General features: G+C 44.5%; 2 protein-coding genes and 3 long non-coding RNA genes across 18 annotated transcripts in view; 1 reads left to right on the forward strand and 4 right to left on the reverse strand.

Annotated features, from left to right (window-relative positions):
- Positions 1-17,684, reverse strand: part of LOC134554809 (uncharacterized) — a 44,800-nt gene extending 27,116 nt beyond the window's left edge. The window contains exons 1-4 of the long non-coding RNA XR_010081315.1: positions 17,517-17,684; positions 11,151-12,904; positions 9,764-9,901; positions 263-337 (exon numbers count right to left, since the gene is read on the reverse strand). This is a non-coding gene — a long non-coding RNA (uncharacterized LOC134554809). The remainder of the gene's footprint in view (positions 1-262; positions 338-9,763; positions 9,902-11,150; positions 12,905-17,516) is intronic.
- Positions 17,685-80,637: 62,953 nt separating this feature from the next.
- Positions 80,638-106,821, reverse strand: LOC134554821 (uncharacterized). The gene is made up of 3 exons (XR_010081318.1): positions 106,395-106,821; positions 87,335-87,536; positions 80,638-81,528 (listed from the first exon to the last, which is right to left on the reverse strand). It is a non-coding gene; the product is annotated as an uncharacterized LOC134554821 (long non-coding RNA).
- LOC134554813 (collagen alpha-2(I) chain-like) lies at positions 94,293-98,109 on the reverse strand. Of its 2 annotated transcripts, none has more exons than XM_063405772.1 (2): positions 96,799-97,457; positions 94,293-95,958 (listed from the first exon to the last, which is right to left on the reverse strand). In XM_063405772.1, exons 1-2 carry the CDS (start codon positions 97,440-97,442, stop codon positions 95,172-95,174), a joined length of 1,431 nt encoding a protein of 476 aa, XP_063261842.1. In that variant the 5' UTR covers positions 97,443-97,457; the 3' UTR covers positions 94,293-95,171. The 2 variants fall into 2 exon arrangements, 1 of the variants encoding a protein (XP_063261842.1); XR_010081316.1 differs by lacking the exon at positions 96,799-97,457 and adding an exon at positions 97,751-98,109 and having other exon boundaries at positions 95,412-95,958.
- On the forward strand, positions 101,582-200,985 carry PAX2 (paired box 2). Of its 13 annotated transcripts, none has more exons than XM_063405760.1 (11): positions 101,582-101,806; positions 117,957-118,125; positions 119,480-119,677; positions 147,680-147,765; positions 149,791-149,910; positions 171,222-171,397; positions 173,239-173,365; positions 185,672-185,881; positions 189,519-189,620; positions 195,474-195,560; positions 197,489-200,985. In XM_063405760.1, exons 1-11 carry the CDS (start codon positions 101,782-101,784, stop codon positions 197,608-197,610), a joined length of 1,422 nt encoding a protein of 473 aa, XP_063261830.1. In that variant the 5' UTR covers positions 101,582-101,781; the 3' UTR covers positions 197,611-200,985. The 13 variants fall into 13 exon arrangements, with proteins under 13 accessions (XP_063261830.1, XP_063261831.1, XP_063261832.1 ...); XM_063405761.1 differs by having other exon boundaries at positions 117,960-118,125; XM_063405762.1 differs by lacking the exon at positions 101,582-101,806 and adding an exon at positions 113,898-114,038 and having other exon boundaries at positions 197,470-200,985.
- On the reverse strand, positions 102,622-105,461 carry LOC134554820 (uncharacterized). The gene is made up of 2 exons (XR_010081317.1): positions 104,652-105,461; positions 102,622-103,944 (listed from the first exon to the last, which is right to left on the reverse strand). It is a non-coding gene; the product is annotated as an uncharacterized LOC134554820 (long non-coding RNA).
- Positions 200,986-288,358: the final 87,373 nt, after the last annotated feature.

A 288,358-nucleotide genomic window follows, 5' to 3' on the forward strand; every position in this document is an offset into this window, starting at 1 on the left:
CCCTGGATTAGCTATGGGTTCAAACTCCACTATCCTCATGCTAACACAATTTCCCAACCTTGTGTGGATGGGCTTGCCCTTCCCAATACACTGGGATTAAAAACAAAACAACAAAACAAACACAAAAAACCTAAGCAAGCAAGCAAGCAAACAAACACACACACACACACATCCCTCCAAACCCCACAAAACAAAACAAAAAAAGGAGAAAAATCCCCCACCAATTAAACAAACCCCACAGAGGTGCAGTTTTCAAGCATACCAAGAGGGCTTAGGAGTGCAAGTCAGTCAGATGCATGCTTCTAAGTCTCACCACTGCTTTGGAAGACTTCCAACCCTAGGAGTAAAATAAGAGGCAGGGGATATATATGGCTGCTAGGCTAATGAAGCTTAATTTTATCCAGCTTCTATTTATTCTTTGGTTTCGCTTCAGAGCATTGATTTCACATTCCTGCACCTTTTACATATGCATATATATTTCATAAATAGGCAAATGTATATACACAGACCTGGGCATGGGAGTATGTTTATACATGTAAAGCAACTGGGTATTTACAAGCTGTTTCTAAGGTTATAATATCCATTGCTATTATGAACTGCTTCATTAACCTGTCAATCAGATTGCTTTCTCCCTTTCAGCCCTCTCCCGTGTTACCCTGTGTGCTGGAAGTGAAGCATGTGTGTTTGTGTCAAGTGTATTATTTCAGACAGTACAGACACACAGACACACATGGACGCACGCCCAGAAATTAATATGGTTTCCTTGCTGCCTCCCCAGAAGCCTGGCTCTGACCGACCCTCTGGACTTGGCTGGCCATGGAGATGCCCCACGCTGTCATTTATCACCCAGCCCCTGGCCAGTGGCACCTGGGTCCTGGCGCTGCATCCCCAGGCAGCCTGGCTGCCGTGCAGGAGGAGGGGCACGTCTGCAGCCTGGTTGCAGTTTGGAAGCACTGCTGATGGACTAGTCCCCAATAAACCCCCCAAAAGTGCTGATGTGCTGAAAGCAGCTGACACTGATGGATCTGCTCTCATCTTGCCTTTCAGTCGGCTGCAAGAGAGAAGAGAGGGAGGAAGAGAAACAAAGGCAGAGATTAACTCTTTTGTCACAGAGCTCTGCAGTTTTACAAGGCAAGATAAAGCTGCTGTCCAGGTTGGGTGCAGATGGGACCAACTCAGCACAGTCTGTCTGATTCTCTATGGACTCCAGCAGGGGAAAAAACCAGCCTGAACTGCACAATGATTTACTGACAGGGCCCGTGCTGCCTAACTGAGCCTTGTAACTTGCCTTGCAGTTGCAACCACAGCCAGGGAGACGAGCAGGGATGCCTGGACATGGTCCTGGGCAACCAGGTCTGGGTGGCCCTGCCTGATCAGGGGGCCTGGACAAGATGACCTCCAGAGGCCCCTTCCCACCTCAACCATTCAGTAGTTCTGTGATTCTCCCAGACCTGCCCACCAGCCTCTAAACCAACACTGCTTTAAGCACCACACAGCAGCACCAAATCCACCCAGTGCAGACCCCAAGGTGTGACACAAGCTGCTCAGCCAGCAAGGCACACTCCTGTGCATGCAAGCTCAATAAACACCGATGTCCAGGGGAATCAATACCCTCCTGTGTATGAAATCATGGGGTGGATTTTGTCTGTGATTCCAGGCATCAGAATCCCCAGATCAAGTCTCAGACTGCCACTTGTGATACTCCTCACTAGAGCCAGTCAGAATGTTTTCATATAATTTCATTTAATCAAGACAAGTTTTACCAAAATTGAGCTGTTTGGGGAATTGGATCCATTTGGCTTAAGTTTTTCTCATGAATACCTTGGTTCCAAGGGGCTCAGATATGAACCTCCAGTCTGCATTGTTATGACATTCAACTGCACAAGAAGAATTTGGAAGGTTTCCTTCTTCTCTCACTGTGCTAGAAACATCAGCAGCTGCCAAGGAGCAGGACTTTCAGCTTCCAGATCTCCTTTCTGAAGGACTAGCAATGTATCTACATGGATGTGTCCCCACAGTGACATACAGAGTTCAACATAACTCTGTTGAGTGGGTCAGAGATTCTCCCACCTCTTTCAATGCCTTTGCACAGTTGTGTTTAACACTGACAATGTCACAGGTACAGCAGGACCCCAAATTCTCACATGCCCAGCTGTAGGGCCAAATGTCCTCAGAAAGGCAGACTATACTTCATTAAGCCTAAGCACACAAGAAGATACATTTAATAATACTACTAACAAGAGGGTAACAACAATAATACTAACGGTAATTCTTATTAATAAAAATGTTAACAGCATTCTTGTTCCTATGCAGAATTTCATTTTATTAGTAATCTTAATTTTCCTTGATTTGAAGAGAGGAGGTAGGATCTTTCTCTAGGTAATTCCAAAAACATATTCCTAAACCCATATTGAAAACGTAACCATTTTCCAGTTTTAACAGAAACTTCCAAAGACCTTATTTCAAAAACAAATTTCATATTTTTAATCAAGAAAAAGAAAGATACCTTGTCATGAGAGAGCCATTTTACGACTGGGAAACAGTGCTGAGCTCTGACTCTACACAGCAGTAATTCTTGCCTGGATTTTTTCAAGCCTGGTTTATCATGCACTTGTGTGGCACAATTCACCAGTGCTCCAGGTAAACCAGGCACCAGGTGAAGTACAAATCACCATGAATAAAGGCAGGAGCCATCCCCAACTGAATGTTAGGGTTGTTCCAGGGTTTTTGTCAATTCTGGGGTCTTCCAGTGCTGAGCCCTATGCAGCTTTACAAACACATAGAGAGAGCCTGTCAGATCTGCAATCCACCATCATAAAGCATATCAGTAAAGACAAGTACATTACACTTGGACACGGACACACTCTGAAACACAGACACATCACCACAGCAAAAACTCCTGCTCTCACACACACTCTGCTGAACATGCAATACTTCCTGAAATACAAACAAGATTTCCAACTCAACAAACGGAAAATGTGGGGCTGGGGGGAAGAGTTTTATCTCTCTTTTTTTCTTCTTTCTAATTCCTAGAGAAAAAAAGGGCCTTTTAAAATAAATTAGTAGCAAATGAAATGTTTCCTGAGGAAATCTTGATGTGTTTTTTGCCACATCATTTCAGTTTTTGTCTATTGCCCCCCATTGCCTTTTAATGAAAAACTGTAAAAGCTAAGTCAGACTCCCAGAGTCTAAAATGGGCTTGTAGAATACTGTTCCTGTCCATAGGATGATTTAAAATGAAACCTGAAGTAGAGATCCATTCTAAAGTCTGAAAACAACTTTGAAATTTAAAAGTTTTCCACCACACACAAATAACAATAATAATGTCACCATGCCAAATGCAGACAGTCTTGGAAACAAACCCACCAAGGTATTATCGATCATCTCTTCATATGTCCTTAATAAAATCTTGGTCTAACATCTATCCACAATATGCCATCTGCCACACACTGAGATGAAATATGGTGTGTGCTCTTGGCATCTAACACTCTGATGAACCATTTGTGAAATCTCTGCAGAATTTCACATTCTCAGTAGCACACTTTTCTAGGGAAACTGATTTCCATCTTTAATTTTTTCTGTGTGCTCCTGAAAAAAATATATCTGTCTCTGAAGGGCCTAAAAGACAATTTGTAGATTGTTATACAGCTGGTTTGAACTTGCCTTTCTCAGGAACTTTTGCAGACTCACTTAGGAACAGCTCAAATTCCTCAGGGAGTTCTGTGGACCCTGGAACCAATATTTGGCACTTTAGGGAAGGGCTACAGGGACTGCTTAAATTGAGGTCATGGAGGCTTCCAGTGCCAGGCTTAGCCAGCCCTTGGCTGTAAAGACCTCTGGGCAAAACCTAGCTTCTTCTGTATCTCAGAGTGCTGACAGATGCTGAGAGGTGCTTAAGCAGGACACTTGAGCAAGTGCCTGCTTTCAAGCATCTGAGGACTGCTGGTGGGATTCCTCATATGCTGCAGTTCAGGCATGTGCACAGGCTGTGGAGAAGTGAAGCCCTTGGCAGCCACCTCAAAGCTGCTCCTGCCAGTGAGCAGTGCCCAGGCACCAGAGCTCAGGGTCCAGGGAGTACATCCAGGCAGGAGAGGACTCAGCCTCCCAGCCTATGCACCCACCTCAGTGCCCTCCACTCCCAGCAAGACCCACAAGGGCCCATTTATTCTAAGATATGAAATTTGTGTTGTTTCTTTATTGTTCTTTAATGAAACCCTGTTTATTCTAGGCTTTTAATTCTTTCCATCTATTATGTTTAGACAACTCATTAACAATCATTTGTTATCATTAGACTTCAATTTTAAGCTCCTTTTCCCAGAGGAGGCAAGGCAGTACTTTTAAACATATTTGCATCATAAACAATTTCTGGGCCCCGTGTGCCATCTATTACCCCAGCCTTTCCTCCCTTCTTACTTGTGCTGGAAGGTGCTGAAGGAGCCTTAGCAAGGTTTTGGCTAAGTCCAGGGTAATTTGTGTTTCCCCTAGTCCTGGAGCCATGGAAGGTTCTGCATCAGGGCAGCAACCCAGTGCATTAATAGCAAACTCTTGAAATCCTAGGTCATGTAATGGTGAGCTGCTCCTTCCACTGGGATTAATGACTACATGCTGCAGCTGAATTCATTAGGGCCTGCTAAAGATAGCATGCTAGCCTGGGATAATGCGTGGGCCTCATTCTGCTCATTTATGGTTGTTCAGCTCCACTGGATTTAGTGAAGTCATTCCTGATTTGCAGCAGGGTCCCTCGTGTGCATGCTAGATAAGCACTACGTCACACTTTGCATTCATTGACAGCTCCCAGGGGGCAAAAATCTGATCCCTGTTATGTCGGTTAAATCCAGATCAACATTCACTGAGGCTGCAAGGCATCCCTTGGATATGAAGTAGCATCAGCATGCATGGAGTGTGGCTCACATGATGTAATTTGCTCTGGTAGAAGGGAGGTCCCTTAAGCTGCACAGAAAGCAGGAAAGAGTTGCTGTTCTCCTCATGGTTTTTCTAAGTTTTGCTTGGTGCTATATTCATCATATACTGGTCAGCAAAAGAGAAATCACTAAGTTGGCATCTCTTACTGTAAGTTTTGATCTCCAAAATTTCATTCCAAATTATGCTCAAAAAATGTTGGATGTGGCAGTCATGTCTTCTGTTTCTCACATCCCCACGAGCAAGCCAATGACACGTGTTCTGAAGAAGTTTAGCTCTTATTAGTAGCATTTCTAGATCATCTCTCACAGTATCAAGTCTTGTGCTGGTGCTAATGCATTGTCATTGTCCTGAAACCCTGGAATATGGCTTTTCGAGTTCATCTGGTGGTGCTGCCCCAGGCCCAGTAACATGACAGGAATGCACATGTTGGAGCTGCTGTGTTTCACTACAGCTCCTGCACCTTTGAATGGCAGTCAAAAAAAAAAAAAAATCTGCTGTTCAAAGGCCTCAGTTCTGCATAGCTCTTAGCTTGTGCTCAGTTTTAGAGACTTGGAGGCCTCACTCACAGGCCTTTCACTTGTCCAAAAGCCCTTTCACACCACCAAGTGCATAGGAGGTATTACTTGCAGCCAAATATTTCTGGCTAGAGTACACACACAGGAGAATGGCAGGCTGGACCACCACACCTTTTACAACTTTCCATATGGATGCTAGCAGCTTATAAAAAAATTGAAAAAACTTCATACATATTATTGTGGACTGTTCATGGAGTTTTTACACCTCTAATGAACTCTACAGCCTCTGCAGTGCTAGAGATCATGATGATCCTTGGTGCAAGGCTCCACCCTGCATGTTAAGTAAATTCCTGTAATTTCTATCCTTCCTTTGTTATTCTGATCCAATTAAAGTCACTGCAGCTAAGTGAAAAGTCATGATTGGCTAATTGGATTTGGGAAGACAGAACACCCATCAGGGGACAGGTTTAATTTAGGTTTCCTCAAAATTTTTTAGGCCACTGGTAGGCTAGAGGAGGCAGCTACACCTTGGTTGGCTGCAGCTCAGAGAAAAGGGATTAGTTGGTTGCTGAGTGAGCTCCCAGCTGCCTCCTGTCCATGGAGCTCTCCAATTCCAATGCCCGTGTCAATCTTCTTTTATTTTTTTAATCCAATGCAATGGTCCTTTATATATCTCTCCCTTTTTAAGTCTCTTGTCCCCAGTCTCATCCTGCACCAGTCACCATCTCTCCTGATTACTCCACACATCAGTGCAGCCCCCTCCCCAAAAATTCGCTTCCCATGGTCCTGAGGGGCACTTCTGTGCAAGACATGTACGTGACCAGACCTGCACAACTGGATGTGATGTGGGACATAAACATCTCTGAAGTCAAGGGGAAGTTTTACCAGTAAGGCTGAAGAGGCTCAACACATGGAGAGCTCTAAATACTTCCCAAACACCAAGTGGCCTACCCCTTCTGGCTGCCCTGGATGCAGAACCCCCAGGATCCCAATCTCACAGTGGGATGAATACAATAAAAGATCCACATTCATGAGCATTTATAAGTGACTGGAAACCTATCTGTGATATTTCCAACATAAGCTATTTAAAAATGGTGTGCCATATCTGCTAAAACCAGAAGTTCCACTGAAATTCATTAAAATAATCAGTCATATCATAGATTCTGAGTACTTTTTGACTTTTAAGCTTCTAATAAATTCTTAGGCTATTTATTCTGATTTAATGCTCACCTTGGACACAGAAACACTGAAAAGGTAACAAACTGAATGGATGACTGAGATTGTCATATGCTTACCTGATTCTAAGAGCTTAGAAACTTCAAGAAGCATATAATAAAAATAACAGTTACTAACACTACTACCCAAATGCACAGTAAGCCATTTGCATATGACCAGTAACAGCCAAGAAATGTATCCCAACATACACTATACAAAAAATAAGCAATATTCAAGGTGGACTCTAAATTACTGAGGTTGGGACACTTTCAAAATATTTTATATTTTTGGCTTGGCCGTTTTACTTTTCTTTCTTTTTTTCTCTTTTTTAGTTTTTTAATAAAATCATGCCTGACAATTTAGAAAATCTCATGTATTTCCAATCTTGCACCCAAAATACAAGACTAGTGGGATTGCTGGGCATGTTAAGAAGCCTGTGTATTAATATCTGTAAACATTTGCAACATCAAATACTTGGAAGAATCACTTGAGCAATCACCTGACATACTTCTGCTCCTATTGAAATAGAAGAACTAAAGATGATCAGCCAAAGAAGCAAATTCCTTCTCTCCTACCTGTTACTTGGGGGCTTTTTGTGATTTTTTTTTTAAGGAATCATTATTTTTACTTTGATTGTCAACTGCAGTGGAAATACACTCCCTGTTCCACTATTCCTAGCCTCTTTGAGGATTTTTCAGGCCCTATTTCAACTGAGACTTTTTTGCAAGTCTGGCCCTTCCCCCCAGTAATGTTACTACTGAAAAAAAAAGGTTGTATCATCACTGTTTTTGCTTTCCCTATGGTCTTGTCAATACTGGATCACAAGCTAGAAATTGCCAGGACCTGAGTTCCCCATCCCTCCAGATCTTGGCATTGACTGCCTTTCAGAATCTGGCCCCTGAGGCTTTGCAGTTGGCTCATGAAAAGGAAAAGGGCTCCTCCTTAAAATCACAGTCCGTGCAAGTTTGTGTCTTCCACAAAAATTAGCATGCTGGACAGCAGATGGGACAAACACATGCTAGAGGCCAGATCCTTATGCTGGCTACACCAACATCATCTGCAAACTTGAGGGAACAAGGGCAAACAACAGAACTAAAGCAATTTACATGAGCAGTAGGTCTGCCTTCCTGCTGGCTAACAGTAACAGTTTGGATTTTTGGGCCGGAGCAGGGAAAAAGAGAGAGAAATAACTACATTTATACTAAATTTCAGCCAACTCCAAAGCTGTCCTAAGAGGTCCCATGCTGTGACACTTGGTATCTGATTCAAATGCTTCAAAAAACCCAAAGAATAACACACCACCACACCACTTTGCCAAGCTACAAGCTTCACAACTGCCTTTGGAGAGCCAAAAAGTCCCCAGGAACAAAAAGCTGACTTAATTTTCTCTTCTCCCAGTCCCTCACTTACACCTCCTTGAAATACCTATTTGTGGTGAAATAATGACAGTGCAGACTCATGGAAGATTCTGGCAGCATCCTGCAAAAGAGCAAAGCCCATGGTGTTCAGACAGTGCACAGAAGAATGATGTGTAACACTTTGCAAAGCACTACTTTCCTGGAAGGTCTTGACCTCTTTAAATGGAAGACCCAGATCCTGAACCAATTTTCTTCCCCTGACCCAACTGTCCCCTTGATTCTTGGCCTCATTGATTTGAGGACTCATTCTTGCTTACCATTCCTCTTTCCTAGCCTCTGTCTGGTCACTCTCTAGGCCAGAAGGACCATGAAACATTGTGGTTCTACTCCAGTCTTCCTTTTCTTGTAACGTGTTCACATATCCTTCTCTTCAGGATACAAAGTTCCTTCCACTAGAGTTACACATAAGCAGTATTTATTTTATTGTTCTTTTCAAAGGGAATTGGTTCTTAACTTCCTGAGGAGGCTGTGAGAATTCCAACTGTACCCTAGGAGCAGCAGGGACTGTGAGTCTGTATAGCCAGACCTAAGAGATGCTCATGGATTTCTGACAACAGTAAATTTCAGAACAAGAATGACTGCTTCTGGATCCTTCAGCAAGTATAGCACAAAGATTCTGTGCTCCCAGGTCAATTGTGTCTCCTTCATGGAAAGGTTCTCTGGACACATCTGGCATGCTATCAGATTAATTTCCACTGGGCTTGATCCAATGTTCATCAAAGTCAATAGTGACATTTCCTGGGTCATGCCAGAGGTCCAGTAATACTCCATACCTTTCCATATGTAATCATTTAATTACCTCCCACTAATTACTTCTGTAGGGAGCTTTAAGATTTTCTGCAACACTTTTCCTCATGGTCTCTGGATCAAGCTTTTGCTCAGGAGAAGGCGACTGGCCTGACTTATATTATAGGAAGGACTCTGCAGGCCCCTGTTTGACCCACAAGAGGCTCAACAGCAAATGAGGGGAAAATATATTTATCATTACTTCTCTTGAGCAGGATCTATTTTCTGCAGGACTCAGAATCAGGAAAGTCCAGTCACATCTCTGTGTATACACACGCATGTCTGTACACATGTGCAAAGACAACCAACCCCAAAGGTCAAACAGGACTGCCACTCCAAAATACAATAAAGCTCTCAGCTTAACTTCAAGGAAGAGGAAAAAGCAAATGATCAGAGAGAGCAAGAAAGCAAGAAAGACAGAGATAAAGAGAAAAAACCAAGGGGAAGATGATTTTCTATCAACAAAACAGCAGGGACAAATTCTAGTTCATCTCATCGGAAACATCTCCTTCGTGTGCAAACACTGCCTGGAGCCAACACTAATCTCCCAGATTAAAGCCTTTTAATAGCAATTAGTCCTCTCTGCACTAACCCACTGGACACTCCACTGCATATTTGGGAAAGGGGGGAGGCTAGAGGGAGTCTCACCAACAATTTAACTCCTAAGTGCCCTGATGTGTCTAAACCCTTATCTTACACACACATTTGGGCACAGGCCAGGACACCGTGGCAGTGAAACTGGTTTGGATTGCAGCAGAGAATGGGACCAGACAGCTAGATGTGGGTGTTGCATGTGTAAATACTTGGGTGGGTTGGATCAAGCCTAGATCAGGGAGGTGGAATTTCAGAATGGCATTATAGCAAGCCAGAAGCATTAGCCAGCTACAGTCAGAAGCACTGCCTTACCACCAGCTCCAAGAGCTATCCCAGTTGGCATCAAGAGACAACCACAGGCAACAAGATGTCCTTACAGCTACCTTCATGCTACTAGCCCGCTGAACAGCCAGGCTTTAATGCTCCTCCTCAGGACACCTTCCAGCATCCCTGGAGAAAAGGAAGAGGAGAGATTTTAAAAATTGGTTTTGGTCGGTTCATCTCCATATCCCATCAGAAGGTCTTGTGTGACCTCTCTGTAAGTGTTTACAGGAAACACGAGCTGCTGCCCCATCTGGGTCTGGCAGAGGGAGCAGTTCCCACCTCCTGCACAGATTGCTAAACCAAGAAAGGCAGATCCTACAGAAAAGAACATCAGATTGCATACGAGCCCCCATTAACAAAGTGAGCAGCTTGGCTGAAATGGCTGAGAGGGGGAAGAGGAAAGTAGAGGACACTGGTGCGAAACAATAGTCTCTGCACAGAGACTCTGAACTTCCCAAATGGCAAGCCAAGCAGAATTTCTTGGAAGGAGCCACATCAGCTGCCCTTCGAGCTATTAGATCACACAAACAGGACAGAGGAAAACCTTCCATGAGGTGACTGCAGAAAGAGGAGGAAAAACTATTTTGAGTGGCTATTATCCCTTCCCCTTCTCTTCCCAGCAGTTGGAGGGAAAACCCCTGCCAAAACCTCTGCACAACCCTGTAGTGCCTCCCACCCTGTAACACACACATACACACACACACACCATCCATAGGGGTAGTGCAATTACTATTCAGGCTGGGGGCTGAAGATAGTCTCCTGGCCCTTCTTCTAATGTAAGGTTATTGTAATTGATATGAAGGTAATTGATAATGTGTTACGGTGAATAATGTCTTCAATTTTCTGCTAAATCCCATTTTTGTAGCCATCTGGGCTCCTCCAACTGCCCCCCTGGGACGCAGAGTAATAGATAGTAATTATTCTCAAGTCATTTACTTTTTCAAAGTGTTTAGTGCTTATCTGTTTTACAATTAAAATGGAAACGACCCTGATTCACTTCCTTTCTTTTTTATTTAAATAGCATTCACACACACACACACACACACTCTCTCCTACACGCCCTGCAGCCTGGAGGGTGTGTGCCTATATGTGCCAGTGCATGTGTGCATGCATATTTTTGTCACGCAGAAACACACACACACAGGTATGTACTTCATCATGCACCTTCACTCTGAGGCACGGTGGAAGCACAATCACACAACACTAAGAAACACAAACTGTATTCCTTCCTGCCGCCCCCCTTGTCCCCATGGTGACGAGCAGAGTGAATGCCTCAAAACACCCCACAGAAACACCCCCGGGGAGTGATGCATCCAGCACACAACAATGCACACCCCAACACACCCACAAACTACACAGGACACTACACACTTACCTGACCTTATCTGGGAACAAGATATTTCCACAGGATCAGCCAGTGAACAAGAAATCAACTGTAAATACATCAGAGTGATAGCCTTTTACCCCAATACTGGTAATCTGCATGAAGATAAACCTGCAAGTTTTAACAACACAGACACAGTTACACCTAGAAGAACACAGCTAATGGTATAAATGCAGGGACCCCTATTAATGTACAGTAGATTCCAGAATATACATGTAAATAAGGTAATGCAAGCTACTAAGGGCACCACCAATGAAAACCCTACTTTGCAGCAGCTACACCTATTTCAGTATATGATCTGAACCTCCCCAGTGTTAGCCCCTGTGAATTCTGCCTCAGCTTGTGGTAAACCAGGTGAGACATAAAGGAACAAATCCGCAATGTTCACGGGGATCCACTGGGCTAGATTTAAGGATTTCTGCAACAGTTGTAGCCTGAGCCTTGGTAACGGATGCACAGGAACATCTGCAGCTACAGACTACCTCAGTGAGAGTCTAACAAGGAGGGCTAATAGGAAAATGGTCCAGGAGCTTTCCTGAGGCCAATCTTTGGGTGAGAAAATCCAACTCATCTGAAGCATGCAGAAATAAACCCAGGGGAAATGCTGCTGTTTGTGTGATGGCTTGAGAAGGAACCTGAACCAGTGACTGTGTCAGACCCAGGCAAGTGTGTGGCCCGTAGGGCTTCAGAATGAGATTCTTCAACTAATCTCTGCCAGCCTCTCCCATCACCATCTCTGTCCCCAGCCTACAGGCTGCTCTCACTGCAGCAAAAATTACCTCACTGCTATCTTAAAGTTTCTGCCTTTGCCCCAGAGTCCTGAAAGGACATGTTCAGGCAGTCACAGACTGGCATTGAAGCAGAAGCTGAGGGAAGTGAAGATGGTGAGGATCTTGGGACAACCCTCCACAGAGTTTTACAGGCTCCAAGTTGCAAGCAGTCATCCAGAACTCAAATATCAAGCATTTTAAAGGTGACTGACCATGTCCAGTCATGATTCAGAACAAATTAGTGGCTGGCCTCTGAAAGAGCCTAGACTTCTGTATCTCAGTACAAACTCAAAATTAGGCAACTATTTGGGGAAAACCTTTATGTTACTAAATTTGGATTATAAACCAGATCTTCCCAGACCAGTCACAACCCCATAACCTTGGAAGGCAAATCCTCCTGGGAGACAGGACAGGAGGAACCAGGTGTTCCATCCCATTCTTTTGCTCCCCAGAAGAGCTGCTAACAGAGACTGATACTTTCGCACAGCAAAATGGAGGACAGACACTGCCCCCCAGGATGGTATCTAACATATTATTCCCTCTCCAATAGCCAGGATAGAAGCCATTGCCAATTTCAGCAGATGGATGGGTCAACTATGTGTAATTAACTTATTAACTTAATCCTGTATATATATATATATATATATATATTCCCCATCTGAACAATCAGATGATAGCTTTCACAACCAGCCCCATAATCCATATCACCACCATCCCAGCAGAAATACAGCCAAGGCTTTCTTCCGTTCTCCCAGTAAGTCACTGGAGCACTGCTGTCCTTTGCAGTCAAGGTGAGGGTGGCCCAGAGCTTTGAGCAGAAAGATCCTGTTGTTCTTTTGTTCGAGTTTATAACTGTTTGGGGCTGTGTAGGGTTTTTTTCCCCCTCTTCTGTCTCTTTCTGTTTCCTTTTTAATTCTTTTTAATGACTTTCCCGATGCAATCGGCAGAGGACCACGCAGAGACTGCTTCCCCCTGCTGAGAGGGAAACAAGAGTGAGGGAAAAGGGCACCAAGGGAACTGTTCACATCCTCTATTCATCTCTGCCAGCCTCTTTTCCCTGGTGACTAGCCCTACACAGCTCAGCTGTGTGGAGTTAGCACGGAACAAAGCAGAACCTGAACGAGGAAAATCTCATCCGACACCACAGGATCTGGCTGTGCCAGCCATGCGAACGAAATGCAGGGTATCCGACCCATGAGTGTGGCCCATATGGTCCTGCCACAAGAGCAGCAGTGTGGGCTGAAGAGAGGAAAAATGCATTGTGGTTTCCATGAGTCCAGCAGAAGTCCCCCAGACAGGAAGAGTGGCTGGAGCCCACAGCTCAGCTATCAGGGTACGCACATGAGAGCTGCACCTTGGGAAACCTGCTGCTGTGCTGGGAAGCCAATGAGCATGAAAGAAGCAAGCTTAAGGCTCCACAGTACTCACAAACCCTCTAGTCCAGGCACTCCCAAGCAATGCCATCCTTTGTTCCAGCAGCTCCCCCAGCTCCAGCCTGGGAATGAGCTCGGTGGAAGCCAGATGGTACTTCCTCCATCTGCTGCCTGGCACTTGGCTGCATGTGCATCAGGGAGCAGGGTGACTAGCTGGGCAGGCAGGACTGCAAGGTGGAAGCACTTTGCAAGGAAGTAAAGTTTGCTCCAGCCGGTTGCTTTTGGTGAAGACCTACCCCCCTCCCACAGGCTCCACCTCAGCCAGCTGCAGGGAGCTCCTCACCCTGGCCAGCAGCCTCTGGGCTGTGCTGCCTGTGGGACAGCTCTGGAAAAGCAGCTGCTGCCATAGCAGGCTCTCCGGATTGCCAGGCTGCTGCTAACCAGCCATGCACATTCCAGGGTTGCAGGAGAGGGGAGAGCTCTGAACTGCCGGTGGCCTGGACTGAAACACCAGGAGCTGGTGGCTGGTGAAAGCATCATGTGTTTACCACCTCCCTGCAAGGGACACCTGTCCCTAAGCATCCCTGCTCTAGGGGGTGCAGGTTTAATCCTTAGTTTTTGCATCACCAAATAGGAACTATGATCTTTGTTGCACAGTATAACTGTTGTTTGATAATCAATTACCTTCCAATCGGGAAATTTCAAAGCATTTTGTATCCAATAGCTTGCTGCATTGCTTTCTCTTGGGGGAATACATAGCATATGCTGTATGTTTTCATTGATTCTGGAGGTTTTCCACAGGGAAAAAGGAAAAACCTCAAAGTACAAATCCCTTTGAAGTTCCCACTGCCCTGCCAGCTTTCAGGCAGATGAAATGGATGGAGAGAAATGTACAAATGCAGGCTGGGAAAAGTGATGCAATGACCCAGGTACATCCCTGTTGAGACAGACTCATCCAGCCCACCCCTGTCTGAGGTATATTCTGCAGCACCTCCAGCCAAGATCCCAGCAGCTGCATGGTGATCTCTGCTGGTGCTTCTATGCTCCATGAGTTAGCAAAGGCTTTTACTACATCATCTCCTCCATTCTAGGGATACTTGTTTCTTTCTGTTTGTTAGCAGGTGGGCACAGAAAATGGCTGTTTACCTGCTTCTTGACATCATTTATTGGTACACTGAGAAACCAAGCGTTTTTGCACCCATAGTCCTCTCTACTTTCATATAAACCAGTCCCTTAACCTTTCCTCACAGGCTGTGGCTTCCAGCTCTATGGCAGCCTTCAGCACTACAGAGGACTCCACTGCAGTAGGCCAGAGAGCTGCTGGGACCTGTCGTGTCTCAGCAGTGACCCTGGCATTGACAAAAGCAGAGCCAAACATTTTCTCACTCCAAGGATGCAACATTATTGACTCTCACTCCAGTTTGAGATCTGCCCCTCGCCCTAGGCATTGCACTAGTTCCTCCATTCCTCAGTCATACTGAGCCTTTGCATCTACTGAATACTACTCACCTAAATTTAGTTTATTTCTCCAGCATACCAACTTCAATGTTTTGAGCAGCAACCTTAATCTCCAAAGGACTTGCAACCTTCTTCCAGTTTGCTACCTCTCTGGTTGTTTTTCATTTTACTGTCAAAAAACTCTAAAATATTGATCAGAAGCAGTTTCAGGCCAATTCCCTGCAAGAACTCCTCCCTTTTCATGCAATAAGTGTATAATTCACATAGTTTAGAGCCATATTGTGTGCAGACAGCAGCAACCAGCACAAGTGGAAACATCTCCTGTGCTGGGATCTGACACAACCACGCCTCAAATGCAAAGAAAGCATTATAAAGGGAGCAGGCAGTGGAAATTAGCTCAGGAAAATCAGAATATAAATTCAGTCAAGAATGACTGATAGATGGAAACTGGTCTTAAACTCAAGTTGGGGTAAAAATCTTGGGAAATCCCAGGACTACACTTCCAGATGAAACACTTGTTGATAACTGTTCTCTTTCTGACCTAATGGACTGGAAGAGAGGAACAGAGAATCTGAAACCCTCAGCAGATTGCTTCCAGGTCTTGCTTTTCCCTTGCAATACACAGTATGTATGGATGCCAAGCAGCAGCAGGGGAGAATCAGAGTGGTTAGATGATGTGCTTTCCTTCTGCTCTGCCATCCTACAGCAACTCGCCCTGGTGAAGGAAACCAAGGAGGAAAAGATCTGAGGTTGATTAAAGAAAACAAAGTAGAAATGGTATATAGAAAAAGCTATATCTCTTGAAATACTCTTGAATAAAAGTGTTCTTAACATTGGAAAAAGACATTGGCTTAATCAGAAGCTCTCTTCACAATACCTTAATTAATAAACTACATTTTTCATTTTAGAATTATTGGAAATTTCAGAGGAATCCTCCATAAAAGCAATTCAGGAGCTGCCAGATGTACAGCAAGAAAGTACCTTGAAAAAAATTCAAGTGTGGAACCCTGTCTGCAAAGATAGTTTAACAACTGGGTTGGAATAGCAGCACCACAAGAAAACATAGAAGAGTATTTACAGCAGATGACTATTTTCTGCTTACTGCAATATATTTATCAGTCAGTCTTTTGCTTGGTATGAGATGCAATCTCCTGGTCTCCTGCAGGAGTTTCGGGGTTGCAGATTGACAGACTGTTCTAGGTGCAAAGCCAAAACGATTACATCCAGGTGGACACTGCACAAACTCAGAGTTGCACAACCCCATGGGCCTGTCCAAGGGAAGCAGAGACAATGGCAGTACAAATGTCCTGTGAACAAAGGGAGATCTGGCAGATCCTGGGGCAGTGACATGCTGACTGGTAGCCAGAGATGAGCCTGGCAGCTCTGGTCTCTGCACTACAGCAATAAATACTCAGACCTACAAAAGTGCTGAGGCCTTTGAGCCAGGACAAGGCTCTTAGCATAGCTGTTGCGCTCAGTGCCCATGAGCAGAAAGTAGCACCAAAGCCTGAGTGTTCCTAGCCCTGCGCCATGGGACAGGCCAGCCAGGACTGCTGCACGCTGCTGCACAGCAACCTGCCACTTCCAGGCACTCCAGACACATCCTAAGCAAAACCATCCCATACCTCTGCTATTCTTTCCACTGGAAATTCCTCTAGTGAGTAACTTCTGTTTTCAGCATGTCACAGACCACAAGGCAGAAGCAAGGTCAAGCTGAGAAGTCAGTGCATACTTTGGCATCTGGATTAACAGGACCCATAGTGGGTATGACAGTGGCTGATCCACCAAAAGCCACTTGTCACAGAGACTGAAGGCCCATGGACAAGCTTAAAAAAGCCTTGGGCCCATGGGTGGAGGTTGCAGGAGAGACTCCTTGGGCTGGTTAAGGCCTATAAATGTAGAAAACCTTTACCAAGGGTTGATACCTTTGCTGAACTTTTCTAGGAATTCAGGTGAAACTCAACAAGGACTAAGAAACCTGAAAGAGGTTGTTTCTTTGCTTTCTAGTGTCAAGAGCTGTGCCAACAGATATCTACCTTGGAAAGTACAGGGAACTTTCAGAAGCTTAATCACAAAAAGTGGCAGTCTCTAAGAAGCTTAAGTTTTGGGCACAGTCCCATCCTTTTACCTGTTCTTTGGTTTCCACAGCCTATCAAACAGGCTAACACTGACTTTAGGGGATGCTATTGGAGTTACAGTTCCCCAGTACTGCTTCAGAGAGAAATGAACGGTAACCCCATATGCCAAACCAGACCCATATGGCCTAGGAGGGATGAAAATATTGTCAATGTCACCTGCTCTGTTCTGGTGGGAAGGCATAAGGAAAGCTGAGACAAACTGCAGCAGTGAATTTGTGCTCCTGCCATGTCTCATTCCACCCAGGACATCCCCTTCCTGTGTTCCCTGAGAGATGGGTTGTCCCCTGAAGTAGCTCACGATGAATGGATGGCAGCATGAACACGAATTTGGTCTCACTTGTCACTTGTTAAGACCATTGCATTCCTCAGTTATGTCCAGCTCTGGAGCAACATTCAAGTCCCCCCCTTTGCCGGTATGATTCCAACTCTCACCCTCGGGAGCCTAAGGAGGCCCATACTGATCCTGGGAACACACCCCAAATCCAGCTGAAGGCCACACCTTCAGCCCAGCATCACCTGACGGAGCAGGGCAGCCAAGAGTCAGAGCAGGCACTGAGGTCAGCCGAGGTGAGGCAGGAACAGAGAGCAGAGCCCCCTCCCCTGCCACGGTCTGAGCACCTCTGCTCTCCTCCTGGCAGGGCAGCGCCCGGCGGTCGAGGCCTCTCTCTCAAGCCCTTTTCCCGGTCCTCCACCCTGCTCCACCCGGCCGGCTGTCCCCGGGCTGGCCCCGGGCTGCCCCGCTCCTGCGGCCGGGGAAGGCCGCTCCAGCCGCCCGGCCATGGAGCACCCGCGGCGGGGCTGAGGCGCGTCCCCCCAGGATGACTTCAGATGCATTCCAGCGAGCCTGGCAACCTCCCGCACACACAAATAAAAGGAAATGAGAAACTTGGCAACAAAGAAACTGGCAGGGAAGCCACGGAGGCACACAGGAACGGGGAAAGAGATTAAACACAGGCTCAAGAGCCCCAGCGTGCTGAGCCTTCCTCTCTAAAGCCTCCCTTTAACTTTGATGGGGGGGCACAGGAGTCTTCTTTTCACTTGAAAGGGAAAGAGGAGGGGCTGGATAAAAGGGGTCCAGCATTATCCGGAATTGAGAGCACAAGAACGCGCTACAAAGCTTAGAAAAAGAAAAGTGCAGGCACACAGCTTCCCTATATACTTTCCTTGGTGGAAATCAGGAGCTGAGATCTGAATCTGGTGAAAGAAGAGATCAAAGTGGAAACATATACAGGAGGAAGTTTAAGAATGCAAAGTAGTTTGATGAATGCTCTTCCCAAGTTCCTGCTTATTTTTCCTTTTTTTTTCAGCAGTACAATAACACGAATTTGAGGCCCTCCAATTTATAATGGCAGACACTGACTTATATTGGTACTACATGCTATCTAAGAGTCCATCCCAATATATTAGACCACATAATTGTGTTGCTTTGTATTAGGATAACTCATAAACCTCCTGTGGTGCTTAGACTTTTGTCTGGCAGTGGAATCATTTAAACCAATCCACTGCAATACTGAGACAGAATTCACCTGCAGGTTGTATCCCAGAGTCTACAGCATACTTTGACATCTGCGTTAAGACCAAGGGAAAAGCCCGTGCTTTGTACATGATGAGCTGTATGGTTTCCTGTATGAAGTATATATGTTGTGAGGCTGACTGATCACAGATCTAACATCTACCTTGCTCTTCATGTATCATTAAACTTCAGGCACTTAGCTGGATCTGGAGTGGGGAAGAAGACAACCCTTTCTATCAAGCGGATAGAACCTTTCAGAAAGTAAATGGGAAACACCCACCAAAGCCCCACACAACCCCTCCTCTCTGGATGAGAAAGGACACAGACTCTCTATGCAGTCACAGCAGTACAGGACAACAGGCAAAGTATTTGCATCAGGCCTGAGAAGAGCCCAAAGCTGTTGTTCCTCCAGAGTTAAAATCTGATTCCTTGGATGAGCTAGTTTCCTCTTCTGGAAAACACTGGGATGTCAAAGGATTGTTAGTAGACAATCAACTCATTCCTTCCAGACACACACATATCACACACTTGGAAGATGATCTTTTTTCTTATTCCTTAAACAATCACAGCAGGTAGAAACAAAATGTCAAGGGGATCTATGGGACTCGGAGGCCCTGTCCCACCTCTGAATGACCTGGCTGTATAAACTACCCTGGCCTGTGACACAGGACTCCAGGAGCTACCTTGGAGGGTGTTCTCCCAAGCAGACACCATCTCCCACTGACACACAGTGGTCTCAGTTCAACAGCAGTTCAGCACCACAGGTGCCTGACTGAGCACCCACATACCATGAACCACTAGTAGGTGGGCTGGGACAGCAGTGAGAAAATGGATTAAGACTCAGGCAGTAAGCTCCACTGGGACTTGAATACTGGATATCTTCTCCACTGTCTTGGTCTGTGAATCAGAACCAGGGCCAAGGAAGTGGGGTCCCAGTGCACTGGGAAAAGAGACCCGTCCAGTATACTTGCCTAGTGATAAAGAGAACCGTGGTGACTGCAAAGTTTAAAGTACCTCTCCATTCTGCACAGAGAAAGAGAAGGCTGGTCAGATATTCATGTGTCCTCTTCTAAAGGTGGATAACAGGTGCCTGTTCACACTCCCCATCACAATTGTTTCAGACAACATGTCAGAGGTACCATTCTTTTCAAGGTGCTTGACATCCAAGCCTCTGCTGAAAAAAAGGGAAAATGAAGCACAGAGAAGCAAATTTTTCAATGGGGTCTGCAGCATTTAACATCAGGTGAGAAATTTTCCTTCACAAGTTCATTCATAAAAAGTCAATAAGTCCTGCTAGTTTTTAAGTCCCTAAACTCTGAAGAGACAGAGGATTTCCAAGTCAAAGGGATGGATTCCTGACTGTATAAACACAGTGGTTCCCAAGACAGTCTTTTGTTGAATCAAAGGACAAAGAACAATTTCCAAATAGCCATACATTGGAAAGTTCAAGCAGTGGGACAATCTTTTTAAGACACTGTGAAGCAATCAGAGATATTTTGTCTATTTCAGCTACTGTATTTTGGTACCTGCTCTGGACCTGAATTTTCCCACCTGCAGAATGGAAAATAAGTTCCTGGGCTTTAGGCTTGGTCCCTAAGTCTGTTTTGCCCAGATCCCCATGGGAACTTTCATCCTCAGCAATTGGATGCCAGTGACTCCCCATATTCACACCATATTCCACCAGGACCCATGTGCAGGGCTGAGTCCACCTTCATGTGGTCCCACCCTGCATACCTATGCTTACCTGTGTTCAGGAAACCTGAGCAAAGAGGTTAGCACAGAGGGAGCATAGGACAGAAAAGAGAAGGAGCTGGGCCTTACCTCTAGCTTAGATTTTCTACAAGATGTAGGGACAGAGTTCCAAAATGCCCAGTTTTCCTTTCTGTGAAACAGATGAGCTATATTCTTAGCCTCCTTTTGCCAAGAAGGTAATGGTCCCTCTCCCACCACTCAGTCCCTATGGCATGCACCAGCAGCCAGAGAAGTTGAGAATGGAACCACCTTATTCATGGCTTCTGACTCTTTTCACATCTTACTTAATCTGCAAAAATACCAACCTAAAACTGAGCTCCCTGGCCTGGAAAAATGAGGCTATTGGAGCTGCCCTGGCAAGGCTGCGTGGCAGTACTGTGGCATCATATCTCTGTCCTCATAGGATGTGGGCTGAAAGCTGACTGCTTAGAGAGAACATTAACTACACCTCTTTATTATTGAGAAGAAATTTATTGGAGACATCCTTCCCTCTCTCCAGCTTCTCCTTTACCTTCGCAGAAAAGTAAACATTTAATTTTTTTTGTTGTTAATAGATTTAATGTTCATTTGTCGGTAGCCTAGGGGCAGGAACGCATGACATTTCAAATAATTGTTGTTTCGGGGGTATCCTCTGGAGGAAAATGCTGCAAAAGTGTGGAGAAGATTTAAGTAAATTACTGTGTCAGCTTCTATTTATTCCTTACATGATTGCCAGAGGCAGGGCTGCGAGATAACCATTAGACGCCCAGCCATAAAACAGGGAAGCAGAATTTCAAAAAGCCAGAGTGCCATTACTGGAAAGTTAGTGTGTAACATGTTAAATTATCCCCAAAGTAGGGGGATGTAGGAGGGGGGAGCCACGTGTCTAAGAGTGAGAGAAAAGAATAAAAGAAGAAGAGAGACGGCATAACTGCAGGAAAGGAGTTGCTCCATGAGGAAGGAGTGAAAGATAGATAGATAGATAGATAGATAGATAGATAGATAGATAGATAGATAGATAGATAGATAGATAGATAAATAGATAGAGGGAGAAATGAAGACTCAGGCAATTCTTAGCTCCAGAGATTTCTTAATTCTTAAGCTCTGAGAGCCTGCCATGGTGCTTAAGGACCTTTGGAACAGGTGAAACTACTCCTTTTCCAATAGCCAGGATAGGTTGTAGTCAAGGGCAGTGATTGTCTCCCTCTGTTCTGCACTGTGTACTTTTGGTCACTGCAATATAAGACGAATATTAAGCTATTAAAAAGTGTCCAAAGGAAAGAAACAAATCTGGTGAATAGTCTTGAGGTGAAACCATATGAGGAGCAGCTGAGGTCACTGGGGCTGTTCAGCCTGAAGAAGAGGAGGCTGAGGGGAGACCTCACTGCAGTTACACCTTCCTCATGAGGGGAAGAGGAGGGGCGGACATTGATCTCTGCCTTAGGACCTTCTCCATGTCAGCCAGAGGGTGCCCAGCAGGTAACAGAAGCCCTGGAGAGGAGAGTGTTTGAAACATCTGGAGCAGGCCAGGGTAAGCAGGCCAATGCCCACACGCTGGGGGCAATGCACGGGCATGGGGCTGAGGGGCTGTGGGTCTGACCCCACTGATCTCTACTCTGTGGGGACCAAGATCCAAGGCAATGGCCTGAAGCTGAGTTAGGGGAGGTTTAGGTTGGATATTAGAAAAAGGTTCTTCCCCCAGAGGGTGGTCAGGCACTGGAATAGGCTTCCTAGGGAAGTGGTGACAGCACCAGCCTGACAGAGTTCAGGAAGTGTTTGGAAAACACCCTTGAGCACATGGTGGGACTCTTGGGGTGTCCTGTGCAGAGCCAGGAGTTGGAATTGATGATCCTTGTGGGTCTCATCCAAGTCAGCATATTCTGTGATTCTGTGACAGGTCCCTCTACCCAGAACAATTGGCTTCAAGCTTTCCCTTATCAGATCCTTTTCACCTCCCTCCTCTCAACTGTGGGACAGTATATCACCCAAAGGGCTGGTGAGGACTGGAGGCATCCCCAGCTCTGCTCAGGACCATGAACACCACTGCAAGATGATGGTCAGGCTGAAAATTAAGCAAGTCTTGAAAACAAAAGGAGGAAAGTCTGTCTGCAGACATGGGAAATGCTCAGGTTCTGACACGGAAGCTAACAGAAAGGGACTTGTCCCCCACACCTAACATTGCTTGTTGTGTCCATTTGTGCTGTTCTGGATAGATCCTGCTTGTCCTGCAGTAGCTTCTTCATCCACCTCCCTCCACTCCTGTTTATTACTCACACTCTACAGCTCAGCTCTGCCCTCCGACTCATTGCCCACAAGCTGATGGTTCTCCCTTTCTTTCACTGTAATTTATTTACATCATGAAAAACAATTAAGATCCAAAAAGTCTTATTTATCCCAGAGACCCGGTTCCCACATTTTATCTTCCCCAGAATCACTCTTCCTTTTTTTCCTGCCACTACTTCATTTTTCCTTTTTTTTTTTTTTTTTTTTTTTTTTTTTTTTTTTTTTTTTTTGTCCAAGGAAAGCTTGGCTGTGTGGGAGTTAAGGGGCTAACAAACTTCAGGCCCTGCAGCCCCAGTCTCTCCAAGCCAATGTCTCTGCTCCCACCCTCTCACATATGAGGCTGGGAGTCCAACCACACACTCAACAATAAATAACCAGAAAGATTCTTTTTTTCTTTTTCTTTTTTTTTTAATGACTCACAAGGAAGACTTGCTGGTTAAATCATTGCTAACTCTCAACCTCCTCAATATTTCTTTGCTAATAGACTTCAGGTTTAATTGAAGGATCTTCTCTGGACTCTGTCTAAGGCACCATTTTCTCTTTAACCCCACCGCTCACAGCCTCACAAAAGCCAATCCATTAAGGGTCTTCATTAGTTTGAGCACCAGCCAACCACCCAAGCGGCAAAGGTCAAACACAGTCACCTGTCACAACATGGCAGTAAAACTACTAATTGTATGGGAACAAATGAGATAAAAAGATGGTACTATTATGCTATTTGATTTATTTTGTTTCCAAAGAGTCATTTAAGACTAATTTACTTTGCAAGCTATAGAGTAGGCCTGTGTGGATACAGCTTCTTCTGTGGCCAATGTGGGGATGTGCATGTGTACACGTGGGTGTCTCTCTCGTGGATGTACACACACGTGTGCACATACAGGGGTCTGAAATTCAGGTCTGGGGAACTATAAAGTCATGGCACCATAAAGACTTACATTAACCCTTCGTGCAGGCAGAACCCCATGTCCCACCAAAGCAGCTCTGCACACTGCAGTAGTGGCTCAGTCATATCAGCCCTGCTGCTGGCAGCTCAGTTGCTCAAGCACCATTCCTCAGCATTCCAAGTGCAATGGTAACAGCCAAGGCAGCCAATGCAGGAGCCCATTTTGGAGGGGCACTTGCCTTGGAAACCGTTCTTTACCTTTTCGTGCTCGGGAGGAGACAATGTCCCACATGCCCTCTGGTGGACACGTGTCACGCAGCAGCTCTAAATGGGAAGCTGGAAGAGGCCATATTTGTAGATACAGAAAGAGGTCGTCTCTAAGAGGTGTTTAAAGCTTGCTTTCTCTCCAGCTTGTCCTGGGAATCATGTTCTCAGTACATGTCTGTTATTGCCAACTGAGAAAATCTGGGCTTTCTGAGACAAAAAACACAGCCCAGGCTCACCTCTTTGTTATAGGTGCCAAAACAACATGGCCATCTTCACTACCAGCTCCCCATTACCAGATGAGGGTATCATTTTTCCTGGAAGAAAACATAAATAGTAGTTCTCCTGGAATAAAGGTCTTATTACTCAAACACAGGACCCAACCTCAGGCTGTGCAGCCACCCTTCAGCACAGCAGACCAAACATCACCTAGGATCAGGACGAAAGTTTCTATGGCTTTTAAAAAACACACAATGCTGATCACAGCTTTGATATTGAATATAAAATCACCAAGAATTCTCTGAGTAGAGATGAAAATTTCAGGCACTTTTCAAAGAACAGATCTTTACATGCTCATGCATTAGGGACACTGCCTTGGCTACTTTATGGTTCAGATCAACTGTTTCAGGGCAATGCAGGGAAGAAAGCAAGCTCTCACAACATCCAAATGTGGGGAGACATGACCTCCTCACCAGAATGACATAGCTCCCTCCTGTGCAACCAACTGTGTGCTGTCCAGACTTGATGGGTGCAGTTGGCAAAGCAGGAATATTTCCATGAAGGCAGAATTCTAATCTTTGCTCTTTTTGTTTTTGAAGGGTATTTGACCATCTTTGTTCATCAGGGAGTTATGTAGATCACCACAATTAATATATGCCATCCCTCTCCTGTTCTGGGTCTCCCAGAGTCCAGAGCTGATCTTGTCCTATGTTTTCTATTCCCGCTGAAAACAGGAAGGACCTTGATCATAGGTTTGTGTGCCTATGGTGAGCATGGGACCTGAATTGCATGTCAGCTGTGCTTCTGCTCCCTCTTCTCCTCATCTTTTTTTAGTTTGTCCCCAGCCCCTTCCTCTTTGCTCTGGTCTCACTTCACAGCTCTCCCAGTGCTGAGATAGTCATACCAGACTGCTTGTCTTCAGCAGCCACCAACATGTTACAGAGGATCCCACCAGCCCAAACTCATTAGCTCCTAGCTAAGAAAGGGCTCATGAGAAAGATAAATTCCCAGAGCCTGTATTTAGAAACAAACATTGCCTATCGTGGGTGAGAAACAGGCTCCACCAAGCTTGTGACGCATCATCACAGCTACCAGCAGGACCCCACAGTGGAGCTGATTTCTGTGCAGAAGGGAAAATTAGAAATTTTTTTTGCTGGCAGTGGGTCATTTGCACCTTTTAAATGAATCCAACCAGTTCTAAATTTGCTCCAGAACTGGAAGAAGGGGAAGGGAGGAGGATGACAAGAGCATTAGAACACTTCTCCCTTTTCTTGTTACTGAAAGATTATATTTCAATTCATCTTTTCTGCCATCAACATTTGGAAAATAATAAACCATACAGAGCTTCTGAGACTTTTTCCTCCTGTCCCCCAGATATTTCCATAACATGATAGGGTAAGCAGCATTTAACAGCTCCAGTGGAGTCCAAATTAGTTTTTCTGGCAAGCAAATGCAGTGTCTCCTGAACACACACACACACATCACTGCCTAATGCATTAACAGATCCTGCCCAAAGCTAAGGAACCAAAAGGATACAGAGCCTTGTAGTGTTAAAGCCCCTAAATATACATTACATTATGTTATCAGCTTCAATTACACAATTTCTACTTATTTCCGAGGAAATACTCCTTAATCTAGAGCTTAGGGTGGTGTTTCCTAAATAAGTGTCTCTGCCCTTATTTTCTCTTTGTCCACTTAGGTACTAGACACTGCACAAACCCTTTTTCGAAGACTAAACTGTACCTTTCTCCTGTGGTGGTTTTTACTGGTGTTCATGGAGAAAACGGCCAACTGCCTTTCTGAGTTGAACCCACTTTATCTTCAGAAACAAGATTTGGTTTTTTCCATTCTAGAGACAAGAACTGAAGTACACAGGAATTAAGATCCAAAGGTATCTGATGCATTTTGGAAACCCTTTATGTTTTCAGTGCACTTAACTCACTCTGCAAGCTCCACAGCTGCCATTATATTCAGCAAAGGACATCTGTGACTCCGAGCCACACCTCAAGACAAAGCAGAGGAAAGCACGACCCTACAAATTAGTGAATTAATACTGGGGCAAAGTGACTCATGCAACAGCTCTTTGGAACTCCCCTTTCAATAACCATGCAATGAGCATTTCTTCACCAGGCCCTGACTCATTGCAAGTTCAGTGAGTAAAGAGGCAAAGGCCATACAGATAAATGTCTTTCATTCTGCTCCACTCCTGAGTACATCCACACTGAGAAGTATAGAAGCTAGGAGAGTCACTTAAAATGCTTGTAACAAAAGACTTGTTTATAAGGAATAGACATATATGCCAGACAGAAGTAATCAGATCTTCACCACATTAATGCTAACCACAGTGGGAAAAAACATGCTGTTTTGATGCTACTGCAGCTACTTTATATATTGGGGGGGAAGACATTCTTAGTTTGCTTTTCCAACACATATGAAAACTACATACTGTCCCTCCTCAAATCAAACCAAAAGAGAAAAAACCAGGCACAACACTGTCAAGAATAATTGGCTATGCAAACACAATTTAGGAAGCAGCAGATTTGCAGAAAAGTATCTCGGAGTGATGATGAATCACATCCGTGAGTCAACTACATCAAGCTTTTCAGGGGAAAAGAGCAGTCACCATAGCAGGAATATGAACAGCAGTGTCCTCTGCCAGCTATGTGAATTACTCTTCCTACTATAACCTGTCCCAGAAAGCCCTCCTTAGGTGGGCTGCTTCCATATAGGGCAGTCTAAGCAACATGTAAATTCACTTAGGACTCCAAGCCTCAGAGTGGGGAACATATGATCAAGACATCTGTGAAGATGAGATGGATGACTGAGAGAACAGGAATTGTTTAATGGGAAGAAAAAGACTGAGGAGAGACATGGCAGCAGTTTACTAATAGGTGAAAGAGGGGAGGAATAATTTTTTTCCATGTCATCGACAGATACAAAGAGAAATTATGAACTTAAACTGCAACGAAAAGAGATTTACTCTGGACATTGGCAAGAATGTTAGAGCAGTAAGTACTGCAATAGATTTGCCTGGAGAGAGGACGTTGACTTCGCTGGAGGTTTCCAAGGATGGATTAGACAAACATCTGTCAGAACTGCTTACATAACTGTGATCTCTCCTTGGGAGCAAAGACATAGACTAAAGATCTCCTAAACAGAGCTCAGCACTCATAAAATTCCACACTTTGATCCAGAGCATGGCGTGCTAGCTCTGCCTAGAGAAACATATAATATGAATTTTTTTAAAAAATATATTTTACCAGAAGATATAAATTGGTTAATAAATGTAAACCTTCAACTAAGCACCTAGCCTGCAAGATCTGAGACCTTAGGGTTAGTGGTTGACAGCATCATAAGGAATAGAAAATAAGGGTTGATAATGAGAAGATTGGGCAGATCCTACCAAAAGCTGGTACTTTCAGTCTCCATTGTAGCTCAAGAGACTTGAACTGATTGAAGAAGCAGTCTCTTGGGGAGCTGACAAGAAAGTCCTGGAACTACTTCTCACAAAAAAGCTGGGATGGGTGAGAACCCTAGTTCGGGGCCACTTCATCTCGTGAATTCTGATCTGATTTTCCCCGTATACCAGTGGCCTGGGGGTGTCTCCAGACCACGGGCTCTTTCATGCTGTGGTGTTCCGGAGCAGGGGAGAGCTGGCGGGGCCCCTCTCCGCTCGTCGGCCGTGCCCCGCGCTGCTGCCGCCGGACGGGCGCTCCTTCAGCACCGCGGAGAGCGGCCCCGCCAGCGGCCCCGGGAGCCGAGCGCGCCGGCACCCTCCGGGGAAAGGGGCCCGGCTCTTCCTCGGGGCACCTCCACCCCAAACCTTCTGCCAGGCGGTTTGTTACGGGGTAAAAAATCCGCTTGATTTATTCAGGCTTACTTCGTGTGAGCTGAAATCGGTTCCAAGGAGACACTTAAATCTGAACAATGACCAATTCCGAAACAGAATTCTAAATTATAGTTTAAACTTGGAACAATTTTGGATCTAGAATTATTATACTGAATAAAATTGTTTCTACCATTCATGGTCTTAGAGAAACAAAGAAAAGAGAGGGGGGGAAAAAACCAATAAAAACCCAAACCCAAAACAAACCAAAAAGGTCCATAGTGCTGAAAAGAAATGTCCTAGTATGATTTTGTTCCCACTGTAAATGGCATCAGGTCATTAACCAAGCTAGTTAAGTAACTCACCAATTTTCTAGCCATCCTGCCAACCAGAAAACCAGCCTGTTACTTGGGCAATCAGATAATTGCATTTTACATTTTCAAATAACCCTTAACAATTGGGAACTAATTAATGTCCATAACACTTCAATGAGCTACGAATGTTTACTTCCAACTTACTGATAGGGAAACTGAGGCAAAGATCTTTGTCGCAGACTGCAAAACCCATCCAGGGCAAAGAAATAGGTAGAAAAACTTGTGTTTTCCAGCCTTGTATCTGCTATATTCCCTTGGAAACATATGAAGGATGCTTTTATCCCTATGATGAAGCTACTAGCAACCACTGAATCATCAACTAAACCATCAGTCAGCCTAATAATTAGCCAACTAATTAGCAACCACACAAAGCAGATTCATTTACTCGAGGTGCCATCTAATACTGTATTAGCAGGAAAGTTGGATGGCAGAATGTAAAGAAGGAGAGGAATAGTAGAGCTTTACCTCCTGCCGGGTCCTGGCCAGCTTGCTAACAGGGAATCATGGTCAGCTCTGGGCTCTCGCATTGCAGCAGACTTTCCTGGTGGCTCATGCACAGAGGTCTACATTCCCAGGTCTTGCTGGAGGAGAAGGGGATCCTCTGGCTAGGGAAAGAGAAGCCAGTTTTGAGTCCCAATGTTCTTTCCAGGGGGCCAAAAGCAACATACACCCTTTGCTGTGTACAGGGAGAAGGCAAAGTTTCAGCTGTACCTTCACAAACTACATCCAAGTGGTTAAACCACTAAACTGGTTAACTTCCAGTTTAGTGAAATGCAAAATCTTAAGGTCTATATCAAATAGAAAGGTTTTCTTTGCAGATAAAATCTTCAGTGTGAAGCTAAAGCTTTGTGGGGTTTTTTGGGGGTTTGTTTTGTTTTGTTTGTTTGGTGGTTTGTTTGTTGTTGTTGTTGGTTGGTTGGTTTTTTTTTTTAGGACACGGGACTGTTATTTTAGTTCTTAGTACCATTACTAACCTCTGAACTTACAAGGAAACAAAAATTGTGTTTTCAAGACCACTCTATCCATTAGCCAAAATACCTTGAATATCCAGCTAAAAATGTTTGGGTTTAGCATGGAGTGAAAAGAAAATAGCAGTTCAATTTATATTTGAAGCCACTTTAGATCCTTAACTCACATCACCAAGGAGTGAAAAACTAATTGGTAGCACTACGAAAGAAGTTGTTAAACCTGAAAAAGTGGGTGCAAACCAGAATCTTGTCATCACCTTCATGTAAACTTTTCCTCATCATTTGAGGAATTTCAGTATAAATTTCTTCCAACAGAGAAAAAAAAACTTAAATCACATGGACTCCTGAAAGACCAAGGCCACACCATCAGTAAGTCTGCAGGACAGTGCAAGGTATATGATGTTGTGTATTTTCCACTTTCTCCTCCTGAAAATCAGTGAATTTTTCCAAGTGCTTAATGCAAAAAGATTTTTACTATTCTAATCAGCTGAATCAATTATTTTCCTCCTTTCAAAGCAAGATATTTTATTAAAGCATTTTGATCAGGCTTGAAGATGTAAATCCTGGCTCAAAAAAGATGTTGTAAGTATGCTTTAACCACTTGCAATGTGTTAGCTGAGCTCTGCAAGGCACTTTTAACTCCTGTGAGTTGCAGAGTGCAGAGACTGAAGGTGGGGTAAGCTGGTTCATTTTGCCTCCTAGCTGAGGCAGGCTGCAAGTGGAGCTTGGAGCAGCTATGTAGGTTTAGCTAATGGGAGATAACTTCTTATATTGTGATGCACTTGCAATAGTGACTCCAAGTATTTGCTTTAGGCTTACCCTCATTCTAATACCATTAAAATGGTGTGGCTCAGCAGTTCCCAAAGGGATTATCATGAGCCTCCGTTTGAGGAGCTCCTCGTTTGACCAGCCTCTGAGAATGGGTGTTAGGCTCACCAAGTGCCCAGTGGACTCATCCCCACACTCAAACTCCTTCAGCCTGTTTTGCAAGAGAGAGTGAAAGAAATATTGACACAGATTCTCTCCCCTTTTCAGCATGCATAACTGCCAGCACTCTCGTGGGAAGGCCAGCGATCTCCCTGCACCTCCAAGGCCCATAGAGCTGTTTGTCCATAGTGCACGAGGAGCAGGCTAGTAGGGAGGCCAAGAACCATGAAGTGGGCTCCTGCAGCAGGAAAACCTGTATGAGGATATGTGAAAAATAACCCTGACTTGCTAATCCTAGCTGTGAGCAAACAATTAGCAGGAAGCAGAGGCAAACAGGAAAGCTGATTTAATTATGTGACACTGATACAGCCAGTGAACTGGAGGGAAGGGAAGGGGGGAGGCAAGGGGGGGCACCGGGGATGTGGGGTCAAAACAGTTTGTAAAAATCTGTTTCACAAAAGCTGTTGTTCCCCTCGGGGCAGAGAGAGATTACCGTGGCTCAGTGTCTATCAAACACGGGAAGAGAATAGGGCCAGGGGCAATGAGACAGCTTCCGAGTATGAAGGGCCCTTCTTCTTCTCCGCAGCAACCAGCAGCCTGCCAAAGAATTCCTGTAAGCTCTCGGCGGCTTTGTGTGCCTGCCTGGGCTGTGGGCAGCTCTGCAGCAGGCCTGCCTATTGTCGGCAGGGCTCAAAGGGAGCAGGGGAGAGAAAAGGGGAGCTGGGGGGAGGAAGAGGGTTTAAGGGGGCTTGTTGTTATCAAAGCCGCAGAGGTTATTGTGCTGGAGCAGAACCACGCTGCTTCTGAGCCCCTTCAGTGGGGCTGGTAATGGAGGCGCTGCAGGGAGACACAGGGTGGGATTTGCTCCGTGTAAACTTGCTGGGGTCTTCCTCTGCGTGCACTCTCCTGGCTCACACCTCTGGCTCAGAGCAGGCATGTGTGGATGGAGATGAATGACCCTGCATCCTCCTTATCCAACCCACCAGCACCCAAAGGCACCTGCCAAGGAGCTGGGCTCACACACACTCCCACGGCACACCTGTGACAGGCACACAGAGCAAATACCCCTGCTCAGCACCTGCCAGCCACCCGTGGCTTCAGAGAGAAATGAACGCCTGTCCACATCTGCAAAGGCAACAGTTCATTGCTGAAGGCACCCACAGCTGGACATACAGCTACACCTGATGGCTCACACACATACCCTCAACATCTAGTCCTTAACCCAAACACACAGTCACGTAAAGGCAGACACAATAACATGAAAGCATGATTTTCCTGGCAGGCACAAACAAGAAAATCTCAGAGCACTGCCTCAGAGATCATGAGCACATGGAAAAGTTAGCACAAGGGATGCTAAACCAGGTTGTTTTAAAAGCTCCATCTGCATCACAGGAAGAGAAGCTGAAGGCCCTTGGGGAGCAAAAGCCTCAGGAAGGAGCATGTGAGCAGGGGTCTGTTGTCAGCAGCTTTGCAAACATTGACGCTGTGTGTAACAGAATCTCCCAAAACACAACACAGCCTCCAAATACCATGACCAACCAGAGGAAGAGCCTGATCCTGAAACTGGGACATGCCCCAAGATACCACAGAGTCAGGGTGAGCAAGATGGAAGAGCTGCTCAAACCCTAGTCTGACTTGGATCAGGACAACTGAGCCAGGCAGTTCCGAAATCCTGGCACACTTGTGCAACAGAATCCATGACAGACCCAAACTCCTGCTGAGGGAACCAAGCCATCCAACATGAAATCACAAAAGAAAATTTCAATGGGATCCAGAGTTTCTACCTCCTTATCTCCTTAAACTTTTAGAGGAGAAGTAGCAACCAAAGTCCTTCCAAGGCACAGAGGGAGTTTCACATGTGTATCAGACCTACAGCCAAGACTTTAATGAAAATGGGAAATCACGGAGGTCTGGCCCTTTTCTTAATGTAAGTTTGGCTGTAAAAGCTTATCACTCTGAAAAAAAAACCCAGTAAAATATCCTTTCTGGATCAGGAAAGCTTCCTCATGCTCGTGTCAACCAGGTGGGTAGAAGCTTTACTCCACAGTAGCTAAATCCACACCTGACCACAGCTCAGGTCAAAACAGCCTTCACCTGATGAGCATGGATGGTGGAGAGTTGGTGCATTACAGAGCAGCCAGATCCTCTCCTATTCCTAGGGTGGCCCCACTCATCAGTCCCAGAGAGAAATTTGTCCCCGGGCTGATTCACCACATCAGTGCTAATCCCACCTGCCCAGGCTCACAGAAACACTCATAGGCAAGGGACACAAACACACAGAGGCCTGTGGGGGGTGAGAGTGATTCAGGTGCACCCAGAACCTTCTTCTTCCCTTCTCCTCCCACTTCCACCCCAGCAGATGCTGCTGAGCCAGCCTGGAGAGGCAGGAGGGAAGATGGGAAGAGGGATGAAGAGGTACCCCAAGAGGGAGAGCAGCAGCCTCCAACAACCATGGTAGGAAAAGTAGGGGGGCTGAGACTGTGGGGGAGGGGATGGAGGCAAGGCAGGGAGGGCTTCTCATTGTGAGGGAAATTTTATTTTTAACAGATGCTAAGGCAGATGGCACAGAATTAACAGAAAATGGGAGAGGAAAAAAGAGGAAGAACATTACTGGCTCCAGAGAGAGTGGACATTAAAAAAATAAAGAATAAGGGAATGAAAACAAGTTTAAGTACTCTCTCCAGAGGAGGGGGGGAGGGAAAGCGCGAGGCAGAGCAGGGACGAAGCAGCGTGATAATAACCAAAGGCGTGAAATTGCAAAAGTAAAATTTGTGGCACTCGGGAGGGGCTGATAAGGCCCCAGCTTCATTGCAAAACTCACTCAGAAATTACTGATGTGATGTTTTAGCCTTTATCATTAATAATAATCGAGAGTGGGAGCGGGGTGGGGGTGACTGAAACAAAGAGGGAGAGAGATTGCATGAGCATCTGAAACCTGGGGAAGGAGGAAGAGGACACAAGAGGAGAGCTGGGGGAGAGGAGAGGTGGTGGGGGGGAGAAAAAGGAGTCCAAATGAGGGGAAGAAAAGGATGAGAAAGGAAAGAAAAGTTGAAAAGGAAGCAATACTGGCCAAGGGAAAAAAGGAGGAGGAAAGAGCAAGGTTAAAGGACATGAGGAGAACAAAGGGAGAAGGCAGACAAACAGGAGTTGAGGAAGAAAACACCAAAAAGTGAGAGGGGGACAAAAGCAGTCAGGGGGCTAGAAGAGGGTGAATGAATGGAGAAGTGACAGCAGAGATGAAATAGTGGGAGAAGACAGACTGTAGGACAGGGATTAAGAGAGGGGGAGACAAAGAGATATGGCCCTGCCGCTCTCCTCCCAAATTAATCGAGGATACATCAACCCAAGCCACTAAAACAGAGCTATTATGAATGGGTTAGTCACAGGTGGAGTTAAAGGCCTACAGAGGGATATTAGCCAAAATTGAGTGGCTTTTAATTTCTTTCTAACGAGAGATTGTGGCTGGGGAGCCAGACACTGCCTCGGCTTAGCTAGGCCTGAAGGCAGCTAAACACGGGAGCCGGCAGCTTCCCACAGCCACGCCGAACCACAGGCAAGCTGACCTGTGCCGTGCACGCAGCCGGCCGGAACAGGCGCACGGAGTGACCGCCACCGGCACGGCCCTGCACGGAGTGACCGCCACCGGCACGGCCGCGCACGGCGTGGGACACGTGCGGCACCCCTGGCACCCACCACTCTGCCTCCACTGACAGACAGACAGACAGACAAACTCCCAGTGCCTCACAACCCGTTCGTGGGCTGAGGTGATTCACCCTGCCCACCAGGGTTTGGCTTTTTCCTGGAAGATCCCCCAGCACCACAGCCTCCTCATTGCCCTCCTGGAGAGACCAGGGAGCTTCGACACAAGACCAGGACATCTGGGTTCTATTTCTGGCTCCGCTGCTGGCAGTTCACCACGTTTCTCCATTTTCCCATCTGCTATCTGGGAATAATGCAGTATTGTTAAAACTGAGCACTTAAAAATGATGAATAAGACCATCCCCTCATTCCAAAATCATGAGATTGCTTTTAAAAAAAAACATGATGTCTTCTAGAAGGATAGAGCCATATACTCACACACCTTTGGACAACTCAATCTATTGCACTCTAGTTTCGTAAAAGATTTAGAGAGAGTTTATTTTTTTTTCCCTGAGCTTAAAGGTCACAATTCATCAGGACACCATATTGGGGGGCAAAAAAATGTTCAGAACTGCTGACACTATATAACAATTTTTCCCCCTATAGCTGTATTCAGATTTTCTATGAGAACCTCTTACTTCTCAAAGCGTAAGTTCATTAAAACAAATGGGAGGGGTCGATTTCTAACAACGCTTTCTCGGTGAAGCACTTTCAGGAGACCACAAAAAAAAAAAAAAAAAAGCTGTGGAATCATGGCAACATCCAGTTCTAACATTTTATAAACAAAAACATTTGTTTTATGATTGAAAATTACTTTCATTTTAAAGTTCTAGACCATTTAGGCTTAAAAGTGACTTTCAAATGGTAAAAAGTTGCACTGGGAACAAAATATTTAATTTTATCCAATACAAAATTTTGGGACGAGTGTATAGGAAAAGGGAGATAGGTTCAGGATGAGAATCAAATTATTCCTTTGTGAAAACATTAAATTTTTTAGTTCTTATGCCATTTTGGAGCAGAAGTAACTGCACTTTACAAATTCTCATGAAAAAAAAATCTGCCTAGATACAATTCCCATCTATATGGAGGTGTTTTATGGGCTGCAGATAGTATATGCTACGTATTCTTCATTTGTTGCCAGTATGTCCCAGCCTAAATAATCCACATACATACCTTCATCTCAGTGCTGTTCAAATACTCACACATCTTCCCCTTTTTTCAGTCTAAACCTAGGCTTGTTGATGATGGTTGTGGAATTTACTCAGGAGTGGATGTGCTTCCAGGTGAAAGACAAGAATCAGATGAGCTGGAAAGTGTGTGTGACCTCTAAGCTAACAAAAGCACTTCTGCAGAATGTACATGAGGGCATCTCCACAAACCCAGATGAACTTGCATGACACTGGCTTAGGAGCACAGTGGTACCTGCTGTGGTATAGGGGGTGCTGTTCATGTTCATGCTAAGTCACAAAACACCAGAGAAAGTGCTCTTAGTACACAGAACATCACATGAAACCTGGTAACAACAGCCATGTCTAATCAGCAGAAGTCACATCTGGAAATCACCTGCTAATACATCTGAGAATAATTCCTAAACTTAAGCGACAAAAAATCTTAGTGGTGAGGTAAATCTGCATCTTCCCTGGATCTTACCAATACTTGGGTGAAGGAATGTTATCCTTCTAATGAAAGAGCCTGTGAAGAGAAGGGACAATGTTCACATGAGGATGTCACTCTCTGCTGGGGCAAAGGACCCAGAGGCAAGGTTGCTGTGTTCTGTGCTTAGCTGATCTTCAGCACTTTGTCTCCAGCTCCACCAGAAAACAGGAGTAGAGCCAGGTGCCTCTGGTTTGGGCTTTCACTCATTTGAAATTCTGCAGGCTGTTTTTCTTTCAAAGACACAAGAGAAAGATCCTGAGCATTCTTCTTTTACTCAAATAGTGTGTTCAACTGGGAGAAGTCAGCAGTGCTGGAGCCTGGCTTGTCCATCACATCCTCCCTCACATCTCTAGCTGGAGAATCTCTTATCTGCCCATCAGGGAAACAGTCCTGTGGCACAAAATTCAGGGACAATTTACTTTCTCACTGAGACTGAGGGACCTCAATAAATGTCTTTATATCAAAGTTAAAAAATCCTAGAATGAGAATGTCCCAGGGGACAAAGAAAAGCAGACAAAAGTGAACAGACCACATGGAAGGTGCACATGAAACAGAGAGGAGGGGGACAGGGCCACAGAAATCAAGCATTAAATAATGCCAGTGTACATTCTTATTCAGAGACCTCAGACTTCCATGTCCAAGTTTTCCAGCTTGCTCACTCACTCAGAGCCTTGTCTGAATTCAGTGTTTCCTGTTGATAATTTTTCTGCCTCATCTGTCGGCACGGAGCTAAGACCACTCCCTGCTGTCGCCAAAGCCTTTTTCAATAGGCACTGTCCCCCCTGGGCTGCCAGCTGAGGCTGCTCCCTGGAGAGCTACACCCCTCTCAGAGTCTATTAAAGCTCAATTACCCAAGGCTGACTGGCCTCGTTGTCTGGCAAAGGGAGGTAGGATGTTCCTCTCCCTCCCAGGGTCGGGGCTGCTTTACTATGGCCCAGCCAGATCACATCTATGTATCAATTTAATAAGATCAAATCAAGTACAAGATGTGAGGGGAGGAAGGTAGTGAAAGGAAAAGCTGTAAGAAGGCAGCTCAGAAAGCCACCAGTGCCTGCCTAGGTAAGACTGGCCAGCCCAGCGATGACAAAGGGCACATTGCTGATTTACGCTACAGGCACAATGGAGCGTCTTGATTTATACCAACATGGATCTCCTGGCCTCACACACTGTCCACCAGCATCTTCTCGTGCCAACCCAGCACAGCATCTGAGTTGCTGGTGCTTTCTCGGAGACCAAAACCGAGAGAGCTCCTATGTCCCGCTTCCGTGCTGTTGCCACATTCTTCCTCAGGAGATTTCGTGTCTTCCTCAGTCGAGTCCTGGCCTACCCCACATGCTGGGAAAGAGCTGTCATCAACTCCAGCACAGAAGTTTCTATCAGCAATAAATACCTCCCACCTACACCCTCCCTCTTTGGATGTGTCTTCTGGGGTCTGAGTCCATAGACAGAATTATACAAATAGATCAGTCATACAGATAGCAGTCGTGTTTCATTTATTACTCAGAGTCCTTATGGGCAAAGAAAATAAGAGAAGCTGAGAAAATGTAAACCCATTTATTTTGTTCCTCATCCCTTAAGGACCCTTATTTTCCAAAGCTACTTCATTGGCAGAGAAGGAGGAGGTGAGGGAAAGGAGGACACAATGATACGTGCAAGATCTAACCTTGGGTTAACATGTCTCCACCACGGTCCACAGCACTCTGAATGTCACACAGAGATCAAGAGGTAAAAGTCTCAGGTGCCTCTGGAAAGAATCCTTTATCCTCATCACATAGGCAAGGAAACTGAGGCAGGGGAGAAGCCTGGCAGCCATTTACAAAACCTCTCAGAGATGTGCCTGAGAAGTGGAGACAGGTGAAGCAGGGTCCCCCAAGCACCAGGCTGCCTGTCTTCCTTGGTACACTGTGACACATGCCACCAGCAGAGGAACAGGGGAACAGAAGAGAGGAAACTCATCAAATGCAAACTATTCACAAGTGTCACAGAAATTCAGTCCAGGAGAGTCTACACATTATCCCCTCTCCAAACTGCAAATCATCACTCACCTCCAAGACAAACCTGAGACCTCTGGTAGAAGGCATATACCAAGCACACTGAATCACAGGGCAAGAACAGACCATCCTAGAACCTCCCCTATTCCCTGTTTCTGGTGGAAGTCAGAACCTATGGGAATGCACTCCAGAGCTACTCATGAAAACTCATTTGTAATGCTGAGCAGGGAGAGCACCAAGTAGCAGTGCATGGAAACACAGATAGTCCAGCCTCTCTGGCCCAGAGGTGCACAGATGAGCAGGGCTGGTGCACTCCTTGTGCACTCACAACACAAGAGCTCTCTTGGGTGCAAAGTTGAGCTGACAAGAAAATGCCTAAACCCCAAAGCTTTTCCTCTTGCCTTAACAGTATACCATGCAGCATGGAGCAGTGTCAGGGCCTCGCCAGTTTCACAGGGCAGGAAGGAAGCCTGTGCCCTGCTACCAGCTCTGCCAAGCTTCCAGCTTTCTGCCTCTTGGCAGAGCTCCAGAACATCCCTCATTCTTCTGCAGGACTTTCCTCACTGGGACCCTACAAAAAACTTACTCATTTTCTCACCTAGAACAGTGAAGCCATCAAAAGTTTCACTTCAGAGGAGGGATGCAGGACAGAGGAGAGATGTGGGTGGACATTCAGTCTGGTAAAGAAAGCACGGACTGGGTGAATGTTGTTGTCCATGAATGGAATGAAACAGATGGGAGAAGTAACACATATCCCATGCAAGCTGGGCATCAGCGATGATGGTGGTGTCTGTCCTCAGACACTGCTTCCACTGGGATTGTGCCTCCATGATACATTTTCCAAGAGGGCCTGCTACATATCCAGTTCCCTTCAAGGCAGCAGCTTGAGGAGGTTATGGCTGCATGACCACATCTGAGGAAGCGAGTAGAGGTGATGTGTGCCCTGCAATTTGCACAGGCAGTCATGACCAGAGGTGCGGGCAGTTTTCATTCCTTGGCAGCACTGCCACACTGGGCACCACAACACTCTGTCTCCCAGGCACAGGTACACAGGTACACACAGCCATGAGACCCAAGTGAGACTGCTGTCATCATCCCTTCAGAACTGGGAAAAAGCTGGGTTGCTCTCTGCAGATGCCTTCTTTCCTAGCTTTATTCTGGACCTTTTGATACTTGCTGCTTCTCCTCAAACTTCAGCATCTCGAGTCATAACATTTTAGGGGATATGAATTTGAATGGGGAAGGCGTGGGAGGGTAGAGGTTTAGCTGTTCTTTGGTGAAAGAAGACATAACAGATTCAAGGCCCTCAAAAGGCAAAAAAAATAAAAAGAACATTACACCAAAGCCAATGAGTTTTTATTACATAATTTACTGGCTTTGGCTCTAGACATGCTGAACAAAACTTCCCATGAAAAAATCAACCCAAACTTTGCACCTGCACAAAGAGCATGAAAAATTCCATCTATGCTGAGGCCAGAGACAGTGGAAACATCTTGTTCCCTTGCCATTCAGAACGAGCCCAAAGTGAATCCCTGCAGACCAAGCTCAGGCTCAGATACTTCAGTTAAGAGGAATTGTACCAGTCTGGTGATTCAGAGAAAGATAAACCTTCATTTAAGAGGATTTCTGGCTTTGTGCTGTTTATGGTTTAAAAACTTCAGAGCCTCAGAGGTGAAGATGTTCTTGCTGGTAAAAAAGAAGAGATAAGGCCAAAGAGGAACAGGTCCAGCCTGCCACACAGTGATGAGAGAGACTTCCAAGGAGACAACCTGTACCAACAGAGCTGCCCACTTTGATCAGCCCCATACTTGGTGTATTGAAACCCTGCTGAAGAGTGCCTTGACCTGCAGTGGAGTTGAGCAGTGGCTGGGAAACTCCAGCAGAACAGCAGTACAAGAACACTCTGCCCCTCAGTGTAAGAGGCAGTGAAAGGCAGATGAAGTGAGGTGAGGTGGCTTAGGCTGCCCAACAGGCTGATGGAAAAGAAGGACTGAATATTCCCTCACGTGCTGCCCATGCCCATTGCTCCAGCTGCCTCCCACTGAGGAAGAAGGATCTGATGTCACCAAGCACCTTATCCCTGGTATTGACACTTGGACACAGCCAAAATGGGCAGCAAATTTATCCTCAGCTAAAACCATGGTGCAGTGCACTGCCCAGGAAGCCCTGGGTGCCACACTCCTAGATGGAGCCTAAAGGCAGCCTCTTTCCTAGAGAACCAAGCAAAATTGCCCTCCCTGCCCCCATCCCCAGACATCACTCCCTGGAGCTTTACACCAGGACCACAGACACATGAGGGAGAGATGGGGACACAGAGAGACAATCTCCCACCAGAAACTGTATGGGAAGGATTAAAAAAAAAGAAAAGAAAAAATATGGAAGAGAGGCTGTGAGCAGAGACAGAGAAAGAAAAAAAGAAAAAAGGAGTGGGAAGGGAGAAAGTGAGAAAAAGAGAGAGAGTGAGAAAAATGACAGGAGCTGAATTTTCGGCGCACTCACTTTAAATCAAGATAAAAGACTGAAATGGAAAATAACAGTCCAGAGAAACCCCTGGACGGCTTTGGGCGTTAATGGAAACACATGGCTGAAGGCTGTAGTGTTGTCAGCTTCCCCGTGCTCTGACATTCCTTTCTGATAATCCGGCCTGCCATAAAATTAGAATAGCAAATACCTCCTGACAAAGATGCATGTTTCCCTCTATTGTGCCATCATAAAAAAAACTCCGCTGGTGACTCGAGGAGCCGCAAACTTCAATTTAAATTTACAGTGCGGCGGAAGGAAAGTGATATGCACTCAAAAATTTTAATAACCTATTAAGTTACGACTTCAATTTCATTTTATGAATATTTTCCTTGGGGAGCAGTGCTATCACAGAGAAAGATAGAAATTTAAAAAAGATAAATAGTGCCATTAATCTCCAACATTTCTCTTCCATTATCCTTGAAAATTAGGAGTTATTTTTGTTCAGATCTTCATGTAATTAGCTCCCTACACTTGATTCACTAGCCAGAAAATGACCATGTTCAGAAAATTAAAAATTTGTCATTAAGTGGAATTTAACATAATATCATTTATCTTTATCTATTCCCCAGCTGACAGCAGGAGCCTTGGAAGTGATACAGGCTTCTGTGTCAGAGAGTAGAGGCAAGTCCTCGACATGAGAGGGAGAGTGCAGGAGTGTGGGGGGAGGCTATAAGGATGTGGGAGAAGGGGAGCATGTGAGACAAAAAGGAAGCAGGAGCTGGAGTCACAGGAAGAGGGGGAGAAAAGGAGGAGTGGGCCATGGGAGGAGAGGGAAAATGCAGCAAGCAGACAGCGGAGCAGGGCAGACAGCCAGGCAGGGCAAAGGGTAGAGGAAGGAGCAGAGGGATGAGGAAGAAGAGGGCAGGGAAGGCACGGCAGAGCTATCTGCTGAGCTCAGTGGCAGAGGTCAGGAAGGGCCACCATGAAGCCAGCTGGGTGTCACTCTGAAAGCAGAATAGGTGGCCTGCTGAAATCCTGACCTGGCAGGATCCCTATGTGTGTGTGCACTGGTTGAATACCCAGGCACTGGTTCCTGCTGATGGCTTCCTCTAGGTCTTCCCCTGTCCAGCTCACCAGACCCCTATGAAACATGGCAAGACCCAGAAAAAATCCTCATCAAGGTCAGAGGAAGGCTTTTGCTGCCAATTAAAGGCCTAAAGCCTATCTTGGCAACAAGATCCAAATGGACATTGGCTGTTAGCAAACCTGATCCACTTCAGGTGCTTCAGAGTGATCCACTGAGTACACTCCACCACGTCACTATCACCTTGTAGAGAAGGCAAACTAAGGCACAAGAACAGGTTTTTGATTTGCCCAAGGTGGTGAGATTGGAAGCAGAGCTGGGATCAGACCTTCTGCTCCAACTCTTATTTTCCACTCCCTTCTCTCAACTAATCCTGTGTGCACACCAGAAGTGCAACAAGAGCAGCTCTCCAGCATGGGCTGAACTACAAGAGGCCTCTTCAGCTTCTGAATCCCTCTCACTGACTGAAAAACATTAGCCTCCTAACCATCTCATTTAATCTGTCTCTTCTACTCTCAGTGGTGAGATCTGATAAAATGCCTCTCTGGAGAAAATGAAAGAGAGTAGGTGGAAGGAAGAAGAAGAACACCATAAAGCAAACACTATGGGCAGGAGCTATTTTAAATAACTGGCTAGCTAAAAAAGCCAAGGACATTAGCTACTCAGCAGTTCCATCACAAGAGCTTGTGCTATTTTAAGCAAATCTCTTTGCTGCTCTATTCTGGGTTAAGTTTGGGGATTTTTCCACTCTTCTCGAAGTTTTGGAGAGTTTTATTTAGCTGGGTTCCCTTGTCCCATATCTTAATTTTCAAACTTTGTGCATGATTTTGTTCTTATTTTGTCTTAAAAGTACAATGAAGTGTATTGGGGAAAATCCACAAAGAACTGCATTTCATCTAAAACAAGCTTAATGACCTTGTGGTCTACCATGTACTTTTCTGTGCTAAACATAACAATTTTGCACGTGTCTACTAGACAGTGTGTAGTATGTCACAGATCTGTACAAGAGGGCATAAAACAGCATAGGAACCTTCTAGTTCAGACACTTATCATCATGCTTCATGGTTGTGATTTTTTAATGCAACCTAGGGAGTTATATACAAAAAAAATCTCCTCACAGGTTTCTGCAAGCTACAGTTGGCAGCTACAAAGTACCAGCCCATGTGCATCAACTTATTCCTTTCTACCTATAAAAGGACAAGATAGGTCAGGATGATTGTGCTCATCCTGTAGCAGGACAGGGAGGCACTGAAAGTACTCAGGTGTTACAGCAAGGCAACAGCAGATCCACACTTGGGACCCAAGCATCCTGCCTTGTTTCTACAGGCAACCGCATGCTGACAGCTCTGAAGTTTCCCACCACCAGCTGGGGGATGCAATGCTGCTTTATAGCTCAAGCAGCTTCTGTATTCTGGTGCATGTGTAGCTGGAGTCAACAGCAGGGCTGGATAAGCACAGGTCTGTGGACTGGTTTTTGCCAGGTACTGGGTGCAGTTCTAGATCAGATCTTAGCTAGAGTAAAGGAGAATAGCAGCTACTACAGCACTTGCCCCAGTGGAGGGGAATGCTGTCTCTAGGGATCTGTTCTGGGACCCATTTAGTCATCTTAAGTGTACTGCAGACATATCTCTGGTCTAAGCACTGACTGGAAGTACCCACCACTCATTACCTGCCACATCAACATCGCTGCAGAGCAAACTCTTTCCAACCAGTGATCTGAAATGTCAAGAATCACCTCAACCCTTCAGCAGACCACGTCCAGAGAGTTAGCTGGGACAGTCACCAGGCTGGAGGGCTCAGGGTGAAAAGTAACGTTGAATACATTGGCATAGGAGGGAAAAGTTGATCTTTGATCTTTGATCTTTGTGGAGCATCTCCCCACAACAACACAGATCTGACCCACAGAAAGACCCAGGAAGCATTTCCTCATGTCTGTGTTGGGATAGGTTTCTGACAGATGCAAAAATCAGGAATGTGATTTCTTCTTACTGACATGATGCCCAAACCATTTTGTTGTGCATCCCAGAGCATGTTCCTTCCACCCTGTATCACAAACAGCCCTTTCCCTCAGGTCTCTTCCCTCCCACTCAGACTCACTTTCCTCCTCTCCCATCTCTCCACACACTCTTTTGCAGCTCCCCTACATTTTCTGTCTTTGCTCTGTTTCTGCCCTCTCTTCTCCACTACTAGAGCTGTTTGATTCATGGTGCTCTCAGAGCAGAGGAGAAGGCCATTTCTTCTCTTATCCACTTATACAATTTACCAAAGTGCCTTCAATTTGTTTCCCCGCTCCTAGACCTAGTAGCTATCCTTGCTGCTCCTCTTAAAATCAGTTCTCTTATTCCCCACCACTGACTTCCTCTACCCACTTCAACCCTTTTTTATGCCCTTACAGGCTAAGCCAGACTGTTCTCTTCCTCTCTCCATGCACAGACTCTGGCCCATCCCCTCCTACTTCTCCCATTCCTTTCTCATGCTCCCCCTCCTCAGCAGAGCTTCAGCACTGCAGCCTTAAAGCAGGATAAATGGATATGGATATCGTACAATAAAACCTTCAGAATGGAGAGTTTTGTGCAAGTGAACAGCAGCCAAGCCTGAGAGACTGAAAATTGGATAAAGGGATTAAAACAGTAGCACATTAACAGGAGATTTAGAGTGTAATAAACTCATTTCATAATAATATGTGCGTTGGGGCTGGTAATAAATCATCGCGGGATCCCTGCCTTCCGCAGTGCCGGAACGAGGCAGTGACCCGAAAGCGGGGTAGGATTTCAGCGAGATGTGGATTAATTTCACAGGGTTCTTGGCCAGGAATAGAGCGGCTGTGCCATTCCCGTACAGCTGCTGCTGTTACTGCTGGCTTTTGGAAAAAAAAAATCCACAAAAAGCAAACAAATGAAACCAAACAAGAGGACCTGCCAACACTGCCCAGCACATATTTGTAGAGAAGGGTACTCAAGTGGCCTTCACTAGCATCACCCCAGAGGCCAAAACACTTCTCAGCCACTTCCCTGGACAATGTCCTGCACCCATTCCACACAGATCCATGGGATGAAGATGATAAAACATAAACAGGAAAGAAGCCAGCTAGACAGAAATGCTAGGCTAAGTCACCACATTAATGGCCCAAATAACCTTGCCTAAGGCATTGAACTCAAAAAAAATCCAATGACCACATGCAGTAGATATTTAAGCCTGGTGGGCAGCTCAAGATGCAACTTCAGGACAAGTGGGGATGGGGAAAGGCTGAGACTCCAACTCACCTCTGCTGCACAGAGCTCATGAAAAGTTACAAAAGTGGTGAAGCCTCAAACCAAGAAGGGTAAGAAAGCAGCATGCTGGAATGTTCCCAGAGAAAGAATACAGATGGATCCAAGCCATATTGCAATTAGGTGAGACAAGGACTTTGCAGCAAGAGGTAATAAAGGAATAAAGAGCAGTAAAATGCAGTACAAGCACCCTGAAACAAAGGACTTGTGGAGGGGACAGTTTGATGCTATCTTAAGAGCAGCTAGGGGGCAAATAAACCTCCCCAAAAGAGAGGTATGGAGAAGCTCACATCAATTAAGGCACTGGATCTGATGACAGGGAATCTGCGCTCTACTTCTTACCACTGCAGCCATGGAGATTTAGGACAGAGGACACTCAGGGGAAGTCCTGCCTTGCTTTACCATAAGCAATAGGAGAGTGGCCCAGTGTGTTTGAGAAAAATATGTATTGGTTGACATCTACTACAATGTTGACACTGTTTAATATAATTGGACATGAAAACAATGATCTGTACTGAATAAAAGATAGGATGGGCCAGCCTCCAAGGAAATTCTCTAAATAAGCCAAGACTAGACTGGCATGAAGAAGGGGAGGGTAAATTTAGGTGAGCAATATGGAGCACTGTGAAGACAGTGGAAGAAGTGAATCACCTGTAGTGCGAAACTCCAATCTCAAAAGCAGACTTAAGAGCTTGGAGACCTGCAGATTCACAGAGATTTGTCTTGCTGATATTTCTAGGGTGAGAACTACAGTGCTAATTTAATCAAGGCCAAAGTCACAACTCTGGACTTCAGTGAAAATACTAACCTCTATGTTATACTATCCAAAGGCAGTGGTAACAAGAAGTCATCAGCTCACAAATCAGCCATGTGCCTGCATGAGCAGATGGAGGATGTTCAAACCAAACAAGACATATTACTCAAATGAAAGTTTAAGCCTTGCAAGAGACCTGGGTCTGAGGAAGAGCGCTACCTTCGTATACAAGTTTTCTTTACCGTGGGTATAGTGACTACTGACAACCCACCTACTACACACAAATCACTCAAGAAACCTTGTTTCTTCATCAAAGGGAGTTTTGCATGTAGCTACAGAATCATGCACGTACGTTCAGAAGACACAGCAAATACCTACAGCTTTTACAGACCAGATTGGAAGGTAGGCTTAAGTGGCATGTATGGATTTTAAAAGAGTTATTTGGCATCACATTGAAGGGTGGATTAAGGGAAAATTCAAAACAATGAGAAAGACAAGATTTCAGTAAACCAGGAAATGAGACTCAATAAGACAGAAGGACTGAATGTCTCCGATTCCCTTGAGATTCATTCAGTCACAGGACAAGGAAGGGTCCCCAGCACTGTTTGGAAAGCCATGCCCACAGGTCTACAAGAAGAAAGGACAAGAAAGGCATGACAAAACATCGGGTCGCAGAAGACTGTGTCCTGAACTCCCAAATTACTTTTGAGGAAAATAAACTACTGGGCTTACAAAATGTTTCAAGGTTTAGATAAAAACAAAACATTTCAGTCTTTTCAGGGCAGAGCACCACAGGCAGCCATTACTAGGTCAAAGGCCCAGCTCTAACCTCATGTCCAGCATGACTTCTGGACAAGGGACCTGCACAAGGCCAATATTCCAACCTCATCTTGGGCCAACTACTAGTCACTGACACAGACTGGAACAAGTCTAACAGAAGTGATCTGGACCTCCACACTGGCTAAATCGTCCACTTGGGATGGAGGAGGTATGTAGCCTTGCTCACCTTCAGAATCACTCTGTGCAAAGACTTGAGTCTGACTCTGCCCTTGGCTTCTAAGTGCCCAGAGGATAGATTTATTAACCATACCAGGTCACATTCTGTCCTGTTAGTTTAAATCAGGCAGCTTAACTTCCACTCAGGAAATTCTCATAACATGGTTGGAGACTCTCCTGGGCTCCCACCAACCATTTTGATGTCACTGAAACTATTTGCATTTAAAGGAAAAAGATTCACAAAAAGTATTCCTGCCAGTCCAGTCCTCCCAATCCCCTGCTTTACACTGTGCTTGGAGGGCTAAGGAGAACTACATGTTGGATATCCCATTTTTGTCATGACTGCTGTTCTGCACAGCACTGAGCTCAAAGGCTCAACCAACACCACAGACAGTCTGAGGTCTCAAGACCTACAGCTGAGGTTTTTGTTGTCTTTACTTCTCCCACTCTGTGCAGCTCTGACATATGCAGGAGTTGACTTGTTAATACTTTAGCACTAGATGTGACAAACAACAGAACACCACTCAAAGGTAAAATGAGCAGTAATCAAAGGGTTGGAGTTTTTCCTCAAAAGAAAAGGAACTGATTTATAAACACCTTTTATAAAAGCATTTCAGAGATCACTTGCAGGCTATAAAGGCTGTTTTGGCTAACAAACACATGAACAAGTACATCTATGTTTTGAAAATGCATTGGTTAAAACAATTTTAGCAAGTCCCTTGAAAATAAAAAAAGACAAATTTGAAGAAAAGTCTCAAAAAACCAGAAATTTTACTAAAACAAATATTTTTTTTTATAAATACTGGAAAACATAGTCAAAAACCCCGAGCAGGTTAGCTTGACTGTCAGCCTTAGTAATGGGAAAAAGGGGAAACAGAAAGGAAAATTTCACTCTGCTGTTTCTTTTCTTCTGGTAGTAAGGGATGATCCCAGCTCAGCAACACCGCACAATAAAATGATTGGAACCCCAAAATTCCACCCAGTGAGGTCAAACAATGCACACAAAGCTACCAGGGGTACATCAGTGTCACAGATACTCACTGAGAGGTGACAGTCCTGGAGAGAAGAGCACAGAGCCTTTCTGATGTACCACAACAGCGTGTGGCCCTTGTGGTGTTTGAGCCAGCTGGGAGGGTGTCACAGCAGCAGCAGCAGCACTGCTGCTCACCTAAGCTGGCTTTCCCTCATTACCATAGCTCTTGCCACAGCACTGAAGTGTAAATTCACTCAGTAAATCACACCAGCTTCACCGTTGCAAGACAGTACTCAAGAAGCACTAATAAAGAGGGAAAATTGGATTTGCATCGAAGTCAACCTTAAACTTCATCTGTCAGTCACTGCCAATCAAGGTCTGTAAGCTCCAGCCAGACTTCCCAGGTAGTAAACTGGCCATGGAGACTTGGGTAGCCAAGGCACAGAAGGGAATGTACTCGGTACAGGGCCTTCATACTCCTTCACCCCACAAGAACCAACAAGACCAAGCCCTGTGTAATAAAAGCTGGTGGACAGTGAACCACAACACTAAGTTACCCTGAGTAGTGAACTAGAGAGCCAAGGGGCTGTAAAGTGCCTTGATTTCTCTCCTGCTGAATTCAAGGGAGGTATTTCTTCCCACTACCCCTACTAGGTGATATTTAAGAATAAGAAGAAAATTCCATAAACCCTCCAATCAATTTGACAGACCATTTCAGCTGGAAAATACAGGTAGCTCTGAAATAGCTCTAAAAATGCTGGAGAACCCAAGTTCAGTGTCCTCCAAACACTACATCACAGCTATCAGTCAAAACTATTTCTTTTGTGGAACAAAAGGACCAATGTTAGCAAAAGGGCTGAACATGGCTAAAAGAAAATATGTCCTTTTTTTCGTTAAGTACAAAGGCTTGGGTTGTCCCAAAATGACATTTTCATGAGAAAGGAAAAGAATGAAAGAGATAAGAATAGAAGAAAATTCTTTAAGGTTTTTCCCTCATTTAATAAAAAACATTTCTAAAAAGGGAAGAGCAAAGAAAAGCATAAGGGATTTTTCTACATGAAAGACTGTGTCTGTTTCACAACATCCCTTCTTTACTAAGATAAAAAATTAAATTAAAGCTATCTGATTCATTTCCCCACAACTGGTGCATAGTTACAGACCTGCAATAGTTTTAGGTCTGTGCAAAGGGCCACCACCTTCCAAGACACACTGCCGGTATATGGCTGGTGAGTTAAGGCATGCCGTTGGTTTTTTATTTGTCACAAAATATCATTGCAATGCAGTTGCATGATATTGTGCTGACCAGAAATCACCTTCAAGACAGTTTAGTGGTATGACATGGTACACTGTCAACAGTAAATCTGGGCTGGAAGGCTCTAGCCCGTTCCGATGCTGATCATTGAAGACACCAGAAACAATTAAATGCCTACTGTTAATCATGCTACCTGGCTTAGAGGCAAACCACCTTGTTCTGTAACCTTCTATGATTTTATTAGCTCAAGAGGCTCATATTAGGTTGCTTTTTTGACAGGAGACCTGCAAAGACCATGTGATGTTGGCAGAAATGGCATGGCTGTAGTGAAGTGCTGACACTATTCACAACAGATGGACCCTGAGCAGTTCTAGTGAGCACTGATCAGGTGAGCCCTAAGCTCAAATATGATTTTTAAAGTCATAACACTTTCTGTTGGAAGGACCAGCCACACTTACCAACATTTCCAAGTTCCTGCACAGACAGTTCCTCCCTATTTAAATTCCAACTGGGCAGCAGAAGTATCTTCTTCAATTCCACTGTAAAGGAGTTATTTAACATTTCCTTGGGTATAGATAAATACAGACACAGACAAGTTGCCTCGCTTTGGCAAAATATTCAATATCACAAAAACAAGATTGAGAACATTAAGTGACAAAGAAATTCTGCAGAAAAAGCTCAAGTTGGACCAGAGTCATCAGTGTAAAGTAAACCAAATTCTCTCATGGACAATTTCAAAGAGAAACACAGATGATCAGCTATATCAGATCTCTCTGTGTTCGAGGGGTTTCAGCTGGAACATTAAATTTAGGCCTGGATCCCAGAACCAAGAGAGATGGTGGCAAATAAGAGCCCTTCATGAAGAGAAGTATGACTGGTCCAAGACCTAGAGAAAGCATGACCTGTAAAGGTGAAAAGAAATTAAAATGTTCAGTCTAAAGGTGTGAAGGCTTAGGAGAAACATCTTTCTAGTAGGTAAAATACTGAACAAAAAGGAACATAATTAGCCATTTTCCATGGACATGAGGACCAAATGTCTAGTGCTGTGAACTAGTGCTACAGGCTAGCAAAGTACAGAAAGAGATTGCTGAAGGGAAGCTGTGATGTCTCCATCACTAAAAGCTTTTAAAGACTGAAAATTAGCTAGAAAGTTATAAAATACTCATCTGAGGTAGAATGGATCTTGCTCGAGGGTAGGGAGATGGATTGGATCATCTCACGATGCTAATTCCAGGATTAATTTTTCTGATAATTGTATTCAAATTAAAGAAACTAATTCACAGTGAAGCTGATTGATATGTCCAATGCTATGTATTAGACCAGTAGCAAGAGAGTATTAAGATCACCAGTGACTGGTATACGCATATCAGTAACATTTGCTTCAATATCAGCTGCAAAAAAGTTTGAGAAGCAAATGGGGAGAAGAGCAATTTACTGCTATTTCCATTCCTCAGCGTCCAAAAGTATTACCAAAATAGCCTAACCAAAAGGCTGTAATATGTATATCTATATTTCCATAAGTAGAAAAATTCTCTATTAAAATTGAAATAAGTTTTCTTCTTTAAGTTTGGGGGTGGGTTAATGTTATGCATTAAAATTATCATACTTTCCATTAAGTAATACAGGCATTTTGATAAAAAATAAGAGAAGTACAGTATTTAGACTTGTTCAGAACTTTTTTCCCTGAGAAAATGCAGTGAAAGGCAAAAGTTTTTCAGGTCATTCTATATCTACCTTCTTTAAAGAAAGAAAAACAAAATGTTTTAAGTGAATTATTTCCCCACTTTGGCATTTTTGAGTACAGATTTCATAATCAATTGAAGCACGTTGGTGTTGCTTACCTTATGGAAGGTAGCAGCAAGAATTTGGGGTACCTCAGATATGTAGAGAGACATAGTGTCAATGGTCTTGATGACTTTTTGGTGAAGGAGCAGCAACACTGGTGATTAGGAAGTTTGCCTGGTTAGCCTGGGGTTTGTCTCTGGTGCTTTCTCAAAGCAGGTCCCTGTGCTGCCTTCCCATAACAACAAAACTCCTGAACTGCATGTGCAGAGGGAAGGGGCCTGGACACCTCACTGCCCCACCTCATCCTGCTGAAGTCATTCCTTATATAACAGGAACACCTTTACACAGTACAGTGTACTTTGTCTGCTGCTTGGCAGATCCCAGCTTGAACCATGTGTTCACTCACTGTCACTCCACTTCCAGAGTCACACATTACAAAATTGGTTCCTTCTCCACCTGAAATTGCAAAATATGTTTATCTTTCTCTCATAGGGCCAAAGTCTTTTCTGGTAGAATTTAGTGGGATCCATTGCTTTTTCATTCATGCTGCCAGCTGTTCTGCATGTTCCTATTACATTGACAGATTTTATTTATTGTATGCAGCTGGTATAATATGTACAAATCTACGTGGCTATTTCCCAGGACTGCATAACCAGGACAGCAGAATATTTGTTTCAGAGCATGGCAGAGTCCACCCAGATTCTTCCATCAGATCATGAGCAATGCTCTACAGAGGACTGCCAGTGGCATAAAGAAAAATTACATAAACTGAGTCATTAAACTGACAGCCTCCTTTCAAAGGGTGAAATGCACACATGTTCATCCAAACACAACGTATATGCTTCACTACAAATGGGACTTACACAGGTTAAACTTTGCTTCTGTGTAGGACCAATTGTCTCTTCTTACCTCATTGTCATTCTTACCTCATGTAACTTGGTGCCTTCACGTTATCCTACCAAAGCCCTGCTGAGCCGAAATCTTATCTCCCCCACCCCCCAAGCTACAGATCTGGAGCTTTCCACCCAGTGACAAGAAGTCCACATTTGTAATACTGCTTTGTTGCTATTATCATCAAGTAAGACTCTGTTCATCACATGGTCTGCCCTATCATTTTGTCAAAATAGAAATACAACAATTAACTCCCATTTGTCTCATACGTCCTGTGCATAGAGTTCTTGCTGTGAAGTAGGGAATACAGCTTGTCTGAACTTCACTTGAGTATTGGTCATTTTCAATATGTTTCTGTTGCACTAATGGAAAAATATGGGAGCGCCCCCCTGCCCCGTGGTAAAAGTAATACCTTTAATTTCCCACAGGTGATAACCAGAGTCTATAACCTAGCAGACAAAATGCCCACTTTACCTTTCAAAGATGCAGCTGTGAGTTTAGAACTGTATTTTCAGCACCTTTTCTGATCACTTTTTTCTACTCATGCAGTTTTAAAATTAATACGCATTGATTAAGCAGAACCATAAAAATCATAACAACAGCTACCATCACCAATGGGCCAAATTCAGACATGCAGCAGGGTGTGCAAATGCTGTAGGAGGAAGGGCACATGAAAGGATAAAAACTTGGGGCTTGTGTTAAAGAAGAAAAATCATGGTATCAATACACTGATTTTCACCAGAGGTCAAGCATACGTGATCACATTCAGCTGACATAGTGAAAACCTCAACTTCAAAGAAAAGCTTAATTCCTCATAGGAACAGTTTTAAAAGCTATGAATGTCCAACACAGAACTTCTATCAACTGTGAGGACAGGAATGTAAAGAAACATCTCATTAGATTCACTCAGGTCTATTTCTTAATGGTACTAGCTGTCTCCCCCCATAAGTTTCAACTGTAAAACCACACAATTATCCAAAAAATAATATCCTGGAAATGAGGAGAAAAAGGAAGAAGGATCAATCTGACAAGTTTTGTCTTGGCAAAATGAGAAAAAGGAAGTCTTTCACAGCAACCAGAATGCAGAGTTTCACTTCAAGGCAGTCCTTGTGATAGAGTATTAGATTTTTCTTTCTACTACTCTTTAGAGCCGCATTTAAATTTCAAAATAATCAGTGTAATGGGAAAAATGAAAGCTTATTTTGCTTCTAAATGTTAGGGGGAAAAAAGTCTTGAGTTTCCCTGCACCACTGTTTTTGGGTAAAAATTTAGTTTTCAGCCAAAACTCAATTTACCAATCATGACAGTCACAGTGTCAGTGGTAAGAGGCAGAAGAAGGAATCATACAGCAGAGCTGTAAAACCAGCAATGGGAATTTTTTTCCTTTATTTTCCACATATGTGGAACTGAGTGTGAAATACTCACATAGCTGTCTCAAAACCCTTCCTCTGGTGCTCATAATTGTACCTGAAAGGCACACAGAGATCCATGTGATAGCAACACATGTCATTTCCTCCTTTGGGAGACAAACCAGCTGTCTTCTTTCATTCCCCAAAATAAAGCAGAGATAGGGGACGCTGGCAGCAGGCAAATCTCTGGAACTGGCCAACCCAGGCCCTGTAGTAAAGGGCACGGTAGAAGCTCGTGGTGGTGGCTTGCCCAGGCCACATCCCAGTCCCACAGAGCTGCAGTGCCAGAGCACAGCCTTTCTTTCCTGCTGGTTGCTCCTTCCTGGCAGATGCCAGTCCATAACACCGTGGAGCATGGTACTCAACACAGCCTATGGCCAGGTGATCGTCCATCACATTCACATGTCTGCCTACTTCTGATCACAAGGACCAAGACATCTGAGCCAGGGCTCGGCTTCACGTCATACAGCAGATCTTCCTCACCAGTTTCACTTTTGAGTTAGTTATAGTTACAACTACAAGCTACAGCTGTAGCTCAGAAATCCTTTAGCACTTTGGGTTGTGCAATGCAGGAAAAGAAAAAGTAGTTTGGGCCAAATCCAAGAGTAATAAATGCTCTGGAAAATCCTACTGGCAAAAATAAGAGGCTCATCTAAAGCACAGAAGGGTTAAAGAATTTCTTTACCCAGCATAGAAGCTCACAGTTCAGAAAGCATACTCTGAGAGACAGACTCATCCCCTCAGACGGGCAAGGACCTCTCATCAGGAAAGCAGAAGGCAAGATCCACAGTGCAGATCTGAGAGCAGAGAACAGCAGTGGCCCTGTGTGGCAGCTGTTCCTCCCGCCAGTAAATAGGCTCAGCTCACCCTGACTATCTGCAGAGCCAGTTGCCTGATGCAAACACCGTAATGTTTTGCATTAAGGTCTTGCTTCTGTACTGTTCACAGTGCTGGAAAAGGAGCTTTCCAGTTCCCCTCTAGTCTTTTCTGTCTGTGCATTAGGCACAGAAGAAAACAGTAAAAGATGCTGAGAGAATTTTTGGGATGCATACGCCATTTTATGAATTTTTCTTTTAAATTCCTTTGTCAAGTGACATCTTGAATGGGAAGGTCAGGCTTTCCACCTGTCCAGACATCACCTGTTAGCTGTCTGAGATAAAAACTGTCTTCTTCAAACTTCAGAATTAATGTGTCTTTGAGATTAAAACAGTTTACAGCTATATCATACATTAGAAATCATCATTCTGCTTTTGTGCTATTCTGGATTTACAAGCCTGGAAAAAAAAATTTAACATCAATAGAAGAGGGCTGTCCAAGAGTAAAAGACATATACATGGCCTAGAGTTCATAGCCAGTTTAAAAATATCATCTTGCATAATCAAGAGTGTAGCCCAGGAACCAAGGCAAGGTAAAGCAAAGAGAAAATTTGCCCCACACATTATTACATTGTAGATAGTATTATTTATGCAAAATGCTCCCAGAGGCAGCCATGAACTGGAAAATCACATCCAGTCTTGGTTTGACTCTCCATGGATGGGACACAGCTGTGAGTTTGGTATCTTTAATGTTAAAACACATGCAAAATGTTTCAGAAATAATCTGGGCTTCCTTCTTGCAGTCTCAAAGATAGATTTTCTCAAAACTGGCATCAGTGCTGATCGAAAGGCAGCAGCATAAAAGGAAAATATTTCTGAGGAAGTAAGATCTCTAGCTCACACAAAAAAATCTTGTGTTGATTTCATCTTTCTCAGACCAGCCCCACATTTGGAAAGCTATTTTTAATAACTTTAAAGCTAATCAGATGAACACTACACAGGCTGCTGCTTAAGAGCAGTCAAGCATAGCATGAACTTCAGAGTTTTGTGCTGCCTACCCTGCACCATCACCTGCTAGCCCTGGGCAAACACTGAGAGAGTGCCTGTCCACAGGGGAGACCCCTGACACTGACTGCACGTGGACATGGATTCTCTCTGCTGTTGCTCACGGTGTTTGAGGAAAACATGACCAGCTATAAGCACAATGCCAATATAAGCAGAACTTCCTGTTAGCAAAATAGCTGTCTTCCCTTCAGAAGTTCAGACCTCCCAAAATCCTTATTTACTAGAATTCAAGCAAAAAATTCAGAAGCAAACAAGTGTCTCTGTGTCACCTCTTGACACTGGAAATGGGAAGACTAAACACAAGTTTTCCTCTCCACCATATTTCTTTCTGTGACTGTCAGGCCAGCAATACAATGACCTAAATCCACCTGTCCCTGGTTCCATCATTTCTGTCATTCTACAACCATGTATATCATTGGGGTCCTCTACTTCTATTATTTCCACATAATGGGCTTTACCCATTTGGAAGATTTCTATGGCCAGCTGTGTAGATTTGAGAGTATTTGCCAGTAATGAGAATAATGTCCAGCTTCCAGTGCTTGTCCCAAACCTCATCTTTAAAGCCCCACAGAAATAGCAGAAGGCCACCAGAAAGCAGTGTTTTTCAAAGACTGTGCTCTATTGTTTCCTAAAGGCTTCCAGCAAACACACTGTTCTGGATCTCTCAAACGTGCTAGAAGACTATCATCCATATTTGTAACAACCCAGTATTCCAGCTAGGGATTTATTTTGTTCTCCCATCTCCCTTCTGTGTTTTTTTAAAAAACAGCATCACAGCATAGCAGCCACCACTGCTGCAGCAGCCCTGTGCAAGTCACATCAATTCCATTCCCAGGGGTGCAAACCAATTTCTCTTGTTTTTCCGCCCGTCTCTCTGGCTGAACCTCCAGCAGCCTTCAATCCCATTAATCCCAGCACTGCTGGCGATGACGAAGACTGATTTCACCGGCAAACGATCAATTTGTATCTCCCCCCCTTTTTTCTTCTTTTCCCCCCCTTTTTTTTTTTCTTTGGTGCGATGTACAAAATATCATGAAAAAGGCGTTAGTGGTGATAGTTCCACAACAGTGAAATAATAGAGTAATAAGGCAATCCACTTTTGACCTTGCAGGACAGCTAATTCATCTACCCATCTATCTTAATTATTCCCTGGGTTACAAAAGAGAAACTGTACAATTCATTCATTCCACGGTGACAATTCCATTTTCCACCCCCAGTAAAGCACCATCCTTTCTCTGCAGTGATCCTGCCATAGACTGTGTCCCTTCTCAGCCTACTCACACCAGCCCTCATGCAAACAGTCACTAAAGGCCTGATCCAAAGCCTGTTGAAGCTGATCAAGTCAGGCCCTTGTTGGCCTCAGTGCACTCCAGTCCATGCCCTTCCACACTTGCATCTCATTTCTAAGCAAACAAGGAGTCAGCCACCTCCACAAGCCATATTAAAAGTGGGATTTCTGGCAGAATAGACAGGTATGCAGACAGGCTAACTTTGCCCCGGGAGAGTGATCTTTTCAGATCTTCTCTCATGTTTCTGGAAAGAAGGTGTCTTACACAAAGGTACATATTGTCTCAGAAAAGTCTATCTGCACTGGATGACAGCAAGATAGGACCTCTAAATTTGGAGGGCACATTATGATAAGTGTACAGAGAAGACATAAGCCAGACAGTGGAGAAGAGTCAAAGAGCATTTTCTGATGGCACTGTTTTAAGTTTTGTTTTGCATCATTTGTTGAATAATAATTTGTCTTGGAATCTAGTATCTGAGTCTTAAATACCTTACAACTTGATTTTCCAGCTGCTTCCCCTCAGAGGCTGAATACAACTCGACCATTTTCAGACAAGGCATACACAAGTAGACTGCACACGACTGTTCAGCCAGCAGGGAGAGTCTGGTGTGAATGAATGTCTCTTACCATGCTCTGAAAAAGCCAAGGCTAGTCTTCACCTCCAGTATGAAAAGGGGTCTGCTGGCATTTGCAATGCTGAAGTTTGACAACATCCCAATTGCTAGGAAGAGAGCATAAAACTGGCCACATAAGGAAGTGAGGAGGATGGTGCTTCAAAGGGCGTAACTGAGACAAATCCCACTGACTCTTGGTCATTCCTCCTGTGAATTAAGTTTCAAAAAAGCAGGGGAAATCCTCCTAAGGGACAGCTGTTTCCAGTCAGGTTTGTCCTGCTGAGATTAGTCTTGACTGCTAATATATCCTTGAAGACTTGCACTTTTCTAGCATCTGACTTCCCTGTTTTTAAGGTCATCTTTGGACTACAGCTCACTGTTCCTCTACCTAGCATCTTCATATTCACTTTGGAGCAAGCCAGACTCCTTTCCTCTCCTCACCCTCATCTGTTCCCCTTCCCTCACTTTATTATTCTCGTCTTACTGCTCAAGCCTGTATCTCTGCTTGTCTTTCTAATACCCAATCCTCCTTATCTACCATATACACCCCTTTCTTCCTTAAAGCCACTAAACTCAGCACTTCATTTCCTCTGTCTGTAACAGGTCTTTTTAGCTTCATTTCCTTTGCTGCCTGGTTTCTCCACCTCTGTCACACTGATCTCCAGTTTCGGCTGCCCTACTGTGACAAATCCATTCTATTTTTCACATCCCTCCTCTCACCTCTTGGACTCCTGCACTTGTCCCACATAGTCCATCCACAGTTTTTATTCACATTAGTAAAGCAACATAAATCTTCCACCAGCTTCACTGTGTTGATACATCCTCTGCTCCCTTCTATCTTTTCCCACTCTTACCTTCATTTCCCCATATAATTGTTTTTTATGCTTACTGTGGTCCCTTACCCATTGTCTCACCAACCTACTCTGCTTCCTCCTCCCCATAAACATTTACAAGAGTACACAACCTATTTCCCTCTTCATCATGTCTAATCTGAGACCGTAATCCCCTAAGAGCAGGTACATCTTATGTGACATTTATACTGTGCTTTGTCAATGTGCAGTGCTTTGAATGACTATTATTAATAGATTAGTAAAACAAAGACATCACCTTGGGGTCAGGTATCCCCGAGACACAGATTGCTCCAAGGATCTAAGCACATCAGGTAGCATTAGGGCTGCTTTCCTCTTTGTTACAGTTCTCCCCTTAGTCTGCCCCAGGAGTTCTTGTCAGGAGCAAGGTCCTGGGCTGGAGTGTAAACTGAGAGACAATACCCTACATCCCAGAGAGCAGAACTGAAGCCTAGAGTCAGGTGTTTACAGGATCAGCAGGAAAACCCACCCCGATGACAATAAATACCCAGGACATTGCATAGATATCTTCAAACCCCTTAGTGCAGAGGTGCCTACTGGCATCAGCTCCTCTGAAGACCAGAAGCAGTTGATAGCAGCCTGGCACGGAAATGTGGGCAGAATCTAGGCCAGTTGAACACAGCCCTGGATGCCACTGAGCAGGGAAAATAGTGAAGCAGAAGGCACAGCCTGGACCAGTGATGCTGCTTCATTGCCACATGTATGCCATTGTGCTCTGTACCTCCATGTGCCTGCATAATATGTCCAGGCTCTTTGGGAGCAGCAAGTGGACGCAAACATGAGGTCTGCAGCGTGCAATGTTGTAGCAGGACACAGATCATGTGTGAGTGAAAGTACCAGCAGCAAAGCAGGGCAAGCTGATGCACAGGCATAGCTGACACTGGAAACAGCCTGTACTGTAACTACCCCAATTCCCAGCAGAGAAGCTGGACAGTATCACAGTGCAGAGGAACTCAGAACTGCTTTTCCAGCTAAGACATTGACTCCCAGGTGAGGAGGACGGGTTTCAGTCACTGACTGACACAGGTAAGGCACTCTTACTTGGCCAACTTCTCTCTGTTAGAATATTTACAGGATGATAACGGTGAAGGCCCATGAGCCATAATGTGATTTTTTTTTCAACAACTCGGAATTCATACTGGATAAGTATCACGCCCCCCTCAAGAATTAACCTTTCTGCACCTCCTGCCACGCTGGTACCTGTGGTATGCAGGTACATTTCCCACCTCAGGCACAGTTATTAGTCTCCTTCTTGGCATTGGATATGGAGTATAGCTAGACAGCTGAATGCTTTGATCTTCTTGATGGCTGGTGCACATACAAAGCTTTTGGAGTCATGTACTTCCTTGTTCCCCAGGAGAGCAAAGTTTCTTGCTCAGCTGAAAATTAACTTCTGGAGTTTGTACTTGCTCACTTCCTCCTAAATGGTCTGCAAAGTAGCTCTGAAAGCTAAGTATTACATTCCTGGGATCCCATGACTGTCTTTTCCCAGGCACTCCTCAAAACAAAAGAAAGGGAAAAAGGTGAACAGAGGATTAAGAAGAACAGTGGTGCTGGCGAAAGAAGTTTCAGAGGAGAGAAAAGAAAATGGAACGAGAAGAGAGTGAAGGAGAGAAAAAGGAATGGAGGGAGAGAGGGAGCAGCAATAATAAGGTCATTTGTTACAGGAGCTACTCCTAGTCTGTGTGTATGTAACACAATTTGAGCTAATTGTATTGCCCTCACTTTGGGGACGTTGCTGTCTGTCTCTGAAGCTTTTTCTAATTTCCCCCCTTAATGTACGATTTCAGAATCTTTCATTCTAATGATTTTAATGCAATCAGCAAAACTATGCATGTAATTGTCTTTGGCACAGCACTCGCTGGAGTGGCACTCAGGGACAGCTCCCTGAACCCAGGACTCCGACAGGAGAATGCAAAACAGGCCTGTTTTCAATCACCGCGGCAGAAGGCAGCCGGCAACGTCTGCGAAAGGCTGCCGAAAAAAAACATTTGTCGGAAGACAATGACAAAAAAGGGGGTCTCAGCTCGGTGCTATTCAGAGACAATTTGTAAGCACGGCTGTTGAAGTCGATCCAAAGGCTCCGGAACAGCTGGAGCTTTGCAGTGATTGATAAGTGCGCCCAGGAGAACTTCATTTCTGCCTGAATGAAGACAAAAGCCCCGCGATGCTGGGCGGATGGGTAATGTCACTATCATTAAGTAGTGAGAGTGGATATGCCAGACCTTCAGATGGGGACACAGTCAGGGCTATGAGGAGAGGTCAGGGCACCCTCCCTTCCTTCCCATCACCGCCAGCTCTCTCCCCTCCCTGACTCCCCCGCTCCTCTCGCACACACTTTCCGGACACACACCCCCTCTACCAATTGTAATGCCCATATAATGGAAGTTTCCCCAGCTTATAAGTACAGACCATAGGTCTCTCCTTCTCCTCTTCAAAGCTGCTCTGCACACACCCCTTCCAGACCTTTAGGAGCTGGTTCAGACTGTAGGTGCTCCAGGCCATCCCATATGCACCTTTCCCACATATAATGTCACTGTTGCTCATGATCTCACACTCAGAAAACACCACCCTTGAGAGCAATCTTCAGTACCCAAACTTGGGTGACTCCCTCCACAGTCTGCTTGTCTCCTTCATCCCTGAATTCCTCGCTAGTATCTTCTGAAATCCAAAGCTTGCATTTCTAAAGTCAAGTCCAAATTTTTGAGCAACCCTGTGAAAACAGCATCAGCACATGACAAGAAAGCCTGTAAAATGCAAAGCTGATCACAATGGAATTGAACTGGCATCTATGTGCTTTGCACTGAATCTCAACTGCTTAAGGTTCATCTGACTTGGGATGTTTGCTGACACAGTCTCTTTTTCCCTGCAGAGTTACCACATCTCACATGCAGTCATTTTGAAGAGCACTGGAGACAAGTAAATAAACTAAAACCTCAGCTTTCACTTTGTGCTCTTCTTACAGTCAAGAAAAAGCTGGAAGATACAATGCAAGTTTTTCTGAAATAATAATCAATATAAAGGACCCTTTGCATATCAAATTACCTTTGGTGCTGCCTACAACTACCCAAATTCAAGAGCTGACTCCTCAGTTTCTACATATTCTGTAGCCAGGATGTTGAGCACCACTGAAACTCTACAGTACAGTTGGGAATCAGCAGTGCACCACAGAAGCCATCAGAAAACAGTACCCAGCAAAGGTGACATCACTGCAGGAAGGGGAACAAATTGCATGAAATTTCTCTAAGCCTGGGTCCAACAAATCCCCCAGGGATTTAACAACCTACTCAAACACTTGTCTCTTTCCCTTCCAAATAGTGAACCCAGCTCTTTTCTCCTCCTGTCAATGGCCAGCCTAGGCAATGCCAGAGAGAAGACAAAGGCCTCTTCCAAAAACCCTACAGTCTTTCCTTTAGCAGTAAATATTAATCTGTCACCTTCTGGGGCGCTTTAAGGAATATGAAGAAATAGAACTGGTTTAAGGAATGCAAAAGAAACAGAACTGGAAAAAGAAGGTTCAGATGGGCAGACAGCCCATCACTATTATACTTCTTGCTGATACCACCCCTCTCATACATAATGCAGTTAACTGCTATTTAGATGACCCAACCTAGGAACACTCAGAGCTAAAATTCCTCAGAGGGGATCCCGGTACAGGATACTCTCAACCAGCCACAGCTGAGTGACTAATCACCAAGGGAGATGAACCTGAAGAAAGATGAGAAGCTCAGAGTCAGGAGATCTGGGACTGTTTCCAAACTCTATTACTGACCTGGACCAAATCACACCCACTCTGCTGTATCTTTTCCCCCACCACTTTTCTGCTCAAGAGCTCTGCAGTACAGGATCCAGGCTGCTGTTCAGCTGTACAGTAACTACAGCAACATCCCACCCTGAGCTGAAACTATAATCTGCCTCAGCAATAACATTTCCAAAAATCCCTATCTACCAGCACCCAGCATATTCCTGCCTTGTTGCCACTGTGTCAGAAGCCATAAACCAAAGTCACTCAGAGAAAGCAAAACCACCAGCTATCAGATTATCACTTCCCCTCTGCAGTGCAGCTCAGATCCATTTGAACCTTTTGTGAGCACCACTGCCATCACTCCCTTGATTCCCATACCCTCCATAGATATTGTGCTGCCCTAAGGGAGGGAGCTGAGAGACCCAGAGATGCCCTTTGCCAGAGGTCACCTCAAGTTGCTCAGTTTTGTTAGTTAACTATTTAGAGCCCAGGAGACAAACTACATATTCTCCTACTCATTCAATGACCAGTGTCATCAATCCCATTCCACCTCAGACTGTTAGCTCTTTGGGCAAGGGAAAGCTCTGTACAAAGCCTACCACGTGCCCAGGCCTCTATACCACCACAGGAAGCAGCAGCAGCCCATACAGCTCCAGCACAGACACTGAGATTCTGCCTGCCACCCCTCTGTGCCTTCTGTGGGTGGTGAAAGCAAGGTCAGCTGACATTACTCTCAGTCTCCCTCCACTTTCCAAATTCTAGAAACTTCTTGCTGAAGCAACATGTTTGGGTTTTTTTGTGGTTTTTTTTTTTTTTTTTTACTGACTTACACCCAGCCAACATCTTGCACTCTCTGCAAGATGATGGAATAGCACAGGCCAGTGATCAGCAGGAAAGCCAGGTCCCACTGGCCTGCAGAGGAGCACCAGCCCCACTGCTATTTGTATATGTCCTCTGGAATCTCCACATTCAGCACTGTTCTTGCCAAAGCCACCACAAAAACTGCACATCATTCCCTAACCTCACTGTCCCCAGAGCTGGCACTGGCTGCTTGTTCTGCCAGCCTGCTTGGACAGCTAGGTAGTTATGCAGAGCACTGCAGTGCTGGGGGGGTCCAGGCTTTGGCACATGATCTGGAGGGCCCCTTGTGGACATCCTTCCTGAGCTGGTAGCCCAACCTGGCTGCAGCAGGAGAACATCTCTTGCAGCCTTTCTGGAGCAGGGGACTCACCACAGACACTTTCTGGAAAGGGAAATAGAGGCACTCAAACAGCTTAGTGGTCTTTGTCAACCAGGAAAAAAACAGAATCCCAAAGGCCCACTGGCTTACAGCTGCTGTCTTCCCCTGAGCAATGCTGTCTCAGTTTCTGTACCTCCACTCTGCAGGCACTTGTGACAATACAGAACCTACTTCTGCAGGCAGAGGTCTGCAAAACCTTAGCAGTGAGAAGAACCAAGATACCCAGATTAATGAACAAATCTAGAGCAGCAGAGACTTTATTACAACTAAGACTTTCAAAGTCTCCACACAAGCTCAGTCAGTCCTAAGCTCCCAGAAGAGTGACTTACCATTGCAGTAATATATTCCCCACAAGACACTCCATTTGTCATAGCTACCAGGTTCCAGCTTCTAGCAGAAAAAATTGCCCAAGCATCTCACTGCTATAAAGCTTCCTGTTCCTGATTTTTGTTCCCAGAAAAGGATTTGGCAAAGTTTTCAATGGTATTTTCCCAGTTTCTTACACCAATCTCAGGCATGTCAGTTTAGCCTGATCCTCCCAGTGACTGTCTTTCACCTTTCAGTTGCCATCTGTAGCATGACTGACAATACTGTCAGGTCTAATATAATCTTCACATGCAGGTAGAGCAACAGTGAGCATTAAAATCCTTGGATATGTTCATACAGTCAGGTACAAGACTCCAAGGTCACTCCTTGGAAGTGCACAGCCTGCATCACATTTTTTTGAGCACAGGGTACCCAAGAGCAGCAGGCACAGGAAGTCATGGCCACACAGACCAAGACAAGCTGTCTGCAGCCCACACACAAGGCATTTAGAGGGACAGTCAGGAGGTGGTCTGTCATTTTAGACCTCTACAGATGCAGCCTCTATTACCACCATGAGAACACATGGCAGAACCACAAGCAGACCCATGATCTGAGAGCTCTGTACCCAAGCAGCAACCATACCTGGTGCTGACAAGTTTTGATCCATTCATGGTCCTCCCTGCCCTAAGCTATGACAGTAGGGCCAAGCAGGATCCAAAACCTCCTCCAACCTGCCTTTGTCCCCACCCTGATCTGTGAAGTAATAAATAGTGATAAATCTTGACAGAGAGCATCCAAGTGTCTGGCATGCTGTGGAGGGTGAGGGCAAGGCAGCTTCTGCTACAGGAGATGATCTCTGGCCTGCCTTTCTTGATGACCCCAGAGAATTCACACCGCCCTGCTCCCTCCTCTTGAAAGGTGATAACAAAGGTGTGAGTTTGTAAGCCTGACTGGCTCATGGAGTTAAAACCCAGTGAACCTGACCAGATCAGTGATAAAGCCAGAGCTCTGCTGAATTGGTCATTCTCTTGCTCTCTCCTTCTCCTGCCTGACCCCTCTTTTGCATGGTTCATAGAATCGGCAAAACTCCCTGACACAGAAACTGGAAGACACTCGATCTGTCGGTAACAATTTCCAGCAGCTCTGACAGGAACAGGCAGAGCACAGGAAGAATAAAAAAAGGGAAAGGGGATAAAAAAAAAAAAAGAAGATCATTCCATCTGCCTTGTATTCTCCCTTTTGTTTTTCCTTTGGCTACCTCTCTTTCCTTGTGCTGTGTGTCTCCTTTCCTTTGTCTGCAGCGGGACAGATGAAGACAGTCCACGGGCCGCAGGAGGCATCCCAACTCGAGCCATGAAAGAGACTAACTCATCCCAGAGGAAAGACTACACAGAGAAGGGTAGATTAAACCCCTCTTACTTTAAAGCCCCACAGCACCTGCATCATGCTGGTTCCCTGTCCTGGTTGCCCACACTGGCAGGGAGGCTTGGAACAGATAAGGAACATCAGTGAAGAGGATGAGGCTTGCGAGGATTTATATCCACACAATACTTACATTTTTAAGTCACTTTTGCTGGGGCAGAGGGGATGCTTTCATTCCTTTTGTTTTGCAGAGTTAAGTGTGGCCTGGAATCATCAGTGTGTTTTTACCCACTAGATGCATGGCTCTGTCTTTGATCCTTCCTCCTCTTGTCACTGTGGCTTCAAGCCTGATCCACAGTAAGCTTCACAGAGGACTGGGGGTCTGTGAGAAGCCAAGGCACACAGAATGAGATTTCTGCAGCCCCTTCTGAGCTGTACATCTGACTCACAGACTGACACTGTCACTAAGGAGACTGGACTCTGAAACCCAGGTAGTTCCTGCCCATCCTGGAGCTCTGATGTCCTTCACTAAGCAGGAGTCATCCTGGCTAAGTGTCTAGGGAGAGGCAAGTGCACAGTGTGATGCCCACCTTTTCAGACAACACCCAACCTCCTAGCCAAGCATTAGATCAATGAGAGTTATAGATGGTGGAATCTGTGTTGTATCTTCAGAGCTGCATTTTCCCCATCTCCCTCTCCCACTGAGAGATAGGTTTTCCAGAACAGGTGATCTTTGAAGGAGGTATGTGAGAGGATAGGAAGTAAAAGTCATTGCTCTGATGGGCCAAAGGCAAAGAAACAACAGTATTTATTACACAGGACTATTTTCCACCATGATAGAACCAGACTATCATATCATCATACAACCTGAACCTTCAGAAAATACACACCCTTGGAAGAGTCCAGCTTGAAAATAAGACCTTACATGATACAAGTTACCTTTATGGCTGGAGAAAGGGAGAACACTGGAAGAGAAACAGAATGGGTGACGAGCAAAAACGCACAGAACATGCTTCATTACCAAAAGTCACAGCAAGGCATGACTTACATTTAGCCCAGGCACCACTTGTGACATACCAGCAGGACACAACACAGTGAGTGATATCACCAGCAGGGTGTTATCCACCATGAAGCCTGTTCCTTTAAAAGACACAGCACATCTGGCTCAGAACCTACACAGTATTTAGTGGCCTAGATGGCACTGGGTCCATGAGTCCAAGTCACACAGATTGATTTATTTTTAACTCCTGACACAGGTAGAAATTCAGAATAAAAGCTTTACTCTTTCCTCTCTGGTAAAAATAACATCAGTGTCTATTTAAAGCAGGAATTGCTCCCAGAGTTGAAGAGAAGACTGAAATCTCACTTTGGAAGTGATCAGTACTTGGATTCTCCCCAAAGGCAGGAGTTTGACTCCCTTTCTAGCTCTTTTCAGTGCCAGGATCAAGCTCTTATGGTGCCCACCCTCACTTGCTCTGAGTATCATGGCACATACACAAAAGGGAACCCAGTATATGAAGTTGCAATTGTCCTTCCTGTCCAAAACAGCTGATCAGAGCTGTGCCAAAGGCTGCTGCTTGTTTCCTCCTCAAGAGATAATTACAGCATCTAGAAAACACCGTTTGCCATGTTGCTTTTAATTCATATCAACAGAACAGACAGCTACTGCTACACTCACTCAGGAGCTGCAGGTAGAAGTCTGGGAAGGATGGAGTTGTTCCAGCCTCAGCTGCAAAGGGCTGAGAGACTTTCAGCTCTCACTGTTGTCACCCTTTGCTTTGCCCACAGTCCACTCTGCTTTCTGTGTCTGCTCCACAAACCAGTTAGGCATCTGTAGTCAGAGGTTGAAGCTATTGCTGTGGAGGGAAGGGTGACCTTGTGCTTGAGACACTGGTGCTCCCTGGAGGAACAGGAGTTCAGGTCTGCTGCAAGCACCCTGACTGTGTCCTGGGGAAATTGCAAAAACTCCACAGGTTTTTGGTGTTTACTTCCCCTCAGCTAGCCAGAGAAGCTACCATAACCTGCTGAGGCAGGTGGTGTGTGGTGCTGCAGACTGGCTGAGTGCTCCAGGAACTGCCAGCACGGGCATTGGTGAAGTCTGGGGCAGGAGGGACAAGAGGTGGATGTCACTCACCACAGGCTAGAAACACATGCTATTTGCTGGTGTGACCAGGGGAACCCCAGAAGCAGGATACAGATTCAACAGCTCAGTAAAAGAAAGAAGAAAGGAGAGGTAAATCAGATATCTCACAGGAGCGAGCAGGAAGAGGCTGTAACAGGCCCCCCCTTGAGAACGCCAGAACCCCTCTTGCAAACCAGGCAGCCATCTCCTTTCAGACTGAACAGCCCTCAGAGCAGTTGCTGCCTCCCGCTGTGCTTTACTCAGCACCCACCACCACAAACCCCAGCTGAGGTGGGGCCACCAGGCCATGAAGAGCAGCAATGAAAATAGAACTGACAAACTCAGTGCATGGAACATCCCTCAAGCAGAAAGCACACACAGTGAGCCACAAAGGCTTCTAGTGAAACTGAAAGCAAGTCCTATTTAAGGTCAGAATTGGCCCAAATTGCCTATAATTGCACAAACTGATGAAAAGCCTGAGTGACTCAAAACCTAGGGAATCTCAGCCATGAAAAATCAGGGAAAATGAGGAAGCCAATCAAGCCCTCCTGGTACAGCTGCAACCTCTTGGAAGTCAGCACCCAATGGGTTCTTTAAGATTCTATTCACCACAGCCACACCAAATTCAGACTGTGCCAGCATGGCAGTTTGAAGTGAAACAGTCAAGTAGCTGGATACCAAGGATAAATAAGATTTCTGCTAATCCTGCTTTCACAGCAGGATACTAGAAAATTTAGCTGACCTTTGTTAAATAAGCTCAATGTGTCCCTTGAGAGATGGTGAATTACTGTGAGTGAGCAAAGAATGTCTGCCCTGGGCTATAGCCTGCAGAGAGAGTTTTTTCTTACACATGAGGCTGCAATCCACCCCCCTTCACTGGACAACGTATTTCTTTTATGCTACAGAGAATAGGCCACCCTCAAGCTGCTGCTAGGCAAGCCAGTTGTACCACATCCATAGAACACCTCTCAGCAGCATAGGAGACACTCCACACCATGCACCTTTTCAGCTGCAGCACTGGAAACTCTCACCAGGAAGGCTGAGCTGCCAACAGAGCACTTCTTGCCCCAGGATGTCACTGCCATGGCTGCCTGTTTCCCTGCTCACAGGTTTGCCCTCTGGACTGTCAGCATGTCACCTGTGTAGGGCTCTCAGGGGACAATGGAGGACAGGCAGCAATCTGGAGACAAGCCCATCATAGACTTCAGTGGCACAGGGTCCATTTACTAACGTACTGGGAATCCATTGCCAAAATGTGGGCCAAAATAGTACCACAGCCAGACTAAAACTTCATTGCTACACACAGACTTCCTTTGGGAAATAAAAAAAATTAACACCTGTCCACCTGTTCCAGCTTGACTAGCTGGAATTTAGACCACCTTATCTGACTGGCTGAGGAAGCAGATGACACAGAGTAAGGTAACACGAACCTTTTTCATCCATGTTCTGGCTCAAGTGGATTTGATGAGACACAGAGGTCACAAAGGGTGACATCAGTTGAGACATTAACATGCTACAGCAGGAGCTGCAGACTATTTCCTTTCCAGGCATAATAAGACAGAAAACAGTATTACAAAGCTGCATCTAAGATCTTCCATTCAGAATCTAATGAGCTGGATCAGAAAACCAATCTGGACCAACTTCTTTGGAGTGAACTGACCTAGGACAAATCCCACCTCAAAAAGATATGTCCAGAACTACAGTTCTGGGTATCCAAAACTGCTCCAGGTGCCAACACCGTTTCCTTTCACAACCTCAAGTAATAAGAAGGAGCAAGGATGGGAGAATTGCAATCAAACTATTTTTTTCTGTTTCTCATTCTTTAGGCAACCCCTGGATACCTGGACAGACAAATACCTGGACTTCCCACTCACAGCAAATCAAAAACAAAAAGTATGCTTCAAATTGTTGACCTCCCTTTATTTCTCTCTCTCTCTCATCTTCTTCCAACTCTGATCTCTCTAAAGTTCTCAACTGAAACAGACCACAGATTCCAGTGTCCATAAAAACAGGAACATTTTCATTTTATTTTTGAAGCCTATTTGAATGACCCTGCTGAGGTGGGGGGGATGAGGAGGGGGGGGTGGGGTAAGGAAACAGGATCATTCATCGTGGCTGAGCAGTACAATTCCATTTGCCAGGCTCTGAAATGAGAGACACTGCTGATGAAGTCAAAAAAGGAAAACGTTCCTCTGTGTCATTTTTCTCCTTTTCCCCACCTCAAGTCTTTTGTATGTCTTTCCCCCTCTCTACCCCCTCAGTCTCCCAGCAGGCTCTCTGGAGATAAAGGGGGAGAGAAGCAGAAAGATTGGTATCTCAAGGGAAACCCACACCTCTCAATATTCAGAATATTGAATATGAAATGTCAGAGGAGTTATCAATCTTACTTTGAAGGCACAAGGAGCTTAATTTGTTAGTGCAGGATGCAAAAGGGGCCTTCCAGAGCCATTCACTGACTCTTCAAAGCACATTTCACCAATAGAGGTTTTGTGATTGCTCACTCTGCACAATGTCCAGGTAGGAAAGGGAGATACATTCAATCCTGCCAATCTGTCCTATGCAGCAAAAGAGGGTGCAGACAAGTAGAAGAATACACAACGGCAGCAGTGTTGTGCAGAGGAGCAGCATGAGGTGAAGGCCAATTCTTAACTGGTGTAAAGTCATATGCTACTTGAATTAGCCTCTAAGATATGATGATGCAACTCAAAACATGTAAGGAAATTAAGCAAACCCTCTGCTGACACCAATGACCACAGCAGCTGTGAAACCAATTGGGCCTAATCCTTTCCCTCAACCATAGGCTCATCCCTTGTCATCATCAAGACACCAGCACTTGTCCTTCCCTCTTCTCCAACTTTAGTGCATGCAGACAGAAGCCTCAGTGAGGACCAGAGAGCAGCTGAGATATGACAAATAGCCCCAAGTCAATAATCACACACTACAAGGCAGTATGGAGTACAGGATCCTGGCTGACAGCAGGGCAGAGGGAGAGAGGGCTTTAGCTCCAGTGAGATCAGTGGAAAACAAAACTGGTAGGACATCTCCAAAACAAGAGATATATTCTTATACACACACACTGTCAGTACAAAGTTTCCAAGTGAAAGAGAGGCCAGCTCTATGACAAGCAAAGACAGGGCAGGACTGCTCACTGGTGAGGAAAGATAACACTGGGGCCAAGGTCTGCAGGTTATGTGTTCTGGTCTGTCTGGTTCCCACCTCCTTGTCAGCCCCACAGCTCAGGAGGGTGACATTCCTAATGTCCTAGAGAACATCACCTGTTCTCTACTTTGTGTGATCCACAGCCTTCAAGTCTGCATACCATCCCTCTTCAGGGCAACCAGCAGGGAGAGGTTTCAGTCTTCCCCTAATTAACATCTCTGACCCTGATTTTATTCCTAAACATCAGTGGTTGTATATGAACCAAATAGCATGTGACCCAGTTCTCTCTTCACTTGCTACCAAATTGCAGACAAATCACAGCACAGATATGTGCTAGTTCCAGTGACCTACAAGAGATCATGTGTGTTATTCTTTGAATAATGTTTTCAAGCCTTGAAAATAAAGGTTTGATTCTTAGTTGTACATTCTCTACTACTAAGAATGTTCTGCTGTTCAAAAGTTAGTGTAAGTAGCACAGCCATTCAGGGGATGGGATGGGAAACCTGGGCACCCCACAGTGCCTCATGTTTAAGAACCAGCTTGGGGAGACAAGTACAACTCCCTTGATTCCCAAGAAGCTACACTGATTTAAGCTGACTAAATGTTCAGCCCCTAGATTCCTTACAGGAAAGTTTGAAAATGCTGGATGGGTGCTGTTTCCTTCAGAGCCAGCATGTGGAAATGACGTGCTGCTGTTTATGACAGACCACTGTGCAGAAAAAAAATTCTCCTGGTCTCAAACCTGACCTTTGCATCAGAGGTCACAAAAAAGTCATCAGTGATTTCATCAGATATCAACCAACTCAACTGCCCTTACGTGCACACACAGCAGTAGCAACGTCCAGGTCACACTCATTTCCTTGTGTGAGTCAGTCACTCTGAGCCCAAGGCCACCAGTTAGACGAAAGAAAGATCGTCTGAGATCCTGAATTAGATTTCTGCTCTTGGCTCAGATCTCATTCTCAGAAATATGCCTACTGAGTGATTACAGGAATAATACACCCAGTTTAGTGTTACAGGAGGGTGTCCTAGGGACAAGGGGGCTGCACAATGGCATCTACCAACACCCCAACTCAGCTGTGGATGTGCTCTGGCATATTTACCTTGTGGATTTGTATGGCTGTTGCCCAATGTTAGCTTGGGAAAGAAAATAAAGAGATGAAAGAATAATACAGACATGAGGGTGACTATTTTCTAAAGAGGAAACACTTGTTCTGGCTGTCAATGATTTACAGGGTCATGTTGTTCATTGTTGACATATTTTATTGTCATTATTTATCACGCTCACTGCAGGAGCCCTAAGGAGCCCTGCACAGGAACTTGGGCCATGTAGCACAAGGTGATGTACAAATACAGAAAGCTGTTGGGGGGGGTAAAGGCACCGGAGTCCTGCCAGCTGCTGCCACTGCAGAAGATACTGCAGATTCACAGCAGGACATAAAAGAGGCAGTAGGAGGAAGATGGCAGGTGTCCAGAGTGCCAGAGTATTTCTCAGCTCAGCACAGAACAAAAAGATTCTCTTCACTCCATCAAGTTTATAGAGTTAAGTTCACAAATGCTAAATGCTTGCATCATTTTTAATGCTTTCTTGCTGGCCACAAGGCTGTCAAAATGCAGAGTAACTGCCTGCACAGTCAGAATCCTGAACAGGAGATTACCCAATAATAATAATTATTATTGGTGTTATTACTGCAGATTTATATCTCTATCATGATCTCTCTATCAACAGAGACGTTGTACTCTCCTTGTGAAATAACATTTGCTTTGCTCTTCACAGAAGAATCAGAGGCTTTACAGGCAAAAATATACGGGCAAGTTACACCAAAAGCACTCCAAGAAGGCAGAGGTCTACATCAAATATGTACATTTGCACCTGCTTAGCCTATGTTCACTTTTGTAGTGGTGTAAATCAGGAGCAATGCTCCAGACACTCCTCTAATACACATCAGTGCAGTTCACTGATTTCATATAAAAACCCCGCAGACATTAGGCAGGGAGAGAGCGCAATCAGACCCTGTCCGAGATCACCCCGTGTCCATATGCTGTTATTCATTACAAAGTATGATCTCAGTGCCTAGGGGCTCCTAGGAAGGCCAAAGTCCCCTCCACTACATTCTGCACTGATCAGTAATGACATACAGCACCTGCTTCAACAATTTGCAATGAAAGGAGACAGGAACCAGGTATATTCTGGATACATTCTCAGATGATGAAAATACTGCCAAGCCTTGCAATTACATGGTGCACCCACACAAGTCACAATTTTTCTTCAAGCCTCAGCTCCCAATCTAGTGAGTTGATGAGATCTTGGAGAAAAAGGCTACTCTTTTACCTAGAGAAGCCTCACAACTCAGACCTTCAGGCTGGCCTTTCTGCCCATTTCTGATTTCCAACTGCATCTTCAGTGCATGGCTGAGTTGGCTCTCAATTCTATTTATGCTATATCAGTCTAGAAGGAACGAGAAGTCCAAAGAACAAAACAATGGGAATGAAAGAATAGTTAACAAGTGCCACTACAACCATTGTGAGTCAAAACTGACACAAACTTTCCAAACTGAATTTTCAAAATTTTCATTTCCAATTTCAGCTGCATATTGATTTTACTTACTTATTATTCAGATCTAAAGAAATCATTTATCTCTGTTAAAAAAAAAAAAAAAAAAAAAAAAAACCACCAAAAAAAGAACCAAAAAAAACCCAAAAAAAACCAACCAAAAAACACTAGGAAAGAAAAGAAACACACCACTGCTCCAAGACAGTTGTGGGAGCTTTGCAGAGCTGGCAGCCACAACCCTTATGAGAAACAGGGTGGCTCCTCCCTGCTCTGGTGAGTTCTGTGCTGTGTTATTTTAGTTAAAGGGAGTAACCATTGCCTCCCAAAGAGCAGCTGCTGCACTTTCCCATACACAGAGTTACTAACAAAATAAAAAATGACAAAAAACTCACATAGGATAAGAGAATGTGCTAACCCTCCAGAGAGCACAGCCCCTGCAGTCCAGGTGGGAGGAAAGCCATGGCTGTTAGCAGACAGCCCAAAGGCCTCTCTGAAGTACAGCATCCTTCCTGGACCATCCTACAGTCCCAGAGACATTCACAACTCCACAGCATTGCCAAGCTCCCCGCATCCAAAGCCTTTCAGAAAGTTACTGGGAGACTGCTTCAGGACCATGTCCCACAGTGCCTGTACCTAAAGAAGGAGCCCCTCCAGGACATTTTTCCACCTTAGCATGAAATCACTGACTAGATGAGAAGGAGTTATGGAGATTGTCATAATCAACCATCCTGTCCAAATCAAGCTCAACAAGAGGAGCTTGCTCAGGGCTGTGTCCAGTCAGTTTTTAAATATCTCCAGAGATGGAGACCCCACAAGCTCTCTGTAAAAATTATTCCAGTTTTTAACCACCCTATGTCCATTAATTGGTATATGGCTCATATGTGGAGACATTCAGCCATCTCCTAACCTGATTTGTTCACCATGTGTCAGAAATTAGATAAAATAACTCCACTGTCCCTAGTCAGCCTGTTACTAGTAGTGTAAGAAACCTACTGCAATAGGACTTGGAGCCCAGCTGGGGATCAGGAGCCCATATGATACATCTCTCACAGCATGAACAGACCAGACACAGAAAGAGAGAAGAAACAGGATACAGAGAAGGGGTGAGGTTCAGCTCAGCTCATACAATAGGCAGGATTAAACCCATGGTTTCTAAATCCTCTGTTCACTTCACAGCATCAGGAGGACCATGCTAACATATCCACATTAAAGCATTGATGTTCTGCTTCGCCACCAACATTGGTGACATTTTTCATAGTAAGTACAAGCTGTTATAAGTTTAGCTTTTACCTTCTCCTATTCATAGATCCAAAAAAGACTTTCCAGAAGATAATTCCTTGTTTGAGTACTCCACACATAAGGAACATGCTCAAAACTCAATTGCAGTGATTTCCCTCCAGAAGAACTTCCATTCCTATGTAAGATACCTGACGTCACTAAAGATATCTGCCCTTACTACTGCAATGTGGATTATCCATGGAAGGAGCAAATAGCCACAAAGCAGAAATTTTCTGATGGAGTAAGAGCCACATTTGTCTATAGGCCTCTTAGAAGGCCATAGGTCTTCTCATTAAAACTGTCAGGTGCAAACACATACCCCTGTGCCATGCTCTGTGATGTCAGTGTACAGCTGTGCAACTTCTCTATCCAGGGCAGGGATACGCCTGCTCTGACAAGTGCCACTTTTCACATTTGTTGCCTTCTGCCAGCACTTCTCTGGTTAAAGGCAAAGCTGAGAGAAAGTTAAAGAGCAGCAACAGCTGCTCCGGTGTCTTCCCCAGATGTTCAGCTATGTTCAGCCGGTTAACAGTTTGAGAAATCATTCGTCAGCAAAGGTTTTGCTGCCTTGCAGGCTTATCTCTGAAACAACATGGTACTTACAGAAAAACTCACTCCCTCACTCCCACCCTGCTACACTTAGCACCTAAAACCCCTTGTCATCTCTTAATCTGCTACACTCTCTATTTGCTCTTTGGGTTCTAGAAATTATTTGGTGCCTTGATGGACAGAGATATGAAGAAGTAACCACCCAGTAAAGACTATCTGCAAGCACTCACAAAGGTTAATCTGGATGTTTCATGAATTTAAAAAGTTGACCCAGTTTTTCTAAATCCTGTGCTTCAGCATGTCACCCTGCTAGAGTGCTTTCTTCTACTGATTATCATTCAATTACTATTATGATTCTCTGTTACAGGGATTGACTGCAGAGGTCAGTGAAAGGAAGATTACAAGGAGTGTTAATGTTGAGATTAGGGTATGGTGGAGATCAGGCTGGAGCAGAGTGGCTCATGTCCAGAGTTACAGCCGGTCAAATTACAAACAGCAAAGGGCAGTTTAAGAAGGCCAGTGTTAGGACCTCTTAACACCAGGTATCAAGGACTTGGAAGTGAACCACAGTGACAAAAGCTAATTGCCAGCGGGATACAGTCAGGACAAATTACAAGTGTTAACTGCCAATTAAAATGACAGGGCCAATATCAGAGCCACTACAAAGATCAATTATGGGATTACAGCAAAGGTCTACAAGTACATAAGAACAAAGCCCACCTGCAGCCACGCAGAGAAACTCACATGAGGAGCTTCCAAAAGCGGGAGAAGACTTTTTGCAGTGAGGCAGCTGAAAGACAGAGGCTCCGTCTCTCACAACTGAGGTTCAGGGAAGTTCAGGAAACAATGCTGGTTTGCTCTAGCAGGGGTTTCAGCTGTGAGGCCTTTACTGGTGGTAGGAGCAAGATATGACTTATCTTCTTCATAGTGTTAACAGCCTTATGGTTGTAAAAGAACTACCAAGAGGGGCAGGAGACAGATGTCTTTGCAAAGGGCTCACTGGGAAAAGAGAACAGCTCTATCAGCCTGAGGAACCAGCCAGGTGTGAAAAACAGACCTCCTATACTGCTTCTTTCCTAATGTTGACACCCATGAATCTGGGATCAGAGGTTTTAAACTCACCCGTGCTCTTTCTGTGCTTAAGTAACTGTCCATCCATAAGCACATTATGTAGCGTGTGCAAGGGCTCCTCAGACCTCTGCTGAGCACTCCAGTCATTTCTGAGCAACAGACAGGGCTTTATGAATAAAGAGATATCTTTTTTAGAGATCTTTTAGATATCTAAATATTTAGGTATCTTTTAGATATTTTTTTTCCCTCTGTTTGCAGAATGCTCACATTGCATTTAGGACCTGGCCCATATTCTGAGCTCACATAGACTTTCTCACCCCCTCTGAAGGGGGTTGCACCAACAGGACAGGGGTATAAAAATGCCATCTCTCCTTAGCCCTCCAAAGCCATCTAGGTGAGGGCTGAAGCTAGAACATAAGGTGGGCAGGTAGAGAAGCCACGTTGGACTGGAGGAACATATGTGTATATTTCCCCAGAGCCTGAACTTTGATTTGTTCAAAGAAAGATGCCCTCGTTCAGGCATATTCCAATTGCAAAACCCTGTTCCAGGTTTGCTCTCCCCTTGTATCAACCTACCTCAATACCTCAATGATCCCAGCTTGGAACAGAATCGCTTAGTGCCCACAGAGACTGACCACATCCACTTTTGGGGCAGAACACGTTGCAGAATCTTTCACACATGGAGGAGACAGTGATTCTCTGCATGCCAATCCTAGAAAGATCATATCACACAGTCATAAATACCACAGAAGCTGCCCACATTTCTTCGGAGCTGCAGGACCCACACAGAAGTTAACTGCAACCCAACAGCACACCTGCCTCTGCAGCATAATCAAGATGACACCAAAACCCCAATCCCAAAAGGCCTGGCATTCTTATCCAAGCCTTGCACCTGCCCTTACACTGCCCAGCTCCAAGTTATATTGGAGCGTCATTTGCCCAGGCTACCAAATGATGTCCCTTTTACTGGCTGGACAAGATCCCCTCAGTCGTGTGCTGTGCAGAGCCAGCCAGTCAGAACTGCCCTGCCTCCTCAGCGCAGCTCCAAGATGCTGCTGTAAATCCAAAGAGAGATTATCTTACCTGCCACAGTGTTACCTCCTTGACTGCCAGCAACGGCAAAGGGACTGGTGAAAAATGCTGTAAATTAATTAACATCAGACCTCTTGTAGCTGTTTGTTACTGTAAACAAACATTTTAATATGCAGTAATTAATTAAATCTGCCATGCTGTCCCCCTCCTCCCATTGATCTTTCTTCAGCTTTTCTTCTGCTCTGCCTCATCTTTTTCGCTTGGTGAAACAGATCACTTGCAAACAGAGACACGGCTTTCCCAGTGGTCCAACAGCAGCGACCCAATTCAAAGGGATCACTTTCCTCTTCTTAATCAAATGTTGGGCTCTTTTTTGCCCACACATCTGAGGTTTTTTCTCCTTGTGTTCACATTCTTTTCTCTCTCTGGCACTTTCCTTCCCACTTATCAAATGTAAATACAAAATTAATTTTTTAGAATAAAAATTTAAACAACATCCCAACACTAACCAGTTGTTCCCCGGACTATATATATATATATATATATAAATCAGATTATGTATCTTGACACAATGAATTTCCCTTCATCATAATCTTTCCAGCCCCCTCCTACTATAGCTCAGCTTTTTTCTTCTCTCAGCTCTAAACTGAGCCCCAAGTTTTCTCTTAGGCTGTAGGCAAGCTGTACCAGGCACTGCTCAGAAAAAACACATAATCCAGTTAAGTTTTCCTGTTAGCTCCGGCTAACACTGTTACAACCAGCAGAAAGCACAAGCCCAGCATTCCAGTCAAAATGGGTGGAAAGACATCAAGGAGCAGGAAGAGCAGGGCTGCTCCATGACAGAATATAAACCAAGACTGAGCAGCAGCAACTCTCACCACTTAGAGTGCAGCTTCACAATATCAAGACAGGACTGCCAGAACAGCATCCATGACATTCCCTTGTCCCCCACAGGGTGTGTCTTCACACTTTGCAAAGACCTGGGTATTGGCTGTGAAACAATCTGCTTACCCTGGGTTGACATCGGGCTGTTTCAGTGGCACACAAAAGCCAGGCACCAATGGCATGGTGAGGTGGCAGCTAAGATAGGGACATGGAAACACAACAGAGATGTAATGGGAGGGACTCCAAGGACAGTTAGGCCACTGCCCTTTTCCACTATCACAGCAAATACCATTTGAACTGTGCCCAGCCCAGTCTAAGTTCCATTTGGCATGTTCGTGTCACTGCATGACCCAAAAATTGTGGTAATATTTGACTACTCAGAGTGCATAGGTTTGTTGGATGAGGACTGGGATTTAGGAGCATCTCTGTGTGTGCATACAGATGCAGGTAAACACATGACAATGAATTTACAGAAAGGTGTGCTCATATAATGAATGTTATGCATGCTCTTTGTGGAATGAACACTCTCATTGATAGGTTGTAGCAGCTTCATATTCAGATATTTCCAAAGACACCCAACAAAATTTTATTCCCAGAGAAGATAAACCCTGTTGGTGTGTGTGGAGCTAAGATAGCAGCATTTGAAGTGGGAGACAGATGGAACAGAAAGGAGCTAAAGTTCCTCACCAACACTGGTTTATACTACTGCAGGGAGGAGTTGCCCTTCCTGGCAACCACAACTACCTAAAGAAGTGAGCTAGGTCCAGGAGTAGGGTCAGGGACTGTGAGCCCCTTTGTGCTATCCTGATATTTTGATGTAATCCCTATTCATTCCAGAGAACAGAATTTCTGCAGAGCAGGCAGATCTGCCAGGCAGGAGACCCCTGGTTCTGTTCCATTGCAGGGGCAGAGTGCCCTAACCTCCACGAGGCTGCCAGGCTGTGCAAGTCCTAAGGTTGCCTTACACTTTTCAAATTTTGTGGGCTTCACCACAAAAGCTGGCTCCGGCGAAGCCAACCACAGTCATGAGTACCCAGCCCCTCTAAGGAGCAGGCCTTGTATTTGCAGTTTTATTATCCATTTTTCTTTTAATGTCCTGCACACTTGAGAAACCCTGTGTGAGAGTCAGAATGAGAGAGGGAGAAAGAGAGAGCACTCATCATGCCCATAAAAGGGACAGATTCTGATTAGCTGAAGTTATAAAAATGATTTATACTTGCAAACATTATTTCTACTTGTATTGTTTGCCTGCAAGCGTTAACATCACGTCATGGACACTGTAGCCAGACTCAGTCATCCCTTGAGACAGGACAGATGGCTAACGTCCCCTTCCTATCAAAGAAACCCCAGAATGCAGAATTGGGGTGACCAGAAGAAAGACTTTACTCTGGCTCTTGGCACTTCCGAGCCTCAAGGGAACATTCATCCTCATGCAGCCAAAACAGAGTCCCAGGCATCAAGAAGAGCAATCCTGATGTCAGCTCCTTCTCTGTGCCTGGCATTTCTCGAACAGGAGAAGCATGCTGAGTCCTGCCTATATTGTGGCTCTCCCCGCCTCCTGCCAGCCCAGATCTGGGTTTATTTCCTCATCCGTGATTATTGTAAAGAGGAGCAGAATGAAATGCAGATGCAAAACATGCTCGTAAGAATTTCCTCTCTCTCTCTCCCCCATCTGCCAGAGAATAGATTTTAATCTTTAATCCATGAGCAATCAGCGAACACTAGCGAATTGCAAATTACAGATGTTTTACTGTCTTTGGCATTTTTAGCTTCCTCGCTTCCCCACTGCCACTCAGTGTCTTTCTCACATCCTCCCCTCTTCTGCATTCATCGAATGCCACGCGCCATCACCAAAACCATATGACACTGTCATCATTTGGTAATTAAACCTTTACTCACTTTAAATACGCAAAGCTGGCTGGGGTAAGCAGCACTTAACCCTTTCCTGACAGGCTTTATGCATGTCTGGAATGAAGGGAAGGGGGGGATGGTGGACAGAACAGTAAGCGAGAGGAAGCCCAAAGTTTGAAACTGTATCCTAGTGCTGATGACTTTCTCTGAAAGCATCTCTGCTCTAAGAGAGGCCAAAAGAGATGGCAAAGACCTCTGCTTGTTTCCATTTACCTTCTGTCTGGACTGTGTGGTGCCACTGACAGAGGGGAGCACAGGCTCCTCTGTTAAACAACCCCATGGGCTGCGTGAAGACATGAGGTTCCTGGTAAAGGACCTGCTCACCACAACTATAACCTTGCACCACACTTTAATACTAAGCAATTACAGGCTCAGCCCTGGCTGCTTCAAGTTGTTTATTAGCACAAACTGTCCCAGTCTGAGGTTCTTGGTTTGGTTCTTTGCTGCCCCAGTGAAGATCGCCAAAGAAAATTGAGTGCAAGGACAATAGGCAGACATAGAATAGACATAGAAGCACAGGTAATCCCTCAAGAGTAGGTGTGTAATCACCCTTCCTGGAAGCATGTTTCAGCTCTGAAGGACAAGGAAGAACTTTTATATTGCCTAAGTTGCAAGCTTATGGAGAAAAGACAATACATTACATAAATGCTTTCAGCACAATGTGCTGCTCTGGCCTGGGTCTCTTGTCTTAGGGTGGCTTCCAGCAGGGCTCACAGCAGGGTCCTGAGCACAAGTGAGCACTCAACCCTACCAGCCTGTGAGAGATCAGAATTCTCAGTGGAGGTTAAATCACAATCCATTATCAAAGGAGTCCAAGGTAAATCGGAGCTGGAGAGAGTAAGACATGGCAAGAAGGGAGGGAGGGAGGGAGGGAGGAAGGAAGGGAGGAAAACGTTGCTGCAATTATTTTGCCATAGATTGGCAGGGACTGCTTTCCCTGTAAGAAGACTGCAACATTTGGGGAAACATAAATAACAGTTGACAAGAGACTGCACCTTAGAGACAGGCAGTAATTGTTTCACCTCCCTCTGTGCCCTGTCCACTGTAGGCTCCCAAGGAACTACCTTTGTATCTTAGCTTGAGGCAGCAGCTCAGGGCCCCTCTGGACTAGGAACAGCCAGAGCCTTAATCATTTTCTACAAGTTTGTCAATTTAACAAGTGTTTGCCCAAGGGGCATCTGTCTTCCTGCCTTCCTTTATTTCTCTCTCTGCTTGTTTGTTTGTGAGCTGGTGCATTCTGGCTGCTATCACCAGCTTCACACAAGTCTGGCTCTAAGCAGGATGCAGCCCTCACTGGAAGCAATATGGTTAACCCCAGTTTCAGAGGTTACTAAATAGTATCCTCCCCACTTTCTGCCTTTGCTTATTTTTTTCCTCCATCTTTCCTTCCCGTATGTGTGGGGTGCAGCAGTCACACAGTGATCTTTCTTTCCTGCCTCCCTGCACCAGAGACTGGATTTACTCCATGGCAGCTGGAATCAAATTCATCAAAAAGCTGAGCACTGGCTGTTCTTGAAAACAATGTCTTTCAGCAAGCCCCCACAGGATGTGGGGCAGCACCAGGGAGCTCCTGTTCATCAAGGCATTTTAGCATGCAATCCAGCTGAGGGGTGTCTAAGCTGAAGGTACAGCTGGGTCGGGTGAGGAAGAGGAGGAAGGTAGGAGTGAAGACTGCTGATGGGAAGGAGATGCACTCCTCTCCCAGTGCCAGGTCCCCAGGCTCTCTCAAAGCATGGTAGATCAGACTGAAACACAGATCTTGGGAATTTTCACAGTACTTCAGACAACTGAAAAACAGGTACAGAATCATCTCTCTCCTTTCTCTTTTAATGAAGCAATTAGGAAAAAATACCATAAGAAAAATTTCAGTGCCTTGTTTTAAATGTATAAACTTGTTTCATATTTCTCAGGGTGGGGTTACTTTCAGACACTATTCCTATTACCATAACCCTCAATATCATTGTAACATGCCAGTAGAACAACTCAGCATTATATCAAGAAAACAATTTACTCCCTCTCACATTACTCTAAGCTTCTGTTCTCAAAGAGCATTCAACTTTGGTGCCATGATTACCAAGACCTGGTCTTAACCCTAGCCCAAATCCCAAGCTTCAGGGTCAAGTCACCCATCTCTACAGTAAAGTAGAATGAAGGACACAGAAGTCCAAAAGCACCAGATCTCTTCCTTGTTGTAAAAGCCCAGCAGACTCTGATTTAAAAAAAATAGAGTGTTCAATCAAACAAGTGATAGCCAGAATTGTCATCCTGCATTAAGAGAGAACAAAATCCTGATGAGAACCAAGCATCTCCCTAAGGATGACAACCCTAAATTATATATTTATTTTGGCTTCCTCAACCTAAAACTTCACTTGAATTATAATAGACAGCCCATCCTCACAGTCAAGAAAAATTTAAGGCTCAGCAGCTGTGAGAACTTTGTAATGTCCATTCAAACTGGGTTCTAGTCTTTTGGATTGAGATGATTCTCCAGGCTATATTTCTGGCTGCAATCAGACTTTTATTCTAGTTTGGCTGTGGTACTACAAAGATTGAATCTTCTAGTTCAATGCCCCATAGGGCTGCTATTTACATCTATATAGCGCTGTGCCACACTCTCTTCAACAGAGGGCTGTGTTTGTCTGGAAGCTTTACCATATTTTTTCCTGATTCACTTTTATGGATTTGATGAGTATTTCAGTACCACGACATTTTGGAGATCCTTACACAGCATCTCCAGGACAGTTATTGCTGTCTTAAAGACAGAGTAAAAACACAGAGTAAATTCAGCCAGTATCTCCTACAACACTCAGTTAAGCCAGAAATAGGAATATACAGGAGATTTGGATCCCATCCTAGAATTGACTTAAGTCTAAATATTAAATATGTGACCAAATTGTTTAAAGGAGACATTAAAGATGGGAGTGAAAGGAAAGTGCTAGCAATTACTCCCCTGTGAGATGGAATAGGGAAGAAAGGATTGACTGCAAAACACATGTGTTCTAGACATGGCTTTCATAATGGAACTGGGTGAGAAGAGCTCAGGCAACACAACATGACTGCAGGCAGGCAGTACAGCAGTCCCAGGAAACCTCCCTGTCACTCATCTGTCAGTATTTATTTTTTTACAGGGGGGCTGGCCTTGAGCTTTGTACTTAGGTCAGACTAACTGATTACAAGGGAAGACTTGACTGTGATCCTTTGAGAAAGGTGAGCAAAGGAACATCCACTTAAACACTTAGATTCATGGCACACTGCATCTCACATAAACCAGGAGAGGCAAAAAGTCTCAAGTTCGATGAGAAATCTACCAGGATGCTCACTTGCTGGCTTTTCTTAATCTTTGAGACAACAAAGAAAGGCTTCACAAGGGCCAGAAGTACCACAACAGCTATTGTTGGGATTGTCACCTCCAAGAAAGTATCGGTGTGGAGAACTATGAACCACAGACTCCAGTGTTTCACTTCAGCTGACAGCAGTGTTTGTCTCTGTAAGCTGCCTTGTGTTCTCTATATGCTTGGAACTGCATCACAGCTTCCTCAAGACTTGCTGCTCCCAGGCCCTTCACATGCTTGCAGTGGTTTTTTATCTCATTCTCCTTACCACTGGCAGGCAAATCTGTAAAAAAAAAAAAAAGGGTGAAAATCCCAGGAAATGTGTGTCCTTATTAATCACAGTTAGGGCTGACAAGGAGGAAGCAAGTCCTGGACCATATCTGGATACAAGAAGGAAAACTGGAAAGACCACTTCCCAAACAGTAAACAAGGCCCCAGAGGCAGAGCCCAAAATTACTCAGATGCAATCAGAGAAGCTGGAATATGTTTACAGGTACTCTTCAGTCTGACATGAAGATGGACAGGACCAAAGCAGACATACCAGGGCACTTTCCACCTGCCACTTTGATCAAGAAACGTCTCTTCTGCCCTCCCCACCCAGTTCTTGGTGATAAACATCTCCCTAGGTCACTTATAATAAAGATGATGGGTTTAAGAAAAGATGAGTAAACCACAATGAATGGAGCATTTGCCAAGTCCTGATAAGAGGCTAGAGAGGCAGAAACAGAGCCACTCTTCCCATCAGTCTCAACTCCTTCTCCAGTGGTTATGGCCCCAGTCTGTTAGGTGCCAGAATGTTTTCCATTGTGGCACACTTCTCTGCATGGCACCATTTCACATTTAGAGACCCCAGGCAAGACAGAACAGAGATGGGATATGGACTTGCTCAGCACTGACCACTGTGGAATTAACAGGGAGATCAGTGAGGAGTTTCTAGGAAAGAGATCTGATTACCCATAGTCTGTGCTCCCACCTCCCTTCCACAACTTTGTCTGACTTACTGACAGGTCTCCCTTAAGTCTTCTCCAGCCCTTCCACTCTTCCAGCCTAGGCACTTCACTGGCACACAGCCTGTAAGAACAAGAACTGCTCCAGAAAGGAACTTGAATCCTAGGTCAGATCTTGGGTTCCATGACTACATCTCTGGCTCTCCTAGCACTAGAAAGACCCTCAAATATCCAGCATTCTGGGTGAAAAGATCCAACAAGACATTTTGCTGGGGTGGGGCAAAGAGCTGCACTTGGGCAGGCAGAATAAAAGAGGAGTGGGAGTGTGTGCTAAAGAACATAAAGGCACTGTACTTGGATGGATAAATGATGAGGCAGGAGAGATGAAATTAAAATACTGCCAAACTTCAGAGAGTCAGAAATCGACCTATACTGGTCACAGGGCTGGGGCTTCATCTTACTGCTGTGAGTTTCCCCAAGCCAAACTGGGAAATATGTCACATCCTGTTCGATACTGGGAGGTAACTGGAATCTTTCAGACTTGCAGATTACTGTGCATCTATACCCTCCCCTCCAGCACAGTAAAAGATGATAGCAAATAATACAGCCCCCTCTTAGCACATTGCTTAATAATACTCACAGAGCAGTCTGCACTATGAACTGCAAGGAGAGACAGAGACTTTAGGAGATTGCATGGACATGCAGTCCAGATGACTGCCATGGAAACAATTTGGCTAGCCTGGCTCCATCAGGAGGAATACCTGCCCAAGGCCAGCAACCCAGCAGGAATACTGCTCTGTTGAAGAGAATAGGAGCCCATTTCCAGATAATTTCTTCCATTCCTCCTGCCAACATCAGCTGTTCCCCTATTGTCAGGCTTTGGCCAGGTGCTTTCCATCAAAGTATTCTCACTATCTGCTTTCCATTTTCCCTAGGCCAAAGAAGCTGAAATTACATAGGAAGATCCCAGAGTAGACAACATATTGTTATAGAGCTTCAGCAAGCAATGGAGGTATTTGATTCTGCAGTACTTCATTGAAAAGAAGCAAGGTTGGAGAATGTTCAGCAGTATTTTACCTGGCCTTCTAGCAGAGATGAGGAACTCTTGATCAGAGCATGTTAGGAGGAGCAATACAAGCCACTTCCATTCTCAGTGCCGGTTTTTATCTCTTCTCCACTTTTCCCCTCCAGCCATACTCACCTCAGTGTTTTTAGACACGTGCTCCATCTCTGCAGCCCCTTGCACACAGCCTTACTGTGGTAACAGTGACAAACTCCACTGGCAGACAGTCTACTAGGGAAGTTGGGAAAGATCTGGGACACAAATGAACTTGTATCAATACAGGAAAGGAGAGTGGGAAGTCCAGTATTGTCGCAGCTTTGAGAAAAGGGCCTGGCAAAACCCTAGTAAGAAAGCAGCACCAGATGGGCCTGCACAGAGCACTATCACATGGACAGAAACCTGGCTGATGGCCCATAAAACAAAGGTAAGGTAACATAATAATGATCAGCATGGGGAAGGGAATAGCCGAGTTTCATGTCAGGCCAATTCACAGGTTTGTTAATAACGTAGAGAAAAGGTTATCAAATTTAGTTGATGATACCAAATGTTCCCCTTTGTCAGCTCAGCAATGAAGATGGGCCAAGTGAAGACTCTCCCATTATGCCTATGGTCTAACACAAGTTCTTCTCCCACAGTTATGGTTACAGCACCTACTCTGTGATGATCTCTTCCCCTGTAAGAATGAAATAAACCCCATCCTGCTCAGCACCCAAAAGGAAAAGAGATCAGTCTGCCTAGCAAAGCTGGAGGCAAGCTGATGTGCTGGGGGTTACCTGAATGCTTGATGGTTGAATCACACTATACTTCATCATGATAAAAACCCAATATGAAAACAGACAAGACGTGAACACCAGCTATATGAAACAACTACCCACAAGTGCTTTCCAAGATCTAGGAAATTCATAGTAGCTTAGTCTTTTTTAAAATCTTTTCTTCTCTTTTTTTTTTTTTCTTCCCTGTGGAAAGCATTGAGAAATGAGGAATGTTTGCCCTGGATGACTTTGCCCTCATATGGAGTGCTGCAGGACAAGGACATGCACAGAACCTGCCTGAAATACCCAACAGTCAAGGCATTCCCAAGATCATTTCACCCCATGGTAACCAGTTGGGCTGGATCTCAAGCAGCCACAGATGAGAATTTCCTGTTTCCTGTTACTCTCTGAGGACATTTGAATACCATGGCAGTTGCTCTCAGAAAGTGACTATCAGGCTGGTGGCCAGGATCTGTGCAATCAGCACTTTAATTAGTTTGGCTATAGGTCTGTGGTAAACACATGCCAGTCCCAGAGCAGGCAGACACCCTCCCACACCACTCTGGTGGCATTAGAGAAACCAGCTAGAAAGAAAAAAAAGGAGCAAGGTGGCTTTTCAGCAAAGTAGATGGGAAAACCATGTTAGAAAGGAGAGTGAGCTGGCCCTCAGCTGCAATATACAAAGATCATGAGCAAAATAGGGGGGTTGTTCATGAATGAGGGAAGGAAGAAGCAGTATTTCTATAGAGCACCACAGATAAAGGAAGATCTCACTAAATGTAATGGAAACAAAGCAAGAAAATGTCAACTTGCACATTATATGGAAGTGCCCCAAGAGAGAGGATGAAAGCCTTGGGATTATTTAGGTCACTTGAAACTTTCCTGGATAAGGAATCCAATCATACACAGTGAAGAAAAACTTCTACTCTCCACCTGAGGAGGACTCCCAAAGGACCAACCCATATTCCCTATGCAGGAGTGGTTTCCACCAGAACACGACTGGTGAAGCATTCAGCTGTCCCAGAGCATTACCCAGTGGTTAGCAATGTAGCCAAATGCAGGCAGAGCAATACTGAGGGCTCCTTGCAGGCTCCCGAAACAGTATTGGGAAGTTTGGCTCATCATCAGCCCCTGATGCGAGTTCCTTCCTTTGCCCAAGCAGACTGCTGATTAACTAGGAATTAAGCTGGCATGAGACAAGAGCTTGTTGATGTCTCTATAAAGCTTCAGCTGATAGACAAAAATAACTTTCTTGTTGTCTATTCTGCTTCATCTTCTGCAAACATGCCTGGTTCTGCCAGACTGTCAGCCAAGGTCCTCCCCATACTGCAGTTTTCTGCTTGTACTCAGAAGGAGGAGATGTGCAGCTTGCTTGTGCTCCCTTACCCACACACCCATGTCCAGCCATGTGCAGGCTCACATTCACATGTGCCCCACACACTCCCACTCATGACTCAGACACCTGCACACGTGTTCACATGTAAGAATCCCCAGGCTGCCTGTACATGGGCATCCCCCAAGTGTCCCAGGATACACAGGGGAACTTACACCATCATACAGGCACACACATTTTCTCACCCCACTCCCAGGCATAAGTGTATCCATAAAAATGCATGTGCATGTTTGACAATGCCATCACATGCAGAGATACATTCCATCTCCTATTCATCCACCTGCACCACAGCACAGATACATGCAAAGCCCATATCCTTTAGACATGCTAAGACAAATTAATACTTACTCACATACAACACATACATGCAACATACATATTTGAACATGCTTGCAGAGCCTGCTAATACACTGCAAACCTACAGAAAGAAATACTTTTAAGTCATGTTTATTTATGTGTGTGCAAAGCAACCTCGCTGAGAAATGAATTGCTGATATTTCTATAGGGGGAAGAGTTGCTGTTTACCAAAGATTAAGCTCTTTTTCTCTTTGCAGTTCATCACTGGGTTAGAACCATGGAGCAGTCCTAAACTGCATATATTTGTTACCATAACTAACACTAAAGATGCCACACAAACCAGTTAAAGAGAAAAAATTCTTCCCACCACTGCTACTTGTACTACAGCAGTACCAGGTCCCAGGCCAGGGATCAGGAGCCCACAGTGACCTCACAGCCAGTATCCGAATTCCTTCCCGTGCAGCATGATAGATGATGACAGTGGTGAGGCCTGTTTTGCCTGGACCAGCAGCACCTGCTTGCACTCTCTCCCCTTTCCCACCCTGCACAGCTCTGTGCCTCCAGCTCCCTGGCAAACACACAGGGCTTTCCTCTCTGGACTCCCCAGCTCTCAGCAGCCTCCGCGGAGAGTGACGGTGCAGATCTGTGCAAGCGCTGAACAGGCGCCAGGCAGCTGTGGCAGGGTGAGCTCTCTGACACACACATTTACATCGTCAACACAATCACTGAGGTGAATTTGAGTTCTCACCTGCGTGGAAGAACTTTTCCTCTCTCCAAAGGTGCTAGTTCATCACTGATCTCTCCAATGGGAGTTTTTCATACTTTTTTGAAAGTATATTTTCTTCATCAGTTAGTGATCCGCCAGTAATGGAAAAGCTATGTGTATGAACTTACTTGTTTTGGAATTATGTCTTCTCTTTTCCCTAACTCTGCCCCCAAGAAGTATGAGGTGCTAAGTCCAAAACTGCTAGCTCTTACACAGAAGACACTTTGGCATATCTGTCTCCAAATCACTTCAGCAGTTATAAGCTAGCTTCAATTTGCATATAAATTTTTTCAGAAGAGAAGCAGTGAGTTTAAGGAAAAAGAAAATAATTATGAGGAAAATCTCTACTGTATTTTTATTGTTAAAATTAAAAAATTCAAGTTAACTTTGTTTCACATCCAAACATGTTGGGGCTGCTATCCCAGAGTAAGAGAACACCAAATTGAAGTCAAGGTTTGCAAATTTTCATATGGGTTTTTGGCCATAAGGGCTCATTCAAGAGCAAACATGGTCATATCAGAAAAGCATCTAGCAATGCATTCTTGGAGCATTTTCTAAAGCTTCAGGGAAAAAAAAAAGGCACTGGCACTAGGATATCCTTACATAGATGTTAAGAACGAGAAGAGGTAGTAAAAAGAAGTTTAAAGTCTCTATAAGGAAAAATTGGAGACTTAAAAAGGTTTTGAGCTGAAAAACGTATCCAAATTGTAAAGGGAAGAAGAAGAGGAAAGGGAATGTTCTTAATCTCTCCAGCAAATTTTGTCTGATCAGGAATCCTTCACTGATCCTGGGAAAGGGTTTTGAATATTGATTTCACAAACAGAAGAGGGAGACACAACTGCCAACATTTCCCAAAATATTAAACTCTTACCTTGCAAGTATTTATTGAGCTCTCATGGTGAAGAACACTGAGGAGAACAGGCTTTCCAATTCTTGACTGCAGCCAGGATACAAACAAACAGTATCAAGAACCTCAGTTAATCCCTTCATGGATCCTTCAGGCCTCTGTTTGTAACATCAACTCTCAAAAACAATGCAAACCTCAAGAGGAAGCGTAGAGGGCTGCAGTAGCTCTGTGGGATAAGCAAAGACATCTGTAAGGGAAGAGCAAGGGCCAGCTATGCACTCAGGGAGAACAAGTCAGGGGCCAAAGGCAGCCCCAGCACAGGCACAGAGTGGTGGGCAGGATTGCACAGTGCCTGAGCACAGCAGGCACAGCCAGGGGCTGCATCGACAGGGTCAGACAGGACTGGAAAAAACACTGCAACATGGGCTTAAAGACCATGCAAAAGTCACAGCTAACAGACATAACTGGAGGTAAACTGTAAGATGTGTAAGGGGGACAGCCAGGAAACAAGCTACTTACCATCCAAGGCCAAAGTCTATCCCAAGGGTCAGGAAAACAGGTCCACTACTGCATAAACAAAGCAAGGCTCAGGTCTGAGCTTAAATACAGCTCTTGGGCCCCAGCCCATGGGAAGGAGGGACTGGGGCATGTGGAGGATACAGGTGAGGCTGGTCAGAGCATTAAAGCCCACTGGGACATTTGACACCATTTCTAAGGAAAAGCTACTTTGTCCCAGTAGGAAGCAAGCAGCCTAACATCCAAGCCCTGCTCAGAACAGAGGGCTCTATAGCCTGTGCCACTGCACAGACATCCCAAGAGGAGCACCCGAGAACTGCCGGAGTGCTTCTGCTGAGAGGAGCTGCTCCTCTGTGGGATTCAGGAACCTGGTGTGACCTGCTGGTCTCTAGACAAGAGAAGATCAAACTTGCTCTTGGTTTTGTCCAAGCCTGAGGAGGCAACTTAAACATTTTGTTTAATATTCTTTACCACATTAGCAATAACCTGGTTCCCAGATCTGCTACTCTTTTTCTCTGTGCCTTCCATCTATTTTTGCCTTTGCTTCTCACAAATAACACAGAAACACTGTATCTGTTTTTCCTACTTATCTGCTCTGTGCTAACTTCGAAAAGCATTTCTGAAAAGCATCCCATAAGGTTCTCAGACAGGTGTTTTGAAGAAACATTCTTTCCTAAATGAAGATTTTAGAGCAAAGACTAGTCTGTATCTTTGCCTTCCAAGATGACACCAGACTATTAACTAGCTAAATAATGACATTTCTGTTAAAATAATCTAGCCTACCTGCTACCATTTTATTTTTGAAAAGAAACTTGCATTTATTGGACTTGTTCACCTTTAAAAAAATTAAAAAGAACTAGTATAACTGAAAAATAATTTTTAAAAATTAAGTTGTTTTTTATTTATGTGTTTTGGTTTCAGGTTATTCTTTAACACTGAACCATATGAGTTTATCTGATTACCCAGCTGTAGACTTCTAAGAGAAAAGTTATACTTAGAAATTACTAGTAATCTTCTGGTGTGTTTTTAAAGAAGAAAAATGTTTTCATTTATAAAATACACAAGATTCCCATTGTCATGCCCAAATCCTGTATCAGTCATGAATCAGTTATAGCTTAAGCTATATACATAATATATATTAGCTATATATAGATAGATAGTTAATTTGTAAAATAACAAACATTACATCCTTCTCGTTTTATTGCTAAGGTTTGAGCTAGACTTTTCCTCACAACTGTATTAGCTGAAAATACATCAAAACTGAGAGCTGCATTTAATCACTTGACTCCAGGAGATGGGACTGAGGCATTTTGCTGTTAGGGTGATTTTGGGGACAGTATTCCAAGACTGTCAGGGCAGCCTCTGAAGGTGGCTGGTAGATAGGGCTGAGAGGCAGCCCTCATATATACCCTGCAACGAATACAGAAACCCCTACAGTATTTCAATGAGATACGACTCAGGCTGAGCCTGAGACAAAGTTCTTAAATGCTAGCAACCAAGGGGAATAACAGCATCCAATCCTTGTTCAAAATGCAGCCCCTCAGCTAACAGGCACTCAGTTCGCTGCTGCTGCATGATTCCTTCTTCTGCTGGTTGATGATCATTTCTGCTTGCAAGTCTGATTAATTTTTATGGGCATCTAAAAGTTGGAGAGCTTGTGGGGGTGAGGGGGAGGTGATTTCCAGCTTTATTTACATCCAAAGGGATTTATTTCATTAGAAGACCATCTGAGTGCATTTTCGGAACATGTCCTTCTTCTAGATGCATCTCAGAGTACTCAGCAAAACAAACAGCTAGGACTTGGGCACCTCCAGCGCAGCTGAGGTCAACAGAAACCAGAGCCAGTCGAGCTCAGCTGACTGACACCAGCAGCACTCGCTCTAGAGCTGCTGCTCTGTGGAGCATCTCAATCAACCCACAGGCAGAATTACGGAAAAAGAGGGAAAATGAGTGCCTAACTTTCCCTTCTTGTGGACAGCCCAGAGAAGGCCTCCTGCACACACCTGCTGCTCTGCCAGCTTCCAGGCTGTCAGCAAAATACAGCAGCAAAGGAGGGGGTGGGAGGCAGAGGGACCAGAGCTGGGCAGGCTGTAGCCCCCAGCCCCAGTGAAGTGACCAGGGTTGGGTGATCACCCCTGGTCCACCTCCACCTCTGCCAGAGGCACACCCAAGGAGCACAGCAGGGTCAGGGGCTGGAGCCTCCCAAGCCATCACCCCCTCCCCGAAAAGGGAAACTGAAATAAAAGGCAGAGGGAGCCTTGTGTGTGTTTTTATTATTATTATTTCTGATTAAAGAGGAATTCATTTCATCTTTGCCTCCTGCCAGGGGCTGAGGTGCCGCCATTGAGGTTAACGGTGCGGAAGAATACAAAAAAATTTCATTGAGGAGGATTATAAAAGTTACTAGCTGGAACATTAACAGAAGAGTAACTTGTAAAAAATGCAATATTACAATATTCACAAGGACGGTAGAGCGTGGTAAAGCTATAAAATTCAACATTAAAATCTTCTACAGCCTAGATAACCTAGTTAACAAACATTGTATTGGAACTACTTTTTTCCGCGGTGCTGAGGTGCGCGGGGCCGGGGGCGGCGGGGCCGGGCCGGGCCGGGCCCGGGGCAGAGCCGCCCGCGCTGCCGCTCCCCCGGCGGGAGCAGCGCATCTGCGGACGGGAGGCACGGAGGCGTGCAGCCGGCGCGGCTCCAGCCCCTGATTCAGCACTGATGAACTTTATGTCATTAGCAAAGCGTGGGAAGTGATTTGTCTCATCCAAACCCGCAAACAGGAAGCACGGATTCGTGTCATTTGTCACCAGCACCTAGTACCCGCACAAATAGCAGCCAATATCTTTCCCTGCGCTGATGGAATTCTACGGGGTGTGTGGGGGGGGGGGATAGGGGGAGAGCAAAAAACCCACAAAACCAAACAAAAATCCCCCACCAAGCACACAAAAAGCAACCCCACAAAGAACCCCACAAAATCCAAAACAACCAAAGCCCAGAAAAAAACCAAAAACTCCCACCGAACTGGCGAGGTTCAGATATTATTATTACTACTACTATTACTATTATTATTACTATTGCTATTGCTATTATTATTATTATTACTAATATTCTGCTCCTAATAATGGTCTCATGCAAAGACATCAACCCCAAAGATAAACGGATGTTATTCTCCCAAAATCAGCAGAGAGAGTTTTAATCTTTAGCGTCTCCTACATCAGGCGAAACTTATTTCTCTTGCAAGAAGGGACGCATTTCCCCTTGTTGTGTGTTATTTTAATGTTGTTTGTCGCCGCATCCTTTTCCCCCCACCCCCTTCCCTCAGCATCCTCGCTGCCTCTGTTCGGGGGGCTGCGGAGTCGCGGGAAGCAGATAGTGTGAAAGGGCCGGGAGAGAGGGAGAGGGAGCGAGAATTGCTCTGAGCGACTGCGGAGTGGAATTCAGTTCCCTGGGGAGTTAGCAGACAGTTTGTGGAGATGTTACTCCAGAGTTTCAGACTATGATAAATATGATAATTTGTATAAAATTTGAATGGGTTCTTGTTTTCAGGGAGAATGCCTCCGATGATGAATGTTCATGATTTTCAGATAGATGGCTGATAAAAAGTGTATTGAATTGTTGAAAGCGATTTTAATTTTAATTCTCTACCTGCAGATGTCTGATAATAATAATGTCTCCTAATAAAATAGGAAGGTGTCAGTTTAAGCAGCAGTATTTCGCTTCACTTCATCCTTCCCATCCCCAGACTGTGGCAACATTAACCTCTTCTTATAAAAAGGCACATAAAATTATTATAATTACAGAGTTATTAATTTTAAAAAGAGGGTTAGCAGGATTTTTTATTATTATTAATAGAGCTCGCAGAGAACCCCTGCAAGTAAATCCCCGTGTGAAATGATGGATCCGATTGCTAATTCTATTATTAGGTATTGCCTAGGAATTGCCTTTCGGGTTTTTAATTAGAGTAATTGAAACTAGAAGAGGCGGGGCTGATTATTTTTATTTTTTCCCCTTTGTTATTATTTAAAAGTCATTGATAATGCTCCCTGCATTCAGATATCGTCTTCAGAAGGAGACTTACAACAAAGCAACAAAGGGAAAACAGACAGATCCGCGGGTCTGGAGCTTGAAACTCCCAAGCCAGCAGTGTGCGTGTATTAGGTTAATTGGGTTTTGTGGGTCTGGGGGATGTCTGAGACTATCCCCAACCCAGCTCTTACTGCCTCTGAGCTGGGTTGATATTTCATGTGTGGAAAAAAAAAAGGGGAAAAAAAAAAATAAAAAGAAGAAGAAGGAAAAAACCAACAACAACAACTCTGGTAACATGAAATCAATGACCTGGCAGTTACACTCTAATTAGCGCCTCCTACGAAGCAGCCCAGAGCCAGCGCAGGCAAACCGCACACAGGCACCGCACGCCGGGGCGCGGAGGCGGGCGCGTCCTCGGCGGGCTGCCCCTCTCGGTGCCGGGGGCTGCCCCTCTCGGTGCCGGCGGCAGCCCCTCTCGGTGCCGGGGGTAGCCCCTCTCGGTGCCGGGGGTAGCCCCTCTCGGTGCCGGGGGTAGCCCCTCTCGGTGCCGGGGGTAGCCCCTCTCGGTGCCGGGGGTAGCCCCTCTCGGTGCCGTGGCTGCCCCTCTCGGTGCCGGGAGCTGCCCCTCTCGGTGCCGGGGGCAGCCTGGCTCCCGGCCGAGCTCCCCCGGTGCTCTCCCACCCGCGGCCGCACCGGGCGCTCACCCACGCGCGGCGCGGAGGCGGCGCGGCCCCGCAGAAACGGGGACCGGCCGCACTCGGCTCCCTGTGGGGCAGCCGCCAAGAAGCCCCCGGCTTCGCTCTCGTTTGCCCGAGCTATTTTTCTCTCGCCCTGGAAAGAGCAGACAATATTGTCCATTCATCAGAAAGGCAGGAATTTGGTGCTTCTGGTTGACTCCGAGACGGGTAATTCAGGGAGAAATGAAAGCTGGATAAATGACTCGGCAGTGTGAATTAGTACGGAGGGTGCAAGCCGCCTGGCAGAGAAGTGCGATTTTATAAACAACGGCATCATCTGGCAAAAGGGTAAAGAACTGTGCAGAGCTCACAGCTTTTCTAAAGCATCATATTGATATTTTATAAATGGAGAAGATGGGGAGAGAGATACATGTGAAATATGTTCATAAGCACGGAATATGCAAGCACAAGGGAACATTCCCGTTCAGATCCCCACACAGGTGCATCTCGCCATGTACTAAATGCTCCCTAGCTGTCTCCAAAAGAAATAGTTATATGCAATAAAATATATATAAATTAAAGTCTCCTCGTTTTGATATAAAGATTCGGGTTTGTATTATACATTTCATATATATTGCCACATATTCCTCTCCACAGACGAATCTATTTCGGGTATGCGTGCATAGTTGTGAACATAACATATACACTTATAGTTACACAGGGAATCTGAGAGCTGGCAATACCTCTAGCAAAGAGAACGCTCGTTATGTATATGGTAGCATAAAGGATCGTGTGCAGTTACATTAAGTCCCATTAAGACAGTGAATGTCGGTCCGCACCGTTTCGCACACAAAATTACAATTACAAGTTCTTGACTAAAGAGCAGGAGGAAATTGTCAGAAGCTGGGGTGGTCTGGTCCCTCGGCCTGGTGCTGCGACCTCCTTCCCACTGGGGTGCCATTGGATGTAGGAAACCGGAGATGGGGGGAAAGGTATTTATTCAGGGCAATTAGAAAGCAGGTACCGCTTCAAAAAATGGATTTATTAAGGGGAAAAGAAGTCGAAATTATTGTTTAAAAATGCGCATAAACGAGTCTAACAAAGTAGGGAAGCAGAAGCATATTGGCGTGTAAGGTATCACACTGGAACTGCTTCCACTTCAGACCTCGGGATTAATCAAAGAAATCGGTGCGGCTGATGAGGAGTTATTCAGCAGCTGAGCTCTGGAAAACTGCATCCCTGCTTTCTTTATACATTTTATTATTTTCATTTGGTTTGAAAAATTAGAAGTGTTTAGAAAAAAGAAATACACATTTCTTCTTCCAGCGAGCTGGAAAGCTTTGATTTTATCCCCCCCATCTCTTCTCCCTTATCTTTCCTTCCCTTTCTATTTTTTCTTCCACTCAAGTTTGTGATGGGGACCGCAGGGAAGGATGCTTTTGAGAAAGAATTGAAGCGCCTTTTTGGAGGGCACTGCTCTTCTTCGCCCCACCGTCAGCATTCCTAACTCTTGTTTTTACCGACAATGCTAGCTCTGGAAGCCAGCAGCCCGGGCGTTCTGTAACCTCCGCCAGGCAGAGAAGAGACAGATCAGGGCTCTTCCTGACAGTTTCCCTTCATTGTGCTTTTAAACCTTCCCCTGGCAGGGCTCGGCAAACCCTTCTTTGTCCGCTTAGGAGTGCCCGTGGCAGGGGGAGGCGAGTGCTCCTCCTTTACACGGACATCCGTCGATGCCAAAACTTTCTTAGGAAACTCGACTTCTGACAATCGGGTGGAGATGGCAACTGCCAGAGATGCCCGTGGCCATTAGCTTTAACTTTCTCTGCTTTCAAAACAGATGGGAAACGCAGCTTTTCAGAGTGGCCATCTCCATTCTTAAGTATTCTTTAGTGCAAATCTTTAATGCTGTTGAATCAGAACCTCTGTCTCTTGGCTGGCTCGCAGGCGAAGTTGACCAGCTCAGGGGATGGTGGGGAGCGAAAGTTACTGACTCGAGTGGGGCAAGGCAGGAGTGGCCGCACCCCTGCGCACTCTCTCGCCGGGGTGTCACGCCCGGCCCTGTCCGGGCACTCATGGACCGCTCAGGAAATAATCCCCCGAGAGCGATTCCTATTGATCGCCGGGCGAAGGGCAGCGGATTGCAGCTCTCCCCTGACGGTCGCCGACGTGTGACGGTGGAGGGTATAGGGAGGGGAGGGGACGGGAGGGGCGGAGGGAAAGAGGGGAAGAGGGAGTTCTTGGGCCAATTTATCAGTTATTAAAGGACCCTTCCTGGACCTACAGAGCTCAGGGGCATTTCTCATCTCAACTCCAAATAGAAAAAAAAAATGTAGTCAGCTATCTTTAATCATTGACTCGAGGGCACATTTCACATCATCTCTCAAATCTGCATTTTTTATGAAGTGGCCAAAACGTGTGCTGTGTGCCTAATTTTCTCTCCCTTACAGGCGTTAAGAAGAGTAATGAGAAATCGGCTGGAAATTAACTTGCTTCTGCCCCTGCAGCCTTCTCCCCTCATGAGAGACTGCAACTTTTATCCCCCTCATACACACTTTTATATCAACTGGTTCAGAGTCCGGGGGCTGCCGAGGTTGCGGGACAAGGAGGGGAGGCGGAGGGAGCTGCCCGCAGCAGAGTTAGGAGACAGACCTGCAAAGTTCCCTTTTCTTTACAGCCCCCAGACCATAACAGAGATTCTTGTCACAAGGACAATGGTTGTGTTCCCGGGAAAAGGTGAAAGGCACACGAGTTACATCTCCCCCGGCTTTTACTCTTACAGTCAATGTTCCTCTCTCAAACCTACTCCAGCCGCCAAAATACTGAAAACTCAGCGTGTTCAAGAGATCCGGGGACCAGGGAGGCAGCGGATGCAGGAGGATATTTATTTTCTGTGCTTTAATATACGGAAACACATTATCATTGTTGTCATTATTGTTCCTCTTATCATTGCTAGTGCCTGGAGTATTGGAGTTTTCCACCGAGGGTTGGAGTTTTCCACCGACGTGGAAACGGCGTGTAAGGGCAGGCTGTCGGGGAAGGGAGAGCCACTGCTTCCTCATTTCTTGCACCTGGAGGTCTGGTTTTTGTTGTTCCCTTAGCCATTCCCCAACACTGACCCCCGCGCCCGGCAAGAGCTGCGGAGCAGGGCAGCCCAGCCGTGCTTGCTCCCTGCCCGTCCTGGGGAGAGCTGTGTGCGGGGGAAAAGCAGGTTCTTCCCTTCCCTCGACGTGCCGGGGAACTGTTGCTTTGCACACCGGCCCCTGCGAGGCAGCTGCGAGCCGCTCCTGCTGCTGCCCCCGGGGCCCCCGGGCTGCCGAGGGTGGCCAGGGCTGGAGAGCCGGGAGTGGCCGCGTCCCCTGCCCGCCGGCCCGACGGTAGGCGCTTGCTCGGGGGACAGCTGCTCCGGGGAAGCTGGAAGTGAACCTAAAAAAGAAAAGGGCGGCGGAAAATAATTCTTACAGCTCAAAACAGCGTAAAGCTGAGATTTAGGAGCTCCATAAAATGTCAATGGGGAAATCACCTCAGCGCAGGCTGCCATAAATGTTTCAGCTTTTCTGTTCTAATTTTCATGTCTACCAAGTGTTTGACGGCTCTTAAAAACCTCTTTATTCTTTACTTATTTTCCTTCTTTTTCTTTTTCTTTTTATCCTTTCCTCTCTTGTCCTTTTTCTTCCTCTGCCCCCTCATTCACTGTTTCTGTCCACAAACGCTAGAAAGGTGGGAGGTTGTTTCCCTCTTCTCATATTTTCTATTTTTCACTCATCCTGTCCATTTATCCATCCATCCATCCATCCATCCATCCATCCATCCATCCATCCATCCATCCATCTCCCTTTCATCATCAAATTAAACATCCCTTTCTTTATTCAGACCTCTTTCTCTAATATTAGTAAAGATCAGTGTCTGTCTACCCATTCATCCTGATTTTCATCTTCTCACTTAGTTCTATGCTTCTTTCATTTTCACCTTCTTTGGCACATTGGCACAGGGTGTGTTCTGCTGCCGCAGCCTCTCATGGTTTTTACGTGATCTTCCATTTTCCCTTCCCTTTTCTCCAAATCTGACAAGGGCGAGGGGAAGCCCCCCGCCTGCGTGTCCACCTTCCTCACTTCTATCCTAATCCACGCTGGGACTCTCCAGATTCCCCAAGCCCTCCAGATTGCCCGGGCCTTGCGGGCCCAGGCTGTCCCTAAGCACAGTGAGCCCGCAGGCCGTCTGGCTGCCGGCTCCCCTTCCTTGAGACAGAAACTTGTGTTGAACTACCTGGAGAAGGAATATGAGATCACACCGACGTCTCCCCAGCTCTCGGGAGAGCACTGCCGCCCGCCCGCCGCAGCCCCGCGTAGGGGGTGCGGTAGCCCCGACCCCGGGACACTTCGCCTGGTTTTGCCAGCCACCGCCTCCAAGCGAGACCACCAGCCGGGGCCGCGGAAACATTCTGGGCAGCGCTTTTGAATCCAAACGTCATCACAGGGCAGCGAGGGATTAACACTCCCCGGCTCGGGGCTGGGGCCGCACCCCCCGGCCGGGCCGGGGCCCCGCGCCCGGCACCGCCGATCTGCACTGCCCCCTCTGGCGGGACGCGCGGCCCGGCCGCCCTGCAGGGAACGGGGCCGGGGCCGCCCCGCTGCTGGGAGCCCCGAGCCACCGAACTGCGCCCTCCTGCCGGCTGCGCCCGACCCGGCGCAGGAGCGCCCGGCCACATCTTGGCGGGGGCCTGGCTGCCCGCAGCCCGCCTGGTTTCGTGCCCCGGGGCGCCACCGGCACGCCCAGCCAGCCCACTCGTCCCTGCTCAGCGTCCCGGTAGGCGACTTCATGCCAAGGCCCCTGCCCCGACGTCGTTTGGCGCAGCCACCCCTGGCTCCATCCCTTCCGCCCACCTCCCACCCCCGCCGGCACCCGGGCATCCCGTCGGAGAGACCCGAAGGCAGCGATAGCCCCCGTGACTGAGTCCCGCGGGCAGCCGGGCGGACTCCATCCCACCACAACCCTAACCCACCGCCCCCAGGCATTCACCCCACCCACCCCAAACTTCTCGCAAACGCCTTTCACTCAGTTGCTCTGACACCAGCTCAGCTACGGGAAAGGCAGCCTTTCTCCGTGCCAGCAGCACCCCTGCAACTTTGGTAGCTCAAAGTACTCCTGCTCATCTCACAGCCTCTACGGACAGCCCTGGAACAGGGGAGAGCCTCACTCCTTGCCCTGCTCCTCTCACCTCTCCCTTTGTCCTGCCCCGTTCCGCCATCAGCATGAAAAAGCACCAGGTGGCCAGCCCAACACTAAGGCAATAGTGCGGGGCAGAGTGGCAGCGGCACGGACGTCCCGCAACTCTGAAGTCACCCCGAAACTCTCGGGAGAGAGCTGGATCTGCCTGTGCGCTGCTGCCGGCCGGATGAGCCGCAGGGAGCGGCCTCCGAGCGCCGATGCCCCCGACAGGGGTCCAGCCTCTGTCCTTGCATCTCCCTTGCCCGTTCCTCCGCAGGTCCTCCTTTTAATATCCTCTCCACCCTTCAAAGCACAGCCTGCCTCAGAGAAAGGGAGAGGAGACGCTGGACAAAGGGAAAGGCACCCATTTCCTTACAATGCTCTCAAGCCAAACAGCCGAGCAATGTGCATTTCCCCTCGCCATTGGAAATCGTCCCTGCTCCCCGTGTCGCTAGTGTCTGCCCTATTACCTGTTGCACCACTTTCTGTCTCGGACTATGGGGAAAGAGCCTGTCTGTCTCCCTTTTGCAAACCACAGCCCCATCGGGAATTTATTCCTTAAAACACTCCGTCCTGGCTTTTTTCCTAAAGGTGCAGGCAGCCAGAGCCCGAGCCCGCAGAGGAGGAGCGGGGCGGTTTTCCCGGGTGGTACGAGCGGCCGCGGCCAGGGGGAAGCGGCGGCTGGTGCTGGCTGGGAGCGGGGAGAGCCGCGCTCTCTCTGCCTCCGCATTTCCCTGGGAACTTTCTGTTACGGAGTTAACTATTAACTGCAGGAAAGCAGGCAATTTTCTTCGGAATGCTAACTATTTCCTTTATCCAGCAGATAGATGTTTGAGGTGATTGATTAATATGGAAATTGATATTAAAATATGTGTCGTAGAACACTTTCCCCGTAGTCACAGTCGCACGGCTACTGCCGCGCGGAGGAACAGGCGTCCAGGGCAAGAAACGCACCGAGCCGCTGCCGAGGGTATTTCTGGTTGGCCAAGAAATGTTTTAATTGTGAAATACATGCATATAGATATAGTTACAATAGCTCGCATTAGTATATTTAAACAGTGCTGAGTGAAAGGGCACGCTGAGGGCGCACAGCAGCACTCACGGGGGAAGAAACGCCGGGGGTCCCGCCACAGAAGGGGAAGGTGCTGGGATAATGCTTGGCGCTGCCCTCGGGAGCAAAGGCGAGGGTGGGTGACCAACGTGTCGGCAGGGTGAAGAGCACTTATATAGAGATTGTCTAGAGCCAAACAGGTACGCTATAATCATTCGTGGAGCACCAGTTTGCTCCAGGGGGAGAAACAACAAATTTTAACAGGGGAGTCTGTAATTCTAGACTCGCGTTAGATTATACTTCAGCACAGCTTTAAGGTAGGAAGAGTCGTGTGTCCGTTGAGGTATCCAGAATTTTTCACTCTTTTTATCTGTAGCAGCACCTGCGCTCCTCGGTTAAGGGTCGCACCGAGGAGGAGTGTTACACACCGGGAAACCGGAAAAAGTCCAGTTCCCGTTTATCCCGGCCCCACCATGTGTTGCTGTTCTCCCTCGGCTAGCCTCGCGCTAATTAACCTGTGCCCCTTTTAATTAAGAGAGGACTCTCTCGGCGGTGCCCCCCGCTCTGCCCGACGGCGCGCAGCCGCGCGTCGCCCCTGCCGCCCCTGCAGGGGCTGCATCCCCGGGCAGCCCCGGCCCCGTCGCCCAGCCCGCCCCAAGCCCCCGGGCCCGCCGACCCGCCCCACAGCCCGCAGGGGTGGCTGGCATGGGCACCTGCCCTGCTCGGCCCGCTCGGCTCATCCTCCTGACGATATTATTCATGCTTCGCCCCCCCCTTCCCTTCTCTGCCGATTCACACAAACATTTTATACAGGGAAGGGGAAATTTTCCAGTCTCTTCTGCTGCTTTTTTCCCCTCTTTCCTGGGTTTACCCCTCTCCCCCTTGCTCCCTTCCCTTCTGTTTCCTTGCCCCTCGCCCCCCCACCGCCGCTTGCTTGTCCCAATGCCCGGCCGATCATCGCGGTGTATGAAGTTCTAACTGGTTTGTGTCAGGCAGCTCTCTCTAAGCAGTCTGGCGTGACGGATTAAACATCAACTAGTTAAATAAAAATTAATATCAACTGCCTCCTAACTTCTAATGTCATGTTGTTTATAACTAATGAACTGATTAGGGGATAAACACATCAGGAAGACATTTCTGCTTCCCTGCTCTTTCGAGAGAGATTTGCAGAATTCAAAGTAAATCTCCCAGAGTCCCTTCTGGGTTTCTCCCGCACCAGTCTGGGGAGGGAGGACGGGGATTCCGCGGGGTTTGTTGGGGTAAGGTCGGAGGAATCTGGTGCATGTGTCAGGTTAGCTGGACTTATTTAAACATGTCACCGAGGAAGTGTTTCAGCGCGGCTGCGAGCAGGGCTCGGGCTGCAGGGAGGTGAAGAACCACTCCAGACAGATCTGGCGGCTGCTGCAGACCGGGCTGGAGACGGCGTCTGAGGCAAATACTCGTTGCTGCCATTATTGACTTTCGGTGCCCCATTTTAATATTTAAAATGAAACTATTTTTTCCCTTTGCTTGAAGAGGCAATCGATGATTTTTAAGTGATATGAAGGAAAACGTTCTCTCCGTCTTCCTTATTTTTACAGTTCTCCACTTGTCTAGGGCGTGCTTTTCGCCAGTCCGCGTTGTTAACATTCTCCTAAACACTTTAGAAAAAGAAACATATGCACACACATAACCCCCAACAGCCTCATCTTGGAGAGGTCCCAAGCTTTTAAATACTGTTTGCCCAGCACCGGCGGCTCTGACAAGACAATAATAACAGGGGAAGCTTTTTAAAACCAATTTAGCAAATGCAGAAATGTAATTTTAATGAAGAATCGATAGCAGAATGGTTCATTTTTCCTGGGACTCCTTGTTGGAGCTGAGAGAGACTTTCAATCAATGGGGAGATAGAAGGGGGGGGGGGGGGGAGTAGAAAGAAAGAAAGAAAAATATTCGTTCAGTGATGTCTTTAGCACTGGGAATTTTTCTTCTTTTCTTCGGATCTTTGTTCTATTTATTATTTATTTCTTTTCAGTCGCAAAGCCTTTATCAAAACGTGGTCATAAGAGCAAGAAAAGAGACGAGTGGACAGATAAATGGATGGATGGATGGATGGATGGATGGATGGATGGATGGATGGATGGATGGATGGATAAATAATCTCTCAGAGGCGAAAAGCTAGGCTCTCACAGAGGTAAACTTCACAGGACTGCTTTCTGTCGCCTCCAAACTAAACGGCGGAATCCCCGTCCCCCGCCGCCCCACCTGGAGTCAGCCCGGACCCCGAGCTGAGAGCTCCCGGGTGGGCTGCGCCACCATCCAGACCAATCCCCCGCCTGTCCCCGACGCGCTCCCCCCCAGCCTGAGCCCACCGCCTCCCTTTTCAACTTGGAGGAAGTTCCTCCTCTGTCCCGCGTCTCCCTCTCCCTTGCCAGCCCCTCTCCGAGAACATTTTTATGGTAATAAGACAACAAATTAATCTGCTGTTGCAACAAGACTTCCCCACAGGTAGCCAGCTTGAGGGAGGGGGGCAAGGGGAAGCAGATTCAAAGTCCAGGCGTTGTCCCCCCTCCCGCAGGATCCCCGCGGGACCCCCCACCCCCTTTCCTCCCTGGCTGCACAGTCCTGGTAGACTGGAGCAGGTGAGCCCCTCTCCAATTTTATAAGCAGCAGCGCTGCATTTGCTTTGATTGTTATTTATTTTCCCCTCCTTTTAGCCTGTCCCGGCTCAGTAGAGCGGCATTTCTTTCTCTGTGGCTGGCCTTTTTTTTTCTTCCTTTTTTTTTTTTTTTTTTCTTTTTTTTTTTTTTTTTTTGGTGGTGGTGGTGGTGCTCTGGTGTGTGTGTGTTGTTATCTAAACCGTTTAGTTTTGGGTGGTTGCGCCTAGATCTCGAAAGTCAGCGGGGGAAAGCAAGACACCCAAGCGGGGAGGAGAGAAACGAAGAAAAGGCCGCGGCGGATCTACTGGCTTGCAGCCGTCCCGGGGAGACGGGCCATTAGGCAGAGGAGCCATGGCTCAGAGCTCAGGAAGAGCAGGTAAGGCGGGGGGGCGCTGAATATTCAGCAGGGAGGGATGAGACCGTCACCCCCAACTCCCTCCTTTGGCAGGAGGCAGCTTGCTTCTGCTCTCCTCCGCGCACACCCTCCTCGCCTTGCCAGATCCCCCTCTAACACTTGCTATCTCACCTGCTAAATACCCCTTTTCCTTACGGGTGTCCGCTCCAGCACCCCTTGAAAGGCTGGGTCCCCACCGTGTTTACCGTGGGAGCTTCGCCAGGACCCGCAGCGGAGCCCCCGGACGCGAGCGAAAGCCGGGCCGGGCGCGGTCCCTTCCCTTCCCTCCGGCCCGGTGCGACCGCCAGCGGCCCCGGGCGCTTTGCCTCGCCACCCCCAAGGCGCCCCGAGCGGCCGAGCCAGCCCCTCCACCGGCCCTTGTTTATTTGCCCCAATCCCGGAGGTCCTCCCGTCCGCAGAAAGTTCAGGGCATTGCTTAAACTCTTCCTCCACCGACTCCCTCCCCACCTCGGGAAACTTTGCTCGCCGTGCCGGCTCTGGATCTGATTGTCCCCGCCTCGGGCCCCGCGGGCAGCCCCGCGGCTTGCCCGGGCTCTGCGGGGACGAAGCGCGGGCTGAGGCGGGCGGGGGCCGGGACTGCCTCGCCCCCGAGCGGGGGCCGTCTCTGAGCCCCCCAAACCTGCTCCGCCGACGGACGCGTCTCCGGATCGTCCCCGTCTCCCAGTCAGCAATTTTATGATTTGCAAACAAAGCTTCAAACAAACCCCGCCGGAGAGGTTTTCCTCGGCGCTGCCGCTCGCGGTAAAAGCACAATTACGCGATTTGGTTCCCTCAAATTAAGTATATAAACAGAGCTTTTAATTTAGGGATTTTTTGGGGGGTAAAGGATACAGAGGTTTAAAATACAAACCTCGCCGACTGCCAGCACAGAGCCGTGCTGCTGCCCCGGTTGCCAGTCGTTTGCTGCAGGGGAGGCTTCGAAAAGAAAGGCTGCGGCGGGCGCTGGGAACCGAGGCTAGGAACCGGAGCTAATAGCGCTGGTTTTCCTTTGTCATTTCTGATGGAGTCGCAGGGCGAAATATCCCCCACCTAGAGAGGACTTCAAGTGCACAAACAGAGAGACACGTACGGGAGGCAAATAAAAATATTCGCCTTTCAGAAAACCACATCTCTTCTGTCGATAGTTTCCCCATATATAAATGTGTGTGCACCATCTCTGTAAATCTCAATATTAAACACGTTGTGTGTGAATATATATGTATGCATATACACGTGCAAGCTTATGTTTTCATAATCGAACCAATTAAATCTATTATATATGCTGTATACTACATATAAATATGACAAAGATTCGCCAAAACGTAAAGGAAAATTACAAAGGCAAAGAAAAAGGCCTCCTAAAGGAAAAGGACACAGAGGCAGTTTTTTGCTATTCTGCACTGAAAATCTTCTAAGTCAAAACTGAAAAAAACCTTCAGAAAGTTTGCAAACCCCTCTGTTCCTTTTCCCTTCTGTGTTTTTAAAGGATCTGCCGAAGTCCCTTTGCATCTGAGGTTTAAATAGGGAGATCAATAGAAAACAGTTGTAATGATCTAATTAATTATGGCAAAATTAAAAGCGAGTAGAAAATCAATCTCTGATGGTGTTGAAGATGGAATTAAATTGATAGTCCATCTGTTCACCTCCTAGACCGTATAAATATGCAACCCAAGGACGGAGCTAATGGGATCGAGCTGCCTGGGAGACTCTCTCATTCTCTCTCTCTTCTTTTTACTTCATTCCTTCCCGAAGTTCAGCCCCGTAGCCCCCGGGTTCCCACTCGCAGCCCTCTGTTCACCCAGCGTTCCCCCTCTCGCTGGAGACATGCAAAACGCTGCTTGTGTCGGGCAACTCAAACCGGCAGCAGTAGCCCGCAAATCTGAGGGCACAAAGCCGTGTGGTTGGGAGGCGAAAAAAGAAAGCTGACGAGACAGCGTTCAGTGAGAGCGTGCTCCCTTATCGTGCTGTTTTTAAATCAAACGGACATGGTGATGATGACGATGACAACGGAGTAGTTTGAGGATGTTCTCCTCCTTTTAAGCATCTTTTTTACGTTGGTCGTGGGTTCAGGAAAGTCATCCCTTTCTGTAGCCGGATTTCTATAAAATACTGTGTGCGTTCTGTCAGGGAGAGGCGACACATTGAATTAGTTTTGTTTGTCGGTTTTCCTGACTGTGAAGCTCTAAGAGCAGAGACCCAACGGGAGGCCCTCGGTGCCTCCCTGTCCCGGCGCTGTCCCCCTTCCCCACACCTGCCCTGTCCCGGCAGGGACAACTGTCCCCAAGCGGGCATGGGGCAGTCCTGCGCCGGGCTGCCCTCGGGCTCCCACCCGCCTGCCCATCACGGTGACATTCTGCTGAACGACCAGCGCCACATGAAAATAAAGGAGAATCGGTGTAATTGCTAAATTAGAGGCATTAGAGGTATTTGCCCTATATATATATATATATATATATATATATATATATATATAGTAATAAATACCCTCTTTCCCCTCTTTCCGCGGTAATTTGTATGTGCGGAGCATACTCTAACAGCAGGGAGAGCTAGGGCGAGCTGTCAGGCTGGAGGAGTTCCCCGCCATCCCGGACGCTTTTTAATTGTGAGAAATTTAAGCTAGGTCCTGCCGTTCCGTAAGAAAATAACCAATGAAGCCGATGATGCTATTGCCTGGGTTAGAGCCGCGTGGGGTGGGACGGTGGGGGAGGGCCGCTTAAATAAGTGAAGCCTAAATATAAATCAACTAAAGACGGGAGGTCCCGGGCCCGGATCTAAGCGCGTGTGCACACCCCCACTATGGGGGCGAGAAAAATTGACCGTATCTCACCAAGTTGTGTCAATTTAGTTCTGCGAAACCCCGAGAGCCGACGGAGGGAGTCCCGCCGGCTTCGCCTGCCGCCCCCAGCGCCGCGCCGAGGCTGGAGCCGGTCCCGGAGCCCCGCGCAGGGCCGGAGCGGGGGAGAAGGGGAGGGGGGAGGGCGGGTCGGGTCGAGCTCTGCCTGCGGGAACTTCCCTGCCAAAGTTTGCCTTCCCCTCACACTTCCCCATCCGGCCAGAAAGAGTGCCCCGGGGGCGGGGGGTGGGGGTGAGCAGCCCGCAGTACCAATCGGATTTATTAATTGATGTATTGAAAAGAAAGATTGATTGACATCTCCTAATGGAAATTACAGCCTCGCTTTCCTGCTGCACGCTGCCCTCCCGGCTATCCCTTCATAAAGAAACCCTTGAGGCGAAAGGTAGATTTTCATTTAAAGTGCCCCAGTCCTCAATTTCACAGATTAGATACATTTTAAACACAGACTCACATATTGCAAATTAGAAGCTAATTTAATTATAAATCAAAACTGGGCATAAATCTGCACTCACCACAAAGGATCCATTTAGCAAAATGCAACCACCTCCCCTAACCCTGGAAAACTGCCTTGCAGAAATAACACTACATATACATTGCCAAAGTTATGGATTGTGCGCAGTTTAAAGATATCCACGGGAGATATTTTTCCCCACGCCGGGGGAGGGGTAAAGCCCCGTGTGTCAGAAATCAGCCTTTCACATGGTGACTATTTCTCTTTCTCCTAGAGAAAGGAATTCTCCGACAAATAAAAGTTTGCATAGATGTAGAAGGTTGTAATTCTGAACTTACAGGCTGGGAGGGAGTCAGAAGAGGCAGATTTTTGAAGTCCAGCAGGTCAGGATCAACAACCACGCTCACACACGCTCACACACGCACACACACGCACACACAGAGCCGGGGTTCGTATTGATTGGTGACGTCTGGTTTGCAAACCTCAGAGAGGAGAGGAAGGAGGAAAGTACCAGGGTCCGAGTGAGGAGAAAAGGCAGACACCTGGGAACAACGCTCCCGGTTCGGAAAACCTCCCTCCCTCTGCCCTTCCCTCCATCCCGGATCCGCTCGTCCTCTCTCCTCTCTGCGTGCCACTCTCCCGCGCCCTCACAGTTGCTCCCTGACTCCGCATCCCGCCCGAGCTGCCCAGATGAGGCAGGCACGGAAACTGGAGAGGTTTGGTGTCGGCTCACAATTCAGTCCTTCCCCGCCCCCTCCACCTTCCAGATCCTCTTTATAAGTTAGAATTCTCCATTTCCCCCACCCTTCCTTTAATCTCTCTTTCTTTTCCTCCATTACGCTGAGAGATCTCCCCACTTCTTTCAGCCCCTCCGTTTCCCCGCACACTCCATCCCTCTCCCTCTGTGTCTTCCTCCTCTGAGGCAGTAAACTCCGAGGTCATTAACAGCTGATGTTAAAGAGGCATGAGTCTTCCTGCCACTTTTTTTAATTAGGCGCCCAACTTGAGCTTTGACGGCTCCCAGCCAGGGGAAGGAGCGAGCCCGTCTATTGCGAATGGCACAGGAAGAGAGAAAGCTAAATTAGCCCGTTTTCCCGGCTTCCCCACAAAGAGGGGAAGGGGGAAGAAAGTTTCCCCACCAACTTACGACCAGTTTCTCCTGAAGCCTTGCAGACTCACATTTCCCCCCCACCCACCGCCCCGATTCAAGCGCTGCTCCGCGAGCAGGACCCCCCGCGTCCGGCCGGGCAAGCCCCAGCCCTCACCTGCGGCTCTCGCACGGGGCGGAGGGGCCGCGCCAGGTCCTTTGTTGGTGCGTTTCCAGCCTTTGTTTAGCGGTGGAAACGAGCCTGCCTTCCCCAACCCAGCTCCCGGCGCATCCCATCCGACCGGAGAGCCGTCCGTGGCGGAGAGGAGCGTGGGGCAGAGGCAGGGCTCGCAAGAGGGCTTGGGAACCACTGCCAGAAACGCGACCGCAGCAACTTTCTCTGGGGAGGTGGATTTGTGTGTGTATAGAAACTGCTCGGGCTCAGCTGGGCTGAGAAGGAAGAGAAGGGAAAGAAGGGGGAAAAAGGAAAAGACGGGAAAGAAGGAGAAAAAAGGGAAAGAAGGGAAAGAAGGGAAAGAAGGGAAAGAAGGGAGGAAAAGAAGGGAGGACAGGAAGGAAGGAAGGAAGGAAGGAAGGAAGGAAGGAAGGAAGGAAGGAAGGAAGGAAGGAAGGAAGGAAGGAAGGAAGGAAGGAAGGAAGGAAGGAAGGAAGGAAGGAAGGAAGGAAGGAAGGAAGGAAGGAAGGAAGGAAGGAAGGAAGGAAGGAAGGAAGGAAGGAAGGAAGGAAGGAAGGAAGGAAGGAAGGAAGGAAGGAAGGAAGGAAGGAAGGAAGGAAGGAAGGAAGGAAGGAAGGAAGGAAGGAAGGAAGGAAGGAAGGAAGGAAGGAAGGAAGGAAGGAAGGAAGGAAGGAAGGAAGGAAGGAAGGAAGGAAGGAAGGAAGGAAGGAAGGAAGGAAGGAAGGAAGGAAGGAAGGAAGTCTCGAGGCATATCTATCACTTTCTAGTGCATGTATGAAGAAGTCTGCTTCCAGCTTCCCCTGCCGGCCCTGCGGAGGGAGTGGAGCGAAGCAGTCGCCCCTCTCCCCGGCGGGTCTTTTTGTGCGATCATTTTTGGAGATGTGAATCCCAGGCAGTCATTACCACACTTTGGCCCCTCTGACTGCTGGAATTACCCTTTCCAGGGACTTTAATGGGCAAGCCATAGGGTTTTTCGCTGATCCGCAGCAGTTTTCGCTGCCTCCCCGTTTTTATGGGTGTATTATAGTTAGGGGTTATATAAATGTTTTTGCGTGTGATAACTGTAAATCCTAACATTTGCAAATCGCCCTGAGGCAAACTAACCTTGGACGGGCAGATAGAGGGAGGGAGGATCTCCCACTACTGCTGATTAAAAGGAGACTTTAATAAGCGTCTAATTCACTCATCGGGAGTTTTATGGAGAAATTAGAGGACAAAAAAAGAAATCTCCAACATGGGGGGGAGGAGGCAATAGACGGGGGCTCCCACGCCTCTACCCCAGCGGCAGCCCAGGGCAAAGGCAAGAGACAGCTGGGCCTTGCCAGTGGCACAGTCTCCTATCACGAAAGAGCCAGGGTTCACATCTGGGCCGGTTCGGTTTTGGGTCAGAGGAGCAGCACGAAACCCCCCTGCACTCACCCCCACTCCGCTGCCCCGGGGCAAAGAAATGAGCAGGCAGACGACCGGAGGGGCTCTGGGACTGCGGGACAGACAAAAGGAGAGATCGGTGGCAGGAGTTTCGTGGCGAGTGGACGAAGCGGGCCCATAGGGGCCGCCTGGACAGGAAACAAGTCTGGGGACCCCACTTGCAGCGGGGGCTCCTCCAGCCCGCACTGCGTGCCCTGTTCCGCGGCAGGGATGGACCGAGGCCCCAGCTCGGTGCAGGGAGCCGTGTGCCCCCTCCCTGCCTGCCTACTTAGGGCGGGAAGGGGCAGGCTGGGGAAGCCTGTGTTGAGGCCGCCCCTGTCCCCATATGTCTGTGGCCCGGGAGGCTTGGACACTCGCCCCAGCTCCGGCCGTCCCGGTGCGCTAAGAGGCGCCTTTGTTGCAGAAGTGTCTCTTCACATTGTTGGCTCTCCCCCACCCCACTATTTCTTTTTTCTTTTTCTTTTTTTTCCCCTTTCCTTTTTATTCTTTTTTTTCTTCTTTTTTTCCCTTCAATGAGGCTGCAAAAGGTCTTCGGCTTGTCTCGTTTTTGTAGCAAACGCTCTCTTGTAAAGAGGAGAGGTTAAAGTGTCGGTGACTGAATAAAGAGCAGCACACGTGGGCTATTACCATTCAGGGCAAACAAATGCAGAGAAGGGAAAAGCCAGCAGCAGGCAGGGCGAGGGGGGAGCGCAGCCCCCCCGGTACACACACGCACCCGCCCCGCTGGCAGGGCCCGGCCGCCGGCCTTCTCGCGGCCCCGGCGTCCCCCAGACATGCAACCCACCCATGGCTCACAAAAGAGCTAGAGAAAGAGAGAGGGGGAGACATGAGGGGGTCTTAGATGGGAAAAAAAGAAAGTAGCTTTAGGGGGAATGTGCTGTGGAGTGTGAAATTGCAGCCCGTGGTGCTCCATATTGTACCAGAAGCTCTCCAAAAACTCATCCTCCAACGTGACCAGAGGTGCTTAGAGGGGGAGAGAGAGGGAGAGGGGAAGAGGGGCTCGGAGACACAGGGGGAGGGGAAGAATGGGGGTCTTTTATTCTTTTCGCGCCCTCTTTCTTAATAATTGTTCGTTTAAAACCTAACTTTATGTTTATTTGTTAAACTCGGTCACCAAGAGCAGTCTCCTGGGCAGAGCAGCTGGGGGGACGGGGAGGAGCAGCTGGACGCTGGCTGCCTCCCCCCGCCCTGCTCGGCCCTGCCCGACCCTCTGCACCCCTCGGAAATGTTGCACAGCTTCTGTCCTGCATATCTCCACGCTACTTACTGCTCGGCACCTCCGCCCTGCCCCATCACCCGCTCCCCTCCGGTATGACCAGACCACAGCACCCCTACAGCAAAGATCTGGATACCTCTTTTATCTGGGTGCTCGTTGGCGAGAGGCAGCAAGAAATCTCAGGCCAGAAATCATCCTGTCCTCCAACAAAGCACCCCAAAAGTCGTCCAAGAATGTTCTATCAAAGCGTCCCCTAACTTGAAGGTCCCTCTGACACTCACACACATGCCGACTCCTTCCCCTAAATGCTCACATCTTTGTGTGTGTGTGGGGGGGAGGGTTATCACTTTTTTCCTCTGTCTTTTCCAGACAGGGATTTCGCCACTAACTTTCTTACACTGAAAGTTAAATTAGTTGACACAGGCAGCATGTGTCAGGAAAATACGCCTAGAAGGTCAGCGTAGATTTATTCTGTGAATTCATAAATATGGTGCTGAGAATATTTAGGGTTCAGCTAAACCACCTCCAAACGACCAACATTTAGGCTGTAAGCGTTTGAGCACTTGACAAGGAGAAAAAGACAGGATGTGGAGCCGAGAATTTAGCAACATCTCCACGGCGTGCAAATCCAAAACTTCTGCCTCTGCAGCACACCGTCCTGCATCCTATAGCCATAGGTCGCGTTTAGCTGTTTTCCAGCTTAACTGGTTACAGACAACCCGAAGAAAAGAGGGAACCAGCGTGGGCGCAAGCCCTGGCTCTGGAGCCCACTGCGATGGCAGGCACAGCCGCTCGCTCCAGGCCTGAGCCCTCCCAGGGGCTCCCCCCGCCGCCCGAGCCCATTGTTCCCGGGCACGGCGCCCTTCCCGGGCAGGCACACGAGCAGCGGGAGCAGCTTCGAGAGCCGTGTCTGTAGAGCCTGGTTCCCGAGGACAAGGCGAGGCGGCAAGTTAGGGCAGCCAAGGCAGCACGGAAGAACTCAAAGGACTTCGAAGGGAAGCTGACAGGGCCCTCGAGGTTATGTGTATTGGAACCAAGGGTGGGAAACAGGATCAATGGAGAAGATTTCGACTTGATCAGCTGGAGAAAGCCGGCTAATGAAGCAGATCGAAAGATGGCTATCATTGCAACTCCCCCAAAAAGTTTATTTTTCTTGAAATTTCCGCAGAGAGGCGGCTGCCTCTTTTGAAGTGTAAATATTTCTAGCTTGGGGGAAGGCGGGGGGGGCGGGGAGACTGGGTTAGACAAGAAGGGGGAGATCCTCAGATTCTCTTTGAGAAAAAGAAATAAAAGCAGGAGAGAAAAAAGGAAAAGGAAAGCAAAGCAAAGATTAATCTAAAGTGGGAGAGGGAAAAAAGTACACAGGGCTCGTGAAGTGGAATAGATTCAAAGCTATGGGAGTGGAAAGAGGCCTGTGGTCTTGGCCTCGCCTGGTCCCTCAGGGCACACGCAGTGCCCGGGGCGTGCGGACAGCCCGGTATTTTTATTTTAGTTTGTGTTGGCAGAAATTGTTCAGTGGATTTAAATGTTGACATAGCAATACTTCCAGGAAGTCTGGTGTGGGGAGGCGCACCAGGTGATATCGTGGTATGTGTGGTGGGGGAAGGGGACAGCAAACGGGGAGCCTTCCCTTCCCTTCCCTTCCCTTCCCTTCCCTTCCCTTCCCTTCCCTTCCCTTCCCTTCCCTTCCCTTCCCTTCCCTTCCCTTCCCTTCCCTTCCCTTCCCTTCCCTTCCCTTCCCTTCCCTTCCCTTCCCTTCCCTTCCCTTCCCTTCCCTTCCCTTCCCTTCCCTTCCCTCTCCTTAGAAAGGTGTCTTGTTCTACCAGGCTCAGGGCTCCCCGGTTTACTCGCGTTACTGTGGTGCCGTGGGATTAAGGCTTCGTGTCACAGAGTGCTCATTTCGTGTATTTCTCGACCCTGCTATTCCTGTCTTTCTTCTCAGTGATATGAGAAAATAGTGAGGAAACTAAGGCAAAACACATTATTGGGAGGAGGTTTGGGATTCGCCGGCTGCCCCAGCCCACCACCAAGCTGTTATCTTCTAGCTGTACAATCGTCATTTAGAAAGGCTCAGAGCATCTCTGAGAGAGGGTCCGTGAACTCCCCAAGTGTTAGTGCAGGCGCAGGGGGTTCCCTTCTACCCAGCACTGCCGGGGGCTCCCGCCCGCCCCTCCCGCTCTGCCCTCGGGTCCGGCTGTGTGCCTGAGCACGGCCCCAAGCGCGGGGGCAATCGGGGCTGCCTGGGGCGGAGGGGAGGCAGGGTGAGTGCTGCAAGAGGAGAAGCGACCTAGACCGGCCGCTGGCGGAGAGCGGTAACAGAGAGCGGGAACAGGGCCGGTTCCAGGCACGGGCAACGCGGGAGGCGCCGAGCGGCGGGAGGGGTTCCCGGCAGCGGCGATAAGCGGGATCCCGGCCCCGCCGCGAACAGGAGGCTCTGCGTTGTCCCAGCGACAGGCGTGCCGAGCCGAGCCGAACCGTGCCCGGGATCCCGGCGGGATCGCGGTGGCCCGGGCCCGCCGCCGGCCCTTCCCCGCTCTGCCAAGCGACCGGAGGGCTCCATCTAGAGGCCGCGGTGGGGAGCGCCGCCGCCCCGCACCTGAGCCCGGCCGCCCCCAGCCCCTGGCGGGGCGGTCCCGCAGCGGCCGTGCTCGGGCCCCGGCGGGCGGGCGAGCTGCGCCCGGCGGGTCAGAGCCACGGCGCGTCCTCGGAGAGCAGCGCAGCCTGGCCCGGCAGCGGGGCAGCCCGCGGAAAGCAGCGGCCGCCCCAGCTTGGCGGGCGGCGGGAGCTCCCCGGGAGGGACGGAGCCGTGCCTTTGCCTTCGCCAGGCGGGCGGCAGGGCAGATCCTGAGCAGGCGGCCCAGAGCCCCCCAGTCGCCCGGAAAATTCACCCTGTGCAGGAGCTGCTGCCAGGGGCTGGCAGGGCCGCCTCAGCCGTGCCTGCCGCGCCTGTCCGCAGCACAGCCCCGCAGCCACCGAGGACTCACTGCCATGTAATCCCGGTGGTGTAACAAAAAAATTTTATTTTCCAAATCATACTTTTTTTTTTTTTTTTTTTTTTTTTTTTTTTTTTTTTTTTTCACACGAGGGAAAGAGAAAGAGGAGAGAGAAAGATAAAACATCAGCTGAAGTGCCAAAATGATTTATGAGACAGTGGAAAATATTTCATAAAGATCTCTCAGACATTCTTTACTTAAAGCGGTTAGAAAAAAAAAAGGGGGGGGGCTGTTTTGTGACAGATAAGCAGAGAGATGGGGAAGGATGAAGGAAGAAAAGAGAAAGAAGTACATTTCAGGTGATGGTAAACCCTCAAGTCTGAAAATCAAAATTGAACTCACAGCAATTTCTGTCCTGCCTATTTGCCCCTGGCTATTACCCTAAAAAGGAGCTTCTTACTTGCTCTATATTGCTCTGCTAGGTCAAAGCCATTTTAGCAGTAGATTTATTTGTAAAATACTTTTAAAATCCCACTCTAGCATTAGGGGAAAAAAAAGAGAAAGAGAGAGAGAGAGAAAAGAGAGAGAGCAGCAGCAGCAGAGATGTAGAAAGTGTGAGGTTGGGTTTGCTGTTATTTCCCCAAATGCATGTGAAGGAAAACTTTGCAGTGACTGAAACGGGCCTAATCTCTTGGTTTAAAGAGGTGCAAGAAGCTTGCCTGGTCTTTCCTTCTCTCTGTGTCTCGTTCTTTCTCTCTCTCTGTCTGGCTCTTATTTACTTTTCTTTATTTCCCTTCTTTATACATTCCTCTCTTGATCTCTCTCTCCCCTGGCTCTCTCCTTTTTCTCGTCCTTCTTCTCTCTCCCTCACCTCTTTTCTTTCTTTCTCCCACACTAAGCCGCACACCACGGAAGCCTTGATGTGTATCGAATCCCCCTCCTGTCCCGATTTACCCCGAGTAAAGTCTCCGGTAAAAAAAAGCGGAGCGTGAGAAGGGAGGTGAAACTAGCAAGGCGTGTGTGCTTGTGCTAAATAAGGGAGTTAAAGATCCTGAGCCGCAAGTGACAACAAAGCGGGGCTCACGTCCGTTCCCGCGGGCCGGGCAGGGGCGCCGCCGCCCCGCACACGCTCGGCCCGGGGCGCTCCGGAGCGCGGGCCCGGGGCTCCCCCGCCGCCGGGTCCCGCAGGCAGCGCCCCCCCCGCGCCGAGCGCCGCCGGCCCGGCCCTCCTCTCTCTGCTCTCCTCTCCCCTCTCCTCTCCTCTCCTGGCCGCGCTCGGCTCGGCGCGCTGGCGAATCAGAGAGTGTCGGAATCTATTGCCTTTGTCTGACAAGTCATCCATCTCCGGGGAGGCGGGCGGGGGGCTGAGGGCGCTGCGGCTTTTAGAGAGACACACACCGGGAGCGGAGGCTCCAGTCTCCGGCCCCGGCTTCTCGCAAGCACTTCCCACCTCGGGCGAAAGTCCGCCGGGCGCCGGATCCGCCGCCCGGCCGAGAGGAGGGGTCGCGCCCGCCCGCCGCTCGCCGCTTTCCCGGGGATTGCTACTCTGCTTTGAACTTAAATGAACTAGCCCCGAATCGCGGGAGGAGGAGGAGGAGGGAGAGCCGCGTCCTCCTGCGCCTTCTGCCGCCTGGCCGCCGGCCGCACCTTGCTCCGGCACCCCCTCCCCGCCGCCGGGGATGCTCTGAGCCCTCCCAGCCATGACACCCACCTGCCCCCCGGCGCCGCCAGTCCCTCGCTCCCACGGACTCTGCTGACTCCCCCAAGGCCGGCGCAGCCCTCCCGCCCCCCGGAAAGTACTTCGCTGCCCGCTCCGCCGGGCCGGGGGCCCAGCGCATCCCGCCGCTCCCCTCCTCTCTCCTCCTCGTGTGCTTTTTTGTTTTGTTTTGTTTTCCTTTTTTTTTTTTTTTTTTTTTTTTTAATTTTTTCTCCCCTAAGTCTTGAAGTTGAGTTTTAGAGGCGACACGGCGGCTTCAGCCGATTTCTTCCCCTTCCTTTGCCTCCCCATGGATATGCACTGCAAAGCAGACCCCTTCTCAGCAATGCACCGTGAGTACTGGAGCCCGGCTCCTTCCGCTGCTGTCCCTTTCTCATCCCTTCATTCTTCCTTTCCCAACCATCTTTCCTTACCTGATCCTCCTTCAGGTCCAGCTTTTCACCCTGGCCGATACCGGGCTTAGGGAGGCGTTCAGAGGGCAGGATGGACACTGTCGGCCCGAGCAGCAGAGCAAGGATGCCGGCCAGCCCCGGAGCTGAGCGGAGCAGAGCTCCGTGCGGGCAGCGGGGCGGGGGCCAGGACCCCCAGTCCCAGGGCAGGGGACTGAGCGCGGCTGTGCCTGTGCTGCGTGCCCTAAGTGCGCGAAAGAAAGCCCCCTCCGAACCAGAGCTATGCTCCGCAAATGCACTTTCCTCGTCGCCCTTTAGACAACAAGAGTTTATTCCGACTCGCGTTAGCCCCCGGGACGGGCCCTTTCCCTGTCCGTGCCCAGCAGGGCCGGGACTCCCCGCAACCCTCCGCGGCTTTAACCCCTCAGATTTCCCCGCGATCCGATGCTGTTCGCTTTGATTTCGGATTTCGGTGGCAGAGAGGGAAGACGCCAGTTTCGAATTAATGGCGGGTTAGTCGGTGGCTGTTCTGTGAGACGTTTTGGTTTGGCGAAAGGTTGGACTGCGGGAAAAATAGGACAGCTGTATGGCTGGGAGATGAAGTGGCTTTGGAGGCTCCCAAGAAGTCACGATCCCTCCTGGTTTATTTACCAGATACCCGGGTGTGAATTTTAAATACATTCCTGGCACAGAGGAAAGGGCATTCGTGCTACATTTTCAGTATTAAAAGGCTTTCTTGAGAGAGGGATGAAGGAACGCAAAAAGCCCCCTTTATTAGGACTGTAACAAGGAATTTCCAATGATTTTAATTAAAGTGCAGGAGAGAAAATAATTCCGAGATTTAAACTGAAGAAGAAAAAATACAAATAGAAAACCGAGATTGAGAGTATGTTAAGTCAGGAAATGAATAATTAAGAGCAATTTGTAACTTTTGACACCGAAACTTTTGAGGACACGCCCTGCCTGCTGCATAAAACACAAATCGAAAAAATAGAAAATGGAAATGCTTGAAGTTTAAAAAAAATCCCGATTTTGCCTTGAGAAGGAAAACGCAGAAATACAAATCCACGATTAAATCCCCAAACGCGGATGTAGATAACTGCCTTTCTGCTTCCTAATAACTGATTTCCAGAATACATTGCTTAAAATGTGTTAAAGCTTCCAAAGAGCTTTAACATCAAACCCTCCGTGCATTAGACATTATTTTTAGTTTTCAGCGGTGCGATCTGTTTCCAGACGCGATGCCAGTAATTCCGGCTCCCGTACGATCTGAAACATGTCAGCAGACGAAAGAGGCATTTCACTGTCGCTGATTTTTTAAAAACTCCAGGGAGAATCCTGACCAATTTTTGGCTTCCGATTAGGAGGAAAAAAATAAAACCAAAACAAAACGTCACCAAATCTAAGCAAAACAAAAAGACCCCAACAACATTTGATTCGTTTCCTAATGTGTACTTCTATAGCTACAGACCTGGATGTTATTAAGCAATTATACAGATGCGGGCACAGGCTCCTGACACACAGACAGACAGACAGCAACACACGATCGGTACGACAGCGGCACGACAGAGTCTGTGCAGATACAGATGCCGGCACTTACATGCAGATAAATAGATGTAAATATCTGACTACTCTGATAGAAAGAATCTTAGAAAACCACGGGGCAGAACAAAACAAACTCGTGTGAAAAATACCCGGACTGCAATAATTTGAATTATTAATTTTTAATCTCTTTGCATCTGTTGCCTTTTAATACTTTGTAATGCGAGTTATAATAGGTGCTTTGAATTATTTATCATGGAGTTGCCGAAGAAATTGCTATCTTGTAACTTTAGAGGCAACATGTGCAGAAGGGGTTCTGAACAAATGAATGAAGATACACAACACTGTATACCCGCGGGTTTTAGTGAAGGAAGATAAATATACCCCGTCCTAAATATGTTATTTAAAAAAAAAAACAAAAAAACAAAAAAAAAAAAAACCACTAACAAAAGAATGCAAAAAATAACCCCGATTCAGCGGGGAACGACGAGGAAGCCAGCCGGCGCCCCGGCCGATGGGGCTGGGAGGGGATGTGTGAAGGTGTTACTGAAAGGGTGGGGGAGATGGGAAAAACTCTATTTGTGCGAAAGGACTTGGATCGATCGCAGGGCAATGAGAGTTTCCACTAAGTTCAGAGCCAATAAGTCAGTGTCAGAAGCAGGAGAGAAAAAAACCTCAACGAAAATACAAACAGATCATTTTTCAGCAAACTGCAAAACGAACTAAGATCTCTTGGCGAGGAAAATACAGGAGGTTAGGGTTGTGTGAAAGGAAAGCTTTAATACAGAGTGCACTCCACAGCTATATCAGCTGGATATTCCGGAGACAGAGACGCTCAGGTAGCAGCTCCAGCGAAGCTGTACCGCCTGCGAGCGGGCATCTCCCCATGCCCTGGCAACGGCGAATGCTCTCGGCTCTAACGCAGACGTTTGATTCACGATCAACTGTCTGGTTGCATCCCAAAAGGAGATATTTCCCTTTATCCCCGTCACTCCGTTTCTCGTGCCCACACTTAGCAGGTGCATACCTATTTTTTCCCCCCAAGTTATTTCTAGAAATGGAGAAAGACAGATAGAGGGGAAAAAAGCGATTCTAGCAGTCGTATCTGAGAGAGAAAAGGTATTTTGCCTGGAAAGGGTGTAACAGAAGAAAATGGAGAATTTAAACTCTCCCTGAATTAGATCTGTGTGGTGGAATAAAAACCACCCGGAACAGTACTAGTCTAGGTTTGTTTGGTAGTGGGTTTTTTTTTTTGTTTTGTTGTTTGGGGTTTTTTTTTTGTGGTTTTTTTGGGTTTTTGTTGTTGTTTTTTTGTTTGGTTGTTTTTTTTTGGGGGGGGGGCGGGAGTTGTAGGTTTGTGTTGTTTGTTTGTGGTGGTTTTTTGTTTTGTTTTGTTTTTTTCTGGAAAAATTTTCCTGTAAAGATCGAAAGCTAAGGAGAGAGAGGGTCTGCCTGTAAATGAACATCAGCTGTGGGACTCAAAATATTTTCTTTCTCTTTTCCTCAATTTCTTTCCCTTTCTCTTTTTCTCTGTGGGTCCTTTCAATTCGCATCCCAAAATAACGGGATAGGAGTGCTTGCATGGGGGACATGCCGCGGGGTGAGGAGGGCGGAGTTCGCGCGGAACTGTAATTGACAACGTGATAGAAAATCCTGGGAAGAAAATGAGAGAAAAAGCCCAGGGGTAAAGAGAAGGGGGACTGCGGCAAAGTCCGCCCGGAGCCTCTAAGAGGTCGAGCTCTGGAGTTCGGGAGTGCATCGCTGCCTTGCTCTGGGGAGAGGAGCGGGCGCGGGCGCTGTTTCCATGTTCGGCCCACCACAATGGCCGTGAGAATCCACCGCTCCGGCAGCCCGGTCGGGACCGCGGGAGGAGAGCGGCTCGGGGAGGGAAGGCGGCGTACGGGAAGGTGGAGAACAATCCTCCGTCTCGGGAAAATTCATTCTGCCTTCCCTTCCCTTTCCATTCTTTCTTTTCTTTTCTTTCTTTTCTTTCTTTTCTTTCTTTTCTTTATTTTTTCTTTCTTTTCTTTCTTTCTTTCCTTTCCCCCCTCTCTCTCTTTCTCCTCTTCATCTTTGTCTTATCTCTTCCTCGCATTTTCTCATTCTCCCTGTTTTTAGTTCCTGCTTTCTCTCTTTCTCCCTGTTTATCTTCTCTCACTTCCCCACGTCCTGTTCCCCACTCTCAACCCCCACCATCACCTCCATCCATCTGTAATGACTGGAGATTTTGCAGTACGAGCGGTAAAGAATCCACGACTAACGGTGTGTTTCTGGTGTGCGTGGGTTGTTGTGTTTTTTTTTTTTTTTCTCTTTCCCCAGCAGGGCACGGGGGTGTGAACCAGCTCGGGGGGGTGTTTGTGAACGGCAGGCCCCTACCTGACGTGGTGAGACAAAGGATAGTGGAGCTGGCTCACCAGGGGGTGCGACCCTGTGACATTTCCAGGCAGCTGCGGGTCAGCCACGGTTGTGTCAGCAAGATCTTGGGCAGGTAAGGAAAGAGGCAGCTCCTTCCCCTCCCCTGAGACTGCAACGTTGCATCCCTTCCCCGCTCCGCTATGACCTTCCGCCCTTCCCGCGGCACCGGGCTCTCCCCGCCACGACCCCGAGCGGCCCCGGCACCTTCGCTCAGTGGGAGCCCGCAGTTGAGCAGGGCCCCCTCCTCCAGCTGGCAAGGACGTGTTTCTCCCCCGCCTCCCCCCTTCCCTCACCGGCGGTGTTTGAAAACTCCTGGGAAGACAAAATAATTCGAGAAGAGTGGGTGGGAGAGCGGGAAAGAGAAGGGAAGGGAGAAAGAAAACGAAAGAACGACCAAAAACCACCCCAGTCCAGCAAGAACAAAACCCATCCTAACTCACAACAAGCCGTAAGCAGCCTTACCAAATGCGCGGGTAAATAAACAAACAGCAGGGCAAATAAATAAATAAATAAATAAATGCCCGCGGTAACCGATCCTCGCCAAATGAGGTGTGCAATATCCCCAGGGGCTGCTCGGGGAGACCCAGGGCCCCGGCGCGGCCGCTCGGACGCGGAGCGGTGTGAGCAGGCGGCAGAGCCCCGGCCGCCGCTGCGTGCGGTGCGCGCTGCCGCGCCCGCCAAGGCCGGCACAGAAACGCTGCGGGCGGCAGAGCTAATGGACAGCGGGGAGCGGGCTGCAGCTGCCCTGTACGAGCACCCGCTCTAGAGGGACCCCGAGGCGGGGACAAACCGTTCTCCTGCATCCGCAGCCCGGCCAGCGCCCCGATCCGGGAGCGGCCGGCTGGGAGATGCAGGCGGGGAGTGCAGCCCGCCACTGCCCGTTCCCCACGCCCCCTCCCCGGCCGCCCGGCTTCGCCTCCGGACGGCTGCATCGGGGAGAGGGTTTCTGTTTTATTTCCCGACCTCAGGGCCTAAAAGTGTGTGCGCGTAAAGAGGGGGAAGGGGGAGGCAGCGCCCCTCGCTTCTAGCACAAACACATGCACCAAAAAAAAGAAAAAAAAAGAAAAAAAGAAAAGACAAAAAACCCCCACCAACACAACAACTACAACACCCCCCCCCCCAAAAAAAAAAAATCAATCAAACAAACAAAACCCCACAAAACCAAAAACCCCCAAAAAACCGGAGAGCGAGCCCTAGAGAGGCGAAGGGATTGCCTTAGCCCGAGGTCAGGCCGCCCGGCTCCTCGCGGAGCAGCGACATGCAGCGCCCGAGCGGCCACGGCCTGACGCCGCGTACCCGCGGGCCGAAGCCCAGGTGGGGCACGGGGCAGGGTCCGCGGGGCGCTCTGAGGGCCTGTGGGGTTCTGAGTGCTCGAGGACGGCGGAGCCCTTTCCGGCACGACAGGCCACTGACCATCTTTTGTGCAGGTATTACGAGACGGGAAGCATCAAGCCCGGCGTGATCGGAGGCTCCAAACCCAAAGTGGCCACCCCCAAAGTAGTGGATAAAATCGCCGAGTACAAGAGACAAAATCCGACAATGTTCGCCTGGGAGATCCGGGACAGGCTATTGGCCGAGGGCATCTGCGACAACGACACGGTCCCCAGCGTCTCCTCCATAAACAGGTAAGAGCAACCCCGCAGCTCGCGGCCCCGTCGCATCCTTACGGCCCCATAAAACCCCTTCTAACAGGGAGGATGGCCTAATGGTTTCTCGGTCAGGGTAGGTCCAAACCTTCTCCATTCCCTTGCCCGCAGCGGGACCTGTGGGCACGGTCCGCCAGTTGCCGGCCCGGTCCAGCGGGCGCTCCCCGGCCCCGCCGTGACCTCCGAGCCCGGTTCCGGGCAGCGGGACCGAAAACAGCTGCCCGTTCCCGCAGCCCGGGTGCGCGGATTTGTCCGGGGCTCGCTGCAGCAGGGCCGCAGCTTGTGCCCGCAGCTTGTGCCCGCAGCTTGTGCCCGCCGGCCGGCCCGGGGGCAGCCGGGGGCCGGGGCAGTGCTGCAGAGAGCAGCTGAGCTCCCGCCCGGCACTGCCGCAAGGTTTGGGTGCTATTCAGGCTAGAGGGGTGAGGGGCTGCGGAGCCAGAGGTTCCCGTGTCCCTCGAACACCCCTACCAGGGTGTAGATGACCTCCAGCCTCGCCCGGGTAGCAGAGCCCTGAGCCGAGAGGCTGCCGTCACCTCCTGCCAAGCCGGGCTCACAGCGGCGAGCCGCTGAGCGCGGGAGGAAGGATTGATTCCCTTGCACCCACTGCCCGGCTCACTCCCCATCGGGAGCCTGTGGGAACGGCGGAATTTGCCGGGCGGTTCTTTACCCGGCTGGGGAGCGCTGCTCTCCGCGGTCCCTGTGGCCCTGACTCGGTCTGATCCCTGCCCTCGCAGAATCGATCGCACTAGCGAACCATTTCCCCCCTCCGCCTTCCCCATTTCCTCCCCTGGCTGCTAGGGTGCAGATTTTGTTGATTTTGTTGTTGGGGGGACTCAGATTTGGTCTCAGGTTTGAGGTGACGAAAATAACCATATGACAGACAAAAAGCCAGGATCGATGCAGGAGAAACGGCAATAGATGTAATCAAGTACTGACAGACGTCAAAGCACTCAGACTGTTCACATGCCTGCATGTTCAAACACAACGCACATCAGATCTTCACACTTTGGCAACACAACACTCCTGTGCACCCAGTAAAAGTAATTACACTGTTTTAGTGTTATGTACGTACAGATACCCTGACTGTGGCCACAGAAATACAACCTCTAGAAACAGAGTAATATAAAGATATTTGCAAAAGGTACATACATAGGCAAGAAATACGTCACCAACAGAGTAAAAATACATGAAATTTTGGATGCAGTTCCAAATGTATGGCTCTTCCCAGTCAAATAAACATACACAGGGTATGTGTAAATAACCATGCAGGCTTTTGTAGTGTCTACTTAGATAAAATGCACAAATCAGTATACTGGCCCTTTTGATATATAGCAAATTCAGCCAGATTGAAAAAAACAAAAAAACAAAACCTGGTGTATTTATAGCAAAGGAAGCAAAAAATAAATAGCAAGGAAAACACAGTTGTATTTTTTTGTCTTGCACTTTTCATGGCAGATTTATCAAAATATGTCTAATAACTCAGACTGTGTATTTCTAAATCTGGCATCCTATATAAATGGGTTTTAATATTTTGCAAATGATATGGAATTATCCCAAATCATCTTGAAAACAGCAGGTAGAATTAGCTAGTGGAATGTACCTTGGCTAAGAAAGATTCCCTCAGACACACTGTCTCTGTAATATACTGCTAGGCTACCCTAGGAAATTATCCCTGTGTGTGCCATCTGTATTAAAATGGTTATTAAGTTATGAACAGGGTAACATAATACTGATCGGCTAATTATACACCCTCCTAAAAAACCTCCAGGTCTCTGTTACTCTCTCAGTCAGGTATTGAAATAATAACAGTTTGACATTCAGACACCTCACAAAGGCAGCTGTGGAAGGACAGACAGCTATCCCTGCAAGGAATTGAGCTGGTGGTATGGAAGTCCAGAGGAAGGGCCATAGGCTCCTTGCAGAAATAGCCTGTATGGACCAAACATATATTTATACTTCAGCTAGATTAAGGGATCTCAGCATCTAAAAGTCACTAAAGTCTCAGTCTTATGCTTGCTGCATCCAGTGCCTCACATCTGGGTTGTGATATCCTGGGCAGAAAGTTGAGCACCAGATTTGGCTCTCACCACGCTCCCACTCTGCGGCAGGATTTTGGGAGTTTTGTACCTCAGTTTCCTCACACTGGAAATGAAAACTGATTTTTCTCAGAAGGAGGTGGAAACAGAAGTCAGTTAGATTGTGCTTATAAAATACTTTGAGGACAAGTGTTTTGTAGCTGCTAAGTATTATTATACCAGAGAAGCTCAGCTGTGACCCGCCATGGCAATGGCATTTGAATGTGTGGTCCCCAAGGTTCAAGAGCATTTTAGCTTAGTAAGATTCAGTCTTTTCCCATTCCTCTTAAAAATTCAGACCCAACTTCCCACTGCTCACCTTTGTATGAGGCTCCCCAAAACTCACATCTGTGAAGGACTTATTATCCATAACATAGGTAATAAAATTTGCAAGTCTGTCCTAGACAAAAACAGGACAGTGAACAGGGAAAATATTGCAGTGAAACAAGCAATATTGAGTATATTAGGGCCCAATCCTAGTGCTGTGGAGAGCAGAGTGAACTTCATCACTCCAGTGACTTTCATGACTCCAGCTCACAGAATTCACGAAACACAAAGAAGCTCAAAATTTAAACATACATTTTTCTCTCCCTCATTATAAAAATTCACATCGGGTGAATTCCTTGTAACAGAATCAGGTCAGTTCTTTGTAACAGCAAATCCCTTACCTGCAGTAAATTGTCATCTCTCTGATCACAAATCACAAATTTGAGTTAATCTAGCACTTAGTCTCTGAGCAGCTTCAGGGAGATGACAATTTTAAAACCTAGCCATCAATAAATATCTGTCCTCTTACTTCTGCGAAATGTGGAGTTTCCAACACAAAATCTGGTTTTGTCCAGTGTCTAGAACAGTTAGAGCTACATCCAGGACCATTTAAACATCTTAAGGCAATTAGCAAGGCATCTACAGAAAAAAAAGTTACCTATATCCCTAGATAGACTGTGAATACTGTGTTTCAATATTGAGATGTCCTTGTACACAGAAAAAATTTACTTTTGGTTATTATAAGACTTTTTGAAAATGTATTAATTACATTTTATTTTCTTTCTGAGAATTAGTTTAGCATTAGTAAAGGTCCTTGGGTGAGAAACTACAGATAATTTCAATTCAGTTTTTAAAGTTTCCCTTAAACGCTTTAAAAATCCCTTTTAAAAAAAATTCTGTGTGCCTACATTGCACTGATCTGTGACTATTGCATTGAGAATAGCAGGACGTATTTGGGAGTTTTATCAGAAACTTTTTCGTACCAAACTCATGCAGACAATGGGTAGATACAAGCTCTAGTCAAAAAAACATAACTACCCTGTCAGGATTCAGGAAAAAATACTAAAGTGTTCTACTATGCAGTAGATTTCTTTTAATTATGGGAAAAATCTAGAAAGTGTATGAGTTAATATGCAAAGTGCACCAGAAATGACAGGATCGAGATCAGTTATCTCTGCACCAACACTTCATACATTAAGTACTATGCAGTGTAAACCAATTGTATGTGTAGGTACACACACATACATACATACAGATGTGTATATATACATGCACGTACATAAACTCACACATGTATACACAGTGCACGTAATTGAGAAGCAGGCAAATGACAGATGTTAATTCTTTAGTAAGCAATGAATGCTTTAAGTCGCTTGAGCACCTTGCTGCCAGCCCAAACTTTTCCATCCATCTATCATATGACTATAAACCAGTTATCTTTGGTCATTTCAGGTTAGACTATTTCAACTGAATTTAGACACTACTAAATTTAGATGCTCCTTGTGGCAGTCTCCTGAAAATGAACTCGGAGGCAGATGTTAGTGAGAACTTTTCCTTTGTTTAGCAGAAGATATAGTTACCTAAGAACATAGGTTTCATGAGATAATAATCATCCCAGAGAAATTTTCTGAATTAGACAGTGTACATTAGTAGGAACAGGACGGAGCACATCACGGGTGTACGTTCACGGTAATGCAAGTTATGCAATGGACATTGTCGTTTAAGCGCTGTTCCCTGCTGCTCCTAAATTAATGAATTATCTTGGATTGATGAATGAGGCTCAGAAAGGCAAAGCAAAACAACCTCCCCCTCATTTGTACCTCTATCCCAGTTCTTGGACGGCCAGGTTCAGTACTGGGAGCTCCCAATTAGTTCTTAGCCAAGCATACCAAAGGGAAAGCATTTCAGAGTTCAGTCAGTCTTCTGGATACACTTTGGACCCTGAGTTCCTGAGAGCAGAGCTAACCAATACCCCATGACAGAAAATACACTTTAGTGGATATATTATCTCAGTCAAACTGCTGGATGCTTTTTCAATCTTCTTTTAGGTATTGGGTATCTATTAATTTCTAGAGTTAAGCATATGGTTTAGGGAGATGTTTCCATTTTCATGACATAGCAATTGGCTAATGATGCCTAGTTAAAGTCTCCAATTATGATGTGGTTTTAAAAATACATATGGAAAGACACATACTTTGACTTGGGTTATAAAGACCAGTGAAATATACTTGTACACTGAAATATTATTGAGCATATGGCCAATTTCAGTGGCTGCAGGCAGGCCTGTAGTTTAGTGCAAAGAATGGCATATTCAAAGATCAGATTTCTCTTACCAGTTCTGACATTAATTTTCTGACTGATCTTATGCAGGTCACACGTAGTTCTTAGAAGGCTGTTTCGCCATCTGTAAAATGAAAATAACAGCTTTTAGTTACTTTCGTAAAACTCAGTATGATCTTTCACTAAAAATGTCCATTGAGTTCAACACATAACAAGAAAAAGTTCCAAACTGGAGCTAGGTTGTTTTACATTAGCTGAGGCTTTAGCTCGTGCAGTTGAGGCACATAACGTTTCAAGACAAACAACTGTCTGGCAAGAAGCAGGCGCATTAGGGCAGGGCTGTGTCATATGCGGAAGAAATCAGTATTACGCAAACAGAGCTTTCTGAGCCACCCTCGCTAGCCAGCAGCACTTGAGAATTCCCCAAAGGACATCCCAGCCAAAGTCACTGTGAATCTTTTCTTGTTTTTCCTCCCAAACAAATCTGGAATTCTTGGAAGACAGGTAACGAGCCTAGGGAGAAGCTGGAAGAGTACAGAGTATCTCTAATGGCAGCTTGTTCATAGTGATCAACAGCAGTAACAACTGCATTGTCTGCAGTGAACTCAGGGTGAACTGCCTGAGTTTTGACCTGAAAGTGTGTGTGTGGGTGTGTGTGTCACACAAACCTATCACCACTGCTAGTATTTAGTAGGCACAAGTCAGTTTTCTCAACATAGAGACCAAATATTCCACTTTTCATATGGACTGGATTTGCCTCTGTCTGACCTTATTTTGGTGCAAGGGAGGGGTGAAGAAAACTCGTCCCATGGTACTCAAGGTAGATTACCAGGACTTGTAATCTGGCACTTCCTAGTGCACACAGTAGGGACTCGGGGTTCCAGCAGGGATCTTCTCTCTCAGCTGATGCTGAGTCTAAGGATCCTGTGCAGTTTCCTGCATCAGGGCATGCTCTCAAAGTAGAAGACTTCTACTGCCAGTTACTTTCAGCTGAGCAAAGAATGCAATCGGGTCGCACAGGGCTTCATTACAGGGAATATACTCCTTTAAATTCAGACTCTCTTCCATCAGACACAAACCTGGTATTATCTTCTTTTTATCATTGCAAATAAAGGACAGGCTCATAAAGCAGAGGTTACAGACAATGCTACTGCAGCTGAAAGAGTAAATGAATGCTCACAGCATTTCTCTTTGTCTTATTCATCGCATCTGGCCATTGGAAGGTTGTATGGGGGGAAATACAATAAGCTAGCTGCATTTTTTCTAATTTTCATATTGCAGAGATATTAGCTCAACAGAGGCAGTCAGCAAGTAGAATTGGTTGTGCCTGGGAAGTTTTGAACCCTCTGTTATGTGAACTTTGAAGTTCAGAACCGTATCAGCTTCTTTATCACCTAAAAATCCCAGCCCTTCCTTTTTTTATAGATGTATAAAAAGCTTGATTTTTTCTGGAAGTTAAATATTTTCAAGATTTTGCAACTACTGAATTATTGCTGCATTCTGCCATAGAGGTAGCTGCACTTCTGTGCTGGGTGAGTGAGTCTTATGGAGCTAAACCTCATTTGCCAGAATCAGTATTATGTGAAAAAAAACCTCATTTGACTTTGGGAGAAAAGAGGAGAAAATATAAATGGCTTGGCCAAGAAATGACGAAGGGGTGAGAACAATATAGTGATCTGAAGGGCACAGTCCTTCCAACAGGAAAGGAATAATTCACATTTAAACAAAGCACTATAGGCAGGAATGAAGGGAGGGAAATAAGAAAGGAAACATTTAAATGGTAGCAGAAGGTATCTCCTGATAGGGAGGTCCATTAAAATGTGGAATTGCATCCCATAGGAATTCCTGATTTCTTGGAATATATATAAATAGGTGGCATTAATAACAAGCAAATATACAATAAGAAATAATCTTGTGTTGGCTAAAGAGACAGATAATGGTCTAGCAGGCCAGCTGCACTTTTTATGATGACATGGTGCATACAAAACAAAGTCGTGTTTTCAGACATATATCAAATGCCAAAAAACTCCCATCTCTAACCTCAAAGACTATTCAAAAACAAAAATGATTTTCATATTACTTGAATAACAGTATATTACTTCAAAACAGTTGAACAAGGCTGAGCTTCACTTAAATTCCATTGTCCTTAATTAAGGCATGGTGAAATTCAAACGTAATTTAGGCTCTCCACTGAAAATCAGCAAAATATTTAGAGATCACACTTTTGGTGTTGGTCTCTATAAATGGAAACCTGGAGACTTCTAAAAGTGTTTGCCATTGGTCTGACAGCTACATAGCTCACTGGGGGTTTAGGAAATCCCATCTGTGTGTAGATGGCTCAAACAATGATTACTACTCACGAAAGCATCAGAAAGGTTTGAGTTCTTCTCCCAAATGATTATTTTTTTAAATGAGACTAACAGGAATGAGGAATTTTTTAATTAATCCAAATTAATCTATTGGAGTCTATAGCTGCATTGCCATATTTATCAGTCCCAGCTGTTTGAAAAATGCCAAGGCAGACCCTAAACTGTGTAATTGGCATAAGAATCATGAGCACTTGTGATACAATGTAGGTTTGTTTTCACTTGTTTTCTCTTTCCTACTCTAAATTTTAAAGGGGATTTGGATATCTGACTCCTGTTTAACAACTTTAAAAACATCTTAACAATGCAGTCTTTGAGTCTTCTGAGAGCTGACAGGTCCCTTTTCAAGCCCCCAAAGCACTGGCAACATAATTTATTAAATGAGAACTGAAAATCTTATGGTACCACTTGACTAGAGGAGCTGGAAAACCCAAAAAATCACAGTGGCTTGCAGTGAAAAAATCACTAGGCATGCAGTGAAATACTAGATACTACGATATTCAGCACTAGCCTCCAATTTTCTCTATTGCCAGTAACTGAGGGCTGATTTTGCAGCACTTACATGGCTATCTACCCAGCTGAAAATCACAAATCTAATCACTTGGTTTCCAAACTCCTCAGGGTGCACTTACAAATATTCATTTCCAATCAATTTACACCTGCTAATAGTTCTCAATGCTCACATGTGATCACAGAGTCAGAATTAATGCCAGTGCTTACTATATCTATTGCAATAGCATAAAGAGGTTCTGTGCATAGATCACAAAACATTGTCCAAAACAGGCACAGTGTAAATAGGAATTTCTTTCAAGTGGCACTTTTAGAAAATCGGTATATGCACATGTCTTGGTTTACACCAGCCCCTTAGCTTCTACTAGGCTCATAATTCAGACAGTCCTCAAGGTTTCAGGGGTCCTGAAACAAACATCTTTGTCTGTCATAGGAAATGAGATATGTAGGAAGGGCTCACTCATCAAGACCAAGTCTAGGCAAAAAGCAGAGTAAAACTGGAGAGTCCTTTCCTATGGGCTCATATTTGACAAGACGGAGGCTGAAAGAGCTAGGCTGAAAGAGCCTCCCCCCTCTTCCATGATAAGTAGGCATATAAATAAATAAATAAATGGCATCCTAACTGCACTGAGAACTCAATAAAACAATCACATCAAATATGGGGAGGTATAAATCTCATGTCTGCACAGGTAACCCACTCAATTGCTTTTATTATGGCTCAGCCTGACTCCATTTATTACCATCCATGGCCTGGGTGAAGGATGTTTGCATGGAGGGTGGTCTCCTGGTGAAATCCTATCCCTGGAGCAGTGACAATCAGCCCATACAGAGGTGGATTTTGGTGAGGAGACCAAAGGCAGATCCATCTGTCTGCATGAAAACTAATCAATAACCCTGTAACTAGACCCCTTGTCACTGGGAAATGGACAACACAATAGTTCAATCCTGGAGCCATAGGAGAGGAATAGCTGTGGTTGAGGTATGAAGAATGACAGGGTATATGCATGAAATGTTTGAGACATATGGGGAGAATATGTCTGTCCATATAGACATTGAGGAGTGACGGTACAGAAGGAGTGTAGAGGGTACACTAGTATATAGCAGGCAAATTTGAAAGGTTGATGTGTTCAGAGGGGGGTATGGTGAGCAAAAAAGCCAAACTATACTGCATTTTTTTGTACAGGACATTTACACAGGGACTCTAAGTGCAAGGCAGATAGGTACCTTTGGCAAAATGTGCCTTCTGGTTGGATATTACATATTGGTATATGGTAGAGAACATGTCTCAAAGCAGGCACGTAGATGGTGACACAAAATCACAAAAGGAAGCATATGCAGGAGTTCGATGCAGTCGGGGAAGGATATTCCTTTGTCCTTTGTCTGCCTTGGGATTTATGTGTGTACTAGTTTTGACAGAGAGGAGGAAGAGTGATGTGCCAAAAGCTCGAGCTAACGGACTGTGAGTACACAGATACACTTCCCAGAAAATGCTATATATGAAATATTTACCCAAACCTCACTGTTAGTTCAGGAAGGGAGATTTTGGTGGCTTGTCTCTGCCTCTATGAAAAACAGAAATAGGAAATTTCTTGCTTTTGTCATCTCCTAGCTCTGCAGTTCCTGTAGCATTTCTAAAACCTGCACAGCATGTTGCTCCCCAGGCTTCTAGCAACTCCCTAACACATGCACACATACACAGATAGGACGGAGTTTGCCTCTAATAATTGTTCTCTCCTGGGGGAAAATTTACTATTCCTATATTTGGCTCCATTTTCAACAGATCCTCCTCCTTCCAAGGTAAGAATTCTTCCCTCTCTGCATGGCTCCAAAGCATAAGGGTTAAATAGCCATCTCTGCTTGGAAGACAAATTGCTTCAAGATTAGTGATCAGCTCTGCTCAAAATGCCCATCACTGTATTTCATTTGAGAAGGATGGTAGTCATGTTTTGCAAGGCAGATTGATGTCTGTTTGCTAATTTACACAAGGAAAAGCAGAGACTGCAACCAGACAACAAAGTCACAAAAGAAACCCTCACATATCTGTCAGACAGGATGCCCTGTATCATCTCCAGTTCCAGGGTAATTTGCATAGTTCTGGCAACAAAAAGAGTACTCATTTCATTGGTCAGGAAGGATTAATATCCCTGCCCTTTGATTCCCAAAACCAATCCTCACTTTTTTCAAGCTGGGCCAAAATACAGCGGCAACCTCATTACCCCACTGCCCATTTTCAAGCTCTCACTTTAAAATTGCACTAGATTGCACTAGATTCTCTGAGCACTAAGATTTGGGCTCTTCTTAAAGGGATTAGTGTCTTTCAATACACTCATGTTTCTCTAAAAATTCTTTTAAGAACAAGTTTTGATCATCTATCTCTAAAAAGAAAGACCACAGCATGATGCAGCAAGGTAATAGTGCCTGCTGTTAATATTTGCCTAAATTTAGACCACTTCTTGGTTGTTTAACTGCTGACTTTGGAACTTGAAAAATTAAACATTTATACATAAATTACACATACATAAAAATACATATTCCTTTATAAAATCAATGTGAATGGAGGAGATGTATAAGAGAAGAGAAAAGGAAGGAATCATATTTCTGAAGAAAAGGATATCATGTTTACAAACCGAGTGCGTGGGGAAGTGTATTTCAGGGATATGCTATGTACAAACCATGCCAAGGCAGTGCAAGCAGAGGCAGAGTAGTAAATATGCAATGTCCCAAATTCCCTTTATTTATGGGGAAAAAAAGCACATTTAGAGTTTAAAAGAGACAATGTTTGTAGTGCTGACTCTGACAGATGAGCTACAACATGAAGTTTCCAGAACAGGAAGAAAGCACAGTTGGGTGGGCTTGGATAAGGAAAGGGCAAGAGACACGGATGGAGTGAAAGGCTAAAGCAGATTTGAATTGTATACTGTCAAAATCAGACCTGCTGTGGCTTTCCAGAAGGCAGCTTGGGCCACTGTGCTGAATAAGATGCCGAGTCATTCAGTATTAACATCCAGCTCCCTTATGTGGCTTTAACAATTTCAGGCTACAGGTGTGCCTGAGTTTAGGGTCTGTGAGTGTGAAGGCAGACAGGATGGGGATGGAGTAAGTGGGTCTGGCTGGCTGCAGATTCCTGTGAGGGGCGCAGGCCAGAGAGCAGAGAGGAACTGCATGTATGAGTTTGTATTGTTTGCACGTGAGAAAGCGCACACAAAATTGTAAAAAGATGAGTGCTGTGATTCTAAACTCCCTTTGTAGTTTACATGAGTTCTTCTGACCTGCAAATACTTAAAGAAAAATCCATGTCTGTGGCATACCTATGGCTCTTCATGCCCCACAGACAAAACTGGGAGAACTGGCAGCACAGGGAGACAGGAAATAGAAGGGAGCGTGGCCCATTTCAGGTGGATGTGTATACAAGGAAACACCCCTGGCACAGTGAAAGACAAGGGATAAAGTGATCCTGGGGAACAGAGTCTTTTGAAGCATGCATGCCTGAGGAGGATGTCAGCCCTGTAAATGTGGCCTTAGCACTGTTCAGAGCACCATCTTCCAAAATGAAAGCACTTTTTGCACCACTTGAATATGCTCCAGGATCACTCTGTGCACAGTGGAGTAATTTGAGCATGGAAACCTGGGTGCATTTGTGCAGATAAACCTTTGAGTCTCTATTGTTCCACTAGACAATCTTCTCTGTAATGGATATTTGGGCGAGACATGCCCTATACCCCATGACATGTGTACAAGGAGGAGCATGGGCATATCACTAGGGCAACATGTCCAGCTGGGAGTATAGACTTTTAGCAAGTAGGTATTATTGGTCTGTGTAAGAACTAAGAATAGTCTTATCCATGGAAACAACCTCACAACTCTGCAGTTACATGTAGGGAGTCACAGTGGTGAGCCAAGGCACAGCAATATGTGGGACTCTGCACAGGATTCTGTGCCAATGCTTCCCAATGGCCAGAGAGTCTTGTAAATGCACTGATGAACCATGGCTCAAAGTAGATGCAGGGGGGTCCTTACAGTGTTCATATCTTTGCCATCGATTCTTTTGGACAGATGTGGGGATAAGGTGCTTTGGCAGCCGTACCACCAATGTGCTGAGGAAACACAGCTGGGAGATGGGCAGCATCAATAACACAAACACGTGTGCAAGCGTGTGTATGACAAAGTGGCATCTGCTGAGATGTGTGAACACAAAATATGTACGGCAGGGCAAATACATTTATACAAGAAAATATCATGAAATGTCAAGAAAATGTAGGGACATGTGCCTGTTATGGGTACCAAGTGCAACCTAGGGAATGAGGGGCATATATGGTGTGATCCATTTGTCAGGGAGTGGATGTGTGGTAGTTCACCTGATACGTGATGTAAGAAGAGGATACCTGGGGATAGTGGGGGCAGAGGAGATCACACTAAAGAAGATATTTCTAATTATAGCTATAGTTTAATGCACTGGACTCTGCCCTTCTCTCCTGTCCCCTCCCCTTGCACTCTTTTCCTCATTACCCAGGTTATCTTGTTTGGGTTAAGAGGCCAATTTCAACAGACTATAATTGAAGAGTGAAGAGAATCTGATAAGATAAGGAAAGGACATCATTCCTCAAGGGATCAATAGAGGTTTCATGTTCTACCTTCCCCTGCTGTGTCCCTAACGCGCTAACACTCTGTGTCCATGGGCCTGGTTTATTTACTCTGCTTGTCTGCAAGACTGGAAAGGAAGTGTGGGAGTAGAGGGGGGCTGTAGCCTGTCTGTCACAGCCAGAACAGGGAAGAGGGCATAAGGAAGGGACCACAGTCTCCCCTGGGACTCATGAGGAGGCAGGGAGGTGACAAGTCTGATACCCTCCTCGCTCTGGCAGGGGCACAGATTAACAGGGAAGGTGTTCACCTTTGGCCTTTTATCTCATCATTGTGCTCTGCAAGGAAAGGATATTGATAATTTTTCTTGATTTAGACTTGCTTTCTCTAGCATTCATGTGCAGACAAGCTCAAGCTTTTTATAAACATTCACAGGGTGACCTCTCAGGCCCCCTCAGGGTAACTGAGGCATAATTACCCCTTCCACAAGGAGGGCTGGTAGCTGCTCCTGAGTAGGTTTATGTTAGCATCTGAAGTTCAGGCTTGATGGACCCAGTACCTCACAAGATGTTCTTAGTAATTTTTTTGGACCAACCCAGCATGTGAGGATCCCCTTAAGAAACATGAAGCTGTCTCAGCATGTATACAGCTCCTCATGGCAGGGCTGCAGGGGCTCCCACACTGCAAAGGCAGAGTTTGTTCCACTCCTGACTCATGCTCTTTGGCAGGAAGGTGTGCATCTCACAGAAGCAATGTGAGATCCATAGGAAGCTGTGCCTATGTGAGATGTATATGAATGTGCAGGCAGTAGGGGCACTGTAAAGAAGTCCCTCCAGGAGGCCCAACTTCTCACATCAGGAAAGCTCTGTGGATGTTCCCCTGTCCCCGCAGCTGGCATAGGAATGCTGAGGCACAGGGAGATGAGCTGAGAGGTCAGCACAGTACAGAATACAATCCAGATCCCACACAACAGGGCTGGGCAAGTTGCTGGAGAGACAGACATGGAAGGGTCTGGGGCTGAGATATCTTCTTCCAGCTGATTTCTCTTTTATTTTTAACACCCAGAGAAACAGACGCTGAGAGCAAGTCAGTCATGCAGTGAGCATGTGGCAGAGTTGGGAATACAACCCAGATCCCCTGACTCCCAACCTCAGGCTTTAACCACTAGACCATGCTTCCCTCTAAGCCACCTTGAACTTTCCTCAGTGAGGATGGGGGCTACTAAGCCTCTGTGGGCTGCAGTTTACCAAGCTGTCAGGAGTGTGCTCACTGGACCGCCTCACCAGAGACAGCCTTCCTCACGCATGCTAAAAAAGTTGAAAAGAAATTCATTTCATGGCCGGTGGTTGCTTAAAAAAGGCGATTCCAGCATATGTATGTGATAAATGTTAACTGTGCATTAATCGCATTAAAGAGGACCCTATAAACTTTTCATTTCTAATTAAATTCTGGCCGGTGATTCTGGCGAAGCCAGCTCACTCCGGGCCTTTGTTTATGTGGAAAATTAAAATGCAAATACAATGGAATTTATTTCCATTACTAGAGTGATATGCTGGGCTCCTCTGTTTAACAGCCTCCAATTATTTTTCAAACAGGTCTCTCTCCCTCTTTCCCTCCCTCTCTCTCTTCCTCACTCCCTCATTTTTTTCCCTTCTCCCTATTACCCTGATGCTGCTACCCCAGTCTGAGGGGTGGAATCTGGTAAAGCAGTGGGTGGGCTAAGGATCATGTAATCTGTTCAAGGTCAAATTCAAGCCAGAACACAGAGGAGAAAGTGGGGAAAAGAGTGTGAGATAACAAACAAGGGAGCAAGGGAAGTAACAAGGCTTGAGCTAATGCAAGGATGAGTAAGGAGTTAGCTGTTAGCAACCTCACCGAAAAATATAAGCTAAATTCACTGGCTTGCTAAATCCCAGCCATATAGATGGCCTGATTGAGAGAGGTCATAGATCTTTCCCTGATGAGATATTTTTATGAGAGGGTACAAGTGGCAACTCTCTCTGGAAGTTTTCTGAATCTTTCACAGTCTTTTTCATGGACTTTGTCTGGATGTGACTGCTGCTGGGCTAAATCCTGATTAGGAATCCTGGGTGAGGAAGAACAGGCCCAATGCCAGACACACTGCCTGCGCAGAGCAAATAAATTCATGCAGCAATGACAGATAATCATCAGCTGAAAAATAACTGAACTCTCTTGTTCATTTCCAAGAGACCAAATGTGGCCACATTGTCTTAAAGCATTATTGCACAATACCCGCACAAGACAGAAGCCATTGCACAAACCCAGAGATTCATTGTACGTTTAAAATTTTTTAACACATATATTTACTGCTAAATGCTGCTGACACAAAATCCCATTCTTTCTTACATTTCTGAGAGACCCAGGTCAGTTCAGACTTGGGAACATTGCTAGTCAGTCACACACAGATCAGAGACATCTGTTAACTGACACAGATGCCCTTCTATGCATTAATGTAGAAAGTCATACAAGAAGACCCTTGCAAAGGCAAGCGTGCACTTCACTGAAGACATGTAGTAATTTATAGATCCTTTCACAGACTCAGTCAAATCCATTTGAAACTGCCCAGAATTGTCTTGCATGTAATTGTGAAGAACCTTACTTGAAAACATAACTGAAAGGTCTCAGCAAAATCCCTCAGTGCACCAGAAGACATACACACCTTGAAGCACACAGCTGAGAACCAGCCAGACGTGCCACCCCACGTGCACGAGACACGCACCTGCAGCAAGCCCTGTGGGCAGGGAGAGCTCCTGAGCCAAAGGGATATTCTTTTAGTGAGCATCTTAAGGAATCACCTAGTGTAAATGATCCTGCCCCAGCTGAGACAGGGAAACAGGAGAAGGACACATTCACTTACAACACTGAAAAGAGGCCATTACCCAGTCAAACAACCCAATCCCTGACATCATTATTCAATACACAGGAGCCCTGAAATGCACACTAACTCAATCACACGATTACAAAATAATACTGATGGAATCAATGAGACAGACATGCGGTCATACAAAGCACACCCAGCCTGGTGTTAATACACAATAACAGCCTCCCAACAAGCGAATACAAAACAGCCATTCACGACCACAGGGCAAAACACCAAAACATGGGGCCACATTCTCAAAGGAGACTTGAAAACTCTGGTAACAAAACCCTCCCTTGCCAGAGGGGTCTTAGGGTTTGGGCAAAATCCGGCAGTTGTCAGTCTAGTGAACAGCAAATAGTTAAAGCCTTGTTGAGCAGCACAACCGAGCACATTCATGTCCTAGTGAGGCTGGTGGACTCCCAGGGCACTCAGAACCATTCAGGATTGCACCCACAGCCTTGAAATAGACTGGTCTAGTGAAGACCTGTCCAATGACCAAAAGCATCATGCAGGCACACTTAACACAAGCAGGGGTGCATGACATTCAAGCCTCACCACAACATAAGCCATTAGAAGAAAGGAAATCCTACAGAATATCACAAAAAAACCCCAAATCACACTGTGGACAGGTGAAAATACTGTTCAGCACCCAAAGCCACAGAACCATCTCACAGATGTGCCTCTGCAACACAGCCAGATCCTCCTCCCAAACTACAGCATCCCAAATGTAACACAGCACTAGAGTCTTTCCTCTTTAGAGAGGAAAAAAGCAAACTGACACATAGAACAGGCTCACAGCGCCACAAATAATCAGCCTTCCTTGTGCCTTGCAGATTGTGCCAGACCATGCTAACCCAAGTGCTTAACACACAGCCCAAAAGAGCCAGCTTCTGCAAATCCTGCATGATCTTCTTGGGAGGGAGATGGGGAAACTGGACTGTAAGTCCTTTCCCTGGCACAGCAGGCAGCAGCTCGTAGCAGGTTGTGTGCACAAGAATATGCTGTTATTGAAACAGCCAGCAAGGCTGGGGAAGGCTACTGTTGGCTGAATGTGCCTGCGTGCGTTGTGTGTACAGGAATTCCCCTTCCTCTACCCAGTGCCGCTGCTTGTAGCCATTAAAAAGCCCAGGTCCTCATGCTGGATGTTCAGTGAGTATTGATTCGGTCTGCAAGCAATTTTAATATTTCTTCAGGGACTTTCCAGCAACAGCACAAGTCATTAATTCACCCTCCCAAATTGCTTATTCAATAGAAGGAACATGGCTCCTGAATAAAGTCCCAGAATTTATGTGACTCACATGAGTCAGGAGGTCAAACAACTGTTATGGAGCGAAGTTAAAAATCCAAATAAAATATTGACACTTTTTTGGGAGTGAGAGGAGGGGGAAGGGGGAAGGAAAAGAAAAGGTATTTAAAATAGGGTTTTGTTGCAATGCCCCCAGGATAAAGAATGGAAAGAGATTGAAGACAAACTGGAGTTTGTAAAATCAATGGGATTTATTGCATATCCACTTGGCATTTAATAACTCCTTCCTTTCCATCTTCCTCTGCTCTGTTTGTACATGAAGAAGATAAAAACTACAAACAGCCAGTCACAAAGTACCCAGATGGACACCCCAACAGCACACAAAGGCAGGTACAACTGGGAGGTAGTGGCACAGCATCAGAAGGTGCTCTCAGCACTCAGTATCTTGACTGAACTAGATAGAGCCATTCACACAGGGAATTACCTTATGCCCATATAGTAGCAGGGACTGTGTGTCCACAGTCCCAGTTTAAAAAAGGCTAGGAGGGGAAACTGAGGCACAGAGTGAATTAAAAGACTCTGCTTACTCACAGAGCTCATCAACAGGGATCCAGGTCTCCTGGTGGCCAGTTTGTGTTTTTGCTGCTTAATGATGGTGCCTTTTACAGGAATGAAAGCACTCACAGTGACCGAGAGCAGGCCTCAAGAAGGCATCCATCTCACAGGAGGGACACACAAACCACACAAAGAAACAGATCCACAGACACCATGCAAGCCCATCCATATGCAGATAGATGCACACACAGATACAAATATATACATGCTTTTACTAAGCGCATTGATATTCAGAAAGCAGCGCAGCCAGATCACACACAGAAGTAGGAGCACACCTGCAGACAGACCTGCAGTGGCCTGTGTGTACAAACCCACAAGCACACCCATACACACACTGACACATCAGTACAGCCCCGCAGGGCAACACAGCCACACTCAAAGTCACTGTTTCTGCAAGCCTACATTTGACTTGCAGCAGTATCCTCTTAGCAAGCTGCACGTAAAGGATGCCCACATACACTGAAGTGCTTTCTGCACAGGCATATTAATATATAGGATTGTCTCCTTATTGCATTATACTGTGGCTCTTTCAGTGAAACCACACTAATTTTCTACCACTCAAAGATCTGAGACTACCGTAGCCATCAAACAACACTGTTCATAAGCAATAACTCCATAAAAATAGCACACAAAATATTGCCTACCCGTTTATCAAACAGTACTGAATGGTGTGGGACATTTAAGTGGCTTTCTTTGGGTTTTTTGGGGGGTTGGGTTTTGTTTTGTTTTTTTGTCTGGTTGACTTTTTAGCAAAATCTCAGGACAGCAGCTTTCTGAGATGAGATTTTTCCAAAAGGCAATTTTTCAAGGGCTTTTTTGCATTGTGATAAAGGTATTTCCTTCCTAAGGCATCTTTTGACCAAACACTCAGTGTGTTTTAAAATTAAGGAAGGTAATGAAAATTTTGAAATTTCCATAATTATGCTATAAAAATATTAATATTCTTGCATTAAAATATAGTTCTGCCTTACTTCTAAGGTTATTTTGTTCATGATTGATTTTGCAACTGCCTGCCTTTTAAAAATGACATGATAGAATCTTTGGTTCACCTTATGCTACCTCCTGTCTCCTTAGACATTCAAGAAAAAATGCAAAGGGAGTACAGTTTTTTTAAATACCATTGCCTGTGTTCCTCTATATTCCTCTGCCTATGAATCCTGATTGCATCTGTTGAACTTCAGTTAGATAAAAAAAATTAAACACATGCTGATTTACAGCTGGCGGCATTCTGATTCATTAGGTGAACAAGTACTTAGTTCAGATTAAGGGGACAATGTTTTGAAATAATGGAACTGAACGGAATCACCAAAATTCTCCAGAATATCATGATTTACAGAAATAATATATCGTAATTTGCAATATTGTATTCCACTGCAAAATCCTAAACTGCAAAATTTGAATAATTCAGTATTTATAACTCAAACCTTCAGATAGTGCTAAACAATTGCAGCATCTCTTCTGTGTTCACCCCAGCTAGTGCCTGGTTCAGCGAGTCAAGCTCTAGACAAATCAGTCTTAGAGATCACTAAAGCTCACTGGGAGAAAAGTTGCCTGCATGGGGATGTAGGGATAAGGAAACACTTGTGCGTGTGGGAGGATCATTTAAACTGCTTCTCTTGGGAGGTTGGTTGTCAATTCAGAGTTGTTGAAGGAGTCTCAGCTGAGATGGTTTCATTGAGAAGGAATAGAAAAAAGGCTTGTTTACAAAGGGGCAAACAGGAAAATTAATCTGAATTAACTTTGGAAGTACACTGGTTAAAAGCATTAAAACATTGTTCAGGTGCTCTTTCAAAATTTAAGTGTCCTAAATTGAATTTAGTTCACTTCATTTCCAAAGTGAATTAAGCTAAACTAAATTAAAGCTGCCTTAATTCTAAACAAGGGAGTCAGAGGTGTAATGCAGTTTAACTAGACCACTTTAATTTCACACATGCAGTTAATTCAAATTATTTTGTGGAGCCTTATGTAGATAAACCCTTAATCTGCTAACTCCTATGGAGAGAGACTGTACTTATCCAGGTGCCAGGAAAAGGGGAGCAGAGGCTCGGAGTACTCCACCAGCCACTGCAACTGTAACACAAAAGGATGGATATAATAGGTTGGTAAAGGCTCACAGAAACCCACAGTTCTGCAGTTAATCAGATGGAAGCCAGACATGTTTTTTCTAAGAACAGAGCAGTTCTGCATTCACAAACTTACACAATTATGCAAATGTATACACAGGTATGGGCCTTATAATACAGCAAGGTTTCATATAAATTATGGATCAGTATTCAGATATGTTAGATATTACATCATAGATATTGTAGCCTTATTAAAGACTAGTGCTAGGTGATTGTGACTTATTATTTGTAATAAGTGTGTGCTGTACAAAAACATCCATATAGATAGCTGATGATGGTTACAAGCCACATATCTGAATATTTTCCCATAAAACTCTGTTGAAACTTAAAGTGGTTGAACAAATACTATTAATTCTTCATGGGGCCTGAGTATATAATATGTGACCCAATTACACCAAGAATAAAAAGGACTAGAACAGGAAGGGAAAGATACTGGTTCTCTGTGAATATTTTCTATGTGTTTTTGAATTAGAACTCTATTAGAATTCTACATTTCAGTATAGTTGGAACCCACTTTTTCAATAAAATTGAAACATATTATTTTTATTTTTCAGCATAGTCACCAATTCACCTGAAAAAGGTAATTTTAAAGGGAAAATCCACAATTTTTTCCATTCCAGTAAGACTTACAGTCTTCCTACAATTTGTTGATTTCTTTAAAAGCCAAGGTTAAAATAACATTAGATTAAATAGACACATCCTCAGCACTGTTTTTTTAGATTATTATTATTTTGGCAAAAATTTTCTAGTAGTAAAGGGTCCACTGTGAAAATTTTCCCCCGTTCTGAAGAGTGTAAGGGAGGCACACAAAATGACATCCCTATAAAGGGAAACATTTACTTATCCAACACATGCAAGCACGTACTGCAGTGCAGCACTCTGCAGGATACAGAGATAATACACAGCTAATACACAATGCTGCCAAAACCAAAAGTTAAAAGTCCTGAGTCAATACCCTCCAAAATGAAGAGACTGGCATAAAATTCCCAATGCTGTAAATAAGATTTTTCTTTCCTTTGCCTCCAGTTCTGGCCCCTTGGGAGGCAGCCAGGTCCCACTTCCACCTGGTCCTTGCAGTTATGAAAGCCAGAAATACCTTGGTATTAAATGAAAGCTGAACTAATTGTTTATCTTCAAGATCTGAGGCTTTACACAAAATACCAGGTATGGCATAACTTGCAAGAGGGCTGAGAATGTTATCTACATTTATCTGATTCCTCCCAGTTCAAGACTCCCTTCCTAGTACACACATGTCTTCTGTTAATCAAAATGAATGTCCACAAGGAATTCAGCACAGACTCCTGAATTTTAATAACTGGAAATGGGCTCAAAGCAAAGCTTTCAATTAAAAGTTCCCATACTCCAGATTAAGATATTTAACCTTGGCAAGCCCATGTGGTTGTGTAGGTTTTCTTGACTGGCCTGCTGGCACAGCCGCTGCTCTGACAGCTCTGCCCGCGCAGCGCGGCCGTCACTGTGTGCTGGCAGCTCGTGGGGCTGTGCCCTATGCCAGCTCCATGCTGCTGCAGCAGCACTGCTGGCAGGACTCGAGCTGCCCAGCCTAGAGGTAACAGAAGATGACACTCTGAACTGCAGAGCTGACACTCTGAACTACACATCATTGCAGTGTAGGTGTAATCAGAAAGCAGTTCTTAATTCCTAAGAGGTCAAAAATATCTGGGCCTTTTCATGGCAGAAATGTCTTGCTAGTGAAAGGGACTTCAGCTACTAGTGATGCTTTTCCCCTGTTCTCTTCCTGTGACTTGTTGGTTTCATAGCTTTTGGTTTTCTGTGGTAGAAATTATGGGTTTGTTGAGGGGGAAAGGCTGATCTGTCTGTACCTGCTTTGATGGATACTTTGATGGATGCTCTGAGTTGAATGTCTGCTCCATGGTTGCCAACGGTATTAAAATTTGGACTCAATTACCCAGGTCCTGTGTTTCTACATCCAAGACCAGTAGAGCTCTTTTTGTCATTTAAGATTTCCTTAATCCACCTTAAAACCAGATGTCAAAAGCCCAGGGTCAAGTTTGCTTATAATATTTTGGTAACTGTATGATATCTTCTAAAAGTTTGGGTCTTAATGAATTTCTGGAAGAAAGCCTTCCAGACATGAACTGAAGGCAATAAAAGTAGAAACACCTGCCTGAGGACACTTCTATGTTGCAGTCACTGTTTCAGTGCAGCTCACATAGACATACTTTAGCCACATTTAAGCCAGCCAGCCTGAGTCCTGATGGCTCTGTAGCTACAGCTCTGCATAACACAGCAAATATTCAAGCATACCTTGTTTCCCAGGTGGGCAAATGATTCCTACAGCCTCATGCAGCAATTCATTCTAGGAGGTCAGGCTAGGCAAGCTACACACATGGGGCTGACCAGTGTCAATCATCAGTACCAGGGGCATGAAGCTGCAGGTTAGTGCTCAGCAGAATGAGGTGGCAGGCCTGGCACATCTACTCTCAGAAGGCAGACATCTTCCCCTTTCTTTCCTTCTACCCCTCTTCCTTATGTCTACTTGTACCATGTAGCACAGCAGAACTGGAATGGGTAGAGATCTGCTAGAAGCTGACCGTTAATGCTCTGCTCAAATTAAATGAAATAAAACCATATGGTGTCATCATGGGTCACTGATTTAAAGAAAACAAAAAAAGTCCTAGTTCCACTCTAAGCCCTTCAGATAGTAAAACTGATGCTGTGAACTGTGCGTCTTCTTAGAGTGCAGTCAAGAAATGCAGTGAGAGAAATGGGCAGGACTGGGCTTTCTCTCATGTTCATAGTGAGCAGGCTAACCTGGAACAAAGTGATACTTTTTTCCCCCACGTCTGCGGGCATGCTGTCAGTCTAGCCCCAGTGAAATTGATGGACCTACACAGATTAACAGCAGATACAGAGTCAATTCTCCTCAGAGAGGGCTGGGATTGTATTTTGAGATAGGTAAGGCATCTCCATTTTGACCTCTCATCTCTTTGGAAGCTTTGGGAAAACAGATAATCCTCTTCATGCACCTTTTAGGACTATCAATCTAATCAATCTAATTAACCTATCATATTTGTGCTTATATATTAACATAGTACATGATCACCCCTCTTCTCTCTCATTTTCCAAAAGGTAGGGAGAAGAAAATGCAATTTTCATTATAGAAGCAAATCTGAATGTGTGAATATTGCTTGTGGCCCCTGAATATGGCAGAGTTTGAAGGCATTCTGCTGTCTTGGCAGGGAGTGCCAGAGCCCCAGGCCAGCTAGTGAGGAAGCTGCTCCTGCCAATGTCAGCTGTTTTTCTGAGGGCTCTAAGTGTTGCAGTAGGTTTTGAGAGCGGTACCTTCTTACTGTTCCCACCCTACTTCCTATGAGAAATTATGTTGTGGCTTGTATGTAAGCAACTGCAGCTCTGATCTTCCCAATTACATCTGCTGATGCAAATTCAAACACCACCACCGAAGCCTGTGCAGCTGAAATACAATTCCTGTTGCCTTTGCCCATTTCCCTTCACATTCAGCCACTGTCAGCAGGGTACATGTCACTTCTGCTTCAAGCAGGAGAACGAAGCCAATACTGTGCTACAGCTCGCTGAAGCACTCACTTGGCCCCTGTTTATTAGAGAGTCTGAGCCCTTCACTCCTCCTTCCAGCTGTCCTCAGTGTGCCCCAGGTGGCACGGCAATGCTCCTATCTTCACACTTCAGGCAGGAAACAGAGCACAGAGAGAAATGCCATTTGTCCAAACTCTTGATGAGAGAGGTCCATGACAGAGCAAGAACCGAAGCCCTTCCCTAAATCGGATTAGGCTCTATCTATCAGACTTTCTATTTCCCTTCCTTCACCCCCAAATCCCTTGCCTGTTTTTCCTCACCATGTTACAAAGCTTTTTTTCCATTTTGAACTTTGGGCAAATAAGATTTTCCCCTCCCCCTTCTCTTGCTCAACCGTGAATTCAGCTGTGTTTCAGCCTATGCTCAGAAACACAAGACTGTCTCCTATTTGAACCGAAGCCACTTACGGAGCTCTTTATGCCTCTGCAGCACCAAGCTGCAGGTGGGATATTTCTGGTTCCATGGGGGCTTTCACCAAAGACCCCAAAGCTGTCTTGTCTCATCGCATGTTGTCCCTCTTTGCCAGCATCACTGGGATGGTCACCAGCCCTTTCGTAGGAAGCCATCTGATGCAGAGGGGGCTTCCCTGTCTCTCGGGGAAGCTCGGCATGCTCTGTGTGCCCCGCAGGCTGCCGTGAGCCGGCCCCGGCTCGGCACTGCAGCCCGGCACTAATTAAGCAGCGTGGCGCAGCAGGGTGTGTGTGCCTTGGCCATCGCAGCCTCCCCTGGACACGGCGCACAGAAAAGGCTGAAGCTTCACAATGTTAGCCTTCCAAGAACCACTTTAATTGCCCAGTAATGCACACCCTGGGGTCTTGTAATGTGCTTCTAATATGGAGCATTTAAAATATGAATACTCCAAAACAATTACAAGGAGTTTGGTGCTCTGCTGAGTGTATCCTTACACTCTCAAAAATAATCCACGACAAAGGAAAATGATCAAAGTAAGAATACCAATGCTTTCTGAAACCTGTCAGGGTCTTCTTGAGGCAGCAGGACATGCCTATCTTTCCTTCAATTCAACTTCACTCTGTTCTTCCAGGATTAAAAGAATTGCTAGACAGTAATTCCAGGTTATTCAGCCCTACCATATCTCCCTCTGATCAGCCTTAGTATGATTTTTTTATTTGGGATGCTGTCAAAACACTCTGCCCACCATAGTAAGACAGAAGAAACCACAGAATATGTTAGGCTATAAGAGAGTTTGGATAGAAATGTCAGAGAAGCAAGGTGAGTTTTCTGTGATCTTTTGTCCTTTTAATAGGTAATTTCTGGACAAGTTTAGAAGTGATTTTCTACTTGCTTATTTACAAAGAGTGAAAATTCTCAGAAAGCGCTCTGGCTCAGCTGATTTTAACTTCTAATATTTCTTATTACATCTCTTGATTAGAGCTTGTTAAATTGTAGTGCTAGAAGAGAAGAATTTTGTCTGTCCATCTGTATTCAGAATCAGGAAAAGAAATAAAAATCAAACATTGGAAATTCAAGATCTAACGTTGAACATTTAAGAGAGTCAAAGGCACTTGGAAACAAGCAGTCGGTTTCAGCTGGTGCTGTATGTAATATTAAGTCTAGAAGGCGTTACTACAAGCCAACTATGGCAACTTATGAATTCCAGGATGGATGTATAATTCACAGTATGATACTATTTACTGTAATGACATTATATGCCATCACTTAACATAATATTGCATATTAAATTCAGATTGTGAAATGAAGTTCAGTTGCTTTACTGCAATCAAAGATCTATAAATGTCCTGTTGCTGAAACTTCAGAAGGTTATGGATTAAATCTGGTTATATTATCCAAAATTCAAAGTAGTCAACTTGTGCAAAAATCTCCCACTGGAAAATGAAAAATGGGAATTTACAGTAAGTAGCAGTTTATGTTCCTAATTAAATATAAATGCTGTTACTGGAGTCACTGATTGTGGTGGAATTAGAGCAGGGATGAATTTAGTCCAAAGGGTCAATTTGTCTTGGAAAAAGATGTTTGAAAATATTTACATTTATCTCAAGAAATCAGCATTGCTACCTACTGTGCCAGGACTTGTGCCCTTTCTGCCTTTGGGAAGGGCTGAGGATGCAGTCTCAAGAATTGTCTTTCTCCAGTGTCTAAAGGCAAGAACAAGCCATCAAAGACACCAGGAGGTGATAGAGGTTTTGTGATCTCTCCTACAGCCGTAATCCAGAAATCCTAGGTTTCAGGCAGCCGAGCTGGCTTAGTGTGTATTTCAATCCCTCATAAGGGTGAGAAGCTTTCAGCAACACTGAAGTTTAAAGACAGCATTATTATGCTGCATTTGTTGCTACAGGGCCAGGTCAGCTCTGTTCATCTTTCATCTGCTGTTTCATTAGGTGGTCTTGTGTAGGACAGACTCACTTGAAGCCTCTCAAAGCAGCAGCAGTGCTGCTCAGCTCCTCTGCTGTTTATCACTGTCCCTACGTGAATCGACCCAAGGGGATGCACTGCCATGTTCTGTACTGAGCATTAGGATTCTGAAATTTCCCCTCTTTCCTCAAAACTGGAGTTCAGTCATGACTTTAGGGCAAAGGAACACTGCTGGGGAGAGTCTTTTCAAGACCTGCCTCTTCTTTTAGCCATAGAAAATAAGTTCTACCAGATACCTCATTAGGTTCACTCTGCCTTTGATGCCAAAAATTATTTGACCCAGGCCACTGGAGGCTGCACAACCAGAACTGCTCCTCTCTGCTCATGGTTCCCAGACACTTTCTCTTGACACAAAACCGGTTTCATTCTTGGGAAGGGAATGTTTTTGAACAGAGCCTTTCACCTCTGGGTCACTAGCAGAAATCTGGCCCTGCTTGGTAGTGACCGAAAATCATTACCAGCTGACAGCTACTTGGTGCAATGAGCTGGTGAGTCTCATTCCAGTTCCTAATGGACACATCTCAGCAAACACAGTCACAACTGGCACTAACTGGTGTTCTCAGCCAAGAGACCTCAAACTGACTGGGGAAGGAAATTGAACCTCCTCTTCATCCCCTGCTTGGGTTTTGGAATATTATGGGCTGGAATTTTATACCTGCAGCGTTTCACAGGCTGTTTTTCCTCTAAGTGGGTTTTTGAAACTTTGCAATTTTCATGCAGCATGATTCAGCACAGCCTGATCTGCCATCTCAGTATAATTAGACTCATCTTATGGTTCCCCTCAGTAGAAGCTGAGCTGTCTGGTGCCATCTCCCACTACAAATGGTAAATCTGATGTCATATCTCAGTATGAATGGAACCATCTGATGTCACCTCAGTGCTAACAGGACGTTTTATAATATGTCATCTAAGGCTGCAGGGGAAATCTTCTAATCCATTCACTATGCTACACTACAATAGAACATAACACAATATAATGTGTAGGTTAACTTAGATACCCTCAGGCAGATTTTGGATAGACGGATAGATGGATGGATAGAAACATTTATACAAAGTATACATATATTATATCACTCTATTGATTTTAAAAAAGTTCCAGGACTGCCTAGCTATAATGAGATTTTTGAACTTTGTGTTGCGATCAATGAGGGGAATATTATTGGCGTGGAGAATTGATATACCCGCTCTCTTGGCTTGTTCTGCTCCTGGACTGCCCCTGCCCCCAAGGTGTACGATTCCATCAGACACTTAACCTCTTTTACAGTGTCATCAGGCTAAAAGGAATCTAATAGTGACACGGGACTTGTGCTCAGCACTCTGGCACTATTGCTTTCCTGTCACAAATAATTTATAGCTTTCTATTTCCATCCCTTTGCCTGCACCCCATCCCCTTTTTCTGTTTCTCTGGGCTGGGGGAAATCAATAAACTCACACAACCAGAGTGGCACTTCAGGGGGCTTTAGGGGGAATGTGAGACAAGAGGGGGAAAAGAAAAAAAAAAAAAAAAAAAAAAGAAAAAAAAAGAAAAAAACCAGAAAAGAAGGAAAAAAGTTATATAATTTGCTGTAGCACACTTTTCAGATCAGCTCTTCACCTGGTACGAATTGTATGACCTCAGAATCTAGCCCTGAGGCCTTCAGACAATTTTTGTATAGGTTCTCAGCAGCTATAGATGAGGGCATCTGGTACCATCTGATCTATATGGAGTGAGGATCTGGATCTCTATCCTCAGCTAGAACCTTGACATTCTCTGTCTCCAGCTATGCCCCAGGCACTCCAGCTACTGGTCAGGCTTTACCAAACATGTAGCAGAGTATTCTAACATGCTGAGGTGAGATATTCTCTTTCTTTTCCTAGGAAGACTTCACTCTCAGAAGTTGTGGTTTTTAAAAATTGCCCTCACAATGTCTCTGCCTATCTCTCTCTATGCCATACCACCCACTAGCCACACATTTGATCTTTGAAGTTCTGCCAACTTATTCTTTAGAACAAATTTTTAAGGGAAGCTCTCAAGTGGGCAGGAAGGATCTTCTATTTGCTTTCACTTTCTGGAGAGATTTTTGGGTAGAAAATAAAGCTAATATAATGTGGGGCTAAGAGTTTCAGAAGCTCAGGCTGAAGAAAACCTGCAGCCTACACCCTAACTAGAGTGGCTGAAGAGAGGAGAGGCTTGCTCTAATCTCAGAAAGGAAGTTTGTTTCCATGGCCTGAACAGGTCATAGCTTATTTACTGAGCTCCTTGGTGGAACAGCTGTTCCCAGCTCAGATACCCAATATCTGCCAGTAGTCAGGGACCTTGCCAGTCAGGTACTAGGTTCTAGTGATTTTCTTTCACCACTGACCTCAGCTGGATTTAAACCAGTGACCTAGAGGTGAAAGATTTCATGTAACAAGAAATGGAGCACTGACAATTACAGTTCAGTTTATTGTCATTCTGAGTTACATTATAAGCTTTGTGATGTCTTTTTGACTTCCCATGCTGTGCTCATTCACCACCTGACAAACACCAATTTTTTCCCTGTTTGATGGACCTTTTTTCCTGGTGATCTATATCCCACCAGCACTCCCTACAGATGCCTTCTGCTTTCACCTCATTTATGAAGGGCAAGGACTTTGGGCAAGCCTTCCACAGTACAAAGCATTTAGTCAGTCAGAAGGGTATTTTTCAGGTAGACAACAAAATTAAAGCTGCACCATTTGTAAATTCAGCAATGTCTCTATTAGCTGCAAAGATTGCATTGTGATTATGCTCACAGATCAGACCAGAAATGGCAATGCAGCTGTTAACACACAGAAGATCCTAGCTTGCTCACTGAACACCAACCCTATGCAGTGAACATTCAGGTTTGGGATAAAGACAACAGAGCAGAAATTGGATGATTCTCTGAAAGCTGGACTATTAAAACAGTAGAATCAGGACCACAAGGCAAATGAAGCCACTCGGCTGCGCTGAGAGCTCAGATCAAGCCTTCAGGTTGTGAGAACTGGGACTATGGGTCTGCAAAGGCACAGAGAAGGTGCATTTGAGTTCTGAACCTGTTCCATTATTTTCCAGGATCATCAGAACCAAAGTTCAGCAACCTTTTCACCCAACACCAGATGGGAGTGGGACAGGTGTGACTGCACCAGGACATACTATTGGTAAGTAGACCGACGTGAGGGGTGGTGACAGGTCAAGTGGAAATGGGGATGAAGCTTAGTTGAGGGAACAAAGTCTGACAAGCAGATGCTAAGCACAGCAAACGGGAGGAGGGGGTGGGGGAAAGAAGTCTCCATGGAAATCAGAGTTTTCTATTCTTCTTCTCCCCTGTTGCATTACAGAGAAGTGAATAACACACAAACTAGCCCAAAACAGGGGTTTGGCCAAGTGATTCTGCCTTAACGTCCATTTCACATTCATGCTCTCTCCTTCATCTCTCTATAGAGAAGTATTTACTGCTGTCTTGTCTGAGTGTCAGTCTTCACCTTTTCTCTTGTCCTTACTCTGACTCTCTTTTTCCCCCCTTACCAACTTTTCTTCTCTCTCTTTGCTGGAACTGGTCCATTTCTCAGTGCTAGTAATACACAAATGTGTAAGATATTCCAGCTGCCCCACAGCTAAGTTCTTCACTGTTCTAGCTTCACAGTCAGGTATCCTATGGATGTATTTCTCCGAGAAAATACTTTTTTTTTTTTCTGGGGGAGTTGTTTTGCTGGTTTATTGAGGTACACAGAAGATAGAAGCTGTAATACAGTGACCAAATGCCTCCTAGTCTGTTTAAAGTTACTGTGTTAGATGTGTGATGAGATACTTTTTAATCTGTGGGCTGTGTGTAGGTATGTCTGCTCTTGCTGTCATACCTTTAGTGACAAACTAGAGCAGGAAAACCATGCAGTATTCTGGGATACTGTGAAATGCTGTGGCTTATTTGTGGCCTAAGACTTTCTTAGATTCTCTTGGTTATTGAGAATCTGCTGCTACTCAAGGATTATTACTCATGGAAAATGCTCATCTGAATGGGACAGTGCTGGTAGATATAATCCTGTACACAAACTGTATTTAGGAGTATAATGGGCCAATATGGAAGAGCATTTCTGGATGCCCTTTTAATATGGACTTGCTCACTGGACTGGCAATCACTGATCACAACAGATGGAGCTGGCAGATATTCCTTCTTGGAACAGTAGTGCAATGTCTAGGGGATGCAATGGCTGAGCAGGGATATTGATTGTGAGTGTGTCCAGTGGAGTCTCTCATTGCTCTAGGATGTACTAGGAAGTGTGGGTCTACATTGGAGAGTGTTCAAAGGTTCTGCTCCACCCGGAAAGGCTGGAGTTGGACGTATTGATTGCTTCAGGTCAATGCTTTATGAGCTGAATAGTGGCCTGTAAGAGAACTGGGATATTCACTTCATTACTGGAACACACTGGGACACAATAGGTATGCCTGCTGGATGCATAGGTCTACCTGTTCTACTTTCTAGAGGCCTGACTATCATGAAGGGATCATTTCTAATCTAGATAACTTGTCACTTTTGATGTTTTGGAAATTCATGAGCAATCCTGGACAGCCAAACGGCCAGTGCATTCTGTCTCTTGACATTGGTCAACAGGAAGGCACTAGATTTTCATTAATCTGGGTGGTAGCATGTATCACCAACCAGTCATTCCACCAGGGAATGAATTTATTAGTGCAGCACTGAAGGGCATCTAACCTATGCTAAGAAGATAGTTTTTCACTAAGTGTTTAGGGTGGGCATGTAAGAGGCTAGTCTGCCTAAGACAGAACATGTGCACTCCTGATGAAAAAATACCAAGAGGAAATGATCTAGTAAAATATGGATGGACTGTGAAGTCACTAGAGAATGTGGCTATGCAGCACTTCACTCGATTACCTTGAAAGCCTGCTCTGAACTGGGATGTAACAACGTTTAGCTTCTTGATGGAATACACTTGCTATCAATGGCCCTGTACTGGAAGGCTGTGAAGCTACAGTATAGAAGTGGACAAGCAAAGCTGGGATGCAGCTTTGCTGGGATACAGTAGAGTAAGTCCCTCAGCATGAGGGACTCTGCTTAGTGCCCAGGCTTTCCTATTAGACTGGTGGCATGCGTAGCTTTCAGCTGGGGATCCCTGAGTGCTGTGCTGCTCTCCTGATGGCCCTTTCTCCCTTTTCCTTTCATCCAGTGCCCAGCACAGCATCCCCTCCTGTCTCCAGTGCCTCCAATGATCCAGTGGGCTCTTACTCCATTAACGGGATCCTGGGGATTCCTCGGTCGAATGGCGAGAAGAGGAAACGTGATGAAGGTAGGGGGAGGGGAGAAGCTCATCCTCCCTTTTATATTCTTTGTCCCCACGTACAGGCTCCAATTTCAGGCCAAGGTTTGCAGCTGCTCCAGGGGCTAGATCAGTTTTAGCAACACAGACCAGTTCCCCGCCACTGCCCTGCTGGCTTGGAATGCTCTTCTTCCGAGGCCCTTTCATGACAGGCTGCGTCTCCAGACATCTGCTCAGCAGGCAGAGAGCCGTCTCCATTGCTGGAGCTGATCCCGAGTTCATTCACTGCTGGAAACGGCTGGAACTGAACTCCCTAGGTGCCAGCAGGTGCCCGGACTTTGAACTGTGGGTAAACACGGTTTCCTGACTCACTCAATTTAAAATAATGCCATCTTGGAGAAGCAATGTGGGAGTTGTCTTTCATTCCCCTTGCAAGCAAGTTCCTGCCCTGTGACGTGCCATGAGCTACATTAGCTGGTGATCACAAGGGCCCAGTTTTCAATGAGTACCATCTACCACAGCAGAACTGTCATGTTTACAACAGTCTGAAAGCAGAACAGGAAGTCTTCTGAGTAGTGTGATCCTGAGGTTGTTTCTAAGCCTCTCACTAAGGCTGTAAGGAAATAGGATGAAGCTATCTCCTTTTGCTTCCTACTTGCTGTGAAGTATCCAGGGCAAAGATCCTGAAATTAATCAAAACCTGGAGTCTCAGGTTTAAATAGACTGAGTCAGGAGAGGTAGGTAAGGTCTTGGTGTTCTTATGGTGGCTTTCAAACACTTTTCCTCAAATCTGTCTCTTTTAATTTGATTTGTTCTAAAATTGGGGCCAGGAGGTGAACTTTTTAAAGAATACTGATTGACCACTTTGTGTGGTTCAGCACTGGCTTCAGTATGTTGTGTTGCTAGTTGCATGGAAAGACCTCTTAGGACAGGTGGCTCAGTGTGCTGTGTGTGCTGTCATTCCAAGGCTGTGTACTGCAAGAGAACAGGAGAGGTCTCTGTGATAAGTGGTGAGAAGAGAAAGCTCTCCTGAGACAGGTGCTGCATTTTGAGGTTTTGCTAGTAATTTTCTCAGCATTGGTTCTGGTGAGGTTCGCATCTGTAAGTTTTTGATCCAAATAAACACAGTAATGCTAAGAATAAAAGGCAGTCATCATGTTCCCTTTCTCCTTATTACAAAGTAAAACTAGACGCAAGGACCCAATCCAGTTTCTGTTAAAGCAAATGGGAAGATTTTTGCTGATGTCATTGGAAATTGGATCGGGCCCCAGAGGAAGATCCATTTCCCAGCTAGATGGCAGTAGGGTCCAGCTAAGAGGAAAGTGTAGCAATGGAAGGGCTGAGTCAATGCCTCAAAGTCAAAAAACGTCAGGAATAAGAGACAAGTATTGCAAACCTTTCCAGCATTTGCCATCATTACTTATACAGGAAATAGTGACATTTCAATCTGAATGACACATCTCTCTAATGGTTGTGCAGATCTCCTGGCAGTTATTTGGGGATTTTGAGAATCCCTGTTCTCATACAGTCCAACGTGGTGATCACCAGCTCTCAACATGGTGCCTCCACATCTCCTTAGAAATGAAGCTCTTCAATCTGGCTTTAGCTACTATTCAGGCTATACCTGGAAAGATCATCCCACTTTCGATGCAGACACACAGTCACTTCCAGCCTCAGAACTTGAGCTTTCTTTGGAACAGTACAATCAAACACAGAAACAACAGAGCAGCATCTAAGAGCATGACACTTCACAATGATATACTGGCAGTAAGAACTATTCTTTGTGTCTGTCCTTAATTCATTCCAGATTTGATTTAGGCAGGTGATACTATTCAGCTCCTTGCTGTTGGCCAAGCGCCCACATATCCCACTAGGAATCAAAAAGGTACCAACCAGACAATCCTGCAGATGTTGCTTGTCTTTAGTTCTCAAGAGTTTTAGTTGGTAGTTCCATGACATGGCTGCAACTGCCTTAGATGCCTTAATCCTGCCATCCCCGATATCTGCTGCAGGGACACGTTGTGCTCCTGACCCAGAGAAAGCTCACATGGGACCCCAGCTAGCTGCTGAACATCTCTAACCATGAGTTAGCTGAGCTCACACTGGCCTTCAGAAATGCTGAAAAATACTGTTCCTTTGCAGGGCTGGGTCCTGATGTTAGAAGGGTCCAAGGGGAAGTTTTGCAAAGCCAGTGACCTGCCCTCATTCCTCGGCAGTATCCTCTGCAGCTCTAAACATTCTGATTGCTTCTAGTTGATATGGGAAGCAGGAAAGTTTGTTGAGAAATACAATGTATTTCTTTCATGTTCATGCTGCATGCATACACCTTCTCAGTAATTCCCAGAGCTTCTGAACACTTTGTTGCAGTTTCTTTCTTAACTTCAGGTTTTATTCGCACATTGAAAAGCCCTTGTGAGCTTTGCCCATCTACTTTCCAAGCATTTAGGGAGTGGTTCTTCCCTAAAGGAGGCAAAAGAAGCAGCACTGCTCTCTCTCTCTTTCCGCTCTGTTGGACCAGCTCTGCTGCAAGGATTCCTCTGTGAGGAATGCAGTTCAACAGAAAGGGGAAGTATCAAGCTATTCCTGAATCACTAGTTCTGAAAACCTTGTTAGCAAACTCCATGATGGCTGGGGGGAACAGGGTGGGAGACAGACAGAGAAGCTTCTATGTGAGCACACCCCCTCCCCCAGGTCCTCCTTGCTGCAGCTGGTGCCTACATTAGGCAGTAGCACAGATGATTAAGAAGAGGAGAGATAATTATGTGTCAAGATGATGTAGCAGAACTCCCGAGTTGGACAGAAGGAGCCAGACGAACACATGAGGTGGGCTCTGAGATGGACGCTGACAGCCAGGTGTGTCCCTCTCAGGGAATTAGAGGGAAGAGTGGGAATCCCAACCTACCAAATACACTGGCTGCAAGTGCAAGGGTAGCCTGGAAAATGTATGACATTGAGAGAGAGCTAGCTGGGAAGCAGCTCCGAGTGTCTACTAGTCACAACAAGGAACTGTCTGGCCATGAGTCTTTCCTCAAAACTCAGCATGTCTTCCTCAGGTGAATGCCAAGAGTGGATGGTCAGGATTTGCCTTGTTAAGACCACATTACCCTTTTGTTTCAGTTTATAACCTTCTGTGATAGATAGTCTCTTCCAACTCTGAAAATAGTTTGACTAAAAAAGTTCACCACCCTTTGTGCAGCATAGTGTGTGCCATTTCTTGTGGTCTGTGGGCACTGCCAGTGGAGCTGTAACTTCCCTCTGACCTTACATCCACCATCTTCGAAAGGCAGAGGTGACCCTGCAGCATGTAATGACTTTCTCAAAACCAGTGGGGGTCTTACACTATCAAGTTGCATCAGAAAACATGAATTCCTGGCTCTTTATGGTTTGAGTGTTGTAGTATTCTGTGATGGCATGCCAACCATGCTCAGCAGGGTCATTGCCACACTAAGAAGCAGCAATATGATGCCCAGAAGGACAAAGGGGAAAAATATGCAACTATTTCTGCTGTTCATAACCCCTTAATTGACAGCTAAAAGAATGGGAACTGGGGTGACCCAGAGGCACTAACAAAAACTTAGTATCACTCATATTGTAGTCTTGAGTACTGTACAAGGAGAAAAAAGGAGAAATGCAGAGAAAGTGAAACATAGATAGATAGATAGATAGATAGATAGACAGATAGACATAGATAGATAATTAGATAACAGAAAAAGAGTGTATCAAGCTGCTACCAGCATACCACAGCATCTTCAGTGCGGTGAAACTTCAGGTTTTTTTACAAAACCATTCTTATGAGACATGGCCCTTTCTTTCCATAACAGGCTACAAACAGACTTCCTGTCTAAACCCAAACTCTCATTTGGGATTCATCTTCCAGTGAGGTTGGTTCTGTAACATTCTCAGCATTATTAATCTTGGTCCTTGACAGTATCTGTAGTATTTGACAGCATTACTGGCAATAATATCTGCAGTGCTGACAATGGCAGAGATAATATCCCCCAGTATTATCGGCATTAGCAGGGATCATATCTGCAGCCTGTTATTGGTGGGAGCAGACGTAATGTGTCCAGTATTATTAGTATCAGTAGTAATAAAACCCAAAGGCTTGTTAGGGTAATCAGTGCTAATATCAGCACTAGGTTTGTGGGAGAGGAGGGGACAGAATGATTGCTACTGTAAATGGCAATAATACGCAGGCTGTTTGCAGTAAAGGAATCCCCAGCAGAGATGGGGGAGCAAACCTGAGAATGCAGAAGTCTCTCCTTCCCTTTCTTCACTTGTCATTTTGAAGATTAGAGTGAGTTACATTGATGCCTAGTAATGCAGGGCTGTGTCAGTGCAGCGGGACGGTGAAGAGTCACCAAGATTTCTACAGATCTGGTGGTGTTTTTCTAAGTGTTACCTGCATCAGTGCAGTTGGTTCACCAGACTCTTCAAATTATATTGAGCTATGCCGAACAGGGTGCTGCCCACTATCTGTAGGAGCATCTGCACTGTTAATCCTGTAGCTATAGGATAGGTAGCATCACCACCCTTCTCTTTGATGCTGTTCATATAATTTTCTGACTGTTATTGCCACCACATCTTCTACTGAAATTCAGTGAGTTTGTTACAAGTAGTTTTCTCTTTTCTCACTCCAAATGGGAGGACTCTGAGTACAGAGCAGGGTCTTGACAGTGTTTAGCCTGGGACTTTTCCTACCTTGCCATGATCTCATTTTTTGTATTAGGAAATTACAAATGCCTCCTTCCAGTGGAGTGTGAAGCAGGGATATCTGTGACAGTCTCAGTACTGAAAGTTTTTTTTTTAAATATTGCCACAGGACATAGACTGTTTTAAAGACTTGAGTTCAAATTTTCTTACAGAGCGGAGAGGTGCGTAATGTGTCTAAGTTTTTGAGCAGATATACAGCAGCTCAGTATGACACTGCAAGTATGATCCCATTTGTGTTGTTCAGAGTGGCAGGGATAATATAATTTGAGAGATGTAGCTCTCAAAATGTCTCAATGACATTTCAGATGACTGTGTCAGTCAATGGCACACAGTATGTGTTTGCAGTCAGTTTGGTTGTGGTTATCCTGTTGTTATAACTATCACTATAGGTTGTGGGTTTGTGACAGTAATGATGAGATTAACTGTGTCACTACTTGCTCTGCTGCCCCATTACACTCAAGGCCATTACACTCTTCACAGAAGCAGCTGTGAATTGTTTCTTGTGGTACATTTGCATTACGGCATGCAGTAAGGTTGTTTCAACATGGTAATTGTTGGTTCACTGGTGCAGTTTCTACTGTGCTGTCACTGCAATTCATAGAATTGTTACTGCAGCTGATGTAACATGTTGGTTGGGAACAGATTGTCCCCTGGCCATGACAGTGAAGTCAATACAGCTGTGTCACTGCAGCACCATGTTCAGAATGGTGTGTTTTCATGAAGTATGATATTGGTGTTCCACAGCATCCTGGGGTCATTTCAGAACATACAGTGTGCTCATGCTGTTATCTGCAGTATGGTGATGCTTTGCTTTTGCTGGAGTTGTACCAGAGCAGAGGTCTAGCCCGGAACTGTCCCATGGGTAAACATGTTCATTCATTTTTCTATGCTGCCTGCATATGTTTGCAAAGAATATGAGTGAGTCATTCTACTTGACTGTGTCGTGGTCTGATGTATGCTAATCTCTGAGCATATTAGGTATATTTCTGTTCTCTTCAAACCCTAATTATTGTTGAAGACAACAGGGTGTGTTTGGACCCCTGCAGGTGATGGAACAGCACTACTGTCTGTGGCGAGCCTGCATTGTTTCAGAGTGTGATTTTTTGTCACCACAGCTGACTTGTTTGTGTTATTCTATATGACTGCTTTATTGCAGGTCAGCAATAGTCTTAATGACACTGGAGACACATGCAGTTATATTGCCTCAGGTGCTAACCCCATGTTCCAACCATCACACAGAGTTGTGGGGCGTACACACAGCGGTTTATGGCTGTGCAGATGGGCTGAGCAGATTCTGGAGTTTTTCACACTCTCACAATGTCTTTCTCCTACTTTCCCTGGGACTGTGTTGTTTTATGCAGCACAGCTGAGTTTCCAGTGCCTGGCAGCTTGCAGCAATGGTGTCACTCCACAAACAGGATCAGGCTCACTGTGTTTATACACACAAGTCTAGGTAACACTCCCTGCCATTCTAGATGAAAATATAAATTGAAGAGGAAGTTTATTGTAGGTAATCACCCACCTCTCCTTCCTGAAGGTCTTTGGCTAGCGAGACCCCTGGAAGGACATAAGAAAAGCACCTGCTACTCATCCTGCACCTCTCTAAGTAAACTGCAGGAGGATGTCAGAAAAGGGAGAGTATGTATGGGAAAAGAGAGGAGGGGGAAACTGGATGAAGCAGAAGACAATGAGTAAGCAGCACAGCACTGGCAGAAATGTGGGCTGCCGCACCAGGAATCTGGAGGTCAGTCTGTAAGCAGGAGAAACAGGACATGTGTGTTTGTGTGAGTGTGTCTGCACACACGCTGGGAGTTTGGGGAGTACGCACTGCTCAGGAGGGACTCAGGTAAGGGAGAGTTAACAGCTTACATCACAGAAAGCAGTTTGGACAGAATGCCCTGCTTCTAAAGCTTAGAGTGCTGCTTAGTTTGGCAGGGGTTGGTATTCTCTGAAGACAAGCTGGTCTGGCTTCAGTTGTATTTGTGTGCATCTCTGATTGTGTATTTGTGTCTCTAGGAATCCACGCCTGTTTGTTTTTTGTACTTCTGTGTTAGGATTGCTGATTTCTATTTATCTGTGCTTATGTATTGGGGTGAGTGGCAGGTTGGACCCGTATTTTTGTGCATGTCTATGGAGACCTGGAAAATGTGTATGTTAAGCTGTGTATAATATTGCCTAGTAGGAGGATGCTGCTGTGGATCATATGGATGTCTGGGCATGTATGGCTCAGTATTAGTGCTATGTATTTCTATGAATGTGAGGTATTTGTATTCACATTTTGAGCATATACGTGAATGTTGTATATCTTTATGTATATTCTGAGTGTATGAGTTGTTACGTACTTGGAGTCTCACTGTATCTTTGTGGTTGCTGGATATGAATATGTAGCCTGCTAGTGCTGTGCACTTCTGTATATAGTCTGTACAGATGTGTATTTGCATTGAGGTTATGTATATGTGTGTATGTTATAAATATATTTATATATACACATATTGGTTGCTCTTGCCCATATAAAGGCTGTTTATTTATGTAAATATTTTGTATTTGTTTACGTTATTTGATTCTGTACATGTTAATTTAAGGAAATTACTTTGAGTTACAGGTTTTCATTTAGTTAGTGTACATATACTTTTGTAAGTTATTTATTCATTCAGAAATTACATTTAATTGACACGTACCTGCATTAGTACCTCTGTGTGTCCCAGTTTGCATTCTTGTGTCTTTAATATTAATTTCCTATGTTTTGTGGGTGCTACTTATGCATAGAGTTTTTCTTTACATTTATTTGTGTGAGTACCATGAGTGTGTGCTTTTCTGACTGTTTATTATGGGTATTTAGTTTGTGGTTAGATATTTTTCCACTTTTTGACTCATTCTTGGGAGGGGTTGTAGCAGCTGATGTGTCAACAGGAGTCAGGCAGCTACAACTCCTCACAGCATCTCTGCCTCCTACATGATTCTACCTATGCAAAGGCTGCTCCCTACCTTTGCTAGATGCCTGCTTCTCTGGATCTTCTTGTTCACTGTAGATGAGTTTTACATTGGGTCTGCCTGCAATCATGGAGGTGCCTCTTCTATGTTTTCATGGATGTAAAGAGTATGGGAGTCAGAGGGAGTCTGAATCCATGAGGATCCCAGGTTAATGCACAGTGAATGACAGGATAACTGCAAAAGGAGTCAGAAATAGCTGGCAATGTGCAGGCAAATGGCATTTTAGAGGGTTGTTGGTATAACAGTGGATGATGATGCCATGACAGTGAGAGATGACACTGGTTTGGGGTCAAGTGACATGGCAATGAGTCATAAGGGCAATACTACTGTGGAATCAAGGTGACATGGTACTGAGACAAAACATGGGTCACAGTGACATGTCAATGACCCAGGCTGATCTGTCAGAACAGGAGAGCTGGAATCTGTCCATCAGCTGAATAAGGCAAGGGAAAACAGGAGGAGGAGGGCGAGGAAGATCAGAGACAAATCAACAGAGCAGTACCTGGGTTGTAGGACTCAGGTCACCAGCAGTGTGGGACATGCGGTGTCTCCACGGGATCAGTTGTGTCCTGGTGTGAAGGGCTAGGGAAGTCTGTTAGCAGTGGCTGTTTGCTCACAGTGATGGAGAGCAGGGATAACACAGTGATGACATCAGGTGGTGGCCATGTCCTGTGAAGGTAGCCATGGACCATGGGGACTGTGTGGGCAGGGGCATTATTCCCAGTTGCTGGAAAAACAAAGAACCTAACACGCAGTAAAACAAAAACAAAGGAGACTTGGAAGCACCTGACAGCCCTAATTCATCACAGCCCAAGATTTTTTTCCCCCCTCATGTTCCCATTATATTTGTTTGTAAAAGTGGAAATCAATTTTGAAGGTAATTTTCTGGAAAGAATGGAAGGGAGGTGGGAGGGCTGGATAAGGCAGAGATGGCAAGAGGAAAAAAAAAATTTAGGCCAGGCACAGCCCAGGGGCAGCTCTTGGCAAGGTGAAAGAAAATTGCATATTCAATCTCCATCCATGAATCTCCCTTGCTGCTGCCCGCCTCCTGCTCGAAAACAATGAAGGCTTTCTCCCCTACGCTGCACAACGCCTGAGTATCAGCGCTCACTTTAACTTCAGGGTCATTAATTCACCTGATTATTGCAGGAGAGGAGAGGGTTGCAGAGGCATCCATTCTAAAGAGCCCTCCCTTAGCTCATCCTTTGATTAGTTCAGGGTGGGGGGAGTTGAGATAATGTGTTGTCTTGGACACAGTTTAAAATGGGAGGGGTTGAAGAGGGGGTGGAAGGAGGTAGAGGTAGAAAGGGAAAGATGTGGCCCAGCTTGTTGTGGAAGGGAGGGTTGGAAAGCAGTCATTCTTGCATCCCTCTGCTGTGGTGTTACTGCAAATTAAAAGTAGCATGTTCCACTTCGTAGCTATCTTTCAGAGAGGGGAGGGGCATGGGTATATGTCGGCATGGGGATGGGGGGGATCTTATCATTGCTTCCTCAGCAGCCCAGCGTAGTGTCACCCTGTGAGGTGACATTTGAATTTACAATTCCACAGAGAAAAGCCATTAATTCACAAATTAACATTTCTCCCTCTCTCTCTCTCTCTAGCTCTTTCTCTCTTCCTCTCTCTCTCTCTCTCTATCTCACATGGATGTGCAAGCAATTGAAAAGACAAAGGAAATAGCCTTAAGGAAGAGACTTTACTGCTACTCTGTCTGTGCAGAGATTGCTACTACTGCTTCTAGATAGATAAACCAATTACCTGAGCTGCTCTGTTCATGGCAGCCTGCTATTACTTCCTTTTGTAGAGCTGATTCCATTGCTGGATTACACTGTGTGTATATCTCATTAATGTAAACCAGCATGATACTGGGCACTGTTTCTGACCCTTCTTGCCTTAGCCCCTTGCTCTGCAGTGGAAGAAGGAACTGGGAGAGGAGTTGAAGAGAGGTGACAGTAGGCACAATGTACTTCCTAGTGCAGGCTACACATGGAGCTTGTTAGAATACCTGTGCTAAGCTTGAGATAGATGGGACTTCCCTTCTATGGAGTAGATTGCATTACATTAACCCTGATCTCTTCCATGTCTTGGTAAAGACTGAGGGTGCTGTGCAACAGGCCATGTGTATGGGCACCAGGTAGGGGCAGTCCCTTCCATTCTCAGCCCTACACAGAGTTTTCAACAGGTGTAGAAAAGTGTGTGGCAAGCAGACAGAGGTGTGAGTATAAAAGCTGTGTATCCATAGCTAGAGCACAGGAGTGACTGCACCAGGAGCTGACTGACTCACAGAGGTACACAACGGAGCTTAGAATAAGAAGCAAGAGTAAGCACCTCAGCTTACAGATTGAGAAGGCCAGATTTCTCTGTAATGCAATTCCATTAAAAGCAAGTAAAGGATGCCTGTGCAGATATTCTTGTCTAGGACAAACACTAAATGCTGCTTTCACATAGCCCTGTGGTATTCTAAATCCCTCTTGGTGCTCTTTCCTGCCACAGTCTTTCTCACATACTTACTCCTGCTATCACTGCTGCTGTGGCTGCTTGGACAGCACATGTACAATATAGACACATACACACACACGCAGGCACACATCTGTGACACTGGCAGCCTGGCTATGCAAACTCACACCTCTGCAGACACAGCTTCTCCCCATCTGCTCTGGTGAGGTCTCTTCAGCAGCTCCAAGCCCACCTGCTGTGGGGCCTGCTGGCAGTCAGCTTTCTGAGCACCTTCTGGTGCTCTCTGCAGACAGCCTTGGAGGAACACGCTGGCTACCCTGCCTTTTAGCCTGGTCACACAGCTACGTGTGTTTGGGGAGAAAATGGCCAAGCAGTGTTGTTTACATAAAGACTTGCATATACTAATGTGCAGTTATCCAAGTAAAAGAAAAATGGATTGGAACGGCTATTTCTAGAAACCTGGTCTCCACATGCTCAGTGGCTGGACCATGTGCCTTTCTTCATCATTGTCTTGGGTCCTTAAATCTTCCTAAAAACTTATCCTTTTAACAAGAGCATCTGCCTCTCTGACATTCCCTGTGCCCCACACCATGCACAGCACATGGCTGGGGAGCATCATCCTGCAGCTGGTGCTGGAAGACGGATCATGATCAGCAGAGGAATCGGCAGGCAGTGCCAGTAATTCAAACCATCCTGACCGTTCAGTGAACCTGAACCTGCTGACCTTGACAGCACTAGACAGCAGCGGCCTCAGGAATCCCAACCTCTAGAGAGGCGTTGGCTGGAGGATGACTCCTGCTCTCTCCTTTTCTTTCTCTCTTTCTCTTCGTGACCACATCCAGCAGCCAAAGAGGCCCAACAGTCAATCCCCAGTGCTCCAATTAGCTCCTAATTTGGCTATCTCTGTACTCCGAAGTCTACATCAATGTAATGTTAAGCATTGCTTGCTGTTCATAGATGTAAATCATTCCTATATAGGAGCGTCTTCTCGTGCTAAAGGAAAACACTAAGCACCTTGTTCTCAGTCAGGGCCACAGAAACCCCTCCTCCCAAAATGGGAGCTGCTGCTGCTGTTTGGAAGGAAAGCACAAGCCCTTTACTTCCCTAAGTGATAGCATCAGATCCTCTACCCTTGTTTCACTGATCCTGGGGGAACAACAAGATCTCACCAAGTGATTAGCCTGTGAGAATCTTGGCAGGATAGATGAGCGGCAAGGAGGCAATTTCATTGGAGGGCAGAAAAAAAGAAAAACCAGTGTGTTTAGTTTTGTCACCAGACTTTGCATTAAAAAAAAAAAAAAGCTGATTGTGAACATTTGATGATGCTTTCAGGACTTTCAGGACTCCAGCTATCTCTGTAGCTGCCAAGCAACACCTGAAAAAACAGCATTTTGTGTTGGCCTGAAGAGGCTATGCTAAGCTTTAGGATATTGCATATGAAGGACAAGTCTGTTAGTAATAGATGGCTGCAAAGAAGCAGTTACAGATACATATTTTTATCTATCTATTGACACACCAGACATGTTCTGCCTCCATCCATAGCTTTTTAAAGGTGATTTTTCCAAACATAAATCAGATAAAATAAAGGATGCTTTAAGCAGGCGTCAAATGCAATACATGCTTTCTTAAGGCCCTTTAAAATGTCAGTTTTGTTAAGGGGCCTAAAAATAATGTCTAGATCTACATTTCCCTTTCACTTTTCCTTCATTCATCCAAGCATCCCACTGCTTATATCCCAAAAGGTTCTAGGTACAAAGGCCTCTTCCCACAGAGGTCAACAGCTACAGGAAAACACACAGGAGTACAGTGCCAGAGCAGGAGCTAGGTCATGGGTATCACAGTTTCCATCTGAACATGCATCAGGTCAGGATTTCTTTCTCTCATTGGCCCTGCCTTTTTTTGGTCAGAGGAGCTATTCTGTTTTTGAGCTAGGGGATCTGCACTGGAACAGATTTGTAGACATCTGATTAAACCTTAATGGGGTGGTTACTGTGTATGAAACATCCATCAAACCTTGAGTGCCTTCTACCTCTCTCTTAAATGCTCTAGGAGAGGCTGCTACAAAGGACAGGTATATGTCTGGTTTCCCAAAAGATCTGGTGTGCTTTTGGTTTGGCTTTTGGCATCTTGTCTGAGAAGAGGTGGGCCTTGAGTTGACTTTCCAGGAAGATCAGAACTGTTCTAGAGTTTGGGACAACTTTATTAAATCCTAGCAAACGAAAACCAATATTCCACTAGCTAATATTCAAAGATACTTATGGCTCTTCTCTGCAGAGATCTCACTTATTTGTGATTGCTGCCCATGGCTGCAGTCTCTTGTTTGGAGACTACTCCTTAAAATTTGGAACGTATCTGCAATATACATTTTATAGAGGTCACATCAGTATAGGTTCCTTCATGAACCTATAATGGCCTTCACATGTCCTCATGCAGAAAGATGACAAATTATTCTACTGATGGTTTACTGTTATTATAGAAATGAGGATTCAAAACCAGTATTTTGTATGGTGACATTTCAAGCAGATTGCTGCCTATTGCAAACCTGTAGCTCTTTTATTACATGGCATTTCACAATTACCCATCCTGTATCATATGTTGTTTATTAACCTTCCCATTCTAAAGATCTCATTTTCTACTGAAATGTGGCTGACTCTCAGGTGGACCATGGCAGATGTTGAACAATACAGAGCATCAACTGTGAAATTTTGCTGTGCCATGTCCAAATGAAACCACAGGAGAATTAAGATATGCTGTGGGTAATCACTCAGGCTGGATTTTGTTCAGGACAGCCAGGTTAATGTCTGCACTCTTGCAAAAAATGCCATGGGAATTTTAATGACTCTGAGTGATTGGAGCCTTTGTTTTATGGCACGTCAAAAATGGCAGCTCTAAAAACACTCTGCTTGAATACTGGTTTAGTGCTGACTCAGAAGAGCTTCCAATAACATGATTCACAAGTATCTGGCTCAGGGGCAGGTACAGACTCCTCTGACCGATGAGATTAAGGTAAAAGTGTGCATGAGGGGAAAATAGATGGAATAAAAGGAAGGGAAAGCCTAGGGCAAGGGAAACAAGGAAATGAGGTATTAAGAGGCATATTAGTGGGGGACCAAGACAATGGAACCAAGAAGTCTAAAGAGGAATTCATATTTTCTAGACTGTGCATTAGAGGTGTCCATGGTCTGACTCAGATCTGCTGGGTCTTTATGCTGGTGTCCTCTCAGTGCTCTCTGCTGGAATCTCAGGGATTCCCAGAAACTGGGAGGTGGAACTGGATAGTGACAGTCCAGCTCTGGGCTCCCTGCCTTGTGTCTAGCTGTCCTCATAGCAGTGTTGATTTGCATGTCAGGCAAAGCACTGCTTGAGGAAAAAAAAAAACCTTCCAAGTGTGGCAGTGTCAGCGCTCGCTGTTGTTCGACAGTGTAAAATTAAATTAATAAAGCCCCCAACACAGGAAAACATAACAGGAAATTAATGGCCTTTACTGTCGCTCTGATGCAGTCATTTGCAACCCTGCTTTCCGCACCAAAGACTTCATAAATGCAAGCAGTTTCTCTAAACAAGCATAGTTAGGGCTGCATGCGATGTAATTTTTTGTGTTGTTTCTGTCCTTTGGAGCTAACAAAAGCCTCCTTTTTTTATATGCTCACCAAGGGTGATCCTGCCAAGAAGTAGCTCCCCAACAAACATGCTTAGGAAGATGAGAGAAGAGAGTTAAGTCATGCCAATGGTGCTAAGAGGATCATCTTCTCTGGCAGAGGGAAAGCATAGCTTCTGGAGCCCTGCTTCCCTGCAGCAGCAGCTGTCCCTCAGGGCACTGCACTAAAGGCAACGTTGTGGACACCACAACAGCATAAATCAGGATAACCCTTCTGATAACTTTTAGGATGTGTAAATCAGTAAAACCTCTGAATGCAAGAGACTTACAGATTTACAATGACCAGAGGATCTGGATCACTGTTTGAGAGTGCCAATTGCTACTCTGTCAACATAAACAAAGCCAGTGTGCTGGATCCTAGAGGCAGCTGCATTTCTATTTGTTTAATAGCCAAGCCTAATAGCACTAGTAAGATACACTGGACCTGGAAAACTACTACCTAGGCTAAAACCCCTCACCCGCACTGCCACACATGCTGTAGTACATGTTGTATACACATCTGAAACAGCTGTGAATCCCAACACCTGGAAAGACGTTTGCTGGCATTTTCAGTAAGGCTGGATGTGCTGATAATAACTATCCAACACAGACTTAGTTTTCCAAATGCACTTCTCCAAATTTGCAATCATACACTTAGATACAGTAGTAAATACATATGATTTTCATATGCATATACACACTCACTTCCTTAAATGCATTTTGCATGCTCCCGTGATAATGCAAGACAGATCTGAGCACACACTTCATTACACATTTGCACACACAATTCATTACATTTACATTCTCATTGAGCACTGCCAATTTTGCTCATGAAAGCCCTGTATTAAAGCTGTATTGCCCATCCCTGCTCCATCTAGGTACTCAGTCATACACAACCCTAGTGTTAAAAGCCCTGCTGTCAGGCACCAGCACGCATCTCACCCTTTCTCAAGCAGGCACACTCACTTCCCTCCATGAGCAGCCTTCCTTACTCACCAATTCCTCATGTGAGCTAAACCTTCATTTCAAAATGTAAAATCCTTAATTTCTGAGCCTTTCTGCTTTAAGCCTGAGCGTGTATGAAAGAAATACACAGTCTGTGTGTTGCTGACACACTTAAATTGCAGAGACACATAAACCAGCACAGTACTATCAATTAGCATACTGAAATTCAGGTTTGTGGGTTCCCTTGAGGCAAATGGACACAGGAATCTGAGCAGCTGTAGAGTTCATGAAGGCTGATGGTCTTCCTTGAGGTGATAATCCTCCAGTATTTATGTCCCACTATCCCCATTTCTGCAGGATACTGTACATAACCTGAACTTGTACTGTATCTTCTTTCACCATGGCAGCATAGATCCCTGATAACATTCCTTCTCTATGCATTCCTGAACCTTGCCAGACCCTGAATCATCTCTATTCTGCACTCACTTAGGATCCTTCCTATTTGAATTTAAGGTTCATCTTTCTCCCCACCAGTTATCACAAACAAAGCACTCAAAATTCTTGCAACACTACTACATGCTGAAAAACAGAACTGACCATCTAGAGATGACATCTTCTTTCACACTGTCTAAAAGATCACAAAATTTCTCCTACAAGGAAATGTAACCCAAAATTTACAGCTTTCCTTTTCCGAACCTCTAAGTAACAGGGCAAGAAAGTTACATAGGTGAAAAGATCACCAGATTAGGAGAGCCAGTCCTTGTGCTTGTCCTTACTGGGGGGAGTACTGTATTAGTTTAGTAATTATTGGGGATGCAAATAGTGTCTCTAGAAACATTGTGACAGCTAGACTGGATCTGCTTGTGTAGATCAGAACAGCACTACCAGACAATGCTGGCCATCTGAGAATGTGTGACTCCCTACCCCCAGGTCCCTGTCCTTGGTCTCTCTTGGTCGGGGTCAGTTCAGACACAGATGCGGGAGGTGTGCTGTTCCCAGGGGGAGCAGGCTCTGCAGGCCGGCTCTGAGGTGCGGGGTCCTGGGCGGACCCGCAGCGCCAGGGCCCGCGCAGGGCTGGCTGCCGTGAATGACAAGCACGGCCATCGATCGCCTTCTGAACTCGGCCCAGCCGATAGAAGGTAATTAATGACTCCATTTGCCTCAGTACCGAGGAGAACAATTGAGTTTGAAACTGCAACAACTGGCAGTGTGGGGAAAGGCCCCCGGGGATGGACAGGAAAGCTGCCTGACAGGCCCAGGCTGCATGGGGACACGGGAACACATCAGAGGGGGAAAAAAGAGAAGAGAAATCGGAAAAAGGAAAGAGCAGTCTTAATGCAAAAGTGTGATTTGGGAAGGGGCAGCACATGTAGCCACAAATGCTCAGGGGGTGGGAGAGAGCTGCTCTGAATTAAGCATCCCAGCAGGCATGGTGCAGGCAGGCTGCAGGGGAGGACGGGGTCGCCTTGCTGGTGCAGAGGGACAGCATTGCAGCAGCCAGCTCAGCACCACTGCATCACACAGTTGTGCTTCCCTCGGAGCCTCTGACAATTAGATGGGTTCTGCTGTGTCACCTGGCTGGCAGTTCTCATGCCAGTCACATTCGCTTTTATTATGACTGTGATTTTTACTGGTAGAGCTGCAAGGGCCCAGCTGAAATCAGGGCCCCACGATACTGCAGGCAGACATGTCACAGGGATGGTAACGATCCCTTCCCTAAAAGAGAACAGTATCTCCATGTTTGTGTGGTAGCTGCACAGCTTCTCACGACCTTCCTAGATGTTTCTGTGCCACAAAGATCTCTCTACATCAGCAATACTTCTGAGTTATTTGTTGAGATGGTCCTGTCCCACACTGAGCAAGAGTTCTGTCCATCACTTGTAGCCAGGGAAGGAATGAATTATGCTACTTTTTGCTACTTGTACATTATGGTGTCCTTGTGGCTTCCAGACCTGAGAATGTCTCTTTATTTTGTAATTATTTAATGGGCATATTCCTTGTGTCCATGCAGATGGACAGATGTAGTTAAGGTTGTTCTGTTGTTCCTTGGCACAGCATTTCTTTGTTATCTGTCAGAATACTTCTGTGACACTTGTGGAGCATTTCTGTGTCTCGTGTTGAGGGTTTACTCTGAACATTCACTGTATGTACTCCCTTGGCTGTCCCTCGGAGGAGAGCTATTTCCTGTCACATGTGCAAGGCCTGATCACACTGACAGCAATGTGCACCTTTGTGCGGGACACTGTGACTGAGGCCATGGTTTGCCTCTCAAGCTGTTTGTTAAAATTCTTTTGATTTAAAAGAGAGGTTTCCCTTGCCACTAAAGGGCAACTGGGAAAGGTGATGGTGCTGCTTCCCATTGGGTAAAGTTACCACAGTTACCCAGGTGGCACCCTCAGACTCATCCTGCAGCTGAAGCCTTCCTTTACCCCCTTGAAGAGGTCCCCTTCCAATATCTGCTTTCTGGGCAAATCTCTATCCCTTAAGCTTTTACTCCTGGCACTGTTCTTCCTCAGCTAAAGTGACTGTTGCCCCTCACAGTGCCATTCCTTATGGGATCTGCTAGTCTTTCCCAATTCAAATTTTCCCTGTAAGTCCTTTCTTCCCTGGCACCCACAGCCCTTTGATGGACTCCATCTCTTCCCCAAAGTCCTCTCTGGTCTTTTCTTCCCCCTTTGCTTATACCCACATGGCTGTCAGCTCTCACAGTTTGTGTATTAACCTATTTGAAGCATCTCCTGATAGTCCAGCTTACAGAGTCATACACTGAGATGAGAATTGCAACTTTGATCTAAAACCAGATAGAGGTGTCTAGCCCTTGCAGTTTCAGGGAAAAAAATGAAAACATATCCTCTGTAGGTTTTGACACCAGAAGACAAACACAGGGAACTTACAATCATTTGGTCTTGAAGAAAATAAAACAATCTGTGACTGTGAATGTCTCAACATTACCAAGAGACAAATACAAGATATACAAATCTGTCTTTCAGGATCACCTCTGTGAACCCTTCTCTGCTTCATAAGTAAAATATATATGCATAATTCACATAATTGGTCTGTGAAGTTTGAGATTCATGCATCCTACCATTATTATGCCAAATATTACTGCAAGCTGTTAAGCCAAGATCCACCTCAATGTACCCCACAGGCCTCTGTCAAAAGTTTCTTTGCTTTTGTAGATTTTAAAGCATAGGCTAGGGCAGAGTGGCCTATTCCCCTTCTTCCTCCTTCTCCCTTCCAGGAATTTCCACCTAAAACTAAAGCATTGTCTTTCTCCTTACAACTTTTGCACCCCTCTTCGGCCATTTGCCTGCTTTGATCGTTCTTATTTCTAATTTAACCCCATTCTTTATCCTTCTCTTTCCTTCATCCTTGTCTTTCATCTCCCACAGACTGTACAGGTCCTCTCTCATCAGCTGGTCCTGGGTTTCCCAAATACACACACACGCTTATGTGTGCTCACGCACACGCACACACTCTGACACAAATAAATAAATAAATAGAAAGGTCAGTGAGCAGAGCAGCAATAACCCCTAAAACAGTACTATCAGAGGGACATGATTGATCAATTGAATTCCATAGCGGCTCAAAAATGTGGGATTAAGTAGTGTATTATACGCACAATGAGTTGAGGCATGATGTTCATTTCAAGTTCATTTCGCCAGCCCTCTGCCACCAGATCAGGCAATCAATAGGGGCAGCAGATATCATATATCACCTCTCTCCGTGCTAGGCAGAGAGCACCATAATCTCTCGCAAATTTAGAGTGACAGATTTGTCAAGATCTGAAGGGCCCCTGAATAAATGAAGGAAAAGAGGCTCTTACAGCGACTCGGGAAAGCTGTGATTTCAGCTTCTTCACACAAAGGCATGGCCTGTGCACACGCGGAAGACACACGTGCACAGGGGTCTGAAGGCAGACAGAATTGCAAATACCTCTGCATGTGTGCACAAACTTGTGTAACCACTCAGGGCAACTCACTGAGGGTAAAATCTAGTTTAATGACACTCAGTGAAAGTTTTGCTGTTCATCCATCCACTCACACCAAATACTATGCAGAGTATAGAGCAGCCATTCTTGAAAATCAGGTACAGCCAAAACCAGCAGCCACAGACAAATGCTTGGTCAGCCATGGACTGTGATGCAGAATCTAAAGAAAAACAGAATAATTATCTACTGCAAAAATACCCATGTGTATTAGCATCATGGTGTGTACAATCATACACACCGACTGACACGTGGAAAAATCCTCCAAGGCAATGAACTTCACAGGCTGCAGACAGGTTGAGGCTGATACAGAAACTTTTTTTTTTTCTGCATCTGGACCCACGGGTTCTGTGCCAATCTTCTGTAGGGAAGACCAGAGTTCTAGTCCTCCTGAAAGTCACCACCTGCAGAAACAGCCCAGTCCATCTAAAACATGAAAACTGTACCAACCCACACAGTGTGCAGTCCACCAAGCCTGATCCTTGCTTTGTTTTCTTAGTCAAATCTGTCATGAACTCCAGATTTCAGGAAATGGATAACTTTCCCTTGGGCAAATAAGCCTGGGGAGAGGAGAAAACTCCAGGGATAAGTGCCAGTAAACAGCATTGCTCTGGCTTGGGGTGGAAAAGAAAGAGAAGAGGCTGCTCGAGGGAAGGCTGCTGGCAGGGACAAATCAATATGTAATATTTTCTATGGTCTTGTGAGTGGTACTGTACTACGCTACTGTATATAATGTACTATTGATTATATCATATCGTATAATCACCTATAAACGGATATATCTCATAGCCAGAAGGCAGCAGGCTCAGTCATAACTCTGGGCCACCAGTTGGGCATTAACTGTGCCAGGAAAATACCATCTTGGCACTATCCGTGAGCTAAAAGAGGAAGCAGCAGAGTGGCATTGTTCTGGACGCTGCACAGTGAATGTCACTCCAGGCTCCTGGGAGCATCGTGTGTCCATGAGCACCTCACAATTGCATGGAGGAAGGAAAAGGTCTATACAGAACCATCGACCAACTTCTTGACAGGCAACAGGTTTCTGAGATTCACAGACTGGAAGCCACCAAGAAAGGCTTAAGTATGAGGCATATTAGTGAAAAACCAGAAAGATAATTACAGCACAAGAGGGAGAACCTGATCTTAGGTTAGTCAGTGTGATGAGTCAGTGAGACTTGTGTCTGATGAAGCACAGTAGGGAAGGATTCATCATGGAGAGAATGGAGGTGTATCAGCATGGATGAAGCAGGGAATTATAACCAGGCACACCAAAGTTAGGCTGAGATGTGACAGCAGAAAGATACTTAGCACAGTTGGAGGAGATTATAATGAGAAGACTTGCCTCAGATGAGATGAGGGATTATGACAGAGGAAGATTCACTTCAGCTGGGACAGGAGGTTGTAACAGACAGACTCACCTTGGATATGACAGATGCTAATAGCAGGACATTCAGTCGAGATAAAAAGGGATTATAACAGAGGAAAATGCATCTCATTTGAGCTGGGGGATAACAGGGGAAAAAACCAAACCAAACCCAAACACAGATAGGTGATCAGAAAAAAATCACTTAGGTTGGGGCAGGGCATTGATAACAGACTCACAGCAGAGGGGATGAGTGAGCTGTAAGAGATGTGGGATGTCACAACAGAAATAGAGACACTCTAAAGCATGGTAGGAGGCACTGCTGTGAGACTGGACTGTGTCAGAGGGCTGTTGTAGGGATGCAATTCTAGGGAAGCTTCTACCAGAAGGCAGCTATATTCCTTGCAAGAACAAAGTAACACCAGGAAGGCTGATTACCACTGAGCAGGACTAAGTTTTGTAATACAATAATTCATTTTAGGTAAGAAGGAAGACTGGCAGAGATGAAGATTCATCTCATTTTGGAGGGAGTTTTATAACAGAGATATGGGTCATGATAAATCACAAGCTGCACACAGGTGAATGGGACAGAAACCAACATATGTTGGATGGGACAGTTGCTCCACAGGGAGGGATTTCTCTCTGGTGAAACATGGAGTCAGAAATCAGATTTCCTTGTTATCTAAGGAAGATGAAAGACTCATCTAGGATATGATCAGGTGAAAAGGAAATTGTAACAGTGATAGCTGCTCATAGGACTGGGGAGCTACTACAGAGACCGGCTCCCCTCCAAACTGTAAGACAGCCTTTTTCCCATTGCAGGCTCCCTCAGTCCTCTCCAGTACACCCCATCCTCAGCACTCTTGTTTCTCTCTGGACTCCAGTGGTCTTCTAGCGATGCTAATCGCTGTGCTTTGCTCCCATTTTATGCTCAGCAGTGGAGATTTGGCAATTTTTAACACTGAAAATCAGCGGAACCGAAACTCATCTCTGAGCTAAGCACTATTCTCCACAGCCTCACTCATCCTGGGCAGGAGAATTCCACAGAACCCACTGGAGCAGCCTGGCCACTCCATCAGAGAGGAGGGGGCTTCTCTTGGACCCCTGCAGCCTCCTCTTTCTTCAAGAGTGGCACAGCTACTAGAGGCACAGAGCCTCCCTCTTTCCCACTCTGTCCCTGTCCTGCATCCGTTACCAGTCCAAGCCAGGGTGGTGCTAACTCCCTGTTTTCTCTGTCTGTGCCCTGCAGATGTATCCGAGGGCTCAGTTCCCAATGGAGATTCCCAGAGCAGCGTGGACAGTTTGCGGAAGCACCTTCGTGGCGACACTTTCACCCAGCAGCAGCTGGAAGCTTTAGATCGAGTTTTTGAGCGTCCTTCTTACCCTGACGTCTTTCAAACATCAGAGCACATCAAATCTGAGCAGGTGAGGGCCTGGCCTGGTAATGGGAACCCAGAGGCACTGAGAGGATGATGGCAGGGAGATTCCCTTACCAAAATCCCTCTCTCCCTCTCCATCCCTTATTCTGACACTGTCTTGTTATTGCACATACCTTTTACAGTTCTGTCTGCTTATAACTGTATCACTGTGCTGATGCTCCTGTATACTCAAGCTTTACCTCCTCTCATGAACTTGCCAAAAACATACACACTGTGCTCTCCCTATGTCCCCATGACCACCTTGCCCTCTGCACACACACCTGTCTGTCTGCCAGCCTGTTTTGCCATGAGCATGCCTACACCCCCATCCATCTTCACTGGCAGGCAGCACTGCACAGAAACACCCACACCCTGAGATCACACTGGTGACCAGCGAGCCACAGGGTTGGGTCTTAATACATCATTTTTCCTCATGGCCCAAAGCTGAGACTTGACTCCCATCTCCAACATAGTTTTCCACACTTCTGCAGCTCTGCCCACCTTTTCTTTACTCCCCCGCTCTCCCAGCCTTTTATCCCAAAAGCTGTTTGTCTTAATAAAATGAAAATCAAAAGTCTTTTTAAACCGCCCCAAGCCATAAACCAACAAAGGAAGAGAAGGAGAGGCTGGCTGTGGACTCCCTTCATCCCAGAGTCCCTGGGTTTATTACAATGAATAACCTTTATTTACTTTCATTAGACTATTAAGCACCAGCACAGTCATTTTTCCCCCTGAAACTCTGAGCAGGGCCCATAAAGCAAATCCAAAGCCTAATTGAGTTCATTTTAATTTCTCTCCGATCACAGCGAATTACTCTGGTGATAAATCAGGGGGCAGGCTCACCCCCAGTAGAAGGCCTAATTTGCAGCTAATTACAAAACTGATTTCTACAGGAAGATCAATACAAGAAGGAATTGGAAATGACTAGGCAGTCCTAGCCAAGCAGGGACAGGGGCGGGGAGGGGGCAGCATGCGTTGAACCTGCTGGAGGAGGGGAAGATGTGGGGAGGGGGTTGGGGAAGTGCATGGAAAAAAACGGAGGAGAAAGAGCAGAAAATCAGTTTTAATTTAACGTAATATTAATCAGAGCAACTTTTCCTGCTGTTTTGTAGCCTTCCTGGTTTCTCCAGCTCCCGCGTCTGGTCTGGAGGCTGCCACAATAAAAAGGCAATTACCAGAGCCTTTCGGACAGGACACCCTTTCAGATTCAATGGCTCTCCCCCTCCCACCCTTCTGTTAGCCATGTGGCTCCCCCCTCCCCAATTTCATACCCCAATGCACAGAGTGACAGAGGCAGGGGATGAGGCTTCTTTGTTTTTAAAAGCTAGGACAGAGGTAACAGTGGAGGGGAGGCAGGCGACCCAGGCAGAGACCCTGGTGACAGTGGGCCAACACTGCCTGCTTCCTACAGCCTGCCTGTCCTAGTCATGTCATTGTAGTCCTATGCCCCAGCTGTCCTTGTCACCAGGGCAAACACCTCCCACCTCCACTCAGCCAAGAGGAGGGGATGTGGATTTCCCCTTTCTTTTCCCCTGGGCTGGCACAGACAGCCATCCACATCCCCACAGCACCAAACGAAGGCTCAGCCATACCAGAGATAACAGGCCAGATCCCTCACCTCCCTTCCCTTTCACAGCATCAAGCAGGCAGGTGGGATAGTTCATCCTAGGATCCACCCCGCCCCCCATCCTCCTCAACCCTCTTGTCACTTTATCTTCTCCATTTCCTCCTCCTCCTCTTCCATCTGTGCAGGGGTTTGCATCTCTCCTCTTCCTCCCCCCCATCTGCACATCCTTCCCTTTCTCCCATCACATCAATAGCGAGCTGTCTTTCTCCTCTCTTCCCCAGGGTAATGAGTACTCCCTCCCAGCTCTGACCCCTGGTCTCGATGAAGTCAAATCAAGTCTATCCACCTCTGCTAACCCAGACCTGGGGACAAATGTGTCAGGACCCCAGACGTACCCTGTGGTGACCGGTAAGCTGCCTGACCAAACAGCAGAACCAAGCTTTTTATTTATTTCCTTCATCACCATTAGCTTCTGCTTTTTCTGCTAATGCAAGATACCCCTCTGTGGCAAACAAGGAAAGAGACAGAAAGACTGTGGAGAACACAAGGGTTCAATAGAAGTTTGAAATTCAGAGTGTTGGCAGTTTTGGGTACACTTAGACGTGTCCAGGTGTGACTCAAAGACAAGCAAACCCAGATGCGAATCACGAACTTGTGTGCCCAGATGGGGCTTAAGGTTGGGATGCTGGTGGAGGACAAATATGTCCAAATACACATTGTGATTTTTTTCCTTTGTGTCTGAGAACAACAGGATCATAGCTTACCCATGATCTCCACTTGGTTTTCTTTTGGACAAATAATAGTTTAAGTTTTATTCAGCCCTGGCATTTGGAAGGAGCATTTGCAAATTAAATACTGAGATCTGCTGAACTGCGACTGCTAAACTCCCTCCTCCTTAAGCCCATGAGTTTCTTAGGAAAGCTGGCAAAAAAATTTGTTCACAGCCTGTCCTCATGTGTGGGCACATTAAACTCAGGTATGTCTGGGAGAGTAGAAACTGTGAGCAAGGACATGAAAGCAGACAAGCCAGGATGGAGAAAAACACGAGGTAATCTCTGTAGCAGATGCTTCACTGAAACTTCCTTTTTGCTGGTGGCATGTGCAGAACCTGAGTGGCACAGGTTGGCCTGGGGCCACAGGTCATTCCCCCGCTGTCCTGGTGTTAGACTGCCTGTCCTGTGTGTGTCTAGAGCTGTATGGAAGTATTCTGGTGCCACAGCTCTTCTTCTCAAGGCTTTGGTTGCCATAGGTGGCTGCTTACACAGATACCAGACTTGCACATCTCCTCCTGGGTAGCTAAAGTGGCTGCAAGGCTCAAGTGACTTGATCCTGTTCGATATATCCCCCTTTCTCAACAACTTTTGTAGCCCCTCTAGAAACCTCATGGCAGAAGTTAAGAAACAACTCATGACAAAGAGCTCTAAGTCCTGTTAGTAAGGGAAGAAGCTTCTTACCCCTTGACCAAAAAGTTGTCCTCTGATGCCACAGAATCAAGAGCACTGGAGTTTGTATCTCAATTTTTTCTTCTGGAAGCCCCAGGTAATAGCCCATGATGCCAAAGCAGCCCCTGGCTGAGGCAGGCTGTCATTGCTTGTTCAGCAAACACCGAGCAAAGGCATATTGTTGCATGCAACTTTTGGGACCAAGCACCTTGGGACCAGGCAGGATTAGTGAGTTAACTCAAACACAGAAGATATCCAGCATGTGGTCTGCAAAATCTCATGGAGAACATGGGAGATGAACTGTATTATTCTGGAAGTATCTAGAAAGCATGACATCCCAGACTTCTTTCATGGCTTTTACAGCTATCAGACTTGATTCAGAATTCTTGTAGCCATGCAGCTCCTTAGTCAACAAAAAAAATGGCTTAGCTGTGGCAAAAGTGTTCTACCTTTCTTTGTATTTGCAAAACTCAGCTGGCATTCATCTACTGTTTCACAGATCCACATCTATTACAGGAAATACCTTCTTGTCTTTGAGGGGCAAAGCCAGTAGGAGATCAAGACAAATCCCAACAGACAAATGTAAAGGTGACGTGTCTACAATCAGAGGCCATGAAAATAGTTCTTTTTGGTCCTTCTGCCTAAGTGAAGATGGTGTATCCTAGCCTGTTAATGTGAGAGGAGGCTTCCTGAAGGCTGAGACACTACACAAGCCTTGGACATGAATCTCACAAGGGCACAGCAGGAGTCACAGATGAGACTATAGACTGAGGAAAAAAAATTTCATGTCCCTCCCACCCTGTGCTACCCCTACTCTGTTCCCTGCCACACTCCCAACTCAGCTTGAGAGCATCCTCATCTGATCCATCTGGATTCAAGAGTGAGAAAAGTTCATTTCAGACCCAGCTTGACATTCCCAGGTGGCAACTTAGCAGTAACATCTCAATCTGTATGCGACATTTCAATCAGTGCAGAGTAACAAAAGCAGAACTATTAGCACTGGGAGCTGTTCACTGGTGGTAATGATGGAGAAATTCAGAAACTGGAAATGAAAAGGGGAAGAAAAAGCCCCTCAACACCCTGAAACGCATCAGGGGAAGAGGGGCAGAGATTTTTTCCTGTACACTTAGGCCAGGATCCAATGTTTGGATTAATGGTGCCATTACCCAAGAAAGGACTTCAGATAATGCTCATTCTTAAAATGTTTTTGCTGGCAATTAAATGGTTGCAGGTATTGATCTTCATTGATCTGATGTTCTCAATTTGCATAATCTATTAAAGATGAATGATTCATGATATGTTTGCTACGGGGCTGGGCAATGCTTTCAGGAAGGACCAGAGAGGTGAGGAACTCAGTGCTGCCTCCTGATCTAGCCCAGCTAGGAGATCAGGAAGAGGCATGCAGATTTCTTTGGTATCACCCAGGTCCTGCTCCCAGGAAGGGATACTGCAGTAATAGTGAGTACTGTGAGGGTGCCTGTTTTACTGATATGGTATCTCATCCTTGAAATGCCTCATACTTTTGTCCCAGGGCAGTCTGTGAATTCAGGTGATACCTGAAACAAATGTGAAACAAATCTAACCCTTCAGGGTACAAATTCTGTGTGGAGTCACTTCACAATGTGGGATTTAGATCTTCAGTCTACGAGAGAGTCTCCCCAGCTAAGTCCTCCCAGACAGAAAGAAGTATGGCTAGGTCTTTCCAAAGCATAGCTGTATGACACCAGATCCTTGCCCTTTCTGAAGACTTAAGAATATGTCCTTCTCTCTGGTCATGACTAGCTGTACTCAGCAAGCTCTTTCAGCTCACACCATTCTGAGAGTACACCCCTCCAAAAGCCATCAAAACTTCAACAATATGTAGCTATCTAAGATCTTGAAATGTAATGAGATAGTTAAGGAAGAGTGTTGTTGAAGTCCCTCTATCTGTCTGGGGGCTTCTTGGAACTGGAGAGCTGGAAGTGCTGCAAAAGAGGCATCCATCTCTTCAAAGTGCCAGAAGGTTTTCCTCAAAGTCCTGGATATCTGTTCAAAGATAGAGGCTAGCACCACAGCTATATCCAGTCTTGCCTAGTACTGCCAATATCAAACACTCCCCTTCAGACAATTATTCTACTAACACATCTTAGATGGGTCAAATCTCTGCAAGCAAGTAAACAAACCATTGTTTTTACTATGGAGCAGACAGTTCATCCTTATTTCTCCCTATTAAGTATGTACAAGGAATTTTCATGAATGAGTTGTCACTTAGGGGCTAGTTGGACACAAGACTAGGAAACATACCCTGCAGTCCTTCATATGGAACAGACAATGCAGAAATTTTCAACTTCCATGTGAAGATTCAGAGAGAGAACACTCTTAAGAGTTGCTTGAGAACACCACCTCACCTCTTTCTGCACACACAGGCCAGCAGGTGAGCAACATCTTGCCTTGATGTTGCATAGCTCTCATAGCTGGATTGGTGTAGATCCCTCTCAGTTTCTTGGACAATATCTTTGGACACCAATCAGAATTCCTAGAAGCAAAGATCCAAACTCAAACATACCATGATAAGGCAAGTATGTGCAGTAGAACTCTTACAAGAATTCTGTTGTTCAGAGTTGTTCTATTTCAATCATTTCTGTTGAAGGCAAACAGTCAAAGCAGATGAGTATAAATCTGTACAGGGCTAGGTAAACACAGAAAATCTCAATAGCTTTCTTTTATTCACTCGTTTCCATGGATCTTTGAGTTTGGAAGGTACTCAATATCTAGGTAAGTACTCAACAGGCAAGAGATGAGTGGAGAATATTCTGGCACTAGCAATAGAAATACTATAAAAGCACAAGGATGTCCACAGAAGCCTTGAATCAAGGCGAGAACAAAGGTTAAGATTCATCTTTTAACACCACCAGAAGTCACAGCTGTTGGAATAGTCATGCAAAGAAGTGAGATGTCTTCAAAGAAGTTCTGAGTTCTGGGGACTTAGATTAATAGTTAGGGAACAAAGCCCTTTCCAACTCAATTATCTAGCGCAGAAGTTACCCAAAAGAGAGGCAATACTAGAGCACAATGGACTTTTCATGTATGGTTTGAAACTTGCTTGTTAACAGACTACTAAAGGGGAGGATTTAGCTATTGGATGGATCATAAATTGACAGCAAAGGTGAAGAAAAATGTCCCTTAGTTGAATCCCAGCAGTTTTAACTAAATAGACCTTGTTTGCAAGCCCACTATAATCCATGAGATGTACAAGGAAAAAGGTAAAAGACAAGATGAAAAAAAAATCACTTCAGGAACTTCTACTGTGACTGAAATGGGAATATGTGTCCCTTTTTCTTCCTGTGAGGAAGTTTATGAGTGCTTCTCTGCTACAGTTAACACCTATTAACAGGCATAGAGAAGTTTTAAAGTCATCACCACCCACCAAAACAGCTATCATGTCCTGGATGGAAAATGCTTCCTTCTCTCTGGGAAATATTTTTTCCCTAAAGCAACAAATATCATCCAGGGTGAGAAATCCCGATGACATCTCAGGATGTATTGAACAAAGGCACCACAAAAACAAAAAGTTCACGGATTTTACTTTCCTCCAGGCTTCCCCTGTCTGGCATAGGATAAGATTTTTTTCAGTTTATTTTTGTTAATTCATACATGAATGCATGCCAAAAAAAAGTTGGAATTACTGACAAAAAAGGATACTTGCTATACTTGAAAGACATTAAAAAAGTAGTACTCAAACAGCATCTGATTTCTATGAAAGTTTTCAGGAAAGTTGTGATGATAATCATGGATAAATTGCTGGCTAGACACTTGGAAAAATTTTCTGCAATGATAAACAGTCCTTTGAGAATTTTAGCCTCCTGCAAGGCGAAAAGATACTATTTCCTTCATTTCAGATTAGCAAGTGAACCGAAGAGAATTCTGTCCAGTTCGATAACCTGGTCATTTAAAATGAAGAAACAAACCAGGATTTGAAAAAGCAGGAACATTTGTTTTCCCCAAATTAAGTGAATTAGAGTTGGTATGAGAGGATGAAATCTATTAGCTTTAAAATAGGGTTCTTAAACCAGTCCAAATTCCCCCTTATAGCTATCCTTTCCTCTAGTTAATAAACAATTTTTAATGCAAAACCTGCTTAGAAAAGCTTGCTTTTTCTGTTCTAATATATTTAGGAAGTCAGGGAACTTATGGTCATTTTATTTAATTAGCATGAATAATTACAAATACTGATTTTAATTTAATTCTAATTTCCATCCAAATATAACTTGACACAGATAACAAGTAAAAAGTTAATAATCTAATAAAATAATAATATGGACTCATCGTTCACTATTTTGCCATGTAATAATATGTGAAGACAAATTATATTAAACAACATAATTGCTAAAATAAATGTGCACATGATGCACTTCATCTACTTAGCAAAAACTGAAATAACTATGTTTAGGGTGAATTTTATATTTGTCAAAATATTTGTTACCTCCCATAAAATTCAAGCTTATAAAAAACAGCCTCACAGTAGAAATGTAAAACAAGTTGATCCAGCTTGCTGTTTTAAATCATGACTAAAACTGACCATTACATTCAGTTGTACTTATAATGTTACAAGGGGAAGTATTTCCTTCCCCTTTTCCTTGTTTGCATTGGTGAAAAATTCCTGTCTTACTCCAGTCTACTTTAGCCTCTGATAGCTCTCTTTAGCTACTTTTTTAGCCTCTGATACCAGTGAGTAATGGCCCTGGCCAGGGCTTGACTAATATGACATAAAAAACCCTGTTTAGCAAACTTCTAGGGGGCCCAAGTTGGCTTTGGCGAGGGCAGACCCCGCAGACTCGGCAGCCCAGCAGTCACCAGCAGTCCTGCAGCCTCTTGGGCGCATTTCTGGATGCTCCAGTGCTGAGAAAATGGACTATGATAATCACTCATGCCTCTGCTACAAGGTTGTTACTATCCTGCCTCTCTAAAAGGAAGGCAGTATTTTCTGTGAGCAAGCCTCTCATATTTAAGCTGAGGAACTGGCAAAAGCAGACGTCCACAGGACCTCCAAGTTTAATCAACTGTTTCCACTCCTTAGGAAGAGATAATATCTTCTTATCTAGTCAAGGAATTTGTAAAAGCAAAAGGTGTTACTATTCTTCTCTGGGACCAAATGGCTGAGAGTGATAGATGGTCAGATGAATGATCCCTGAAATAGACAGGAACGGGGTGGAGGGGAAGGAATCACATAAACTATTTATATGCATTCAGTGGAATTTTCACTGGCAGTAACTTTATGATGCTGAAGATAGCAGCTGGCGGGCTTTAAAGAAGTATTCAACTGAAGAACACAGAAATGGATGGACCCAAAAGAAATATCTTTGCTTTCCTTAAATTAGCATTTAAGTGAACAATAGCAGTGAATGAAAATAATGTCATATAATGACAATAGCAGTGAATTGGCACTCCCAGTCAAATTTTCTTCAGCAAAAGGACAGTATTGCAGGCTGCCACACTCTATGCTGCTGGATAAAAGGGGACTTTTCTAGAGAAAATAATTGTATTATATTGTCTTTCCAGCAATTCAAGTTTTGCTTTTTTTTCTGAGGTTAAATGAAGGATTCAATGAGTGTGATTTTGATAACAATTCTTACGGTGTAGACATTTGCCCAGTGTAGCAAAGACTGTGCTTTCTACCTGAGTTAACACACTTTTGGTGTCCATCAGCTGTACTGGATTTAATCAGACCCACTTCTTGTGTAACCAAAAATTGCCCACTTCAGTCTTTCAGAGAAATTGAGAGCTTAGAGTAATCTCTGTCCCATCTTTTTAAGTCTACAACTGCTGTGGTCTACCAAGGAAGATCTATCCTATCTTGTGATCAGTAAAATACCATTATGATGAAACTTTGGAGTTACCTATAATGAGGACTGTGTGAAAAACTAACAGGTTCTAATTGCTTTGCCCATTATATATTTCAAAAGCATCTTGTGTAAGAGGTAACACTCAAGTCACAAAACAATAAGGAATAACCACGTGTGGCATTTCAAGACAGGCAGAATTTGCCAAATCCAATGGGCTGGGACTCAAGAAAGGGGACAATATAAACTCCACTGAACTTCTCTGTTTGTCAAGTGCACAAGCTGCGTGCACATCTTTCTCCCCTCTCCCCAGGACTCCACAGCATATCTTCCTTCTTCAGCTCCATCTTTAAGCAAATGTACTGAGAGCCACATGAAACAGACTTTGGTGGAGTTCTCAAATGATTAATCAGTGTTGCAGTAGCTTCAAAGAGTAACTCCAGATCACAAGTTTACTGGAAGCTCCATGTTTTACTCTATATGAAGAGTATAAAATTTTCTCTTCAAAGTAACTTACAGAGTTAGCAAGTCAGTTTACTTGGAAAGCAGAAGTTTATCAGATCAGACATAAAATCTAGATTTATAACATTCAGTTTAATGAAAAAAATTAGTAAATAAATTAGAAAATTTGACATGGGATGTGATGTGGCAACAGCTTTGACTCTTAGGGGAAAGCAGTCCAAGGTTGTTTCTTTAAACATATACTCAGCAATGTAATGGGCTAAGAATGTGGATAAATGTGTGCAGAAACAGAAAATAAACCTGAACACACAAGACTCACTCTCCAGTCAGTAGGAAGACAAGAAAGTATAAAATGAGAAGCGGGTTAATCTTGGCACACCTCTAAATTCTTCTAGCAAAGGTCTTTTATGATCAGAGAAGAAAAAAACCACAGGACATTATTTCTTTTCAGTGCAACTTGCAAAATGCTCTTGCAACAGAAAACCTAGGAAACTAAGAATAGAAAAAGTGGTTCATCCGATATGACAGCAAGCAAAAGCAAACAATATGCTGTGAGTCCTGTCTGGTCTTTTGTATGGCTTTTGGAATTGGAGGCAAGATTCCCACATAGGAGAAAATTATGTAACTCCACTGCCTATAGTGTAAACTCACCAGTCCATGAGTTCTGAGGACTCAGTCCCAATCTTTTTACCACAGTGAAACTTTTCTAAGGAATAGAGAATGTAAATACAGAAAAAGATGCTTCAAAGGTGAGTACAAGGATAGAACTCAAAACACTTGAGATAAAATTCATTTTTGGCACAGGGTTCCTTCATGAATACAGATTATTCTTCTCTGGGCTCACTTCCTCACAGATAAGAGTGATCCCTAAGCAATGCTGTAAGGATATGTGTTGTAAAGGATGGGGCACTAGGATCATACATATAATTTGATAGAGACTTCAGGAAAAGATAAAGAACAGGAAACATTGTCAAGATGGTAAGCAGTGTTGAGTGGGTGTGTAAATGCCATCCCCCCTGCATGGATGTGCCATCTTGGTATTCCCTGTGTACTATAAAGAAAAGGAGCACTGGATGCAGAGAGTTTATCCTCCAAGAAGACACTAATGAAAAACAAGCAGCTTATCTAGTCCTGCAACCAACACCCCCCACCCCCACTTTTCTTCAGCAGGAGAGAGCATGATAAAAGCTGAGATGAGTCTTTGTAGGAACCCAGAGCTGTGAATCTTCCTCTCACTCTGTCTGGCCAAAATCCCTTCATTTGCAGTGGAATTTAGGCTAGAGATCACCAGTTCTTGCTCTCCGCCAAAATAACGGAGCAGAGGGTTAGAAGGAAGAAAAATAACCGTAACTCAGAAAGTACAGTCAGAAAGAGAGGAGTAGGTGATTCCAAAATGTTGTCCTTTACTATGTTTCCAGCTGCATCCTCACCCTGCTGACTTTCAAGTTTCCTCCACCATCAATAATTTTTTTTGCCACTTATAAACAAGGATACAATTTGCCTTTTTGAAGAAAAGAGGAGACTGGGGCAGGAGTAGATTTCTGCTGTTTTGGAAAGGGATTGCAAACTCATTCCACTCCCTGACCATTTGACTACAAGCTGGTATTCCAGCCTTAGGAGTAAGACATACCTTGGGATTTGCTGAAGGAGCCTTACTGAGCAACACTCCCAACAAAACATAGACAAACCAAAATGGCACTGCTCCACAGCTTGCTGGCAGTAGTGGGACTTAGGATAGGCAGGGGCAAGTTCTCCATCACAAATATGAAAGAATCAGAGAATGGAGAAAATCAAAATTGAAAACATAAAAGATGCAGCTGAAGTTTGAGGTGGTTAAAATGAAAAATGAGACTGTGCCATTCACAGGTGGATAGATAGATCAATCAGTTGATTTCGTATACGGTGACATGCTTTGGAGCTATAACTCACTGCTGGGGCAATTATTCCAGCAAAGCAGTGGCAGGAGTTATACCAGAGACAGAATTCAGGTGCTTTTAGTCAGTGGAGACTTGGACAACAAAGGAGTAAAAAATGGTAAATGCCATCCATCAGTAAAGATACATGGGATATAAATTATGTCTGTGCAGTTGCACAGTGTAGAGGGAAAGATAGACAGACAGATAAATAGACACATAAAAGTCTAAGTTTTGGTTGTGCAATCATTCGCTGTCTGACCTTATCGTCGCCTCCCTTCCACTATTCTTAGAGAGAAGAGTGTTTAGCATTATTGTGTTCAAGTCTCTTTGCCATGTTACTGTTGACTTCTTTATCCCCTCACACACTGAGTAAGTGGCGATGCCTCTGGAAGGTGTGAGGAATTTTTCTTCATAAGCCTTGATGTGTTCAAGAGAGGGCTGGGCTCATCTCCACTGTGAGTCTGACAGGGGTTTTAACAGCCTCACAACATTGGGACAAATAGCTCCTGGTCCCTTAACCCTTCCCAGCTTTGCAAGGCAAGGCCTAGCACTGTTGTTCCCATTGCAAGGGCTTTACGCAGTCTTTCAGGCTGAAATCCTCTCTGTGGTGGCTGGGCAGAGCGGAAATCCAGGGGCTGGATCAGATTGGCCTAATGCTCCAGCAGCTTAAGCGGTCTGTTTTACCAGAGATTATGGTTTCACTTACACAGAGCGCCTGAAAAATGCTGCGATTTAGGGAGGATTATAGCTCAAAATTCCATGCTTTAAAGGAGAAATAAAGCAGGGGAGGGACTAGGAAAACCACCGTGCCTGGGGGCTGTGCAAACAGGATTAACCCCTGCCCATAGCACCTCTTGCTTCTGCCCACCCACGCTTCCATGTCCACCTTATTCTCTGCCCTTTCCTCCTCAGCAGCTCCCCACACCTGCTGTGTCTTTTATAATAAAGAGAGTTGAAGAAGGAGTATGGAAAATGCCCAGGACCAAAGTGTCCCTACTTTATTTACGTATCACTGTCAAATGGCTTCCTTGAAAAATATCACTTCACTCGCAGCCTGTGAAAGCCCAGGGAGCTTTTGGCATTCTGCCTGCAGATAGGTCTATTCATCCAAATTATCTTGTATCAACACTATTTGGATAAAGGTTTCAAGCACTCCCAGAATGCTGGTGGTGACTCTGCCTGTTTGGTCTGAAAGTAAATCTGTGCATTCCTTGCCATCTGATGACAGAGGATTCAGGAGAAAAATAGCTTGGGGCATTCTTGATCTACAGAGACTGACTCTGGCACATGAAGGCTCACTAGAGGGATAGTAGGACAGTGTATAGTTGTAAAAAGCAGAAGCTGGGTGCTGATGTGCTGCCTACTCTGGGGACTTTATTAACTGTAAAACAAAATCCAGATATTCCAACTTCCATTCCCCATATCCTTCACAGAAGGTCCTTGCCAAACAGAGCTTCCTAGCAAAATGGGAAAAGAAAATACAGTCCTCACTTAGCATACCAGTGACTTTACTTAGTAAACTAAATGAAGTGTATCCCTTTTGGCCAAGACTGATCCTTTCCAATTAATTGAAATGAGCATATGTCTTTGCTCATTTTTTGCAAAGAAGTCTTGGTGATGAGAGACCTTTGCTGGCCACCTATGTTAGAAGTACTTGGAGGAGAACACAGATGGCAAATTATCCTTTTTGCCAGGTAGCAAATCTTTAGGAAACAAATATCTCAGGATAAACAGCATTCACAAAGATATTGTCCAGCCCTTTATTGTCTAGGTGAGAACTACAGCCTTGGAACAAGGTACCTAAAGTTAATTAGGCCAGTTCTACATTAATGAAGTCAGATTTATGACCTAATTATATGTCACATTTCTATTTCTTTGTATAAATCAAAACCACCAGAACTAACTTATTTCACAGGCTATTGGCAATAGTTGCCATCACAGCAGAGAGATGGCTTTCATTTATTGGCTTGAATTTGTTTACCTGAGGATGGACAGTTTGCTAGATAATTTGGATTGGATCTGATCACATCATCCATGCTTTGCTTTCAGGTGTCCAAATACAGGACTCTATTACTGCTGACCCAATGGGTGTTCTGGAGTAACCATGCTTTGGGTCACATGGTTCTCTAGTTTGCAAACATCCTACTTTGCAGCCAAGTTAGGAGCAGTGTCAAAACTGAATCTGTTGTGCCTATGAAAATCTGCACCTCAGTAATGGAGGCCCAATGCAAACAACAATGAAAATAAGAGCTTTTGTAAGTCCCCCACATTTCCTCTCTTCCATTATGTCTCTCTGTCAAGGTATCTGGCTGGCAAAACTACACTCTGGGAACAGAGTCAGCCTTGACTGCATTTATGGTTAGATCTCCAAAATGTGCCACTGTGAACAAGATCAATTGATTGATCTATCTGTCTATCCATCTATTAATTGAACAGTCCCATTTGTATTTTAACCTCAAATCCAGCTCTACCATTTTTGTCAGCTTTTACAAAATTTGGCTAGAGAAGTTGTGGCCATTACACCCAGCGATCTGTTCAATAGATGCTTATAGCAAGGCTACCCTCCTGAGGAAGGTTACCTTGAGTTTGAAGAGAAAAAGTGGAGCAATTCCTTGGGCCCAAGTGTGTAAGTGCAGCATCTTCATATGCCCTTGGCCAGCAAGAAAAAGCAGCAGGGAGCACAAAAGCTTCAGAGCATTCTTCTTCCCAATCCTATGCTTGTTCCTGTCCTCCCTCTCCTGCACGTTCCCTCCCTCACCTCTCCTCTTCTTGCCTCCCATTCCTCCCCTCTGCCACTGCACTCCATTCCCCTCATCTCCTGCTGCCCCGCAGAGGCATTCCTGCAGTCCAAGCCTAGCCCCCAGGCACATTTACTGCTGTTGTCTCAGCACTGGCTCCTCTGATCTACTCCTAGCCTTTTTATTTTTATTTTTGTTTTAATATTAATTTCCCTGTAGATTTTAACCACTCCATTTTCATTTACCCATTTTGTTCTTCCTCTCCTCCCTCCCCCACCCTCCTCTTCCTTACCCTGTTCCCTTTGTCTGTCTGTGTCCATCCCTTACCCTACCACAGAAAACCTCTCCTCTCCCCTCAGTATAAAGCAAGAGCCTCATGGAGCCTCTCTCACCCCTTTCACCCCCACCACGCCGGTCGGCTCTGGGCAGGCTGATCTTCAGCCCTTCCACATGGCCCTTTCAGACGATGCGTCCACGCCTTGCTACAGTGCCTTCCTTCATCATGGTGCCCACTTTGGGCAGTCCAGCAGCCAGCCTCTGATAGCAGGTAACCGGCCTTGGCCACAAACTGAGCGGGGATGCTGTAGGCAAGGGGTTCAGTTTCGTCTGATGGGGAGGCCAGTGAATGCTGCAAGCTCTTTGAATGCAAGTGGGAACCAGAGCAACCACGTTCCAGGTCTGCATCTGCAGCATATGTTCTCAGCTCCATGAAGAATTAATCAAGTTTTCATGCCTGTCCTTCATTTTTAGAATAAAATGGGAAAAGAAGCTGTAACTGCCTAGAAGTGACTGTGTATCCCAGTTGCATTGGGTTTGGGACTCAGTACAGAAACATGCATACAGCAAAATCCTGTGTTGCCTCAATGCCATAATGTCCCTGAGTACTGCAGGCACAGAATACAGTGTGCTAGCCTAAAGTAGACGACAGCACCATGAAGATCCCTGCCAGCTCTAGGCCTGCCTGGGTTGTTCAGCACAGGTTGCAGCTACTTACTAAGTCAGATAGACACAGGCAGTTGATGAGCACTGCCATAGCTATGCTGTGAGCAGTATTTGAGTCACCTAGCTTGGGAGTGTCAATGTGAGCTGGTGCCTTCACACCAGCTGGTGCAGACCAAGCAGTTAAGAAACCCAGCACCAAGTCTGAATGTCAAGAGCAGGAGGGATGTGTGAGAGAATAGGTTTTACAGCCAAAGGAATACAGAGCTGAGGTAAGCGGCCTTTAAGGGAAGAGCAGAAGAGAAGAAATAGGTTGCAGAAGATTACAGCATTTATGAGCAGCAGGCAGGACGGAAAGATGAGGAGGAAGGTCAAGTTTCAGGTAGGTACTAAGGGAAACTCCTGAGCAAGGCAACAGAAGCAATATTGATGCAGAACCTCAGGGGTGACTTGGGTGAAATAGTGGGTATCATCTTGGGTGACCACTGACCATGTTTCAAAGGATGTAACCTGGGCTTTTTCAGAACACACAAGTCTTGGTGCAGACCACAAGAAACTCAAGAAACATATCTTACCTCTGCCTCTTTCATATTCCAATATTATTTTTCTCTTTTGACTTAATAACCTTTGTCTTGTCATGTGAGATTTCCATTTCTAAACCTCCATGTAGGAAAACATCAAGTAACAGCAGAGATTACTTCTGTTCATAAGACTTCTTGGTCCTGCCTTACTGTAGCCAGTAAGAGCCTCTGAGTTCTGGGCACTTCCTAAGCCAAGAAGTCTCCTGACTCTCCAACAGTACAGATATGGGGTGATACTGTTATATATGACCTTCTTCCAGCCTAGAAGGCACTGTGTTTCTCGAGAGGCACGTGCCTTAGGAGTCTTATAGGGAATTAGACATGGGACAGGTGCTGTTCCTCACTCAGAAGGTTCTGCAGGAGGAAGAATGGCTGCAGTTGGAAGCATGTTATGAGTAGCTTTGCCATAGCCCTGCAGTACAAGAATTTAATAATCCTGTCTACTTCTTTGTAATGGAGGAGGTTATGGAAGGGGCCTGTTTGGATGTAACAGCATTTTAAGAGTTTCTCCGTGAGACTCTTAATGATGTTACTGATACAGTACTTGTTTGTTATCTTCTTTTTCAAGACTGGGATGTTGACAGATGATCATTTCCCAACAAATTTTCCATGCTCAGTTTTGAACATCAACCTCTGTGTGCTCATGTCTGAATAAAACACAGGGGCATATGTGCACACATCAAGTAGCAGAGTGAATGTATATGTGATCCCACCTGAATGAAAGTGTCAAAATGAATTAATTTCTCCTGAAGCTACAAAATGTTATCTCTAACTTTTCAGTGACATTGTTTTCTCACTCATCATTTGTTGTTATTTCTCAGACTAGTCAATAATTGAAACTAAAATAACAAGAATTTTAAGCATAAAATTTCTTGCCTTTAACCAAACTGAGAAAAAAAAAACTACATCTACTAGGTGTTATTCATACTGTTTAACATACAGCTACAAGTCACTAAAGGAATGATGGTGATAAAAGAGTAAAAGAGTGTAAAATATTAATCCCTGGTACATTATGTATTTATTTTTATCAGTATTGGGGAGTGGCTGGAAAACGGCTCAGTTGTTGTCTAAGAGGACATAAGCTAGGAACATCAGCCACTGATCAAGAACCTCTTCAGGGAGAAAGAATGAACTTGCATTTCTGTTTTCTGGAGTAAATCACCTCAGTAATCTTTACTCAAGAGCTGTGAAAGCAATGACACTGGTTTAGCCTACCTCATCCCAGAGAAACTTCCTCCCTTCAGGTTAATGTTCCATGCTTATTAGTTTTTGCTTTGCCTTGTAACTGTTAATTATTTCTGATTCCCCAGCCAAGGTTCATACTTGTTCCAGGGCCTGCTTTTATCAGTTACCATTCTGCTGGTAGTAGAGCTAAACCAACCCCTCTTCCTTCACTGACATATCCCAGCACGGCTCCGGTGACTCCAGTGGTGTTAATGGGCTGTACTTAACCTGTCACTCCTAAGGGCGAATCAGACTCTTACCTCCAGTTAGAACAGACAGGAGAGGCAAGATTTAACAAAAGAACAATAAATAGCACAAACTTCTTGGTGAGCTGCAGTTCACCTAGGGAATGTGAAAGGCTTTCGATGCCTGGAACCGGCTACATCTCAGTAGGCAGTGTTGGAGGTTGAGCTGTAAATCTCTCAGCAGCTGTGGGGGAAAGATTATCTTAATTTATTTAGCTTTTTGTTTTGTTTTGTTTTTCTTTGTTTGTTTTGTTTTGCTTTGGCTTGAAACTCCCAGCAGCTTCTGAGATTATTTTAGTTCATTTAAATGCAATAAGCACTAACAGCAAATGCCCTTCTGGCTGGCCCATTTTCAGGCTAACCCGTCCAAATGAGGAAATGCCTCTGGCATCAACCAAGAAGCCCCCAGCTGCACTTCCTAAGAGAGGAAAAATAAACTACAATCATACACCCAGTCCACACCCCTCTCTACTTCTTTGGTGGTGAAAAGAAATCACAACTTAAAGTATTATAAACAAAAACTTGTACCTGTGATAAAAATGAAGTGAGACTCAAACTAATTTGCATGATCCTATTATTACATATAGTATACCAGAAACTGGAAGGAGTCCAAACAGCACTGGTCTCATGCTAAGCACTGTGCAAATCTACTACAAGTGTGCCCTTGCACCAAAGAGTTTGCAGCATAAAAAGAAGCACAGAGAGGTAAAGTGACTTGCCTAAGACCATCAGCAGGTGAATGGCCAAGGTGGGAAGAGAGACAAGCACAGAAAACTCTTGGATCGCTTCCCAGTGCCTTGCACATTGATCATGCCCTAAAGCAACATCACCTCAGTTTTGGAACTGCATCCACTGCATATAGACAGGACCTCAGCTACTCTGGCAATGAATATGCTGCCATTCTCTGTGCAGATCAGGGCCATTTTGATTTAGTTAAAATAGATCCAAAATTTACAATGAAACAAACCAAATTCTTTTGAGCCTCATCAAAGATAAGTTTTAAATCCATCCTTACAGGGTGAGAACAAAAGTTCCCAATCTTCACCCACTATTTTCAGTGGGTGGACAGAATTCATGTAAGAGAAGGCTGTGCAGTAGTTGCCTATCAAGTTGTGTGACAGTGGAACAAGAGGTGATACCAAATCAATATTGAAAGCCCTTATCTGTATTGATCACCGGTTCTCTCCCTTTCCAGGTCGTGATATGGCAAGCACCACCTTGCCTGGCTACCCACCCCATGTTCCCCCAACTGGACAAGGCAGCTACCCAACATCAACTCTTGCAGGAATGGTTCCTGGTAAGTCAGCTGCCAACCCCCAGTAACAGTGCACACGTTTGAACAGTTACCAGCATTGTGAGAGCTTTCACAGCTGGCTTGGCCATTGCTTTGCTGACATGATGAGCTAGTCTTTTCATAAAGAAACCATCAGCTGCTAACCAATATAGCTAAAAACCAATGTAGATAACAACCCTTTTTGTAATGTATCTCTTTCTCCCTAGTAACTGATTCACTGGTGCTATGGGCAGCTAGCTAGCTATAACCTGTGGCAATTAATTGGTAATTAATTAACTCTAGTATTCATTAACTAATGTAATTATTTTCCAATGACCCATGCACATTATTATGTACTGTTCATGGCTCAAGATACTCACCTACCCACTAACTAAGGGTGACAACTCACCTTCTGTCTAAAGCCATGGCATCAAGCTGAAAATTATCAATGGTAATTTAATACCTGCAGTATTTGAAGACCTACTGTCTATACAGCCTAAACTTACTAAGAACTCAGAAATTACTAACAGCATTTCACGAGGAACTAACTATTTACTCTTAAGAACCAACTACTTAACCGCCTCCTGTTTGTAAAGTAATGCCTCCAATCCAAGAAACCATCAACTTAATCCTAACTCCAAAGACAAACTCTTTCTTTGATACCCAATGCTTTGGAGAAATACCTTATCTCAGCATATGGCTTCATCCACTCTTCCAGAAGAAAAGAGGACTATTTACTGTGGGACAATTGAACAGTTTATTACCTCAGACTCTATTACCTACTCTCCTCTGATGACGGTTGTCCCTAGTAGATAAATGAAGAGCAGGATTTTCTTTTCTCAGACATGGTAGCTTAGAACTCAGAACTCATCTGCCACTGATTTCTGCTTTTTATGGCCCATGGTTGTGAGTTGTGATGATTAAGGGGCAGGTACACAGCCCATTCTGCAACCTCTGCTTCTGAAGAGATGAGTCCAGAACCGAAGCAGCAAAAAGTTGAGGACAGAAAGCTCTTAAATTAGTATCATATGATTTCCCAGGGCTTATGAGTGGAAAGCCTAACTTAACCCTCATCCAGATTTCGGAACATTCAGCTAAATGAACATTAACTTCAGTGAGGACAGTGAAAATATAACTGTTAGGAAATGTTTTCTGGTCAAAGTCTTAACATCTTTAAGTGACAAATCATAGAATGGCCTGAGCTGAAAGGGACCTTAAAGGTCACCTAGTTCCAACCACCCTGTCAGGGGTAGACATCTTTACAGGTTGTGCAAAGCCCCATCCTGCCTGACCTTGAGCACTTTCAGGGACTGGGTATCCACAACTACTCTGGGCAACCTGTTCCAGTGACAAATTTTAGGGCATGTCCTACAATAAATTATTCAAGGAGATGACTTGGCTTCAGAATCACACAAGCACTAAGACAATATAGAATCAATTAACACCCCTCACACAACTCCCCCCAGTAAGAGTAGGTAAATTCAGTTGACAATATTTAGATCATTTATGGTCAAAACTTATAAGAGATCACAGCATACAGAAATTATTAATGATACCAAAATAGCTGGCTCTTTGAGGAGAAACTGTTCAGTGATTGCTATGTAAGTTTAATGTCCTCATGACAAGGACGATACTGACTTCTAAACAGGGAGAAAATTTTAAGACCACTAAAACCAGGGGTCACTTCTCCAAGAATAGGGTGTTTCAGCTCCTTGATGTGGAGGCTGCATATGAGACAGTAGTATCCCCAAAAAACCCCGCAGAAATATTCCCCGGAAGAAAAGAAACAATTATACAGAAAAAAGTGAAGTTATACTTCAAAGCTAAAAAAATTATTCTGGTCAAATGGATATCTTCACATTAAATCTGATGTCAACAATCAATCAGAGGGAGTTTTTCCAGTGGCCTACTTGGGCATCCTGCAGTAGTTACTGCATCTTTCAACAGAGCATCAGGTTCTGGCTGTTTCAGTCATACCCCACTGGTCAGACCCAGCCAGGAAGCCCTTTTCTTCCTGTTTTCTAGTGTGACTGAAGCCAACAAGATGGAGATAAAGAGGCTTCCTGGGAAGAAACAGAAGACTTTGCTTTAATGGGTCACTCTGCAGATCTCTGCAGCCACTGCTTTGCGTCAGGGGCCAACAGGGGAAATGTGAGGAAGAGTGTAAGAGTAGAGCAAGCATGTATTGGTACTTCCTCAAAAGATCTCCGCGTTGTAGCTAAGAGACTTTCTAAGCCAGACTTAGTATCTTTCTATTTAATATTAAACCCTTGATATGTTTTTCCTCTACAAATGTAAAAAATCTCTCCTGAATCCACATAAGCCTTTTACATGCATAGAAACCTTTTGCAAGAAGTTCTGTAGCTAAGCTATGTATTTTGTGAAAACTATATCCCATATTTGTTGCGAACCTGCCACCTGCTAGGCTCACTTCATGCCTCATCGTTTCTGTATTAGAAGACTAAACCAATAAGATTTAAATACAGATGCCAAGAAATAGTGTTAGTAAAGATTCCCTGAGCACAGATTGCACAGACTATAGACCTCCTGAGATCAATCCTCTGTGCTGACTTGCAACCTCTGTTAGGAGTCCAGTTTGAACAATCAAATACAATGGTGCCAATGGTTTGTTATGTGCCCTTGGGCTAAGAAAGTTCAGAGGTCAGTGCTTTAACCACACTGGAAACACGAAGCCTGCAAGATGACTACTCAGGAAGTATCTTTAAGATACATACTAACATGCAAACAAACCTATTGTTCAGATGTGAGAAAACATGGGAAAGAAGCTCTGTCTTCTCTAAACAAAAGTCCAGAGTCAAACACACAACTGTTCAGAAACCAGATTTCTAACCCATTCAAAATTCTGATTCCTTGATATTTGTTTTCATCCTGAATTGGTATGAGGAGTCAGAACCTTACAACAGTTCAATTTGCAAACATCAGGATGAAACATTTCAGTAACATCAACATGTTCTAGATGTCAAGACATATTAAAATAGTGAAAGAACTGAAAGGAAATTAAATGAAATGAGAAAGGCAAAATGAAATAAAACAAGAAAGTTGAAACATAAAAATTTGTTTCAATTTGCAATAACTTCAGAACTTTTCTTTCCAAAACTCTATTGAAGCTGACAAGCTCGAGCAAAACATTTCCATTTCAATGAGACAGTATTTTCCAGAGAAAAACTGTTTCTGAGAAGATTGTTTAACCAGTGCTAATCAAAGCTTCTATGTTCTACCCATGACAGCCTTTCACCAGACTTACACACACACAGTCTAGAGAAAAGCTTGTCCCCTCTAGCACGACGTTCATGCAACATGGCCAGCAAATGCACATGTCTCTGAGGTTTATGCACATGACGTGACAAGATACATATTCCTGCATTTGCCCTTCCCATAACTTCGGGTGCCAGGCTGTAAACATGGACAAAAGCCAGTGGTCCTAAGCACACACTTGGAAAAGCAGGGGTTAGTCACTCACAGAAAGATGAATCAGGTATTGGGCTGCACCTAACCTACATATCTGAGAGAAGTTTCCTAAAAAGTTAACAGAATATACCTTTGATCCCTGTCTCAATTCTTCCTCTTTCCCAGAAAGGACGTCAGGTTTCTGCAAACTGTTTCAGTGAAGTGAGCATCCGCCGAAGGAACTGAAGTTAGCACAGAGCAGTGCGGAGCCTGCAGAGGGCTGGAGGGCTGGGGACGGCAGCGGCAGGGAGTCGTTAAACAGAATCCAATGTTGATGAGGAAATTACACTTGTTTCATTAGTGATCGGGGAAGGCGATAGCTCAGTTCCTCTTGGTCACAGTTGAGCTCAAAAGCTCATTATCCTGCTGCATGCATGCTTTCACTCCTCGTCAATAAACACTGTTTCCAGTGGCTGCCCTCCCTCCTCCCCACGCTCCATAGCTGTGGCTCTTTCTCCTGTGCTTAACCCGTGCTTTAGCAACGCTATGAACAGTTTAGGGTGTCAACTCAGCGGGGAGTGAGAGAAAAAGCTTGAAATATCAGAACAATTTCTCTCCTTACAGTGAAGTTATGTCATATGAAGCACTTCAAATGCAGAAATTCTCATGAGGATAATTTTTTTTCTCCTTCTTTGGGAAGCAAACTCATTCTACTATATTCCACAGATAAGTCAATTCAGATGGGAAAAATCTGGACTGCATTGCATGGTCATCTTCACGGGCTTCACCTCTTCTTTCCCAGAAGATTACCAGATTTTCCATGTACGATGTTTCTAGCTATGGAATTATGCTGAGTTATTATCATTAAAACAGTAGTTAGCAAGATCTCTCACACAAAATGATTTTTCATGCTGAAACTAAAAGCTACTGTGACTAAAATACCTTTGGATGATGAGCAGGCTTGATTTATAGTCATTTTTGTACTGACTACTTTGGTTATCACCCCGAGTACCTCTAAAAACCTTGCTGGAAAGATTCTTCTCAAGTTTAAAGCAATACAAATCCCCTAACTTGAACAGACTTCATTTCCACCATCTGAGAATCTGTGGTTTTGGCTTTAACGCTCCAGTGAGAGGAGATTTGCAGAGATTATGCCATAATTAATTGATGTTCTTTGGTAATTGTATTACAGGCATCCATCCCATCTTGCATTACTTTCTTTTCCTGTTCCATGGTATCTAGCAGGAACTGCCAGGTGCTTTTCAAACACTTCTCTTGTAACAATTCCACCTCTGCCTTTGAGCAGACCATTCTTCCACTGCCTTTTAAGCACATAAGGCCTTTCAGATGGCATTAATTGTCCACAGGCTGTTGTTACTACATTAAATTGAGCTTATGATCAGACCATGCCATGATTTTTCATAATAGAATGATAGATGTTTAAGTTTGGGGAGATTTGTTTATTTTGAATGCAGCACCACACCCCTTCAGTTACCAAATACCCTGCACAGCCTTCTGAGAAACAGGGAGACTCAGCTCCTTCTACGCAATAAAATGGAATGCTTTAGAAGACGGCACAATCCAGATCTTGGTTCAGAGTCTTACTAGATCACAAAGCTTGGAAGTATTTTTGTTTGGGCCCATTTTCCTAATGTGAAAAGGGGAGCTGTAGCACAACTCCTTTTTCAGATTCAGCACAGTACCTAAAGTGCTAATCATTAGAAAATTACTTTCCAGAGCTAGAATGCAGCAAGTATTCTCTATAACTCGCTAATTAAGCATAAAAGAGAGGTTAATAATGTATGAATCACTTTTCTGACTAATACCATCATCCAGAGTAAGAAAGAAAGTGATTCATGTGTTTTCCATTTTGTTTTGTATTTAAGCACAGCCAACTCAGAACATTTCCAAAAATGAATGATACTCTTCTCCACAAATATGCCTTCACCCTCAGTACCCTAATAAAAAAAAAACTTAGCAAGACATATTGCCATCAACAGCACTGCTAGTTCCAAAGAGTTTCTTGTGAGCTTGTCCCATCAACCTTCCATGACTGCTGTCTGGACACTACTGGAGAACCTTCTAAGTTATTCATAAGAAAGCTGATAATTAAGTGCATAAAATCTTGCATATGCAGTCCTACTGCAGCTTGAGAATTGGAAGACAGAAGGCAATGAAAAAAAGGAAACAAACCAGCCTCACCTTAACAATTTATTTGTATTATTGAACTTGGATGGACTTCTTGATTGTAAAGAAGTCAATCTTGTGATCTTAATGGTATGGGTTAGCAACTTTGCACTGAACAGGCACTGCAGTGACTTGAAGGGAAGAGTTCCAGCTAGACAAGGAAGGTACATACACCAGTTTTCCTGCTGGCAAACGGATTCAGCATGAACACTGATCTGATGGAATAGCAGGTGTAAATCTTTATCCCTAACTGTATTTCATACCTTCCTTGGTTTCTTCCAGGGAGCGAATTCTCAGGGAACCCCTACAGCCACCCTCAGTACACCACCTACAACGAGGCCTGGCGGTTCAGCAACCCTGCATTACTAAGTGAGTACCTCTTTCCCACAGCACACCCCCAGCCTCGCGCTCCTTCTGTTTGTCTCTTTGTTTTCTTTTCTTTGGTTTGTTTGTTTGTTTCTGAAGAGGGTTTTCAAGTATTTGGGTAGGTGAGAGGCCTTTTTCCTCACTCTCCAGTCCAGTTTGAAATGGGTATATACTTCATGCATGTTTTCTATCAGTTCTGAAGCTGATCCCTCTTCCATGAGATAGTTCAGAACTCCAGTTCAGCTCTGGCTTCTCCATGGGCTGCATCCACAATTTATTCCAGATTACATCAAAAGTTAAATTTAGGTTCTGCTACTCTTAGGCCACTACCAGCATACTTTCAAGGCCTAGTTAAAAATTCAGATAAGGTTTCACTCCTCTCCCAGGCTAAATCCAGAGTCAGTTCCTGGGAAATCTTTAAATCCCATAGAATTTCTTCCAACTGGACCAGTTGGACTAATGTCTAGAGTGGGAGACAGGCTGCATCACAAGATTTATAGTAGCCAGTGGAGTCCTCTTGCAGGGATATATATCCATCTCTGGATGTATATATATCTGGATGGATATATATCCATCTCTGAACATATCACTGATATGTTCAGAAATAGTCAGGGGTTTTTTCAGATGGGAAAAAACCTCCTATGAGACTTTAGCTTCTAATACAATATTTCTTTGCAGGGGAATAGGAAGATATTTATTATATGTAAAATAAATCATTTTTGATTATTACCTATGTATTTACTGAGGTTTAACAACTGGATAATAGATGCACATTTTATTCCAGTGCTGTTAAACTTCAGTAAATGTGATCTTAATAATCAATCACCATTTAACACACATTCGATAACTATCTAAAGAGCATTCATGCCAAATGTGACCCAAATCCCAAGTAGTAAAACACTGTAATTTTGTTTCATTTTTCCCTTCCTGGTTTTAAAGTGACCCATTACACTTTGTCAGGTACACTCAGAACATCTGGCCCTGACACTTTCTTTGTGGCTACGGATCAGGTGTAGCATATTTGTGCTGCAATGTTTGTTGTGGTTTAGCCCCAGGCATCAGCCAAGCCCCATGCAGCCACTCGTTCATTCCCCCATCAGGAGGATCAGGGAGAGAATTGGAAGGATAAAAACTAGAAAACTCCTGGGCTGAGAAAAAGACAGCTTAATAGGGAAAGCAAAAGCCACACACACAAGCAAAGCAAAACAAGGAATTAATTCTCTGCTTCCCATGGGCAGGCAGGTGTTCAGCCATCTCCAGGAAAGCAGAGCCCCGTCACTCCAAACATCTCCCCTTCCTCCTTCCATCCCTGCCTTACACACTGACCATGATGTTATCTGGTCTGGAATATCCCTTTGGCCAGTTCAGGTCATTGTCCCAGCTGTGTCTCCTCCCAGACTCCTCACTGGCCTGGCAGTATGAGAAGCAAAAAAGCCTTGGCTTTGTGTAAGCCCTGCTCAGCAGTAACAAAAACAACTCTGTATTATCCACCCTGTGCTCAGCACCAATCCAAAACACAGCCCCTTACCAGCCACTGTGAAGAAAGCTAACTTTACCCCAGCCAAAACCAGCACAAATGCTCATGGGCTTACTTATTGATTGTCAGAGGATGTAAAAGCATCTCCATCCCATAGACAGGCATCCTATCCAGAAGCCACAGAAGCATCTATCAACTGAACTGTGGCCCTCAGCTGGCTTCCACTGATTGCCTTTCCCTAATCCCATTAGGACCTCAGTCTCCAAGTTCTTTTGGTTCTTTTGCTTTTCTTTCTTTCTACCTTTCTTTTTGTTCTCAGTTGTCCTTTATTTCTTTTCTTAGTTTGATTGTTTCTGTTTTTTGTTTTGGTTTGGTTTTTTTTGTTTACTGTTTGTCCTTTCAACCAGTCCATTCTTCTCCTGTGTTAACTTTCAGGTTCCCCTTATTATTATAGTGCCACATCCCGGGGCTCCGCACCTCCCACTGCTGCCGCTGCCTATGACCGCCACTAGTTACCATGGAAACCACATGAAACTGCAGGGCGACAGCTTAGGCCTCCACATTGTACCTGTCTGATCACCTCCCTCCATCCCTGGGAAGGGTGAAGAGACCTTCTCCGCTCCTCCCCACATTCCAGTTCCTTCCTCTTCGCCGCGAAGGCGCCGGACCAAGCGCTCACCACACGAGACTGAGACCCCCTCGTTCCCTCTGCCCTCCGCCCCGGCCGCTCCCCCGATGCCAGGAACAGCCTGCGGCCAAGTGGCTTCCCCTGCAGGAGCCCTCCAACACCCCTGCGTAAAGCTCAGCCATGCAAAGCCCCCTTGGCTTCCAGGACTCCAGGGGGACTGGGAAGCAATGCAGTTGGCAGCCATCACCTTACAGGACCTCTTTCTGGGAGCGGTAAGGGCCAGGGACACGGGGGAGAACGCCGCTCGTGAACCACTGTTCCCCAAAGATATACTCTTCTGTGGTGGACTCCTGAGTGTGTGTAACCTGTGATGCTCACCCTGTTTCCCAGGACAGAGGGAACAGTCTGGCTAGAGCAGAGATGGCAGCACAGAGACCTGGCCCATCTGGCAATGAAGAAAGGACCAAGTAAAGATCTGCACCCCATGAGGGGTTCTCTGTGCACCTCATCCCCACTTTCCAGCATGGATTCCCCCAGAGTTGGTTGCACCTCACAGGTGGTGACTTTGCAGGCCAGAGTTGGGAGGAACCTCACACATACACCCTCAATTTCTGTGACACACAATCAGCTCAGACAGGAGGATGGAGCAACATTTACAAACAAACCGACGAAATGAAGAAATATATAAATAGATATATAAATATAACTGTGTTTTTATGCTTTGTCATGAAGGTCTGTAAAAAGGAACAAAAAAATCCCCAATTTTCTAAAAAACCCAAGCAAACAAAACCAACAAAAAAACCAAAATAATAATTAAAAAACCCTACAAAAATAAAACTCCAAGTCCCATCTCTCCCCACCACCTGAATGGCAGATGAGTTCCTCTGATGTTTGATGCTCCTCTTTCACTCTAGGGTTTTGTTTCCTTTCTGTTTTGCACTACACTGGGATGATGGTATTGGAGAGGATTGGATGCCAGCTCCACCCAGTTGCCTCCTCCTCCCCCTCCTTTCCTAAATCCTGTCTCTGGGGAGCAGTGTGGACAAGTCACATCTGACAAAGTTACCAATACATCAGCCGACAAAAAAAAAAAAAAAAAAAGCACTCTGAGGCAACAAACGTTTTCCATGTCACTGGCTGGCAAACAAAGAAAACAAGCCCAGCTGCGCTCTCACTGCGCTGTGTGGTGGAAAGTGTGGGGCTTCATGTGGGCCCATCTGATTGCCCTCTGGACAGCTGAGACTGAGATGGACAAATTCAGGATTGGCTGGGATAATTGCTTGGTTCCCTAGTCCTTAGCCTTCAGTCCTTTTACCTAAAACTCTGTACCTGTGATGACTTCAGTTCACCCTCATCCCAACTTTTGCAATTTTAGATATGCCCAACACCCATTCTCCAGATCTCCACTGCTGGTGACAACCACCTCATTATCTGTGCCCAACACCTACTTTCCTCACCATTATAGCGCTGCTATATGGGCCCCCCTTTGATTCCCCACCCATCTGCTCATATACCTACTAATTTATAGGCCCCCATTCAAATCCATGTGCTTGCATCCTACCAGCCAGACCCAATATACAGCCCCATCTTTTCATCTTCAATCCTGTATTGTGCACCCTAATATTTACCCCTTGTCCCAAATGCTCACCTGATGATTCTCTAGGGATTCTCTGCTCATTTTGGTTCCCAAGTGATGGACAAACACTGCTCTGCAAAAGGCTAACTGTCAATAGAAATGCTTATTACTCCTGTATTGTCAGCAAACTCATAAACTGTTCCTTGCACTGACACTTCCTCAAAATTACTCAAAGAAAACATGAAGGCAGCTATAGCCTGTCCCCAGGGCACCGAGTCTGCCAAAGTAGATCCTTGTTGTTTTAGAGAGGTTTCAGATAAAACTCGTGGACTCTTGTCCATGGACAAAGACAGGATTGAGAATAAAACCCCCGAAGGGCATAAAAGTGAACAGTGGAGCAATCTGTACAGCCAACATCATGTATAAAATCCAAAGTTCCAAACCTCTGAGGAGATATGGTAGTGGACTTGGTATTCTGTCTCCAAGTTTAACTTGTATGTATAAAATCCACCATCAGTAAACAGCTGTGTTGATCCCAAAGGCCCCTTTCACCTAACTTTTTCAGCCTTTGCATGGCTTTAGCTGATTATAGATCTGTGTCTTCTTTAACGGGGTGCCCAAATGATAAGGGTATTTGGGGGGACATTTACATAGAAGATAAAGAGCTAAAATCTGTTCCTGTACAGAATAAAATCAAAGAGGTTACTCCTGATCTAATAAAAGTGTCATTCTGCACATCTTACCTCTGAGTAACCTGCTGCAAATAGCGGAGTTGTTACCCTGTCACCAAGACCAGAATTTGGCCTGTTGTCTGATCTTACTCTGTGAGAGAAGAAGATTCTGTTCCATTTCTAAAGATATGCTTTCACCACTCCTTCTGTTTTCCTTCACAGACACCAGATAGATGATGAACCCTGTTAGAATGGTCTCTCTTTTAGTCTCTCAGACCTCTGCTCTACTTGTGCACCACCCAGATGCACTCAGCAGGTAGTCAGTGCAGAGGCAAGAAATCCCAGGACCAGCAAAGAGAAGCTCCTGAGGAAGCTAGAGAAAATGAGACTGTCACACCTCACACTTGGCCACCTGCAGCCCAGGGCCCAGGTCGAGAGAAGCCAGCAGCTCAGAAATGCTTATTTTTATGAAGGTGTTTCACTAAACTTGAGGACATGAGCTAGAGTCTGAAAGTAGGATTTAGTTGTCTCACTCATGGCTGGCTTGATTTGACCCTTGGAGAGCCAAATCTGTTGTTGGTTTAACTCCACTGGTAAAAGAGGATTTCCACCAGGCATTGGATCAGTCTGGAAAGTTCATAAGTACAGCATGTAGTTTGACCAGGAAATTCAAAGGAAAGCAGAATTATGCAAAGGACTGGGCAGTCTAATCCTCTTCCACCACCATCTGTAGACCCTCATGCGAATGTACTGAATTACATTTGCCAAAGAGTTTCTTGTGTTGGTTGTTTTGATTTACAGTCGGTGGATGCATTGTAAAGCAGTATTATAGCCCAAGTCTAGTAGCTGACATGGGGATTTATGTGGTGATATTACACAGAAGAAAACCATCAATATTCATCTAGATTCCATTAGACTGGACTATGCAGGAAACGCAAAAATTCTACCAATTATTTAATATTATGTTATTTGCAAAAAAACAATTGCTGCTTTGTAGGAAGATAATGTGTGTAATGTGAAGGCAATTCCTCTTGTATATAAATTCATCTCCATCTTCATCATGGTAGTTATTAAAACAGCCTCGTCTCATCCTGTAGATAAGGAACACGCTGTGTGTACTGTGCAAGTCTCGTTGTGCTCACTGAAAACAAAACAATGTGTTCAATAAAGCACAGCACAAATCCAGAACCTGAGGGAACAGCCAAACCTTGTAAGGACCCTTTCCCCAACAGGCCAACAGCTGCTTTGTTATAGGTGGGGGGGTTTATTTTTTCTTTAAAAAATGTTACAGGAAAAAGTGAAAAAGGATTGGAGGAAGAAATCATTATGCCAAATCCAGTGAAGTCTATTATACAAACCTCTCCTCCATTCTGCTTTCTCTTACCTTTCTCACATTTCCTTCTCATACCCTGTTTCCATTCATTTTCTATCCCTCTCTTTTATTTCCCATTCCCAATGCACTTTTCTATCCAGGGAGGGAACAGCATTACTGATATGAGAACAGATATCTGAGACCTCAAATCCTAGTCCTCCTTGTGGCTCTAGAAAACCTTTGTCAAGTCCCATTTCCCCATACACCTCAATTCCAGCACTCCATAAAATGGGAATAACAACAATTTCTAGTTCACAGGGGGATTGCACAGCTGAATTAATTAGCACCGGCTCAGTGCTTTGAGATTCTGGATAGAAAATTCTATCAAAATGTTAAGCATTAATGTGAATAATAATTAATGTTTCCATGACATTTCTCTCTTTCCTTTTTCTCACAAATCATTCTTTTTTTCTTTTTTCTTCTTCTTTAACTCTCCCTTCACTTCTTTCTTCTCAGGTCATTCTTAGTTCTGTTGCTATGTTTGCTATATCTAATGGACCAAGCAGAAATGTTGTGAGACTGGGTCTCCTATGTCTCTACTCAATCATGGGGGAAGAATCTCACGAAATCTCAAATGTTGTGCTTGGCTGGAAACAACAGGGACCATGGCATTCAAAACTGGGCGGTACCTCTGGGTCCTGCTCTCTGAAGCTCTCACATCCTTTGGCCCAATGGGATGTGGGGAGGATTGCATGAGGTGGATGCAGTAAAGCTGACACTTACGGCCTGTAAATCTGTTGGGGAGAGTTCGTGGCAATGAGCCCTGCTGTGGAAACAGGGAGAAGTTTGCATGCTTTCTGACCCATCAGTAGCGATGATTCAAGCTCAGAGTAAGACTTTGGAATTATTCACAACATAAATGTGAGGATGTTAAACAAGAAAAGGAAAACAAAAAGCCCTGCACCTCTTTCTTCTCTTGAGTATAAAACTATATATGCTTATTAACATTTTCCTAAAGGAATTTTTGTTTTACTGAACTGTTGGAAAAACTCCAGCCTTTTGTCCTTTAGGAAAAGCATCTCTCTGGAAAAAGAAATAAGAATCATAGCTGAGCTGCCCCCTTTGGCACTGACAGAGTGAGGGCTTCTGAGGGACCCACAAATACCACAGTGTGCTCCTTGGCTGAGCCCAGGATGGTGGCAGACTTGCAAAGCAGGAAGGAGGGACCAAACTGACAATTACAGAACCGATAACAAATGTAACTGTACAGCAGCTCTGCTGAAGATCTCTAGGCTAAGCTAGACATGAGACCAGGGAGGGAGGGGGCCAGCGCCAGGTGCAGGGTCACATCCATTCTAGGCTTCTGCAGCCCCTCTTGGCTTTTCCTCATCACTTCAGTTCTGTTTGACTCTTTTCTTTTCTCTTTTTGTGCACATGAGAAATAAAAGCAAATTTTTTTTTCTATGTCATTTTTGTGGCTTCTGGCTTGTTTCTCTTTCCCTCTCCTTCTCTCTCTCTCTCTTCCCCCACTCCCCCAATACTTCACTCTCCAATGGATTCCCCTTGAGGTCTGTGGGACGTTACATTTGCTGCACCTGGCACCCTTTGGGCACTGTGTAAACAACATTATGATTGTTGACAACCACCACGCTGCATGATGGACGGCACTGCACACGCCTGCAGCACCCTACAGGTACAACCAGCCCCCACACGCTCCCGTGCATCGCCAGCAGGACTCCCTCTTCTATTGATCTCACTCAATTGATTCCCAATGATCCATAACACATCAGGTACCCCCAGGTAGTTCAGAAAATCAAAATTCTATTGGGTAGCCAGAACATCAGAAAGATGTGGGATAAAGCCCAGAATCTCCCTCCCCTTTAAGCTTGTTCTTTCATAGCCCCAGCTGGGAGACTCTGTCTAGGTCAACTGGGGAGCAAAACCCAATGTAAAGTCATAAATATCCCATTCTCCAAGCTATTAATCATCCACCTAACAAACAGCTGGGCATTATGTTCAGGTATGCTATAAACATAATAAATACTGAGGTATTCAGTCAATTTCTCCTCAGTTAAGTTTCAGTTCTCCAAGAAGTCCTATGCAGTTTATGGTCAGAGAGGCAGACTAAAAATGTTGCAAGAAATCAGGCTAGACCAAACCAATTTTGCTCCTACAATTTTTAGTCATTATAAAATATTTCACAACACCTCACAAAAGCTAGCGGGCTCCATTTTCTGCCATTGCATGTGTATCTTAAGGAAAGCCTGTGCATAAGTGCTGTCATGAAATCAAATACTTTTGCTCATCAAAGAGTTAAAGCATTTCCTTTTGTTTATTTTCTATTTTTCCCTTGCAGTATTAAAAGCATAGGCTGAAAATCCCCCAACAGGATACTTCCCATAAGTGAAAGTCAATTTGTCGAAATCCAAACAGACTGTAAAAGCAATTCAGTTTTCACAACTCTGCTGAAGTTAGAAGGCTCAAGTTCCCAGGGTTTGCTGCCTGCAAGACAGACAGGCCTGTGATGTGATGTAGGGATAGGCTTGCACTCAAAATTGGAATAAACCTGGATTCCCCAATTCTGACACTTTTTATGCATCAGAATTATCTTTCTCTACCAACGTTTAGGTGATAAGAATCAAACCGCAAATTGATAGATGAATCCTAGATGTTAAATTGACTGGAATCAAAGGAAATTGTTAATGTACATTCACTGTCAGAGGTGAAAGACAGGCTAGGAATCACCAGATAGATGTGTCAGACAAACGCAAAATGGATTTTCAAAATTCATCCTGGTTAAATAATCTTACAAGAATGATTTAGAAACTAGCATGATTATCTAATTTGTATCACAAAATACAGCCCAGAGATCTTCACCCTGACATTCCTGTGTAAGTGTCCATAACTGGCAGTAGAACTATAGCAAAACTTCTGCAACTTTCAAGAACTTATATATCTTGCAAAAATAAATACTTGCATGAAAGAGCTACTTCCACCATCCAAAACAGTATTATGTTACTTTAATAATCCTGCATAATCAATGGGAGTTCTCAGTGTGAAAATGTTATGTGACAAAACTAAAAAGAGCAACATAGTCTGTCTCCTAATGAAGAAAATGATATTGTGAAGGTTTATACAACACTAAGTAAAGAAATCCTCTTTATGTTTACTCTGACAAGAAAAATAAAGAAAAGTTAGAACATTCTGAGATGATGATAACCTTCTTTAAATACACTCTGTAATGAGTGCAGGCAAGAAAAGTTAATACACATCTCTAGGTATTCATTTAGGTAGAAGATTAATTTAGTGGACACACAATCAGTACTGAAAAACTTTAAGTACCTGGGGAGTGGCAAAAATGGAAGAACAGCAAACATAATGTTTTCAGGGAAAAAATAATTCTGAAAACTATAATCTAGTAAATCTATATGATGTCTGTGTCTAAAGAAAAATGCTTTAAAATATTAATGAAAGGATCCACTCACTAAAAAAAGTAGCAGTTAATGAAGATATGCCTAGTAAACAGTCTGTACATAGATTTTTCTCCGCTTTAGAAAAAAACTGGGATTATTTCAGGACAGTTAACTTACATGATTCAGGCACTGTCTGCAGAGAAGTAAAGAATGTTTGTATCATCAGCACCTCATACTTAAAAATTATGATCCAATTAGAAGCAAAAATCACAGGATACATTAGAAATAATGTAATTTGTATATAACACCATTTTGTATATATGTATATTTATATACATGTATATAAAATAAATACAAAAGAACTTTTATTTGACTTCTAGTTTCAGTGTTCTCAAGACATCTACAGCTACATTATTAATGGTGCCTCTTCCTTTCTAACAGTCAGAAATTTACCTCTAGTGAAAAGGAAGCATCTCACTGCACCACAGGGACTCATGGCTTAGTGCTTTTGGAAGCAGCCCAAATGTCACAAGACCTGGAAATGGCCCACTAACTCCTGGCAAGGCTGACAGGGCTGGTCTGATACCAAAGCTTATCAAAGGCTTGGGTTTTTTCCTGTTTTCTCCCATGTGACATTTTGGTAGAAGATGCCATCCAAAGCCTATTTGGAAAGATAATTTCAGGTTCAAAATTCTACCTGGAAATTCATTCTGTAGTAGCAGCTTGGAAAGGACTCTTTTCCACTGGTTCTTATCCATGTAGCAGGAGAACCCCTCTTGTCAGCCTCGGCTGCTTCTTGCAGGCCCTGTCTCCTGCCATGCCTTTCCTTCAAGATCCCTTTCTGTGCCTCATCAGTTCTGTCCCAGGCATGTTGACCCCCGATACTGCCCACAATGAGAAAAACATGATTCTCTGTAAACTCCCTTCCTCCTCCTCTGCCTCCTACCCTCCCAGGTATAACTCCCCACATGTTCCTTATACACACTGGGGAGAGCATCCAGCACCCCACATTCCCTGCTCAGGCACTACTGGGTTCTCCACACTACTCCCTTTCCCCCCACACATTCGAAGGACCTTCTCTCTCCTTACTGTTTTTGTTGTTCTCCACAGTCCCCTTCAGTAAGGAACAGCAGGTTTCAGGAAGGAGGCAACATTCATCTTTACTACAGGCATCCTAACTTTCTGCTGCCAGAGCTCGTGAGCAAATGCTGACCTGCCGAAACTGCAACAATCTGTGGCTTATGAGCATTGGGAGAAAAGCTGTGAGGGACTGTTTTGAGGGGGTTTGTTTAGTGTTGCAGTTTTTTTCAAAGGGAAAGAAGATAGATTTAGGTTAGATTTTAGGAAGTAATTCTTGACTGTGAGGGTAGTGATACATTAGAACAAGTTGCCCAGAGAAATTGTGGATGCCCCATCCCTGGAAGTGTCCAAGGTTGGATGGGGCTCTTAGCACTCTGGTCTAGAGGGTGGCATCCTTGCCCATTGCAGGGCAGTTGGACTGAGACAATATTTAAGGTTCCTTCCAACCCAAAGCAGTCCATAATCCTATAATGACTTTTAACCTGAGACAAATTTCGAACACATCCTGTTGAACACTCACAAAAGGAAGACAAATAAAATCTACCCAGAAAACTCAAATGGACTGAACAGAGTGAAACTTCACACAGGTAGAGAACCTCTCTGCACAGAAAAAGCATTTTTTCCCCATAGGGATCCTGTTTTAACCACAGAGCTGAATTTAGAACCACCTTAACACACCAACAATGATTAGTTACACTGTCTAGATAATCAGACAGCTTCTACATATATACTTCACAGACCCATATATGAAAGTCAAATCATTACCAAGAAAACCAATCCAAAGCTCCCCATTTTCATGCTGCTTTCTCGAACATCAAGACCAGTAGTCTTTAGTGTATGTTTTTAAAATCACTAGTTTATTTTTAAGAAAATGCTTTTAATGTAACTGGGAAAGATGAGCTTATGGACATAGATGGACTGTACAGGCAGCTATTCTTCTACTACTTGTTTTTTATTCTTACTATTTGCTAATTGAAAAATACTGAAAATCATTTCTCTAGATATACGTCAAATCTCAGAACCTGACGTAAAATCCAGGAACCCATATTTTAACCCGCAACATCTAGCTAACAGTTAGCTAACCCATCAAGAAAGTTTGTATATCCTATCCCCTGTCAAAACTGAGTAGAAATAGGGTAATAGCTTGCTAATGCTACCAGCTGAGCCAACCTTTTATCTCAAGCAGATACGGTCCACACTCAGAAAGTTCCAGACAGATTCTGCACAGAATTATTCTCCTTAAAATGTCACAAATTTCCTGTTTGAACTTGAAAAGTTTCAGAGGAAAAAAAAGAGCCATAAAAGAACTGAGCCAAAGCTACAAATCTGGGTACCCAAAACTTAGTAAGTGCCAAAAGACAGGAAGACTGGACAGAACTCTGCAGGCAATGTGCCACAAGGAACAGGAGAGAAATGAAATCAACTTGTCATACTTTTTGCTCTGTAACTTGGTAGACTCTATTAGTTACAGGGTAAGATGAGCACAAGCAGTTTGCACCATCATGAACAGAAACTCCTTGTACACTCCCTACCATCCACCTTTGTCCAGCAACCCATTAACATCAAGCAAGTATAATATGCTTGTAGGTTAAATTTGCTAATAAACCAGGATGTGAGCATGTTATAGCTACTTAGTATTCAGTTTGCTGTTTTATAAATGATTTGGTAGAGAATCAGGCCCTCCTCTCCCTCTCTAGCTGACTCTCATCTGATTCTAATTCAATTTCTCTGCCTATTGTTTATTTCACCGCTCCCCTGTGAAGTGTCAAATGCTGATGTTCCGTCAGCCTAGAACTGTCGTTTATATTTGTCATTCAGTCCTTGTTAAAAAATAAAACAGGACTGCGCCTGCCTTGGAGCGCTCTGCCTGGGAATTCCCTGTGGTAAAATTAGTCCATTTAGATGGAAAGTTTTGTGTCACTCCCCTGTCTAAATTGGCAGATCTGGCTCTTTTGCAAAAACCAATAAACTGTGAACCTTGATGCATCTGTCAATCAAACTCATCTTTCGTGAGCAAAGCCAGATGACAACAAAAGCTGGGCAGGCTCCTCCGATTGGTTCTTCTCATTTAGGCATATCAGGAGGCACCTGTCACTCCTCTGGCTCAGCATCATGCTCAGAGGGACTCGATTCCCAGAGAGATGAAGCCTTATTGGGGGCTGGGTTGGGGCTGGGATGGGAAAGGAGAAAGGGGGAGTTCACCCTTCTCACTTTCAGTACAATCTGCAGCTTGGCTCCTTCCTCACAGCACTAGCGGGAGGCAAGGAACTGGTGTCACCTTTTGTTCTGGAAATGCTTTTTTCACATCTTAAACAAGCTCTTTGATTTCTTAAACTGCAGGTTTTCTGGTGGCTAAAAGGATGTAGAAGGAGCAGTAAATGTGACATGCTGTATCCCTGGGGCTCTGGGAACTAACCCACAATACCACAGGGGAGAGACAGGACATATTCCAAACCCCTTTCCAAAGCTGCTGTGCCACCATGCCCATCTGGTCACCCACTGAGGAGAAGCAGAGAAGGTATTTCTACCTGTCTGCTAGGAAAGAAGAGGATAACAAACTGTCTGCATGTCAAAGGAAGTGTTTCATATAAAGGCATAAGAGTGAATAAAATGGCAGAAAAGATCAATAGCTCACACCACGGGACTTGAGAGAAGCTGGCACATAGGAGCTGATGATACTCTGGGAACAATCTCCAGAGAGAGCAGATCTTCATAGGACAGCTCCACTTGTCCAGTTTTCACAGGAAAATTCTCAACCCTGCTGTCTGCCCAAAAATGGCGGGGGGAGGGCGGCAAATTTTTTTTTTTTCTTTTGCTTTCCAAAATCTGATTTTAAAATATTTTTTGAAGCATTCTCATTTGCATACTTGCTTTAGGTTGCCATTGAACCAATCAAGACCATTTTTTCTTCCACAGAGCTGTTGCTTGATGGTGGATTTATGTTGCCTCTTAGGCACCTCATCCCAAACCTCATCTCAGGTATCTATATTTTCTCTTTCTACTTTGTTTTGCACAGAACAGCTCTGCCTTCATATGTCACTTACACTGCTTGCAGGTGTCATTGTAATTATCTTGGCAGTGCAGTAGCCAAACAGTTCTCTCAAAATCAGAATACAGTACATGACTGTTTCACACAGTTACCTTACAAGTCTCATCAAAGTTTTGTGCTTTTGCTCCAAAAAGGATATGTGATAAGAGACTGAAATCTCAGCCTCCCTAAACCAGTTGTGAGTTCTTTTTGTTCTAGCACCAAGTGTCAATTATAGGCTCAAAAACAAAAGACAAAAAGCTTAAAATCAAACTTCAATAAAGCTCTTTAAGACATTAAAGCTCATGTCATTATTCTTACTTTACTGAGTGTTTGAGACTTGCTGAACTGGACACACTAAGTACAGATTTTCATGTGAGATAAATCTGGTAAAATATTGACCAGGTGATACTAGTTAGCTCTCATACACATATCTACTGGGCTACACATGTAAAGTCAGAATACAATCTGTACATCAGTGTCTGATGAACAGACTGCTAAAACACTGCTTTTAGCAGGCAGGTTACAGGGTACTGAGTGAGTACACAACGTAGCATTGCCAAAGGCTGCAGCCTTGGAAAGGCACATTACAAACTGTGACTATGAACCATATTAATATCACCTGCAGCTACTGAGACAAAGGCTCTGTGCATTATGTACTGTACACAGTAAGACATCATTCCTGTCCTCACCAGCTTACTTATCATCAGACAAAACTGAAGGGGAAAATTACTCGTTCAGTGCTGCCCACCTGATCATTGGCAGCAAAGGAACAACACATAAATCTCACCAGTTCTGCCAGGCCACTGGATCCTCCTGCGCTTCATGCAGGTATGGATAAAAGCAAGCAAAGCCATCATCAATTAGCCTAGCTATTTTTTTTTTTAACAGATTCTTGAGAAAGTAAATGAAAAAGAAGATAATGAATCTTTAACACAGGTTTTCTACCTGCTGCATCATTTTTTGGCAGGGGAATACATACATGTAATACATAGAATGTCTAAGCAAAAGAATTGGAAAACACCGTGACAAAAAAGAGAAACTTTATAATGTTGCATTGTGGAAATAAAGTGCTAACAGAGAGGTCACAGAAGCACACTAATAGGCCAAAGAATGGCCATAAAGTTGGTAATTATTTTTGGGAGACACTCAGCCAAGATTCCCAAAAGCAGCTCTGTAAAATGTAGCCCATTCTCAAGGATCTAACCAAACAGAACAGGTTTCCCAGAATCATCAATAGCCCAGCACTTTCCCTGTTCACAAGCATCTTTTCTTGTTATGGATGCATGCAGAAATGGAATTCCTTCCATGATTTATTCCCATCACAGGACTCTGCTTTGAAGGTTCACTGCCCAGCAACTGTAAGAAACTTGCTAGTATTCTGAACTGCACAACCTTTTGTTATTTGGTTTCACCTTTGTCAAATACTCCAGAGGATCAGTCTCTGCAGTTGTGACCAGCTCTTCTAAAGGGTCCAAATGTGAGCCAGGCATGTAAATATGTGCAGCTCAGTATCTTTACTACAAGACTTTGAAAAGTGTTCAGACACTCAGTTGCACATTATATGCTGAGTTTTAGCTTTTTTGATTTTTTTTGTTAAAGATCCCTGAAAATCTACCCATTATTTTCATCTCTACCTACTCTCTATCTACTCAGACTTTAGCTTTAAATAACTAATTTATTTTTAACTTGCTCTTCTCTGAAACTTTTGGGGCTTAGGTTGATTAGGAAAATGTCACCCTGTTCTTCTACCAACTCGATTACATATTCACCATTCAACTTCCTTTTAGGTTTTAGTATAAATCAGAACAAACTTAAATTATACCCTGTGCTCCAACTATTTTACTGTGCTCTCCCATTTGTCTGTATCAGCTGATCACTCTCACTAGATTTAGGTATTACTGTCTGCAGCTGAAATTCTCTTGCTGTTTTGTGTTTGCACAGCAGATACCATAGTGGGCTCCTGGCCCCCTCCAGACATCTCAAAGAGCTCCCACAAAATAAACTTTGAACAGTAAAATATTTTTTGGGAAAAGGCCACAAAATACCATTGTTGTGAAACATCCAGGTGATGTTGAATAGCTCTTCTTCTTGGAGGTGAATTTTCTGAAATTACTGCCTTCCTGGAAAATCCTGCTCTGGGTCATAGTGCCATGTGAAGTTTCCACCAAAAGAGGGGAGAGAGAGTGGAAACAAAACTAAAAGTAACGTAGAACAGTCTTTGATTCTGAAAAGCTGTCACAGTCTTTATCAATATCTCTGGTATTGTCAAATGTCCATTTCTAGTTTTGTCTTTGAGTACAGATTGCCTATTTTGACTCATTATTTTTTGTTTATTAGTGCATTTTACATCTTCATTTGTATTTGGCTTGGATAATACAATCAAACTAAACAAAACAGAAATAACATTTTTGTTTGCTCTGAGACCTGTTTGCATTCCCAAGCTGAGCCTGAGCACAGATATCATCTGTTCTCTCAGAAGAGAGGGAGACCAGAACATCTGAGACCCATGGTGAAGAGTCTGCAGGGAAAGGAAGATGTTTCCGAGGTCATACCACAGGGCTGGGCCTCATCATTTTTGTGTTCCATTCTAAGGTGACTGGAAGGCTTTTGGAGTCTTTCTTCTAAGTGAGTCATACATTGGCAAGGGTACTAGGGGTTTTTGTCATCTCTGAACTGCAAAGGTTTTAATTCAGGAAAATCAAAGCTTCGGTGTATCTCTTCCCTTGCACAACCACTCAGAACACTCAGAAAAGTTGAGCCTGAATTATTTGGTGGTTATATACAGAACATGGTTTTTGTGCAATATGTATCTATCTGTGTATACTAACAGTGAGCATTAGGCATTAGAGCCCACGTTAAATGGCCAACCAAAAGCCTCAGAAGGCAGCTGAAAGCTTAGACTAATGAGTTTGGTTTATGCTCCAGAATAGCTCTGAATTTGCCAAAACAGACACTCAGCTTGAAATACCCCATGATGTTACCAGAGGAGAGACATAGAGACAACAATCATACAGATGCAAAAAGTTCCTTATGCAAAAAGTTCCTTATGCTCCTTCTCTTCAGACACACGTGTTGTGGTTGCAGGTCCTCTCACTTTGTCCCATTAACCCTATTTCAAAGCATGGTAAATCTGTAAGCCACTGATCATCTGGTTTGCTTAGCAAAGACAGAAAACATTTTTCCTGATACTGTTTCTCCTTCGGCACCCAAAACCAGTGGGCAGTTCTGTCTAATATGGCTTGCTCCTAATCTGATCAACCTTGAAAAATATGCAGGATTCTAGTTTTGGTTGGCAGGGCCAAAATAATAACATATTGTTTCTGCCATCTATCCCTATTCTACTATACTTTTCCCCAAAAATGAGCTTTTATCAACCTCTTATTTAAATGCTCAGCAAGTCATTTAAGATACTGCCCAGACTGAAGGAGCCAAACTGAGAAGAAAATGGTCATTAGAAGGAGGAGGAGAAAGAGTTTATGATCAAAAGCACCAGCCATACCTCCTCCATGGAGGATTTCATGTCCCTTGAAAAAACACAGTGCTAAAGAACTTTGTGCTGCTTTCTGGGCTGCCAAAGTAGCAGACTGCTACTCACAGAAGTTTCTGCTGTGAATTCAGGAGTGACTCCAGTGTTTGAAAATACATGATATTGACACCAACCAACTTGTATATACAATCAGTTAAGGTTCTCAACTTGAACACTGAGATTTTGGGGTATTTTTGTCCTTTCTGTACCTTTTCTCAGTCCTGCAGATGTTCATCTTTATGGTGGTTAACTTACTCAGACTCGTTGGAGAGTTCCTAACAGCGTTAGTTAACACTGCAATATTGGTATGACAAATTACCTGTGCTGTGCTAAAAACCGAGGTTGACTCTACAAATGTCAGTGAGAATCTGTCAGTTCTGCTCCTGAGTGAGTATCTGCCTGGTCATGAGGTTTGTCCCTGAATTTCGCTTTACTAGCCATAAAGAGAGCTGCTTAAAGACAAATTGCTATGCAGACCACTGCAGTCTCCTGCTTGAATCACAAGCACACAGAAGGCACTCAGGGATCTCTTACCTTCAAGCAACCACAATAATTCTCTCTTACAAGTCACACATGAATAAAAACCTCTTGTTTCTGATTAGACCATCTACAAGTTTCTGTAAACCTCCATTCCAGATTAGTCACTACATAAATGAGGCATAGCATTGTTATTACTTCCTCCACCAAGTATACAAGAATCTTTACATAGTTCTTCAAGGCTCCAGGCAGAAATCTTAGCTACAAAATTCACTCAAAAATCCTTCTAAACTGAAATGCTTTCTATGTCTTCAGGAATTTTTTGTTCAAATTTATAATTGTGGCATTTTCTCACCTTTCTCTGTGCTCCACATGGTCTGTTGCTGTGCTGCTCAGGGCATTCTTTGACCTCTGCATCCCTTGGTGTCAGAAAGACTCTTAATTGGAATTCATTAAAATGGTTCCTAAACACTCCCCAGAAGATAAGCCACAGGCTTCCTTAGCAGAACCAGACTCTGCGGGTCACAAGAACACAAGAAAAAGATGGCAATTGATTAAATTACAAAGTAACAAATTAAAAGCTGGTTAAAATTTTTCCCACCAGTTTGTATTTTGATCAACTGAATTTATAACCACAGGAAGCTATCAAGATTCCAGAAAAGACTGGACAGTTTTATAAACAGAAAAAAATCCAGAGTTAAGAGCACTCAACAAGCATTCTGCAGATTATCTGAGCTCACAACAAAGTGCAGGAGATTCCTATGTCTGCCCATTGCACAGTTCTACCTTCCTGTAAAGAATCTGTTGAAACTACTGCTAGAGATGGTTGAGCAGGCAAAACATGAGCCTGTCTTACAAATCCTGTACTTCTAAATCCACAGAAACACCATTTAAAAGAGAGGAAACAGCCTACAACTTTGGCCTGCATTTCTAATTGTGGGCCCTGCTACAAAAGCTGCACATTGAATAATTTTAAGTAATTTGCCTTGCTGTTTTAGCTACATACTATATCCTGGTTAGTTCAAAATGCAACCCTCTTGGAGATTATTTTGGTTCATTTTGTCTCCACTATTTTAGGCAGAGTTCAGTTTTGAATCATTGCCTCTTCAGCAACAGAAGTTTTTTTCACAGTGCAGAAAGATTTGTGTTTTTTCAGGTTTATTATCTCTTTTCAATTTTTAGGGGTAATTTTTTAATAAAATTGTTTGTGTTCCTGTCTCAAAGATTCAGTGTTATAGGAGAAAATTTGCCCATTTACTCCTTTCCTGTGTCCTATGTCATGTTCAGCTTTCTGGCTCAGGACAGCTTGATCATAACCATTTTTCTCAGAAGCTTGATTTGCCTTCTGTATGCACCACTGTCACTCAGCCCTCTGAAGTCAAAAGAGTAACACTCATGTAAACAGTGTGCAAGTGAAACTGGAATCAGGCATTGACTTTTAAGATAGCTGTTTTCAAGTTCATTGCCACAGCTACCCCAGAGGAGACTCCTATTGCACTGTGATCATCTTGTCTGGCCTCTGATATGAGATACCCATAGGGCTGCTCTGAATTAATTCCTGCTGTGGGCCCAATAGCTGAATTTGAAGTAGGAGAATCTGTTTTTCTGAGGAACATTTGCTATCAGCTATAAAGGTTCAAGTGCTGGAAAATACAGTGAACCCTAACTGTAATATTTTGACAGCTGATTACCTGCACTGTTGGAAATATGCACATTTTTTCTGGTTGAATTTACCTGCTATCAACTTATAGGTGCTGGAGCTTCTCAGATACGAAACTGTGATTGAACTATGTTGCAGAGTTCTTTGCTACCAAACTATATGTCCTTCATTTTTGTTCATATAAACTGTAATATTACTCATCTTATTTTTAAGGAGGAAAAAAAACCCCTTTATAAATAACCTGGATTTAGACTTTATTTAGAGTGGAGTCACTCTAAATAAAAGGGACAACTCCTATGTTCTTTCCTGTACACTTGCTCTTAGCACAGTAACTTTAAATGCCTTTCTAACTGGCAGAAAACTTGGGGGCTCTACAAAAAGATTGTCTCAAATCCTTTGCAGTTTTACTATGATAGTTCCTGGCTTCCTACATCTCCTCACCCAACCTACTTTGTTTTAGCACCCTAAAAGTTCTGATGCTCATATGTTGTCCAGCAGAATGCAGGCTAGAGGTTTGACCCACCCAGGGTAAAAACAGCAATGTAAAGACAACCATAAACAAGCATTCGATCTCCTCAAAGCTCAGTTGCATACTTTTTACCAGATGAGAATTATATTTGTGTTTGCATTTAATATGACGGAACAAAGTAAGAGTGAGACCATCTACCACACACTATTGTGTTTTACCACCCCTATTTGGGGCTTACCATTTAAATTCAATTCTGTCTCCAGGCTGTTTATGATATGGGAAGTCATTTTGACAGCTGGAGCGATGAAACCTTGGGTCCCAAGACAAAGATGATGACTGAATGCTGGTAAACTGAGCCACAGAGCTCCAAAACCAAGTCAGGCCCCACTAGCCTGCAGCTAAAAGCTCTGGATGGCCATTCCAGAAATGCTGAGCTCTGACTTAATGCTGCTTGCAATGAGATGAGCAGGAAAGCGCCTGGTAACTCTTCTACTGATCTCAGCATTGAGTGTTTTGATACATCCCACTTGCAGTGGAGAGAAGGTCACAGGAGGAGATAGAGGTGAAGATGAAGATAATGAAGCCTATCCTCTACCCACGCATACAACCAACTTTTCACAGACCTATCTCACCCTGACCAAGTCTGTAGTACATCTCTTTAGGACACTTAGAGATTCCTAGAAGATATATAATTTAAAAATCCATTTAATGTTTATGCAAATACTTTTGTTGCACCCAAATTGAATTTCTTTCTGTCTTTGGTTGGTTTTAACATTATCCATGCTGTAGCATGTGCATGCATACCCACTCTTCTGCATTCAGAAGCACTAAAATGATCATCTACATTGCTCTGACTAGAAACTGAATCCATATGCCACAGTCATGACATTTTAATGAAAATGTAATGGTGATACAATTTTAATTATATTGGGCAGTCCTGCATTGTCTCCACCTTGGATAATGTGAAATTATGTAACTTGGGATCATCAGTGGCATATATGGGACCAGGCACTCCTTTCTGACCTATACAGACAGAAAACTGGGAACCCAAATCACAGAATTTGTTTTGCAAGTTGTGAATCTTCCTTGAATGTCCCTGACAATGACAGATATCAATGCATCACGAGGTGCTAGACATCACTCAGTACCTACTGAAACTGTATTTGGGCACCTATCAGGGTTCTGAGGGTTAACCAGATGTGTCCCTAACTTCCCACTCACTTTAGTATGAGGGAGAAATAGAGATGTAGGAATTACAGGTAGAAGCTTCTGGCTGAGCCCCAGAGACACTACAAAACAACCATTTATTGTTTGGGTTTTTTCTTCCTTTTTTTCCTCCCAAGCCATGGTACTATTTGTGGAAAAGCAGCATCATGACTCCCATTACAAGACAAGTGACACTTGCTTCCTTTCCCCTTCTCCCAATCCTTCTGTGCACTACCCATTGCACTGACTTGTAATGAAGGGTGCCAAAAAGGAATAGAATTTTTCTTCTGTCTTTCATTTTATTTTTTAAGCAATCTCCTCCTCCACCTCTTCTTTCTTCTACTCCTCCTCTTCTTCATCCTCCCACCACCCCCATCCTGTCCATCTCCCCTCGCACACCACTCCCCCCCTTTACCGGTATCCAACACTGTCAACCCAAACACATGATAAATTGCCCTGTCAACAGAATTCATTCAGGGACCAATTAATTCCACAGAAATGAACCAGGAGCCATCAGTTGCTGAAAAACTCCAAGTGCAGGGAGCGAGGAAGCTAGCTTTGTGTGTGTGTGCGAGAGAGAGAGAGAGGCTTGGGAAGTTAGTCTGACAGAAATTGGTCATTTAATGCTTAAGTGCACCGTAGACAGCCCTGTCATAGCAGCCAGCATGGCAAAAACTCCCCCAGTGCTTTATTTATTAATTATGTGGAGCAGCACGGGGGTCACTTCACTGTCTTGATACAGACTCATCAACTTTACTTCTTGTCACTGGAAGAGATCCCACAGCATGTGAGACAGAGGGCCAGGCCTTTTTCTGGCTCTGTCTCTTGCCATTCTGCTACAATTCAGGGTAGAAGTGAGTTTGGAAGAGGACCACTTGTGCTCCCAGTGAGAGTGGGCAGTGGCAGGTGGGGACACAAGAAAGCCAGAAGTGGGAGGCAAACCCTTATCCTGCTGCTGCCCAGCTCTGGAGCAGGGATGGTCAGAGCCTGGAGATTTCATTTGCAAAGCTTCCTCATTATCCTCCTTCAAACTCTCCTTAGCCATGATGCCTGCAAAAATCTGACAGCAGTTAGGCTGCTGATGTATTATGAGTACTGCCTATCCTGCTGATCAATAGTGTCTCATTGCTCTTTACTGTATTCCCTCAGCTGTCCATACGAGCCACAGCTTCTTGGCTCATACTCGTAAGCTCTCTGAGGGCAAGACCATCCTTCTCTCACACACAACTACAGCACCAGGCAATGCCTGATCTCTGAGAAATGCTCCTTAAATGGTAACAGAAGTAATAATAACAAAAACAACAATTTTATCCTTTCACAGAATTACAGAAAATAAGGCTTAAGTTGACCTTAGGAGATGGATAAGACCATGCCTTTGCTGAGGCAGGATCAACTACTGTTAAAGTACTAAACTTTTTTGTCTGGCCTGTCTTTAAGAACAACAACAAAGGCTATAGAACCTTCCAATACAGTCCACCCCAGTGCTCCACCACCTCATTTTGCTCTTCACCTTGCTACAGCTTTATAATTTGAAAACATCAATTCCCTCACAAAAAACCATCAAGGCAGGCCCTGAAATGTATCTCCATCTTTAAATAAGGGTCAGAAATATGTCTCTACCACATGGTATAGATTTAGAGATGATGCATGGGCTGCTCTTTATATTTTCTTTCCTGTTTCTAAAATAACAGGAGGCATTCTGGTTTAATCTAACAGAACATACATTTTCCAATTGGGCCAGTTGAACTAAATTTTCATTATTATTATTATTATTCATTATTGTTATTTCATCTGATGCCTGAAGAAACAGAGCTGTACTTCAAAGCTTTGGATTCCTGGTCTGGATTTTCCTAGCCTTTGGTAATATTTAAGAACAAGGCTTAAGTGCATTTCTTCTGCAGATGTCTCTCCAAAGAAACACTTGTCTCTTCATTCTTATCAGTGCAATAGGGACACCACAGCAAAAGTCTGAGTTGGTGAACTACTGCAGTTGTATCTTGGCAAAAAGCTGTTGCCTTTACCTCTCCCAACCCCAACATGGTTCAGTTAGAAGAGGCCAGAAATGCTTGGACTGCCTGTATTGGCTTTAGTTAAATACCACAAACAACAAAAACATACACTCCTGATTTGGAGCTGCAATCAGATCCTTCTAAGGCTTGGAGGACACCTTGGAGGGCTATACCAGGCTGCTTCCTTGTACCTATCCCTATCCTAAAGGCAATCTTCCAAGACTGCAATTCCACAACCACCTTGTAGCACCACAGGCTAGCTGACAAACTGGAATAACTGTGTCAATTTCCTTAAGAGAGAGGTGTCCTACGCAAGCCAGGGAGAGAGATCTATCCTGTCCTTGAGACAACAATAGCTCTAAAGAGCACATCTTGGACAACAAAAGACAGGAAACAAACATCTGATCTAATGGCAATCTGTATCTACATATTTATCTTTATTTAGAGCTCCACTCTCTCAGTAATTACTCAGAATTAGGTAAACGTTAGTGTGTGGTGAAAAGTACGACTGATCAGGAAACTCACTTGACAAAGGACTAACGTCACATGAGATTCTTACAAATCCTTTCCATGACTAACCATGGTAGTGTTACTCAATCAGCCTTTAAGAGTGCCTTTTAGCATCTGTTTGTTACTAATAACCAACATTTTATAGAGGAATTTAGATGAAAAAATGTTTTCTGTTCCTTAATTCCATATAAGAAAATGAAGAGAATCTTTTATTTCATCTAATGAGTAATTTATATGGGCAAAGATGATTTTAGCTGATCTGCAGGATGTACAGTCTGCAGTAATCTTTACCACTGACTCTTAGGTAGCTGCCTGTGGGGCAAGTATTAGCATGCATGCAGAAACAGTAACCACTCCCTTCACTTTTTATAATCATTACAATAGGGTATTATTGTATCAAAAAAGCCCGGTCATTTCCCAATGGGAAAATCCAAACTCAATGACCTCAGGGATCACTGCTAGTTCTGTTCATTTCTTCCCTGGGCTTCATCTGAAATTTGATGGAAAAACAATTAATTTAAAAAGTGAAACTTCAATATACAGTTGTCATTTGTTGGCCTTCACAAACCTCATATTTCAGATATTCAGAAAAGGGATCATATTACAAACTAATTCTCTTAAGTTGAAGATAATACTCAGAATGTAGCATCTGACTAACAATTTTCAGTAGATTATAGCTTCTTTGTATTAGGAATCATTAATTCCTTGAAACCACAAGTATTTCTGATATCATTCAGATATTGCAGTGATACTATAAATAACAAAAACAAAAGAAAAAACAAACATTTTAAAATAATCCTACTTGGTACCAGAAATGAATTACCCTTTCACAGAGCAGGCATGACAGAAGAAATCAGATAGGAAATAGTCTTGATAGTGGAGGACCTGATAACAGTCAGGTCAGAAAATTTACCTTTGTCTTGGATAGACTTTCTCATGGAGAGTCTGATTGCCTTTTTTGTCTAGAAATATAGGCAATAAAGATTTCATTCCATGTATGAAAAGGTATTTTGGACTTCCATTTGCTTACTCCAAGAGACATCTCCATTACAGGAGCATCCTGTATTTTGCTGTTATAAGTTTGCTTGATACTTTGGCCTCCAGGAATTCTCTCTGATGGTCAAAAGATTCAGTCAGTGTGTTCCTGCACTGCGGCTTTCTGTGATGTTGTTCTGCATAGTCACTTCCTCTCTGAAGCACACATATATCCTCAAAGTATCTTCTAGTACTGTGCAGCAACTTACCTACCTAAGCTAAACCACAACAGGTCATTAGCTCCTAGTGTGAAAATTTCAATCCCCTTCATTGTCTATTGGGGAATTACAGTGTGATGCAGCTGATAATGATTTATGAGGAGGAGTCTGGGGGTTTCAGAGGGTACAGACCATCACCCACACTTATGCACATAAAGGACACAGACTTTGCAATATAACTAATACTAACCATCAGGGAGAAGAATCCTGTCACTGTAGGAGATCAATGTGGACTATCATGAGCACCCCTATTGCTGATACGTTTTCTAGTAAGAACAGCTTAACTCTTTAGGCTGTTAGCTTAGTCAAGAGCAGAGGATGAAAAGTGGTATTTGGCTGATGAGCTATGTAATAATGGGGCTTGCTATCTGCAGCTGTTCAGCAAGTCAGAAAGCCTGAAAAGTCCAAAAGCCAAAACCAACAGGGACAACTGAGCATTTACATCTTCCTTTTAACCTTTTTCCCTTTCAGTTACATGGCTAGTAAAGCTACATTTTAAAGTGAAAGTTACTCTTTTGGGTAATAATTTTTCTCCTGTTGTTGACATTTAAAAGAAAATATGCAACTAAAATATTACAAAGACATCACAGTTTTATAATGCTCGATTCATCCCAGCCTTGGATATGCAGAGGGCTTAATATACAGAAAGCAATCTGAAGACTGGACATAGTCCCTCTTTATAAGACAGCTACATCTGCCCATGACACCAAAATAGCTCTTCTAACAAGTAAGTTCTGGAGTCAGTCCCCAGAAGAAGTTGGTTTTGGTAGCTTAAAGGACAGCAGAGAGCTCTGACTCCATCTCATCCTTCTCAGGCCATTTTTTCTATTTTAAGCTGCTCTGTGCTGCTGCTCTCAGAGTGTGGGGGTCAGTGCCAGGGCCCAATTACTTCAACAGAATGTTTGCAGCATCCCAGCACAAAAGATCACACATTGCCCTTGCCCTTCTGGAAATCTCAAGTTCTTGTTATCCTGTATTTTTGAGGCTGAACTGAATGTTCTTCTCACTGATACAGCTGGAAGCATTCAACACCATCCAGGTGCGTTTGCCAGTAGCTGTTCTTAAGCACACGTTATCCACACATGCCCAACACACTAGAAAAGGCAGGATCAGGACTGCAAGGCTGGGCTGAATTAGGTGCAAAGTGCCTACTGAAGCCTGCAAGGACTGAGGGCTCACACATTTGAGACATATATGTAAGAACATGGTGTAACAGGAGGAGAGAATTCTGCCATAAAGGTGGGAGGAGCTGCTGTCATTTTGTGAGCAGGGGAACCTTGGTTTGGCCCTGGAGCTTACAATGAGTACTTGTTTTCCAGCAGGTAAAGCCAAGCTGCCTTCACTTTCTGCATGATGAGAATTTTCAAAGAGCACCTGAATAATTCAGAGAGGCTTTGATCTGAGTGCAGATGGACACAGGCATAAACTGTTTCCAGAGCCAGCTGGGAAGCAGTATTCCTGGCATTTCTCACCTCCTGCCAGTTCTCCTTGACATCTGATCCTAGGCCAGCAGCTCTCCCAGCTCCCATTGTATTGGCAGCTCAGTGACATGTTTGGTGTCAGTGGAGATCCCACAGCTTCTCTCTGTGCTCCTCGTTTACCACTTGAGAAGCATGGTGGGGCATGAGAGTGCACGCTGCTGCTCAGGTCTCCTTTCAAGGATGGATGAGACTGTCCTTGGGGAGAAAAGGTCAGTATGTCCACTTCACTGCTTGGCTGAAATTGCCCTTGATCCAGAGGCAAAGGTCTCTGCAAGGGATGCTTGGGATGTATTTTTGGGACAGTCCAAGGAGGGGTAGATGTTTTGTGTGCAGCCATGAGAGAAGGTGACGAAAGGAGCTGTTACCAAGTCTCTGTGGTCTCCCTGTTACTCCAGCCCTTTTCCAGGTAATTTTGCATCTTGACCAGGCTTTATTCAGCCTGTCAGGGTTCACCCTGACCTGAAAAGGATCATCTGTGACATACATCAGTCCAACCAGGAAAATAATCTAGTCCTTTACTGTTAAAAAAGCATATGCCTTTCACAGTGTATTTACAGTTTCTAGTGTAATAGTGACTTGATGCTACAGCAGTGACTTGATTTTGTTTAAGTAAATGGAAAACATACGCTGAAAAATATTTTATTCTTGTTGACTTTAACAGAACAATTCTGGATTTACAGCTGTAAGTCCCTGAGGAATGTGAGCTGATGCATTCAGCAAGACAGAATTTTTAACTTGGTTTTGTTAGGGGTTTTTTACAGTCACTTTCCTATGATCACTCTTTAAACATGCTTTTGTCTCTTCTCTCTTTCTCTCTGACTAAACTGTTAAATTTAATATGAGCCATGGAAGTTTTTCTGATTTCACTGTATCTCCCTATACTGCTTTGTGGGGCTGGACTTCTACTGTGTTAATGAGTCAATCTGCAGTTCTACCTTTCACTGAACTGTTTGTATGTTCTGACACAAAAGGATGGGGATGAACAGAAAAAAAAGCACAAGTTAATATAACAAGAGGGTCCCTATGTAGTCCTTTTATATTTCATATAAAAGCATTGCTCTGTCATATAAACAAGACACAATATAATTCTTTCCACTCACAGTAACTGCCTTTGTAGCAGTTTCTAAGGACATGTTTGAATGGATCCCACAACCACAGTTTCTCAGTTCTGCACAGGCACTGCTCACTTAGACTCCAGACTAACAGAGGACTTCCTAGGAACTCAGAACCTCACCCATTTTACAGCTGGGGGCCTGAGGCACAGGAATTAATTACTCTGTGCATGGTCACACTGCAACTCATAGCTCAGCAGAGAATCGAAGTAATGTCATTTAGATGCCACTTAATGTCACTTATTATTTGATTCGCTAGACTGTTCTTCCCACAGCTGATCACTTTTGTATGTAAATCAGCCACTTGAGCTAGGGGAAAGGCATTGCAAACTTAGATATCCAGAGAGGTAAAGTAGCTGATGAAAAAATGTAAACAGAACTATCTGGCAGGGGTTACAAAGGGGAAGATTATGCTGTGATTAGCAGCAGGATGTGCAGAAGTATGGAAACTTTCTTTTGTAATGCTGATGGCCCTGCTCTATCACCTTTCACCTAAGCAGTGACATGTATCTGTGAGTCCAGAAATGCAGTCTGTGTCCCAAGATGATCTGAATGTCCTTCGGAATGAGGACTATATTTTGTTGTGTGTTATTGCTTATGCAGTGTGCTCTGGTCCTTGCTTTTTCAGGAATACCAGAAGTGACAACCTGGTGGACAGCCTGGATAGTCCCAGCCCTGCAGATCCCAGGCCTGTTTTCTGCTTGTGGATTTACCTGACATGGAATTACAAGTTTCATAGCACAAGGGCAAGAATTAGAATCTGTGCCCTGAGAACAGAGGAAAGGTTATGAGTAGGACTTAAGGGATGAAATGAAAGAAAATAAACAGTCCTGGAGTGCAAAGATGCTGGCAAGCAGTATTATTTGGATGTGTTGACCCAATCAAGCCCATAAGTCTATTCAAAGGACTACTTTGTACGTGCACAGTGTTTGCAAACTCAGGCCATGATTAAACAGCTGCATGACATGTAGCAGCCTATGAAGGAAAGCAGCGGGTGCTAAAATGCTTAGCTGTTTTTCTTTTGAGAAATCAAGTGTGCTTCAAAGATAACAGGCCATGAAGATTAAACTGCTACTGCACCAAAGGAGGAAAGCAGATGGAGCCACCAGCACTGCCACAGATGAGTACACAGAGATGTTTAAAGGCTGGAGATTTTATCAGCCCCTGCTCAAGGAGGACTGTAGGTATCAGCTGTGGAAGCTGAAGAGAGGCAAAGAGGAAATGAAGGGGAGGAACATGAAGAGGAAAAGAAGGGGAGGAACATGAAGTAGAAGGATTTCATTAATTAAAAGAGATTAATTAGCACCATAAAAGCAGGCACCATGGATTACAGCAACTGTCAGCAAAGAGCAGTGACAGCTGCAGTAGAGCTGGCCAGCCACTCCCATCCCCAGCCATGTCCACACCTCAAGCCTTAGGGCAGTAAAGCCAGGCAGCTCAGGTGCCAGAGGGCTCCCAAAGTGAGGGGTAACTTGGAGGATGGATCTCAGCTGGACAGTGGAATGAGCTGGTGCTGGGTTTTGTACATTCCATGTCACCTTGAGCAAATCACTGATCTTGCTATGCTCCAGTTCCTGAAATAGGGAGATAATTCTTCTGAACTGCCAATTTAAATTGTAAGACCTTTGGGGCAGGGAGTAGAGCACACCTTCTATTATATTTATAAAGGATCAGTAAGCATTAAAGAAGTGCTGCAGTAAAGAGCTAGTTAGTTGGTAACCAGAGTCCAGATGCACAAAGCTAAAGTTAGAAAAAATGTTCATGCGCTCTCCCTTCACCCCTCAATATCCCTTTTATATCAATAAAGCATTTGATAATTTAGCTATTATAGCCAAAGGTATTTTTAACTAAAAACCTGGAAGCAAATATTACCATTTTATTTTCTGATAAATGTTTGTACTTCTATTAAAATCATTTTCACTTTAACGTTTTCTTCTATTTGTAAAACACCAAAATACAGAAAAGGCTCTGAAATTCATATCATCTTAATTTTGCCAAAGTTAAGCATTTACATTGTTATTAAAATTGCTTCATTCTTGTTTAGTCAAACTTCTCAAACTGTCATGGATCACAGAATACTTTTGATTCCCAAGAAACTCTCTATTTACAACTATCATTATGACTGCCTCCAGCTTGTTCCAGTGCAGCACCACAAGTTCACACATACTGTTCACACGTGAAGCATTTTAGTATTTGCTATTCAGCATCTATTAGTCCTGTAAAAATTATTAGTTCTGTAAAAATAATTATTTTGAAGCCAAATAAAGTGTGTTAGTTCAATTCTGTACATGCACAGCACTGGAGGATTTGATCTCCACTAACAGTCCCATTTGTTCCTTAAAACCACAGCATGTTCTTCTGTGTATGTCAGAAATGGGCTGGAAATCTTGCAGAGTGGGGGGAGTTCTGGAGGAGCTCTTACTCACAGCTTTCTAACTCTCAAAGGCACAAAAGAGTCCTTGCAGACATTGATTAGCTTCCCATTTGCCTCAGTTTCTCCACATACAGACTGAAGATATTACTTAATACAGCTTCACAATATGTTGTAGGGCAAATATATTTGTCTCTGTCTGTGGAGCAGGCAGAGGCTCTGGAGGACAAAGCAACAGAAACAACTGGTATCTCCTAGTACAGAAACACACAGAGTTCCTCTTCAAAAACCTGAACATCCTGGGCAGACTTTAAGAATCTTTAAAGACAGAAAACTAAACTCCAGTAATAGGCTGGGTTTTTCCTGCGCTCTCAGATGTCATTGCATGTCACACACATCATCTGGACTCCAGCCGGGGGGAAAGAGAATGTGAAAACTGCAGCTACGTTGCTGTTCACCCTCTCACAAGTTGCAATACCATTTGGATTGCAACTTGTGAGGGACCCATTCTTGACTCCAAGCACAGGGGCAAGAACTACAATATGAAGCTGTAGATCTACTACGTGACAGTGGGTGAATCATTTCTTTTTCCCTTGTCTCAGTTTCCCCATTAGCAAGAAGAAGGAGGGAGGTAAAAGACACCTCCTGGAACCACTAGAAGTTCACCCTCACCCCAAGCACAGAGCGTCTGCAAAAAAGATGCATCATGTGCTGAGACTGACCTGAACTTTCTGCTATCCATGAGAGCTCTCTTCTCCTTTAGGATGCTGAAGCCAGCAGTCCTGTAAAGCTCTGTACCTGCCTGCTGTGCACACAGCAGCCATCTCAGCACAGAGTGTCAGACTCTGGGCTGCTCCAGTCTATTTTATCACAATTTACTTGGTAACAGGTTACAAATGTGGCATCTGATGAAAATAATGAGCCTTGATGTCACTTAGTGCACGAGGCTCCCTGCGTGTGTGCAGGGAATAGCAAACAACAGCCAGCCTGGCCTCCTCACAGGTGCCAGCACAATTGGTCCCACGGCAGCATCCTCTTTCTGTGCTCTGCCTCAGCAAACCTCACCCACCAGCCACATTCAGGCACCATCAAAAACTCACTGCAGCATCAAGGTCAAGCCCAAGGCAACCCAGAGCAGGACTACTCTCTACTGTGACAGGTCAATGTCCTTTGGAAACTCACCCAGTGGCCAGGTCTCAAGGACACTAGTTATGCCCTCAGGTGCATCTGTGTCCCAATTCCAGAGGCACAGGTCAGTCAGGGGCAGAAACCAGCCCACTACAAGGAAATAATCCCTCTTTTCACCTTAGCATTCTTTCTATGATGGAAAAAAATCACTAAAGAAAAACCCCACTAAAAATCTAGAGGAAGGTTATCCACCTCTTAAGTGACAAAGTACCTTCGGTCTTAGAGGCTGGTCAAACCAAGGGAACACTTGCTAGGTGGCTCCTACCCAAGTCCCTTTGCTCTTCTGAATCTTGTTTTTTCTGTTGCTGAATGGAGACAAAAATGCTCCTTATACTCCATGGGATGGCCTTGAGGGTAAATCTGATAAAGAACAACCTCAGGCTATGGACAAAGATAAATGTCTCTGCAGATGCTGGGAAGGGTACAAGCAGCTGCAATACAGAGCAGAGAGAGATGCATCAGAGAAGATAGGGTAGCCATAGAAAAGATTGTGGAACAAACTCTAAAGCAGATATAGGAATGGAAATAAAAAATTAAAAAGGTAAAGGTTGTGGAAGAGAGCCATAATGCAGTTCTTCATTCATACTCTGATGTTTTGCCTTTTTCTTTTCTTTTCTTTTAAGCTGGGATTTCCCAGGGATTTTTCAAAGTTTCTACTTAAAATGAAAAAAAAAACAACCAAAAAATCCCAAAACAAAACAAACAAAACCAAAACAACCCCAAACCAAAAAAAAAAACACCCCAAAAACCCCCAAACAATACATGCCTTTAGATGGAGAAGTAGGACTCTGTATTTTTGGATGCTTTGGCTAGGTATCTAGACTGATGCCTGACTGACACTGTATCTGGAATGGGCCAGGTTTAAATGCTTGAAAATCCCCTAGAGGAGTCACCCAATCAGAGAAAAGGAGCCTTGTAGCCCCTAACATTTACTATAACCACTATTAGAGTTTCATTTTACTGTATAAAAAATATACCATGACTACATACACACTTACAGCCTTTTGGAAATAGGAGAAAATATAGAAAAACACCATCTTACTCTTTTCTATATTCAAATACTAATATAAAAGTTGCCCAAGATGCAGAAGGATCTTGCAATACCAGCGCTGGACTAGCAGGTAAGATGTGAGGGTTCCATTGCAGTTCTCATTTTGCTCCCCTCTGGGGTTCAAAACCCACACAGTTGATTTCCCACTAGTGAGGATACAGTCTTCCCAAATTCCAGATCAATTGGATTACAAAGCCAAGTTATTATCTACTTGCCTTTTTTTTCAAACAAGAGACAAGTCCTATCATGACAAGGGCTCTGATCTCACGAGAGCCTTTCATTGCTATTGTAATATAAACACTAACCCCACTCCTCTCATTAAAATCTCATCTTCTTCCCCAGAGCTTCAACGCTGCTCGTAGTCAGGTCACTGAACATAGCCCATGTGTAAAGGGAAATGGCAGCAGGACAAGAGAGGGTGGATGAGGACATGCTGAATACTTATGTTTGTTGAGCTGGTCACAGTGACACCTAGCTTTTTTTTCCTGAGCTGACAGCAAAAAGCATACAAGAAATGTAAATCATAGCTTTGGATGTGCATAATCTTGCACTGAGTCCAACACAGAAGTATCTGAACAGAGAAAAAACAATGTATGTACGGGCATATTTTTTTACTCTAGCAGAAAAATGGCTTAACAAAAACCAGTGGTTTAGAAGACAGAACACAAATTCAGATGAAAAATACACCTCTCTGTTTTCATTTACTGTGATTAGCTATTGAAACAAAGTGTCAACTGAAATAGTGAGTTTTTACTCTCTTAATGTAAACTGTACAATATGTGTCTCAGAGGTCAAAGTAGATTATTTCAGGATTCCTTCTGTGTGCAAATCTGTTTTTTCTCTTACCTACTTGTTCACTGCTGTCAGTCCCTCACATGATCCTTATCATCTTTCCTGATCTTGATCAGCATGCAAACTTTCTCACACCTACAAATTTCTCTTACATATGTTTATTACTTTTTCAGAAACCAACAGCCATGAGCCACTGGGAACAGCTCTCCAGATCAGCTGGACCAGCTACCAGGGGCCTGGCAAGTCCTGGCCAGTGTGGTGGTCTGTACGAGCAACTGGAGCAGGGCTGCATCCTCAGCAGCCCACGTGTCAGCAGCTAGAGAGACTGGCATGAAGAGAGAGCCACTGGGCAGGCTGTGAATCTGGCCCAACAGCTGGGCTATCCACCTTTTACACGTGTGGAAACCGCCACTGCCAACAACACCAAGAGCAAAACTTGGTGATCTTCAAGACCCCTTCCAGCCCAAACCATTCTATGATACTCCTCAAAACACCTGCATAACCAAGGCCAGCTCAGCTCTGCCCAGAGAACTCTCTGCCTTTACACCAGAACCCCTAACCCCTGGGGCCTGCTGACTGCGACAGATAGAAAAGCTCTCTGCAGCAGTGTCTGCTGGAATGTTTTTTAATTATCTCTGGAAAGTATGGACTGTGTATCATCATTAACTGGACTAAACACTGACGGTCAGTGAGTCAGGTACCAGTAAACGGTGCAATTAACAGCCAGAGGAGAGAAGTGTATTCAATCTGAAAGCTTTCTTTCTCAATCCATCTCCACTCATCACCCAAAGTGCTGAGCAGCAGACTTTTACTTTCAATTACATTAATCAGGTTAATTCCAAGTTAAAGTCAACATTTTAATCAAGAGGCAGGGAAGTAGATGGGCTGAGGGGAAAAAAGAAAGGAATAGAAGGGCAAGAGGAAGAAGGAGGAAAGGAAAGGAAAGATGCATGGAAAGAAAGCAGGACATTAAAGTGACAGGCACCACTGAAAAAAATAAAATTAAATAAATAAGGAATAAGCTTCTATGTTGGACCTCTAAACCAAAGGGGTTAGCATTTACCTCCCATGTAACTTTGGGATACTGGGCAGTTGCAAGGGAAACTGGAATATATCAGAGCAATTTCAGGAATGCTGTATTTTATGGAAAGGACTGTCCACAGAAATATCTCTTCAAAAGAGTCTGACCCAAGTCACAGACCCATCACACCATGACTTCTATTTGCCCAGGCATAACTCTCCTGCATGCCCTGTAAAGCTTAAAAACACTGCATGCCTACAAAAACTACCAAGTGCTCCATCACACTGCACAGAAGTTCCACCTGTACCCATAGCACAGAATCAATCACATTAGCACTACTGGGAGATCCAGTATTGCAGAGATCAGGTATTAAAGACTACAGAAATATGGCATTAAGTCTTCCAAAGAAGCCTGCTCTGATGAGCCCATTGTATGTTCCTGCCAGAGACTTTTTTAACTGAGTGAATTCAGTTAGAGATGCCCAGCTTCCACTGGATTGCAAAAGGACCTGGGAGCCTAATTTTCTTGAGCTCCTTTACTGATCACATTTACAGATGATCCAGATTTGCAAAGGAAACCACATAGAGGATGCTTAAAGGTTCATCTCAGCTGACAGTCCTCACTCTTGCCAGGTGAAACAATGTGTGTGGGTAAGAGGCAGAGATTTAAGAGCTTTGGTTTTGGCTCATCACATCCTTTTTTTCACAGTTGCATTAGTTTACAGAGAAAGTTCAAGGTACAGCTGCTGCTCTACAGAGCCCTGCTGAACCCTGAGGAGCAGTCTCACTGGCTGGGTGTTTCATGACTATCTCCTGGACAGTGAACCTGCAAGTGCTCAGACTGAGTCACCCATTTTGGGCCCAAGCAAAGTCTGTTAATCCTTGGCTCACAGCACAATGCCAGTTTCTTCTCTTGGAGTCTTGAACTCCGAGAATCAGAGCCAGATTCAGTACACGGGAAAACAAAAGCTGGAGGAAAACAAACTTTCTGTAAGTAGGAAGCATATGATAGAACAGGTGAACTACCAGGAACACTTATTCACCTCCTGACTCTAGTGCAAAACACACCCATGACCTTGGGTGAATTACTTCTCCCAGACACAATTTAACTATGCAATGGAGACAGCAGTGCCTCTGCTTTTATCTTTCCAAAGCACTTTGACAAAAAAGCTGTAATTTAGCTATTTTTGTTGTTATTATTGTTGTTATATGTTATTATTAATGGCAATTTTTAATTAAAATCCTCTCAGGGCCATGAGACACACCTTTGAGCCAGTTAGATTGTATCTTTGACATCTCTAAAGAAAATCAAAATAATCATACATTAGGAATTCAGAGCAACAGAAGTGTGCAAAGGGATTGAGAAACACACAAGGGAAAGATATACATAAAGTGAGGAAAGCTCACAATGTGAAGAAGCCTGTATGTGTTACCTACTAAAATTCAACTTTAGGGGGTCTTTGAAACAGCAGCAGGCATTGTGGTTCTGTTCCCATGCGTGTGAGGTTTGATAGCATAATAAGAACCACATGTCCCACTGAGCAGAATGATACCTGCTTTTGGAAGGGAGTGAGACAATGAAAATGTTCCCAAAAGCCATCAGGAGCAGAGCTCCAGGACTTTCTCCCCACAGAAACTCAGTTCCAGCACTTCTGAATTTAAATTTTAAAAAGCTACTCACTGTTTCACTTGAATAAAGAAAAAAATCATGCAAAATTAGAAAGACTGGAGTAAATAAAATAGAGGCAAGTAGTTAATTAGTGGATCTGATGAAGAATGCCCTGCCATGCTCATTCTTCCTCCAGCTTTCTCGGCTCCCACTCTGTGCTCTGCTCAGACCCACAGTGCAGCAGTGGAGGCCCCTGTGCTGCCTACTCCCCTCCCCTCAGCTCACCAGCTCAGCTCTGCAGCACAGCTGGAGCTGAAACATCTCCCTGTGCCACCTTAACCAGCACTCCTGAACACCTGTCTCCCTAGAAACATGGAATTCTTTTCCCTCCCTCTTCTCGATATCACAGACAGAAACCTCAACAGGTTTCAGCAGTGACAGGAAAAAACCTCTTTCCTTAGGAGTAGGAAGAAAGGTAGGAATGTGATGATTTAGCAGAGTAAATTGGGATCCCAACAGATTGTGTACTGATAAGGAAAGATGCCGCCAGGTCAGTGGAAAAGGCAAATACCCTTTGCCTGGAGGCAAACTCCTGAATCTGAGACTCAATGCTAAAGTGAGCCAGGGCCACCAGAAAAACAAATTTTGTCACATGAGGGCTGTAGCTCTGGGCACACGATTCTACTCCTGAATACACTACTGAACTGTTCCTAACCACAGCTCAGTCACTGCACCACAGCTGTAACCTTTCCTAGGCTGCACACCTCTCATGGAGCAACTCTGCAAAGGATTTAAACCCTGATAAATAGATGGTTGGCAGAACCACACCTGAAGATCAATAATAATAGCAAAAAGTGGAGTTATAGCCATAATTGGTTTCACTTGGATTCACTACAGAGCTCAGTGAAGCTTTTCTGTTGTGGTTGCAAAACGGGTACATCATCCTGGTGTTTCTACATCATTAAAATCTCTGCATGTACATATGGCTTTACCACATGCCTGCAGATAGCCCAGTTCTTGACAGACTGATTCTACAGACTATTGAAATGCTGCTAAGAATAGGGCACCTTCCTAAATAAAAAATAACCCATACCCTGAGTGCTGAGGAACTCCCATGTCCACCTCCATCTGGCATGGCAGTCCAACACATTCTAAATTGCAGGTAAGAAAACCAAAAGACAGAACAGGAAAGAGTGATTTTCATAAAAAGGCTCAACTCTTATGATCACTTCTTTCTATTCAGCAGCCCTATCCCTCAGGATCCTCAAAATAAGGTTAGGCTGCTGTTCACTAACTTAATTCACTGCCAATTGTGTTGAATTTTACATTGCACACTATGGCCTTCCTGGGCCTCAAATCTTCCTCTTTTGCCCTGCACATACACCTGGTGACTTACACACCTATCTTACTGTGTGCTTTGAAATTGGATCCACACTGCCATGATGCCTGCTGATTCTTCTCATCCTGAAGCTCTGGGAAGTGATGTGGAGTGGAAAGGAGAATTAGTGGTCCTGAACCCACTGGCAAAGCTCCCATTTCAAAATAGTCCAAGGAAAAACAGTAAATCATAGCTTCCAGGGATGGAAAATGTCTGGGAGGTCACATTCTCCTCTGAACACACTGCACCTGCTGAAGGCTTAAGGGTCCTCAAAACCCTGCTCTCCTCGGTGGTGTAGGAAGTTCTAGGAAGAAAAAAGGAGAGCCTCCTGTTCCATTCCCTTTTCTTTGCCGAGAGGCTCTTGTTGAAGGATGGGATATTGATTCCTCTCCCTCCAGCCTCTCCAGCAGTACAAGGTCTTGGCCGGATGGAGTCAGACTCAATCATAATTGCATTTGCATAATACATTTTACCTTTCTCTCCTCCACTGTAGTTTTCTGAACTTGCCAAGTTGCAAGCTGACCCTGTGAGCCAAGGTGTGATTAACTGAGAAATTCACAGCAGCGCCACTTTAATCAAAGGGGACAGAGGTTACAACAGCTCAATATTAGCGATAACCAGCCTTTGATCCGCACAGCTAGGCCAAGCCTGGCAGTCAAGCTGTGAGGAAATGCACCGTCAGGGCTTTTGTGGGGAAATAATACCTTATTAACCCCTTCATTTAACCTGCTGTGGGTGAGCAGAGAAAATCACCAGAAAAAACTCTCTTCAGAGTCTTAATTACAGCCCACAAAGCTACTGCTTCTTAAAACTACACCTAAAGGTGTTAAATTCCAGGAAAGAACCACCTCCATCCCACAAGACCTATAGACTGATTTGTAATGGCAATGACAGCTTCTAAATGCTTGAGCTTCTACTCTAGACTGACCACCAATGTCAAGCCCAGCAGTGGGCTGACAGAGACACAGCCCAGGTTATCAGCTTGCAGCAATTCCCTACAGGTCCACACACATGGGCCATGTTCTCAACTCCACTCCCCACTGCTGCAAAGTCCTGGCCAAGACACTCAACCCTCCCTTTCCCTTGCTTCTGCTCTTTCGCCTGAGAAAATGGCATTTCTTAACGTGGAGTTCCAGTAGGATCTAAAATAACATAGCTAATCAGATCAAAACTTAATGCAGACATCAACAAATAACTAGAGATCATTCTCATAATCAGGTTGCACCAAAGATAATATGAAGCCTAATCAATGGGGGAAGTACTATTTGATATGAAATGTGTTAAATTCAGTGTGTAGTCCTAGACAGAAAACAGACTCAGAATCCCAGGAGAGAAGAAAGTCCCAGTTTTAGTAACCGGGAAATTGAAAATTCTCATTTTCTAAAAAACTTCCAATTTTGAAATTTGTTTATTGTGGGACTGGAAATAATCCACACAAAAAGAAATCTATTATAGACTACATTTCCTGGGGAAAAAAAAGGTCAATCAAAATGTTATATTTCAATAAATAAAATAAAATAAAACAATTTTCCCATTTAAAATGCCTTATGAATATTACTGAATCAAATATATTTTTGTAAAAAAGTGATTTCAAAGTAAAAACACCATTTGTTTTTGAAGCAATGAAATGGAAGGTGACAATTCTACCAACAGACTCCTGTCAAAAACTTTAGTGAAAAAAATATCAATGAAAGTGACATGTCAGAGATAAGTTTCTCTTTTCAGTTAAACAGTCTTCTCTGGTGGGAAACACTCTTAAAATCAATCCATTCTTTTATTTATCTTTTTTTGAGGGGACACAGAAAAAGGAAGTGACATCTTCCTGGATGCTTTTTATTTACCCACTCTTACCATTTTCCCTCAAACGGCCAAAGAATCAGGGAAAAGTCTCACCTGTGCTGCATAGACCAAAAGGACACAAAGTTTTCCAACTAAGACTTTGGCCCAAATTCTTTAAGTGAGAGAAGGGCTGTCCTTAAATGGGGCCAGCAAGGGTGAAGAAATTAGCTCATATGCTCCCAAAGCAATGCATTGTGGAATCCAAGTACTCTGCACTGAAAATCAGACTGTCCAGTACAGTCATATTACAGTTTTGGGTCATGACTTTAAAAAGAAATTACTTGAGCCCGTTTTTGAAGGATTGTCCCTAGATACCTCCAGGAGTCCTCATTTTTGAAAAGCAAGGGTCTGAGAACCACATATCCTTCCCAAACTGCTATTATGACTACAGACAGCTGCAGGCAATTGTTTTGTTGAACATGTGACTAAAGCTCAGCAGACCCTCTGCAAAAGCACACCTTAGGTGGAGGAAGTCAACTCTCATCCTGTGGATCACAGTTCTACAGGTCTCAGCTCCTCCCACACCACTTTCTCCTCATCACTCCTTGATGGACCATCCTCTGCTACTCCTACCACATCTATTTACCTTCTCCTTCTCTTCAACACATTGGTTTTGTGTCTTATTCACCCCTGCATGAAATGTTTCTAGAAACATGGAAGGAAGCAATAGGAAATCTCATTCTGACAGAAGGAAAGGCACTTCAGCAAAGGCATGATATATACCAAAAGCCTGCATTGCAGTTTCTAACCTCTCCCCTGTACCTCAGTAAAACAAACAAACATCAGTTACCTGTAACATGAACCAACCCTCTGACCCAGAAAGTGCAGGATACATCCCATGGGTAGAGGATGACAACAGATATCACACCAAGCCCACTCAGCACCCTGACCTCTGCTTGCCTGTCTGCCAGCAGGAGGCTTCGGCCGCTTGCCTCCCCCATTCTTCTCTACCCCCCTGCACATCCAGTCATTAATTGATCCCTGATCATCTCACAAATATATTTCCCTCTCTCCCCAGGGCAGGTCCACCCGCTTTTCCCTGTTCTCTCCCATTAACATGGGTCTCACATCACCATGCACAGCGGCACACGCACAGCTCCAAACACCTCAGGGCAGGCACATCATTTCCAATTGTGAGCAAATGCTGTTGGTTTTCATTAATCTGCAGACACTATATTTGCCAATTTCTCCAACTTTTCTTTCTCACTCTCTCTTTCTGCTTCAAGGCAGGTGAGTGCATCAATTTTCTTCTCATCTGTGGCAGTTAAATTAAATGGAATAGGCCTGATTGCTGAAAATCAAAGAGAAGGCTGATAAAGCAATTAAATCCCTCTAATTCCTCCCCTTGAAAAGGTGCAGCTTGGCTCAGAAGCTAATTAACTTCATAATGAAAATCCTTCTTCACCTTTTTAGGCTTTCTTTCATTCTTGTTTTTGGTAGAGGTGGTAGGTTGCCTATAGAAGAGGGATGTTATAGTGATAGGCATGGCTCCCTTGAACATGGCAGACAACTGGGTGCATACATCACATCAGTGTCTTTCCAAGGGCCTCATGTGAGCCAGTTCTGCCGTGTAGGACCAGAATGTGCTGTGGTTGCTCTGTAGTTGCACAAAAGCTCCCAGGATAACCTGTTTGTCACTAGCTTCCAGGTTCACCCCGTGCCCGGCCCATGAAGACTATCAAAGCCTGATCCCCTCATAACAGCAATTGCAAGTTATGCAATTGCTCCTCATCTCTGGGAGTCATTCCATTTCTCACACAACAAAACAGCAGCTTCACGTTAGACTACTAATCTTAATTGTTACAGTCATAAAAGATAGGTAGGCACAGATCTTTAGAACTCTGCACTCCATCTTCCTTACTCCACTTCTACTTATCATTTGGATGTTTGCTCCTTCCCACTTTCATTTTGTTGGGAGTTGGAAGGCTCTCTCAGATTTTAACAGGTATCTTTCAATTCTGTTACAAGTAAGAGATTTTCAGCCCATGCTATGCTGTGCTCTGTTTTTCTCTGATCATGCTCTCCTGGTACCAAACTTCCTCACGTTATTCTACATCCAGTCACAATCCACAGTATGAGTGGGATCAACTCCTCGAGCTCCAGGACAATCCACCCTAGTTGTGAAGCTCATACGAGTGATGTATTTCAATTTGCATCTGCCAGGACCTACACACAGGAACACTGTTGCAGCCGTACTCTGGCATGCTGAATTTCTAAGCAAAGCCTGGTCCTTCACCAAACCTTAGTCCCTTTAATTTGTCAACCTGGGAGTCAGTAACACCAGTGAAAAGTCCAGGGGACAAATCCCTTTTGGTATAATGCCACTTTAACTATATAGAAAATATTACAAATGTATTGTAATACAAATATATAAGGGGAATACAACTGGTGTTCATGACATATGTCTGTATGTCCTGGCATCTAACTTTCCACCAGACAAACCTGAATCGATGTTTCTACTTTCCAGCATTATTCCTGCTATCAGAAATCTGTGCTTCAGATGAAATTGATATCCCCTCTTCTTATAAAATCAGCTTCAATTTTCCAGGTTAAGTAACTCTTTGCTAACGCTTGCTAATTTTTGCCAAACACATAATTAATGTATTCTGTATATTACCATTCACTAAAATTTTGCCAAATATGAAAGGAAGTATATTCTACTAATATTAATGGAAATATCATATCACCCCTGGGAAAGGTTAATTTTGCTGTTACTTTTCTCTTTTGTTCAGAACTGAAGAGGGAATTCTGCTTCCTAAAAATAATTAACTGACCTGTCACCTGTCCCTGATGAAACTTGCCATGGGGTTTTTAATTACCACAAATGTTCTGATCAATGCTGCTGTACCACATGCAGAGAGCACTTCTCTTAAAATAATGTAGAATGTCCAGCAAAGCCTTGAGACTATCTTTTGTCTATACTGAAAGGTCTCCATTTTGCACTGTATTTGGGAGCATCTGATTTATAGGACAGAAATGATTTAGAGCATAGAGTTTAGACTAATACTAGTTTTTACTTAGGCTGCTATTTGCCAGGACTTCACAACACTGTATTGAGAAATATTTTGTGCACCCACTGCTAACTCCTTAGCACTCTTCTTTCTACTCTCTGGAGGAACCCTTTCTGAATGGTCTCAGGCTAAATCCCAGTAAAACTTCCATCCCATCCTGCTTGGTTTGTGAGGTATAACGAGGTCACATCCCAAGGAGGTGTGGCCTCAAGCTGTTGGCATCCCTGTGTTATCCTCGCTTTGACAAATGGTTTATTTTTGCTGCAGCAGTAAATCTAACAGCCATTGTTTACTCCTCTGTCTATGCACTCGTCAGCAGGAATGTGCACAGCTCCGCAAACCACAAGCCCCTGGCTAACAAATGGCTGTGCACTCCATTAGTGCTCCCTCTCCACCATGGAAATCCCTGTTGCAGGCATTAGATGATATGCAAGGGGAGCCTCTGACCCTATGCTCAACGTCTGGGGACAGAAACTTGGATTCACAAAGCCCAACTCATCAAGGAGTGCAGCATCCGCTATCTATCGTCCAGTCAGGGGAACAAACCTTTTTTTTTCCATGTTAGACCCCATGTTTTACTGACAGCCAGGATTTTGCTTTTCATGTCCCAGAGATTTCACTTTTACCTAAGGGAAATCCATCACATGCTTAGAGATATATTGTGTGTTTGGTTATCAGGAATGCTAATATTGCTAAAGAGTGAATACTTTGTGATTGCCAACACCACTTTACTCAAGAGTTCTCAAAACACACGAGCAATGTCAGCCCTCTGGCATCCCTGTTAAGGTCACCCTCTATGAGTTGCCCTTCCTGCAAATGAAGGAGACATAAGCACACAGTAATTTTTCAAGGTCACATAGGAAACTAGTGCCAAAGTAAGGATTCAGGTGTCTTGATTCTAAACATTTGTGATAATGAGAAGATAAAACAGTTACACATTTGGCCCACCACAAGTTGAATCAGTATGGAAGGCAGAGGAACCTTAAGTAGTTATTCTGTAGTGAGGGTGCTGAAAAGGGAGAGTAACAGACCCATCTACAAGCACATATGTGCATCTCTATCTAATGCACAATTTCACTTGTTCTATGTATGTGATTTTGCAACCATTTTCCCTAGAAAATCTACCACTGACTTTGACAGTACAGGACCAGACCTTCTGTTTATCATCGGAAAAAACATATGGTGTGCTTTAGAAAGAGCTGTATGCCACCATATATATACTGAATGTTTATTTCCATCTCCTTGTAATTTTTTCCTTCCTTATTGACAAGACACCCTTTAGGTTCATCTAAAGCTCCAGGGTTCCTTTTTGGGCTACTCTGCTCCAAGCAGCATGTAGGAAACAGACACTGTCAATCACCTGCCTGTGAACTGCAGGAATGTGTCACACCAAGGGGAAACGTGCAACATAATGAGACCTTTGCACACCCTTCAGTACTGGTAGAGCAGGAGGCTTATGAAAGCATGCTCACTGGAATACATATACACATCTGAGAGGCATAAGTACACACAAACATTGGCTGCATAAAAACAGGCACAGGCAGAAGCACCCTTAAAACCCAATACATCAAACACACAGACAGAAGATGTGAACACATGGGTGGATACACACAGGTAAACAGGAACACACCAACTCAACCCTCATGAACACAGACTCTCACAGCATGGGAGACACACAGAAATGAAAAGTGCCTGCATTCACATTCACACATAAACAACCAGAGCCACATCCAGATAGTGCCCCGCACACAGACTAAAGAAGTCACAACACAGCACAGGAGGAAATACACAGCCACTTGCACTATTTAGCAATAAAGGTCTTTTTCATCTTTCCTTTCAACCCTAAAGGGAGCAGTACACGGGATGCAGGACCCAGGCTATACTGAAGGCAGAAGAGTGACATCATTCAGCTTGGGCATCCTTAGCCAGGGCACAGAGCACTGAGGGTATCTTAGCCTAGGTTAGGCATTAGGGAACACGCCTAGGATGACTGAGCAGGAGAAGGTTTGTATTTCAATAAACCAGGGGCTGTAACAATCTCTGAACTGAACAGCTTAAAGCCTTGTTAAAAGCAGTGGTGCAGCATTCTAACCGGAGGGGCCGTGTTGTCATACAAATGAGATGAGTTTATTTTCTGAGCCGTACCATTTGTTCTGACAGGCAGGGCGGCTGTAAAAGCTGGCGAGGGCACAGCAGGGGGCCCGGCTCTGTGCACAGCGAGAGACCGAGGAGAGGAGAGGCAGAGCTGCACCAGAGCTTGGACCCAGACCAAGTCCCTGCCTCTACCTTCTGTAAGCAACAGCCTTGCAAAGACACGAAGAGATGAACCAGCCGGCTGTAGTGCTGTGGAACAAATGTATTCTAATGAGAGGTGCCTGGCAGCCCCAAGGGCACTCCACACGTGCCCATGTCCTCCTGCCCTCACCACCTCCCGCCCGGCTGCCCCACGCTGCCCGGATCTGGTTTCCAACAGCCAAAGAGGCTGCGCAGGGCACTGGGACACACAGTGGGGAGCACACTCAAGTGCTCTCCTGTGTTGCTCCAGGCCAAGTTGCCATGAAATGTTTTCTACGGTGTCACCCTGCTGGAATGAGACAGGGAAATCTCCTGGATGCTGCCTGTGTCATCTGGGCTGTTGGTGATCCTGTGGTGGGTTTCCTGCATCCATTGTCTGTCTCCCCATTAAGGTCTTGGAAGTCCCCTTCCACTTCAGGCCAAGAAAATGCTTTGCAAAGAGCAACAGTAATTTTATCCCTGTTTCTCAAATAGAGAAAATAAACTGCATAAAGCAATGTTACTAGTTTGAAATCTGATAATAAACCAGAAAGTCAGGTGTCTCTCACTAAAACACTAGAAAACACAGATTACTTACTCTAGGAATATATCAACCTGCCAGCAATGGGGTTGGTACAGGGTATACCACAGAAACTGCCAACAGAGACCTTGAAAACACAGGCACAAGCATTCCAGAGCAGGTGCTATAGCCCAGAAATCAACAGCAGATATAGGTATTGCAGTTTGACTTGAAGGATGCCATTTGTATTTAAACTATCTACATTAACCCCTTGATAGCTACAGGGATGTTTTATCACTTCCCCTCTGACCAGCTTGCCAAGTTTCTATAGCAAAGCTTCTCCTTACATTGGCAAAAGGATGCCAGTGTGCTTTGGCTGCTGGGCCACTGTGACAACCAAACTGTGGCCACTTTCTCCTAGTCACCAACAACAGATACAGCAAAAGACAGGGAAGCCAGCCGTCATGGTTTGGGGTGGTTTTTTTGTCACCAAAGCAACAGTTTGCTGGTTAAGAACAGAGAATATATTCCTCCACATCTGGAAAGAAACAGTGCCCACCAGTCTCCTTGGTCCAGAGTTTAGTCCATCCTCTGTCACTGTCAGTAAAGTGAGCTTCCAGCTCCTCATTTCTTGCACTTTCTCAGTTAGGCTGCAGAAATTGGGAACTTCTATTTACTGGCATTAGCAGCAAATGATAAAAAGCAGAAGATTTCCAAGCCCATCCCCAGTTCCAAGAGGCATTTAGCCACTCACAGTAAGAAGCAGGCAACAGGAGATCAGGGATGATATTTTCCCCTTTACCATATATTTTCTCTGAAAGCTTTTAAATGGGTTAGGAGCCTCTCAAGGACAGAATTTTTAAGTTCTGCCTTCACAAAATAATCCAAATATTTTCTAGGTATGTAAAATGAGAGCAAAGAGACTGCACTAAACTCAGCACTATGAGGACAACCTGACTGTTGCAAGTAGCATGGTAGGGATAACACCCTGGAGAATCACCATGAGATGGAAGCACCTCATCCAAACACCTCTAGACATCTGTGGTCAGACTAGGAATATCCACAAAGCCAAAGGTAAGCATGCCTTTTTGGTTCATGTAGGAGTCTCATACCAAACTTTCAGAGTCTGTTTTTAATACTTCATTAAATAGCAACATTAGGCCTTCTTACTTTGACCTTTTAACTAACTGCCTAGCATCTAAAATGTGAACGAAAGCAAGCAAAATAAATGTAAGAAAGGCTTCTTACTCCTATTTGTATTAATTTCCCATGCATCTTCTGCAGTACAAATACATGTAGATGTGGCAATAGGAATACAGTTTAGTAGCAAATTTGGCAGTGCCAGGTTAATCATAGGACTCAATGATCTTGGAAATCTCCAACCTAAACAATTCCATGATTCTACATAGCAGACTTCCCAGTTCTGTTTCAATGAGGAGTTAATACAGCCCTAGCTCCATATTCTTTGTGAAGTGATAGTAGCATCATCCTGATCAGCAGTTTGGATCAGGTCTCCGTGACAGAAGAATTGGTGAACTGACCATTTGGTTGCACTCAGCTGAGTTCAAAGAAGGAGAAGGTTTTGGATCATTTCCTCATCATCAGTCTCTGGCTGCTCTACCTCCTCAGTGTGCCAACATAACTTATTCCAAGGCTTGTTGTGGTAGGAGATAGAAAGGGAGAACAAGGCAGACAGCCAGAGGATGGTCTCAGTCCTAAGGTGCTAAAGTGTGACAGCCCTGTTTGGCCAATACCCTAGAAAATGAATTCAAGATGTTCAGGCTAACAGCATCCAGTTCAACTCTGACCCTCCATCCACTGGGTACAGTGGGGATGGAACATGCACTCATCTCCTGGATACACAACAGTACCTGTAATTCCTGTCCAACACTGGCCAAAGGTCACGTGTACTTGAGACCCCAAAGCTGTGGCTGTGCTGAGACAGACCTAGGGCTTATAGATAATATTTTACATATCTCTGACACTAACATATGATTCTGAACACTCCTGTTAGCATTGAACACCTGCAACATCAAGCGAGAGAACAGCTTATTTCCAAGGAGCAACCCCCGCCAATCCCCACATACTCATGGGGTCTATTTTCAAAGAGAGATAAATGGTGCTTTTAATTAGCACCTTCCATTTTCATTTGAGCCTCAGGGTTTTTGGAGCTGGTCCCAAGAGGGAGACAAGGAATCTGAGGAAAATCAATCTTAATTCAAACCAGTAATAAAAAGCAGAACACTTACTTCAGAGGGCTTTCAAAGAATGTCTTCACTGTAAACTCTCCTTCCATAACCTTTGGCCTCCTAATGCAGTGAGGAAGAGACTCTAAGAAGTGCTTTCATTCTTGTTTCATTCTACTTTCTTAACATTTCCCATCTGAACTGGTAAAAATAGAGAGCAGAAGCCCATAATGGCTACATCTGGGCAGTGAAAACTTCAGGAGGAAATCTGAAAAAGTGAAAAAATAGTCCAGAGGCCTCTAAACAAACCAGCAGCTGAGCTAGCTATGATGCTGTTTCCTAAAAAGATGATGGAAATATTGTATTCTTCACTGTCTGACCATTGTCCAGGAAAAGCCAAGCGAGAGCTGGACATAATGTAGTTTAAGCAACCTAAACACGACTTTGGTGGAAAATAACATAAATGAGGTTTCATAAGGCTTAGTAGAATAATCTAACCCCCTTTCCACTTGTATAGGACCAAATGCCAGAAGGTCACAGAAGACCAACAGGTAAACCACTCCACAGACACCTCCTCTGCTCCTCTCCTGCCTCTTCCACCAATGCAGAATCTCAGCCCATTATGCCATTCACTGTGTAACCCTGCAGCCATTTCACTATGGAATGCTGCCATTTCCACTTTACATATGAAGGACTGAGACTCAGAGGGATTCATTTCACCACGTTTCCACCACATAAAAACCAGCTATAGTTTCATCTATGTAGCCCCTCTACAGACAATGGAGAGAGCATTAATATGTCCGAGTAGTAACTTACTGTGTAACTACAGGTGGTAACTACTGTGTAGGTAAGTATCCTACAATGAGATGACTCCCAGACATTTAGAGCAAGATGAGACAAACCCTACCTTAACTGGTTTTGTCAGAATTACATAACAAGTCTGTGCTCAAATAAAGTATTGCTCCTCCTTACCTGAAGACATCCTAGCCACATAAATATGCTGTAGTTGCCCAGCATGCAGTGGAAGGTGCCAAGAGTAACACAGTTTTAGTCTCTGCATTCTGACTGCATGTTTCTGGAGTTCACTAATCAGACAAACCTGCCCAATGCCTCAGCAGTGCCTTCCTCAGCCAGACCACTTGAACTGTCCAGACTATCACTGGACATGCCTGCAACATCCCCCTGCCATCTTTCCCACAGTGCCTTCCAGGTGCAAGAAGCAGACACAGCCAAGTTCTCTCTCTCTCTCTCTCTCTATGTCTAGTCTTCTTGATGCCAAGGGAGGTGAATAAGTGAAGCCATGCCATTTAGGGTGAGTAAAACCCCTGTTTAGCCATCTCAAATGAATTTTAATCTATAAATAGTACAAGATGAAAGCCATCAGTAAGACTGACAGGTCACCCAGAAACCCACTAGTTAAGAGCTCCTTGTTAAACTGAATACCTCCATTAGGCCAACTGTGCAACAAATACCACCAAAAAGTAAGTTACAAATCTCAGAAGGAATGTTTATTCTCAGATGTAATGCTGGCAGCAGTATACCAGGGAAATCCAGACCTGGGGAGCAAAGATGCTACTAAGACAATGAAAGAAGTTTCTACACTGATCCTGTTCCAGAAGATTCAAAGCTTTGCAGCTGGGGAGGAGCACTCAGACAACAGGTAGGGTTGTAGACCTGATTCTTCAGACAAAAAGAGAGGATGGAGTTTGTACCATTACCCATGCTGAAAATGCAAAATGACCCCAGATACAGAGTTCAGATACGAGAACAGACACTCTGAACTTGTTGATCAACAGTGAAAAAAGAGGATGCCACTGAGACCTCATCCTGGAACCTCTCCCGAGCACTAGCCCTGAGCAGCCACAAGCTCCCAGACTGCTGGCTCCAGAACCTACTTAGGATGCCAGAATCCTGGCTGTGCAACCTGCCACATGCTTGCAGAAACCTGCTTCCCTAATTTAATGCAAGCTTGTAGAGTTTTGTTTCTGGAACCCATCCCGAGCAGCAGCGAGAAGCTGCAATGGGACCGGTCCCAGGCTCTGCAATAGTATTGTCCCACTCCACATTCTAGCATGACCATACACCAGCAGCATCCTGGTTCTCAAGCCCACAGTGGATGCAGTCAGAATGCAGTCTCTTGGGAAATGTGGAAACACTGATCAAATTCTGCACGTGAAGTTCTGAATCAGTAAATCCCTCCAGATACACCAAGGACATCTACATTGAATAAAAATATTGTTTTGGAACCCGCCCTCAAATGTTTGCAAGATTGTTTAGAAGGCAATGCACAGCAGTTGGGGTTTTTTCATGAAAGCTATTGATAGAGTGCAAAACCTCAAAACCTAGAGATGCAGTGATGCTTTCTTCAGTGGAGAATTCCAGCTGAGGTCCAGAGGGCAGAGCCTCACACTCATACCTGTATCTGCCTCTTTAAAACTGCTTGAAAAGAAAACAGAACAGCAGTGAGCATTGGTTTGGGATATTCTTGGCTGGACAGTCCTTGGGACCTCTTCAACAGGCTTTAGAGTCCAAATGAGGTGTAAGTTTATATAAAAAGATCATATGCATAGATCAGAAACTTTCCACAGTCTGTGGCCTATCACTCTGGGGCACTGTTTCTCTCCAGAGGAGCATCATGAGAAAGAAAGGACAAAAGGAAAAGAGTATCTTCAAAGAGCTCTTACTGCATCTCTGCATAAGGACTCCAAATAGTTTCTCTTCTCCTGCATACCCAATCAGTCTAATACCAGTTATGAGAAGTCCTACATCCCATTCCACATGGACTCCCCATCAAGCAATACTCCCATCCAGACCTGAGGAGCACAATGAATGGGGATAGCTTCCAAATTTTGGTCACATTGTACACACAGTAGGCAGCAAAGCCACTTAGAAATAAATGAGGAGTATAAAAAGGGAATGAAAATATAGAAAAAAAGACACAGTTCAACATCCTAGACAGGAGAGAGGACCACCTTCTTCATTTCTCTGGACATTTTCCCCAGGCCATCTCTATAGCCTTTAGAGTTTCCTGCTGTTGTAGCATTTGGGAGGAGGCTGAGGGCAGCCAGAGCCAACACAGCTAGAGTGCTTCAGAGACTGAGTGCTAGGGCTGGTTGTACTTGCTGACAGGCAGGTAGAAGGGTAGACTAGCTGAGAGGTATCTGAGGAAGGCGGACTATTAACGATGCAGCAACACCATGGTACATGACAGTGGCCTGGCTAGAGAGAGCTCCACAGCTACAAAGTACGTGTGATGCCAGCTCAGCTGGCAACACAAGATCGCCTTGGTAAGAGGTAAAGTGTCACTACTGAAGCTCCTGTGTGGCCACCAGCCTCATCACAGGCACAGGAAAGGCATCACAGGCATCATCAGGCCAGAAAGCATGGGAATAGGGCAGTGCTGAGCACCAGGCACCCTTGCCCCAAACAATAATTTCCTGACTGCTGATTAGGTCTCAAAATTTGTGTTTCATCTGCAAAGTCATGTTTTTATTTTGGTAAATTCTCCTTAATCACAAGGGACATGAGACTCTTCATCCAAATCAGAACCAGGATGAAAACTGAACTGAAAGTGGTGTATCACTGCAGAGTATTTCCACTTCATTTTATTTCAAGAAAATTAAATTTCAAAAACACCTGGCAGAAGAAGCTAAGCCAAAGCTAGCAAAACACGGAGACTGCTCCAGGTGATTAATCCATGATAGGAGTGGTGCAACCAGAAAGGTTTACAGTTACCTTTACTCCTCCATCCTGAGTTTCAGCTAAGGCAGCTTGGATGCAACCCAGGATAAACGCCTATTCTCTCTGTGTCTATCTCCCTCTTTCCCCTCCCTTGCTCCTTCTCTCTCGGTGAATCCCAGAGGGCACATTTCCGTGCCAGAATAAGCGTCTTTGTGAGGAGCGAAGGGAATGCACAGAGCCGCTAATGAGAACAAAACTGGAAAGCAGAACCTCGGGCTGGGGAGAGCCTCCCTCCCTCCTCCGCAGCGCCGCGGCACCCTCGGCGGCTCTGCCGGGGGCGGAGGGCTCGGGGCTGGGTGCCCTGACCTCTCTGGCTCTCCTACCCGTCTGCTCCAACTTCCCTGCCTTTTTAAGGCAGGCTGCAGAAAAGGCAGCAGAACAGCCTTTATCATGCAAATAACAAGAGTAAATGGGCAAATTCCCCGGTGGGCACTTGAGTGAAATGCAGCGCTTCTGGCAGCAGGGAGGGGGGGTAGGGGAGGGGGTGCTTTATTTGCAGGTCTCTGTTCTAATTTAACTGCAATGGCAGCTAAAGGAGACACCAGGGACCTGCTCTCATCCTTGGCACTTCCCGTCGCCTGCCAGGGCCACAGGCAGGGAGCGCGGAAGGGGGAAGGAGGGTGAGCGACGCCGCGGTAAAGCTCCAGCACCGAGCTCTGCGGCCCTCCCAAGACGGAACGATGCCCTGACTGCCGGGCACCTCCCCGCTCCCGAGGGAATCCTGGAAAAAGAGCAGCGAGGAGCGTGAGCGAGGGCTCTGGAGGGAGACGCATTTGATCCGCTCTCTCCGAAGGCTCCCGGGAGTGCCAGCTTCATCCCGCCCCCGGGAGAGCTGAGAGCAGGCGCCCAACAGCCCTGCAGCACCTGCACCCCAAGGGGAGGGGGCTGCAAGAGTGCAGGGACGGCTCAGGACCCGCCTCCTCGAGGAAACAAAACCCGACAGCCACAGGGCAGCACTCACCGCCGCACGGCCCCTCAGGAACGCAGGTCGGGGCTCGGGTCCAGTGCAGGCAGCAGCAGCCCGGACACAGGACCACAGAGGAAACGGGCCTGGCATTCAGGGATCACACAGCTGATAACCCACTGCCGGTGCTGGTACCACCACAGTGAGCTTACAGGTTCACACGAATGAGAACTGTGGTTTGAATCGCTACTTTCGGGCGGAGACCAGAGGAGACTAATGGACCCAGGCTATTTTGTACCATGCTTCCTTCTGTAAAATGGGAATAATACTCCTTAGGTGAACAGACACAGCCTTATGAACTGGCTGGGTAGTGAAACCTGTGCCAATTACAAAAAAAAAAGAAAAAACAAAACCAAAACAAACACACCACTTGGGGAGAGCACCAGGGTACTCAGAGAACAGTGAAGGGCAGACATACACAGTAGGATGAATGCAAATGAAAAGCAGCTGATGTAGTCAGGGGAAAGATATGGTATTAGGAAAACCCCACAATTCTAAAGTTTCCCTGCAGATTAAAAACAAGCCCCACTATGACTGGATTTGAACCCTAAACCATCCTCGGTTGTTTTCAAAGGATGTTTGGGAGCTATCCAGTCCATCAACTGCAAAGCCCAGCACATGAGAAATATTCCCACTTTTCCAAAAGCTGTTGATGTCTTTACCTGTCCTGGTTTTCATCACAGTCTGCTCTGCTCAAATCAAGGATCTCAAAACATTTTGCATCAGTTCGCAGTGTGAACCTCACAGCTGCACAGGGATGGTGGGGAAAAAATGCTCTCTGTCCTTCAGATAATGCAAGACACTGAGATGGGCAGAAGCTAAGTGACTGAGCCAAGACAATGAGATGTATCAGTGGCAGAGCCAAACTTAAAATGTGTACTTCCCTGCACGAAGCCTCCCCTTATGATCCAAGCTACAAAACTCTTCTTTCTTAAGCTCTGAGACCTAACCTTCCCCCTTCTCTCCTCATATCCAAAGTTAAAACGGTGGAGTCACCTGTCCTGCACACAGCACCTCCTGGTTGCAGAACTGGCCCAGTGGGGAGCAGGCGAGGATGCCCAGCTGGCTGTCTCTGAGCAGCCCCAGCAAGGCTGAGGGTCCCGCTCGGTGGCCTCAGGGAGCGCGGGGGACACGGCGGCAGCCACGACTCATTTGGCATTCTGAGAGGCTGGTGCGCAGCATCCCCATGCCGGCAGGGGGTAAATGAGAGCTCAGACATGAGTTATTGGAGCACTTACGTTCCCAGATTCTCCAAAACGTTGGGGAAAGGACAAACTGTTTAGTTGTAAAGAGCCTGGGGGGTGTGAACGGGGGGTGGGGTAAGGGAGAAGAAGGGAGCTGTGTCAAAGTAGTTTGCAGAGACTGAAGTTGAACACACAAGACAGGGAAGGAAAGGAGGGAAAGCAACCTCCAAGCTCCAGAGCTTACTCTGGAAGCCCATAAGCCTCCAATGTGGATTCTGACAGGAAAGTTGGGACTTACCCAGCACCCGCTCACCACCAGACCCAGTGAGGCTGGGAACTGCACAGTCCACACCCAGGCTGCCTGCTGGGCTGCACTGTTTGGGAGCTGCAGCATGGGAAGCTGCTTGGGCGGCAGTTTCAGTTGTTCGGGAGAAGAAAAAGGGGAAGCTGGGCAGAAGGGGCAGCACTAATTTTTGTCAGAAAGAGATGGTTTGTAGGTACCACAAATATTAGAGTCCCCCCCAACCTTTTGAGAGACACGAGCCACATCTAGACTTAACTACAGTAAGTCTCAATCAAACAAGAAGTCTTAAACTAATTGGTACTAATTGGTCACAAGCTAACTAGTTGAACAGCGTGGAGGTCCCAGCCACAGCTTCATGAAGTAATGTTCAGAAGAAATAGAGTGAAACTGAGGTCCCAGTACTCCCAGATGTGCACAGGACATCTCAGAAGAAAGCTGGACCTCATTCAATTTCTACAGCTGGATTCCCCAGTAATTAGAGATATACAACAGTAGGTTAGAAGGATCCAACTTTCCCACAGAAGAGCTATAAACTCCCCAGCAGTTAGCGCTCTCCACCATCCCAAGGATGGCACAAATTAGATTCAGATCAACTGCTGGACTGATCAACACAGTGCAATGAGCAGAACAAGCCTGGCATTTCTCTACTGAACAGGAGAATAATATAGAAAGGGGGGAAGAGGTATTAGAGGAAGCTTGCCTAAATTGTGATAAATTTCTTGTGGTCTTCAGACTTTTTATTTATGTCATTACACTGAGACATGTATCTTGCCATGATGAAATTTCACTGGCGGCATACTTCTCAGAATCACAGGAAATATATTTTCCCCAGCCTTATTGACCAGCTACTTGGATTCAGTGAGGATTTTGGTGAGTGCCTTTTTTTTTTTCATTCTGCACTATAAGCAATGAGGATGCTGAAATGCCAGGAAAAATGTCTTATCAAAAAGTATATATTCAGCTTCATTTGACTTCTAACTTCTCAGTCTTGCCAGATCATATCACTTCCATCCTACTGAGGATTATTTCCTAGTCACTGAAGCAGCATTTTTCAAAGGTTGCGTCTTCTGTGTTCTCCTTGGTACAAAAGAAAATCCCCATCACAGAGTGAATACATGAAGGGACATTGGATGTGCCTGAGGGAACTGACCTGTTCACTGACTGACAGGCAAATCTACAGTCCTCAATATTTTGCAAGACCACACCCTGGCTAGAAAAACATTCAAAGTGAAGGTCCAGCCTTCTCACAACTTTAGGAAAAGCTAAGTTGAAGAAAGCAATTACTCAGTCAGAATACTGTTATATACTGTAATCGTGCCAGATAGTACCACAATCTTGGTGACAAAGTCATCTGCCATGGGAACTCAGTCGTCACTGGCGTGTTGACTTCTCAAGATACCTCCTCTTGGGAGTACCACATTGGTAACAGCACAGGAAAACCAAGTTTCATCAGATACATTTCCTGTGACTGTATTCCCGAGGCCTTTGAAGAATCCAGTCAATAAATCTGTTCTCTTGGTTTTGCACTCATTTTGTTTATGTTTCTAAATTAGTTTTGAATACACTTCCTAAAAATCTGCTACTATCCCCACCTTGTCTACTTCTCTCCTCTTGGCACCATTATCCTTATATTTTCATGTATTTTCTCTCCACAGATTGTCTCCAAATCCCCCCTTCAAAATTCCTTGTTTCACCTCTTAGATGTTCTTAAAAATAACACATCCTGATTTCTTTTGCCCCAGCCCTTCCTTCTCAATTTTACCATGACTCCCCAATTCCATCTCCTAAGAACACTCCCCGGGCTGCACCTTCAAAAACTCCTCTTCCCACACATGTACCCCACCCTGCTTGCTCATTCATTTTCCATCTGCATCTCTCTCCTCCTGGATTCTTGTCTAAGTCTCGGTGATAAAAGTGCCAGATTGGAGTTGCTGTGTAAAGAGGGTTCATTTGCCATTTGCCACCATATGGGCCCAAAAGCAAAATCGTCAGCTAAGCGATTAAATCAAGTATGTCGAACAAAATGTTATGAACTGACATTATGGGTATATAATTTTATGCCATTTGTTGCCATCTGTTTATCTAAACAGCCACCATTCCACACAAACACACAGAAGTCTCTGCCACGCTCACAAGGCTTTGGTGCAGGGGTCACAGTGCCTCCCTTTTCCTCCTTTCCTCTTTCTCTTACTCTGCCCTTCCATCCTCTCTGTCTGCATTCACCACGGACTTGGAGCATGGCCATAGTCCACTGCACTTCAGCACAGATTCAAAGGAAATGACCTCACAATAGTCAAGGAGTTTGCCTTAGAGAATAAGGTGTGCTCTCTTGCCTAAAGACTCTTGCCAAGTACATTTCTATACAAGAAAATGAAGTATCTGACCAGAAAGGCAGAAGGAGAGAAAGAGAGAAGACAAAAAGTGGTGGTCAGCAAACAGATGTTATTTGTTGATCCTCATCTGGGACAGAGAAGGAAAAAGATAAGAATAGGCTCTACCAGCCTTCCTTGCTCAGCCGAGTTTTTCTCTGCTTCATTTTAATTTCCCTGTGTCTCAAAGTGTATCACAGTCTATTTCAAGGTTAGGTGGTGGTTGTGACAGACTGCATTACTGGCCTGGTGACCCCATAGCCGTCCTGTTTTCAGTAAAAATATCAAGGCACCTACTACTCTAGAAAACGCTTGATAAGCATAGCACAGGATGAAACCATAAGCAGCTCCCCATCCTATGAGTGGAATTTATTCCTCAGTTTTAAGATTGTTCTGAGGAAACTAGAGATGGGTATCAAAGAGGTTATATGTACATAAATATTAACTGTTTCTTTAGAAGCTACTTGTTCCACCAAGAGCAGACAGAAGATCGAGCATAATAGTTTGTCCCAAGTTCTCAGAAACAGAATTCACCCATTTGTACTGCTTTTTGAACCCAAGTTCTATCACCCACATTACTGGTCATGCAGATGATGAAGTGGGCCTTCCTGATGACACTGAGAAGACAAGGCAGTAACTATGTCTTGAGCCAAGTGCATCTCAATGTATCAAGTCTGTTCTCGAGGGCTACCTCTTGAGTTTAAGAGAGTTGGCAACCAAGTAAGGAAAATATCTTCAACCAATTAGCAGTGTGTCTGGTTAACAGTTTTAAAAAACTTTATCACTATCTTTTTTTAATGAATTTTTCTGACAGGGTGGCCTTCCTTTCCAGATGTCTTTAGTCTTTGAGGGAAGTAGCATATCAGTAATTGTCCCTGAAGCTCTGAATGTGACAAGGTGGGTGGGAACATTTAGCTTTCTTCCTACCTGAACAAAATCTAACTCACTGTATACCCTGTAAAGAGAGCCAGCTCCTCTCTGTGAACCCCTCTTTCTCTTCCACATAATTTCAATCAGCTTGAGGGTTCTTTGGGGGAGAGTGGTGATGAGGAAAATGGAAATCTCTCACCATTTACATCTCCCATCCTCATTCATGGAGCTACTGAGCTGAGCATATGTATCTCAGCATGATGTAAATGGGAAGGTATTATGACTCTTACTAATGAAAAACAGTGACCAGACATTTTTCAAGTGTCTGGAGCATAGGTTTTGCTCAGAAGCCAGTACTTGGCCTCAAAAGTGCATGAATTTCCCAGGCAGCGGGTAGGTTTAGCTACAAAATGATTTGGCCATGAAGCATCCCTTTATCTTGGTTTTGCTCACTACTGACAGTTCTATATTTAACACCTCCAGGCCATCTGACCACTGTATGCTGGAGCCACCCTGGCACATAGCACATCTCAGATCTGCACACTGGAACCTGGACAGCACTGCTGCTTCTCCCCAGGAAAACTTTGCAGGCACAGGGAAAAATAAACACCTACTTTAAAAAGCTCACAAGATTCCTACAGTCCCAGTGGATTTTGGATAAGGCCCTAAATGCTTGCAGTTCACAAATGATTACACCGCAAGGCCATACTAATAAACAGGAGCTCCTTCCTTTCCAAGGCCATTTCTGATCTTCAGCTGAAGAAGTACAAATACACAGCACTACCAAGGAAGATCTCAGCACTTGGCAGCAGCAAGTGCTCTCTGCCGAGCTGCCCTGCTGGAAGCACAGAGTACTGTTCAGTTCAGGACAGCTCTAGTCTGAAAGCAGGCAGCTGTCTGCCTAGCTGTTAATGGAGCTTTGCACTGTGTGTGCACGGCTTCTATTTCCTTCCTGCTAGGACAGAAACAGTGAAGCACCTCAAAGACCCCTGGAGAGCCTCAGCTAGTCCAGAGACAGCAACTCACCTGCTTAGAAGAGCAACCTGGCATAAGCACAGCCCACCTGTCCTCTGGGTACTGTACCAGCTTCCCATCTGCTCCCAAGTGCATCTGAAGGTGGCCATTTTAATCTAATAAGCATTTGATTACTCCTGTTCTAAAAGGCCACCTCTCTGCCAGCACATCCCCAACTACTGCCTTCATCAGACAGGCCCCTTCTTGCAGCTTTTGTGTCTGCTGGGTATGGCTGTCACTAGTCATAGCAGGCAGCCGTATTGCTCTTTGCCCTAAGGTTTGATTTCCACCAAGGGTTAGAAGGAGAGAGAAGACTGAATGGCAAAGTAACTGGTCACCACAGCTTCCCAGTACAAGAAGCAAGAGTTTTGCTATGCTGTATTAGACAGGCACAACCATTCTGCTGCTGCAATGAGTTCTACCACCCTTGCATGTCTGCGGGTGATGCCCAGCCTCCCACCCAAAGCCAGGCTTCAGGCAACCTCTCCCAGCACAGAACCACTGTTTGACTCTCGATTAGTCCTTGCAGCAGATAAAGCAGTCAGCAGCAGCAGGCAGGGACAGGAAGGTACCACCAGAGCCCTCCAAATTCCTCCAAAGTGGTATGGATACAATGATGTTTAAGATTAATGCTTTACCAGCTTCAGAACAATTGAGATGTTTGATAGTCATCAGCCGGACATATGGGCTTAAGCCAATATATTATCAAAACAACCATAAATAACTCCTTTTAAAAGCCAAAATAAGAGATGGGGGAAAGTGAAGCCGGGATCATATAGAAAAATCATAAATTGAGAAGAATGCAACTTTCAATATTCATTGCAACAACACCAAGGAGAAAAACCCTCGATAACGTACAAAAAAGAACTGTCTTGGATATTACACAGCAAATATATTAATTGGAGAGCCAGGAAGTCAAACTACCAAAGAAGAGTCAAAGATCTATTACAAAGAGTCAGAATGAGCACAGTAAGTAATACAAGTGGAAAAGCTGTGCTGTGTCAAATTCTATGACTGCTAAATCAAAAGTTAAAATTAGCTATGAATCATAATGTAACCAGAAGAATCATCAAAATGAGGAAATTCCTTGACTTTTGTGGTACAAGGATGAATCTTTTATGACTGTAGAGACCTAACTGGTAACTAACAATGTAAAAAGCAATAGATTTTCTTGTCTGCAAGAGGAAAGGTATTGCAGAAAGAAAAAAAATTGACAATCTACAGTAGATACATCAGCAGTATTCAAAAAACAGTGCTCTCGCTTGTGCAGACTGCACACTCCTTTAGAGAAATGCTGTTTCTGCAGACTGCCATTTGGGCTGTTACTAGAACAACAAACTGTTGATGGTATGGATACAGATGGCATTTTAAGCCGGGGTAAAACAGCAGAAGAAAATGATCAAAGGCTCAAGGCAATTGTGAAGAGAGAAAAAGCTGCTGGGCTGAATGAGCATGAAATATGTAAATCCCATTTAAGAGAGACAACATACCCTCCAGCAAAAGCAGAAAAGCATGCAGGTAGATCATGATAGAGTTGAAAATCACCATCAATATCCATCCTTCAGCATACAAAGGGGTGCCAACAAAGGGTAAAGGGCAAGGAATACATTCCCAAATGAGCTGCATGAACCAGTACCCTACAGCACCGCTCTGCAGAACTGTCCAAAGAACATAAAATGAATATCTCAATAAAATAGCATGAAAATAAAAGAGCTAAAGGCAATACCCCTGTAGGCATTAGGACAGTAAGCACAGAATTAATCTGTCAGTGGCAATTTCAAAAAGGGTAGTGACATTGTCATTTTACAGCATATCATTTAATATTGAAAAGAGCAGCATATGCCTCTTTGGCACAACAAAAATTAGATGGATGCAATAAGATGATGATGGCACTTTTTCTTTTTTAACCTTTTTTTTTTTTTTTCTAATAGGTGTTCTCTGAAGTAACCAATAATTCCATTTTGCCATTGCCCCAACAAACGCTTTAAAATAAAGACATGCTTCAAATGAAGCCATATAGCAGTATTGGCTCTGCTGGCCACTGAGCCAATCTCCAGGGCATTTAATGGAAGTCCAGAGCCGAATTGTGTGTATGTCAGCCTCATTTTAAAATTAGCAACTTTGTCTCAAATTCTAGACAACTATGTCCTGGAGGAAAGACTACATTTTGACTGATATTATTAACACAGAGTTTGGGAATGCATGCTTCCAACCACAAGTACATTTTAAGGTAAAGCTCTTCTGTCACTAAAGGGGATCCTCTAAAATTGGTGCCCAAGATACTGTGCTGTCTTTGTACTGTCAGAATTGTATTGTTCATTTGGGAGCTGAAAAATCTTAAAGGCATTTCTAAATTATTTTATATATGCCACAGGTGAGCAGAATTCCAGTGGGGAAAAAAGAAAGTGCTATGACAAGCAGTAATGTGGATGATGTGGAATAATATAACCATCTTGTAAAAAACATAATATGTTTGAATCCAAACATTTCCTCTTCCCACATTTAGTTTTATGAGAATGCACTAAAGCTAAACACTCATGTCATAAGTTATTTTTTCCAATCCTGGTGCACCTGATGTAGTAACATCCGACAGGTAGCTGGCACTCATTGACAAGGGATTACAAGAATTCAAGCACTATGAAGCAAAGTACCAGGCAGGTACACAGTGCATAGTTTTCCTCAAGTCCAGTCCCAGGATGCTGGTAAACATCAACCTAATCAACAACCTGGAAAAAAACAAAGTGACAGATGACTGGTAAACACTCCTTTTATCTCCTTACATTTTTTGCAGAAAAAGCCTTAAGAAAAGGAATTATGAAATTGATAGTACAGGACCTCAGAATCACAGATGTGTGAAATACATACATAATTAATCTGAAACCCAGTATAATTTCCATAGAGATGGTTTTCATTAAATTAAAATTTTTATAATTTCAAAGCAATTGCAATAATAATTTCAGTCAAAATGTGAACAACAGCTCCTGCTAAGATGCTGATAGTATTGGCAATGCATTGTGAAATGCATTGGGTTTGTTCAGCAAGCAGTTGAAAAATCAATAAATGGGAAGTCTGATTGACACTATCAGATGTCTTCTTCAGACAAACATCAGATCACAATGAATACCAGCCCATACCCAGTGGATTTTAGGATTCCACCCCAGGCCAACACACAAGGACAGCTTTTCTTCATTATTAGCTGTTTCAGATCTTTAGAGAAAGCCCAGTTAACAGTAAAGCATTGATCACGTACTTCAAGGGAATTTTCCCCAGATAGAGCATTTTATAAGATCCTTGGGACTAGGCTATCTTTTATTTTTCTTCTACACACTGCTGTGCTAAGGCACAAACTCATGTGTGCCTTAGCACAGCAGTGCCTCATGGCTATGGCCCTACAAATCAATTACCCTTTCATGGCAGTGTAGGTGAGAATTGGGAAAGCATTTTCTGAAGACTCACCAAAGGCTTCTCTTCTACACACAGCATCTAAAACCTGTTCACTTGTAGAGGCCGAAATTCCTTTCTCTGAATTTCTCCTTTCTGACATGAGGTGACTCATACACCTCCAATTTACTGGTCGTGGCCTAACTCAAAATGCCACAGTCACGCCATAAATACTTCAAGTGAGATGCAAACAAACTGTCAACCATTTCCGAGGACCAGGGTAAGATCTAAGCAACTTGTGAGCTCTGGAATTCTACAGAGATGGATAGATGAGCAGGTACTCCCATAGTACAATATCCATCAGGGATCTGATAAAGTCATCTGATGCAGTAAATGTCCTATCTTACTCAATACAGTCTAGGTGTTGTGTACGTCCAATCTTTATCAAAAAACATAGGCAGAATCTTTTGGATCTGATATCATGAACCATTTGTGAATACATACATGGATACCCTGGGCTGAACTCTTATTTCAAAACCAAGCAAATAGCTGGTAGCTCTAAAAGTCTTGCTTCTGCTTCAATCCCAGTAATAATTGCAGGGACTGAAACTCAGATTTTCAATTGTACATTAGCATCAGATTAGAATGAAATGAGAGTAAGATATGAGCTAAACCAGGGAACAAATCACTTGCCACTCTGACAGGCAAACTGTTAGAAGCCTTCAAAAGACAAGTCTGAGAGATGTCTGTCCATTCCAGAGCTGAATGGAGCCCAGAAAAATGAGGAAGGATAGAATGGTGAATCTGAATCTTTTTTATCCCTTGGCCTCTCTTGTAAAACAATGCAGGGTACATGATACACTACAACTGATGTATGATTCCACTGCAAATAGACCTTTCAGTCTGCTTCCTGCATATTGGACTAAAGTTCTGCCATTCAAACCACTCCTGGTTACAGCAAGATTTGCTTACAGCCCTGTTCTTCCTTCAGTGCCAATGGCTGACACTGGGAAAATGAACCATCCTGAAAGCCTTCTCATCAATGCTATAAGGATAGAACAAAGAGCTTGGATCGGCATCTCAGGGAAAGCAGGGGTCCTCTGTTCACACAGCAGCAACTGAAAAATAATGGCTGCATGTAGAGACAACAAAATAAGGGAAACTAAGTCAGTACCCAGATGGCACCTAGCAACTACTATGTACAGGATTAGGCCTTAACACAGCAAGAGTAAATAGATCTAGAACAGTCTCTAGAGATGTGAGCTGCAAGCAAGACATCATGCAGTGTCTTTGGAAGATGAAGCCTTGCTCCTCCAGCTCAGCAGAAGGAAAAATTCTACCCTTAGCCTTCCTCCAGGTAAACAAGCATCTCCATTGTTGCTTTACAAATGTCAAATGAATCTCATGCTTTTGTCCCTCTCTCTTTCCATTAGGAACAAAATCACACCCTAATCTGATAGGAACCCTAAGCGGAAGGAGAAAGGGTCTAGTGGGACAGATGGATGAGCAGAGAAGTAATTCCAGAGAAAAGCTGCTGTCATCCCATTAAAGATGAGGTTAAAGGTAGCTGCAATGAAAGAGTGGGAGATATTTCACTGGGGGAAATGGAGTGGCACTGAGCTTTGAAATTGCACTGCGTGAGAATATTAATAAAAAAGTTAATGACGCAATGTGCTTTTTGCTCCACATTAATTACACTTTTACATTCCAGTTTTTAATGCATTTTACACAAGACTTTATTTTACATTCCAGGAAGGGGAAAATATAATTGCCGCTTTAATTTCTATAGCCAAACCCTGATAAGATCGCAGCTGTGAAAATCTCATAAAAAGCTTTAAATTAAGTTAAAAAAACAACACTTCCCTTCCCTCCTCCCCTTACTTCTCCTCCTGCATGAGGTGCTATCAGTAGAGATGGCAAAAGTGTTGGTTCGAGGCAGTGTTGTTTCCCTGTTCAAGACTGAAGACACTGCTACAGACTGTGAACCCAGGCTTAGTGAAATAACCGGTTTGCATGACATAAATGAGAAAGTCTATGTGAATGACAGGAATTGCAAATTATTGTTTGAATCTTGTCAGAGACGACTCCTGTCACTGCAGAAATAGAGCAAATAAGCTATCGTGAAAGTGAAGTAGCCTGGTGCACTTTCCTTCTTCCTTTGCAAGGGACAGGTTCTGGGTCTGTCCACAGTGTGTCTTTGCAGACAGCCACTCCTCTGTTGCTACAGATTGTGTCAAGTCCAAAGGAATCACTCCAAATTTGCCCCTGCCTTGGACTCAGACTTTTCTTTCACTCAGAAGTCCCACAGATCTTAGGATCCGTTAGAAGCATTGCACAAAATCACAGCAGGACTACATTGCTATATCACAACCATCCATTTCCTTTAGGAATATGAAGAGAGGACAATTCATCACTGTGCCTACAGCCCCTAGTGCAGCTAAAGCAACACAGCCACACTGTGCCTGCATGGCACTCATACTCTTTTGGGACAGTGGCTGTATGACAGCATATACAAGTCTGTACGTACTCAAAGCAGTCTGCTGATCTCCCTACCAGGAAACTGATCTGGTTACAGATATGAATTGAGACTGCACTTGTCATTGGACAAAAGCAAAGGGGAATCAGACCTTAATCTGTGCTAAGTAGCAGTCACCTACAATTTGAAATATTCAAGCAGACCCTTCCATCCATTCCTTTTTTTTTTAATCATGCTGTGGATCCTGCCACATTAGTTTGATTCTCCACATCATCCTCTCAGAAACTCCAGGACAGGCCAGTGATTTCATCACACACAAAAAGCTGTCTCTTCCAACGTAATGTCAGCATTCCTAAACTTATGGATCCCAATCTCAAGATCCTTAACATAAGCTTATCATAAAAATGAGAGATTATCCATCTTCCTGCCCTTGAAAGGATCACTTATACGAGAATCTTGCTTGGCATATATCCCTATATGGACCTGAGTCACTTCTGTTAGAAGCCTGTGACCTTGCTGAACCACTTCTCCTTGGACTGACTTCTTTCCCTCGGAATGCCCAAACTTGATATCTCTGCTTTTTCTTTCCTGAATTCAAACCCAGTCCTCCAGTTTGACTAGTCTCTGTATTCCTATCCACCATTTCCACCTATGTCTGTTCTTGTGACTTCATTGGAGAAAGATGAAATCTCACCCACAAGTTTCTGCAGTAAAAGGGAGTACTCGGAATATCCCACTCCAAAATCCCATGCAGACTGGACAACAGAGCTAAAGAAAGATTCACCTTTCCATAAAGGTTTTGTTGATCCTTTTGAGCTCCTTCTCCTGGCTAAGTTCCCTATTTACACCTCTGTAAACACAAGCAGAATCCCTCACTCACATGCAGATTATTTTCCCTGATTATTCCCTATATTCAAAAAGCAGAAGAGGAATGCATTTTCACATGTGAAAGAGCGAGGGAGTGAAGAAAGGAGGGACTGAGAGAAAAGAAGAGAGAGAGGCTCTAAAACCTCATTTTCCTGGTAATTTACTCTTCTATTCAGTTGAGTCCTGCTGCTCGTAAGCCTATTCCTGTTACAATATTAGATATAAACAAGTAAACTGTGTAATGGATCACATTAAGCAGGCCCTGCATCTTGAGGCAGGATTTAATTTGCATGGCAGATTATCTTGTCTGCACTAGGAGAGGCACCCTGGGGCACTGACTGCATTAATAGGATCTAGTTTCTTAAAATCCATTAAGTCAATTGAGTGGACCAGTCTATAATCTCATTTCAAATCCAGCGTGAAAATGCTTAAACACTAGCCCTATGACACCGACAGCAGAGAAGTGACTAAAGGGACACTGGAGACCACGCTCTGCCATATTGCCTGCCTGCTGGGAGCAGGGAAGAGAAGAGAAAGGGGTAGGGCTCATTCTCCTCTAGCAAACTCTATTCAGAAAGATGCTGACAGCAGGAGTGAGGTGAGGAGTCAGAAACTGTGTGAAGGGAAGCCTAGACTTTCTCCCAAGTAATGAGAGTGAGTTGTTAAACAATGTGGCTGACGATGTTTTGGGTACCTTATTCCTCTGACACAGTCTGAAATACAGGATTGTGAAGGGGGGATGCCTTTACAGGGGTGTTCTACTACGAGTCACAGGAATCAAGATTTTCAAACTATCCAGAAAAATAGAATGAGTCTGGTGAATGTAATATTGCAGTTAAAATACGGGACTAGAATATGAGAACATCAAAGCTGTGGAATCCTAGGCTTGTGACCCCTCACTCTGGACTGCCACCAGCAGGCAATGGTCCTGAACTCAGATAAATTTGCACAACGTTATTTTTGGCCTAGCTGATCTGAGTAAACTTTTCCCATTTGCCTCATGCCAGAAAATTAGATAAAGGCTCAATTTTTCTTTACCCTGTCCACAAAGTCCCCTAGGTAATAACTCTTGTTTGGATACATGTAAACTATTTAACATAAAAGGTCTCCAGTCTGAGATCTGGGTACCTTGACCACATTACAGTAATACTGTAACCACAAATAGCAACAATAGTAGTAGGGGGCACACAAAGCCAGAGATACTGAAAACAGACACATAGAAACTCAAAAGGAAGAAAAAAGACATGATAATATAACTTAAAAATTGAAAGAATAAGAAACCTCCAGGACCCAGGACCCAGTATGCAAACACTCCCCCCAAAAAATCAAAGTTCATAGAAGTTACTAACAAAATAATTCAATTTATCATTAGAAACAGCCACTCTCCCATCAGGCTGGATTGGAGCCAAAACTCGGCACTTCTTTTAAAAGAGGTGCTAAGGGCAATCATGGGAATTATAGACCTCAGTGAGCCTTACGCCAGTACCAGGAAAAATAGCTGAGAAAATCATTAAAGACAGAGTTATAAAGCACCAGGCTGGGTGAGTGTAATGTTGTAAAGAAGCAGCTCAGCTTCTCCAAGCTGACTTTCTGACCTGCTAGTGTTCCTTGGAAATGTCAGCAGCTCTGAAGAACCAATGATAAGTAGGAGTCACCCAGCTATTAAGGATTTAACAAAAAACATATTCAAAAATTTTAGGGCTCCACTCCTTTCTCACGTGTAAGCCCTGAGGCTGGGATTTTACAGCACACCACTGATTAAAAAAAAAAAAAAAAAAAAAAGTTGTACCAAGTTCTTGTAAGAATCCCATTCCTCTAATTCTGGCAATGGCTCTAGAAGGCATCAAACTCAGGTTTTAGTGCCTAAGACAGGCCTTTCTCACACAAGCTACAGGTGAGCTGTGGCAAAGCAAGCTGCTGCAGTGCCTGGTTCCTGGGCCACACGCAGGACCACGTGTCCTGTATCTGCAGTGGGTGTCAGACAGCCGTACCGGGTACGACCCCAATGCTGAAGCATGTTGGGAACAGGCTCCTGCTGCAAGGCCTGCAGCAGTACTGTTCAGAGACCCGCTGCTGAAGATGGCAGAACATTGCCCAGAGTCATCCTAGGCTGCTGTGAGTGAGGCCACCTCAGGAAACCACAGGTTACAAGAGGTCAGAGGGACATTGATAAGGTTCTTAAGCATTGAGGCAAAACAAAAATAGTGTCTATAAGGAATACCTGTTCCACAGCCAATAAATCACCCACTTTCAGTCTCACTGTTGCGTGGGTTTGTTCTGATGTATTTATAGTTTCTTGGATCTAGCTGATTTACATGTTTTCACTTCTTATTTCTTCCCAGATGGAGTCTCCCAATTTGGCATGCCTGGCATCACTCACACTGTTACGTCTCAGCGCTAGTTCCTCCCCTACCAACACAGCTTCTCCTTCTTTCAAATGCTGACAGACTTGCTGCCCAAGGCAATTGTGTCAGAGGTGCTCAAGGGACGGATATTAATCCAGAGGTGAATAACAGTCATTATGAGTCCCACTATATTCTCCATTTCAAGAAATCTCTCAGCTCTGATTTCTAGATACCATATAGCAGAGTTCACTATAAACCCAGCCTGGTTTTATTCCTTTCCTTAAATACTCACTTTGTAGGGAGACCAGATCACATGGAAGTTGGGTATTTGGTTAGTCCGGTGCACCAGATTTTTACATTCTAAGCACTGGTCTGTGGCATGTCATGTTTCATGAAATTGTAGAGGCATGAGCACAGCTCCACTCTTTTCCTTCAGAGCTGTGTACTCTGAGTGCTACCCTCCCCAGATGGACACAAACATTCACACAGCAGTCTCTGCTCAAACTCAACATTTTCTCAGCAGTCCTTACCCAAACTGCTGAACATAACCTCCAGGGTCATTACACATAATGGCAGTCATACTCCTTTGAACTCTAAACTTGCAGTAGGCAGTGCCACAGGACCCCTGATGGGGTAGGTGCCCATGGACAAATATCTCTTCTACAGACAAGTCAGTGTAAGAAGGGAGAGCACTTTTGCCTGGGGTGAACAACTGCTAGATGCCCTGGAGAGATGCAGAAGGAAATTTGCAGCTCATGGGGTTTTATTGCTGGTTTTGGGCCATTCCCTGCTGCCCCAAAAGGACGCTTGTGGCTTAAAGACACAACCAACACTGTCACCTTTTCTTAAAATTATACCATGACACTGCTGAACTGCAGCTTGCAGAGCAAACCACATCATGCTGCGTGCTCCCAGCTGGTCACATGATGTCCTGCATCATCACACACCAACACTACTTTTTTTTCTTTGAAGGAAAGAGAGAACCATCAGCTGTTTGCAAACCACAGGATCATCTACCTCTCCCACACAAACCACAGATCAAAGGTCTCCACTTTCTAAACCACAGGGGGGCCCCAGGGGCTCCAAGGAGCAGATGTCTAGCAGTATACTTTCTGCTGGACACCAAGACTGTGCAGCCTCTGCAATATGTGGTAGAAGGGAAAACATTTCCCATTAGATACCCTACATACATGTCCAAAAGATACAAAAACACCCAGTCACTCATACCTGCCTGTAGGATGCACAGCAAAAACTGAGGAGAGCAGGTGAAGATTGTTATACAGAGTTAGTGATACACAGATCCAACGTGGAGTGCTGGCTCATAAATTGGGTACAAACAGCACAGCAATGACGAGAAATGGGCTTCTGTACCTTGAAATTACAGCAGGATACACCAGGAATCAATTTGACACCTACCCTTCTGCTCTTCATATATGAACATATATGAAAGATTGAATGTGTACTCATCCTGAAGCCACTGCTCAAGCCTGACAAGATATTGAAACAACAATTCCAAGAAGCAGAAACTACCCCATTCATCTCCCTGAGTGGCTCACTTGCCTCCTGATGACAATCTGCTAAATATCTTCACTTAATTAGTCGGCTGTTCTTTGAAGCAAGTAAAAATGCAATGTGACGATTGTGCTAGGACTATCTTTACATAAGCTACTCAAAAGAGACAGTTCATTTTGTTGAAAAGAGCTGGCAGTTTCATGGGATGCCTCAACTTATCTTTCCCTCATCAAGAATGACTCAGATTCAACAGGCCCAAAATAACAGCAAGAGAGACAAACCAAAGGAAGTTACAAAGTTCTTCAAGGTGCCCTCCAGAGCCTAAACTGTGACTCAGTGGATGCTGTGGGCTTCTGGTGTGCTTCAGAAAAGGGTCTGCCAGCATTTGGCTGGGAGAAAGGTCATAAACTGATCTTATGTGAGGATACAGGGAAAACACACAGTTTTAGGAAACTAATATGAACATTAGCAAGGTGTCTGGTCTGAAAAATTGAGGAAGAGAGATTAAAGCATGGCCAGTCTCTCTTGTCAATTTAAGTGTGTGTGTGCATATATATATAGAGAGAGAGATAAACAGAAATAATTAAAATACAGGATAAATACAAGAATTCAAAAATCCTTGAAAATAAGTCAAATATTTCAGAACAACAACTTTATCCAGGACTGACAATATGGTGCAAGTGTGCCTGCAGTGAAGAATGTGAGAATAGACAGTAGGATTTGGCACCATGGTGGGAGCTTTGTTTAACATGAAAGAAACATGGGTTTCCATGAGCCTCACCCACATAGAGATGAAAGAGGAGCTTCCATCCCATAACAATTCATTAATTTTTCTTATCAAATATGCTGAGCCAAGACATATTCCCCTACTGGGAAAAACTAGGACCTGCCATTCCTGGAGTGTCACTATACACTGGGTGAACTGCAGACAAATAACTAAAGCCTGACAAGGGTATATCTGCTGAAGACTAATGACTGAATGATCAGAAATCCAATCCTCTCTTTGGCAGCCCTCTGTACTTCCAAAAAATTGATATGAAAGCTGAAGAATATAGGCCAGGCTCATCCCTTGGTAGGTCCACAAATTTTACTGCCTTATGAGAAATGGCTTTTGCCCAACATGTTTGTGACAGTCAAAAGAAGGCATGGTCCACAATAAACTTTGGCTTAAACACTGAATGAAGATCATCTAGAGTGCCTGCAACTAAAATCAAACGTGAAGACTATCAGCTTCAGTGAGTGCAAAAAAAAAAGAAATCAGCCAAAAGGAGACAGAAAAAGTATTAGGAAAAGTCACTTGTGGGTCATCCTTCATGTTCTTGGTTTAACCACAGCATCAGCTCTTTCCAAACCTATGCTACTGCATTAGTAACAGAGTTGCTTGCTCCCATGTGTATATTTCTTTGCATCTTATCACACAGAGTACCATCTCCATATTCTCCCAAGCATACGGAAAGCCAGCTTTACATAGCGGATATTTTATTTCAAAGAGAGAGCTCTGCCTGAACCTTCTCTTTCTATGCAGAGTGGCCTAAAACGGTAGTATAAAAGCAGCTTAGAGATTGGTTTCATTCACTATGTAATGTAGGCATTTTTGCATGTACTAAGCTTTTTATGTACTCTCAAGCTCAAGCAGTGGAGTCTAAGAGAACGTCCTGTTGTAGTCCAGGACATACTCACCCAAGAGCACAGCTCTTCTGGGTTTGTACCTAGGAAATGTAAAGGGACCGTTTGCACCAAGGGATCCAGGCACCAGGCTATGAGCTGAGAAAAATTAAAGCAAACATTTGTTAGCAGCTGGTGAGGGAATTATTATTCCTCTTAATAAGAGGGAACATCTTATTCTTTCCCCTAGGAGCTGTGTCTATCTATCCTGTTCTATGTTCTCTACAACACATGCATGGAAGTCTGAAGTCTTCACTCTTCCCTGCCCACAGACTTACACACCCTGGGAGTCAGATTCACTGGAAAAAGGACTCTCAATACGTGGCAAGGCAGCAGCTGAAGGTGGTTAAGCTGTTTGTGTTCTCAGGGCTGCAGTAATTTCCCAACTGATTTCTGAACTCCAGAAGAAATGACAAGGATGGAGGGGAGGAGGGCAATTAAAGGAAACTACGACTTCATCATTCAACAAGAGTTTGTGAGAAAGCAGGTTATGTTGGGGGACCACCAAACGCGACGTCTTTCATTGCCCCACCTCCCACAATGCAAAGGTGCAGTGTTACCTCTTCTCCCACCCCCCATCTCAGCTACCTCCAGACAAAGTATTCCCGAGTTCACCATATAATGTAGTTTTTCATGGCACGCCTGCTTATCAGGACTCTGAAACTATGTGAGACATGCATGCAGACAATGGGCCTGTCTCTCAGCCACGGAGGGCTCTGAAGGGATCCCTTTCAGCGCTCACAGATTGCTCTGTGTTCCCTTAATTGACAGACCCGGCCAAGTCTGACAGCAGTGGCGTGCAGCTGGTGCAGGCTGCTCTGTCTCAGGTAGGCCACCTTTCAGCAGGGAAATTGCTTTTGATTGGCTTTATTGGAAGTAGCTTCTCCTATTCTGCTGGCAAAATACTCTTGTGTTTAATGGCTGACAGTTTAGGACCAAACTGTCTTTCCCAGAAGGTTACTTCTTTTCCCCATAGGCCTAAATAAGCTCTCTTGAACAGGACTGGACTTCAGCCTTAAGGTACAACCTTATTTGGTCAGAACTGCTAAGACTCTGAGATTTTCTGGAGCTTAGTTTCTTTTATCTCACAAATCTCCAAGATTTGGCTATGGCCTGAAAAAATTAGGATCCCAAAGCAAGATCAGAAGAGCTGACAAATACTTAGAGGAATTCCTTGACTTTAGTGCGTGCGCTAGACCTTCTGAGAATCTAGGCTGCCACTTCCAAGAAGGGCTGCAGGAGTTGGTCTCTACCTTTTCCTAGTAGTTGGTGAAGGATAGACATGAAGTTCCACTCAGACTATTTTCAGCCTTGGGTGTCTGTGACATCAATTTTTTAGAAAAAGTCATTAGTGTGCAAATGAGCATTTCTTAGGAGGCTGGGGAGGAAGGGTGGGGAAATAAATTTTAAAAAGAGAGTGATGAGACTGGTATGCTCTCCTGTAAGTTGTTAGCCTGCATCTGGCTATCCTGTCCTTCACTCTCTGGTGTGCTAGATGAGGCTGTGCAGACTAAGCCCATACTTCATGGGTTGCCAAATGCAGTCCTAGTTCTTTTCTGCATTCAGGGAGAACTAAGCTTCAGTTTTAGCACAGGAAAGTATAAAAGTAATCTCCAATGCCTTCCACAGCTTTGCTTTTCCAAAGTTCTGGTGGCCTTAAGATTTTTTAAAATTATTTCTGTGGGTTTATATATATATATATATATATATGCACTCAGCTTTCCATTGCATTTTATTATAGAACTTCTGACAGGCTTTGTTTAACAATAGATAGAATCAGGTTCAATCTTTAGAGATCATTAGTAAAGATCACTTTGAGAACCCACTCAGAAACCTGGTAAAATTAAACTAAACTACTTTGGCACTCAGTGGGCTATGCTTCTCCAGAAATGATTACTTCAATGATCTAACCAACCAGTTCTTCAATGAAAGGAGAAAAGAAAGAGAAATTAAAAAACAAGAGTTCAAATAATTACCAACTGCACCTTTCTCAAAAGTATAGCAAGAAGAATTCAAAGCTCTCTTCTCAGATTTCCTGGTGCAGAACAGCTGGGACAGTGAGCGGCTTCCTCCTCCTCACAGTAACATGCAATCTAGCACATGTGTGTCAAGCCCATTCCTGTTCTTCTGGGCTCCATCCTTCCATCTCCTTCTAGGAAACACTTTTTCTCTTCACGTATCAAACTACTAGAAATGGAATCTCTCAGTTCCTGCCTGTTCAAGAGATGGAGGGGCTCCAGAGGAAGGTACAGGTGCTGCCGTAGACTCCTTGCTGAAGAGTTATTTCCCACTTTTGCCAGCTGTGCCTCAGGCTCTACAAGCAGTGAGCACATCTGAGGACTGAGGGCACTGACACCCACCATCAAATCCCATGACTGGGGGTTTATTAGCCTCACCCATGCCAGTTGTTAGCACAAACACCAGAGCAAACAGGAAGCTTGTTATGTAATCAAAACACTGAGACTGATGTGGGGGAATCTGCCTTCTCTTTTAACAGTGCCATAAGATGCTCTAAGTTTCTTTTCAAAAATTCCAGACATTTCCCTGAAAAGTACTGACCACATTTTCTACAGGACTTAAAGTTTCTGGTGCTGCTTCTCAGCTATGTATGTTATTTCAAAACAGTGGTTTTTAAACCCTTTATATATTTTTGATATAGAAAAAGCCAGAAATCTCTAGCAGAAGGTCCAGAGATTAAGAAATATCACTGTGTTATGCAAATCATAATCACAAATTGTTCCTATAAACACTATAGAATCTAGGCATTTTCTATGTGACATCAGTGAAATCCTTCTCTCTCTCTCTTCTGCACACATCTCTGTAGAAGATATTGCTTCCTGTTGCTTGCTGATTTGTATTATGCTGGTCTGTACTTTCCTGTGTTTAATGTTATCTGAAGTGGTTGCTTGAACAGAAGGAGATGTAAAATCACAGGGAGGCATTTTTCACAGAAGACTGTATTGTAGGTTTTACTAAAGATGCTCAGAAACTGAATTTGTTTGCTTCCTGAAGTCTGTTCTCCTTTTCAATGAAAGATCTGCTGCATTCCCATCTCTACCATGTTATGTTCCTATAAGCTGCAATATACTAGTTGCCAGCTGAAAAATCTGACCTTTAAAGTATTATAGTTTTATATCTCAGGAACGAATCACTATGACTGGGATCCTCTTGTCTGAAGACAGTGTCAATTAGACACTGACAGGCTACAGGCTCTACTGCACACCGTAGAGGCACAGGGCAAATGGTAGGATTCCCACCCAAACCTCCAGGGAATTCAGCTCTGTGTGCTCTACAGGATACAGGAGGGCACAGAGGTTCTGCTAAGCATAAACTGTTGAGTCTGATTTTCCATTTTTTCAAGCAGAGAAGAATTTAGACTTTTTGTTAGGTGGACTGACATGCAAGAGGCTAGGACAGACAACACAGGCATACCTACACTATCACAGACATTACCCTTAACATCACCCCTTTGGCAACCACAGGCTTATATTATGATTTATAATCTTGTGATTTTTTTCCACAGTTCATAACTCTTTCAGTACATGATAACACATGCAGTAAAACTAAAGCCCTTTCTCTAGGGCTATTGGGACAAACTAAAAAAGAGTGGCCAGAGAAGCACTGAGAAAGACAACAGTGGCACAAATTCCCATTGAAGAGGGGTCAATCTGCAGGGCTTTTTTGCTCCATGTGAAAGCTCTTCACTGGGAAAGTCTCCAAGCTAAAGGGGAGAGGCCCAGAGGGAGGGAAGAGTAAGAAGCCCGAAGGGCAGCCAGCATAAAAGGTTTCTGACTCTGCTAGGTGACACCTGGATAAATAGAAAACACTGTTCCCTGATGCCACCTGGGTTAGGGAGGTGACCAGCCACTAAGGGTCTGAAAGGCCTTCAAGTTACTGTACTGGCAAAGTCCAACATTTTCCTTATGACCACACCAGTCTGGAGAGTCTGGAGTAACTGTTCAAGCCACTATGACATCTGAAGTAACTATGCTCATAGCCCGATGTAAGGTTTTGCTAAGGTCCCAGTGCCGACTAGCCCAGGCCAGGGGCATGAGGTCCAGGGGACAAGGCTCATGAGCACAGGCTCTGGGCCTCTCCCAGTCACTGGGAGCAGAGAAAGGGAGAGGCTATGAAGGGGCACAAGGGGTGGCAGGGAAGAAGGGTGTTACAGGTCTACATGTAATGACTGCCATGGGGACAAGCACACAGTCAGGGCTCACAAGCAACCCTTAAAAGGTAACGTCCATCGTTTTCAGTGGTGGGGGAGGCGAGGAGGACAACCAGGGGAGTAGCTCAGCTGCAGCAAAGCCACACAAAGTTGGTCTGTTCGGCCGTCTTTGTGGCACTGTTGTATTTATTGAAGGCAGCAGCAGTTTGTTCTGTCCTTTCAGTTACTGTACGGGACCCGATCAGGGTGCAGATGGGACTACAAAGCAGCCCTTGTTGTCAGTAATGTGACTCACATGTCAGGCTCTTATTTGCTGTCAGTGGCTTTATTAAAGTCTACAGTTTCAGACCCTAGACCCTTGCCTATTGTATCCCCTGGCCCCAGAGATTCTCTTAGGGAGCACTCACAATTACCAACTCTCTCACAACAGCACACAAACACACTGAGCTGGCAGAGCAACTGCGCGCTCGGGGCTGCTGCCCAGGCTAAAGCCAAGCTGGGGCACTTTTTGTCTTTGAAGCCAACACATGTACAGAAATGGACAGAACAGAGAAGAGGCTGTGCCAGGCACAGGATCTCTCCATCTAATATCATCTGGTAACATACGCATTCCACTTATATACATCTATTTATGTGTCTTGCACTTAGAAATATACTAATATTTGTACTCGTGCTCACATATGCATTCATGGCTATGGTCTCCCTATGCTCACATACACATTCACATCTGTGCAATCACATTTGTGCACCAATATCAATACACAGATGGGCTGAACCTTTGCACAATGCACACCACACATAGTCACACCATCAGGTCCCCCCACAGGTACTCGCAGCTTCAGTGTCACACAGGCAGGTACACTTACTGTCACCGCTGCATTCTCTCAGCTACACACAGCCCACAGACCATAGTCTCACCCTGATGTACACATTCTCACAGACTCAGCACTAGTGCAGCTGCACAGTCACTGCTGCACACAGATGAGACTTTCCACAATGGCACTCGCATCCCTTCACTTTGAGTACAAAAAAATTCCATTTTCAGAAAATCAACTTAAGTTAAAGGCTTATCTGCTAGGCAAGTATCCCTGTAAAGACTCAAGCTCTGACCTCTATATAAATGTAGAACAATTTCTCCAACTTTACTATACGCTAGTGTTGCTGAGCTTAGAATTCTCACTTCCTTCTGACACAAAGTTATCCTTCAATGTCATGGTCATTCCTTACCACCAAAGGGTTCTCTTTCTAACCTTAAGCTGCTAAGCAGGATACTTGCCACCAGTCCTGCTGCAGTGCACAAAGTCTGTCCCCCTAAATCAGCCAGCTACAGAAGAAACCATGAAACAGGCTACCAAGATTACTAAAAGCTGGTAGAATAAGAAGGGAATAATAAAAAAAAAGGCATAAGCATGCCAGAAAAGATCTTTCATAAATAGAAAAACCCAACAAACCAGAAATTAGAAACTAAAACCATGCAAGTTTGAGAATGAGAATGCAAATACTATGATAACAGAGGAGGACTGGCTTGAACATCCTGTAGTGTCAGTGAGAGTCCTTGCACAGACTTCTCTATTGGATTGGACATGGTGTCTCACTGTTTCTTTTCAAGAATCACTTCCAGAGCAACAAAATAATCATCACAGATTCACATGCTATGCACTCCAAGTCAAAAAAGTCATATAAGCCCAAGATTATTCTCATTTCTGTTTAAAAAGAGCTTATACCCCTGCATAGCATTAAGAGCAAGCTAACTTCAATAAGAACCAATTCCATGATTCCCTGCATAAGCCCCTATATTTTAAAATGACCATGTGATAAATACATTTTTCTCCAGGTCACAGAACAGTCCTACTGGGTCCTCTTTGAGTGACTTAAGCATTAAACCAGCCTCCATTCTACACAAGCCTCAATTTCACATAACCATGACAAAACTTGTGAGCTCTGATCTGCAATGGCAAACCTGACCATCTGTGGGCTTTACGGATCTTGGACACCACACAAGGATTGTGATGTTGGAGCATTGGATTCTTCACACTCCAGCACAAACCACAACAGCCAGCCACTTAAGCAGCTCTGAATGATTCACTAGGCTTCGGTATTTTTTATTTCCTGCTGTTAAAATTCTGTGTTGTTTGTGTAGTGGTGCATGCTGATACATATAGCTGTCCCAAAGAGAGGTGAATCTAAATGACCAGGTGATGTCAGAAATGGTTTCGATGTGAACCACAGAATCACAGAATATGCTGAGTTGGAAGGGACCCACAAGGCTCATCAGGTCCAACTATTAGTCCTGCACAGGACACCCCTAAGAGTCACATCATGTCCCTGAAATCATTGTCCAAACACGACTTGAACTCCATCTGACTGGTGCTGTCACCACATTCCTGGGAAGCCTGTTCCAGCACCTGACCACCCTCTGGGTAAAAAACCTTTTCCTGATACCGAGCCTAAATCTCTCCTGTATCACCTTCATGCTGTTTCCTTGAGTCCTGTCACTAGTCACGAGAGTGAAAAGATCAATACCTGTGCCTCTGTTTCCCCTCATGAGGATGGAGACTACAATGAGGTCTCCCCTCAATCTCCTCTTCTCCAGGCTGATTAAACCAAATGGTCTCAACTGCTCCTCATACATCTCCCCTTGCAGACCCTTCAGCATTCTCATGGCCCTCCTTTGGACACTCTAGTACCTTAATGGTTTTTTTTATATTGTGGTGCCCAAAACTGCCCCCAGCACTCAAGGTGAGGCGGCCGCAGTGCAGAGCAGAGTAGAGCAGAACAATCCCCTCCCTTGCCTGGCTGGTGATGCTGGGCCTGATGCCCCCAGGACAGGGTTGGTCCCTCTGGCTGCCAGGGCACTGCTGGCTCACGTTCAACTTGCCATGGACCCCCAGGTCCCTTTTCAGAGCGCTGTTCTCCAGCCTGTCCCTCCCCAGTCTGTGCACACAGCCAGGGTTGCACTGCCATAGGTGCAGATTCTGGCACTTGCTCTTGTTACACTTCATACAATCGGTGATTGCCCCAATTAGTGATTATTGAGGTCTCTCTGCAGGGCCTCTCTGTCCTCAAGGGAGTCAACAGTTCCTCCCAATTTAGTGTTGTTGGCAAACTTACTTAGTATTCCTTCAAGTCCTGTGTCCACGTTGTGGACAAAGATGTTGAAGAGTGTCTTCAAAAATTTTTTTCAAAAATTCCATCCTGAGATGGAGCTTTGTGGAACCCCACCAGTGACAGGTCACCAGCCTAATGTCACCCTATTAATTTGAGCTCTGTGCCCAACCTATCACATAAAATGATTTTTCAGCTGTATGCCGGACATTTTGTCCAGAAAGATACTTAAAATTTGCCCATTAATACTGCAATTGTCATTACTGTTTCAACTTTCATCTCATAAGAGAAATTCCCTTTACTGCAGAAGTCACATAAGGTATTTCAAACCAAAATACCCTGTATTTACAACTCTGGAAATAGATATGAAGAAAACAAGTCCAGAAGAACACATATATTGATTAGTAAGGCCTCTGGATCTACATAGATTTATTTCTGCAATTTATTTTATACGTCCAAGCAATTATTTTGAAATCAAAGTAAACACATTAAAAAAAAATCTTTTCAGGATTGGAGGCAGTAAATATATATCAGGGACCTGATTTCTCAGAAAAGATCTGCTCTTAAAGAATCCAAGTCTGAGTTTCTAAACAATACAAATCTTGTCCAGAAATAAACCCTGAAATAGGAAATACAGAGAAAACAGAACTGTACCAAAATACAAGACGAACAACTTTTTGGTGCTACAAGCCTATTTTTGCTGTTTAATATCATGCAGAGTGAACCACACACCACATTATTATAAAACACAAGGATACTTTAAATCATCTAAATAAAGAAATGCATCTATATATATGACTCATATGTGTACTTATTTGCTTTCATTCTGACAATACAAAGGCTAGTATTTCTGTTTCTTTCTGGAATTCTGCATACTTCAGAACAGCCCTCTTGTCACAGGGAAAGCTGAAAGGGAGCAATTCTGAGCTATTAGGAATGGCTCTGTATTTGTGACAGCATTAAGGAAAGTGCTTGTAAGTGAAAAATGTTTGTAATAGGAGACTAAGGCTGTCAATAAGTACAAAATATCAATTAAAGTAATGCAGGTGTACAATTGCACTTTTTCTATTAGAGGGTTTCAGTATGCTTTACAAGTTATTATTGTTCTGCATTTGTTGCATGTGATGGTAGCCCCAGTGAACTTGATCAATTTCTTCCCAAACTGGGCATAACAACGATGCTTCCCTTAGACTCTGTATCCTAGAGGCTGTACTCTGATCATCCTGGAAGCCACTGAAAAACTGTAGTTTATTTAAACATAGTAGATCCTGAGACGCTGCATGTTTTCTCCCTTGCTGGCATGCTTTTATCCCCAGTTAAATAATTTGATAACATGCTTCTTTGGAAGGGCCTTTTAAGAGCACTTTGACCCTACTGAGTTGAGTTTCAAAGAAGCTTGGTTGCAATGTCAAGCTCTTGACTATGCAGATTTTATTCAAGTAATACTAAATTATATTTAGAGAAGATAAAAACAGAATACGAAGGCAGAGTCTCCAGACAATCCAAGACATAGATATAACTATGCAGTCCACATAACCACTAGGTTTCATAACCATCCTGTCTCTGACCTGGAAACTTGCTGCACAGCTGACCTCCCCAGCCTACCTGTTAGTACAACTGCCCTCCTTCCTACCTCTCCACTGCTTTTTCTTCTTTAACAAAGCAATCACAAGGTGCTTGTAGTCCCTCTCAAGGATCTTCACTGATATCTGTACTCAGCATCTCTTATTTTAGGCAAGAAAAGAGAACCCCATATCTTAACCACCTCTATTCCCACACCCACTGTTAATTGCTGGATCTCCAAATCTGTGTCCTTGTGCCCCTCACAGGTTTTATGAAGGAATGGAGCTCCTTATAAATGTCCCATGTTTGTTTCATTGGTCTTCATCACAAGCCCATCTGCAAGATCCTTTATAATGGCATTTTCAAAGAAACTTTGTCCCATTTGTTTATGCTGCTACTGCTACTTCAACCTCCATACGTTCCCTAAGCCATCTCTAGTTCTCATCCCCTGTTGCCTTCTATCTTACAGTTCCTCTCTGACTCTATAGAGCAAAGACTGCCTTTTCTTCTCTCTTTTCAGCAGCTATTCAAGCAAAACACCAAGAGCTTAGGGAATCACCTTAGAAATAAGGATCTTACCGTTGGTTTCTCACTCTGTTCTTTCACTTGGTAACCTTTGCCTTTGCTTCCCTCTCTACAATGGCTCTGTTTACCTCCACAAGCATTTGTCACACATGCAAAGCATTAGGAATCAAAGATCAAGTCCCACAGGTCTGATCCAGTTTACACTCAAGGAAAATTCCCACTACCATCAGAGAACACCCCAGGGTGTGAGGTAGACCCAACAATTACACTCAGATTATTGCTGGAGAGAATCAGGTTGCTTATTTGGATTCTTATACCTCCACTATCACCATGCAATCAAACCAGACCAGCAGACTACAGATGCTGGTGTACTCCAAAGACCCTTGGGGTAACTATCTGATCATCTCTGGTGGCAAATGAGCAAAACACTAAAGGTCACCAGCCTGTTACAACCTCTACTAAAAAGCTCCCTCCATCTTCTAACTCAGGAATTAAAATTTCCAAGACTGAATACTGGCAGCTGACAAAACATCCTCAGCATGGCATTATATCAGCTGCATTGAATTGTGTTTGTGGAAGTGCAGGAATTGCAGGGTATTGAAGTGACTGGGAAAATGTAACAGCATTTCCCTTAATTCAGGCACATGGCCCAATCCTGTAGATATTTTGCCTTCAGGGTTTTTATCAACTGACATGGCTTAGAACTGTGCTGGCTCTCTCTTCAACTTTCTATCTGCTGGCCCTGCTTGCTAGATAAATAGCTATGCTCATATAGAAAAACCTGCACTAATAAAAACATAGGCAGCCAGAAATCTGCTGCCAACAAGCAAAATATCCTATATTTCACTGCTCTGCCATGGGAGAGTCATATCTCACTGAACAAATATTCATTCCTAAACACTGTGCTAATGCATAAAAGAGTCTCCAACATATCTTGGAAAATTTATGGAAAAACAAGGCAGTCCAAGCTTCAGATTCTCTGGGCTTTGTTTTGCCTCTGTTCTTTCTTTCCCATACACTTGAGACCATTTGAAGAGAAGATGATTTTAGATTTTTCCGTATGTTTTTGTTCTTTAACTCTTCCCTCTCCATAAATAGGTCAGGTGGATCAGTGCTTTGGTCAGGGTTTTTTTGTTGTTGTTGTTGTCATTGGGGGGTTTTGCTTTTATTGTATTGTTGTTGGTTTTAATTTCTCTGTTTTGTTGGCTTGGGGGGTTTTCATCAAGTTGAAGCAGAAGCACTGGTTTCCCTGGTGTCAGTTATAATGATTTGACCATGTCACAATCTTCTGTCTTAGACTGCTAGAGTTCCAGAGCATGGAGTCATCCTTTATTTGTTCTGCATTCATATGTTGTCTGGCATAAGAATGCCTGCATAAGTAATACGGATCCTTGGCATTCCAGCAATACAAATATATACTAGCAAGTGAAGCTTGCAGCAGTAAATGCGTGGGTTCCCTGATTTAAGTCAGCAAAATCAGAATTAAGTTATTTGTCTACAAGTCACACTTGAACTTAAAGCTCTCTGGGACTGTATTTTGTGACTGCCAGGCCCTTAAGTACAAGCACATCCCCCAGTATAAATGAAGACTTGGAAACAATTCAGCTTGTGGATTGTCAAGAATCAAGAGACTATCTCTACGAAATAAAGACTCCATACCCTTATATAATTTTTACAGCCTGGGGCAAGCAAAAACTTTTTCTTAAGAATGATCAAGTTGCAAGACAAATATCTTCCTAATTTCCTTTTCTGATCTATAACAAATGGGGGATTCTTCCCTCCTTGCTCACAAAAACATTTCTGTAGTGCTATCGCAAACTCTTAAGCAAGTTCCACCTTCTAGGCCAACAGAAGCTACATTTCTCAAGAAAAGTCTCACAGTATTTATTGGCAACACACTGATTTATTTGCATTTGCTCTCATAATTCGGATGACTGTGTGTTTTGAGATCCTTCAGAATGACAGGCATGACTGGTAGCATAATTAGTTATTATATGACAGCATTTTAGGAAAGATACTAACTCAAACATTGCTTGTTTTGGCCTCACTATCTGAAAAGCATGAGCAAAGAAAGGAAGTAAAACTTTCTTAAAAAGCAAGTGTCTCTATCCTATCACTTTCAAAACCCAAGCTCCTGGCTGTGTAGAGCTTTGGTAGGTGTCATTAAATTAAATAAAAAAATTAGGGGAAAAAAAGTATGAACAGGATTGCCTGGTATCTAAGAGAAAAGAAGGAATATTACACTATCAGGAGTAGAAAAGAAAACACACTGCTTACCTGTACCTGCCTCAGCTCCTCACTGGGGCCCTACAGACCTCAAATTCACCTGAACGTGACAGTTAGGGACAGGGTATAACACAGCTTCAGCTCACCTCAGCCTCTGTATGCAGATGCCATTTATATACTTTGGGCAACATTAAGAAGGTTGATTCTAGCCTCATTAGCTATGTGCATAGTAAATAGGATAGAGACCAATCTCTGACACATTAAAAGTAATATCAAAAATCACTGGGAAAGAATGAAAAAGTTCATTTTCGTAATTCAGGTTTTCTAATTGGAGTTAAAGATGAAAATCAAGTTCTCTTCCAGTCCCAAACATAATTCCACTAAGAAACACGTTTCACATCAACAAACGCTAATAGAAAATGTTCCCCACTGCTCACATGAAACTGTTATGCAGATGAAACATGTTTCCTGCCAGTAACAATGAGTTACCTGCAGTTAAAACAGCAGCTAATCAGCTTTACTCACCATTAACGTGAAATGAACATGATGCTAACTCTACAAAATGTTGGCTCAAAGCAGCCATGGTGGTAAGTTGGCTATACCAAGCAAGAGGTCCTTACCACATTTTCTAAGCACTGCGTAAGTACAAGCCTTTAAGACTGCTTTGTTACAAAGACATCACTGTTGGAAGATGCTTATTCATAGTATCAGGTAGGAAAGTAATTATCTGTGGTTTTCACTTTGCTCTCCAACTTAAAATGCATGTTATTTTATTTTACCTTCAAGGAACACCAGCTGCTCCCTGGTTGGCCTATCCAGAACATGCTGGTGACCAACAGCCTCTCCCACTCAATCCTGACTGCCTGCTTGGAAACAGTGGGAGTCACTTCACTCCCCAAAAGTTAACAAGCAAATTAATGTCTAGTTCAGTTTCTTAATTCAGCATTGTGATCCAAAATTAGCACACATCAGGTGGCATTTTTCCAAGAAAGATGACATTTAATGACATACATTCACATAAAAGGCATCCTCTGTAAAATCTAAATCCAGTGCCCCAGGTTCCTTACTATGGCCGTTCATGTCACAAATGTAATAGTAGCACTGGAACAGGTCATGATCTAAAAACCCAATACTGCTATATTCAATATGGAATTAAAAACAGGGAGACTTGCAGCTGTTCCTGCAAGCACCATGACTCCCATCATATTCTCCAGCTGATATTCCCATGTGCTAGTTCACACCCTCTGGCCACAATAAAGCCTATACAAGCCTAGAGAGGCACAGGACATAGCCAACAGCACATACTGTTTATAGATCATTCTTGATTTTTACCCAGCAATGCTCTATACACATTTTGTTATAAAAGCACGAGGATCTTTTAAACCAAAAAGTAGCATTGCGTACTTTCTATTGCAAAGAGCTGTATGTACCAGACAGAACTATCAGCTAGCATAAATCAGCCTCAGCTCCCCTTGAATACATAGAAATTAAATTATTTATTCACCACTCAAGGTGTGAAATCACTTATTTTTGGAAAACAGAATTTTCAATTCTCTGTACTGAAATCACTAAATATACAGATTATCCATACCAGAGCACTCTAGTGTCAGTAGACTCAAATGTCTTAATCCTGATTTTGAAGAAAGAAAAAATGTTTGGTCTGTGGCAAAGACCAGTGGTTTATTGTTAGGAACAAAATTAAAGAGATATAGACAGAGAGTTGGATATTTGCTGATCTACAAAAATCAAATAAGGCTAGAACAAGTCTGGTGACAATGAGAGTGCAGTGTGTAATGCTGGTAGATTGGGATTTGAGTTATGCTTGGGGACAGCAGGATCTGTAAAAAACCAAATTTACTACTGACCACTGTCTGTAGAGAAAAGCCCATGTCTGATACCACTAGCTAAGAATGCCAAATTCTGGGTTTCTAAGCTGCCATCAAAAATAGGATTAGAGTTGGGGATAGAGTCTGGACCAAGAGAGATTAGAGGGGCAAATTAATTGCCTAAATCTTTAAGACTCACAAAACTGGATGAAAGTTAATGTTGCTATAGTCAAATATTTATTTGTTATTTTTCACTGATGGCAAGTATCTGGGCAGAGGTCAAATCAGGGTTAGGATTAGGCTCTAGCTTAGTATTCCAGAAATGAGGCTCTGCTAAATAATTTTTTGTTGCTCAATTCTGCCAAACCTGCTCAGGGATAAGTAGATTAAAATGTATCATTTTTAATTGTCAGACAGAATGGGGTTGCTGAGCCATGATCAATGCTGGAACTGGAATGCCATCATTGCTTGAGGTAAGATAAGTGGTAAAATCAGTATCAGCATATTTAAACATCTTTTGATTAACTTTTGGACATAGCTGGATTTCTAGGCCATCACTCATGCCAGGAATAAAGTGAGGACTAAAACTAAGATTTAGTGCAGATGTATTGATGAATGCTGTCTTGCCTGCAACAGGACTGCAGCCTGCCTCAGTGGATCTGAATTTTTCATAGTAAATGTTCACAGATCAACAGGTTCTTTAGCCATAAATGGTACTGCAAGTAGTTCATATTTAGGGCCTGAGACAGGAAGCTCTGAAGCATCATATCTCCATTGCAGAACTCTCCCAGGTCCTCAGTGGTCAGATAAGAGGCTGATAGCCACAAACACGTTTAATTTCTCTGCAGCATTGAGTCCTCATGTTACAATGATCAGTAAGATCAGGGCTTGGCTTTGCAGGAGGTTTTGGTGTTTATTTGTCTGGTCCTTGAAGAAAAGCTAAGGGTAGCCGTCCAAATGTTTAAATCTGTTATGCTGAATTATTAAGGAGCCATGTATACCTTAGCTCTGGACAACCCTAGGGTTAGAGATGGCATTAGGGTTTGGATCTAGACTTGAAGGCCATGCAGAGACAAGTTTATTGCAACAATTTCCTACATTTATAGATTAAAAAGAAGAGCCAGTATGAGTAAATTCATATACCTCATCCCTAAATTTCATATGCAAATAAAATCCCACACTACCACAAAATCATTTAGGTTGGAAAAGACCTTTAAATCATCAGGTCCTGCTTAGTCTATCAGTGCTTGGGAAAGATTCAATAGATGACTTTGGACAGGCATTTGTGCAAAACAAGCCTTGTGACAGGAGCATCAGTGGTCTACTGCTTCAGTACGTTTAGCCTAAGAAAGGGAGTGGTGATGTTAGAAGGTTGTGTAAGCTTGATTTCCAAACTATGAGGGCTATGAAAACCACTACAGTAGGTTTCACATATATTACTGTTTGGGATACGATGCTCAGCAGTACACAGGAAAATATTAAATTCTACCCTGTCTGTTACAACCATTTCACACTGAAATACAGAAATTTGCTGTCTAAAAATATAAACAAAGCCAAAACCTGTCTTTTCCTGGTCCCCACACCAATCATTTGGTTGTATTTGCTAAAATTTCTGCCTTTTTCTTCAGAGATGCATTTCTGTTTACTCATTTCATCTCCTCCTTTGCAATCACTTCACAAAGCCACTGCTCTTTACAACATAAGTACATGTTCATGCCTCTGTGTTCTCTTCTTCAGTGTACAGTTGTTGCATTTGACACTTTGTGAAGGTCTTGTGAAGGTTTCACATCTTATCACTCTGATGAGGAGTAGGGGACAGATCTATGCAGGGTCTGGCTTACCACTAGTGTAAACCTTGTCTTGTTGACACCTAGAACACATTTTTATCTCGCATTCTAAGCTTTGTTGGCTTTCAGGTTAGGCTTTTCCTCCTGAGCAACTTGGAAGCGATGCAGTACGTTACGGGATCGCGAGTTAGCGCAGGTTTAGGGTCTGGGCCCAGCACAGGCGCTCCTGCAGCTGAGCGGCGCTAGGGACGCCGTACCTGGCAGTGAGTGTGAAACACCCGCGATGGGCAGCGAGCCCACCGGCCGCCCTCCGCGGCTCCATCCGTCCGTCCGTCCGTGCCCCGGGCCGCTCCCGCCCGCCTCCGCCTCAAAGCGCGGCCTGCGGCGCCCCCTGCTGCCCGCGCGGCGCTCGGGCCCGCCCCGCCCGCCGGGCCGGGGGCGATGCGCTCCCGCCGGGAGCCGGGCTCGGAAAGGGCCGAACCCCGCAGCCCCCAGCCCCCTCCCCCTCACCGCTAAAATAGCAAGTTTGTATGCAAACCCCAGCTGGCCCCATTTCACCAGATGCACATTCATTTCTATTCCTTTTCATTCTTCACAGAACATGTTATAATCTTTGATCATCATTTGTTTAAATTGTATAAGTAATCTGCCCGGTTTTAATAGGATTTTTCTATGAATCGGCAACAAACCATGAAATGTGATATTTTCACCATGACCGACCCAGGAAATTAGTCAACTTTGTCCTTGATTTACATGGGACCTGGCCAACTCCTCACGCATCACGGCGGCAGCCGCTCGCTGCCTGTTCCCCCTACATTTCATATTGCAGTTCTTTTCTCTCTTTCCCTTCTCTTTGTAAGTGGGGTTATATATGGACCGTGGATTGCCATCCACAAACAGGGCCTGAATTTAGCAATGCCTCCATGGCTGCCTAAGTAGCCCAGGTTAACAAGCAAGGCCCCATAAAATAGAGATTGGAGAAAAGCACCAGAGACTTATTATTATTAAATGCAATACATGTGGGAGATCTTGTTCTCAGCTTCTCATTCTGATCCTTTTGAGGGCAATAACACCATTTCTTCAAGTTTTCCACAGCAAGTATAAAAGCAAGCTTCCTCAAAAGAAAGCTAAGATTCTTACTTATGGGAATTCATCCTATGAGCTGGAGCATACAGGAAAAAAGTAATTGCTGTGGTACTCAAAATAAAATGGTCAGACTTGGAAATGTTGATACATTGAAGGTGAAGATACAAAAATGGCTGTTTGGGCCAATCTTTCCATCCATCCATTTCACTTTATTTTAAATAATGTGCAATTTCAATCCTAGCCTATATGAAGATCACTGATTTCATTATAATTTCAGGTTTTTAACTTGTTTTTTCATACCATTGTTTGACAGTGGCAACCATGCGAGCTTTTGACAGAAAGTGAAGTTGCAAGGTAGTAATTTGGCACCAAGACTAATGCAAAAACACCCAGCATGATTCTTGCTTGGGTAACAAATTCCATCCTCCCCATGAGGACAGATTTTCAGCTCCTGTTCAATTCTGCTATGCTGGAGACTATGGCTTTATGGAGAAAGGTGGTGTACAAATGCTCAAGCCTCATGAGCTACTTTCCAGATAGTGGGAAGACACTGGAAGGCAGAGTGGACAAACACAGCACAGCCTGCAAGGGCCTGCTGCTAGCTATTTAAATAAATGAGAGAAAGAAGAACGCAGTGCTTCAGCTGCATCCTCAGGCAGCCACAGGACAGACAGCTGTATGGAGAAAACATGGGAACACATTGCTCCCTTAGGTTCAGTGGTGCTCAGTCTCTGCAATCCCACCTCAACAGACATCCAGTGTGAACAGGCAAATGCTAAGAATGTCAGCAGCTGCAACAGGTAAATTCTACCACCTTGCAGAACAGACCACAATTAAATTCAATTTTATCCTGTCTCCCCATACAGGCATAGTCTTTGTATGCATGTTTGCATACAGCATTTGTTCTGGATTCCCCAGTGTGGTGTCTCTAAGCCATTATGGCAGCTATATCTGTGGTCTGGTATGTAGCACTGAGGGAGTCAAGTTTCTGAGCCACAAGTTGTTCCTAAGCGACCTTCTGATACCAAACCATCCATTTTCCCCCACTGTCTATTTCAGGTTAAAAATCTCTTGCAGACAGGAGCTGTCTCTCACTGCATGCACCTTTGTTACACAGCAGGGTAAGGACTGGCCATCAGCTGGCTCTTGAGGTGCTTCTCTTGTCTCTGAGCTTTTCTTGCCTCACCCAAAAAAAGCCACCATACTCCTCATCATCACACTAAACCAGGAGAGCTGCTGCCCGTTCCTTCCTTGCTTGGCCTCAGCTCTTCAGGGCAGCTAGATTCTCTGTCCTGGAGGCATTTACGCCCAACTTTCCAATCCAGGCCTCCCTGCCCCCACATCCCGTGCACTCCCAAGTACGTCACCCCTCTCAACTCCCCAGCCTGTGAACAGCCCCTAAGGTTAGGTTTTATATTTCTTACCCACTGGCCCCTCCACTCCCACCAAGTCAAACTTCAACCAAACAAAAAAGAAAACAGAGGGAGAGAAAGGAAGAAAGAAAGGCCCCAAGAGGCTCCCGGTTGTTCCAATCAGGTCACTGTTTCCATACCAATTAGGACAGATGCAAAGCACATTATTAAAAATAGGTCTGCAGACCCATCTATGTTGATTATTGTCCTCCATTTCCGTCCCCAGCCAACTCCGTTAATTAATAAAGAAACTGCCAGAGAAGGAGGGGGGGAAAGGGTGGCAGGGATTCCCCTGACTGGAGCCTCCTGTTCAGAGAGTTCAAGAGAGAAATTGGACACTTGAGCCTCTCTGCCATTTTCCATTGTGTGTGTTTTTCCTAATGAACTGTTTAGTGATGCAGGGCTGGAAGTCAGCTTTACCCCACCCCCACTAACTACCATCCATCATTAAGTGACCCAGTAAGAAGAGGTATTTAGTACTTAACCCTCTCTAGAAGAAGTCAGATTGTTGTGTGGCTGGTTTTTCCATTTCCAACCATCCCTTCACATCACTTTGTCTGCCTCTGAAAACATCTCTGCATTTTTTTTGCAGAGGATTGCTCTTCCTTAGAGGAGCCCTAGAAAGAGACAGCAGCAATCACCCCATAGTACACCCTTTGTACAGAAGAGGAAGCACTTGTGTAGCGGAAAACCAGGGATGAGATCCTGGCTTTGTTGACATTGTCAGGGCCAGGATTTCACTCTCACAACTGTAAAACCATCTGCCTCTGAGAAGGCAAAGAATTGATGGAGAGATGGCCCTGTAATCTGTGCAAGGGATATTGCTGATCAATATACACGTTGGCGATTTGCAAGAGGAGAAAGAATACATAGTCAGTAAAAGTCAAGGAGGGCTGTGAGAAATGGAAGTGATAGATAATACTTGCAACAGAGAGCACGCTTGTCTCCTTCCAATTCTGCTAGCCCTGCAGGACTCTTCTCCAGCCAAAACTAATTTATCTTCATAACCCTTCCTCAAAAAGCAGGACAGTGTTATTAGTGCCATTTTGACAGCGGGGAAACTGAGTCAAGGACAAACTAACCTGACCAAATCATTAAATGAGTCAGACAGAGCTAAAAATGGAACTGTGCAGTCCAAGGTTTCTCAGCCAGTGCACCTTTGCTTTAAAGCGGAAGTTAGGGGGAGGCAGAGAGGTTAAATGAACCATTATCATAATTAGACTTGATGAAAGCAAATCTGGGGTTTGGCCCAAGATGGCAGATCACGTTTACTGTAAATGAATGTATGTCAGTGCACCTCCTAAAGTTTCTCTATTAAAATGCCCTCGTGAGCTCTGAACCTATGAGGTAGAAGTCCCAGATATAATTTAGAGTGCAAAAGGCCCTGCATGATCTTGGTCACACCACTTATCTCTAATGACCTCTAAAGGCATTCTCCATCTCTAAAACAAGGGCTGTCACACCCATTTGTACTGTAAGGTATTTTTTGCAGGGTCTTTCTTACTAACACACTTTTACAACACTTGTGATATTGGGAACTGCTGATACTTCTGGAAAAAGGACAGCCACAAATTGCAGCCATGTCTGCACCTCTGAGCTGACAGGCAAAATGCATTCACAAGCACAAGCAGGAAGGAGAATTGTAAAACATAAGCAAAACACCCACCTGCAGATGCCAGCAAGGCTGTTTCATCTGCAGACTGACTGCAATTTCCAATTAAACACCAAGTTACTTTCACACAGTCTGTTCTTTCGTTAGACTGAAGGGTTTTGTTTTCCTTTTCCTGAGTCACTCTTTACTAGAGACTTTCCACATCACATGTTTTATTTTTCACAAGGGCTCTAATGCACCGCATAATAAAAACTCATGTCACAAGTCCAGAAAATCCACTGCAGGCTTCAAAAATACACACAGAGAGGGGGAAAAAAAAAAAAAAAAAAAAAAAAAAAAAAAAAAAAAGAGGCCTGAATAGAAAATAAGTTTAGAATTTTTTTTAGCCTAATTATTTTTGTGATATCCCCCACCCTGCAAATTGAATCGCTGGGAACATCAAATGGTTGATCTAACACTGAGGTGGGATAACATGCTTTCCTACACAACAGAACTGAACTTCTACTGTAGTATCAGGACTATTATCATGGAGGAAAGAGATCACAAACATAGAACCACTTAGTTTGATATCCCCACTTCTGTAAGGGTCACTAATAACTCAGGATGCGAATAATTAACAGCCAGCATAGACACATTTCAAATTCACCGAGAAAAAACATTATGGGAAATAAGGCAATCCTAGAAATATAGACATTCCCAAAATGCCTCCAGATGCAAAAGAAGTCTGGGAACTGACTGCTGCAATGGACTGTATACTGGAAGCAAAAATACCCTATGGATGATGAGACAGTTCTGTATACAGAGATAAGAAATTAAACAAAAGCTACAGGAGGTAGGTATGTAGCAAGAAGTAGTCTTTTCTTCCTACTGTACTAGAAACACTGTATTTTCAAAATTTTGATTTCTGCAGAGTATAAAATACATGTGAGGCTAGGTACTACATCTTCAGTAAGTACACTATAAATGTGCCAGCTTGGCCTGCACACCTGAACCAGAGATACCTAAAATTAGAAATAGGACCTGTATTTTTCACTGGTTCAGCACAAAGAGTAAAAAAAGAACCTCAGAGAGGCCACAGAAACATGGACTTAGAAATAGAAACTGTCCCACTTGAAACATCCCAGCATTTAGCAAGTACCTTCTAATCCTACAAGCCTTTGAATGTGGACACTGGAAACAAAGAATGTACCTGACCTCCTCCCATCATGGCTTGTTTTATCATGCTAGTGGAGAGAATATCCCTTTTTTCTCTCTCCTTGTAGAGCCCTTGTACTGTGATTACAAGGGACACACACATTGACTTTTTTTGGCTGTCTACAAGGAGCAGAACTATCAGAACCTTTTCTTCCTTGGGAAAACTTTGTCCTTCATGTCACTTTTCCTGAAGCTAAGGGTAACCAAAATATGACCTCACATGAGTCAATGGGACACCCCATCAGCTGGGGAAATGGCATCATCCAGCCTCACATTTATCTTGTGAAGCCAATTTCAGAGGCACTTCATTTCTGAAGCACTTTTAGGTCCTAGTACAATTTACGCAGGGCACACTCTGCTCTCCAGCTAAGCAAACATTGTTTTGTTTTCTTTAGCCCTTGAGAGCTCTTGCCTTCAGCATCCCCCAAGGGGAAAAGAGTAGATCCTCTTGTGTCGGATGAATGCTCACATGAGAGGCTGGTAAAGCAAGGGGTCCCTCTTGACTCATATACAGAGGAAACACAACCATGACACAGGATAAGCTCCTCATCTAGTGCTGTACCCAGACCAGACCATAGTCTGTTTGCTCCCCTCCTCCTTTACCAATTTGTGAGCAAGTCCCTGACCAAACTGGAACAAACCCTCCAGCAGATGCTTCCTGAAATTCCTGAGAGGCATGTTGGTGGCTCCTTGTTGGAGAGCCCTTAGATCAGGCTGAGGGCATCCAAGTGAGTCTAAAGCATACAGGAGGGCCCTTCAACCACTGAGAGCCCAGTCATCCTCCAGCTGCTAAATAAATATAAGCAGCAGTGACAGAAAATCAGCACTCCACAAAACTTTTTGTGGAATTTGCCAGAAAAAGTTAATATCAGTGAGAGCAATGTAGTGCTGAGTGGGAAGGAGACTTGATAAAGAACAAAGGAATGCTGGGAGTGAGCAATGGCATTACCAAGAGGCAAAACTGACAAAAAGGACAAAAACTGGCATGAACAGATTTGATAATATTTAATTCATCTCTTCTGTGTCAGAAATTCACCACTATAACTGGTGACTACACCAGTCACTAAGAAATACTGATGAGAGGAAATACTCAGAGAGCTAAAAACCAAATAAAACAATCAAAGCCAACACAAATAGAGATCATTCAGACTTCAACTAAGATAGATCTGGTTAGTGCTGCATTCCAGAGCAAGAAAACCCAGAAGTAAAGTCAAGCTGGAGAACTAAGTCAGCATCTACACTGGTGACGAGCACAACAACAACAAAAATGAACAGCTTCAGGTCCAGCTCTAAGAGCATGTGTTCAGTGAGCCATAGATAGAGCTGAACACACCTTCATTCCAAAGATGCTCCTTGCTCAGCACATGGAAGAGACAAGACAGAATCCATTATATGCCATATAGAATGTAAATAGCTATACATCAGAGATTCTTCCTCTTCTGCAAGTTTGCCCTCCCTGCAGCCAAGAAACTTCTTCAGCCTTTCTGAAGTTCTAATCTACTGCCTTCCCATCAGAATATTTAATTATTTATAAAAAATGGAAGGCTACCATCAGAAGTAATTTAAGAAGCCAAACCACAGAAATATTCAAAGGCCGAGGATTTCTGACCCATATCCAGGTTTGAGTCCTGTATCCATACAGCAAGAGCGCACCTCAGTTAGGATGTATGCACAGCTATGAACCAATGTAAAGACAGGTGCCTACCTGCCAGACCAGATGTCCCACCCTGCTCTGCATCACCTCTTACACACTAGCTTACACAACTCCCCACTCCCATGTACTTACATCTGCAGGTGCCCAAATTTAACTCAGATACTTGGATTTCACTGCAAACAAGCTGCCTGGAAACCAAGTGTGCAAGGTCTAAACTCTTCATGGATTCTACCCCAAAACCTTGTGTTTTGTTTCCCAACCTTCAAAATGCAAATACCAGCAAAGAAATGTGGTAAAATCTGCAGGTACTGTTATAACGCAACAAAACTGAGTAATAGAGCTACCATGTGTATTTCCCTCCCCAAGGGAAAAATCAAATCTCTATGGAAGCAGTTAGAGGAGAAATATTTCCTGATTATTTAACCACACCACAGACTTTGCAGTTTGCAGTCAAATCCCAGTTGTGTTCTGTCCAGAACTGCCTCTGCCATATACAAAGAACGAATTCTTTGTATAGTTCTCCACACTACTCTAGTGAAATTTCAATGATAGGACAAAATAGATGGGAAGCCAGAAGCTTTAGTGAATGAAACATTACAGCATTGACTCATCATTCTTTTTAGAGCTCCAGTCCATAGAAATCTCTAAAGGCAGCTGCTTTCCCAGCATATTCATGTTCTCAAGGAATCCAATGGTCTTAATAGGGAAATTGGTTGAGAAACCTGTGTCCCCAGCACATGCTGTCCTGTGTGTCAAGGATATTCATCCCCAATCTCTTATTATACTTCAAAAACTGCAATCCCTTTCTCTTTGTACTATATACAAGAAACATATGAACAAAATTGACCTTGTAGTTATGTCCTGGATAGGATTTGACTTCAGAGCCCTGATTCAGAGACCCCGTGTAATAGCAGGCAGATGATCAAGTTTCAAAGCTCCTCAGAGTTAACAGAGATCCTACTATTGTTTCAGTGGTCTTTGAATAAGACTCTTAAGTGTTTTTTTCCACTCAATCTGCACTGTATATTTACACTGTAAGCTCCCCAAGGCAGAGATTGTTTCTCATTTAACTGTGCCTTTTGTCACAACTAAGATTTAAGTGACACTCTAACAATTATGCCCTGGTCCTGCTCCAGCACACTGACTTGGGGATTGGAAGGGACGAAAAGGGAACCCTCATGTTCAGTGTATTTCCTGCCTTGAGGTGTACAGCCCTTTGTTGTTTTGTTTTTGGTAACAGATGAAACAGATACACTAGAGAAGTGAATTTCAAAGAGAGAGAAAAGTCTAATGCTCCAAGATCCAATTCCTGTGCTCCGAGTATTAGATCCATAACTTCCAAAATAAAATCCAGGCTTGGCATTGCTGCTCAGAAACTTCAGGAAAGACCTTGAATTGTCTTAGGTCAAAACTCGCAAAACACAAGAATATAGTGGTCCTCAATTACTGTTGATTACAATGCTGATTTGCTGCTTGAACCATAGTCTAGCCCTTGGAGGAAAATGGATTTTGACCTGTATCTGCATCTTTCCTGTTTACTAGTGCCAAAAGCATGTGCAGTATCCAAGGAAAATTAGTTCCAGCACATATCACCACCAAGTTTACTTACAGTAAACAAGACTGTTGCTTCCTGTCTCGGTGTTATGCCTTTTCCTTCAGACTTTTCCCTTTCTTTTTGTTGTTCTTCCCCCAAAGGTGCCCACAAGCACAGCTCCTAAAAAACTGCCAGGAGACAAGAGGCACAGCAAAGCCCCAGAAGGACTCCTAGGCTTCATGCCACCAGCATCTGCCCCTGTGGCCCTAGCAAAGTTGGTGACATAA

The sequence above is a fragment of the Prinia subflava genome, chromosome 9 (assembly GCF_021018805.1).
Source record: "Prinia subflava isolate CZ2003 ecotype Zambia chromosome 9, Cam_Psub_1.2, whole genome shotgun sequence".
Lineage (NCBI taxonomy): Eukaryota > Metazoa > Chordata > Aves > Passeriformes > Cisticolidae > Prinia > Prinia subflava.

Coding starts and splice junctions, on each gene's coding strand:
- LOC134554813 (XM_063405772.1), bottom strand. CDS start 97,442: ATGCCCGGGTGCCGGCGGGGGTGGGAGGTGGGCGGAAGGGATGGAGCC. Junction 95,959..96,798: donor ATCTCATATTCCTTCTCCAG/GTAGTTCAACAC, acceptor TTTCTTTTTTAG/GTTCACTTCCAGCTTCCCCG.
- PAX2 (XM_063405758.1), top strand. CDS start 113,996: ATGGATATGCACTGCAAAGCAGACCCCTTCTCAGCAATGCACC. Junction 118,126..119,479: donor GTCAGCAAGATCTTGGGCAG/GTAAGGAAAGAG, acceptor TCTTTTGTGCAG/GTATTACGAGACGGGAAGCA. Junction 147,766..149,790: donor TGCACCAGGACATACTATTG/GTAAGTAGACCG, acceptor CCTTTCATCCAG/TGCCCAGCACAGCATCCCCT.